The 243793-nt window shown below is 41.6% G+C and overlaps 2 protein-coding genes and 3 long non-coding RNA genes across 17 annotated transcripts; 2 read left to right on the top strand and 3 right to left on the bottom strand.

Annotated features, from left to right (window-relative positions):
* Positions 1-7417: 7417 nt before the first annotated feature.
* Positions 7418-77765, bottom strand: PDK1 (pyruvate dehydrogenase kinase 1). 10 transcript variants are annotated; one of them, XR_635511.4, is made up of 13 exons: positions 77388-77765; positions 74917-75058; positions 71478-71549; positions 69062-69246; positions 68679-68774; positions 66906-66983; positions 65034-65110; positions 63017-63115; positions 47345-47455; positions 42780-42893; positions 39517-39712; positions 22288-22369; positions 20974-21273 (listed from the first exon to the last, which is right to left on the bottom strand). XR_635511.4 is itself a non-coding variant. In XM_003907613.5 (11 exons), the coding sequence occupies exons 1-11, from the start codon at positions 77581-77583 to the stop codon at positions 39572-39574; spliced, it is 1311 nt and encodes a 436-aa protein (XP_003907662.1). In that variant the 5' UTR covers positions 77584-77765; the 3' UTR covers positions 36722-39571. The 10 variants fall into 10 exon arrangements, 2 of the variants coding, with proteins under 2 accessions (XP_003907662.1, XP_021779408.1); XR_001893389.3 differs by lacking the exons at positions 20974-21273; positions 22288-22369 and adding an exon at positions 7418-7662; XR_635509.3 differs by having other exon boundaries at positions 20976-22369.
* Positions 77535-118996, top strand: LOC116269161. 2 transcript variants are annotated; one of them, XR_004176564.1, is made up of 5 exons: positions 77535-77645; positions 97832-98082; positions 110306-110490; positions 114430-114602; positions 118888-118996. It is a non-coding gene; the product is annotated as an uncharacterized LOC116269161 (long non-coding RNA). The 2 variants fall into 2 exon arrangements; XR_004176563.1 differs by lacking the exon at positions 97832-98082 and having other exon boundaries at positions 77539-77645.
* Positions 103301-110306, bottom strand: LOC116269162. The gene is made up of 2 exons (XR_004176566.1): positions 109210-110306; positions 103301-105625 (listed from the first exon to the last, which is right to left on the bottom strand). It is a non-coding gene; the product is annotated as an uncharacterized LOC116269162 (long non-coding RNA).
* ITGA6 (integrin subunit alpha 6) lies at positions 118541-196796 on the bottom strand. 2 transcript variants are annotated; one of them, XM_031651361.1, is made up of 26 exons: positions 196386-196796; positions 158604-158728; positions 156695-156774; positions 154882-155137; positions 153100-153231; positions 149962-150172; positions 149104-149297; positions 148543-148631; positions 147718-147836; positions 144152-144250; positions 143844-143905; positions 138665-138825; positions 138346-138489; positions 136483-136598; positions 136162-136351; positions 135987-136070; positions 135810-135889; positions 135579-135656; positions 135389-135491; positions 133973-134146; positions 132207-132305; positions 131998-132108; positions 131802-131900; positions 125279-125404; positions 121181-121310; positions 118711-118939 (listed from the first exon to the last, which is right to left on the bottom strand). In XM_031651361.1, the coding sequence occupies exons 1-25, from the start codon at positions 196565-196567 to the stop codon at positions 121203-121205; spliced, it is 3222 nt and encodes a 1073-aa protein (XP_031507221.1). In that variant the 5' UTR covers positions 196568-196796; the 3' UTR covers positions 118711-118939; positions 121181-121202. The 2 variants fall into 2 exon arrangements, with proteins under 2 accessions (XP_031507220.1, XP_031507221.1); XM_031651360.1 differs by lacking the exon at positions 121181-121310 and having other exon boundaries at positions 118541-118939.
* LOC110740892 lies at positions 119029-138350 on the top strand. 2 transcript variants are annotated; one of them, XR_004176565.1, is made up of 3 exons: positions 119029-119182; positions 127890-128029; positions 138055-138350. It is a non-coding gene; the product is annotated as an uncharacterized LOC110740892 (long non-coding RNA). The 2 variants fall into 2 exon arrangements; XR_002516150.2 differs by lacking the exon at positions 138055-138350 and adding an exon at positions 131657-132256.
* Positions 196797-243793: the final 46997 nt, after the last annotated feature.

The following is a 243793-nucleotide window of genomic DNA, read 5'->3' as shown; positions in this document are numbered from 1 at the left end:
CTCAGGCTCCCAAAGTGCTGGAATTACAGGCATGAGCCACCGCGCCCTGCTGAGTTCTTGCTCTTTAAGTCACCTCGAGAATATGATTGTTTAAAAGAGCCTGACACCTTCCTCCCCGCTCTCTGCCGCCCTCTCTCATCATGTAATGTGGGTTCCCTTCGCCTTCCTCCGGGAGTGAAAACAGGCTGAGGCCCTCACCAGAAGCAGATGCTAGTGCCATGCTTCCTGTATAGCCTGCAGAACCATGAGCCGAATAAATCCCCTTTCTTTATAAATTGCCCAGCCCCAGGCATTCCTTTACAGCAAAGCAAAACAGACGATGACACAGACCTTCTGTAGATATGTCTCATTTGTGTTCACAGGATTCTAATTTGTGGAAGTGACTGTGTGCTGACAGGGAGAGGCCAATGCCACTGAAAGAAGAATTTATTCCTTACACCTCCCAAGAGAAGAGGCCAAACCACGCCATGTGGGGCCACAAGGGAAACATCAGTTTTGGTTAGGAGGCAGAAAGGAGCCAGGGGAGAGCCTAGGTCACAGCTTTTACTGGGTTTCCACAGGAAAGCCAAGGCAAGGCAGGGGAAACAGTTTAGGATTGGCTAGTGTGAATAATTCTGGTGGGCTTTGAGCTATTGGGGTGGTGCCAGGTTGACCAGTAACTGCCCCCGGAATGATGTGGGGAAGAGGAAACATTGGGTTGGTGTGTGAGGTTAAAGAGAGCGGTTGGCTTGCATATGAAAGGCATACTCCCAAGTCATTTGTTCACTATGTTTAGGAATTAGCCCTGGGAGGGACAGTCTCTCCCAGAGTCTGTAAGGCCACCAAATGCCAGAGCATCAAGAATACAAAAAATAGAAAAATAGGCCGGGCGCGGTGGCTCAAGCCTGTAATCCCAGCACTTTGGGAGGCCGAGACGGGCGGATCACGAGGTCAGGAGATCGAGACCATCCTGGCTAACACAGTGAAACCCCGTCTCTACTAAAAATACAAAAACTTAGCCGGGCGAGGTGGCGGGCGCCTGTAGTCTCAGCTACTCGGGAGGCTGAGGCAGGAGAATGGCGTAAACCCGGGAGGCGGAGCTTGCAGTGAGCTGAGATCCGGCCACTGCACTCCAGCCTGGGTGACAGAGCGAGACTCCGTCTCAAAAAAAAAAAAAAAAAAAAAATAGAAAAATAGTTAATACAGGCCAGGTGCAGTGGCTCACACCTGTAATCCCGGCACTTTGGGAGGCCAAGGCAGGTAAATCACTTGAGACCAGGAGTTCGAGACTAGCCTGGCTAACATGGCAAAACTTCATCTCTACTAAAAATACATAAATTAGCCAGGTGTGGTGGTGTGCACCTGTAATCCCAGCTACTCAGGAGGTGGAGGCAGGAGAATCACTTGAACCCGGGAAGGGGAGGTTGCACTGAGCCAAGATCACGCCACTGCGCTCCCACCTGGGCAACAGAGCAAGACTCTGTCTCACCCCCGCCCCACGGCCAAAAAAGTTAATACAATTGGCCGTGTGATAAATAGATGCCAAATAGACAAATACAGACTCTAAGAAAGTATGGTAAGAATAAAAGTATGGGAATGAAATGCATTTCTATATAATTAAATTTTACTGTGAAATAAATACGCAGTCATGTAAATCCCACTGTTTCTATAGTATATAGAAACATATAGATAGTATAGTATAAGTGTTCAGATAAATACTAGATGTATATATTGAACAATGCAGTGATATTGTAGACTTAAACACATATAGTGAGATTTCACTATTTCTAATGAAACAGAGTTATGCAAGTATACATTTTAGGTTGTGCTTGATTGGGGGGGGAAGCAGGGAGTATTTTATTTGTTTGTTTGTTTTTTTTTTTTGAGACGGAGTCTCGCTCTGTCGCCCAGGCTGGATTGCAGTGGCCCGATCTCGGCTCACTGCAAGCTCCGCCTCCCGGGTTCACGCCATTCTCCTGCCTCAGCCTCCGGAGTAGCTGGGACTACAGGCGCCCGCCACCACGCCCGGCTAGTTTTTTGTATCTTTTAGTAGAGACGGGGTTTCATGGTGTTAGCCAGGATGGTCTCGATCGCCTGACCTCGTGATCCGCCCGTCTCGGCCTCCCAAAGTGCTGGGATTACAAGCTTGAGCCACCGCGCCCGGCCGCAGGGAGTATTTTAAAAAATTAGTTTTCAATAGAAATTTTATTCCAATGGAATAAAGAATGTTGACATTCTGATAAGAGCTCCTTCATGAAATGCAATTACAATGACTATTCATTACAATGCACTAACACACTGCAGTTACTTCATACAAAGAGGGTAAAGTTTCCTTAGCATTTTTATAAATTATATATTTTCTTTTTGAAAAGAATAAAAAAACTTATTTTTTTTTTCATTTTAAGAATAGATTGCCTTAATCAAGAGACTAGAAGGTAGGATTGAGGAATTCTTTGTACCTGAACATGAAAAAGGAAACATGTTCAAAGTTCACTGCAACAATGATTGTATTAACAAATGAGTGGAAACAATCCAAAAGTCTCTCAGTAAAGGAATTTATAAAATACTATCCAGACGTTAAAACAAATAGATTACGGCTGGGCATGGTGGCTCATGCCTGTCATCCCAGCACTCTGGGAGGCCAAGGCAGGCAGATCACTTCAGGTCAGGAATTTGAGACCAGCCTAGTCAACATGGTGAAAACCTGTCTCTACTAAAAATACAAAAATTACCTGGGCATGATGGTGCATGCCTGTAATCCCAGCTGCTCAGTAGGCTGAGGCAGGGGAATCTCTTGAACCTGGGAGGCAGAATTTGCAGTGAGCCGAGATTGCGCCACTGCACTCCAGCCTGGGCGACAGAGCGAGACTCGGCCTCCAAAAAAATATAGTAATAATAAAATAAATAGAACTACATCTGTATCTTCTAACATAGCAAGAACTAAAAACATAATGTTGAATGACAGTTGCAGAAATATCATAGACTTGGCCAGGCACGTTGGCTCATGCCTATAATCCCAACACTTTGGCACGCTAAGGCGGGCAGATCACCTGAGGTCTCAGGAGTTCGAGACCAGTCTGGCCAAAATAGTGAAACTCCATCTCTACTAAAAATACAAAAATTAGCCAGGGCTGTTGGAGTGTGCCTATAATCCCAGCTACTTGGGAGACTGAAGCAGGAGAGTTGCTTGAACCCGGGAGGCGGAGGTTGCAGTGAGCTGAGATTGTGCCACTGCACTCCAGCCTGGACCACAGAGCAAGGCTCCATCTTAAAAAAAAAAAAAAAAATCACAGACTAAAGATGTCATACAGGCAAAATTGTAAAATACATAAAACAATATTGGGAGGGTGAGATATGAGAAAGGAAAGAGAAGTAGGGAAATTTCATTTGTCATAATAATTTTATTATTAAATAAATTAAGCTAATACATAAAATGAAACTTTTATTATATTTTTATTATTAAAAAGAAGAGAAAATTGAATTGAAGTAAATATAAAATGTCGATATTTGTTCATCTGCCAGGCTGGCTTATAGGAGTTTGTTAATTTATTGTGCTTTTCAAAAAATTTTAATTAAAAAAACCACAAGCAAAACATAAAAACAGATTGGCTTTAGCTACAAAAAATGGAGAAGGCCGGGCGCGGTGGCTCAAGCCTGTAATCCCTGCACTTTGGGAGGCTGAGGCGAGGTAGGATCCGAGGTCAGGAGGTCGAGACCATCACAAGCTAACATGGTGAAACCAGCTCTACTAAAAAATACAAAAAAAAAACTAGCGAGGAGGTGGCCCAGGCGCCTGTAATCCCGGCTACTCGGGGAGGCTGAGGCAGGAGAATCCGCCCCGAACCCGGAGGCCCGGGCTTGCAGTGAGCTGAGATCACAGCCCACTGCACTCTGGGAGCCCTGAAGCTGACAGAGGGGCCTCCGTCTCAAAAATGGAGAAATGCTCTTAGCATTATAAATTATCAGAATTAGCAGTGCATACAATAATTTGGAAAGTTAATGAGCATTTCTAGAAAATGATCAGTTTTGATTTTGATCAATTGAAAGTGTCAAGAAAATGGACCGAAAAAAAAAAAAAAAAAAAAAACAAAAGAAAGAAAATCAACAAATACAAAATATTAAATAGGGCCAGGCTCATTGGTTCACACTTGTAATCCCAGTGCTTTGGAAGGCCATGGTGGAAGGATCACTTGGGACCAGGAGTTTAAGACCAGCCTGGGCAGCATAGTGAGACCCTATCTCTAAAAAAAAAAAAAAAATTGTTTTAATTAGCCAAGCATGGTGGTGCATGCCTATAGTCCCAGCTACTTGGGAGGCTGAGACAGGAGGATCGCTTGAGCCCAGGAGTGTGAGGCTGGAGTGAGCTATGATTGCCCTACTGCACTCCAGCCTGGGCAACAGGGTGAGACTTTGTCTATAAAACAACAACAACAAAAAAGAAAAAATATTAAATAAAAACGTATACTATATTTGTTTTTTTTTTGTTTTTTTCTGAGACGGAGTCTCGCTCTGTCATCCAGGCTGGAGTGCAGTGGCCAGATCTCAGCTCACTGCAAGCTCCGCCTCCCGGGTTCCCGCCATTCTCCTGCCTCAGCCTCCCGAGTAGCCAGGACTACAGGCGTCCGCCACCGCACCCGGCTAGTTTTTTTGTATTTTTTAGTAGAGACGGGGTTTCACCATGTTAGCCAGGATGGTCTCGATCTCCTGACCTCATGATCCGCCCGTCTCGGCCTCCCAAAGTGCAGGGATTACAGGCTTGAGCCACCGCACCCGGCCTACTATATTTCTTTGAATCAAACCATCTTTTTTTTTTTTTTTTTTGAGATGGAGTCTCGCTCTGTCACCCAGGCTGGAGTGTAGCAGTGCAATCTCAGCTCACTGCAACCTCCTTCCTCCCGGGTTCAAGCAATTCTCCTGCCTCAGCCTCCCGGTAGCTGGGACTACAGGCATACCACCACTTGGCTAAATTTTTGTATTTTAGTATAGATGGGGTTTCACCATGTTGGTCAGGATGGTCTGGAATCTCCTAACTTACCGTGATCTCCACTTCATACCAGGCCTCCCAAAGTGCTGGGATTACAGGTGTCAGCCACTGTGCCCAGCCAAAACCATCTATTAAAATTAAATTAAATTAAAGTCTAAGTAAAGCAATTTCAGAAAAGAAGGGGAAAGGTAGGCTGTGTCAGAAGTGTATTCATATACAAATATCAGAAAGTCCTACCATAGGAGTTGCATAGACCAAGGATGATTTAACTCATGCTACAAGCCAAGAGACAGCTGGGTTGATATTGACAGCTAACCAATGCTACCAGTCATAGAGGTTCTTTGAGTTTTCCTGTCCTTACATCTTTAGGGTGTACACCTTTGTCCCCATGTGTGTTACCTCAGAATGCTGTCTACATTCTAGGCAAGCAAAGAAGGAAAGGGAGGAGAGAATGACTTTCTATGGGACCTTTTTACTCAGGAAACAAAAATCACCCCTAGGGAATTTTGTCTCCGTCTCATTATTTATAACCTTACCACATGGCTAACTTCTGCTGCAAGAGTCTGAGAAGAGGAATATTTTAGCTGAGTATATTGCTGTCCCAAACAAAACTGGGAGGCCAGTCCACAATGGTGGATGTTAAGTGCACATGCACAAGCAGAGAAGGAAAGTTCTGTTAGTGAAAAAGAAAGGGAATGAACACTGAATCATAATTAGGAGAGTCGGCTATAAGAGAGGACTGTGTCTTCTAGTAAACAACACAACGATCAGTACACATCTGGCACAAGCCAAACTAACTGTGGAATAGAATGACATAGGATGGGATGGGATGGAATGAAATAGAAAAGTCAAAATAGACACGCTTATATGGTAATTTGTTATTGGATAGAGGTAGCTCCACAAAACAGCAAGAAAGGGATGCATTAATAGATGGCATTTGGAAAATTGGCCTATTGTATATAGAAACATAAAGCTGAAACTTTGTCACCCTGTATATAAAGATGACTTCCACATGGATCAAAGACCTAAATGTGAAAGGTTAAGCTATGAAGTGAATACAGAATATGTAGGAGAGTATTTTTTGAGTACTTGGGGATGGAGAAGGACTTCTTAAGGTTCCACAAGAGGGTGGCCGAGCGCAGTGGCTGATGCCTATAATCCCAGCACTTTGGAAAGCCAAAGTGGGAGGATCACTTGAGGTCAGGAGTTCAAAATCAGCCTGGCCAACATGGCAAAACCCCATCTCTATCAAAAAAATACAAAAATTAGCCAGGTATGGTGGCATGCACCTGTATTCCCAACTACTCAGGAGGCTGAGGCACGAGAATTTCTTGAACCTGGGAGGTGGAGGTTGCAGTGAACAGAGGTTGTGCCACTGTACTCCAGGCTGAAAGACAGAATGAGGCCCTGCCTCAAAAAAAAAAAAAAAAAAAAAAAAAATTCCATGAGAGGGTAAAAAATAGGTGGATATGACCATATGAATATCAAGGATCATCATTCAATGAAGGACATGGTAGATAAGCCTTACAGTTGGATGATCATTTGGGAGAAGATAGAGCTCTCTGTGATGATGAAATGTTTTCTGTCTGTATTCTCCAATATGGTAGTCACTATCCACACTGGGTTACGGAGCACTTGAAATGGGGATAGTGCAACTGAACAACTGAATTTTTAGTTTTAATTCATTTGAATTTAAATAGCCATCTGTGGCTAGTGGTTACCATATGGAGCAGTGCAGAACTAGGGTATTTGAGGGACTCTAGCAGATCAATAAGAAACACAAGGCTGTCCAATATAAAAATAGGTCAAGAATATAAATAGGTTGACAGAAGGGAAGCCCAAGTACATAGTTTTTAGGAAAAGATCCAAAATCACAAGTAAATAGCAAAATACAAATTAAAACCGTAAGATAGTACTGCTAAAATTGGAAAGTCATATGATCCCAAGTGTTAGTGAGGATGTGGGGAAGAGCAACTCTCACTTACTACTGAAGGTTGAGGAGTAGATTTGTGCAGCCATTTTGGAATTAAGTATGTATATATCAGATAACCAATCAATCCTTCTCACCTTCCCTAGAACAACTCACACACAGATTGTTGAGGAGGTGAATGTGAAACAGAATATTTCCCTTCACCCCGTCACAGGACCAGCCAAGGGGCTGGCTTGTTTACTCAGCCCACAGCTTTCAAACCTTCATGGAAGGGGAAGCTCACAGGTAAAAGGGTGCAGAGGTCGGGATGAGCACTTCTGGCCAACCGGCAGGAGCAGAACTCCATGCAGGCCTGCAGCAGCATCTAGGGGTTGCCTGTGACCCCTGACGCCCCAGAGGGAGTGTTACATTGTGTTCTCTTAGCTTTGCCATCTGCAGATGGCTGTTTCATAGCTCAGTGTGACAGCCCTCTGTATCCCAAGCTCTTGTTTGGTGTCCAGGAAGAATCAGGTCACAAGAACAAATTGAAGGATGGTGAATGTGGAGGATTTTATTGAGTGGTGGCAGTGGCTCCCAGCAGGATAGGGAGCTGGAAAGGGGATGGATTGGGAAGATGGTATTCCCCTGGAGTTCGGCCATCCCCAGCTGAAATCCTCTCTGAGATCTCACTGTCAAGACATCCTTCTGAAGTCAAGCTGCTTCTCTCTGACGTCCACCTGCTTCTTCTCTTCTTCCTTTTTCTGCTGCTCTGCCACTCCACCAGTGCGGCCTGTGGGGTTTTTATGGGTACAGGATGGGAGCAGGGGAAGGGCCAGGGTGGTTTTGGAAAAGGCAACATTCAGGCAGGAAAACAGAAATGCATATTCTCACTTTGGGCCATGGGTCCAGGCTTGAGGGTGTGGCCCTCACTGGGGACCACCCTCTTCTACCCAGTATTTCCCTGCCTCCTGTTCATATCATATGTACAAAGGTGAACGGTGCCCATCACATTTTTTTTTTTTGAGCCAGGGTCTTGCTCTGTTGCCCAGGCTAGAGTGCAGTGGCATGATGAAGGCTCACTGCAGCCTCAACCTCCTCAAGTCTCCAGCAATATTTCCACCTTAGACTCCTGAGTAGCTGGGACCAGAGGCATGTACCACCACACCTGGCTAATTTATTTTTTGTAGGGATTGGGTCTCTCTATGTTGCCCAGGATGGTCTTGAACTCCTGGGCTCAAGAAGTCCTCCCACATCAGCCTCCCAAAGTGCTGGGATTACAGGCATGAGCCACCATGGCCCACAACATTAAGACAGTAGAGATTTAGAGGCGATGTAAGTTTATCGTGGGTAGGAATGGAGACGTTAAATCTGATGGAGGTATATACTATGGAATACTCTGTTACAGTCAGAAATAATGAACCAGAGCTACATACAACAACATGAAGAGGGCTGGGAAATGTAGTGTTAGGTGAGAAAGGTAAGAAACAGAGTGAGATGTGATAGTATGATCCTATCAACACGGGTTTTCAACATCAATTCACCCAGAAATAGTAATATATTCTTCAAAGATGTTTGTATAACCAAGGCCATATATCAAACACATTACTCTTGCTTGGTACCTACCGACAATTTTGCACCACGAAGTAGAGGGTGAAAGCGAAGTAAGGGGCAGGGATCGGGGGAAGAAGAGAAAAGGCTACTGTAAACAGGAGTGATGATAATATGCCATAAAGGAAAGGAAATAATTATTTTAACCCTTAAACCTGTTATACAACTGAAATGGGTTCTACTAGCCTGGCACCATGAGACCAGACATCCACACAGAGGTTTGCAGCAGGAGAAAGGAAGGTGTTTTACTGGCAGGGTGCCAAGCAAGGAGGCTCAGCTAGCTAAGCTAACGCTTAAACTTTGACCTATGACTAGCAGGCAAGGGTTTGTAAAGCAGGGGTAAATTTCAGGAAAGCAGAAGCTATAGGCAAAATAATAAATCAATGATTTATGGCCATAACCATAAATCAAAACCATAAATCAAGGTTACACATTGGTTTTGACCTTAAAGTGCAGGATATCTTGAAGCAGGGGCTTACAGGTCATAGACAGATTCAAAGACTTTCTGATTTGCAATTGGTTTGAGAAGCTTTAAGAATTTGGGGTCAGCAGAAAAGAATGTTAGGTCAGCTCACAGGTGTGACTTTCTTCACCCCCTGCAGGAAGAAATTTAGACCAAAAGATGGTGGTCAGAGTTTCAAGCCCCAGATCTCCCTTATCTGAGGCCTATGTGCAGGTAGATGTGCAGGCAGATCTGTTTGGTGAGGGTTCCGTTTCTGAAAAACAACTCAGAGACATATGTTACAATGTTATCTTTGGTTTGTATAGGGGAACCAAATGTCCCCTGATTCTAGTTTCCTTGGCTCTTGCTTTAGGCTATTACCTTCTTGCTCATTAAGTTGCTTATTTACTTCTCAGGGCTAACTAGGTGCCTGGAACTTGAAGGAACTCAAGATTTTCCTTAATTCCCATGCTTGGGGGGGGCCCACAGGCCTCTAAGGAGGTCCTTACTCCATCTCACATCTGATGTCCAAGAGAAGAGAGAACAAAATATGGTCTAGTATGTGAATTTCCTAAGTCTTTTAATGACTATGTATGGCTTTCTTGATACTGTGCATATTTTTTGAGCTAAATAGAAGCATGTTCTGTGTTCTGTTGCCTCTCTTATGTCAGTGCTTGCTTTAAACATAAGCATGTTTATAATTCATCATATTGGGCTCTGCTCATTTCTATAAACTCCACCAGCTGCTGTTGCTTTGGCACAACAGAGTATTTTATGTTCCTCTGAAGTATTTCCCTGACGAATATAATGCTTTGTGAAACCTGTATTGCAGAAAATGCCTGAATGTTGAATTGAAACCATGAGAACTGAAGAGTGAATGAGCCAAGATCAGAGCTTGTGACAATCCACAGGTGGCCCTGGGTGCAGGTTTAGATACTATTCTTTCAGACAATGTTCTCAGCCCTGTGCATCACTCAATCCTCTACATCTGAAATGATTTGCATAACCATGTTGCTGGGCCTGGGACGAAATTCCTATGGCAGTGTTGCTTTTTCAGATTCTCATTCTCTCCCCTCTTTTTTTCTCTCTCTTTTAGAATTCTGCAGGAATGGAATGGATTTGTGTGGGGTTTTCTTTTCTGTAGAAATTCACGTTGTATGTCTTTCATAAGTGTTCAGAGCTGAGAAAGAAAGGGTTTGGATACCGTTGTATTTTACTGTGCCTTCTATAAGACATTTCAACAATCTCTAAATTAGTTTATCTCCTTGTTTTTTATTTCTTAAATAAATTAATGACCTACCCCAAAAGAAGGTGTGACAGTAATTTCTTTTCTCTCTCTCTTTTTTTTTTTTTAGTGCCGTGGCATGATCATAGCTCCCTGCAGCCTCAACCTCCAGGGTTGAAGCAATCCTCCCACCTCAGCCTACTGAGAAGCTGGGACTACAGGAATGCACAACCACACTGGGCTAATTTTTTTTTATTTTTAGGAGAGACAGGGTCTCACCATGTTGCCCAGGCTGGCCTCAAACCCCTGGGCTCAAGTGATCCTCCTGCCTCGGCCTCCTAAAGTATTGGGATTACAGGTGTGAGCCACTGCACCGTGCAACACGTTAATTTCAAACCTATATCTTTAAAATAATGGATATTAGTGTCTATATGGATTGCCAAACTACAGAGAGAAGAACAGTTATTTTGTTTCATTACTTATAAAGCTTCCCTCTTCTCTAAAATAACTATGTCTGTTGAATGCTGGCAATACCAATATGTCAACAGAAATTTTAAGTCTATAAATTCCTTTTTATTTATTGCCCCCATTATTACTAATGTCCCTCTACCTTCAAAAGAAAAATCAAATGGAAAAGTAGCACTTATCTGACTTAGGCTATTGAAAACTTTTAACTACTTACATTTCAGATAATAAATGAGCCTCAGCAACTAATCAAACTCAGAATCAAAAAAATAAGTACACTTAGTTTCTTAACTATAAATTATTTTGACCCAAGCCAAATATATTTTTTATCTTCCAGAGATATTATAATCTCCCAAGCCAAGGAAAGAAAAAAATGTTAGGAAGAATCCAATACATGACTGTGTTTTCAAAGATTTTGAAAGATTTCTAGGTAATATTTTTACCTGCTGCAGACTCACTACCTTCAGACGTCAGTTACCACACTTGCATGGGAGGAGGATCTTTGTGATGTTTTTATGGGAGGAGGATCTTTCTGATGTTTATATTGGTTTTCTCTTTTTTTGTCACTGATTCATTCATGTCATTAAGCACATATATGTATATATGATATATATGACATATATAGATACATATACATAAAATATATCTATATATTTTTTGCTATGTGCCAGGCATTGTTCGAGGCTCTGGGAATGCAATGCCCAAGAGCCTTTATACCTCAAATCCAGAAAGGGGAAACAGACAATTAAGAAATGTAAATAAGGTGTCGTAAGTGCTCCACTAAGACAAATAGAAAGTACTATGGGAGTTCATAGCAGAGGCACCAGATTAGGATTAGACCAGACTAAATGTTCAAGGCAGGCTTACTGGATAAAGGAATATTTACACAGAGCCCCAAAAGATGAGTCAGATTCAGTCCTTGGAAAACAAGGGCATAAGAAAAATATGTTCCAATCGTAGAGAGGTAGAGCAGGGACTAGCAGGAGATAAGGTTGAAGGCAGAAAGTTACAAACAGAAGCATGATATGATTAGATGAACATTCCAGGAACATCACTCTGCCTGGAGAAAGGACACACAGGACAATTACATCTGTCAGGAAACCAAACAAAGGCTGAAATACAATAATGCAGTAAGTATAGAAAGAGAATTTACACAAAATTCTCTTTCTATCCTTCAAAAGGCAAATTCACAGGTCAATTAACTGTCAGAGTGGGGACAGGGGAGAGTGGCTGATCACAACCCTTGAATTTCAGACATACTAGTGAAGTTATATGGTGGGCTACTGTATTAGTTAGATTCGTTGATGCTAACAGCTGTTATGACTCAAAATCTCAGTAGCTTAGCACAACAAATGTTTATGTTTATTTCTCTGTCACCTCACAGTCCAAAGCTGAGCTGGGAGAAGGTGGGTTCTGCTCCACACAGTCATTCATATCTCCATGTTTTGTCCCTGGATTTAAGCATTCAAAAGACATTATGAGGCTTCTGTCCCTCCCCCTTTTATTTTTTACTTATTTATTTAATTTTTTGAGACAGAGTTTCACTCTTGTTGCCCAGGCTGGAGTACAAGGGCACGATCTCGGCTCAGTGCAACCTCTGCCTCCCGGGTTCAAGCGATTCTCCTGCCTCAGCCTCCCGAGTAGCTGGGATTACAGATGCACACCACCATGCCCAGCTAATTTTTTATTTTTAGTAGACAAGGTTTCTCCATGTTGGTCAGGCTGGCCTTGAACTCCTGACCTCAGGTGATCTGCCCACCTCGGCCTCCCAAAGTGCTAGGATTACGGGCATGAGCTACCTACTGCACCTGGCCCTGCCCTTTCCTTTTTATTCTCAGCTCTGCCTTCCTTTTCACTGGTTTACCCCTCTCCTTATGGTGGCAAGGATGGAACCCCAGCATGTCCACTCAAATGATCTCTAGTGCAGCAGTTCCCAATCTTTTTGGCACCAGGGACTGGTTTCGTGGAAGACAATTTTTCCATGGATGGTGGTTGGGGGATGGTTTTGGGATGAAACTGTTCCACCTCAGTTCATCAGGCATTGGATTTTCATAAGGAACACAACCTAGATCCCTCGCATGCACAGTTCACAATGGGGTTCACCCTTCTATGAGAAGCTAACGCCACCACTAAACTGACAGGAGGCAGAGCTTAGGCAGTAATGCTCACCTCCTGCTATGCAGCCAGGTTCCTTACAGGCCCTAGAGTGGTACCGGTATGTGGCCCCGGGGGCTGGGGAACTCCTGCTCTAGTGTATCATCTCAGGAGATAAGCTTTCCCCAACCATTCTCTTAGCATCTCTAATAATCCCTGCAAAAGGATTCTGGACTTCCTCGGGTCAGATAACCACCTAGGGCCAGTCACAGTCCAACTGGATGAAGAACTTTGATTGGCCAGCCTGAGTCACACCCAGGCTGATGAGTCACACCCAGGCAGAGGAGACCTGATGATTGGTAGCTCCATCAGATGTGGGAGGAGGAGTTCCTGAGAGGAACAAAGAAAGAAAGACTCTAATACCAGAAGGCAGGGATAAGTAGCTGCAAAAACAACAGCCATCACCAAAGCTATATAAACTTTAATTTCTCATCAAATTTTGGTTTAGGATCTTAGCAGAACTGACGGGTAGAAAATCAACCTATGCAATTTTAATTTAGGAGTGCCCAATGAGCAACCCGCTGTGCTATTATGCTATGAAGTATGATGACTAAACATTTCCATTGTGTAAGTCTAGAATGTCACATTTTTTTCATATCTATATGTTCATTGGTGTTTTATCTTTGAAACGACATGGTTTTTACTCCAGTCTTTAGCCTGTATTGAGGTTTATGGGTCTCCTGGGGAAAAGCTAAGTTTAGTGTAGAATTTGTTCTGTCTTCAATCACAAGGGAAAAACAACCTGCCCAAGCAAATCCTGTGGGAACATGATTTATGAGTGCATGCTTAGGTGTTTTATTACTACATATCATACCTTTTGTTAGTGCTTCTATTAATATTGCCAGTCACGAGCCATAAAATTGACTCTGAGTGCATCCACAAGCTTTTATAAACCTCTTTCTGAATCATTGGTTTTTCTGTAAAACATAAAACATTTTGGTAAAAAACAAAAAGTGGCAATTCACTTGGTTTTGGCTTAGCACTTGCATTTTCTAGGAGTGGAATCATAGCTGCTCAGAACTGTGGGAGCTCTCAGAAGTCATCTCACCTCATTCTCTATTTCTCTGTGACTGGAGGGTAGGCACTCCGTACACTTAGTGGAATGAATGTCTCCACTGTGGCATCACACTGCTGTTAAGCTTATTACCTCACAACAGCCCAGGTTTTCATGTGATTGTTTTATTTGCTTTTGAGACCAAATTCTTTTTTTTTTTTTTTTAAATAGTCTCATTCTGTCGCCCAGGCTGGAGTGCAGTGGCATGATTTCGGCCCACTGCAACCTCCACCTCCTGGGTTCAAGCAATTCTCCTGCAATTCTCCTATATAATTATATATTATATACAAAATATATATAATGTATATAATATATATATTTATATATAAATATATTTATATGAAGGGCAGTTTATTAAGTATTAACTCACATGATCACAAGGTCCCACAACAGGCCATCTGCAAGCTGAGGGGCAAGGAAAGTCAGTCCGAGTCCCAAAACTGAAGAATTTGGAGTCCAGTGCTCGAGGGCAGGAAGCATCCAGCACAGGAGAAAGATGTGGGCTGAGAGGCTAAGCCAATCTAGTCTTTTCACATTTTTCTGTCTGCTTTATATTCTAGCCACACTGACAGCTGATTAGATGGTGCCCACCCAGATTAAGTGTGGGTCCGCCTTTCCCAGCCCACCGACTCCAATGTTAATCTCCTTTGGCGACACCCTCACAGACACACCCAGGATCAATACTTTGCATCCTTCAATCCAATCAAGTTGACACTCAGTATTAACCATCACACATGCCCAATGAATTTTTGTATTTTTAGTAGAGATGGGGTTTTGCCATGTTGGCCAGGCTGGTCTTGAACTCCTGGTTTCAAGTGATCTGCCTGCCTTGGCTTCCCAAAGTGCTGGGATTATAGGAGTGAGCCACTGTGCCCAGCCGACACGTTCTAAACATCAGAAATGTGCTCTAGTTTTTTTTTCCTTTGAGCCTGTATTAGGCCATTCTTGCATTACCACAAAGAAGTACCTAGACTGGGTAGTTTATAAATAAAAGAGATGTAATTGGCTCATGGTTCTGCAGGCTGTACAGGAAGCACTGTGGCATCTGCTTCTGGGGAGGCCTCAGGAAACTTTTACTTATGGTGGAAGGCAAAGGGAGCACAGGCACTTCACATGGTGGAAGCAAGAACAAGAGTGTGAGGTGGAGAGTGCCACACACTTTTAAATGACCAGATCTCGTGAGAACTCACCCACTATCATGAAGACAGCACCAAGGAGATGGTGTTACACTATTCATAAGAAATCCAGTCCCTGATCCAGTCACCTCCCACCAGGTCCCACTTCCAATACTGGGGATTATAATTCAACATGAGATTCGAGTGGGGAGACAGAGCTAAACCATATCAGAGCCCCACAGAATGAGCCTGCATAGGATGACAGGTCTCACTTTCAGATTACCCTAGGTTCCCTGAGGCTTTTCTTCCCCAGACTTCATATCCTCAGTTCTGTCCAACTTCCCTCAAATGCCATCGTTTCCACAGCCACATCTATCTTGACCATTTTACTGTGGCCATGTTCCAGTCCTCTTTGGGCACAGTTGTTCACTGTATTATAAATCTACCTGCCCTTCTGTCTTCTGGTTCCCATTCTTACATCTTATTCATGATATTTCAGAAGACTGTCCAATTATTTGCTGAAGTCCAGATACCTATTTCAACAGCCTTTGTCTGACCAAGACAAACTATCAAAAACATAAATGAGTTTTGTCTTGCTTGTTTGACACAGGGTCTCACTCCAGACTGGAGTGCAGTGATGTGATCTCGGCTCACCGCAACCTCTGCCTGCCAGGCTCAAGTGCTTCTCCTGCCTCAGCCTCCTGAGTAGCTAGGATTACAGGTGCACACCACTACCACCTGGCTAATTTTTGTATCTTTAGTAGAGACGGGGTTTTGCCATGTTGGTCAGGCTGGTCTCAAACTCCTGACCTCAAGTGATCCACCCACCTGGGCCTCCCGAAGTGCTGGGATTACAGGTGTGAGCCACCATGCCTGGCCTGAGATCAGTTTTGTCTGGAATGTTCTTCATGTAGAACATTAAGGTTGCCCATCTACAATTTGCAGCATCCTCTTTCTTCCTTCCTTAAATGAAATTGAGACTCTTCCCTGACTTTGATCATCTGATCCTTTTCCCTTTTTCATGAGCCATCAAAGGCTATTATAAGCTTTCATGGATCTCATCACAGATCCTGTCAATATCCCTGGGTGTAATTGTGGCGGGATAATATTTTGAGATATTACCTGAGAAATCCCTCTCTAAATTTTTTACTCTTTGCCTTTTATTCATTTAGTCAATGCATTCATTGCCTCAGGCAAAGACTGTTACAGCAGAAAACCAAAGAGCTGCTAAAATTTCTGAAGCTTACACCTTTAGATGTTTAAAAAAAAGAAAAGAAAAGAAAAAAAAGCTAGGCCTAGAGATAATTCAGGTCATAAAAATTAAATGGGAGAAAATGAGTTATTGGCAGAGTGTCTGCTTTTCCTGGTCCTCTGCTTCTCTTCAGCTCCACCCCTGGTCCACTGAGCTATGGAAATTTGTTCAGACTATGGGAAGAGAGAAATCAAGACAGTTGGAAATCCAAGAACAGGAGAGAATGTGGGCACCCCTGGTGAATAAGGCAAAGCTTGAGGGTCTTCTCCTGCCCAGCAGCAAAATGAGTGCAAATGTCCACGTGATATATCCCGGGAGCCCAAGAAAACCTCACAAGGCCCTGCTCTCCCTAGTGCAGTTGGGGGCAGGGGGTGGCAGAATGATTTCCGGTAAGCCTGAGAGTAGCATACAAGTGGTGAAAGTCATGCAAAGATAAGGGCTTAAAACAGAAATGGATGAGTACCAGCAAGAAAAATCTGCATTACTTCTTATAGGGGATACTGCAGCACTTCATCCAGAGTTGCTCCGTACGGTCGATGTACCTAACTCCAAGCTGCTGGGGATATTGGCTGCAGACCATAATTTCTTTACCCAAAGTCACACCCTTCCCAGTGCTCACTGATGCAGGAATAAAATGGCCCACTTCTCTAGCCTCAATGAGAGACAACTCTGAAAAGCCACCCCAACTCTGGAACTCCCAGAAGGATCAGCTGGGACCTCAGTTGCAGCCACACTGTAGGAAAGCTTCTTGCTTTGGTCAGTCCTGCCTGCCCCAACTTCTTCCAGGTTATTTTCTAAGAACTCTCCCAAACAAATTTTCTCAGCTCTCGGCTTAATTTTGTTGCCAGGGACTTCATCTAAGGTATCTGCTCACCTGAGCCGACAGCTTGAAGATTGCATAATTCTGCTCCAAACTTTTCCAGGTGCAGAGAGAAATTATTCTAGAGAATCGTGGTTTGCACTATTGTTCTTTTCTTCTTCATTCATCTTTGGCTTCAGTTCTCACACATCAATTTTACTTCTACTCTTTCCTACCAGATGATTATGAAAGTGAAGCAAAGTAGGAATGGAATGTTTTAATCTTTATTGCTTGTTGCCATCACTGTCCAAACATTGGACCAATGTATATTCTTGCCATCTACTTTTGGGTAAACTAAAAAGGACCCCTTGTTTTCATCTTTAGCATGTTTCAAAATACCTCCTTCTAAAATTTTAACTTTTCTTTTTCAATCTTATACACTTCAATAGTTGTATATCCTAAGATGAATGATGACTTCAGGGTCCTAAGCCAGTTTATAAAGGCCTCCTTTGCATAAGTCCTACCTACATAGTCTATCATCTCACTATAGAATGTAGGGGTAGTTGGATGCTTTTACTTGCAGACTTGGAAGCCTCCACTAAAATTGACCGAGTCTCATTTACTGTCCTGTTACATTGCAATAGCCTAAATAACTGTGATCAAATGACTGTTTAAATCATGACGTATCTATTATAACGGAAAACTACATAACCCCTAAAAGTGTTGAGGGTGATTTATGGGTTCTAACATGAAATATGCTTTGTAAGTAAAGGAATAGGTTATTGCCAAATAATTTTCAGCAAAGTTTTTTAATAAAGTTATGTGTTTAATGTGTATAAATATACATGTTTGCATATATATAGAAAATGTTAGAAATAATGCACAAAAATATTCAGTCATTACATCTGGGGCATGGAACTATAGAAGTTGAGAGGTTCAGAGGATGCTATGGTTTGAATGTTTGTTCCCCTCTTAACTCATGTGTTGAAAGCTTAATCCCCAATGCAACAGCACTGGGCAATGGGGCTTAATGGGAGGTGTTTAGGTAATGAGGAATCGCCCTCATGAATAGGTTGATGCCATCAGAAAAATGGCCTGCAGGAGTTGATCAGCTCTCTCTTGGTCTTCTGCCATGTGAGGATATGATGGTCCCCCCCTCCAGATGACACAGTATTCTAGGTGCCAAGAAATCTTGGAAGCAGAGAGACCAGGTCCTAACCTGCCAGTGGCTTGTTCTTGGACTTTTCATCCTCCAGAACTGTGAGAGAATAAATTTTCATTCTTTATAGATTACTCAGTGAAATCCTGTTATAGCAGCACAAAATGGACTGAGAATACATTTTAATACAAATTATTTCATTTAATAAGAATCTATTTTTATCTTTAATAAAACATTATTTAATAATTTTTATCTATTCAATTTTCTTAAGTATTGAATTTTAAAATAATTGGCCAGGCGCAGTGGTTCATGCCTGTAATCTTAGCACTTTGGGAGGCCGAGGTGGGCGGATCACTTGAGGTCAGGAGTTTGAAACCAGCCTGGCCAACATGGTGAAAACCCATCCCTACTAAAAATACAAAAAAATTAGCCATGCATGGTGGCAGATGCCTGTAATCCTAGCCACTCAGGACGCTGAGGCAGGAGAATCGCTTGAACCCAGGAGGCAGAGGTTGCAGTGAGGTGAGATCACACTACTGCACTCCAGCCTGGGTGACAGAGTGAGACTGTGTCCCTAAATAAACAAACAAACCAATCATTTTTATAAATTACAAAGACAGAAAAAGAACATCTTATTGGGAAAGCATACTGTATGCCATGTTCTGTTTTTCTATTGTTTTGAAGTTGACTTTCCAAGACACTACCCTGAAAGAAAACATGCATTCCACTGTCAGTCCAACCACTAGCCAATTTAGATGCAGAAGTATGCTATTCAAGAGGGAGCATTATTTTATTGCTTTTTAAATTAACCTAATTTAAAAATACTCCTAAATTTAAAAATAACCTATCACATGTAAGTAAATTATGTAGCATAAGATGATGAACCTCTATGAACTTATTTCTCACAAAACCTTCAACTTGAACAATACCATTCATTCACCTATGTGCTTTTCCCTATCCCATTCATGCAACCATTAGCCTGAGTTTTGCATTTATCATCCCCTCACCTTTCAAAAAATGTAGGTTTTCATAGGCCTGAGCACTGTTTTGTTTGGCTTTTTTTAGTTTATGGAGATATTATACAGTATCAGTCTCTCGGGAGTTCTTTTCCACTCGAAATTATGTTCCTAAGATTCATATCCATGTGTGGAGCTATAGTTCATTAACTGCTGTATATTATTTCACTGGATAAATACAATATACCAAAACTTACTTATTCCATGTCATTGGGTTTCAAGAGTATTTCCAGTTGTTTTTGTTATTAGCATTCCAAATACGTGCAACTTTTCCTAGAATGTATTTCTAGGAGTAGAGTTTTAGGTCACAAGTTATGTCAATGTGTAATTTTACAAAAAACTGCTAAATTGGTTTTCAAAGTTATTTTATAAATTTGCACATGCATTATAATGTATGAGAGTTCACATTGATTCATATTCTCACATTTGGCTTTCTTAGACCTTTCCTCTAAGGGATATAAAATAGTAGTACCTCAATGTGGTCTTAATTTGTACTTCCTTGATTACTAAGCAGGTTCAGCACTTACATGAGATTTCACTTTCCGGTTTTCTTCTATAAAGTGCCTGTTCGTAGCTGCGTCCCCACAGTGCTGCTTCTACTGTAGGCACTCCCTAAATGTTTGTTGACTAAATGAGTAAATTTTCATGTAGCAAAATAAGACTTAGGATATGGACTTGCTAATTTAAGATGTAAAGATGTTCTTTTTTACAAGGTACCGCAAGCTCTACTTCCCTAATCTTGTAATTTAGTAAGTCTCATTACCTAGCCAATTTAGTGTAACTGATAACCGATTCTCTTGCATAATTGATTTGTTTCAAAAAGTGTTCACATAATTATTGTAAAGATGATTTTGCATAAGATATTAGTTATCCTTGGTGAAGCAGTATTTTGCTTCTATTTTTTGTTTTTTTTGAGATGGACTTTTACTCTTATTGCCCAGGCTGGAGTGCAACGGTGTAATCTCAGCTCACTGCAACCTCTGCCTCCCGGGTTCAAACGATTCTCCTGCCTCAACCTCCCAAGTCGCTGGAATTACAGGCGTGTGCTACCACACCCGGTTAACTTTGTATTTTTAGTACAGACCAGGTTTCTCCATGTTGGTCAGGCTGGTCTTGAACTCCCGACCTCAGGTGATCCATCCACCTTGGCCTCCCAAAGTGCTGGGATTACAGGCATAAGCCACTACGCCCGGCCTCTACTATTTAATTTTAATGGCAGTAGAGAAGTTCTAAATTTTGTTCTAGTCACTGAATAATTCAGTGCTGTTTTCAGAACACTAAGCATTTTTTTCAGAAAAACATGAAATACTGAACCCAAAGTTGGCAGTGATGCAAGATTTCTCTCAGCCCCTTTGCCAGACTCCTAGCAGGGGCACCCTGTCTGCTTGGCCTACTGTGCTCAGACCCTCGTGGGAGGGAGCACATGAGTGGGCAAGTGTGGGATCCAGGCGGCCACTCCACCCACACAGGAGCAAACTCTCTGCAGGGTCTGTAGCCAGACCAGGCAAAATTATGTCCAAGAAAAAGTGTAAACAGCTATTCCTGAACGTTCATCACTGTTATGTACTAATACTTAACAGATATGTCATGAGGCATCAAATTTATGAAAAATTAAATACAACTTAAAATTCAGAAAAATGTTATCTGTTACCTTAATTTTTATGACATCTTTTTGTAAGTGTTTCTGAATTAGAAATAGATGATTGTTACAGGATCTCTGGAGTGTCAATTTTTTCTGGCCAGAGACCTCTATGGCCATGGTGCCTGAATTCTTGTCCTCCATCCAGGAAGAATGAGGTATGCAGACAAGTGGAGGGTGAAGAAGAGTTTTATTGTATTAGAATAGCTCAGAGGAGTGGGTGGCTCCTCTCTGTAGGCATATTATTCCATTGGGTGTTCAGTTAGCCGAGAGGCAGCCCTGGAAAGGGTGGCTCCTCTCTGCAGGCAAGTCATTCGGATGTCTGCAGGTCTCTGAAGCTCTCAGCAGAGGGTAGCTCCTCTCTGCAGCTGGTCGCCCATCATCTCCAGCTATGGGTAGAGTACTTCCTCTCTGTAGCTGCTCATCCCGTCATCCTCTGCCCTGCTCTGGCTGAGCCCAGGGCTTTTATGGACCTCAGAGGGGAGGAAGTACGTGCTGATTGGTCCATAGGCAGCCATGAGCAGCACGGAAAAGCATGAGTCCCCACTCCTGTGGGAGGGACTGGCAGCCACTGGCGGCCTGGCCCCCAGTCTTCAGGCCCTCCCTGGCCAGAAGGTGGGGACTTACTGGGGACCCACCCCTTCCATTCAGGACTCTGAACAGATACCCCTGAACCTGCAGGGCTAGGGGTTGGTGGGAGTGGGGGAGCCTTCCTGGGATCCCTGAGGGTGCAGGCTACAGAGATTCCCAGGTTCTACACCTGGGAGGGCGGTCACAGCTGCACCCGGGAGCTCCCACCCCATCAACTTGGAAGGGGCAGGGCTCCTGCTTATCCACAGCTCCTGCCTGCTTCCTGGAGCAGGAGACCCAGGTCTGAAGCTGTGGGTGCGGCAGCTGCAGCTGCACCCAGGAGGGCAGATCCTGCCTGTTTCCGGCTCCCTCAAGAACACAGGGAGGCTTGGATCCACGGCTGTAGTTTGGGAAGGCCAGGAGGGCAGGGCTCCTGCCTGCTCCGTAGAACAGGAGGCCTGGGTCTACAGCTGCGATTTGGGCGGCCACAGCAGCACCGGAAATTCCTGTCCCAACTCAGGAGGAGGAGGGATTCCCCTGGCTCCATGGCCTACGCAGCCCCAGCCACACTTCCCTGCTGCAGCCAGCATGATGGCAGCAGCCATTGGCATCATTATTACACATTTTTAAGTGGGTAGGTATTCCACAGAAATATGATTTTTAAAACCACCCTTCAGATAGTCCAGATAGGAGACTATCCGATAGGGAATAAGGAAAAAAGTCAAAGGTGGGCATGGTGGTAAACCCATAAGCTCAGATACTTAGGATGCTGAGGTGGAAGGATTGTTTGAGCTCTGGAGTTTGAGGCTGCAGTGAGCCATCATTGTGCCACTGCACTCCAGCCTGGGTGACAGTGAGACTCCACCTCTTAAAAAAAAAAGGAATTAGCAGCAAAAAAGGTCAAATAAGGATTTTACTATTTGTCTTCTCCAGTATTTCTTCTGAAGTCATGGAGGTGTACTGCTCAGATTTCCCCTCAAGAATGAATGTCCAGTTTAGCTGTAAAAAATGCAAATTAGCTGATAAGCTCCATCTGTCAGTTCCTTCAGGCTGTGCTTCAGCTTTCAACTCAAGGCCACACCCCTCCAGGGAAGTCCCTACCAATGACTGAGCAGGGCCAGGGTACCCTCCGCCATTTCGGCCCTGAGTGGGTATCCTCACGGGCAATCTTTGCTCCTGAGCTCCTCATGTTAGTCAAGACTCAGCTCTGCATCATGGTCTGAGGTTCTCTATGCCCAATACTGCTTCCTCCACAATTCACTTCTAAATTGTTTTGTTACCCTCCAATAAACCTTTTACATTCCTGTCTCAGCATCTGCTTCCCAGAGTACCCAAATGACACAACTTTTCTGTAGCAAAGGCTTTAATTAAAACACTAGCTGTGCCGGGCGCCGTGGCTCATGCCTGTAATCCCAGCATTTTGGGAGCCCGAGGCAGGCAGATCACCTGAGGTCATGAGTTCAAGACCAGCCTGGCTAACATGGTGAAAACCTGTCTCTACTAAAAATAGAAAAATTAGCCAGGTGTGGTGGCACACCCCTGTAATCCCAGCTACTAGGGGGCTGAGGAAGGAGAACCGCTCAAACCCGGGAGGCAGAGGTTGCAGTGGTCTGAGATCACGCCATTGCACTCCAGCCTGAACAATAAGAGCAAAACTCTGTCTCCAAAAAAACAAAACAAAACAAAACAAAAACAAAACATTACTGGTAGCATTTTCTTTTACTGACATGCATGTGTAGCATGTATTTGGCTAAACACACAGAAAAACTATTAGCACATTTTAAATTGAATTTTGGATAGAGTGGTGACTGGACTTAGGAGAACACAGTGTTCCTATCACCTACGTCCATGGGTTTGAGAAATTTATGCTTAGCTTGAAAACGCTTTTTTTTAAAAACAAAAATCCTTCTAATCAATGTAGAAAACCTCTTGACATTGTTAGTTTATGGCAGTGATACTAATTACTATCATATATTGAGTATTATACGCAGGAAATGTGCTAAGCGTTGTACATACATTAGGCTCACTTAGTTCTAGAGGCTTATGTCTAAACAATATTAACTCATGAATTAGTTAATTGCTCGTAAGAGTTTCAGCTTTAGCCAGGAAGTACATTAGCGTTGGATCTAGGAATTGCTATCTTGGCTGTATAATGAAAATATTCAAATGTTAATGTATAATGGTGGATCTTGGGAAGAGAAATGGTCTTTACTAGCTTAGGCCAAAAAAGTGTGTACCATAGGAGTAATTATGAATTTTCCAACAACATTACATATTTAGAGAAATGCTCTTCTCTGTGAGAAAACACCTTTTAAAATTGTGGCTTGGATAATTATGATTTGCTAAATACGTGTTTGATTTATGCCATTTCTAGCCATGTATTTCTTACGAATTCTGACTCACTGATTTACAAGATGAGATACAAAAAAGCATTATTCTTACATCAGGGAGTATCAAAGATGGGAGAAGGTGCCTGAGGGGAGTCAGCACTATCAGATCCCAACATGGGGACCACTGGCTATTTTGAATATATGTGAATTTTGTCAAATGCTTCTATGTCAGTTGATATTATATGATTTCTCTTCTTCAGCCTGTTTCTATGATTACACTAATTGATTTTTGAATCTTGAACCATCCTTGCTTACAAGGGATAAATCACATTTGGTCATGACATGTACTTCTTGTTACACATTAATGGATTTAATATTTTTGGGGGAGTTTTGCCTCTAAGTTCATGAGAAATATTAATCTGTATTTTTTTTATATTGTGTTTGGTTTTGGCATCATGGTAAAACTAGTCTTATAAAATGAGTTGCGAAGTGTTTCCCTCCTGTTCTATTTCCTGGAAAAGACTGTGCAAAACTAACAATTTTTTTTTTAAATATACTGAATGTATGAAACTGATAACTTTTTTTTTTTAAATGTTTGATAGAATTCTTCAGTGAAATCATGTGGGTCTGGAGATTCCCTTTTTGAAGTTTTAAAATTACAAATTCAATTTATTTAGTGGTTAAAGGACTATGCACATTTTTTCATCCTGATTGATTTTTGGTACTTTTGAGGTTTTTGCTCCTGGTTTTATTTAAGGAAAAGATGAAAATAGTCAATGAGAGAATCACATAAAATATGAAGTTCTTACTAGTAATTTGAGAAGAAGTTGATAGAATGCAAAGTATTTTATACTCAGGATTTGACTATCAACTTGTTCATGAATTGAAACCATTGCTGAATGTGATGCTGAGGATTTTTTCCCCTTCTATAACCCGAAGTCTCTGATTTTATTGACTTTATATGCTACCAAAACCCCAAGATCCAAACAAATACTTCACTTAAAATCACACATAAATTCTACAAAATAAAAACCCTCCTTTGCCACTGAAGTAAAACTTTAGATACATGTTTTGCTATTTTTACAGCTGTATTAATCAAATAAGGAAAACAGAAACTAAGAATTTTAGAGGCTGAGTGCAGTGGCTCATGCCTATAATCCCAGCACTATGGGAGGCCAGGGAGGGCGGATCACCCGAGGTCAGGAGTTTGAGACCAGCCTGGCCAACATGGTGAAACCCCATCTGTACTGAAAATACAAAAAGTAGCTGGGCATGGTGATGGGCGCCTGTAATCCCAGCTACTTGGGAGGCTGAGGCAGGAGAATCGCTTGAACCCGAGAGGCAGAGGTTGCAGTGAGCCGAGACTGCACCACTGTATTCCAGCCTGGGCAACAGAGTGAGACTCCATCTCAAAGAAAAAAGACAAAAATTAAATAGAGATAATTTGATGTAGGAAATTGAATATACAGATAATACAAAACTGAGAAACCAAAAGGTGATTATGAGGTAACCCAAAGATGAATAACCACAGGAAAATAATTTTTCAGTCCAACCCAGAGCTGGAGAACAAAAGAAAAGACGTGTTTCAAAAACCTAGGCGCAGGGAGGAGCCCCCCATCATGCTGGCTTGTTCTGGCCCTGCAAGCTCAGAGCCCACGCTCAGAGCTCTGAGAGGCATCATAGGGGCAGACAGTGCCTAAACATACTGGATACCTATTTTTCAAATAGTGACTGCAGAACAAGAGGGACGATTCAAGCAGTAGATACATTTTGGAGAAGATAAACCAAGAAGAGCCACTGTTGAGTGAACATAAACCTGAAATCCTGTATTATAGAATTAACAGCGAAGGATATACTAGATGAACAAGCTAGAATATTACAGACTAAAAGTGATACTGGCTGGGTGCAGTGGCTCACACCTGTAACCCCAGCACCTTGGGAGGCTGAGGCAGGCAGATCACTTGAGGTCAGGAGTTTGAGACCAGCAGACCAACATGGTGAAACCCTGTCTCTACTAAAAATACAAAAATTAGCCAGGCGTGGTGGTGGGCACTTGTAGTCCCAGCAACTTGGGAGGCTGAGGCATGAGAATCATTTGAACCTAGGAGGCGGAGGTTGCAGTAAGCTGAGATCACACCACTGCACTCCAGCATAGGGCCCATCTATTGCATTTGCCAGATGGATAATTCAGTTTACTTTTGGGACAATACTGCAAGTACAAACAGCAGGATAATCACGCATTCCAATGATGATGTGCACTTAAGGATACACGCATGTCCGTTTTAGAAACTTGGTGTCTGCATTTCCTTCCTTAGAGCATTTCCTTCGATTTCTTTGGGTTGTTTGGACTCTAATATAATTTCTTCTGTGTGGTCTTTATTTTATTGAGTGCAGCGGACACCTCTGTGCCTACAGCAGTAATACTCCAATGGAAATAAATCAAATTCACTTCACTTAGAATGCACCTGAGAAAAGTTAATCAAAAAAGCATAAAATCTTATTTTCTTTATAGTAAGTAAAATTTCAGATTGTGTTTAATATGATACTTAACAGAAAGAAGTCCAGTTGTTTATACTGATGAGGAGGAAAAGCTGTCTTTTACCTTAAATATACCTGACCAATGTACAGCAGTGCTCCCCTTGCAAAGACAAACCAGACAATCTCCAATTAGAATGTGCCCAATTTCCACTTAAGAACCATTTTCTGGAAGTTGAGTGTCCTTGTCATAGACAGCATTCACACAGAATACCATCCTAACTTTCTCTTTGAATTGGAATCAAGTGCTGCTATCTGCTGATTGGAAACTAAAAGTGCATTTAGGGTGCTATTTCAAAAGTGTCCATTATTAACTATCTCCTTAGAAAATAAAGCTTCTAAGTCAAGCATATTTTTAGTTTTGCATAGTGGAGTAAGTTTATCTTCACTGATTTGGGACTTTATAATGATTTTCCATTACAGAAATTCAGAATTATACAATTTAATGTGGTTTATGAAAATATCCAATTACCAACATCCTGAGTGGCTGTTAAATGATAGGGGAAAGAAAAGACAAATTCAATTCCAGGACCTACAAAAGCCCATCTGCGGATGGTGGATGTCTTAGTCTTTTCCATTTCAGTGCCTTTCATAATGCTTAGTACGCAGTAGGCACTCAAAAAATACATGTTCAGTGAACGAACAATCATACAGTGGGTAGCTTTGAATTTTTTCTCAGAGGGTCTAGGTGGCTCACACAAAAATGAGTGACATATGATGCAGGAGAACATGAAGGATTTTAATCAGAAGAAAATGGAGTAAGAAGAGATACAATTCAAAAAAATAAAAGATAGTTTGGAGGTGGTAAAATGGCCATCGGTAAATCCACAGATTTGGTTTCACATAGACTTACAGCACAGTGAATGACAAACAGTTATACAATTTAACATGATGGAAATGTAAAATTTCTTGCACAATAACTGGAGGTTCTTTCATATTCCCATTAATACTAACTTCTTCTGAGTTTATGGACATTGCAAATAGCATTAGTCAAAATACCCCAGAATCTTGCGGGTGGAAGAGTAGACTAGCTATATAATCACCCAGAATCAGAAGGAAAATGTTATAAAATAAAATGACCTTTCTTTCCTTCTGTATGTTTGTGTATTTTTCTTTGATCAATGCCCAAGAAGTAGCTGACTCCTCTTGCTATGTATTTCCATTTACTAAATAGACTTTAGTTCCAGCAATATCATTACCATTCCGTTTCTTTTCTCCTATCTCACGCTGTATGTTTGTTATAGATTGTAAATTCCCCACAGGGTATGATGGTCTTGAGTTTTCAGCCTTCTCTTCTACTTATGTTTTTGCATCAAGAGTCTCAATGTCAGTTGAGTCAAGTATTAACTAAAACTGTTATTAAAAAATCTTTATTATTCAGATTTTTACCTTATACTACAAAAACTGCACACTATCTGATATTGCTTAGATAACTACAGTCTAACACTGAAACACAGCTCCTTTTAAAAATATCATTTCTAAGGCCAGGCGCAGTGGCTCACGCCTGTAATCCCAGCACTTTGGGAGGCCGAGGCGGGTGGATCACGAGGTCAGGAGATCGAGACCATACTGGCTAACACAGTGAAACACCGTCTCTACTAAAAATACAAAAAATTAGTTGGGCGTGCCGGCAGGCGCCTGTAGTCCTAGCTACTCAGGAGGCTGAGGCAGGAGAATGGCGTGAACCCGGGAGGCGGAGCTTGCAGTGAGCCGAGATCGCGTCACTGCACTCCAGCCTGGGAGACAGCGAGACTTCGTCTCAAAAAAACACAAATATATATATGTGTGTATTTATGTATCATTTCTAGATCACCGCCCAGGAAATGTCTTAGAGTATAAGTATACACTGGATATGGTGTACTGCTCTGAACTGGAAACTCTAGGTTTCAGATGCCAGTTATCAACACTATGCTGCTCCTAGAGTTCCCCTACCCCCTGCTCCCTTCTGGTCCTCATTCTTGGTATTGCTGAGCCTATTCCCCTAGGACCGGCTCTGCTACAACCAGATACAGTGTCAGCCTCCACTCTGAGTTTGGCCAACCTCCTTCCTAGTACCATTGTTTCGGATTCACCATCACGTTACTATCCCACTCCATTCTAGTAGTTACAAAGAACAGAGCTTGGCATGATGCAACAACCTGTAGTTGTAGTGGCTGCCAAGGCAATGACAGTTGGCTTGTCTCAGGGTAACAGCAAGTCTTATTTTGGTTTGAGGCAGGCCCTGGAGTGACAAGACAACTGGAGGCATGTTGAAGCCATCATCCTTGGCTAGCTCAAACTACACCTTAGAGAATACCAGGAGTTTTATAAAGAACTGTATATGAAACTTAGCCAATTACATTTTCACAATTGTTTGATTCTATATATATTTTAAAAAATCAATGCATTTACTATTTCAAATTTTTGTTTTAGAGGCAATCTCACTCTGTAACCCAGGCTGGAGTGCAGTGGCACAATCATAGCTCACTGCAGCCTGGAACTCCTAGGTTCCAGAAATTCTCTCACCTCAGCCTCTGGAGTAGTTGGGCTTATAGGCGTGAGCCACCATGCCTGGCTCACTATTTTGGATTTTAATTTGGGACTCAAAATATAAGTATGTTGATGTTCGTCTTTGGCTGGTTTAAAACATTCCTTTGAAGACAATATGCCTGAGGGCTAACTTAGACACAAACTGTTTCTAAAGGCTTACTCTTTTATATTTCCACCCTTATATAATTATACCACTGTAGAGAAAGATCCCAGGAATAAGACCCCAAAGCATGATAGAGAAACTACCACTATTTAAGGGGTGCAGGGTTTCCTTTCAAGGTGGTAAAAATGTTTTGGAACTAGATAGAAGTGGTGATTGCACATTGTGGATGTACTGAACGCCACTGAATTACACTTTAAAATGGTCATGTGAACTTCAACATGAAAAAGGTTATTTAAAAAAGGAAAGAAAAAAGAAACTACCACCATTCTCACTGCTACCATAGAGCACTATAAGCAAGGAATTTGACTTTACTGCAGCCATTAACACCAGCACCGATGCCACTTCTGTATCAGGAACTTGACCTGGCAACCACGAAAGGTCCTCTGAAAGCCAGATGATATATATGGCAAAACTCATGACGGCATATGGGCAACTGAACAGAACTTGTGCTTCATGTTGCTGAGTGCAGATGTGGTTGCCAAGAGTTTGATTAAGTTCTGAGAGACAGGAGATCTTGGCATACTTTACCTTCCAGAGGATGCAGGCAAATTGGCTTTGCTAAAGCACCCAATGTCTGCTTATGATCATTATAATCTTATCAATACTTCCCAGGTCTCCAGAATTAGGACACTCATTTGTTATTAAATTAGCTGTATATTTCTCCCAGGGATCACATTCTCATGAAGCATGATCAACCAATGACCCATTTAGCCATAGGACTATGCTATCCAAGAGAGGACCCAGTGATGCCACCGTTGGAGGTATCTACAAAATTAAATGGTTTTAGATCTATAGTAGTACAGAGTTTTAAGGTCACACAAAGTATGTACAAAATCTGGCTCATGGAGTTTGGGAAGAATAGTGATTGGACTGCAGAAATTATATATCTATCAGGTTTGGGGGATGGGGAGTTGTGGGGGTGGCAGTTAGTGAATATCAGCATGCTGACCTTTCCAAACAGGTGGTAAATGTCTTTCCACAGATCCTGCCTCTATGCTGGTCAGAGAGAAGTAAAGCAGGTGAATGCATTTTCCAATAATTAATATTACCATAAATGGGGCAAACATGAAAATGAAAATCTAAAGAAACCCATTCAGCACAGCTTTCATGAGCTCCGTACCAACTCAAGATTTACAGAGAGGCTGAGTGCGGTGGTTCATGCCTGCAATCCCAACACTTTGGGAGCCCAAGGCGTGAGGATCACTTGAGCTCAGGAGTTCGAGACCAGCCTGGCCAACATGGTGAAACCCTGTCTCTACTAAAAATTAGCTGGGCATGGTGGCAGGCACCTGTAATCCCAGCTACTCGGAGGCTGGGGCAGGAGAATTGCTTGAACCCAGGAAGCGGAGGTGGCAGTGAGCTGAGATCACACCTCTACACTGTGGAGCAGAGGAGCAAGACTCTGCCTCGAAAAAATAAATAAATAAATAAAAAATAAAGATTTACAGTGTACACCAAACCTGGGCAGTCTAGTTAGTTCCACTCACACATCTTTAAGCTCAGAGGATCCTGAACGCATACGTGTCCTACCCAGAGGCCTCCAGTGTCCTTGACTGTTCACAGTGGAATAGAAGGAGGCATTATGGCATTTGGTTCTATCTCTTGTGCCTCCTGTTGACTGGATTCTCACTTAGAAATAAAAGGCTGACACAACCCAATGGATGGGCTAGGGTAAGATGCCAAGGAGAGTAATATAGGTGTGTCACTAACTAAATGGGCCAACCAAGCCCTGTGCCTCCTTCTTAAAATGGAGAGTCTATAGAGGGAGAAGTTTTCTCTGAGAGCCTCAGGAATGTTAAGCCTGTCATCTACAAACATATCTTTGGGGCTGAGATCTTGAACCTTATAATTGCTTAATAAGCCATTTACTGCCTGCCATTTGGAAAATAAGAAAGAAAAGGGCAGAGAGCAATACCCCTAATGATACTTGGATAAGAACATACACAATATAAAGCTCCAAAATAATCTCAAAATTAGAAAAGTAGTCTGGCCACATCATATTGTGGCACAAAACAGTAACACTCAAGCAGCCCTGGACTGGGCCAGTGAAATTTTACTGCTGACCCTTCCAAGTAGTCTAAATGGAAAGGGCTAGACAAGAGGGCAAAGTTAAGTTAATGGCAGCCTGATGTTCCACTGGACATACTGCCACTTCCTCAATTATGGACACCACATCAAAGACCAAGGGAATAAGGTGGAACTATATTATTTAGTAAAACTCCAAAGGCCATGATTTTTCTGAACTGGAGATTCAAATGGTGAAATGTATTAGCAATGAACATTGGAAAGGAAACACGTTTTTTTTAAAAATTGTAAGTTATCAGAAAAAAAAAAAAAAAGAAATACTTAGGTTTAAGTCTAACAAAATATGTGCGGGATCTGTAAGCTGAAAACTACAAAACACCAACGAAAGAAATCAAAGGCAACCTATGTAAATGAAGATATACACTATGTTTGGCCGGGTACCATGACTCACGCCTGTAAATCCCAGCGCTTTGGGAGGCCAAGGCAGGTAGATCACTTGAGGTGGCGACACCTTGTCTCTACTAAAAATACAAAAATTAGTCAGACGTGATGGCGCTCACCTGTAATCCCAGCTACTAGGGGAGGCTGAGGCAGGAGAATTGCTTGAACTCGGAGATGGAGGTTGCAGTAAGCCAAGATCACGCTACTGAACTCCAGCCTGGGCGACAGAGGAAGACTCTGTCCCCACCTCCGCAAAAAAAGATATATACCATGTTCATAAGTTGAAAAGCTCACTATTGTTAAATTATCCTCAAATTGGTCTAGAAATTTAACACATCACAATCCAAATCTCAGAACTTTTTTAGATATGTTAACATCCTTGCCCATCAGTAGTGTCAGGAGCATACACCTTACCAAATTGTAAGTGGAGTCTCCTTCGCTAAATCCTCAGCAGACACCCATACAGGACATTCATGTATTAGATTATGTGAAATGACTATAGTCATCTGCTAAATTAATGCAAAACATTAATAATGAAGTTTTATCAAGGCCTTCCATTCATAGGCATAAGAGATCTTACCAACTGACTTTGATGTTACCTGCCTGGATCTAACCCTAGAGACGAGATCCACATTGACATTCACCAGAGAAAATCACTTGAACCTTGCTCTAAGGGGCCACAGTAAGTCCTATCTATCCGCTACCACTGCTGTAAAGTGCCAGAGCTTTCGGTCTTGGGTCCATGCTTCCCACTGCCAGAGACTTCACTTATTGCCTGGAACAGACAACGTTAGTGAAGCTCTCATTAACCACTGAAGTTTACTGTCGTCTTCCATGACCTTCCCCATGAAATGGATACAAAGATAAGCATTACACATGGATATCACTTCCTTGCATTAGCCAATTTTCAGGATTTCCACTAGTTATATGCTCACTGGGTAAGATCCTTAAAATTCAGATTTCACAAAGATTAATGGGTTTTTGATTTCGAGGTCATGGACACATCCACCAAGTACCCTGGACATCAGGAATAGATCCTTCTTAAGTACTCTAAGAACCAGATTAGCAGATCTGTCTCTCTATTTGCTCTGCAACTGGTCTCAACTTTCCAGTTGGCCCTTCGGGCTGCTAAAAGCAGTTTATCTCACAACCTTTAGTCCTTTGCTACTCAAAGTGTGGCTCACAGACCAGCAGCATTAATACCACCAGGAAACTTGTTAGAAATGCAGAATCTCAGGCCCCACTCCAGACCTGCTGAACCAGAATCCACATTTTCTCAAGATGTCCAGGTGATTCGCATCAGAAGCATTGCTTACAAAGATTTAACCTTACTTTCCATTGGTTAAGCGAGTCCTTATTAAGCCAGCCCTGATCCAAGAGCAACAATCAAGTTCAGCTGTGCACCACAGCAAATGAGGCATCACCTGATGGTTCTTAATTGGTGGTTGTTTCTATTTGTTGCTTTTGTTTGTCACTGAGAGTTGGTTTTAAGATGAAAGGGATCTTCTTCTCCAAAGGAAGATTTGTCATACCAAAGCAGGAAAGGCAACAGTTTACCAAACAAAAAAACCCTAGGCCCTTTTATAAGCGTAATAATGTTTACCCAAACACAGAAACATCAGATGTTTGTTTCCTCCATGTTCCAAAATAATAGGCCAGAGTTAGAAAGGGGAATCCATAGGCAGGTAACTTTTTGTTAACACCTTGCAAATAGTGACCCTTGGACATATAACTCAACAAATTTTCCATGGCAGGCCCATGGATCCAACCCCATAGATAATTCCAGTATATCTGTCTTACATCTGCCACTATACAAGATTTATTGTAACTGGATATAATGGCTTATATAAGTGAGTTAAGCACTTTTAATTACAACCATCCCCCGCAAAAAACCTGAATTTCCTGTCTCTGTTGATGTGTTCATGTTTTTCCTCCTCTAATCTGTAGAGAGGTAAATTACATAGATTTTTAGACATTAAAGCATCCTCCTGTTCCTGGGATTCTCCTTTTGCTCAATACTTCATGCACTGCTACATTCAATGTGCCAATATTTCATTGGCAATTTTTCCATCTATGTTCATAAACAAGATTGGTCTATTTTATTTCATAGTCTTTGCTCAAGTGTAGTTTTGAGATTTTACTAACTTTTTGAAATGGGTTGGGTAGCTTTCTCTCATTTCAAAGTTTCTGTAAGATAGGAATTATCAGTTTCTTGACGTTTTGGTAACATTCATCTTTCAAAAATTGCCTTTTGGCGAGGTGGACTTGTGATTACTGATTTCATTTCCTTAGTGGTTGATTTAAATTGTCAAAATCTTAGATGGATCTTATACTGTTTTCCTAGAAATATATCCATTTCTTCTCCACTTACAAAATTTTTATCATAAAGTTAATGGTACTCTTATGATTATTTTAAATCTCTATTGGTAGTTATGTCCTTTAAAAAAAAATCTAAATACTGTTTATTTGGGCCTTTTCCTTTCCTGACTGGAGGTTTATCGGAAGGGTCCCTTCTGCTGCAGCCTGCAAAGCCTCCATCAAGGGACACCCACCAGCTGGCTGCTGTTTACCTACCCCAGCTAACCCAGTGGGTATTAGTCTGTCCCCACACTCCTATAAAGAACTGCCTGAGACGGGGTAATTTATAATAAAAAGAGGATTGACTCACAGTTCCGCATGGCTGGGGAAGCCTCCAGAAACTCACAATCATGGCGGAAGGCACCTCTTCACAGGGCAGCAGGAAGAATGAATGCAGGAGGAACTACCAAATACTTATAAAACCATTAGATCTCATGAGAATTCACAATCACGAGAACAGCATGGGGGAACAACCGCCATGATCCAATTACTTTCATCTGGTCTCTCCCTTAACATGTGGAGATTTTAATTCAAGATGAGATTTGTGCGGTGGGGACAGAAAGCCTAACCACTATCAGCGTGTTTACTTGTTTACTTCTATTTTAAACTTTAAAATAAACCCGTAACTTCAGCACTGCTGTTTTGCTACTCCTCTTAAATTCTCTCATTTTCTTGTGTATTTCATCCTTTCGCTAGTTTTGCACTGGTTACTACTCAGTTTCTTTGTTCATTTTTAAGTATCATTTTGAGAATGGAGGAAAAAAATGTTATTAAGTTCATTATTCCTTATGTATTTACTGAGCACACAATTGTCATAGAAGGCAAAAATAATTTAGGTAAACAGGGTAAAGCGAGTCCCCGGCAGAAAACTTTCCTTTTAACAAACAGCAGCTCAAAAATAGCTCCCTTTTTAACCTCATGCAGTTAACCCCAGTAAAACAGTGGCCCTTAATAAGCACATTCCTTTCCCTTTAGGGGCACTAAGATAAGGAAGCTAAAAGCAGACTAGGGGGGATGCCTGCAGCTGCAAGATGTGTGGGAACAGACACAGAAACTCTCCCTTCCAGATAAGCAGGACAAAGAAACACAGACTAAGAGTCTAAGAGCCTACATGGTCAGGGACTGGGATAAGAGCTGATAAAAAGCTCTGCTCTGCACAGATAGCACACCTGGTCCCAACTAAAGCGTCCTCCAGCCCTAGGAGAATAAGACATCCCCTCCTCACGAGCTTCCTCCTCACTAGCCCATTTATAAAAACCCTGACATTTTTACTACAACTTGGCAACCTGCTCGGGACCCCTCTCTGTAACAGAGAGCTGTTCTTTCCTTTTGCCTATTAAACCGCTCCAAACTGTGTGTCTGCGACCTCCATTTCCTTGGCCGTGAAACCAAGAACCTTGGTATTTACCCCAGACGAGGCTGCTTCACAATTACAGGTGCCTACTACATACTGGGCATTATGGAGATACTGAGAGTAGAGTACAGTTTTGGACAAATAATTTCACACCATACTGTATTTTCATGCAATACTGTAACTGTAGAACTGTGTATTAAGTGTTTTCATACAGTACTATAACTGTTACATTCTGAATCCCATAATGAGAGACATCTAAGTACAAAACCATGGCAAGAATACTGTGGCTTTTTATATTTGAGTCAAACTTAAAAGTGTCCTGGCTTCATAAACTGTTTCCAAAAAAAACCTTCTCAGCATTTTTAACTTATAAGTAGATGGCAACACTTTAATCAAAACAACAAAATTTCTGATATTATCTGTGACAAATGCAGGAAGTGTACTTCCACTCTCAAAAAATACCCTGAATGAACACAACCCTCACGTGGAAGTTTATTTTACTGGGGTGAAACTATATTTTTGCTAAATAATCTCTAATTTAACAAAGTAAAAGATAGCTGTCACAATTCCCAATATAAACAAGAGCTTTTCCAAGTCAACCAAAAAGAGTAGAGTTTTGCACCAAAAACTGACAATCTTGTCTTTTGCTATTAAAAACCTACGGTTAGCAATTGCTAAAGAACTGTGGAGACTTTAGAAAGAGGGGGGTGGTACATATGTTCAATTCTTTTTTCCAAACATGTCAATAGAACAGAAGGCGCAGTACTTTATGAATGCCAGAACTAAGCAAACTAGTGATTTGCTTTTTTTAACATGGAAAAAATCCTTCACACAGTATTAATTATATTATTTTTCAAGTGCATTGGGTTTGACTGTAAGAAAATTAATTATTGGGGCCAAAAATTAATCAGACATGATTAAAAGTTCCTCCAGCAAAAGTCATGTTTGCAAACTACCTAACTCAACCATGATTACCCATATGTAGATACTTCACACTTACATCACAATTAAAGACATAAACTGAAATTGGTTGGCTGTTTTTTGGCTTCCTCTGATTAGTCATTCACAGGGCAACAGTGTGACCTTAAAACTAACAGTTTCCCCAGCTCTTTACCTCTGGAGTTCTGTTATGGAACTTCTTGGCTTCAACAATGAAGGGAAATTGTGGTGCCTATATCCCATCAGTTAGAAATAGGATAGGAATTTATAGGAGTTTAGTTCTGCCATTCAGCTGGTACAAGCAGAGGGTAATAATGCTGGTTAAATTAAGACTTTTTTTTTTTTTTTTTTTTACAGTTATACTGTGGAAAGTTATTCAAATTTCAAATTTATTTACAGTGTTTGAAAAGCACACAACAGAAGATCTTCATTTATGCAACAAGTCAATCATCTGTGGTATGTATGGAAAATAAAAATCTAGGGTAAGTCAAATATACAAACTCTACCTCTTGCTTTCTCTATTAGAATATACACATTGGAAATCTAAGTTCCAAACAGTTCCTCTCTACTGAATAGTGAAATTTAGTGCAAGCCCCCTAACTATCAATTTTTTGGATGCTTACAAAATGTTGAGCCTTGATGGTGGAAGAGGACTCTATTTAAAAGAGATGATCATATTTTTAAAAGGCTAAATTGACTCAGTTTATTTTCAAAATAAGGGTTGATCCATGTTTTCAGTTTATTGTCGTACAGAAAACATTTTATAAAATAATAAGGTAGACTTCCACTTCAACATATTCACGTAAAAACATCACAGTGCAAGAAAGTGATCACAATTAAGCATGAAGACATCAAAGGCCCGCCAGTATTTTAACTACAGAGCAGAATATTCTTGCTGTCCCTTCCTAGAAAATGTTGGCACATTCATTAACTGCTCAGGTTACAAAAATCACTTCGTGTCCACTTCTTGTCCTTCAATATATTTTCATAACTACACTGTGTTACATTAATGCTGGTGGACAAAATAGCTCCTGTAAAATCTAAAAACCTTTCAGGTAGCACAAGGATTTAAAACCAACTAGGAGAAAGCTCTCCCAGAATATTTTTGTATGTAATTTTCTGTCCATTACCACAATAACAGAGTAAAAAGATGTTTTACCTTAAAAAATAAGCTAAAGGAAAAAATTTCATTTTTCCTTTAAAACATTTCTTAGCTTTTAAATAGAGAGAAAAAGTTTTAATTTTCTTGAGGGAGGAGAATATTTCATAAGTAAAAACATCAAATGTTGTACAAATGTTTCATTTAGGAAACAAATACTTAGATTCAAAGGATTCTAAAACATTTCATCATTATAAGAAAACTGTAATTTAAAGCTAAAAAATTGTAATACATCAAACTAATATACATTACTCATTAACATGTTCCATTGTTTTTCACAAAATCCATAATTAAGGAATAGTGGGTTAGGTGAGACATTTTCCCCAACATTTGGTCAGATTAGCTAAGAAGCTCTGGGCAAAGGATGCCTACTCTGAATCAGGATCTTGGCCTCTTAAATGAGGGCACTGGACTAACTGCCTATTCACTAACTGCCTCTAATCCACACATTTATCACAATTGTTCATCTTACATAATCCTTCCAAGGATGAAGTGTTTCAACTCAATGGATTTTCCAGACAAAGCTCTCCCGTTTAAGTGGCAAAACTCTTCTTTAAACTTTAAAATTTTTACTTTAAAATGTTATGTCCACTGTATTTTCCTGCCACCTTAAAAGATGTTGAGGGGTAACTAACAACAAGTCTCTAAATGACACAGTCTCCTGGACTTGCCAGCTGATGACAGGATCTGCAGATACACCTCAGGGTCTGCTCCGACTCTGAGCAACTCTGGGCCACACTGAGTGAGAAAGACAATGATACCACCTACACTGCATCGCTTTGTTTCAAAGACCAATAGAGTTATAATATATCAAAGTGTTTGTAAAGTACAAATTACCATACGAATGCAAAGGACTGCTCTAATAAACCTAAGCAAACTTCTCCCTGATAACAAAATTTGGATAATTTTAGAAAATATATGTTGTTTGTCAAGACTTGTGCAATAGGCCACGTGTGGTGGTTCACGCCTATAATCCCAGCACTTTCAGACTCAGGCAGGAGGATTTCTTGAGCTCAGGAGTTCAACACTAGCCTGGGAACATACCGAGATCTCATCTCTACAAGAAATAAAAAAAATTAGCTGGGTGTGGTAATGCACAACTGTAGTTCCAGCTATATAGGAGGCTGAGGTAGAAGGATTACTTGAGCCCAGAAGATTGAGGCTGCAGTGAGCCTTGATCATGCCACTGCACTCCATCCTGGGCAAAAGAGCGAGACCCTGTCTCAAAAAAAAAAAAAGAAAAAAGAAAAAAGAAAAAAGAAAAAGAGAAAGAAAAAAGACTTGAGCAATGATGGCTCTGATGCTTTGGTTACCTGGCATTTTGTTCTTCTGCTTCTAATTGCACCAGGTGTGGGATTCAGTTTCTGTCTTCTCGAGTCTATAAATCTGGCTTTAAATAGGTGGAAACCAAAACCTACAGATGTTACTTTAGTAAATGCTGTGTCATCACTACTTACTTTGAAAGAGTGGTTCCCAACCTAGGGTAGGCATCAGACTCACCTAGGAAGCATTTTTAAAAGTGAGATTTCTAGGCTCTAGTCCTAGGGATTCTGATTCAGTATATCTGGAGTAGGACGCAGAAAAACTCCATTTTTTTCCAAAAGCTTTCTAGGTAATCTCAACAAGCAATCAGTTCAGTTTTGGAGATATATTACTTTGCCCTCAATTTCTTCTCTATTTTAGTAGCTGCTAGTATGTTTGTTTTCAGTATAAAAATTTCTCCTTGCATTAATCACAAGTACACTTAGAACAGACGGCCCATGATTTTGGCATAGATCCACAGAGAGATAGTCATTACATTTCTTTACAATAAAATTTTAAAATGATGAATTAACCTCATAGCTAAGACAATGCACATAGACGCCGAATGGTGGCTGGTTCTGTGATTACAGGGCAACTGTTTTCTGCTTTACTTGTAGTCAGTCACTGATAAACATGAAGACCATATTACTACCGAATAAAGATGGCAGAACTCCTCCAAATAACAGGAAGATGGCTAACCAGCTAATCACTATTATTTAGAAAATGTTTCTAGCAAACAAAGTATTTTTTTTAAAAAAAACTAGTTTCCTATAGAAACCCAAAGATTTCCACACTTCTGAAGTCTACCACAAAGCAAAAAGTTGACCAAAACTACAGTTGTTTAAAAATATGTTCAATTACTGTGAAATATAAGTGTAAAATAGGTGTGATTTCATCCTTTAGGAGGTTTAATGGGCACAAATGGAATTCAGTTTCCATTTTTTCTACTCAAATAGTTTTGTGAAAACGACAAATGAAGTATTTGGTATAATATAGTTCTGAACACCATACCTTCCAAATTTAATATAAAAGCCACATTTGGATTTTCCGGATGTCCCAAGTGTGTCTAGGCACTGCGGAATGTCGTCATGTCTTTGGGTTCTCTGCTGGGGACGCACCAGTCATCAGCCTCGTGGTTGGTGTTGTAATGCTTCCAGGCAGCTTTGTTATACACTGGGAGTCTTTCTATTGAGTCTGTTGACAAAGCCTGAAAAAAAAAACAAAACCTAAGACCTATTAAGTCTGGCATTTTTTAGAATTCATTATTTGAGAAAATACAGAATGGTAAAAAGGTTATGACAAATTAGATAACATTCTATTAGTATCTTATTAATCCTTATACCACCTAACTATACTTTTAAATGGTTATGTATATTTGAAACATCTTATTTATTAAATCTATGGCACTGACTGATGTGCAGGTTGACTGAGTTTGTTGCTTACAGTAGTTCCCAGCCATCCTGGAAGCTGCTGTATTGAAATTTTACACAAAACATGACCCAGATCAGAGTTGGCAAACTGAAGAAGTTGGTTAAATGTAAAAACATACAAATCAATATATGTATCTTAATATATGTATATAAAATTAATGAACTCTATTTTAATTATTTACTAGAAGAAATAGTTTTTTTTTTTTTTCAGTATAGTCACTGTGCTTTAAAAAAACTCATCACAAGCCAGGCACAGTGGCTTATGCCTATAATCCCAGTGCTTTGGGAAGCTTACACAGGAAGATTGCTTGAGCCCAGGAGTTGGAGACCAGCCTGGGCAACATAGCAAGATCCTGTCTCTACACAAAATAAAAATATCAGCTAGACATGGTGGCACATGAGTGTAGTCCTAACTACTTGGGAGACTGAGAGAGGAGGATCACTTGAAGCCCAGGGGTTCAAGGCTGTAGTGAACTGTGACTGTACCACTGCACTCTGGCCTGGCAACACAGCAAGACATTGTCTCTATAAATACATAAAAATTTTAAAACTCATTATAACATTATTAATAAATATAAATCTATGTCTAAGGCATCTTGGCTTTTTTGTGAACATTTCTTGGCCCTGGGTTTGAACCTGCGTCTTCTAAAGCCTCCAATTTCAGTCACTGTGCACAAGATTGCTGCATCATGCATTATTTCATGTTTTCAATATATTATTACCATTAATTCTCCATTGTATTTCCTGAAAGTCACTGGAACCCGAGATAAACTACATTTCTGGTTATCTTCTTCAAGTTAGGATTTTTCAGTAGTATTTCCACCCCAGGCCAAAGGCATTTCCTAAGATGCGGAACATCCTGAACCAGAAAATCTCATTCTGATAAGGCTAAAGTATTTTTTTTTTTTTTTTGAGACGGAGTCTCGCTCTGTTGCCCAGGCTGGAGTGCAGTGGCGCAATCCCCACTCACTGCAAGCTCCGCCCCCCGGGTTCACGCCATTCTCCTGCCTCAGCCTTCCGTGTAGCTGGGACTACAGGCACCCGCCACCGCGCCCGGCTAATTTTTTGTATTTTTAGTAGAGATGGGATTTCACAGTATGAGCCAGGATGGTCTCGATCTCCTGACCTCGTGATCCGCCCGCTTCGGCCTCCCAAAGTGCTGGGATTACAGGCGTGAGCCACCACGCCCGGCACTAAAGTCTTTGATGTTGACAATTTTAATGATTCTCTAAGACTTCTTGTCTTCTATTTTCTCTAAGGTAGAACTAAAAACCTTTCACCTCCATATTCTCTCTAAATATTCCAGAATTTCTTGATCTATAGGCTAGATCAAGCTTGTCCAATCCATGGCCCACAGGCAGCCCAAGAAGGCTTTGAATGAAGCTCAACACATTTGTAAACTTTCTTAAAACATTATGAGATTTTTTTTTTTGCAATTTTTTTTTTAAGTTCATCAGCTATCGTTAGTGTATTCTATGTGTGGCCCAAAACAGTTGTTCTTCCAATATGGCCCAGGGAAGCCATAAGACTGGACACTCCTGGGCTAGATCAAAATGTTATATTTCGTCATAAAAATACTGCATTGGGCCAGGCACAGTGTCCACGCCTGTAATCCCAGCACTTTGGGAGGCCAAGGCAAGTGATCACCTGAGGTCAGGAGTTCAAGATCAGCCTGGCCAACATGGTAAAACCCCATCTTTACTAAAAATACAAACATTAGGCACCTGTAGTCCCAGCTACTTGGGAGGCTGAGGCAGAACAGCTTGAACCCGGGAGGCGGAGATTGCAGTAAGCCAGGATCATGCCACTGCACTCCAGCTTAGGTGACAGAGCAAGACTCCGTCCAGAAAAAAAAAAAAAATTGTATTGATGTTGCCCTTTTTCCTCACAATTGACATGGTTAAAAAAACAAACAAAAAATACCATCTGGAAAGAATTTAGTCTTTTCAGATTTTTCCAATATAAATTCTTCAACATTTTCTATAAAACAGATGCCATCTAGTGGCCAGAACAAGAAACTAGAGTCACTAAATCAGGCATGAACAGTCACCAGTTAGCCGAAGAAGGGGAACGATGGAACCTAGTGTTTTCCCAACCATGTAAAAATGTATGGATCCCTCCTTAATGCATTGAACACTCCAGGCAAGCAAACTAAGTGCTTCTGTGTCCATCGGGTAAGCTATATGCTTACCAAGAGTCACTTGTGCTTGTTCCCAAATCTGTTTGTACAGTTCTGTCATTATAATTACAAAATATATTATATTAGCAAAGAACAAAAAAGGGAATGTTTCTTTGAAAACTAAGATGAATGTTTTGGAAAGACTCCTGAAGGAAAGTCACATAAAACTTGCTGTCAAATCAGTCAGGAGGTATCTGTAAAGGACAGCATAAAAGTCCAAAAAGAGTATGCACTTGTTTGTTTAAAGAAACTAAAATGATGCACTGTCAGTACAGCTTTTGCAAAAAAGACAATGTGACACTCCTATCTGCAGACCCATATACAAAGAAAAGGCCTTGGCAGTACATCAAAAGTTTGGTATATCAATGTTCATTCATGTGTTTTATGTTAAAATTAAACTTGTATGATATATAACTTATGATTCTCTACTTGAACCCAATTTTTTTCCTATTAATAGCCAGAGTCCTGATCACTCCAGTATACAAATCTCTTTCCCCATAGTTGAGGGGGTCATCTATCAAAATTGGTGAGAACCCAGGCAAAAAACCATAATCTTTTTTCTATGTAAACAGCATGTGGTAGAGTTAAATTTCATTACAGTTAAGTATGGGCATCTATTCTTATCATCAAAAGAAATATTAAATCAAGAAGACTACAGCTATTACCTTAATGTAGATAACTGCATCTGTCCCGTAACCCTCTAGGGAATACAACTTCAGGTCTCCTTGGAAGTATTGTGCGTAAAGACGTGATATGGGCAATCCATAACCAAAACCAGCCTGTTTGATGAGAAAAACAAAATTCTATTCAGAGAGCCACACACTGAAATACTTTTCTAATTAAGATAGATGCCACTGAGGCTTTCAGAGCCTACATCTGAGAGATGCATTATATTTAATATAATTAATATTTAAGCATTAATGATTAAGCTGAGGTTTACTCGAGTACTGTATCAGCTAACTTCCCTCTGGTCATTTAAAACTCTTTATTCTTTCTATAAAATGACTTGTGGTTGGTCTGGAAAAAGCATATTGCTTTTCCTTGCTGCCTGCTTGATCGTATTGTGTTCGGAATTGGTTCCTTCCGGTGGGTTCTTGGTCTGCGGACTTCTCCAGGAGAGGGGAGAAGAGCAGCATAAGTGGCTGGCAGAGGCAGGGACCAGCAGAAAAGAAAGAGAGAAAGAGACAGAAAGTCAGAGAGAGAGAGAAAGGAAGAGAGAGACAAACAAGGAGTCAGAGAGAAAGAAAGAAAAAGACAAAGTCAAAGAGACAGGAGGAGACAGAGACAAAGAGGAAGTCAGAGAGAAAGACACAGAAAGTCAAAGAGAGAGGAAGAGACAAAGAGAGAGTCAGAAAGAGACAAAGAAGTCAAAGAGAAAGAGAGATAGTAGCAAAGAAAAAACAGTATACCCTATTCCTTTACAAGCCAGGGTAAATTTAAAACCTATAATTGGTAATTGAAGGTCTTCTCTGTAACCCTATAATACTCCAATACCACCTTGTTGTCCATGTAAACAAGGGCATAGCCTGAAAGCACTGAGGCCACTGACAACCCATAGCTTTCCTATCAAAAATCCTTAACCCAGCGGGTTTCCTAACAGGGGATCTAAATCTGAAGGTCCGACCACACAAAGGAGGAACTCCCTTCAGGACAGGACGATAGATGTTTCCTCCCAGGCGATTAAGGGAAAAAGACACAATGGGTATTCAGTAAGTGATAAGGAAACTCTTGTAAAAGCAGAGTTAGGAAAATTGCCTAATATTCGGTCTGCTCAAATGTGAGCGCTTAAGGTAGTTACAGAATCAGGAAGGAGCCATCTATACCAATTTTAAGTTAATATGGACTGAACAAGATCTTATTAATAGGAAAGAATAATTGAAATCCCAAACTTACAAGGTTTCAATAAAAGTAAAGTTTGCTAAAAGCTAACAGTGTAACATATATTATCCTAACTTCTAATCTCATGGAAATCAGACCCTATCAGTGCTCCTCAAAGCTCAAGTCCCTCAGCGCAGGGCCATACAACTAATACCCATTTTACAGGGTTAGAAATGGCCACTGCTACAGGAACCGGAATATCCAGTTTATCTACTTCATTATCCTACTACCACAAACACTCAAAGGATTTCTCAGACAGTTTGCAAGAAATAACAAAATCTATCCTTACTCTACAATCCCAAATACTCTCTTTAGCAGCAGCGACTCTCCAAAACCGCCAAGGCCTAGACCTCCTCACTGCTGAGAATGGAGGACTCCGCACCTTCTTAGGGGAAGAGTGTTGTTTTTACACTAACCCATCAGGCATAGACCGAGATGTCACCCGGTGTTTACAGGAAAAGTATTCTGAAATCAGACAACGCCTTTCAAACTCTTATATCAACCTCTGGCATTGGGCAACATGGTTTCTCCCCTTTCTAGGTCCTGTGACAGCCATCTTGCTATTACTCACCTTCAGGCCCTGTATTTTTAACTTCCTTGTCAAATTTGTTTCCTCTAGAATCAAGGCCATCAAGCTACAGATGGTCTTACAAATGGAACCCCAAATGAGCTCAACTAACAACTTCTACTGAGGACCCCTGGACTGACCCACTGGCCCTTTCACTGACCTAAAGAGCTCCCCGCTGGAGGCCACTACACTGCAGGGCCCCTTCTTCGTCCCTGTCCAGCAGGAAGTAGCTACAGCAGTCATTGCCCAATTCCCAACAGCAGTTAGAGTGTCCTGTTTAGAGCGGGGATTGAGAGGTGAAGCTGGCTGGGCTTCTGGGTCCACTGATGGAATTACCCCATGTGCTATCACCATCCGAAAGCAGGCTGCCGTGTTCCTACTACAATCCCTGTCAGGGTTGGAGGGCAGACCTGAAAGACGGGGTGAAAGTAAACCCTTCCAGCATGGGCGGTGGCAAAAAGTGGCTGGCTTGTTAAAGATTCGGAAAGATCAAAACTGAGTGAAGGATGAGAAGGAGGTCTGGAAGAGAGATGTGTGGATGTTCCTCTCTGGACTTGCAGTGTAAAGCTAGCCTATCCATGCAAAGACCCACCAGAAGGTATCCACAGGGAAGAAGCCTTTAGTAACCAGGTGGACAAGAAAGCCACTCCTGTGGGCATCTGCTGGCCTTTTGCCAGCTACCCTACTGCCTGCTGACTGGGACCATCTACAAAGTGAGGTCAGCAGAAAGGAGGCTCTGCAAGAAATTAGTAACATTCTTAGCCTTGTTAAGGGCATGCAGATGTATGGGGGAGCCTGTTCAGGTCAAGTCTCTTGTTTTCTTAAAAATTCACATACATTTTATATCCTAAAATAACAAACACTTACATGGCATTTACCATGAGCTAGGCACTATAAAGAGCATTTTTACATATATCAACTCACTGAATTCTCACAATAACTCCATTTTTCTAACTGGGGAAACTTTGGCCTTCAGAGGTCAATAATTTTCCCAAGGCTGCACATCTAAGATGCAGCAGTATCAGAAATGGAATCAAAGAGTTTAGATCCAGAGTCTGGACTAGCTCACTATGCCACTCTCTAAAAAAATTCTACAATATTCGTTTACTACAAAAACAGCAGCTCCTGTCTCTCCCTCTACTTTTTAGCATAAAACTAGACTTATGAAAAGATGCTCATGTTTATCATCTGACATTGTCTGTCTGCCCCTTGATATATGGATGCCAACTCCTGGAAGCCATGTATCTCAACTGGAAAAGGACATTACTAGAGCAAGCATTTCAACTATAGTACAGCTGTAGCCATAGAATTTGTGGTATGCATCTGGTAAAACTGAGAGGTGAAGTCGGCTGGGCTTCTGGATTGGGTGGGGACTTGGGGAACTTTTCTGTTTAGCTAAGGATTGTAAACGCACCAATCAGCACTCTGTGTCTAGCTAAAGGTTTGTAAACGCACCAATCAGCACTCTGTCAAAATGAACCAATCAGCTCTCTGTAAAACAGACCAATCAGCTCTCTGTAAAATGGACCAATTAGCTCTCTGTAAAATGGACCAACCAGCAGGATGTGGGTGGGGCCAAATAAGGGAATAAAAGCAGGCCACCCAAGCCAGCAACAGCAACCCACTGGGGTCCCCCCTTCCACACTGTGGAAGCTTTGTTCTTTGCTCTTCACAATAAATCTTGCTGCTGCTCACTCTCCGGGTCCGCACTACCTTTATGAGCTGTAACACTCACTGCACAGGTCTGCAGCTTCACTCCTGAAGCCAGCGAGACCACGAACCCACCAGGAGAACAAACAACTCCCGACGTACTGCCTTTATGAGCTTTAACACTCACCACGAAGGTCTGCAGTTTCACTGCTAAAGCCAGTGAGACCACGAACGCACCGGGAGGAAGAAACTCCGGACACATCTGAACATCTGAAGAAACAACCTCTGGACACACCATCTTTAAGAACTGTAACACTCACCACGAGGGTCTGCGGCTTCACTCTTAAAGTCAGTGAGACCAAGAACCCACCAATTCCGGACACAAAACTATCAGAATAAAGTCCTAGTAACTTCCTAGGAAGGGGTCTAAAATAGATCTATCTTGTACTATATCCCATCATGTTACAGCATAATTCTACTGGAAATGTCAGAGAAGTTTCCAAGCCAAGAAGAATAGAGCTCTTCTAGAATTACAGACAAAATTTTGGCAACATACTTTCTGTGGGGGAGTTAGAACATAAAGATAAGGATGGAATCAATTCAAAAGTTGATCCTATTAAACCTGAAAATAGGTGGAACTAAGATTAATAAAAACACCATCAAAGAAATTATAATTTAAGCCCTCAGGTTGGTGATTGAACAGATCAGAATTTTAGTCTTATTTTTCAGTCTAGGATATGAGATCATTCTAATGACAAATACTTGAGAAAAAAGTAAACACTAAAAAGTAATTCAGTGTTGACCAAATACTGCTAAAACCAGTAATTTATTCCCCACATTAGAAATAATGTGGTTAACCACATTCTGAAAAAGGGTTTTACACAGGAAAACTACTGCTATGTCATGATCAAACGTTGTAACAAGAACTCCAGATCTCTGTCTCGTGCCCATTTCAGTTGAAAAAAAAAAAAGTGTTCTGAAGGTTGTTTAAATGTAGGGGAAAGTGTGCATTTCTAAGAGCTTCTTTCTTCCTTGTGGAGTACCCTACATGATGGCTTAACTTACTTATTTGGCAGCTAGAGCATGTGGAAGGCAATTGACAGAAACACACTTCACTATTTCTTGATAACATACCAGGGGCACCGCGCGGGAAGTCTCAACACGAGGTCTCGGTGCAGTTGAATACATGTAGTTGAAGAGTCTGTCAATTTTCCTCAGAGGAACACCACCTCCTCGGTCACTCATCTAAGATAAGAAAAGGATCATGCTCTATGCTCAAGTCCTCAAAACAGCAAAATATCAACACATACTCATAGCATCACAGTTTAACTGCTGGTGGGAGAGTGCTGCGTTTTTTGTTTTTTTTTTTTGTTTTGTGTTTTTTTTTTTTGAGATGGAGCCTTGCTCTGTCACCCAGGCTGGAGTGCGGTGGCACGAGCTCAGCTCACTGCAACCTCTGCCTCCCAGGTTCGTGCCATTCTCCTGCCTCAGCCTCCAGAGTAGCTGGAACTACAGTCCCCTGCCACCATGCCCAGCTAATTTTTTTGTTTTTGTTTTTTTTAGTCGAGACAGGGTTTCACCATGTTAGCCAGGATGGACTTATTTCCTGACCTCATGATCCACCCGCCTCGGCCTCCCAAAGTGCTGGGATCACAGGCATGAACCACCACACCTGGCTTGAGCGCTGCTTTTGAAAATGAATACAACACAATCCAAGTTGCCAATATAAGCATTTCCCTCGCTGCTGAACCCAACCCAACTCCTCTAATATGTGAAACTCTAATACATAAACTCCATCATAATACTGCTGTGGCTTTGTATATTGCCGGGAGTCTCATTAACAGTGCATTATAGCACAGAACTGGACACAAGTTAACCCTATCTTGTATGTAACTATAATTTGTTATTCCTTTCTGGTTGGCAGCGTGGTGACTAGAATCAAACATGCACACCTGTAATCCAGCACTTTGGGAGGCAGAGGCAGGTGAATCACTTGAAGTCAGGAGTTCAAGACCAGTTTGGCCGACAGAGCGAAATCCCATCTCTACTAAAAATATAACAATTAGCCAGGTGGCACATGCCTGTAGTCCCAGCTACTTGGGAGGCTGAGGCAGAAGAATTGCTTGAACCCAGGAGATGGAGGTCACAGTGAGCCAAGATCACACCACTGTACTCTAGCCTGGGCTACAGAGCAAGACTCCTTCTCAAAATAAATAAATAAAATAAAAATAATAAAAATGCAGGTATTAGGCTGGACGTGGTGATTCATGCTTGTAATCTCAGCACTTTGGGAGACTGAGACAAGAGAATCACTTGAAGCCAGGAGTTTGAGATCAGCCTGCACAACAGAGTTAAGACCCCATCGCTACAAAAAATTTTCTAAAATTAGCTGGGCATGGTGGCATACAATTGTGATCTCAGCTACTTGGGAGGCTGAGGAAGGAGGATCACTTGAGCCCAGGAGGTGGAGGCTATAGTGAGCTATGATTGCACCACTGCACTCCAGCCTGGGTGACAGAGTGAGCCACTGTCTCTAAATTTAAAAAAAAAAGAAAAAGAAGAAGAAATGCATATATTGGCTGGGTGTGGTGGCTCCCACATATAATCCCAACACTTTGGGAGGCCATAACAGGGGGATCACTTGGGCCCAGCAGTTCCAGACAAGCCTGTGCAATATAGTGAGACTCCATCTCTACAAAAAAACAAAACAAAACAAAAACAAAAACAAAAAAACTTTTAAATTAGCCAGATGTGGTAGTGCATGCCTGTAATCCCAACTACTTGGGAGGCTGAGGCAGGAGGATCACTTGAGCCCAGGACTTCGAGGCTGTAGTGAGCTATGATCTCATCACTGTACTCCAACCTGGGTGACAGAATAAAACCCTGCCTCTATTTAAAAAAAAAAAAAAAATGCATGTACCTTTCACACAACGTCACTTCCAGAAATTTATCCTAATAAGCAGAAAAGCATGCAAAGCATGTATGAGAACATCCATCATAGCTCTATGCAGAATACCTAAAACTAAACAACCTAAATAGGGGATTAGTTAAGTAAAAGAAAGTACATTCTAAAATAGGATATTGTTAACCATTAATTAGATATTATACAGAACTCTACATACTGGCTTAAGAGATCTTGTTAAGCAGGAAAAAAAAAACCCAGTTACAAAGAAGCATTTATAATACTTTGTAAAAATTCTACTATAAAAAGGTCTGAAATGATATATAATTTTATTGTCTGTAGAATGAGTAATTTTCTCTTCTTGTTTGGGGTTTTCAGATTCTGAATTTTCTTCACAATTACTTTAACAGGAAAAAAACAGTATAATTTTCATTTTCAGGGAGAAAAAAACAGAACCGCTACTTTGTGTTTGCGTCTACAAGCAATTTTACAGCCTAGAACCCCAAAACACTTTCTGATGTGTTTGTAAGGCATGTAGGTCTTTACATTTTTATATCATTTTTCAACTCAAACAGTATGGCAAATCAAATTTAGTAATTTATTTACGTATAATTTTTGTTTTCCTTCAAAGTTAACATGGACTTATTTTCCTAGCTAGTATCCAGCTTATATTCTCATCTACTATAGCCATTTTCCTTTGTCACAGAATCTGAATTGATTTTACTGCCTATAACAATACAGTTGTCATACACAAATCTGCTTTTAATTTATGTGTATATAAAATAGTACTGAATAATATGTATTAAAAGTCAATAGGCTGAATGGCTTATAGTTAAGTTCTTATATATTTAAAAATTTTTTAGGCCGGGCGCGGTGGCTCAAGCCTGTAATCCCAGCACTTTGGGAGGCCGAGACGGGCGGATCACGAGGTCAGGAGATCGAGACCATCCTGGTTAACACGGTGAAACCCCGTCTCTACTAAAAAATACAAAAAACTAGCCGGCCGGGGTGGCGGACGCCTGTAGTCCCAGCTACTCGGGAGGCGGAGGCAGGAGAATGGCCTGAACCCGGGAGGCGGGGCTTGCAGTGAGCTGAGATCCGGCCACTGCACTCCAGCCTGGGTGACAGCGCGAGACTCCGTCTCAAAAAAAAAAAAAAAAAAAAAAATTTTTACAGTATGTATATATTACCTTTATAATGGTAATTATGGAGATATTTTGATTTTTATAACTAAAAAATCTGCCTTGAAATCCCATTTAAAAATCTGCCTCTAATACATCTAAAATTAAGTAATTACGCTATCAAAGTATACAAGGCCTTTATTAGGAATTTGTGGCTGGGTGTGGTGGCTTACGCCTATAAATCCAGCACTTTGGGAGACCAAGGCGGGCGAATCACTTGAGGTCAGGAGTTCAAGACCAGCCTGGCCAACATGGCAAAACCCTGTCTCGACTGAAAATACAAAATTATCCAGGCATCATGGTGCACGCCTGTAATCTCAGCTACTTGGGAGGCTGAGGCACAAGAATCTCTTGAATCCAGGAGGAGGCTGCAGTGAGCCAAGGTTGTGCCACTGTACTCTAGCCTGGGTGACATGGCGAGACTCTGCTCAGTTTAAAAAAAAGAAAAAAAAGAAAAAAAAAACTTTTATGTAGCATGATGCTTGAAATTGCTCTTGGCCCTGTCAAGCAATTTATTTTAGTAAGATGAATAAAGAGCTCTGGGTATTTTGAGAAATTCAACAATTTGTTAATTATTCATCCTTTAATGATATGCTCTGCTTCACATTTGCTAGTAACATGAATAAGAAGTATGCACATTCTATAAATACATGAAGGGAGTAAAGAACATATTAGAATAGATATTGAGATAAAAAGGTAGACTTGAGTAAATTATTTTCTGGTTTTCCTTAACCTTTTGGCCAGGGAGACTGTAACAACCACCTGGCAAGTACAAAATAAGGAGCCATTTCCAGCCTCAGGCTGCATGGGAAAATAACAGGGGCTAAGCAGACAGGACAGAGAGGATGTGAGAAGCATCATCTTGCTAGAGGTTAAGGGGCAAACTAAGCCACAGGAATAGAGTTAGAAACTACAGTCAAAGCAGTACTTTGCTTTGCAGTCAACAATACAATAAACCGGAGCCAGTGGATTTTAAAGTAGGCGAAAGAGTTTCCAAAAGAGCAGCAATAGATTGGAGGATCCAAGTTCTTCAGGAAAAGGAAGGGAGGGAATAATGGTAGAGACAGACATTAAGTCTGTATATATTCAAGGCAAGAAGAATGGAACCTTTGATGACAAATGTATTGAAAGAGAGATGTGAAAACTAACACGAAACCCTATTAAGATAATGAGATAAGTATTGTCAACAGGAAGGCCAAGGAAGAGAAGTTCGCCAATTATTTTTAAAGTTTTCTCTTCAGCGCACAAAATCACCACGTCAATGTCATCTAACCAAGAGCTGCCATCCCTAACTTCCTGTTCCTAGTAACACTAGGCTCGCTAGGTTAATTCATGTGAATTCCAGGCCCAGACGAAATGAACCACTACTGACTAGATGACAGCTCTAAAGCCAGGACATTCAACCAACCGTGTATTCACCCAGAGTTCCTAAAGTTTCTCAGCCAACAGCATTTTCACTGTTAAGTTTGTAAAATCATCAACAGTAAATGAACCAAGACATTTCAATTTTAATTTAAATGACATGTAGGCCGGGCACTGTGGCTCACACCTGTAATCCCAGCACTTTGGGAGGCTGAGGCAGGCAGATCACTTGAGTTCAGGAGTTCAAGACCAGCCTGGCCAACATGGTGAAACTCCGTCTCTACTAAAAATACAAAAATTAGTCAGGTGTGGTGGCGCACGCCTGTAAATCCCTGCTACTCAGGAGGCTGAGACAGGAGAATTGCTTGAACCCGGGAAAGAGAGGTCGCAGTGAGCCGAGATTCTGCCACTGCACTCCAGCCTGGGTGACAGAGTAAGACTCCATCTATAAAAAAAAAAGACATGTGGCTGTAACACATAGGTTATTTATAGATTATATATTAAACACAGAATTGAAAGAGCAGCTAGGGCTGAAAGACAGAAACGACAACTTTTGTATAGGTTTTTAGCAGAAGGATAAAAGGTAAAAAAAGTCAATTAATTTGAATAAGCTAAAAAAAAAAATGGGAAAGAAAAAAAACCAAGCCTTGATTCTGAAAGTCTAGGGTAAGTAATGGGGATAAAAGCTCGAATGAAGAAAAAGCAAGAATTTAACATGTAAAGAGAGACTGCAAGAGGAGATGCCTTCATGTGACCTTGGATGTGAGGGGAGAAACAACAGGTGAAGGCAGAGCCTAATACAGACAGCACTTCTAGAACAGTCTTTTTGAGACCTTTACAAGCCTTTCTATTTTATTTTAAACAGCTTTATTCAAACATAATTAACATAGCAGGCTTCTAGAACAGTCTTTTTGAGACCGTTACAGGCGTATTTTATTTTAAACAGTTTTATTCAGATATAATTTACATAGCAGACTGGACGCAGTGGCTGATGCCTGTAATCCCAGCACTTTGGGAGGCGGAGGCAGACAGATCACTTGAGGTCAGCAGCTCGAGACCAGCCTGGCCAACATGGCAAAACCTCATTGCTACTAAAAATACAATAATTAGTCGGGTGTGGTGGCAGGCGCCTGTAGTCCCAGCCACTAGGGAGGCTGAGGCAGGAGAATCGCTTGAACCTGGGAGGCTTGCAGCGAGCTGAGATCATGCCACTGCACTCCAGCCTGGGCAACAGAGGGAGACTCCATCTCAAAAAAGATAAAAATAATTTACATACCATCTAATTTATTCACTTAAAGTATATAATTGAATGATTTTTAACATAGTCATAGATATGTGCAACCATTACCACAGTCAATTTTAGAATATATTCATCACCTCCAAAAGAAACCCTGGCTCCTTTAGTGGCCACATCCCTAGGCAACCACTAATCTACTTTCTGTCCCTATATATTTGCCAATTCTGGATATTTCATGTAAATAAAATCATATAATATGTGGCCTTTTGTGATTGGCTTCTTTTACTTAGCATAATGTCTTCAATGTTATAACAACCAGTTTGTAGCATATATGAGTATTTCAGTGCTTTGTGGCCAAATAATATTCCACTGTATGGGCACACCACATTTTGTTTATCCATTCATTAGCTGATAGATATTTGGGTTGTTTATACCTGTACACTATTGTGAATAGTGCCACTATAAGTATTTGTGTATAAGTTTTTGCCTAAATATTCTCAATCCTTTGAGGTATAGTCATAGGAGTGGGATTGCCGGGTCATTATGAATTTTTCTTTCCATCATAAAGACAGATTACCTAAGCGAAGCCCATCCACCAGCACAGAAGTAATCTCTTCTGAGAGTCTAAGAACTCAGTAAACCTTGATCCATGCAATGATAGATATTAGCAATAGAAATCAGCTGCAGACCAAAATGCTAAATAAAGCACTACTAATAGAAACAGAAAAAGGTATAAGAAAGAACATGCTGCAGCACAACTTAAGCCCCAAACCAGAAGACCAGTGGGTCTTTTCTTTTCTTTCTTTCGTTTTTTTTTTTTTTTTTTTTTTTGAGACTGAGTCTTGCTCTGTCACCCAGGCTGGAGTGCAGTGGCCAGATCTCAGGTCACTGCAAGCTCCGCCTCCCGGGTTCACACCATTCTCCTGCCTCAGCCTCCGGAGTAGCTGGGACTACAGGGCCGCCACCTCGCCTGGCTAGTTTTTTATATTTTTAGTAGAGACAGGGTTTCCCCGTGTTAGCCAGGATGGTCTCGATCTCCTGACCTCGTGATCCACCCATCTCGGCCTCCCAAAGTGCTGGGATTACAGGCTTGAGCCACCGTGCCCGGCCAGTGGGTCTTTTCTTGACTATATAAACCTTAATGGGCAAGTAGCTGACACATAAATAACCAAAAAATAGACACATTAGCATCTGAGCTTAAAAAAAACAAAAGTGATACATTCATATTGTTTTTACAGCAAACAGATGGCATTGCCATTTATTATTTGTGCCTAGCCCTTTAAAATGAACAACCAGGAGAGAAACAGACAAAAAGAAACTCAGGAAATGGACAATGCAGGGTGCAGAGGCAAATTAGTTTAAAAAAATAAAATATATATATATATATATATATATATATATATATATATAAATATCCTCAGAGCAATAAAATAAAACTAGAGCAGAATTCTAAAAAGGATTAATTTTAAAAATAAGAGTTCTTGGAAATTTGTAAGATAACAGAAATAAGAATTCAATAGAAGGGCTGGGAATTTGAAGTCAAGGAAATCTCACAGAATAGAATAAAAAGTTAAAGCAATGAAAAACAGGAGAAAAAAAGATTAAAAACAGGTAATGATGTCATGAAGCCCAACATCCTCCTAATATGACTATCAGAAAGAGACTAAACACACAGTGAAAAGGAAAATATCAAGAAAATAATGGGAAGTTCAAAGACCATAGCCCAATAAATAAGAAAAGGCCCACACCAAGTCACATCACTGAAATTTCAGAATACAGCTTAAAAAAAAAAAAAAAAGATGTTATAAAGTCCGGTTAAACAAAAGTAGACACCTAAAACTGGTCACATAAAAAGGAAGAGGAATTGTAATAAACGTTGTCTTCTCAAAAAGAACAGCAGGAGTGACATCAGCAAAAATAGGAGAGAAAGAACCTGCAAAAGTGTCTCCTCTATCAAAGCATCAAAAAAAAAAGAGGGGGGGGGTGGTGGCACAAAAATCATGAAGAATCAACTTTGACAGAATTCTGGAAATTAACTAAAGGCATGCAGCAATCTGGGGAACATTTATTAAAGTAAAACAACTGAATCCCTATAAGAACAGTAAGCATTTTAACTTGTTCCTATCCTGCTCCCCCTCCCTCCAATAAATATGCAATCAGAGTGAAACCAGCAGCCTGGTAGCCGCTGGGAATACTATTTATTTGACCTGACTCTGAGCTCCCCAGTACAAAAGTCTTTCACCCCACCCCCATCCCTGGAAACATCTGTCAAAAACAATTAGCAGTAACTGATTAATTTGAGGGCTGTAGGAGGCACTGGACAACAGCTAGGGCAAAGAATAAGGTTAAACAAAAAGCTTGACAGGAAGGTCTAGGGAATGAGATAGCCATAGGAGCTTTGAAAAACTCAGCTATCTCCTGGGAATCTGAAAGGCCATACTCATGCCCAGGGTCATGCTCAGGAAAGACATGAGAAGACCCTAAGCTCTCACCTCTAACTGCTCTATGCAAGCAGGACCTAAAGGTTAAGGCACAGTTGTCAACTGCCTGGTTGACAGTTGAAGATATTCTCCTAAACACTTCTCCTATACACACACAGAGTCCCCCGGCAAAGACTGGGAAACTTACTGATTCCACATATTTGAGGAAATCTCAGTCCAGTCATTAGCTGACTACTAAGCTAAATGAGCAGAGACTTCAGAGACCACACACAACAAATAACTCAAACTTAACAGAATTAACTCCAAAAAAAAAAAAATTACAAAACAATCACAAAAACAACCTTGGGGAGAGGGCAGTACCTGATCTCCAGAGCTGTCAAAATATATTATTTTAAATGTCTAGTTTTCTACAAAAATAACAAGATATGAAAAGAAACAAAAAAGTATTGCCCATACATAGGCAAGGAAAAATCAAGTCAATAAACTATACCTGAGTCAGTAAAGTCAGACTCTGTAAACAAACACTAAAGAACTAAAGTATGAGGATGTCTCAAAATAGAAAATTTTAAAGGATACAACAATAAAAGATATGGCAATAGAAATGATACGCATCAAGATTTGGCAAAGGTGAAAAAACATGATAGACATTATATAAGATAACTAAGTTGAAATTCTGGAGTTGAGAAGTACAATAAATGAAATGAAAATTTCACTAGAGGGGTTCAACAGTGTATTTGAGCATGTGAAAGAAAAGAATCAGTGATAGTGAAGACAGGTCAATTGAAATTATCCAGTCTGAGAAACAGAAAGAGAAATGACTCATCACATATTTGCAATATTCAATAAGATTGTAACAGCTGATTTCTCATCTAAAATCATGGAGGCTGGAAGGCAGTGAGGTAACATATTCCAAAGTGCTGAAAGAAAAAGACTATCAACAAGAATTCTACAACCAGCAAAACTATCCTTCAAAAATGAAGGAGAAATTAAGACATTTCCTGATAAGCAAAAACTGAGAGAGATCATCACTGGTAGACATACGCTATCAAGAAATACCAAAGGGAATCCTTCAGGATGAAACAAAAGGATACTAGACAATACATTGAATCCATGTGAAGAAATAAACAGTACCAGGAAAAGTAATTACAAAAGTAAGCATTAAGGATAATATGAGTATATTTTTTGTTTGTAACTCTTTTTGTGTCCTATCTGATTTAAAAGACAATTGCATAGAATAATTATACATCTCTGTAGACAGGCCCACAATGTACAAAAATGTACATTATATGACAATAACAGCACAAAGGATGGGTGGGGAGGGGCAAAGGCCTATTTAGGAGAAAAGTCATTGTGTATTATTTAAAGTAAATTGGTATTAATCTGAACTAGATATTAAATTAAGGTATTTATTGTAATCCCCAGGATAATCACTTAAAAAACTCAAAGAAATACAGTAACAAAAACAAGAATGAAATTAAAACAATGTAATACAAAGTATCATTTTAACAAAAGACTAATAAGGAAGAATAAAAAATGATATGACATATATTGAAGACAAAACGGCAAACATAAACCAAAATTACTGTTAATTACATTAATAGTAATTACATTAAATGTAATTGATCTGACATTCCAATTAAAAGGTGGACATTGGCAGAATGGTTTTAAATTCTAACTATATGCTAAAAAGAGACACATTTTAGACTGAAAGGCACAAAGAGGTTTAAATTAAAAGTCTGGAAAGATACACTATGAAAACAAAAACAAAAAGAGAGTTGGGATGGTTACACTAACTTCAAACAAAATATACTTTAAAGCAAAAATTGTTACAAGAGACAAAATAGAAGATTTTTAAATGATATAAGGTTAATAAACAAAAGATATAATTAAAAACATATATGTACTCAACAGAGCTCCAAAATACATGAAGCAAAATTGATAGAACTGAAGGGAGAAATAGACAATTCAACAATAATTGGAGACTTCAATACTCCACTTTCAACAATGGATCTAACAATTACAAGATTAACAAGGAAAGACAAGCTTGTACAACACTACAAACCAACCAAACCTAATAGCTATCTGTAGAACATTCAACAGCAGCAGAATGAACACTTCTCAAGTACACATGGAACATTCTCCAGGATAGACCCTATGTTAGGCCATAAAATGAATCTCAATAGATGTATACTTGAAATCATACAAAGTATGTTTCCAATCACAACAGAATGAAATTCAAATGATTAAGAGAAAACATGGGAAATTCACAAGGATGTGGCAATTAAAACCACCCACTCCTATTAACCAATGGAAAAAATCCAAATGGAAACTAGAGAATACTTTGAGATGAATGGAAATGAAAACAAAACATTAAAAACTTGTAAGATACAGATAAAGCAGTGCTTAGAGTAAAATTTACAGTTGTAAAATGTCTCAAATGAATAACCAAAACTTCCACCTTTAGAAACTAGAAAAACAGGAGCAAAATAACACCAAAGCAAGCAGAAGGAAGGAAATTATAATAAAGCCTAGAGTGCAACTAATGAAATACAGAATAGAAAAATGGAGAAAACCAATGACATTAAAAATTGGTTCTTTAGAAAGATTAACAAAATTGATAAATATTTAGCTATATTGACCAAGAAAAAAAAAAAGAAGACTCAAATTTATAAAACCAGGAGTGAAAGTGGGGACATCACTATCAATCTTACAAAAATAAAAAGGATTATTAGGGAATACTACGAACAATTGTGTGTAATAATTAGATAACCTAAATGAAACGGACAAATTACAATAAAAATACAAACTATTGACACAGCTTAGGAAGAAATGGACAATTTGAATAGATAGCAAATATATTATTTATATTTATTTATTTTATTATTATTATTTGACACAGAGTCTTGATCTGTCGTCCAGGCTAGAGTGCAATGGCACAATCTCAGCTCACCGCAACCTCTGCCGCCCGGGTTCAAGTGATTCTCCTGCCTCAGCCTCCCAAGTAGCTGGGATTACAGGCACATACCACTGTGCCTGGCTGATTTTTGTATTTTTAGTAGAGATGGAGTTTTGCCATGTTGGCCACTCTAGTCTCAAACTCCTGAGCTCAGGTGATCCACCTGCCTTGGCTTCCCAAAGTGCTAGGATTACAAGCATAAGCCACTGTGCCTGGCCTATTATTTATGTTTATAAATATCTATCCATAAATCTGAATAAATAACAAATAGAGATTTAACTAGTAATCAAAAATCTTCCCACAAAGACAATCTCAGGCCCAGAAGTCTTCACTGTTGTGTTCTACCAAACACTGACAGAATACCAATCCTTCAAAAACTCTTCCAAAATACAGAAAGAGAGGGAAATTCCCTACTCATTCTATAAGGCCAGTGTCATCCCGATACTAAAACTAAAACATCTCAAGAAACTACAGACCAATAAACATACCTTATGAACATCAATGTAAAAATCCTCAACAAAACAACATAAACCATAAAAAAATTGAGACTTATCCCAAGAATGCAAGGTTGGTTTGATGTAGAAAAAGCAATGTAATACACTACTTAATAGAACAAAGAACAAACCACACAATCATTTCAATCTCCACAGAAAGAGCACTTGACAAAATTGAATATCCTTTCATGATAAAAACACTCAAACTAAGAATAGAGGCAAACTTTCTCAATCTGATAAAGGGTATCTATGAAAAAAATCAGAGCTAACATCATACTTAATGGTGAAAGACAAGAAGTTATCCCCCTTAGGATCAGAAAAAAGACAAGGATGTTTCCTGTCAGCACTTCTATTCAACACTGCACTAGCCATACTTACATCTTTTTGCAGAGACACGATCATTTATATAGAAAATTCTAAGTAATCCACAAAAATTTATTCATGCTAATGAAGATATTTAGCAAGGATGCAGGATACAAGATCAGTACCAAAAAAATCAGTTATATTCCTATCCACTAGTAAAAAGCACTCCAAAAAATGGAATTAAGAGAACAATTCCATTATAATAGCATTAAAAATAATAAAATACTTAGGAATAAATTTAAAAGTCCAAGACTTGTACACTAAAAACCACAAAACATTATTGAAAGAAAGCAAAGAAGACCTATAAAGATGCCCTGTGTCATAAGTGTAAAGATGTCTTGTGTTCATGAATTAGAAGAGTTAATATTGTTAACTCTAAGATGGCAACACTTCCCAAATGATGCCCATCAAAATTCTAGTTGGCATTGTTTTTTGCAGAAATTGACAAGCTGATCCTAAAACCCATGGAAATGCGAGAACCCATAATAGCCAAAATAATCCTGAAAAAGAAGTTGTAGGACTCACACTTGCAAATTTCAAAACTTAAAGCTACAATAATTGAGGCAGGCGTTAAGTACTTGCATAATGAGAGATATATACATCAATGGAACAGAACTGAGAATCCAGAAATAAACCCCATACATTCACGAGCAATTGATTTTTGGCAAGGGTGACAGGGCAATTGAATGCGGAAAGAATAGGTTTTTCACAAATGGCACTGGGACAACTGGATATCCACATGCAAAAGAATGAAGATGAACCTTTACCTCAAACCATGTACAAAAATTAACTCAAAATGGATCAAAGACCTTAAATGTAAAAGCTAAAACTATAAAACTCTCAGAAACATAGGCATAAATTTTCAAGACTTTGGAGTAGGCAATGGCTTCTTAGACATAAGGCTGAAATCACATGCAATGTGAAAAAAACATTGAAAAATTTCAAAACTAAAAACTTTGGCTGGGTGTGGTGCCTCAAACCTGTAATCCCAGCACTTTGGGAGGCCAAGGTGGGAGGACTGCTTAAACTCAGGAGTTCGAGACCAGCCTGCGCAACATAGCAAGACCCCATTTCTATTTTAAAAAGCAAAAAACAAAACAACACAACTTTGTACTTCAAAGGACACTATCAAGAAAGTGAAAAGAACACATAGAATGGGAGAATATACTTGCAAATCATACATCTCATCAGGGACTAGTAACCCCTATACATATATATACACACACACACAGAATCCTTATATATATACATATACATAAGAGAGAGAACCCTTACAACTCAACAATAAAAGACAAACAGCCAATTTTAAAACTGAAAAAAGGATCTTAATCTGCATTTCTTCAAAGATACACAAAAGGCCAATCAGCAAATGAAAAGATGCTCAACATCAGTCATTAGACAAATGCAAATAAAAACCACAATGAGCTACCACTTCACACTCACAATAATGTCTATAATAAAAAAAGACAGACTACAATTGTTGACAAGGACAAGGAAAAACAGGAACTTTTACATATTGTTGATGAGAATGCACAATGGTGCAGGTCCTTTGGAAAACAGTTTGGCAGTTTCTCAAAGTTAAACAGAGTTTCCTATAATTCAGCAATTCAATCCCTAGGTATATACATAAGATAACTGAAACACATGTTCACACAATAATTTGTACACAAATGTTCATAGCTGTATTATTTATAATAACCAAAAAATAAAAAGGAACCAAATGTCTATCAACTGATGAATGCATAACCCAAAGGTGTTATATCCATATAACAGAGTATCATTCAGTCATAAAAAGGAACGAAGTACAAATGCATACTATAACATTATAGTAAGTGAAAGAAGTCAGTAACAAAAGATCACATACTGCATGATTAAGTTTATATAAAACGCCCAGAAAGAGAAATACACAAACAGAAAATAGATTAGTGGTTGCTAAGGGCTAGAAAAGAGAAAAATGGGAAGTGACTTCATGGGTACTGGTATTTTCCTTTTTTTGAGATGGAGTCTTGCTCTGTCGCCCAGGCTGGAGTGCAGTGGTGCGATCTCGGCTCACTGCAACCTCTGCCTCCTGGGTTCAAGTGATTCTCATGTCTCAGCCTCCTGAATAGCTGGGATTACAGGCGCCTGCCACCATGCCCAGCTAATTTTGTATTTTTTTGTAGAGATGGGGTTTCACCATGTTGGCCAGGCTGCTCTTAAACGCCTGACCTCAGGCAATCTGCCCACCTTGGCCTCCCAAAGTGCCGGGATTACAGGCATGAGCCGCTGTGCCTGACGGAGTACTGCGTTTTTTCTTAGGACTGATGAAAATGTTCTAGAATGAGACAGCGGCAATATTTGAATAACCTTATGAATTTCACTGAATTGTACCTTTTAAAAAAAGGAACAACGGATGCCTTCAAACTTTTGCAAGATGATTATTCTCAACTTTGAATTTCATATACAAACTTAAATATTAGGATGATAGTATAGGGAAAGTGGCCCTTGGGCTAGGGGAGGGGAGCAGGTGCTCTATTAAAGAGAGCTAACTCCTCAACTACTATAACAGAAAGGTAATATTTACTGTTTAAAATGTAAACATTAGGCCAGGCGCAGTAGCTCACGCCTGTAATCCCAGCACTTTGGGAGGGTGAGGCAGGTGGACAACTCAAGGTCAGGAGTTCGAGACCAGCCCGGCCAATATGGTAAAACCCCGTCTCTACTAAAATACAAAAAATTAGCTAGGCGTGGTGGCGGGTGCCTGTTGTCCCAGCTACTTGGGAGGCTGAGGCAGGAGAATTGCTTGAACCCGGGAGGCAGAGGTTGCAGTGGGCCAAGATCACACTACTGCATTCCACCCTGGGTGACAGAGCGAGACTCCATCTCGAAAAAAGAAAGACTAGGAATCTCTGAGTAACTCGGAGTAATGAGGCCCACAAAGGGCCAGGAACTGACACATTTGATTTTTTATAGTCTCTGCATTTATTACTTTAATATAAATTTTTAGTGATTATTAAAAGAGAAAAACACTATCATACTCTTAAGAAACTAGGGCCAGGCACAGTGGCTCACACCTGTAATACTAGTGCTTTGGTAGGCCAAGGTGGGAGGATCACTTGAGACCAGCGGTTTTGAGATCAGCCTGGGCAACAGTAAAACCTAGTCTCTACCCCCTAAAATTATTTTAATTAGCCAGGCTTGCATGCCTGCAGCCTGCAGTCCCAGTTACTCTGGAAGCTATGGGAGGAGGATCGCTTGAGCCCAGGAGTTCGAGGTCACCGTGAGCAATGATCATACCACTGCACTCCAGCCTGGGTGACAGAAAACAATTTTTAATAAAATTTAAAAGAAGAAACTGAGCCACCTGAACAACGTAATAGAAAAGGTCTAGTCCTGGGGACAGAAGACTGGATATCATGTCCCATGGTATTTATGCCCTGTGTGATCCTGAGCTAATCACCATGTCTTAGTCTCCTCACCTGTAAAAGTGAGGATAAAATTACCTGCATTATGAGAATCAAATGAAACAAACTAGATTAAAAAGCATTGTTTTAAAATTTTTAAATTATATATTAAATACTATCTCCATAATACTGCAACTATCCAAATATTTTAGATCTTATCAAAGAGATATTCATGATAAATTGTCTGTCTCCAAGATTTATTTTAACTTGAATCACCTGGATGGGGAACCAGACTAGAAAAGATTCAAGGAGTAACTATAATCCACCAGCTCAATGAAGCAATGTGCTTATTATCTATTACAGACAAGATTCTTTTCCCCTGAGAGATTATGTCTTTTAAAAATTATGCGTATGGTTACCTTTGCATGTCTGTACATCAATTACAAAAAAAAAAAAAAAAAAAAAAAAAACCACCAAACACATTTACCTTCACAGTCAAATCCTCATTACCCAACGTGACATGAACTTGAATAGGAGGGTAAACACCTCTGTTGGCATGGTGTTCCATAGTGGCTCTCATTGCATTCTGAAACACATTAGGGTTGTATTAAAAATACAGCTTTTTAGAAAGGACAAAGTATAATTTTCAAGTACGTATGCACTATTTGAAGTTTTTAAATTTGATGAAAATATGCCAAAGAATCACAATTCTTACAACCACATTTAAAGTTTTTTTTTTTTAATGGAGTCAATTTGGGGGGATCTAAAGGATATTCTGACCTAAAGATTCCAACTAAATTCTGCATATTTTCCAAAGTCAGACTTCAAAACACTTTAAACTAGTTACATTAAAGCAGAAAACTCTGTTCAAACACTTTTATAATTTTAGTAAGTGATGGGCAAAACATTTTTGAAAATGTAGTTTCAGCTCTATCTTCAGAACTATTTAAAAAACTGTCATACATTTCTTTAAAGAAAAGTAATTTTTTCATATAGTAGTAACAGCGATGGTCGTATTTGATGGAGCAATGAATCCCTTTATCTCTAGCTTGAAATTAAGGGTACTGACACTGTAAAGCTGCTCTGACTACTTTCTAAAGGAAATAGGGTACACAGTGCCAACATATCAGAAGCCTTGAACAATATCATGACATTCAGCATTGCAGTAGAAAATGATACAAACTAGATGTAACTAAAAAGGCATCTGAATTTGGCAGTAAGTGTGTGTGGCCCTGGCACACCAATTGCGATTGAGTCCCCTTATGGAGGAGATTCCATCATTTCCATCACAGGCAGTTTAAGATTAGGTTCCAGGTGAAAGCCATTATTACTGACATTATGAACAATATGTAATATAATATGGAATGCCTCAATCATAGGGCACAAGATCTTTATGCCACTGGAATTTCAAGGAAAAAATTCATGTTAATGCTTTAAGTGCCCATCACTACTTGTTTAACAACTTGGATAAAAAGATTTTGGGGCTAGGTGCAGTGGTTTATGCCTGTAATCTCAACACTGGGAATCCAAGGCAGGACTGCTTGAGGCCAGGACTTCAAGGGCAGCCTGGGTAACAGAGTGAGACCTCAATGCTACAAAAAATAAAATAAATATTTTTGAAAAGATTTTGTAAGGTATTAAATACATTTTTGCTGTCTTAGAAGAAAGAACACTTTGGTGGTGTTCTAAGATATTTGGTCAGTTTTTCTGTGTTTCAGTGCACTCTTCCTTTACATTATCAGATTGAAAGCCACCCCCTCTCTCTTCTAGTTTGCTGCTGGCTGATGAAACAGAACTAAAGAGAGACTACAAGCTTCTGATGGAGGGCAGTCGTTTTCACCCACCAGGACCTGTGCCCCTCACTCCTCACCCATTTTCCTGTCAACCAGCAAGTATCATGGGCGGGGAAAAAAGATACTCTCAATATTACTAGCATAATTTGTTTTCAAAATTTGTTGTAAAGAGCAAAGATAACAACAAAAACCCTGTAAGTCAATATAAATGACCTCCCCCTCCCAAGGAAAGCCAGACCAAAAAAAGAATTCTAGTCCTTTGAGGGTAGCAAGTTGAGAATCACTCGTCTAAATATTGTTTTAAAATGTAAAGATAACTTTATTAAGCATCTATGTGTAATATGTTGCCACTGTACTGGACACTTAGTATGTTATTCCCAATCGTCATAAACAATCCTGGACAGTATTCTTGTTTTACAGAAAAGGAAACTGAGGCTCAGAGAGGTTGAGTGACTTGCCCAAGGTCACACACAAATTAAGTGCCATAATTCGGATTCAAACCCAGGTCTTTCTGACTCCATAGTCTGAGCTCACTACTACATGGAGGTGTCTCCCTGTGTTGATAAAAGGCTGATCTCCAGCAATGTGATACGATACTGACATGAAATGGCACTTCTTAATAGGAGAACCTAGTGGAATATTTGGCTTTCAGAGCAGATTCCTAACCTCAGGAATGTACTGGTAAAGGTTATGTAATACTATTTTACAAACCTTGAAAAGTTCAAACACCATGTGATAGAGATGGGATGGTACATAAACCACTTGTATTGGCTGTCCTGGTGATTTTGCTACAGAGCAGAAGAGAAAAATATGAAAGTACAGAGAGATGTGCTTTAAAGCATTTTTAAGAAAAAACTGTGTAGTGATGAAAAGAAAACATTAACTACGGAGGACAGTATAATCTGGGGGAGAACTGCTACACCATTTCTTCAATGTATTAGTGTTTGAACCCATACCCACAAGTATTTACAACTGACGATGACAAGAGTCCTGTGGTCATTTCTCACAATCTTGTGTAACAATCGAACCAACCCATGCAACCATTTTTCTCTAGGATGGTAAAGTCTTTTTTTAAAGATCGCTCAACTGTTGGGTAGGAATTTTACTTTCCAAATAGAGAAGTGTTAAAGTCCATAAATTCCACAGTCCAATTCACATGAATACATTCTTCTTTTTTTTTTTTTGAGACGGAGTCTTGCTCTGTCGCCCAGCCTGGAGTGCAGTGGCGCAATCTCAGCTCACTGCAACCTCTGCCTCCCGGGTTCAAGCAATTCTCCTACCTCAGCCTCCCGAATAGCTGGGATTACAGGCACCCACCACCATGCCTGGCTGATTTTTCTATTTTTAGTAGAGATGGGGTTTCACCATATTGGCCCAGGCTTGTCTCAAATTCCTGACCTTGTGAGCCGCCCGCCTCGGCTTCCCAAAGTGCTGGGATTACAGACGTGAGCCACCGCGCCCAGCCCATACATTCTTTAAGCCATTTTCAAAATGTTTCACCTGGGCGGAATATTGTTTATTTCAGACATTTCGATGGATATAAAGCTGAATAAAAAAATATGAGCTAGCATCAATTTCTCGAGACAGTAATTAATTCTACATTTAAACACTTAACAGGAGCCCCACTGGGGGTGGTGATAGGGGTGTGTATAAAACAGACATTTAGTAGAACAAATGATTAAGACTCATGATATCTTAGAATTCTAATTCAACCAATAAATCAGACCTTCCTCTGAATAAACTCCCCCTTGGGAACAAGAATGGGATATCTGGAAATTGCTCACAGCAGTTCAGGTTTACAAACTATCACTTGTACATTGTGATTGTTATTTACCAAATGCTATGCTACCATCATGGCTCAAAAGAGTTAATATGGCTTTAGAAAACCACCAGGCAATGCTATTTTCAATTGCGTAACTTCACTGCTCTCTCACTCTACGGTCCAGAATACAGCTCAGTAAAAGCCTATTTCATTTTATTCTTTCCACCACACCTTCTTAAAGTGTCATCCTAGGAAATGTTTTTCTCTGTCAAACTACCATGCCTTCAGGAAAGAGACTCATCAATCCCCCTTCAAGGCATCTAAACCCTTTTTATCCAAAAGGCACTCATCAGGGTAAAAAGAAAACCATCAGAGACAAACACATTCTCAAATAGATGAGCATCTTTCTTTCCTCTTTTACAAACCCAGTCTTTCTATGTCCTCAACAACAGAAAATTATTTATAACTCAGGAAGTAGAAAAAGGGTAAGTCTTACATTATTGAAGTGCATGTAAAAGTCAAATGTAACTTTCTTGGCATCATTTTTTTCTATGACTAAACAGAAAATTAAAAATAAGCAAAGAATCAAAGTTATCAATTAAAAATAAAATGAGGCACAAAAAGCCAAATTTTTTCATAAAGAATCTGACTAAATTACATATATATTTATAGATACACTTTTAACATGATTAGTATCCTTTAGCCTTCATATCCAATGAATTTGATGAAAAAAGTCATCTTCCATTAAAACATTTAAATTCTTATCCCTTATGAAGTAATCAACGCACTAATCACTGAGAAAAAGACAATATCAGGCTTACCATTTAGTTCTCCAAGTTCTAGTTCGGGAGAGTTAATATAATACAAATCACACAGACGCCTAGCATTTTCATAGCCATCTAGTGCGAATCAAAACAAAACAAAAAAGGATTTAATAAATATACTTCCCTTTCATGCATTAAGATGGCAATAGTATTGACAAATGAAGTCTTAAACTCTCTACAGAAGAAAATATACTTTGATAGTTTAGGGAAAGTCTCTGCTTTTTTTTTTTTGGTGGAGACATGGTCTCGCTATATTGCTGAGGTTTGTCTCCAGCTCCTGGGCTCAAGGCCCCCAACCTTGTTTTTTTTTGAGACAGAGTCTTGGTCAACCAGGCGGGAGTGTGGTGGCGCTATCTCAGCTCACTCCAGCCTCCACCTCCCTGGTTCAAGTGATTCTCCTGCCTCAGCCTCCCAAGTAGCTGGGACTACATAGGCATGTGTCACCACACCCAGGTAATTTTTGAATTTTCAGTACAGATGGGGTTTCACCATGTTGGCCAGGCTGGTCTCGAACTCCTGACCTCAGGTGATCCACCCGCCTCAGCCTCCCAAAGTGCTGGGATTATAGGCATAAGCCACTGTACCTGGCCCAGGGAAAGTCTAAGTGTGACATGACAAAGCTGAATAGCCATAAACAATAAATGACAAATAAAACTACAAAAAAATGTAAAAGTGTATATGCTAAAAAGACACCAACGACAATGCAAAAAAGAAAAATAACAGGTTGAAGAAAATATTTCCTATCTATATAACAAAACTTAAGAGTTGGTTAGGAAATACTCTTATCCACTGTTTGATACCTTTTTAGAGATACCAAAATTTTATATGCATTTAAATGTTTTTAATTCTAGGAATCTTACCCTCTAAAATACTAGCAAAAGTAAGCATGTATTTAAGGATGTTCACAGCAGAACTGCTGGTATTGGTGGTAACAAAAAAATTAAAACAACCTAAATGTACGCCAACAGGAGAATGAATTAATACATACTGATACATTCCATACAGCCATTCAAAATCTTGGGGTATATCCAGATGTACTGAACAGCAAGATGTCTGCAAACTTGTAGAAAAATCACAGAGCACCCCATTTTCTAAAAACAACAATGTAAGGCCAATATCAATTGTGTATGTGTACAAGTGGTATAAATAGAAAAAAGCGTGAAAGGATTCAAACCAACCTGTTATGAATTACTGCTCATAGTGCAAGGAATTAGAAACAGGGGAGCAGGGACTTGAAATCTTTTTTAAGTGAAAGATACCCTCAGCTGGGCTCAGTGGCTCATGCCTGTAATCCCAGCTCTTCAGGAGGCCGAGGCAGGCAGGAGTTCCAGACCAGCCTGGCCAACATGGTAAAACCCTATCTGCACTAAAGATACAAAAATTAGCCAGGCGTAGTGTTGAGCATCTGTAACTCCAGCTACTGGGGAAGCTGAGGCAAGACAATCGCTTGAACTCAGGAGGCAGAGGCTACAGTGAGCTGAGATCGCAGCACTGCACTCCAGCCTGGGCAACAGAATGAGACTCTGTCTCAAACAAAACAAAACAAAAAAGATATCCTCTATAGTATCACCAAACTTTGCCTATCTATAATTCTATCAATAAAATAGTCATCCTATACATAATGCACAAATAATACTATAAGGTTATTTTCAAACCCATGCATTTGTGCCTACCATTTTATCTCATGATACAAATAGTTGTTTAATAGTAAGAAATAACAGTAACTTTGATTTTTGTATCTTTTTTGTAAGGAGAAATGTCAGTATTTACCTTTAATAACTTCAACTACATTGCAGTTTGGATTTATGCTTCCAATGTGTTTTCGATGAGACGGACTTCCTTTGCCTTTTCCCCCAAACAATAAAGCTATCCAAAAAGACAAAACCAACAAAATAAGCTAAACTACCTAATGCTCTTTTCCAAATCTGAATAGTGTTTAAATTGTACCAAACAGTAGAACAAATATTTGCCTTTAGGATAAACACAGTATTTTACATTCAATAAAAATACCTTTCTTGATGGCAGTCTATTTACTTCTCTTAATTAGCCAAAAGGTAAAACTAAATTTTCTACCTAAATGGAAGTTTCCTAAATACATTTAAAATATGCCAACACATCTCATTTAGCTGCTTCTCTTGACTCAGGACACTTACAGTGCTGATTGAGTAACATTCTAATTGAAATGCGACTCATGTAGAATCGATCCAAAAAGTACTGAACATTCTGGCTGGTGACAGGATCCACCCCAAAGCTCTCCTTGTATTCAATCACACCCTGGGCCATTGTGGGAATGACATCATTGTGTCGGTTTCTGATCCGTATCACAGTATCTGTAAAGCTAAACAAACCCATCTGTCAAAACAGCCAAATATTTTGACAAGTAAACTTAATACAAAAATATAAGTTTAACCAACTATGCTAGACAAAAATCCCTAATTTACTAAAAGGAAAATCAGTTCATGTTTTCCTATACTTATTTAAATGTATTTCAAATCATAAAATATACCAAATCTACGGAAGTATAACGACCTCCAAAATAAAACTTTCAAAATGTAATTATTTTCTTGGTTTCCTAAGAGTAAGGCTGTGACAAAACATAATCCTAAAAATGTTAATGGTTTTAACTGCTATCAACTAAGGTTATCTGAGCACTTGCTAAGAGGATGGTATTCCAGAGATATTCTGCATAGGAGAAGACAAAGCACTTGCCTCTAGGGAACACCTGCTCTGCTCTGCTCTGCAAGGAATCAAGATGAATGAGCCAATAAAGCCTGCCTGTTTTAGAACTATTCCCTAGGGTTCAAAGAGAGAAGGAAACACTTAGGACAGAAAAACGAAAAAAGAATTATCATTTCATTTATCCTATGAGTTTATAAAATGGGAGAGGAAAAGTAAACAATTGTATTAAAAGATAAATCTTCAAATCATCTAGTAGCCTTCCCATTTCTGTCACTTAGAAGACGTTGCATGGTTCAAGAACTAAATAAAAGACAAAAGAGAAAAGAAATCTTTTTTTTCTTTTTTTGAGATGGAGTTTTGCTCTTTTTCCCCAGGCTGGAGCGTAATCACGCAATCTTGGCTCACTGTAACCTCCACCTCCCAAGTTCAAGCGATTCTACTGCCTCAGCCTTCCTCAGTAGCTGGGATTACAGGTATGCACCACCACGCTTGGCTAATTTTGTATTTTCAGTAGAGATGGGGTTCCTCCATGTTGATCAGGCCAGTCTTGAACTCCCGACCTCAGACTATCTGCCCACCTCGGCCTCCCAAAGTGCTGGGATTACCGGCATAAGCCACTCTGCCCGGCCCAAGAAGTCTTAATTATGCAGTAACAAAACCAATTTTCTAACATAACCCATCTGAATTTACACTTCCAAATGAGTGTTTTCCTATTCAAAGTCATCATCTTGAGTACTATTAACTTATTCCAATGATGTTTCCACTGCTTAAAACATTTTTGGAATTCCTAGTTAGTAACAAGCTTCAAAACAGGACTGTTAAACCAAAATACAAACAACAAAACTCTTCGAAAACAACAAACAACTCATCATTCTAGTCATTCCTTTATTTATTTTTCTTTTTTCTTAAAAGAAACACAAAGCTGTATTATTCTGCTTGACTACTTATTTTCCACAGCTCTGAACGACTGTTTTCAGAAGGCTCTATAGCATGTTTACTTCTAAAGTAAGGCTGCTTGGATTCTACCATGTGCTAACTATGTAACCTTAAGCTACATGCCCTCTTTGTGCACAAACAGCATTATTTCAATGAATTGTTTTAAAGATTAAAAAACATCATTCATGTAAAGTCTGCTCAATACCTAAGCAAGGAGTAAACTCTTGCTGAACGTTATTTTCAGATTAAAATCATGTTTAAAAAAATGAAGTGTTACTGTTCCCTTTAAAGACAGTCCAAAAAACATGTGTAACTAACTGAGGACAAGAGATGGTCATTACATTGTCGGTTCCCTTCACTGCAATAAGCAAGTAGCTGCATACGGCAAATACTTTGGTCTACCAATTCCGGTATATGGGTTATTAAACTTGTCATATTACTGACATCATCTTACAGGCCATAGAGAATAAACTAGAAACCTGCAACCATGTTTTATAGGCCTTCTATGTTTTAAAAAATGTTTTAATTAGCTGCCAATCTTTCAAAAGCAAGAGATTTTACATTACAAACCTAGACTTGTAGCTTTCCTTTAAAATCAGAAAACAATCAGATGATATGGGCAGTATTTTAACATGGCAAAGATCAGCTGGGGCTGAAGGTGGTTGTCCATTAGAAAGAGCATGCACCCTCCAGGTTAACAATCCAACTGCAACTGAGGCCACACCTACATTTCCATTGATCATCACACCTGAACTTTGTCTTTTGTTAAAGAGGAATGCGAAGCATTTCTTATGCCTAGTCAAATTTAATGATTAGGTTATTTGTCCTGCCTGTATGGGCTGCTATAGTCACATATATCACATGTTGTAAAGTAGCAGAAACCTAAAAGTTAATCAATTTCCCCTAAGTGACCTAATAATAGGTTTAAGAATAGGGTCAAAATAGTGAACTTACTCATAAATAGCTTTAGCATCCTCAGCACTTTTGTCCTTAAAATCAAGAAGCTCCTGAAGACTCTGGATATACCTAAAATGCAGATCAAGAGGATAAGTTCGTTCTTTTATATTCTGAAAGTTATCATGAAACTTAGCTCAAAAGCTATTTTTAGCATTTTATAATTTTTAATTTAGAGTACTGCTATAAATTATGGTTGAAGTAGAATTTTTACACCCATGCACATTCGAGCAAAGTGCTGGGAACAAATAGTAGAAGGTACACATTTTCTCCTAAAAGCATAGGTCAAGTTTAAGAATTTTAAGATTTTCTATTCTAAGTTCTACATCCTAAAATGGCTTTTAATTTTTTTTTTTTAATTTACCACTATACATTACAGTATACATACTGATTATGCTGAGATCTGACTGTCACCAATAACTATGTGATCTTGGGCAAATGACTTAATTTGTCTTATTATCGGTAAAAGGAGGACAGCCTCTCTTGCTCTGAGACTCTATCTTAAATATCTATGCTTTAAAACCTTAATTTTACGTGGTTATGTCCAACTAACAAGTATTTATTAATAGCCTATAATCTACTATATGGTTCTTTTAAACTGAACAAAAAATACAAAAGTCATAAAAATGTAGATTTTAAATTCATCTAATAATTCAAGGTATCAAAGCATCTGTTAAGAAATGAGCAAAATAAAGAAGGCCAAATGATTTTCTGATGGTCTTGCAGGCAAGTAGAATGGCACTGCCAGGCCAGAGCTAAAAATAACTTGCTACCACTGAATTACTTTCTTTGACAGTGTAAGGGAACTCTTACTTAGCTGTAAGCACTTAATCTGCAACTGCCCTAACTTAACAGGCATCTAGGAGCAATGAAAGTGCTTTAAAAACCTGTAATTCCATCTGTTGGTTTGGAAAGCTGTTTCTGACAAGCAGCATGTCTTAATGCATTCCAAAGTTAAGGGATTCTGATAGCCGCTGCTGCTTTGCTTTAACCCTTAATTTCCTCTTAATTGGTAAGAACAACTACGCTCTCCATCCAAGAGATAGCTGAGTACCTACAACAGATACCGATCAGACTTCATGACTGATAAGCTTCAAAAAGCAGCATATTCTACTTCTAATGAAGAATTTTTTTAAAACAGGAAAAATCTTCCATGGATTATATTTTCTCCTTTATATCCCATCATAATTCCTAAACAAATGCTTCCCATTTAAGCCACACTTATAACTATTCCATACTTGGACTAGATAGCATCTGATTATCACATATATAGCAATCATACTTCTTTTGCTTTTTTTAATCGAGATTAGATCAACTTCTCCCATACACTATAGACTACAAAAAGAAAACTTGAATCTCCATGAATCATAACTGGGAAATGCCCTGCAGCTAAACTTCTTCCATTTAAGACTTAACTCTAGGCAGCTCATTTATTTGAAGTGTATAGTGCTTAAAAGAACAACACTTTTAAAGTAATAACATTAACAAAGGCTGTATATAGGTGGCTCCATGAGTGTATACCCTTAACATCTCTACTCATCTTTGGGAATAGATCACACTTTTTCTACACAATTCCAAAAACTTCTAATTGTTTTAAAACAGAAAAATAAACGTTTTAACTTTTGTAATTTATAAAAAGATACCCTTCAGTAAATACAGTTTATTAAAAATACATATACCCTTTCATATATTTCATTGTTCTGACTATAGAATGGTATAGCAGAGACGGACAAATGGGAGTTTGAATCCCAACTCCACTATCAATGGTACTGCCTTATGCAAAAGATTTAACCTTTATGTGCCTCAGCATCCTCATCTGTAAAACAGAGTTAACCTGCCAGGTGCAGTGGCTCATGTCTGTAATCCCAACACTTTGGGACGCCACGGTGAGAGGACTGTTTGAGCCCTGTTCACAACCTGCCTGGGCAAAAAAGTGAGACCCCATCTCTACAAAAAATAAAAGAATTCGTCAGGTATGGTGGCACATGGCTGTGGTCCCAGCTGCTCGGGAGGCTAAGGCTGTAGGATCTCTTGAGCCCAGGAGGTCAAGACTGCAGTGAGCCATGATCACACTACTGCACTCTAGCCTGGGTGACGGAGACCCTGTCTCTAAAAAGAAAATAAATTCATTTTAAAAATAATAAACAGGCTGGGCACAATGGCTCACGCCCACAATCCCTGCACTTTGAGAGGCCTAGGTGGGCAAATCCCTTGAGCTCCGGAGTTTGAGGCCAGTCTAGGCAACATGGAAAAACCCCATCTCTGCTAAAAAATACAAAAATTAGCTGGGCGTGGCACGCGCTTGTGGTTTCAGCTACTCAGGAGGCTGAGGTGGGAGGATCACCTGAGCCAGGGAGGTGGAGGTTGCAGTGAGCTGAGCTGTGATCGCCACTGCACTCCAACCTGGGTGACAGAGTAAGAGTAAGAACCTGTCTCAAAAAAATAAGTAAACAGGCTAGGAGCGGTGGCTCACGCCTGTAATCCCAGCACTTTGGGAAGCCGAGGTGGGAGGATCACCTGAGGTCAGGAGTTTGAGACTAGCCTAGCCAACATGGTGAAACCTCTGTCTCTACTAAAAATACAAACATTAGCTGGGTGTGGTGGCAGGTGCCTGTATCCAAATACTCTGGAGGCTGAGGCAAGAGAATTACTTGAACCCAGGAGGCAGAGGTTGCAGTGAGCCAAGATCATGCACTCCAGCCGGGGTGACAGAGCAAGACTCCATTTAAAAAAAAATACATAAATAAATAAAAATAACAACAATGAATAAAATGGAGAGATTCATACCTACTGTGCAAGGTTGTTAAAGGGATTAAAGGCAATATACATAAATACCTAGTCATCAACAAATTGTAGACATTTTTCTGATAATATCCTTGCAGATATACTAACGTAAATCCTAAATTTAGCATCTGTATTTCAGTGCAGTTCTAATTGGTTTTCTCAAAATCAAGGAGTTGTGGAGTCCAGGATTCAGGGCACAAGCCCAAATACATTGCCCCCACCTGCCCCCAGACAAAAAAAGAATACTGCTACTACCTTAAGATTCTGGCCAGGCACGGCGGCTCATGCCTGTAATCCCAATACTTTGGGAGGCCAAGGCAGGCGGATCACAAGGTCAGGAGATCGAGATCATCCTGGCCAACATGGTGAAACCCTGTATCTACTAAAAATACAAAAATTAGCTGGGCATGGTGGCACATGCCTGTAATCCCAGTTACTCGGGAGGCTGAGGCAGGAGAATTGCCTGAACCAGTGAGCTGGAGCTTGCAGTGAGCTGAGATTGCGCCACTGCACTCCAGCCTGGCCTAAGAGCAGGACTCCCTCTCAAAAAAAAAAAAAAAAAAAGATTCCACTGAAGAGTAAAAAAAGCATTTGCCGTAACCTTGAATAGAGTCCACAACTCCATCAAATTGCAAACACAAGATGAGAATCTTACCAGCTTTGTACCAATTGAACGGATGGTGTTCTGAGAAGATTATCTGGAAGGAGACTTATTTCTTTCATTATATTTGCCAGTCTGACAGGCAACTCTTGCCGAAGAAACATAAATGAGGTCTTTTCACAAGCATTCACTGATCCTGAAACCAAACATGATGGGTAAAGCAGTAAGTAAAAGCCATAAGGAAACCGAAGGCAAGAGGCAGGGAGAAATGAGAGGCAGTTACCTGGCAAGGCCAGAGGGGTAGAATCACCACGATGGGGCAAGGAATAGAAGGCAAAGGTATCCCTGCCTGTGGGAGGTGAGGGATGAGATAACCCAGTCTCCAGAGTTATGACATTCCAATTACTGACATTCCAATGGCTCTGTATAGCAATTACGATAACCTTGTCTCCCTAACTTGTATCCTTATAGTGATGACCCATTTTAGAAGTTAGGTAAACTGAGCATTTCTGAGCAAGGCTTTATAAAATTAACAGCAGAACCTGGAAAAGTCTAGCCTGTACACCCTGTTGCTGCTATCATTTAGAAAATCTGTTTTTTAACTCTAGGTTTAAAAAGAGTTAATGTCTAAGAAACAGAAACTTTAAGGTGGTCTGAATGCAGCGGTATTTACGACTAATTGATTACGACCAGTTACAGATTTCTTTGTTCCTTCTCCACTCCCACTGTTGCACTTGACTAGCCTTAAAAAAATAAATTAAAAACAGGGGGCCAGGCACAGTGATTCATGCCTATAATTCCAGCACTTTGCGAGGCCGAGGCTTGAGGACTGTTTGAGCGCAGGGGTTCAAGACCAGCCTGGGCAACACAATGAGACCTCGTATTTATAAAAAATAAAAAACAGCTGGGCGTGGTTGTGCTTGCCTGTAATTCTAGCCTTGGGAAGCTCAGGCAGAAAAGTGAGGTTATAGTGACCTATGATAGCACCACTGCACTCCAGCCTGGGTGACAGAGTAAAACCCTGTCTCAATCAAAAAGAAAAGAGTAAAATTTTGATGTTTGCATATGAAGATTCACTGATTCCATATAGAACCACAAATGCAGTAAGCAAAGAGTAAGTGGAGTCCAGGTGTGGTGGCTCACACCTATAATCACTTTGGGAGGCCAAGCTGGGAGGATGGCTTGAGCCCAGGAGTTTGAGACCAGCCTGGACAACATAGCGAGACCCCATTTCTATTTTTAAAAAATACACACACACACACACGGGAAAAAAGAGTAAGTGCAGAGGAAAGCTTTCAAGCAACAGAAAGCAAAAACCACCACTGCCTGTTAGCACCATCTTCAAGTAGGTCCTATTCAATTGTCAGGTTACTGGAAAGTCTCCTAACCCCTCCACTCCCATATCACGATCCCATATCACTTCCTAAGCAGAATCGTTGTAGAATGTCCTTTGGCAAACAGCGCCACTTAATATTAAACTAAAACGTCTTGCTATTCCAGTAATGCATTTTAAGCTTACTATTCTTGCTGCTTTAGCAGAGAAAACGTTAGCAAAAACTAGACTGTCAATAGTAGAAATTAAGTTATTAAAGGAAAACAGCTTGTGAAAGTTTCACGGCATACTTATGACCACCACCAAATTCGCCCCTACGTCGAACTAGGGTCATTTTAAAGTAAAAACAAAAACCTAAGGCTTTGACCCCAAAATTATGCGACTATAAACCACAGTTTTAAGACAAAGTTGTCAACCATGCAGGTATCATTCAATGCAGAAGTCACAATGCAGAAGATAACCTTTGTACTCAAATTTTATGAATTCATTAAGGTTTTCCCTTTTCCCCTCATTGCCTTCATAGGTAAGTGGGAAGTAAAAGTTAAAATGCCTCACTATGCAATTCCTTCTGCAATCTGTTTAACAGCTTATCGAGAAAACAAGGATAATCTGGTAAACTTCACAGCATCCTGTTCTCATGCACTCAACACGTGCTCAAGACTTACTTGCTGATGATGAAATGTGCTGTTGGTGCAAACAATTTATGCTACTGGCAAGGAAAACATTCTAAGAAACTCTGGGCCAGTTATAACCTGCCTTGCCTATCATCACGCCATTTCTATGCAATCATCATATGCAAAACTGGGCATTCATCATCACTGCGCGGAATCCAAAAGCGATCCTCGGGGGTGTCCACGCTCGGCCTCCCACGCGGGCGCGCCTCCTCGGAAGGGGCCTGGCCGAGCGCGCACCTGCACACGTGCGCCGGAAGGCGGGAGGTCATTCTGCGCGGCCCAGCTGGTTTGTTTTCAACAATACGATAAAAGCCACACGCCCACAGTTATTTACGCCGTCAGCCAGCGCCGGCACTTGGAGGGAGGAAGGAAGCACCTAAGGCGCTGGGGGCGGAAACACTGAGGAGGAGGGCTGCGCCTCAGGCGAGAGCTGGCCGGCACCGACCGGGCCTGGAGCAGGGGCCGCAGCTCCCCGCCTGGGACCGCGCACAAAGGCCCGAAGTCCGGGCCGCACTCACCGAAGTCCAGGAACTGCTTCATGGAGAGCGGGGACGGTGAGAAGCGCGCGTAGAAGTCCACCTGGCCCGGAACGCCGCGCTCGGACGCCGGGCCGGAGCCCGAGTCCGAGCTGAAGGAGCGGCTGGGGCCGGCGGCGCGCAGCCCCGGGCCCGGGACGGCCAAGGCAGCTCCGCGAAGCAGCCGCGCCAGCCTCATGCCGAGCCCCGCTAGAGAAGCCAGAGCCCGGGCGCCACGTTTCCCCGCGCTTCTGCCGAGTGGTACGTGAGGGACGTGGCGGGCAGCAGGGGAGGGGAGCGGCTGTCACCGGCGCGGCCCCCACCCCTCTCGCCGGAGCCCGGCCCCCTGCGCCGCTGGGCGGGATGCAGAGCGGGAAGGAGGCGGGGAGAGAAAAGGGGGCGGGCGCTCGCGGGGCCCGCCCCCTCTCCGGAGTCCCGCCCAGCCCTGTGGGGAAGTAGAGGAGGAGCGCGCGCCAGGCCGCAGCCGGCGCCCAGATCCCGCCGCCGCCGCCGGCGAGGTGTGGGGTGCGCGTGGCACTCGTCCCCGTACATTTCGGGTGACGGGACCGGGGACACTAAGAGGCGAGGCGGTGTGGAGCGTCCCCTTCCCGCACCCTTTTGAAACAAATCCCCCCTTCCTGCTTCCTCTGCCCTCCTAGTCTCGGCCAAAAGGCTCAAGGACAGGGCGGCCCTCCGCTTGCACACACCGCGGTGTCCTGCTGCGAGCGCATTCTAAAACCGCTTCTCTGTGACGCAAGCCACACATTTTTCAGGGTCAGAGAGCTTCAGGAGTCCCCTCTTGCCAAACAGTGGTACGTAAATACGAATGCTGAACAGTGGGACGTGTGGCCCTAAATAGTATCACCGAGACGGCGGCCCCAGGAGGAGAGACGTACTGCCATGTACTGGCTGTGTGCCTTTGAGTGAGCTCTTTAACCTCTCTGAGCCTCCATCTCTTTACCTGAAAAAGGAGCGTAGTATCTGCCTCAGTTGCTCTGACATGGGTAGTAGAGCTATCTGTGTTAGCACAATGCCGGGGACATACCAGATAATAAATGGGGTTTATTTTTACCATTATTGCTTTTTAAAATTATGTCCTTATTAAGATTTTATCAGAACCACTTACCTGTGTTTTCCCTGAAGCACATTTTACCAAAAGTTTGAGAGAAAACAACAGTTTTTGGCCGTTTTATAACTATTTGACGTATTCGAGTATCAGCAGTTCTTCTCCCACACTGACTGTAGGTTTTAGAAAGTGTAACGGATACATAGTTTTGTGAACCCCGAAAGTTTGAGACAAGTCTCGATTAATGTATAAAGTTTATCTTGGCAAAGTTGAGAACACGTCCGTCTCTATATGTAAAAAGCAGACAACTTGAAGCAGGGAGGAAGGCTTCCAGGTTATAGGTAGGTGAGAGACAAATGGTTGCAGTCTAGAGTTTCTGATAAGCCTTTCCAAAAGAGGCAGTCAGATATGCATCTATCTCAGCAGAGGAATGACTTTGAATAGAATGGGAGGCAGGTTTGCCCTAAGCAGTTCCCAGCTTGAATTTTCCCTTTAGCTCAGTGATTTTGGGGCCCATGTTGTTTTCCTTTCACATTTCGGTGAATCTTCATTCTCCTTATGTTTTTCTGGACAATCACACGTGGATACGGTATGGGACATTATTCTTTTGGCCCTGACAGCTTTGTCAAACCTGGTATCAGTGTGCACCTCCGAGTTCCCATCTCTTTCTTGGCAAATTTCCAGATATCTTTGCTGAGTGCCCGAGGGCCACACTTCTTGAAGTCCATTTCAATGGGATGTGCTTGGGAATGTTGATGGTGTCACCACCTCATTGGTGGCTGAATGGCCCCCTTCTGCTTCCCACCCTTCTTCTGCAGTGCCCAAGTTGGAATGAAGAAAACAATTTTAAGTTGAATATTACACGTTCTTAAAACAATCCATCAAACATTTCCACAGCTCTACTCCAGCTTCTCAGGTTGCCTCCTCCTTTCTTTTCTCCTTCCTTCTAGATTATTCCCTGAGCTCCAAAGTCTTGTCACTTTATCATGCACACCATTATTCAGCTTCCTCAATCCCTGTTTGCAATTTTGCTGCTTTCTGCCTGAGCATGTCAAGATGCTCGGCTGAACATTAATTTATGTGAAAGCACAAAGGCCCAGCAGAAACTTTGAGACTATTTTAGCAAGATTTTTTCCCCCAGCAAGGAATCAACTGTTGTATAAAGTGCTTTTTCTTTTCTCCAAAGTATATTCACCATGCTTCAACCAATATATGGAGAATGTGCATATAAAAGCACATATTAAGTGGTGTCAACTTTTGCTTCTTAGTCAAAGACTTTGGGTCCAGAAACTGGAGAGAACTTTTGAGGACTTTAGTAAAGAGCTATATTTTCTGTTATGGTCTGAATGTGTCCCCTAAAATTCCTATGTTGAAAATTATCCACGTGGTAGTATTAAGAGGTGGGGCCTTTAGGAGGGAATTAAGTCATGAGGGCAGAGCCTTATAAAAGGGCCTAAGAGGGTGAGTCTGTTTCTACCATCTCTCCTACCATGTGAATGAAACTGCCTTTGAAAAATTATAACAGTGAGAAAATTCTGACAGTGAAAGAGATCTGACCTAACCAACTCCATCTTGCTTCTCACTTCCAAGCTGCCCTTGTTTATTGATGAGCATAGGCCAAACTAACTTTGGGAGGAATTTAGTTTAAATATTAACTTTGAAACAAAGATAACAGCTCCTCCATGAAACAAACCCCCAGCTTTCCTGGGGACCGGGACACCTTTGTTAAACTAACAAATTAGGCAGGGCACAATGGCTCATGCCTGTAATCCCAGCACTTTGGGAGGCCATAGTGGGAGGATTGCATAAGTCCAGGAGTTCGAGACCAGCCTGGGCAGCATAGACCTTGTCTCGACAGAAAATGAACAAAATTAGCTGGGCATAGTGGCACGTGCCTGTAGTGCTTCGTGGGGAGCATCAGTTGAGCCCAGAAGGTGTAGTTTGCAGTGAGCCAAGATCCTGCTGCATCATTTCTGCCTGTGTGACAGAGCGAGACCTTGTCTCAAAAAATAAGTAAACTAACAAACTAGCTACAAGATTAGAAATTATAACTCAGGAGTCATGCAGTCAGAGTCCACAAGATCACTGACCTCCGCAATTGCGCCTATAGATAACATTGCTATTATAAAACCTAACGTTGGTGTTTGAGTTATTTTTCAAACCCTGAATTCCAATGGACCAGGTAGAACCACACAGATAAGTAAAATGACTCATCTGGTCTTGTGGCCCCCACCCAGAAACTGACTAAGCATAAGATGACAGCTTCGACTTCCTATAATTTTATTCCTGACTCAACCAATCAGCATTCCCCATTGTCTTACCTGCTGTCTGCCAAACTATCTTTAAAAAACCCTAGCCTCTGAATTTCTGGGAGGTTGATTTGAGTAGTAATAAAACTCTCATCTTCCATTTAGCCAGCTCCACAGGCATTAAACTCTTTGTCTTGATAAATTGGCTCTATCTGGGCAGCAGGCAAGAAAAACCTATTGGGTGGTTTACATGAGGACACAGCAAGAAAGCCCTTACCAGACATTGAATCCTGGCACCTTGATCTTGAACTTCCCAGCCTCTACAACTGTAAGAAAACTAATTTCTATTGCTTAAAAATTACCCAGACTGAAGTATTTTGTTATAGCACCACTAACAGACTAAGACACACATGTAGATATAAAGTATAATCACACTGTAAGCTTCTATAGAAAAATTTTTACGTAGCAGACATGGGCCAGCCCCTGTAAATTCACTGAGAATTTATGATCCATGTTGGACTGATGTGACTGAAAGGAATGGAAAAAGCAATACAAAAGTAAACTGTGTTACCTTGTCCCCAGTACCCTCTGGCTTCATGAGGTTCAGAAGACAAAAGGAAAAAGAAGTCATGATATTTCCCCCCCAACACCTTTCTTCAAGGCTATAATTTGTGTTCAAGGGTGGCCACAGCTTCCTATCCTTAGAGATACAGTACTAATTTTTCTCTGTTGCTGATTGGGTGCTCACCAGCCTTGGAGGTTTAATTCTGCCCACGCTCCTGTAAATAGTCCGTTCATTAATTAATTTCCCTTTTGAGTGTGCTATCATTTCCTGCCCTAGAACCCTTTTTGATATGCTGGAAAGATAGTTTTCAAAAAAGGTGACATAATGACTCTCACGCAGCTATAAAATGAACATGTGTCAAATTTTATTTAATACATTAATTAAACGAGGGAACCAGTGAAGATATTATAGCCAGTTCAAAGGAGAAGTGAAAAAACAGGAATACAGAAAAATTTGCAAAGGCTGTAAAACTGGCTCTTTCCTTGGGAATCAGGGAGGGTTGCCCTTCTACCTGACAGAATTTATTTGCACATGTATAGGTAAGAATTATGTGTGATGTTACCATTTATCTGCAATTTATAGAGTTGTAAAATAGCTCAAAGACAGTGAATCAGAATCAGATATCCTGAAAAGTTGTGCTCTAAACAATACATAATATTCCACTGAAGCATAATTTTTCTCCATATACATTTGCCTTCTTTCTTTAAAGGGTACTTTGATTCAGGTAATTACTTGTGTAGTGATATGAGGGCATCCTATTCACCAGGATTTATTTAGCAAAAACAAAGTTTTTTTCTGGAGTAAGTGCTTTGAAATGCTGCTGGAGTGGAAGGAGAGATCTCTAGGGAAGGCTCAGAACAGCTTTACAGGAAGCTAGGAGAGGAATTCACTTTGTCGAGCAAAGGGGAAGGGGAGGAGGCAGAAGATTGCAAAGACTTCACAACGTGAGCACTCGTTGTAACCCAAACCCTCAGTAAAGTTTGCAAAAAGAGATTATTGGATACTGAATCTTTTATGTGTTGTGCTTTTGTGAAAATTGGAGGAAAGGATGATTTTTTATGAGAGTTTGTGGCAATGGGGATAGACTTTGCACATAAAGAGTCTGAGTGGTAGTGGGGGGTGGCCATAAATGAGACTATGAGCCTCAAGAATTTACAGACATGGACAGGGAGAACTCTAGACTTTCACAAACTGAGATTGGTAATGTTAAAAGATAAATTTGGGCACATTAAAACTTTTAAAAATTTATTTGAACTGTTGATTTAAAAAAGAAGACTCAGACTCTGTAAAATATTTTAAGAGATTTATTCCGAGTCAAATATGAATGACTAAGGCCTGAGGCACAGTCTCAAGAGGTCCTGAAAACATGTGCCCAAGGTGGTTGAATTATAGCTTGATTTTATACATTTTTAGGAGAACGGAAGTTGCAGGCACACATCACTCAGTACATGTAAAGCGTACACTGCTTTGGTCTGGAAAGGCAGGACAACTTTAAGACATAATATAGGGGGGTTGGGAAACTTCTGGCAGGAGGGGCTTCCAGGTTATAGGGAGAGTCAAAGATTTTCTGACTGGCAGTTGGTTGAAAGAGTTAAGTTATTATCTCAAGACCTAGGATCAATTGAAAGGAGTGTCTGGGTTAAGGCAAGGGGTTGTGGAGACCAAGGTTCTTATTACACAAATAAAGGCCCCACGTAGCAGGCTTCGGAGAGTACAGATGGTAAGTGTCTCTCATCAGACCTAAAAAGGTGTCAGACCTTAAAAGGAAAAACCTGGAAAGGGAAGGCGATCCTCTACAGAATGTAGATTTTTTTCCCCAGAAGAGATAGCTTTGCAGGGCCAGTTCAAAATATGTCGAAAAAATATGTTTTGGAGTAAAACACTTCAATTTATTTCAGGACCTGCTATCTGTCATGTGATGCTACTGAGGAGTAAATTCTGATTTTTTTTATCTTGCCCAAATTCCTATCTAAGAATTCTGGGGAGTCATGCCCTACAAACCATAAATTCTCATCAGATGGGTTTTATTTAACCCTGTATATACAGACTTACTTTTCAACCTGACTCTGGAATAACATTTACAAGACAAGGAAGAAAAGCAAAATATTTTACCCCAAAACATGTTTCTTTGCCATGTCTTGAAATGGCCCTGCAAATCTGTCTTTTGTGGGGGAAAATTTGCATCAGTAAAGGATCTCTATTAACATAGCTGGATCTTTTACTTCCAGGCCCTCCCAATCCTAAAAAGATTAACTTAAAGTCTAGCACCTTTTAAAGATCTGAATAGGAAATGTTTGTCATCTGTTGTCTCTGAGAGCAGCACAATAAAACTTCAAAAGAACTTTGGTCTCCACAATCCTTTATCTTAACCTGAACATTTCCTTTCTATGATCTCAGGTCTTTAGATAAACTCAACCAATTGTAAATCAGAAAATGTTTAAATTTACCTGTAGCCTGGAAGCCTCAACTTTGAATTGTCCTACCTTTCATGACTAAACTAATGTATTTCTTAAGTGTATTTGATGTCTCATGCCTCCCTAAGACGTATAAAACCAAGCTGTGCCCCAATCACCTTGGGCACATGTTCTCAGGACCTCCTGAGGGCTGTGTCATGGGGCCATGGTCACTCGTATTTGACTCAGAATAAATCTCTTCAAATATTTAACAGAGTTTGACTCCGCCTCAGCCTCCCAAAGTTCTGGGATTACAGGCATGAGTCACTGCACCCAACTTTGTAAATGTTTCTTATCAGACTTTAAAAAGGTGCCAGAGTTAGTTAATTCCCTTCTGAATCAGGGAAAGTACTTGGAAAGGGAATAGGATTCTCTATAAAATGTAGATTTTCCCCACAAGAGACAGCTTTGCAGGGCCATTTCAAAATATGTCAAGAAATATATTTTGGGATAAAATCTTTGGTTTCTTGCAGAGCCTGCTCCTTGTCATGTTGGTATCTTATGCTACAAACAGTCTGTTTTGTCAGATGTAAAGTCTCTGTGTTAATGTTAATGCTGATCAGCTGTACCTGAATTCCAGCAGGGAGGAGAGAATAATGAGACATGTCTGACCCCAGCTTCCCATCATGGCCTGAACTAGTTTCTCAGGTTAACTTTGGAAAGCTCTTGGCCAAAAGGAAGGGTCTATTCAGTTGGTTGGAGGGTTTAGAATGTATATATTTTCTGAGACAGAGTCTCACTCTGTTGTCCAGGCTGGAGTGCAGTAGCATGATCTCAGCTCACTGCGACCTCCACCTCCTGGGTTGAAGTGATTCTCCGACCTCAGCCTCCCGAATAGCTGTGGTTACAGGTGTGTGCCCCCACACCCGGCTAATTTTTGTATTTTTAGTAGAGGTGGGGTTTCACCCTGTTCGTCAGGCTGGTCTTGAACTACTGATCTCAAATGATTTGCCAACCTCAGCCTCCCAAAGTGGTGGGATTACAGGCCTGAGCCACCACCTCCAGCCAAATTTTATTTTTGGTTTACAAGGGAGAAGCTCTTTGGCTAAACCAACTAAGGAGGGGCAGAATAACCAAATACTTATTTTAATTTGTTAATCATTTCAGAGATGCAATGGTGTTGACAGATTTTTATTTTGTATTTGCCAGGCCTCTTTCAGACTCAAGCACAAAAAACTCAGTTCAAACTTCTTTAAATAACTGAGCTGCAGCCAGAGATCACTGGTTAGTTCACAGGAATAAGCAGGGTTAGTCTAAAATGCAGACCAAAATTTAAAAAACTAATTATGAGACTAGAATATAATGACAAGTGTATGATAAGTTGTGAAACATAATTGCTGTCTCTCCAGTCCTCAGTTTTGTTAAATCATGATAGGACTGAATTGTTTGCAAAACAGAGTTTAGACTCATACTTGGCCTGATTATTTGCATAAAGTGCAGCAAGAATAATTATTTTCACATAGACTTTTAAAAAGTGGCTTTGATGAAACCCTGTTCTCTAAGGAATCTCAGTTGAGACTTTTTAAAGCCAAGCCCAGCCATGGGTTTGTACTCTTAAATACCTGAGTTGGGTACATTTCTCTCTTCTTGAGGGCCCGAGATGACTTGGGGCTCCTAGCCCTGTTAGAAAGTGACATTTCTAACTCACCAAACCTGTACGGAGATTGTATAGACAAGGCATGAGGCATGTTTTCCTAAGGGAAAACTTGAAAGTTTTATGCCTCTGCAAGTCAAGCTTGATTCCCTAAAGGGAACCACACCCTTTTAGTAAAAGCCTTTGTAAAAGAACCAGTTTCTCCAATTGCATCCTGTTGCAAAAGAAAATGGATTCTTATTGCACTTATGCAGAACATTATATTGCTATAAGTTAAGAATATTCACATCTAGCTTCCAAATTTTGGAGAAACCAGGCAGAGAGAAACAAATATTGCTCCAAATTTTGTTCACAGGAATATACCTTACTCAATTGTTAAAAGTTGTAAGTAGCTGAAAATGAAAGTTTTCCTGACTTTGGAAAGGATCAGCAACATTTTAAGCAAAAAATTAAAAAGGATTTCTTCAGTTTTCTATTAGTTCAGTCCATTCAGTTAACTCTTATTCTGCAATTCAGCTCTTCATGAATCCTGTATTGTTTTCCTCTATTCCAATGTCACAATTTCCTATGTTATCAGAAATCTTTATTTAAGAGCACCTGTCAAAAAGTCCTATAGCTGATTATAAACCATCTTTTGAAAAGGATCAAAACAAGACAATTGTCTCTGAATAACAAAATGTCCAGTTTAGTTACAGTCAAAAACAGGATTAACAAAGAAATTTGGTTATTATTGTGGTTTACAATAACTTAACATAGTAACCCTAATTATGATTGGTAGCATATACTCAGACATTAGAATTTTAGAAATCCAATACAATTTTGGAATGTATTTTAATATCATATACTAAAATATAACCTGAAGAATTTAAACATAATTTTTATTTTGACAATGCTGTGTAACTAAATATGTCAGATAATCCCGTTTATTTCTCTTGGATGCTTCAGGGGCCCACTGTAGCAGCCCAAAGTTAGGAGTCAGGAAAGACAATTTTGAAGTTGAAGTTTGATTTTGGGAAGCCTATCAAATATGGTAAAGATTTAGAACACTTGATATTATGAAATAGAATTCCAGGTTATCATAAATCATTTATTTACCTAAAATGATGACTGAAAAATCTTTTTAAAAGGCAAAAACCTTTACTCATTTAGAGGGAAGACTTAGGTTTCCAAACAGTCTTGTCTCTTATCTCTCCCTTCCTTTTTTTTTTTCAGTAGCTTATTTGCAAGGCAAACAAAAGTCTTTCATTATCCTTTAATTGTATTACATGAAAATCTTGTTTAAGAGAGAGAAAGCCAAACTCCACCCTTACATTAGTCTATTAATGTCAGCCTTAATGTTTAAAAAATGAAACCTTATAGGCTGGGGGTGGTGCCTCACACCTGTAATCCCAGCACTTTGGGAGACCAAGGCAGGTGGATCACTTGAGACCAGGAGTTTGAGAACAGCCTGGCCAACATGGAGAAATCCTGTCTCTATTAAAAATGCAAAAATTAACTGGGCATGGTGGTACCCACCTGTAATCCCAGCTACTCAGGAATCTGAGACAGGAGAATCACTTGAACCCAGTAAGTGGAGGTTGCAGTGAGATTGCACCACAGCACTCCAGCCTGGGTAGTGACAGAGTGAGACTCTGCCTCAAAAACAACAACAACAAAAAACCTTATAGATAATTCTATCAAATCTTAACCTGTTTGTCTATGAGGTGAGTTTCTTATAAACCTTTTTTTTTTTTTTTTGAGATGGAGTCTCGATCTGTTGCCCAGGCTGGAGTGCAGTGGCCCGATCTCAGCTCACTGCAACCTCCACTTCCCTGGTTCAAGCAATTCTTCTGTCTCAGCCTCCTGAGTAGCTGGGATTACAGGCACCCACCACCATACTTGGCTAATTTTTGTATTTTAGTAGAGATGGGGTTTTGCTACATTGGCCAGTCTGGTCTCGAACTCCTGACATTGGGTTGGGTGATCTGACCACCTCAGCCTCCCAAAGCGCTGAGATTACAGGCAAGAGCCACTGCACCCATCCTCTTATAAGCCTTTTATAACTCTATACAAAGTTTTGTTAAAGAGCAGATCGGTGCCTTTAGAAAACCTTGTTTTCCTTTTATTCCAATGTTCTATTTGTGGAAAAACCAAATAATACTCTTTTGAATTTAGTCAATACATTTACACACAAGATTTCTTTTACAAGGTTAATTTTTACAGACCTTCCACAACTTGTTCAAACCTTGAGTTTAATTTAATTTAATTTAATTTAAAACAATCCTTTAACCCTCTAGGCAAAAATTGACACTGCCTTGCCTTCTTATAATCTTTTACTAAAAACGTATTTTACTTTTTTCACACACCTTTCATGTAAATCTATTTTCGGTAGCCTCAGTTATATGTTATGGTGACTTTTAGATATTTTTAGTGTTGATGTAAAACCTGGTAAGTTATTTTAATTATGTACTAGGCACAGATAAGGTATCTTTCCAGCATAGTTAGGGGCACAGTTAACTCCATATGTCCCCAGGCCTTAAACTGTAAAGCAGGCAAGTCAATTTTCAACAGCCAAAGAAGCAATTTTTGACCTTAAAGCATTTAGTAATCCTAGTATTTGACCTGCATAATTTAGACCATGTATTTACATTTTGAAGACATTTGTCATATAATCTTTAAGACTTTAATTTCTCTAAGATTAAAGTCACATGAACTAAAAGGCATTACAGCTTCTATTTTTTCTTGAAAAATATTTGATCTAAGTGCTTATTTTTATTTAATCCAATTAATTGGAGCTCTTTTTAATATAAACATCACACACATATCACATGTATAACTACATGGACAGAAGAAGATCCAGTAGATATGAGATTTTTTTTTTTTTGAGACAGAGCCTTGCTGTGTTGCTCAGGCTGGGGAGCAGTGATATGATCTCAGCTCACTGCAACCTCCACCTCCTGGGTTCAAGTGATTCTCCTGCCTCAACCTCCTGAGTAGCTGAGATTACAGGCACCCACCACCATGCCTGGCTAATTTTTCTATTTTTAGTAGAGATGGGGTTTCACCATGTTGGCCAGGCTGGTCTCAGACTCCTGGCCTCAGGTGATCCACCCACCTCAGCCTCTGAAAGTTCCAGGATTACAGGTGTCAGCCACCTGGCCCTGCCAGATTTTTCACTTGGCAATCTCCTAGTTGGATTGCTGGACCTGGGGTGGAGCTCTTCAAGAAACAGGGGTACGAAAACATGCCGTTTCTAGGGCCTAATAAGTAGGTATAGCTTGAAGACAAAAACAGATTTTGAGAAGGATCTATCTGACTTTGATTATTGGGGTTCCCTGAGGAAAACAGATTTTTCCCAAAATGGGTTCTGTGGTGCCTTCTCTGTTTATCCTAAGGAATCCCAGGCTATCAGAAATTATCTTAAGCTTCTCAGGTGTGCATTGAGAGTGGAGAAAAACAATTCAGTCAACTGAGAAGAAAAAAACCTTTTTCCAACCAAACAAGAGATAGAGGAAAAAAAGACATAAAGGTGTTTTAAATATACTTATAGCTAGGATATCCAATTTTTTTTTGTTTCAGACAGAGTCTCACTCTTGTTCAGGCTGGAGTGTAGTGGCACAATCTCAGCTCACTGCAACCTCTTGAGTTCAAATAATTCTCATGCCTCAGCCTCCCAAGTAGCTGGCATTACAGGTGCATGCCACCATGCCCAGCTAATTTTTTGTGTTTATAGTAGAGGCGGGATTTTTACATGTTGGCCAGGCTGGTCTTAAACTCCTGAGCTCATGCAGTCTACCCACCTCGGCCTCCCAAAGTGCTAGGATTACAGACGTGAGCCACCACATCCAGCCTGTCCCCTGTTAATATAAGCTGACGGTGCTCTTTTAAAAAATATTTTTAAATCCCTTATTACTTGAGTTAGTCAAGCAGCCAATATTTCTGGCTTTTGAACTTTACCAAAAGCAGCCTCACAGGTGAAACCAACAAACCTCAACTAAGGTTATGACTTAACCACAAGTGTTATGAGGTATTTTCAAAGAGGTGGTAAGCAGTTTTTTAAAAATCTAGAATCTCTAAATGTGCCTCACAGAAGGGAAGATTTAAAAAAGGAAGCTGAAAGTTGTGGATGGATGGGAATAGAATAAGCAAATGTAAAAGTCACACAGATAGGGCTGGGTGCAGTGGCTCACGCCTGTAATCCCAGCACTTTGGGAGGCTGAGGTGGGCAGATCACATGGTGAGGAGATCGAGACCATCTTGGCTAACACAGTGAAACCCTGTCTCTTCTAAAATACAAAAAATTACCCGGGCATGGTGGTGGGCGCCTATAGTCCCAGCTACTCGGGAGGCTGAGGCGGGAGAATGGTGTGAACCTGCGAGGCGGAGCTTGCAGTGAGCTAAGATGTGCCACTGCACTCCAGCCTGGGTGACAAAGTGAGACTCCGTCTCAAAAAGAAAAAAAAAAAAAAAAAAGTCACACAGATATTAACTGGAAAGTACTCATTCCCTAAGGCAGGACTGAACCTGGGATGCCATTGTAAAATGGCAGAGAACAAGAGAAAATACTGCCATGTGGTTACAAGGTCAAGCTCTCAAGGATGTAAAATAAGATGGAGACCTCATCCAGTGTTTGTTTTGTTTTGTTTTGTTTTGTTTTTCTGAGACCTGTAGCAAAGATTGCAACTATCCAGTTTTCTGGCCTGCTTGAACAACAGGCTTATGGGATGCTAAGCCCAGGTTGTATTTTAAGGTATTCCACCTTATGACAACTATACAGAAAGACACACAAAATCTATACCAGATTAGCTACAGGTTAAGACTAGCCTCACAAATCTTTTTTTCCATTAATCAAATCTACAGATTATATAAACATCGAATTTTTTTTTTTCCACCGTTCATTCATCCAGGTTTTACAGAGAGAGGGAGGCCAGAAGTGTGACTGGTAAGAACTTCTACGCTTCTGCTGGCGTGTCAGGTTTCTAAGTTCCCTTCCCCTGGGCTATGGAGTCCTATCGACCCTGGAGTCCTGTGAAGGGAAAGCAGACAGAGAGATTATCTACATACTGTAAAAGTTGTCCCTCCTCAAGAGATTTTTCAGTTAGAGCTGTAATTTCTTCCTGGTTCATTTTTAGGCCAAACAGTTTAAAGTTTGGGGAAATGATATTTACCCCTCTTTGGGGATACATGTGAATGGGAGTTTCCTGTGGTATGGAGACACAATTACCCATCCACAAAGAGAGGACAGAGAAGGAAACAGAAAAAAAGCCTTTTTTTTTTTTTTTTTCCCCCAAAGGAGTTCCAATGGTTCAGGATACACTGGAGAGAAGTACAAACTGAAGATGGTTTTTAACCATCCGGGAAAGAGGGGAAAAAGGCATCCCGTAATTTCTCTTCCCAGCAAATACCCAGGGTACATGAGGGAGAGGGAAAAAAAGGCATCCTCTTTTTTCTTCCATCCTTCTATCCCCACGTTTCACCAACCTTGGCAGGTGCTGCCCATGGGTCCCAATATGGCCTTCACCCATGTAGCAGGGAAGCCTAGAGGGTAGGAATATCTGCACTGGCCTGTCCTCCCTGCTGTTGGTAACCTTCGAGTTCCCTAGACCTCATTTATGCCTTGGATACACACATGACCTCCTTCCATGATGCTGGGAGGAGTTGCCTAATTGGCAGGAATTAGTCATACTCGCCTGTGCTGTACCGCTAGACTTCTGCTGTTGTCTGATCTAAGACCTAGTTTCCTTTTCTAGGGCTTCAGCCTGAAGGTTGGAATTGAGTTTGGAACAACAAAGTGCCCCAGGAGGGTGCATGGACTCATTAAATTGACTCCCATATGGGCCTTGCCAAACTGTAGTCAGTGACTGGCAGTGACAGCCTGGGCCATTCCTCCATTGTTTCTCTGCCATAAGCAGACTGCTAAGGTGAAGCTGTGGAACCAGATCCTCCTCTAACAAGGGAGAGAAAGGGAGTCCCAAGATTTGGGGATGTGGCCCAGTAAGGTGCCTCCCAAAAGGAAAAAAACAACTCTCGCATAGGAAAGCTCTCTGTATTTGCAGATCTGTGTTAACTCCTGACATAGTGGGAGGGGTGAAAAAAAAACAACAGCTTAAGTCAAGGAAAGTGTAGGCACCTGGATTAAAAAGCCTCTTGCTCTTATGCAAGTGGGTTCCTTCAATGGGGAAAAAACTCTTAATCACTGCCTCCTCCTTGCCTCGAAGAATGGATGGAAACCACATTGTTCTGAATTACATTTTTGATGACTGGGCCACTTGCCCATCCTACCCAGTAATATCTCTGTAGTTTGCAACAACACCCTTAATATTATAAAAGAAGAGATAGGAGCCATTACAATCCATGAAAGAAAGAAGAGAAATGCCACAGCAAAGTCTTGGCTGACACCCTAACAGGTGGTTGGGTACTAGAGCTGATCTGGGGACTTCAGGCAACATCAAGGTGTGGCCTTGGCTGGATGCCTTCAGTTGCCCCAGGACCTTATTCTGATCCCCGATGATGGCCAGACCTTTGTGAGGGGAAACAAAGCCAGGATTCCCTACACCTGAGTGCAACAGGGCAGAGGTGAGTGTGGCAGGTTCCTCCCCAGCATTGCTCTGTAGCTGTGCTGTTTGCCTTTAATTGGCTAATCAGAGGATTGGTGCTTCATCTGCCTTCAGAAGAAAGTCTGAGGACGAGAAGTCTTGGGAAAAAGTGAAGCATCATTAGGTCCACATTTACCCACCCTTCTGATGATCCTGGATGAGCTCTGAGAAATGATGCAGGATTTTTCTCAGTCACTTTGCCAGCAGGGACCTCCTGTTGGTGACCCACTCAGGCCTCATTTGGGCATACTACCTGCTGGAGGTGACCTACCCACTCAGCACACCCAGTCTGCACCTAGCTTGCACATACGGCTGTGTTATAGCTCATACGTGCATTTGGTGGTTCCCAAGTTCGTGTTCTGCATCAAAAAAGAATGAGGATATCCTGACAATTGAAGGGTGAGGAGGGTGGAGAATTGTACTGAGCAACATAATGGTTCTCAGTGCAGGGGGGATGCAGGGGTGGTACCCCACCCCAAATTGGGTGGTTTCTCGCCCAGTGTGGCTGAGTCTGGGGCTTTTATGGGCCCAGAATAGGGGAGTGCATGCTGATTGTTTTGTGAGTATGCAAAAAGTTCAAAACAAAGGCACCACTCAAAGGTGTGCATGGCTGTGTAAAAAATCAATTGGGGAAGGGTGAGTATATGTAAGATAGGTGAAGGTTGGTGATCAGAGGCCAGTACACCAAATGGGAAGACAGGTTCTCAATTCATTCTGTGGATTTGACTTGTGGCTTGGCTTTCAGGCTTTAAACTGTCTTTGACATGAAGGTGGGGTTTCACCAGCGACCCGCCCCATCTCCCTAGGCATTTGTCTGACTCCTGTGCTGTCAGTGTCACTGGAAACTCTTCAGTTATGTTGGACCTAAAGCACCAGAATGTGTACTGCCCTCACCTTCCTTCCTTTCCTTATTTCAGTTCTGCTTTCCTTGGTATCTGCTTTCCTCATAATGACAGATGGACAGAGTAGCACCAGGCTTCAATAGTCCTAGCTGAGCAAAACCTTGGTAGTGAGCACCTCTTTCACGGTCAGTTTTGAAAAGCACCAGGATAGTCTCTGGCCAGAGTTGGACCATGTTTCCACTCCTGGAAACTGGGAATAAGTAGAGAGGCAGCACACACACACACTCCATCATAGGATGCTAGGCAAATAAAAACCATACCCGTTCATCACCCATTTAGATATTCTGCAGACTGGACATACTTTCTTTTATTGTACTTACAAATTTTTACTAACTGAAGATTTTTAAATTTTTCTGGAATTTGTTAGTGGGATTTAATAAACACATTCAATTCAAGAAATGTGACATTCTTTAAAACTTGAAGAATAATGATTCTTTACACTTTTCTCTACTTTTATTCCTCTAATTTCCTGATTGCTTCTTTTGTTGGGATTTCTCAGACTCCAGGAACAAAAGACAGATTAACAAGAGTAAAACACACAGAAGTTTATTAACACATATATCTCATATATACATGGGAGATAATCCAGAGAAATGAGTAAATCTCTAAGAGGTGGTTTTCACTTAGGCTTAAATACTGTGGTTTTCTGAATCAAATAAATGGTGTGGAAGAGACTCAATTATGACATGGCCAGGAAAATCATGGTAAACGAGCAAGGTTTGTTGTGTAGATTTACACGAATGCCTTCTTCATTGATAAGTTTCTAGTGATTTTACAGTGCAGAGAGGAAGCCATCCTTACAAATGGCGATTTCCTTTATAGATGTATAATTTCTTTTACAAAAGGGTAACAGCTCTTTTTTCAGAGCTTCCCCTGTTTCTGCTGTTTTCCAAAATAGCTGAAAATAATCTTTATGCTAACAAGGTAAATTTAGAGTGCTATATTCTCCTACAGTCATATTTTTGGGTGGTATGTCCTGAACCCTATCTCTTTTATTATTTATTTATTTATTTATTTATTATTTTTTGAAATGGAGTCTTGCTCTCTCACCCAGGCTGGAGTGCAGTGGTGCGATCTCAGCTTACTACAGCCTCTGCCTCCCAGGTTCAAGTGATTCTCCTGCCTCAGCATCCTGAGTAGTTGGGACTACAGGCACCACACCCTGCTAATTTTTGTATTTTTAGTAGAGAGGGGGTTTCACCATATTGGCCAGGCTGGTCTTGAACTCCTGACCCTTGTGATCTGCCTGCTTCCCAAAGTGCTGGGATTACAGGTGTGAGCTACTGCGCCCAACCCCTTTTATTATTTTTTAGTTAAGTAATGTGCATATTTTCACCCTTCTTAGAGATTTAGAAAAAAGAAACAGAATTCACTGTGATATGAACTTACTGGACATATCTTGAATAATCAAGTTGATCTTAAAAGCAGAAAGCGTACCGTGAATTCAGCATTAGCTGGAAGAAGGCAGCTACCTTTTGTCTACATATTTTCTCTTTCAATTTCCCAGATCTTGTAACATTTTCTTTGGGTGGATGGCCATATCAGTAGAATTTGATGCATAAAATAGAAACCACTGTAGATATTATTGACATGAAGAGATTTAATTCAGGGGATTGATTAAATGTAAACAAAATAGACTAAAATGGTCTCTAGGCTGTGCCACTGAGAATAATTACTAAAATAATAACCCAGCTAGGGAGTTCTGAGGCAGTCACTGAAAATTGCCAACTGAAAATGATTAAGTTAAAATTGCATTTGCAAAAATTATGAGAGTGGGTGGTGGCTCACACCTGTTATCCCAGCACTTTGGGAGGCTAAGGTGGGCAGATCACTTGAAGTCAGGAGTTCAACACCAGCCTTCTCAACATGGTGAAACTCTATCTCTAAAAAAATACAAAAATTAGTCAGGCTTGGTGGTGCATGCTTGTAATCCCAGCTACTCGGGAGGCTGAGGCAGGAGAATCACTTAAACCCAGGAGACAGAGGTTGCAGTGAGCTGAGATCATGCCACTGCATTCCAGCCTGGGTAATAGAGTGAGACTCTGTCTCAAAAAAAAAAAAAAAAAAAATTATGAGAGTGAAAGGGATCTAACATAACCAACTCCATTTTACCTTTAACCTCCAAGCTGCCCTTTTTCATTTTTGGGCGTAGGCTGAGAGAGCTATAGGAGGAATTTAGTTTATAGTTTAACTTTGAAACAAAGATGATAATAGTGCTTTCCCTAAACAAATCTCCTTGCCTGGGAACCAGACCATCTTTGTAAGACTAACAAATTAGCCACAAGGTTAGGTTTAGAAGTTATATAGCTAGAGGCCACAAGATTCCTGACTTCCACAATTGCTCCTAGAAATAACATCAATGTCTGTAAAAGTTTTCAAGGTATTTTTGAAACCCTGCATTCTGATGCATCAGCTGGCACCACCCAGACCAGTAATCTGGTTCAACCAGTTCTATGATCCCACCCAGGAACAGGATGGCAAGAACCCACGTAGAACCTCCTATGATTTCATCTCTAACCCATCCAATCAGCACTCCCACTCCTTAACTCCCTATCCACCAAATTATCCTTAAACACTCTGTTTCTGAATTTTGGGGGAGACTGATTTGAGTAATAAAACTATTCTGCCCTTTAGCCAGCCCTGTGTGCAGTAAACTCTTTCTTTATTCAATTCCCTTGTCTTGATAAATTGTCTCTTATCTGGGCAGTGGGCAAGGAGAATCCGTTGTTCAGTTACAAATCTGGGGGATTGTCTGGGATAGCACTTGTGGACATCTGTTTGTGATTTGGCAGTCCCTCACCAGTTTCAGGTCTGCAGGCCAATCCAAGTGGGTGCTTAGTTCTCTTGGACTAAGGGCTGCCTCTGGTGTTGTCTCTGCCAGCAGGCTGCTGCCAACCCAGAGTGCATGGATCTAATTGCAATGGACACATAGTTCCTGGAAGACATCTTATAACCTGGCTTGGTGAGTATTCCAGGTGCTGCCAAAACCTTTGTTCTCCTGATCTACTGACCTCTCTAGAGGCACTTGTGGCCCCATCACAGGGACTATCCAGCTTTCCCTGGAATTGTAAGAAGAGTCTCAGTTTGTGGCAGTCTCTCCCCAGCTGGATGAAGAATAAGGAACCTGTTTAAAGAAATACTCTTCTAGTTTAGATTCTGGTCTGGAATTGTGGTTTGGAAGGCCTTCTCTTTGTCATTACTTTATTGTATATTTATATATATATGGAGGGGATCCCTGAAGGAATTGCTGACAGAAGTCCAGCAGGCCTAACTCAGGGTGACATTGCTCTTCGATCTTGCCCAGAGTTTTTTATCCTTAGAAAACCCAGGTTTAGGATTTATGTAGCTAGAGGCCACACACACACACACAAAAGAGAGTGAAAGGGATCTAATATAATCAACTCCATTTTACCTTTAACTTCTAAGCCACCCTTGTTCATTCCTGGACACAGGCTGAGATAAAACTGTAGGAGGAATTTAGTTTATAGTTTAACTTTGAAATAAAGATGATAATAGTGCTTTCCCTAAATCTTCTTTTTGCCTGGGAACCAGACGGGCTTTGTGAGACTAACGAATTCCTGGTCAGAGGTCATCCCTCCCCACCTTGAGTGGAACAAAGATGATAGGAGTCAATGGGGGCAAATTTGAGCCTTGCCAGGTCAGTATTTGGGCCCTGGCAAAGAAACTAATGTCTGTGTACTGTTTTGTGTGTATTCTCTGCCTGGGAATCTAAAATCTAATATTGGAGAGTTTCGTTCAACCTGTCCTGTCTGTAGATAGGTGTGGGTGGCCGGGTGGTAGCTGCTTTGCTTTGACTGTGGCCCCTGACCTTGGTTGCATCTGCCCTCTTATGGCTACTGTTGGACAGCAAAGAGGTTTCTATACTGAGATCAACAGTGGGAACACATGTTCCAGAATCCACTTTGGGAGGGTGGTTATAAGTTGCTATGTGGTAGGTGGGGAAATACCTCATTCCCTCTTGTATGCCTGCACCTTCTCTTAATGCGCTGTTTTATACTGGGGGAAACAGCCCCCAATATTTCAACGTAGGTCCTTTCTGTTTTCCCTAAGTGTCGGCCGGTCTGAGAAATAAAGAGTACAAAGAGAGAAATTTTACAACTGGGCCTCCAGGGGTGACATCACGTATTGGCAGGTTCCATGGTGCCCCATGAGCCACAAAATCAGCACGTTTTTATTAGGAATTTCAAAAGGGGAGGGAGGTACGAGCAGGGAGTAAGTCATAAAGATCACATGCTTCAAAGGACAATAAAAGATCACAAGGGCAGGGTGAAATTAGAATTACTGATGAGGTTCCATGTCCCACTGGGCACGCATTGTCATTGATAAACATCTTAACAGGAAACAGCGTTCGAGAGCAGACAACCAGTCTGACTAGAATTCACCAGGCTGGAATTTCCTAATCCTAGCAAGCCTGAGGGCACTGCAGGAGACCAGGGCCTAGTTCATCCCTTATCTTATAAGTGTCAGCCGCATAAGGCAGACACTCCCAGAGTGGCTGTCCATAGACCTTCCCTGGGAATGCATTCCTTTCCCAGGGTTATTCCTTGCTGGGAAAAGAATTCAGTGATAGTTCTCCTATTTGCTTTCTGCAATAAGAAAAATATGATTCTGTTCTGCCTGGCCCCACAGGCTGTCAGACCTTGTGGTTATCTCCCTTGTTCCCTGAAAATCACTGTTATCTTGTTCCTTTTCAGGATGCCCAGATTTCATATTGTTCAAACACACGTTTTACAATTTGTACAGATAACGCAATCATCCCAGGGTCCTCAGGCGACATACATCCTCAGCTTATGAAGATGACAGGATTAAGAGATTAAAGTAAAGACAGGCATAGGAAATTACAAGAGTATTGATTGAGGAAGTGATAAATGTCCATGAAATCTTAACAATTTAGGTTCTTCTGCTGTGGCTTCAGCCAGTCCTTCCGTTCAGGATCCCTGACTTCCTGCAACAGGGAAATACCTCAGTCCCTCTTGTATGCCTATACCTGCTCATAATGTGCTGTTTTCTTTGACCCACTAGAAAGCCACCAAGTTCACCCTCTGGCATATTGGGCTTCCTATCGGGCCAAGAAAACGGAAAACTTGTTTTGGGCTTGATCTGATGGATGGGGTGTCCCTACAAACCACTGGAGACTCTTATTTGAAGATTGGAGACAAAGTTGTGATAAAAACACAGAAGTATGGGTACCCAAATGTCTGCTATACTGGAGGAGAACCCATTGGCGTGTATCCCCAAGAAGTGGAAATTTTGGGGATATTACCCACTGACCTGTAAGTAGTTTATTTTCTCTGTAACACCATTTGGGCATAGTTTCCTGTGGGATTAAGAATGCATGATGGCCTTGTCAGGGTTCTCTTTGTCACCACAGAATCTTGGAGTTAGATTTGTTTTGTAAAAGGAAAGAGAAATGGGATGGGACCTCCTATGTACAGTGTTTAATGGCACTTTGGCAAAATAAACCAATGCAGAAAACGTGTAAGGTTGTGGCCCAACTAACTGGCAGTGGAAAAAAGCCTGTTTTTTTTTGAGTCACAGGAAAAAAATGATGACATTTTGATTGCTCGGTTAAATGAGCCCTCAGTTCCTTCTCCTACCTATGGCAGCTGGGGCTGCTCTATGAGCACCTGAGCTGAGGTTCCCATCTTCCCTGATCTCCCAGTCTTCCCTGATCTCCCCACCTTTGCAGGAATAGAAGCCAGGAGCAATAGGAATGGTCTACCCCCACACCTCTGACAGGAAACCAGATTCGGCCATAGTGCCCCTCTAGCTCAGGGAAGGCAATTCCCTCTTCAGCAGATTCCTATAGGAGGCATTGACGCTGTCACAGATCAGCCAGTGGGGCTTATCTGGGTTTACTCTCCATTTCCACGTTCAATTTGTTTAATTGGGAAAATAACGTGCCCACGTAGTTGGAGAATCTGAGGAGGATGGAAGATTTGTTCTTGATATCTGCAACCCAAGCACATCTTGGGCAGATGTACAAAATTTCCTTTGTATTTTATTGACCTCAGAAGAGCAGAGAATGGTCCTAGATAAGGCCGGGGAAGAAGTTGGTTGCATGCATGAGGTCCCAGGTAACCTGGTAAGAATGGCTGCACAGGTGGCTGTACCCACCTCAGACTGGGAATGGAATGTAAATGGAGAAGGCTTTATCAAGATTTAGTCTTATCAAGACTGCAACTGCATTCTGGCTGGCCTCTGTAAAGGAGTGCTGAAACAGAAAGGTTTTTTTTTTGTTTTGTTTTGAGACAGAGTCTCGCTCTGTTGCCCAGGCTGGAGTACAATGGCACAATCTCGGCTTACTGCAATCTCTGCCTCCTGGGTTCAAGCGATTCTCCTGCCTCAGCCTCCTGAGTAACGGATTACAGGCACGCACCACCTCGCCCAGCTAATTTTTTGTATTTTTAGTAGAGATGGGGTTTCACCATGTTGGCCAGGCTGTTCTTAAACTCCTGACCTCAGGTGATCCACCTGCTTTAGCCTCCCAAAGTGCTGGGATTACAGGTGTGAGCCACTGTGCCCAGCCTAGAAAGGTCTTAATAAAGTTCAGGAAGTTAGGCAGAAACCTAATGAGAGCCCCTCAGAATTCTTGGAATGGGTGTTTAAAGTGTATAGGTGGTATATAGACATGATCTAGAAGTACCGACAAATGATAAATAATGACCTTTATCAGCCAAAGTGCTCCTGGCATTTGGAGAAAGTTGGAGAAGATGGATGGGGCTCTTGGGTATATCCCTGTCCCAGTTAATGGAGATTGCCTTTAGAGTGTTTGCCCAGTCCAGATAATTTTTTAAAAGGAACAATGGAAGATGAAACATCAGGCTAACCTTCTGGCTGTGGCTGTGACTCGAGGGGTCCCAGGACCACAGCGTGAATCTCCTTCAGATGCTTCATCCCAGGTAGGACCCCTACTGAGCCCCAGACCAACAAAGGGTGACATCCCAATGTAGGTCCCAAGCAGTGCACTTACTACAAGCTAAAAGGCCACTGGAGAAAAGACTATTCACACTGTAAAAAGAACAGCGTTAGGGAAAACCCCCTCCCTGTTCACCAGATGCCTGAAATAGCTGAGACGTCTGAGGTTAAAGATACCTAGAATAAGGACCAGGAATGATAGGGCCCTGTGGTTCCTCCAGACCCAAGCATCACTCTCTATATTCCCACATGGAGTCCCATGTCATGATGGCAGTGGGAAATCAACTTTTGGACTTTTGGGTGGACACTGAGGCTAGTTACCTGGCTGTCTAAACACTTCAGAAACTGTTAAAGTGACCAGGGTCTTGGGAGAAACCTTAACGAGACCATCCTCCAACCTTTAGCATATCAGCTGGGCCAACCCACCTGAAGCACAGCTTCTTATATATGCCTGAATGCCCCATTCCTCTGCTGTGACATGACTTCATAACTAAAGTAAATGCCAAAGTTACTTTCATCGCAGTACAAGTAAATATTTTGGTACCCTCCAGAACAAGCCTATGCCCTGCAGGTTGCCGTGGAAGCATAGGCAGATGGGAGACCAGGAAGGGCCAGAACAGCCGTCCAGTACAAGTCAAGGTACAGGTGGGAACAACGTAGCCATGCTTAAAACAATACCTGTTAAGCCAACAAGTGAGAAGGGACATCCAACCTCTGCTGTGTACTTTCCTTCAGTTTGGACTCATTAGGCCTTGCTAGTCCTCATGTAACATGCCTATTCTGCTTGTTCAGAAGCCTGGGACTAAGAAACAGATTTGTTCAGGACTGGAGGACTATCAATCAATGGTAAAAGGTATCTACTCAGTGGCCTCTAATCCCTATACTTTACTCACAACCCCAGCTGGTGAACTCAGTTGGTTCACAGTCTTAGATTTAAAAGATGCCTTATTTTACGTCCCCCTGAGCCCTGAGTCACAAGAACTGTTTGCTTTTAAATGGGAAGACCTAGATACTGAAGCACAGTAAAAGTATTGTTGGACAGTTCTCCCTCAGGGGTTTAAAAACTCCCTACCATCTTTGGGGAAATTCTTGCTAAAGACCTCCCAGACTTGCAATTAAAGAATGGGACTCTATTGCAGTATGCTGATGACATCTTAATTGCCAGCACCACCCAGCAGTTGACCAAAACACTATATTGAATCTAAGTTTTCTGGCCGAACAAAGGTACAGGGTATCCAAGAAAAAGGCTCTTGATTTCTCAGCCTGCAGTAATATCTTGGGTTCGAGCTTTCCCAAGGGCAGAAGAACCTGGTCCCTGACCAGCAGGACACCTTCACCAGGGCAGACAGACCAACCACCTGGCAACAGTTGTGAGATTTCTTAGTTATGTCCAAATTTTCCTGGATATGGATTTCTAATTTTGGACTTATTGCCAAGCCTCTATACAATGCTTTGTGGGGAGGAGATAATGAACCCTTAGAATGGACTGGAGACTGATAGAGGACTTTCCTAGACATCAAAGGAAAACTGCTGACTGCCCCAGCACTTTGATCTCTTTGTGCTTGAGAGACAAGAATAAGCCTAGGAGTGTTAACTCAGGACCTAGGAAATATTAAAAGACCCATTGCTTGTTTCTTAAAGCAATTGGACATTGTCACAAAAGGATGATCTCCTTGCATTTGGGCTGTTGCTGCCACTTGTGACCTTCTCCAGGAAGCAGAAAAGTTTACATCAGGCCAACCAACCACAGTGCACCCACCCCACTGTGTGCTCCCCTTGCTGGAACAGAAGGGAGGATACTGGCCGACTTCTGGGAGACTCTGCAGGTGTCAGGTCATCCTTTCAGACAACCCAAATGTAATGCTGAAGGGCCATCTCTACTCTTAGTCCTGCCCCCTGCTTCATCAAATGCCATCTGAACTTGTGCACAGCTATCTACAAACAATCGAAGAAGTTCATTCCAGCTGGCCAGACCTGACAGACGTACCCCTAGACAGCCCAGACCTAGAGATGTTCACTGACAGGAACAGCTTTATGGGCCAGGGACAATAGAAAGCTAGGTGTGTGGTGGTAACCCACTGACAGACTTTAGAAACCAGAGCCCTCCAGAACATCAGCACCGAAAAGGGAGCTCAGAGCCCTCATTGGAACCTTCCTTCTAGGTAAATGAGCACAAGTGGCCATGTACACAGACTCTAGATATGCTTTCTCTGTTTTTCATGCTCATGAGGCCATCTGGAAGAAAATGGGACTACTAACCTCTGATAATTAAAAACATGCTAGAGAAACTGTAGTCCTATTAAATGCCATTTTAGCACAGAGGAAGTAACTTGGGCACCAGCAGAGTTTGGTGGTAAAGGACAATATTGCATAGATGAGGCCATGAAGAAAATAGTAAGGAAAAAGGCCCCAAAATGCTATTGATACCTTTGCTACCTAAAATAGACTGTGGCCCTGAGCCTCCCATATACTCAGATGAGTACCTAAAAAGAGCACTCGATTGGGGTTTTGACCCCAATCAGAGGACTCAGGATGGATGGATATACAATGAGAGAGGAACAATTCTGGCACCGGAATATCTTAGGAATGACATTGTTGAATGTAATCATGACTCCACCCAGTGTGGTAGGGATGCCACTCTCCAATTGGATAAAAAAATACATTGCTGGTTCACGTACAAACAGGACCATTCGGAAGGTTATAGAAAAATGTCTCTTTGCCCAGAACAACACCAAAACTAGCCCTCCCCACTTAACACAGGTGTTCAGACCAGGGGTGAAGGAACAACAGAGAACTGGCAAATTGATTTTACTATGATGTCAAGGATAGCAGGTAACTTGAAATACCTACTCTTGTTTGTGGATACCTCGGTTTGGGGCTTTTCTTTGTTGGACAGAAAGAGCTTCTGAAGCCATTAAGGCCTTAATAAAAGAAATCATTCCTTGGTTTGGAACACTGGTTTTCATCTAGAGTGACAGTGGTGCAGCCTTATGGCCCACATCTCTCAGGGTATTTCTCAAGCCCTCGGTATAACTTAGAACCTACATATAACCTGGAGATCACAGTCCATAGAGGCCATAAGATTCCCGACTTCCCCAGTTGCTCCTAGAGATAACATCACTATTGTAAAACCTAATGTTGGTATTTGAGATATTTTTGAGACCTTGCATTCTGGTGCACCAGCTGTTGTCACTCAGACCAGTAATCTGGTTCAAGCAGTTCTGTGATCCCATCCAGGAACAGAAGACAAGAAGAAGAACCTGTTTCAACCCACTATGATTTCATCTCTGACCCAACCAATCAGCACTCTCCACTCTCTAATCCCCTGCCCACCAAATTATCCTTAAAAAACTTCAGTCTTCGAATTTTTGGAGAGACTGATTTGAATAATGACTCTGATCTCCCCTTTGGCTGACTGGGCATGTGCAGGGGTATGTCCTGCAGACACTGATCCACCAACGGATGAATAAAGTACACTGACACAGATACGCTGCTTTGCCAGTCCAGCTGAGCATACAGGCCACTTACAGATTCCAAGAAGAGTGCTATCAATAGATGCGACCATGGCCTCAATCAGAGAGACTTGCATTTATTCAGTAAAGGTTAATTGACAAAGGTTGTGAGTAAACACCACTAGAGAGTAATTGACATTGTGGACCTCCTGAGCAGAAAGCAATTAAGCACCCACAGTAAATCAAAGGCTAGTCTTAGGACCACATGAGTAAACAAGCTAGTTAAATAAACTCTCCACATTCCTTTGTTTCTACTCTAATTTATTTAAGGGGACAAGGCTGCCCTCAGCCAAGTTCATTACTGGAGCTTATGCAGACACCTCAGACCTTCCAAGAAGGTTTGCGTCTTATAATTTTCCCCACCATGCTGACTGAACACCCACATTTCCCCCTTTTTTGTTTTCTGCATCAGGTCTTTTTGACTGGAGAGTGTACATGTATGCAACAACAGGTTTGTCCGGTGTGGCGGTTATTGCTCTTATTCTGGCTTTGCATCCTAGAATTAGCAAATAACATAATACAATCATGAGTATAATTAGCAACATTCTTTTCCAGTCAAAGAGTGACCCCCAGGAGTGGGGGTCTAACCAGGAGAGATGATCTTGCACACCCTTCTATATGGCTGTTGGGTGTGTAGGTATATGGTGTGAAGGGATTCTAAAATTTTAGTTTTAGGTTGCTTTATGTCTGCTGTTAAATTGTCATGAAACATTCTCCAGTGGTGGTGTTTTACCTCATCCCAACTATGTATTGATTGATTCCAAGGTAGAGAAGTGACACAGATATGTTTATGCCCCAGTCACAGTTTAATTGCTGTTGGAATGCCAGTGCATCTTGTCACTCCCCCACATATTCTAAGGCAGCCTCAAGGGCTTACAGTCATGCAGGTATCTTTTGATCCATACATTGCTGTAAGAGAAGTTCATCAGACACATTTTTGGCCAGATTATCTACAAAGCTAGCAGTTTATATTGACTCAGTAGTAGATGCAACAGCAACACTAGCGGTTGCCAGGATGACTATGGCTGAGATTATAAAGGCCATAAGTGTACTATGAATCTTTTGTGTCTGACCTGGGACAGAGGACGTTCTAACGTGGCAAGGGCAGGGAACCTTGCCAATCGTGTGTCAAACTGACTGGTAGAAATGCCTCAGATTGTCTCCTTAATACCATAATACTAGTGATTTTTAAATTAGATGTATTGTGGTTAGTGATATATGAGGAAAACCAGCCTATCCCTGCACCTGGGTTATAAACATGGAGTTTTGGGGTATAATGGAAATGTTTTTTCCCATAAGGAAAACATATGGATGGGTAGTGCAAATCAGGCACTGATGAGTGTGATTATGAATAAAGGTTATAGTATAGTTATGACTGGAATTATGATATGTCCCATGCCAGATGTTAAGGGAGGTGCTGAGATGTCCCAGGCACCATAAGGTGCCTTGGGTTGGCATGGACTTTACCTGGGGTCTGGGATATCCCATTCCCCCGTTGGCCCAAAATATAGGGGAACAAGACGTGGCTATGAAACTGTGATTGATGCTATAATGGACGAAGACATTAGTAAGGCTGCCCTGCAATCGGCCATGGGGGCTTCAGTCTAAGATGTTATAGTTGCCTAACTGGAGGCTGTGGGCTTGTTTCCCATGACGGACATTCCAGCTAAAGTGGAATCCATTACTTTTCTGGCTTTGTTCTTTAGCACTGGAAGGAATGTTTGGGAAAGCAGCATTGATTGCATTGCCTGGTTTGAGGCTACCTGCAGCAAAGAATGTTAAGGCATTTCCTTTGCCATGATGTAGCCATACTTGTTTTTGGGCAGGTACAGGTACACAGTAAGGGTTAGAACCTTTATAACTTACACACAGTGGGAGGATAGTGGAGTGTTATGTAGTGTTATTTGGCACTTTAGTCCAATGTGTGCCATTATTGAGGGGACCCCACTGGGAGTAAATCTATCCCTCCTAGCCAAGTAGTCACATTATTAAAGGCTGGGAAGGGAGTGTCTGCCCAGGTGACAGGGCAAAAGAAAGGCAGGTCTAAGATACGAGCCCAAAAGAGTGTAGCAGGTACAGGTTGCAAACAAAGCGAGAGCATAAAAAGGATTAATACCCTACGTGAGTTGCAATGTACAACAGAAAGCATAGCAAGAAACAAATTATCTGGAGTAAATGCTGTCTGTGTCTGGAGCATTTGTTCAGCCTCCTGAGTTGTCCTCTTCAGCATCCCCCAGGTAACATCTGGGGCTTGTGTCATCCACGGAAGCCGCATCTTCTGGGTCTGTGGGTCTTGTAGGGTTAACTCCTTCATTTCTGGTACCGGGTTGGGTCCTAGCCATGCCATGGTATGGTTTGATGTGTCATGCTGGAATCCAAAGAGGACCTGAGGGGGTGTGAACACAAGCATACTGTCTTCCCCATGTTAATAATTCATTTGGACCACATTACTATTTACATCTTTCCATCAAACTGCAGGTTTTATGCTTTGAGAGGTTTTAGCAACGTGCTTTTCTACAGCTGATTGAAATTTGTCATCTAAATTTAAAAAGTTAAAGGCAAATAAGGCTTGTGCCAATAGTGTTGCAGGGTCTTTTACCCATACTCCTTCTTTCCTGTTTTTTTGAGCATACTTTTAAGAGTGGGCACGTTCTATTGCTTATCCTTGGGGGTTATATGGGATCCCTGTGGAATGTTGGATATTCCACATGTGACAAAATTGTTGAAATTGTGAGCTGGCATAAGCTGGACCATTATCCATTTTAATTTTTGTGGGCCATCCCGTAAATGCAAAACTTAAAAGACGATGTTTAATGACATACCGAGTAGACTCTCCAGGAAGGGCATGTACACTAATTAGATGGGTGTTGGTATCAACAGATGCATGTACGTATCTAAGTTTTCCAAAGTTAGGGACGTGTGTAACATCTGTTTGTCATAACTGGTTAGGTTCTAGTCCTCTAGGGTTAATACCTGTGGAAGGAGGGGATGTGATGTGCCTGTGAGCTGGCAATCTGGGCATTGTAGGATAATTTGTTTAGCCAGCCTTTGTATATGTTGAAATTCTTTAGATAAGTTTCCGTAATTTTGGTGGAAAAATTGATGCGATTGGGTGGCTTGCTCAAGCAGTGATGTCATAACCTGAAGGTCTGCTTGTTCATTGCCATAAGCCAATGAGCCAGGCAGAGAGCTGTGGGCTCGAATGTGTGTAATAAAAAGAGGGTGTGTATGCTGATCTAGCAATTGCTGAAGTCAGAGAAAAAGAGCACACAGGGCTGGCTCCAGAGTGGACTTAATTAAAGCTGTTTCAAGATTTTGTAGCAAATATACTGAGTAAGCCGAGTCACTTAAAATATTTATGGGCTGAGTGGAAAAAGTTTCCAAGGCCGTGGAAGTATCAGAGCCCCAGTGTCAGCTCTCTGATTGCTAGTAAACCCAGATCGAGTGATTGAATTGTGTAGTCTCCACAAGGCTGCCGCTTTTCCATGTTTACCAAACCCATCAGTGAACACTGGTAGAGCATTAGGTATGGGGGAGTGAACTATTTTTGTGGGTAATATTACCTGCGTATGAGATAAGAAATGAAGTTGTTTATCAGCAGGAAGCATTGTTCTATTTGTCCTATATAATCAGAGAAAACTATTTGCAGATCTGTCGATAAGGACAATACTGATTCGCACTGCTTTTTGCTTAAAGGAATGCTGATGACATCAGGGTCATAACCTAGCAACTGATTGCATAATTTACAGCCTGAATTGATGAATATACGGAGATAGTGTTTTAGTCCTGGTATGTGAGCAAAAAACCCATTCTAGAAAGCATAGCCCTGGGGTTATCTGTCCTATTAACCCTGTAGGGGGGGTGTTTGGTGGGAAAAATAAACAACTGAATTGAATACCATGGATCAATGCAATCTAGCTGCCTCTGAGAGATGGCGTGCTCTATTTTCTCAGTTTCCCTTTTTTCTGCAGGGGTTAACTATCTGGGAGAATCCAGGGCCGGATTGCCCTTTAAGATAGAAAACATATTTTGTAGTTAATCAGTAGGAATCCTCAAAGTGGGGTGGAGCTAGGTAATATCACCCAATAATTTCTGATAATCATTTAAGGCGTATAAGTTGCTAGTATTTAATTTAACCTTTTGAGGTCTTACTGACCAGGAAGTTAGTACGTACCCAAGATATTTCCAAGGAGAGGACATTTGTACTTTCTTAGGTGCAATGATTTAACCTCTTAGCTCTGAATTCTTTATGACAGAGGAATATAAATTTAAAAGTATTGGCTCTGTTCGGGCTGCTAGTAGAATATCATGAATATCATCCATAAAATGAATAATCTTGCAATCAGGAAATTCTTTTCTACTAGGGAGCAAAGCTTGATTTACATGATACTGACACATGGTAGGACTGTTTAGCATTCCTGGAGGAAGCACTTTCCAATGAAATTGACAAGCTGGCTTTTCATTATTGATATCTGGTATTGTAAACGCAAATTTTTATCTGTCCTGTTCTGCTAGAGGAATTGATAAAAATCTTTTAAGTCAATAATGATTATAGGTCAATCTTGAGGAATCGCCATGGGGGATGAGTGGCCCTGTTGAAGGGGTCCCATAGGCTGTAAATTAGCATTGATGGCATGTAAGTAATGCAAAAGTCTTCATTTCCCAGACTTTTTGAGAATGACGAAAATGGGCCAATTCCAAGGGCTGTTAGTAGAATATTATCCATAAAATGAATAACCTTGTAATCAGGAAGTTTTTTGTTTTTTCTGGAGTAAAGTTTGCTTTAATTGCTCCTTAACTAAGGGCCGTTGGTAACTTCTCTCCCTTTAGAGGTTACTGTTTTACTTAAATTGGATTTGGAGAGAGTCACCTTAGGGGTAAGAGAGAGGTAACAGTGGGCATTATCAGAAGAGGTTTTTCAAATTCTGAAATTTTACTTAAATCTTAGCATAGAATTATAATTTGGGATGTGTCTCGTCTACAAGGAGCACATGAAATTTTGCCATGGGCCGCCTGCAGAGCTGGAGAGCTGAGCAGGCAGGTCCTGGGGTGGCGGCTACCTTGCGCTTGCAAAGGCACTGCTTTTTCTTGGGCCGCTTTTCGCGTGTGACACTTCCTACCCTTGCTGCCAGGTGGCTATTGCCCGCTGGGCCGACTTTCCCGCGTGCGCTTCCTGGCCTCTCCCTAACAGGCTAACTTCGGAGTGCTGGGCCTGGCTCTTTGTTGTCGCTGCCTCCGTGTGGACAGAGTTCCCAGGAGCACTTACTGGCTCTGGTTTCGCGAACTTCCTTGCTGCTGAGCCTCTCCTTCTGCTTACTGCTCGCTTGACCGCCTGGCTTTAGCCTCTAATGCTTTTTTTTTTTTTTTTTAAACAACTCTTTAGGTACCTGATTGCCTTGCTGATTTTGCATTTCTGGGCAGGCTAAGAGCTCCCCTTTTAATGCTGCCTGCTTAAGACAGGGTTTCACAGCTTTTTTTTTTTTCTTTTTCTTTTTCTTATCTATTGGAGGAGGTGGCTCAGGCACAACCTCTGTTTCCTCTTTGTTATTTTGGCCTGGTATCAGGGCTGAGGGGAGAGGAGGCGATAAGATGGTTCTTCCTCCTTCCCCTTTTTAGGCTCTTCCGTGTATAACAGAACCAGGGCTGCTCTAATTAAACCCCATAGCGTTAAAAGCTGTTCCTGGGACGCTTTGCCTTTGTGCATAACGTTGTTTAAGATTTCTCCCCACTTCTTCCCAGACGTCTACATTTAGCGGTCCTTCTGGGAACCATGGATTAAGTGAGACAACAGTTTGCATTAGGTCTCTTAATTGAGCCTACAAAACTGATGCTCCCCTAGCCTTAAGTAACTATTTCAACACTTTTATATACTGTCTCTGTTGAACTGATAACTGTTGTCCTATGATGAAATCTCAGCCTGAACAATCCCCCACCAAACTTGGTAATCCCAAGCGGGCACCAATGACTCACTGTTTTACTGACTTGACCACGCCGTCCTCTCCACCTTCATTTCTGGGAGTCCGTCGCGCTCCCTTCGCAGCAATCCCCACACGGGGCATCAGACCCAACAACGGATGAATAAAGTACACTGACACACAGATATTCTGCTTTGCCAGTCCAGCTGAGCATATAGGCTGCTTACAGATTCCAAGCAGAGTGCTGTAAACAGTTGCAACTGCGTCCTTGATCAGTCAGTCAGCCAGACTTGCATTTATTCAGTAAATTGACAAAGGTCATGAGTAAACACCACTGAAGGGTAATTGACCTTGTGGACCTCCTGAGTAGAAAGGAGTTAAGCACCCATGGTAAATCAAAGGTTAGTCTTAGGACTGCATGAATAAACAAGGTAGTTAGATAAACTCCCCACATTCCTTTGTTTCTACTTTAATTTACTTAAGGGGGACAAGGCTGCCTTCAGCCAAGTTTATTACTGGAGCTTATGCATCTCTCCCAGGCCTTCCAAGAAGGTTTGCCATCTCTCTTCCAAGAGAGCTTAAGCATCTTTCCCCACTATCCTGATTGAATCCCCACAGGCATGCATTAAACTCTTTCTCTATTGTAATCCCCTGTCTTGATAAATTGGGCTCTATCTGGGCAGTAGGCAAAAACCCATTGGTTGGTTACAAAGCTTATAAATTTGGAAAGGAGAGCTTTATTTTTCATAAAAGCTTGCAGCTGGCAGGGTGACCATTCTGACACTGGGAAGGATAGCCTCTGGCCAGGAGCTAGAAACAGATACTTTGAGGGAGGGGCAAAGGGAACAGTAGTCTATGCTGAACAGAGTGGCCAGCAATAAGAATCATGAATATTTACAAAAGGAGAAATGTACACATATGCAATGGAGCTTCATGCCCCTTCATGAGTCACATGTAGACTAGCCAGAGCTACTTCAGTGGTCTCTTATCAAGAAGGAATGCTGGTCAGTTGTGTCAAAACCACAAAAGGGAGATGCAGCATCCCTTAAACTCAGAGGGTTTTCAAAATTACTCTGGGGTCCCTATGGGAAAGAGGGGGTCCATTTATTTGGTTGGGGGGCTTAGGATTTCATTTTTATTTTTCAAAATAGGATTGAAGGCAGATACTTGAAGTTGTAATCCAAGGTCAGGAAAACGGAATCAAGAGGTCACAGTCCTTCTCTGATGATGGCTCAGAAAGCTGGAAGACACTCAACATTGAATCGTGGGGCTCCATGCCATGCTTGCTAGGAGAAACAGCCACCATGAGTCCATCTTTCAGATCTCAAGTGAACAGGTATGCAAGTCATAGAATTAAATTTATTTCAGCCGGGTGCAGTGGCTCACTGTTGTAATCCCAGCACTTTGGGAGGCTATGGCAGGCAGATCACTTGAGGTCAGGACTTTGAGACCAGCTTGGCCAACATGCTGAAACTCCCATCTCTACTAAAAATACAAAGATGGCCGTGCAGGGTGGTGGGTGCCTGTAATTGCAGCTACTTGCCACTTGGGAGGCTGAGGTGAGAGAATCACTAGAACTCAGGAGGCGGAGGTTGCAGTGAGCCAAGGTTGCACCACTACACTCCAGCCTGGGCTACTAAGTGAGACCCTGTCTCTAAATAAATTCATTCATATGTACAACCCTAGCTGCAAGGGAGTCTGGGAAGGTATTTTTAGCCCCTCAGCCCTTCCAACTAGAAAAAGTGTGGAATAGAGCCAGCTGTTCCACAGATACGTATCACAGTGGCTTAGGAGTTTTATTAATTTATGTGTGTTTGTTTTCTGGCATGAGTACTTGGGTTGTTCGTGGTGGGCACAGGCAAAGAAACACTGAATAATTGCTGCTTGAGAAAGGAAATGTCAAATTGCAAAAGCTTCTCTTTGAGTCAGCCTGAACCTTTTCAATGTTTTTGTTTTGTTACTGATTTAGAGAAGTCTTTATAACCAGATCAACATGTTACTGCTTCTATGGGTCAGCTACTAGAACTGGCACATTGTTTCCCATTCCGTTGTAATGCTATTCACTGTCATGGGATTTTACTTCTCACAGGGCAGGAATCTTAAAAGTATGGCCTATAAGAGTAGCCTACAATAAACGTCAGCTATCCTGTCAAGACAGTGAAAGCTATGTATTTACATAAACCAAAGACTTAACTGCACCCCAGTCAGTCTTTATTCACACATTTGAGCATGTTAGGGATTTGGAAGTTGTGGAGAGGTATATAAGTTGGTGTATATTCCTTGGCAGCCTAGGTTATAATCTTACTTATACCATTTTACAGGTGAAGGAATTAAAGCATCAGGCATTTAAACTTGCCCAGGTCATACAGTAAAAAGTGACACAGTAGGGACTTGAATAAAGACTGACTCTAGAGACCTTGATACCCAAAGAGTAATCCATAGATCAATAGTACTGTAGCACCTGGAGCTTGTTAGAAATGTAGACGCTCAGGCTCTTTCCCAGACTGTTTAAATCAGAATCTGAATCTTAACAAGATCTTCAGGTGAGTCTTAGGCATGTTAAATTTTGAGAAAGACTGCACTTAACTTCTCTAATTGAGATTTCCTGACCACCAGTGACTTCCTCAGTTAGGTAGGAACCTCAGAACTTCAGTTCCATCAGCAATTTGAGGACACCTTGGCATCAGGTAGTCCCTCAGTCTTCCTAGGGAAGAATGCATGTATACATATGTTTTTTGCCTTTACATAGTCTTTCAGTCCATGCATTATTGTGACATGTGGGAGGCAGGAGTTTTCAAATCTGTTCTTCGAGTAACGAATTCTGGTCTTAACACACATGGTGTAACTGAGGTGCAAGATGAGCTCTGTGAGCATTTCCTCTTCTGCACAGCAGTAAAGGTAATAAGGAGTAAAACTGCGGCTTGCCTTCCCACTAAAGGAAACCAAAGAAATCAATGGTGTATAAAGAACTCTGAGAAAAGGTTCACAGAGAGAATCTGTCTTTTCACACTCTTTCATGTTGGGGAGAAAACAACACAAAGAATCAGTACGTAGCAATTTCAAGATGCTTTTTTCATTATCTTAACATGTCGTCTTTCTGACGCCAACCAAAGACAGCATTATGGTCACTGTATTAAGGGCAGAAACAGAATTTAACATAGAAATAAGGTCACTCTTGTCATTCAAAATGATCTATGTTAATAAGGACTTTAAAGAGTTAGTTCACCTTTTTTTTTTTTTTCTAGTTTTAACACCCACTAATAAGACTTAAGTTGGTAGACACTGAAGAATGAGGAGACAGAAGCTTCCTGTGACAATAAAAATAAACTATCTCCCCATCTGTGAAATGAGGAAGTAAAACTAGATTTCCATGCTTCCTTCCCATTTTAACATTTTATAGTTCTATATAATAAACAAGGGTAAATATAAAAGTAACTAACATTTAATAAGCACTTCCAGATGGTCCAGTTTCCTCTTTACAAGAACCTCTGGACTGGGTGCAGTGGCTCACACCTGTAATCCCAGCACTTTGGGATACCAAACAGGGGTGGATCACCTGAGGTCAGGAGTTCGAGACCAGCCTGGCCAACGTGGCAAAACCCCATCTCTACTAAAAACACAAAAAATTAGCCACACATGGTGGCAGGCGCCTATAATCCCAGTTATTCGGGAGGCTGATACAGGAGAATCACTTGAACCCAGAAGGCAGAGGTTACACTGAGCCAAGATCACGCCATTGCACTCCCGTCTGGGCAACAAGAGTAAAATTCCATTTCAAAAAAAAAGAACCTCTGAGTACTGTAACCAATCTTATTTCATAGGCCGAGAAACTGGGCACAGAGATATCAGTAACCCACCCAAGGTTATGTTCTAAGAGGTGAAGCTAATTCACACCTGCAACATGGCTCCAGAGCCATGCCCTTATGCACTGCTCAGCTGCCTCCCTGCCTATAGCAAATGCATCTCTAGCTTCTCAGCTCCTGTTACTGGTGCAGTGGAAGTACCACAAACAGGAATGAGGCATTTCACACAGTGAGCATATTATTTTGATAAATATTCACAACATCCAATAATCTCTAAAGCAGTTCTCAATCCTGGCTGCACTTTACAGGTCAGCTGGGGAGCTTTAAGCAGTGCTAATTCCTGGGTCTTGCACTCAGATTCTCATGTACTCAGTGTGGCAGATTGTCTAGCCATCAGGATTTTAAGAAGTATGTATTTCTTTGGTGATTTAAATGTGTAGACCTGGTTGAGAAGGACTCTAAATTTTCTGGGAATGGGGTTGTTCTAGGGGCAAGTTCCACCCACAAAGCGTCAGGTATTGACTTTTTCTTTTTTTTTGAGACAGAGTTTTGCTCTTGTTGCCCAGGCTGGAGTGCAGTGGCACAATCTTGGCTCACTGCAACCTCTGCCTCCCAGTTGAAGTGATTCTCCTGCCTCAGAGTCCCAAGTAGCTGGGATTAGAGGCATGTGCCACCACCACACCTGGCTAATTTTTTGTATTTAGTAGAAACGGGTTTCACGATGTCAGTCAGGCTGGTCTTGAACTCCTGACCTCATGTGATCTGCCTGCCTTGGCCTCCCAAAGTGCTAGGATTACAGGCGTGAGCCACCACGCCCGGCCAGGTATTGAATTTATGTGTCAATCATTGATATATTAACTCAAGGTTTTAAATTCTGCTACCTATAAAAAGTGAATTCACTTATGCTTGTCAATACCATCTGTAGTTTTAGATTACAAGCTTCCTATAAAAGGTCAGAGCCAGTGTCTTATGTATATCCCCAGAGCCTAATTTAACATCCGTAAACATCTGTTTACTTCCAACTGGAAAATAATGATTAAATCACATCCCTCTCACAATGACAGAATCTTAACAGAACACTCACTTAAATCCACTTACTGGTTGTTGAACTGAAAACTTAATTGCTGGTTTTTGAGATAACAAAGGTAGCACATTCTGACCCTGTAGTTTCTTGAGATTTTTGGCACATGTTCTAGAAGGCTGAAGAGTAAGAAATTTATCTGACCTCTCCTAGCGTGGAACTGTTTCCATGACCCCAGCACAGGCAGCATAACTGGGAGATGGCTACAGGGGAAGAGAAGATTGAGGCACTTACACTTTGCTGACTGCTATAAAAATTGCACTTGACCACTTGATTCCCTCAACTCCGGTGTAATCATCAACCATTACTGGTTAGTTTTGCCCTTTGTGGTGTCTGGTCCACCCTTGCACTGGACCACATCAGTTTCCTTCCTCTGGCTTGTGTTTTACAGTTCATTTACCCTGAGTCAAGAGGATTTGGCTATGAATCCCGTCATGATTTTCCTCCTAGATGAGGTCTGTTGGTAGCACCTCCATAGACCTGGCCTCAGGTCCTAGTGTACAGCTCTCCCACCTTCCAACAGCTGGATGAGATGCCTTTTGGAGCTGGCAAAACCGGTTTAAGGTACAGGAGAGAAAAAGCACTTATTGGCTACTAACTGTAATCAGAAACTACGGGAAGAACAGATGCCCACTAGCATGCAATAACCACTCTTTTGAAATCATTCTGAAGTTAATTTTCTTCACCTCTTTGACCCTCACCTTTTCCTCATTCCAAGTGGTCGGACCCTGTCCTTTGGTCTTGAGGAACTGCCTGTAATCACTTACTTTATGCTACCCAAGTTGATCAAACAACTCTTCCACATTTCTGTTTTCGCAGCCCTGTGGATGTACTTACGTGGAACCCAACCACTGACCATCTCTTTCCGTCCTTGAAAACAAGTCTTTCGATCCCAGTTTGTCTTCCCACATTGTCCTTTTGTGGGATAGTGTATAAGATGTTTTCATTTAGAGTAGAAGGCTTGATCTTATCCTTACTTCCCTGGTTTGGACAATTTTTTTAGAGATAGGTTCTCATTCTGTTGCCCAGGCCAGAGTGCAGTGGCACAATCATAGCTCACTGCAGCCTCAAACTCCTAGGCTCAAGTGATCTTCCCACCACAGCCTCCCAAGTAGCAAGGACTACAGGTGCACACCACCATACCCGGCTAATTTTTAAATTTCTTGTAGAGATGGGGGTCTTGCCATGTTGTCCAAGCTGGTCTCAACTTGTGGTCTCAAGGAACCTCAGCCTCCCAGAGTGCTGGGATTACAGGCATGAGCCACCACAGCTGGCAGTCTGGACAATCTTTAAAGCATTCCCCATTTATGTCAACACCACATGCTAGAATATTCTCAGCCACCAGGGAAAAGCATAAACCGTAACTATGCATGACACACTGAATTTGCAGCAACTAATTTGCAATCAATAATGAAGTATCAGTGTTTGCAATGATTCCTCTGTGAATCCAAATAGATCCAAGGATAACCCTGTAATAATACAATTGCTGGTAGACGTTCCTGTATTTTTTGAGGGAGGGGAAGTGCTGGAATCACAGGCACTATGACTGGATGGGCCGTGACTTACAGTCTGTCGTTTATGCCATAGCCCTAGTCAAACCACAGCTACTGATAGGCTCTATGAGGTTATGATGATTACATATTATTGTAGTGATTTAATCTGGGTATATCCAATATGTGAATTGAGGCTAAAAAGGTTCACAGCCACCGGCCCAAATCATTAAGAAGTGCCAATCACGTTTCTTTGGGTGGTAACACTTGTTTGATCTTCAAAGAAACAAGAGGGCCAAAATTTTATGTAATGCCAAGTATAGTAGAAAGCTATTACCTAATATCTTGGACATTTATTCAGGCCAGGGCATGCTATATTGTCTAGGCATTATATATATATATATATATACACACACACACACACACATATATACACACATATATATAATTTTCTTGTATTAGGTTGTGATAATCCAGCTAGAGAAGTTTCATAAAACGCAAATCTAAGATCTTTTGCTAAAGAAAATATTTTCTGATTAGTTGATTCTGCCAAACCAGTCCTGGTGATTAATATGACACATGTCACAGCTAGCCTGCTCCCACATCCAAAACGTGTTCTAAGAAGGAAGCAGCTTAGCCATCAGAACTTTAATGCCAGGTTATCATTGCTAAGTAATTCCCTATCCTTACAAGGACAGGCAGTGAAGTGGAACATTCAATCCAAAGACAACTCCCAATTTGTAGGTTGTTAAATACCTGTAGGTTTCTTTTAATCGTAAGGAAAATTAAAGACTTGAGGATCAACTAAACAGTGAAAAGAAAAAACCCTCAGTCCCATTGCTTTGGCATTAATATCTTTGGCTGATCTGAGATTACATGAGACACCAAAAATAAAAACACTGAACTTTCGTTTGATGAAATAGACAATTTGGGTTGTCATTTATAATTTGCTTCACATATACAATGCTTGTTATGAAACAATGAACACTTTTATAAAAAATTTATTTCACACTTTTATACAAATATCCACAGGTAATTTCTAATCATGAAATAATTTTACAATGCTAGTTAGTATAAAAATGTATCAAATGCAAACAGACCAGTGACTTGACTTGAGATGACATTTTTAACAACTATAAATTTGAACACCGTAACATCTTTGTTTCTTTGTTGAACCACCCTCCCAACACCCTTTTTGGGACTTTTTTTTAAATAACACAGGTCTAAAACCTGTCAAAATATCAGCTCCTTAGCAATCTAAACACATTAGGGACACAAGTTCCCCAAGCAAGAAACTGAGACTTTATTTACAGACATTTTTGTAAACAAAATATATTTTGTGAATAAGAATTCCAAAGTATAACCAGAACAACGTCCTTAGTTTCTTAAGGTTTAAGATTTCTGAAAAGAAAAAAGCCCCCCAAAACAGTGGCACTACAACTGTGTTCTGTTCTTTCAAAAGACAGACACTGTTTATACTATATCCAAAACAAATTAGCACCTGTTTGCCGTTGCTCCCCATATAACTTAACATTGTGAAGCATGGTAATTAAAAGAAAAAAATCAGGTTTCTTATCCAATTCAATCTCTATTGAATGTATAGAGTGATAATTCCACCCCCTGCGATTTTTACAATTAAAAACACAATTCAAAGTTCTGGTTAAATTAGTCCCAAAGTAATTTTGGGATTACAGATAGGGGAGGAAACAAAATAAAAAATGGAGTATCGACTCACTGATTAAATGGTTCCAATAACATTTAACAATGTAAAAGCCACGATGCTCTGACTGGAATCACTGTTTTGGTAGCAGATTCAGTAGTCTTATACTGGATCGGTTTGGATCCACCATAGGCATTCACCATTTCTTTCAAGTCCTGAACATACAGTATTTGCAGCAGTACTGCGCTAGAGTTCAGTGAATAAACCCATTTTCTCCAAGAATTCCTGAATGTTACAATATGAAATCCAGAAACATTACGCAGGCTTCTAAACTAAAAAATATCCAATGCCTGAAATAATTAAACATCTTTACAGTTATAATTCTGTTTCTTAAACCTTTTGGGTTGTGGGGTGGAGGTTGTCATGAAGGAGAGGTTATAATTTATAGATAAGTTATTAAAACAACTCTGGTACATTTATAAAGATTTTCTTTTTGTAGTAAATAATTTAGGTCGCCGGGCGCGGTGGCTCAAGCCTGTAATCCCAGCACTTTGGGAGGCCGAGGCGGGTGGATCACGAGGTCAGGAGATCGAGACCATCCTGGCTAACATGGTGAAACCCCGTCTCTACTAAAAATACAAAAAACTAGCCGGGCGTGGTGGCGGGCGCCTGTAGTCCCAGCTACTCGGAGGCTGAGGCAGGAGAATGGCCTGAACCTGGGAGGCGGAGCTTGCAGTGAGCCGAGATCGCACCACTGCACTCCAGCCTGGGTGACACAGCGCGAGACTCCGTCTCAAAAAAAAAAAAAAATAATAATTTAGGTCAACGTGATGACCTCCCATACTCTAATGCTGATTGATTAAACCAACCTGAAGGGTAAACTGGAGACTCTTTGGCCTGTTAGTCAATAACAAAATGGTTTGTAAAGAAAAAATAAATACCATATACAAATAAGTATAACTAGCATTCAAGTCTGTTGCACCTGTGTGTTTTAGTGAACGGGAGAATGAAACCTGTATGCATTTGACGTGAGCAGGTATTCACACAGCTAGGAAATGGGAAAAGATGGCAGGATGGCAACATCACCTTCTATTGCACATTTAGTTTAAGACAGCACTTTCCATTGAAACACAACTACCCCAATGGCATAGTCTTGTGATGTGTGACAGCTAACGTGATGGATGTCTGCGCAGCAGTCCCGAGGTTAGGACGGCCACTGTTAGTGTAGCTGAGGAGGCACCTACACTCACCTGCACTATAGGGAGGATGTCACCCCAGTGCAACTAGGCAGGCCCTTCCCCAACACATGTAAGTCAGCCATGCCAAAAACAAAGGCAACCCAGAAAGTTAAATTAAGGCAGTTAAAGAAAACTCCATTTCAACAGTTGTAAATTTGGCTGTGCAAAATAGGAGCCTTAGGCTACGTAACAATATCCACAGTTAAAACTGTAGGTTCGTACTGTGTGTAGTCACTCTGAAATCAGTCCTCAGGGATTGAGCAGGCTTTTAAATCCAAATTGAATTTCTGAGTTGGAAAAAGCAGTTTGGGTACTGTGAAGCTTTTTTTTTTTTTTTTTTTAGGCCCCCCACTATGAGTAGCTTTCATTTTCGTTCCACTTTGTGATCCACTGTTTTTTTTCAAGGTTATCAATATACTTTTCATCTTTGATCTCTCGCTCTTCTTTCCGGATCCTTACAGCATGGTATCGGGGAACACTGTCATCGTACCTAGAGCGTTTGAAGAATCCACACTGGAGAAGAGGGAAAGAGAGAAACCAATTAATCTCACAAAGAAGCAAGTGCACTAAATGGGAATGTCTAAGCTTTCTGTTCAGCTATGTCTACCTCTGGACTACGGGGAAAAAGACATGGTTTTCTTTTAAGAAAGAACTAAGAGGTTGAAATGAAAGAACAGCCAGTGGGGATCAACGGAAGAGAACAACTGTAAAACGGGAAGAAAAGTCCATTTTCATCTTCTCTTTACATAACAAAATGTAGGCTACCTCTTTACTAACAATTTAAGACTATGAAAACAGTGCTTCCATATTTTAAAATAATCACTATATGTAAAAGATCTAATTATCAGATTAGAATATCATTTTAAGAATAATTTTTAAAAGGCATAAACCAAATATTATTTCATGCCCCTCTCCCACTAATAAAATGCAAATCATGTCACAAGTATTTTACTAATTATTATTTGAATATGCCAGAGTTCCAGCAGGTCAATTTAATAATCTTTTTCTCTCCTCTGAGGCTCTAGTACACGTATCACTCCTCTCATTAGCTAGGATGTAATTTATGTTGCCTGGATTTGCTATTGTGCTTCTAATTAAGCTATTTCATTAATAAATCACATAGTGACTGTTTCCTACAATAAAAATTATATGCTGCATAGGACTTGAGAAGTGTATCACTACACTGAATTTCAGAGCACTCCCTAATTTTTCTTCTTTAAATTGTTAATGTATATATGTGTGTATATATATCATTTAATATTCAATCTGATCCAAAGTATATTTTTACTGAATATATCTGAAAAAAATTGAGATTAAATTTTTAATGAAATATATTACTTTTCATGAAATGAAAACATTTAATGAAATATATTTACTTTCAAAAAAGGTGTGTTTGACTAAAATGCAGTTTTGAAGAATGAGGAATAGTTATTAATAGAATGGTTGATTAATGTGTTTATTATGTGACATCCACAGTAACAGGACATTTACGCTGAATGATGTTATAAAAATGCCATGGAGCAAGATAAAATTATATGCATAGTTATCACGAAATCAACAGGCAAAATGGACCAAAGGTCATTTCTACATGGATTTATTATTCTGTGCAAAAAAAAAAAAAAAGCCAAAGTACCTATCTGTTACAAAATATGACCGCTGCCTACCCCATTCAAACAAAGAGGGAAATTAAAGGTGATCTGTTAAGCTGAAATGGCAATGTTGTGATTCACTGTGATAGTGCCATGGAAAGGATTACAGGAGTAATTCTGTCCTATAAAATTTTGTGTGAAATTTTATACATAAGAATTTTACAGTCTTGTGTATAAGAATTAAACAACAGAACATCTCAGATTTATGCCCACATAAATGGTGAAAGGAATCACCAGCAATTCCTATTTCCATAGATTTACAAATAAGAGAAACTTGAATTTAAAATCAATGAGACCCAAGGTTGAATAAAATGTCTGGATACATGAAATACGGTCAAACTCCATCACAACATATTACAATAAAAACTTTTCAGGGCATTTTTTTGTACTAGAATTTGGTAGATAGAAGGTAACTTTGGTAGAGGATCATCTTCTGAAGTTGGCCATAAAGCCCGTCATGCTGATAACCATAGTTTGTTGTAATGGTCTTTGACCTGTAGGAGATACGCAGGAAATGGAAGCTGCATGCTTAGCCAGCAGAAAACGATTCCTGAGCAACAGTAAAAAGCATTCCAAGCCTTCCCCATCACTTTATAGCAAAGAAAACGAAAGGATGACAGTGAGGAAGCCTCAACCAAGAGAAACACATTTCCAACATGCAACAGGTTAATTAGGCAGTCGACACAGCTTCTATCTGTGGGAAATTCCAAAATGAACAAGAAATCTGGAGCAATTTCTTATGCATCTTTGAATTCCCTAGTAGGATGCTACATACCGAATTAATAACACGTGGCAAACTGGGCTACTATGGAGGGCTAAAAGCCTCGTGTGTGTGTGTGTACAAAGATTGCAATTTTCTTCATTGCTGTGGGTAATGTTTAACAACAACATAAAATAACTCACCTGCAACGAAAAATTCTTTGTGCATTTAAAAAAAAAAAGGAGCTTTCAAGTGAAATAAAACAAATCCAAGCAAGGCAAGCCAGTGTGAACATTTGGAAACATCTGTTAATGGGACACACACAGCAAGCTGTTGTTCTTAAAGTTAGCTACCACAACCATAGCGGGTCCCACAGCTAGCAATTAAAAAACATTGATCAATTACCAATTACAGAAGTAGATCAATACTATGCATCAGAAGTAAGCCTCTCTTTATCAGATGGCTGAGCATGGATCTCAGCCTTGTGATATGTGGCATCATAATGATCTTTCTTATTTCTCTTGAAGAAACCACACTACAAGGAAGCAAGGTATTTAGTCAATTTTACAGTTTTAAGAACTAAATAACAGAACATCTCAGATTTTAATCTGCTACTTGTGGCTTGTTTATAAACAGACCACTTTCAGTCAACCAACAGTGAACAGCCACTGCATTGTTTCATTGTCACATTCAATACACCCTTCACCATACATCTCTGGTCAAATATTTATATGGATGACACTAGCCAGCTCATTGATTTTTTTTCCCTTTGTGACAGAAATCCTGAGGACAAAAATCATTCTAATAGGGAAAACATGTATACACTGCTGATTGTAGCTTTGGGTAGTTTCTTCCTGCAGGAGAATATGAACTCCAAAAGAGGTAAAAGACTGACTTTGGCAGTTTGAGACAAAGGTTAGAAAATAAATTCTCTAAGTAAAAGTTAGCACAAATCCAAATAAAATATAGATATACTGTGGTTATTTTTCTGCCTTTTACAGTAAATTTTATGGAACAAATGCCATTTACTTGAGGCCTTTGGATCTGTGGGGTGAATCACAATACAAATTCGAATACACCATCATGAAAGAATGATTGCTGTCATTTTCCCAAACTCTGAGCACCGTATAACCCTTAAATGGTAGGGACCCCATGCTCCTCAAGTTAAGTCACTCTAAATGAGTATAAAAGTATAATTCCACTTTCTACTATAATTTCCTTCATTCAGTGATAGAGAACTTTTCCTATTTTATCTAGTTCATAAGGCCATGGAACTGTCTTTTATAAAATTTAACCTGGTCAAATAAAATCTCCTGAAAAACTGCTTCCTTAGTCCAGCAACTCATGAAGGTAAAAGCCTAGATTCACTTTGTACAATATATGGGAGCTGCTGGCTCCATGAGGCTATTCAGATTGAAATTAATTTAAATTACATTTAAAACTCTATGCCTCAATTGAACCAGCCATATTCCACGTGCTTAACAGCCACACATGACTAACGGCTACCATACTGGATGCTGCAACTCCAGAACATTTCCATCAGTACAGAGTTTTGTTGGGCAGCTTTCAATAATATGTGCTAGTAAACAGGGTGGGAAGAATGAACCAGGAACCAAGAGGCCTGGTCCTGCCTCCATTGGCAACATTCTTTTTTTTGGAAACGGAGTCTCGCTCTGTTGCCCAGGCTGGAGAGCAACGACATGATCTCAGCTCACTGCAAGCACCGCCTCCTGGGTTGGGTTCACATCATGCTCCTGCCTCAACCTCCTCAGTAGCTGGGACTACAGGCACCCGCCACCACGCCCGGCTAATTTTTTGTATATTTAGTAAAGATGGGGTATCACCGTGTTAGCCAGGATGGTCTCAATCTCCTGACCTCGTGATCCGCCCGCCATGGCCTCTCAAAGTGCTGGGATTACAGGCGTGAGCCACTGTGCCCAGTTGGCAACATTCTTAATATCCTTGGTCATGAGCATCTTTGTTAGCAAAATGAAGGTGATTAGACCAGCCCAAGGGACCTTTATTTTTTTTTTCTGCAAACAAAATCCTGTACAGAATCCTGATATTTAAAATGGATACAATCTGAACTACTGTGGTTGAAGTAGGGATCTCCATCTGTCTAAGTTTAGCTTTGCCCTCTACATGGATATACAAAATCCAATTTAAGGGCCATTGAACTGTAGTTCTGACCCTAAAATCCTATGACTTTAACATACTAAATAATTCAGTTGAATAGAAGTATAAAGTAATAAAAATGCTTCTCATGTGGGGTTGTATAAGTTGTCTGTATTTTAGAGTCCCCTTGACAGCCTGGATACTTCAGAGCTTCAAAAAACAAAAACAAAATAAAAACTCCCAAAATAATGAAATCATCTAATCTAATCAATTTATTTAACAGACGAGGCAAAACAGAGGCCCCAGGGAGATGGAATGATTTGACCAAGATCATATACAGCTTAGGTTTCTTAACTTTAAATCCACTGCTGTCTCACCCTCATTAAAGGCTGCCAATGCTCTGAAAAAGACCATCCTATGACCTCTTCCAGAAAACACAATATCATCCTCAAATATCAAACCCCAACTTCAGCTTTTAATATCAAAATAATTTTCAAGGCCAGGTGCAATGGCTCACATCTGTAATTACAACAATTTGGAAGGCCAAGGCAGGAGGATTGCTTGAGCCCAGGAGTTGAAGACCAGCCTGGGCAACACAGCAAGGCCTTATCTTTACAAAAAAAATTTTAAAACTTGCTAGATGTGGTGGCATGTAGTCCCAGCTACTCAGGAGGCCGAGGTGGGAGGAATGCTTGAGCCCAGGAGGTCAAGGCTGCAGTGAGCCATGATCATGCCACTGCAATCCAGCCTGGGTGACAGAGTGAGACCCTGCCTCAAAAAAAATTTTTTTTTTTCTTCAAGGCATCTCCTTGAAAAAAATTTTTATATTGACTAGCTATGTTTGCCAGAGGAACCTACTGCCCGAGGTAAACATTAGAGGCAAAACTGGCTGAAACTCCCTACCAGGAGGAGTTTTGTCATGAGCAGATACCAAGCTTCAATCCCATGTCTAGAAGACATCAGAAAATTATCTCAAATTGGCAAAAGTCAGTCGGAAAAAAAAAGCAAACACAGATGCTCAATATTTGCAAGACTATTTTGAACCCTTATGTATTATATTTTTGGATCCAGCGAAAAGAAAAGGATAGTTTGATCCTAGGGGGTTGCTGGTTCATACAGAACCCTCCAGACCAGACATGTTTGAGAATCCAAAATTTTTGTCCTTTAAAAAGAGTAATGCACTGCATACCTAATGCTGCTATAATCAAAATGTTAATATTCCTGCAGTGAAATTAATCATAAAGGATAAAGACTTCGAAGTAGCCTCTCTTTACATCATGTCAGGTTTTATTGCCAAATAAAAGTCATTATACACCTCAAGGTTTCAGAGCTTTTTGGAATTGCAGATAAGGGACTGTAAGCCTCTATCACTCACTGGGAATAATCTAAAATTTTTAAGTTGTAATCTTTGGGCATTAAGAGTTTGTATCCATCTCATATGCAGTTTTTCATAATGTAGATTCTTCACTGGTAGAATCGGGAAGATATTACATTTTATTTACAGTCAAAGGGCCAAATTCTAATGAGGAAAATCATATCAAACCTAGACCTTCCTTATGTTTGATACATGCTATAATGACCCCCCTTGAGATAGAGTTATTCATTCATGTCATACTTTTCTACTCCAAATCTAGCTGTAAGCATAACCAACTCCAATGGCTGCTATGAACATTCTTCACAGAAACTGAAATTAGCAGGGATACAGATTCAGATTATTATGACACCCTAACAATTTGGCTTAGATCCAGGCTTCAATCTTAGGTGAAGAAAATGCTGAAGTAATAAAATCTAAATTTGTTATTTGCTAAACATGCTAAATTATGTGTGAGAGACACCAACATTCATTTAAGAAACATTATGTACAAATAATAACTTTAAATACAAAATAATGGGTAAATATACAGGTGTTCATGGAAAAATTTTCCTCAAATTTGCTATGTCAAAAGTTTCATAATGTTAGAAAAAAGGAAGCGGCCAGGCGCGGTGGCTCAAGCCTGTAATCCCAGCACTTTGGGAGGCCGAGACAGGTGGATCACGAGGTCAGGAGATCAAGACCATCCTGGCGAACACGGTGAAACCCCGTCTCTACTAAAAAATACAAAAAACTAGCCGGGCGAGATGGCGGGCGCCTGTAGTCCCAGCTACTCGGGAGGCTGAGGCAGGAGAATGGCGTGAACCCGGGAGGCGGAGCTTGCAGTGAGCTGAGATCCGTCCACTGCACTCCAGCCTGGGCGGCAGAGCGAGACTCCGTCTCAAAAAAAAAAAAAAAAAAAAAAAAAAGAAAAAAGGAAGCAATGAAAAAGAAAACATACTACCAGTGCTGATTCCCATTTGTTCAAACATGAAATAAAAGTTTGTTATGAAATTCAAATGCCAGATATGACTTACCTTCCATAGTATAAACACTAATAAAGCAAGCATCAAAATCCCAGCAAGAATAGCCACTAGGATGATCCACCAAGGTACTCCTGAATACTGAGCTACAGTCTTTGAGGGAAACACAGTCACACGAACCTATAGGGCAGAAAAGAAAGCAGCATTACTACACACAGCGGCAAGAGTTCACACCAGGAGTTTATGGTTCTAATTCTGCTTTTGAATTATATTTTGGACAATGCAGCCTGTGAATGGATGAGATGACTTTCTGATGCAAGATCCTTTCTCTTAACAAAATATTGCTTCAAGAGACATTGCTTGAAGATCTTTCCCCAGAATCTTGAAAATGCTGGGTTGTATTCTGACAAAGTGGTTACTTTTTGTTAATTTATCTTTAAAAAACATTATTTTGTTATCAAAACAACTGTATAATGAACCCTTATGTATTCATCATCCTGTTGCAGCAATTATCAATACACAGCCAGTCTGTGTATCTATCTAAAGAAATTCCTCTCAAACAGATACCCAATTAAACAGATCTAACAGCCAATCTGTTCCATCTATCTAACCTAGTATCTTCTTGAGAAGAATAATACCTGTGTTGTTTTTTTTTTTTTTTTTTTTGAGACAGGGTCTCACTCTCACTCTGTTGCCTAGGTTGGAGTGCAAGTGGTGTGACCATAGGTCACTGCAGCCTCAACCTCCCAGGCTCAAGTGATCCTCCCACCTTAGCCTCCCAAGTAGCTGGGACTACAGGCGCATGCCACCATGCACAGCTAATTTTTTTTTTAATGTTTTGTTGAGACAAGGTCTCGCTGTTTTGCTCAGGTTGGTCACAAAGTGCTGGCTTCAAGTGATTCCTGCTTTGACCTCCCAAAGTGCGGGGATCATAAGTATAAGCCACCTCACCTGGCCTATACTTTCTTTTAATTAATTTTCAGCAATGGAAAGAAAAGGGCCAGTTTAGGCACAAGTAGCCAACATTTCCTCATTCAAACTTTAAAGATGTTGTGAAATACAAGAGTAGGGATGGGGCTGCATGACTGATGGACACCATTTTACCTTTTTCTTAGGATATCACACTAAACACCTTCATAAACAGTAACATTTCCTGAAATGGCTTGGTGCCATCTTCTATAAAAAGGTATATGAACAAACTAGACCCTGGACCCACTCAGAGGCAGCTTAGCGCTTAAGTTGCTGCTGCTGCTGAGAAGCTTAAACTCTAAACATAGGATAGTTTGCAAATACCAATTAAATAGAAATAGTGTTTACTCAGAAACCTAAAAAGCTGCTTCTGGCAATTCCAACAACTCAGTTACATGGGTGTAGAATGCAAATGAACTTTTGTGATACCAGGAACTATTTTTCCAAGCATGCTAAAGACCTGGTGATTACTGTGAACATGATTTTGTAAACGACACTGATTAGAGATCTACTGGTTTGAAATTTCTGGTATTTCTGAATCAACAGAATGTAAAATAAAGGGAAACAAAACTCAGGGGGAGCATTTTAACTTCTGAGGAGCATTTTCAGTCAAATATTCTATGTCCGTATTGAACCCTGGATGCTGCTATGTCTACACTGTGCTTTGATACTTCTATGCAGTGGTGTTCTCCTTTAAAAAATCTCTCATCAAAGTACTTCCATTTCCACTTCTAGGAAACAGTTTCTCAACCTCACCTGACTTACAGAAAATACTTAAAAGCAGTAAAACTGCTTTTCTTCAAACATTCAATAGACAGCAACCACATCTTGAGATCTAGCCAATTATACTGACGGTAACAGGCAGGCATAACACACCTTTATCAGCCACCATGTTTCCTGTTATGCTCTAAGTGAGGTTTTCTACAAGCTCTGAGCCCCAAGGTGGCCTCGTGGCTCACTTCCCCTCTGCTTCCCTCGCCTGACAGAGAAGGGGTTACTGGGTTCAGCACAGGGACATCCACAAAGAAGGGAAGAAGAAACAGCAACAGACCAGTGAAGCAATAGAATAGTTATGTGGTTGGTAAGCTGACTACAATGAAATAAACCAAATAGATGATTTCAATTAGCCTAAACTGTATCTTGTTTAACTTTGTTGCCCTATTATCTAACACAAGGAAGGCATACAGTGTGTCCTTAGGGCAAGGTGGTCATGTGAAAGGGCCATCCTCATTTGTAAGAATAAGTTCCAGGAAATCTGGAAGTGGAGAGTGGAAACTGGTCTTCAGCAAGGGCAATCAGCTTTATTATAATGACACTGTGCACAAGTGTCTTTAAAACAGCTGACATAGGGGAAAGCCACCCCCACAAATGGTTGGGATCCAACATTGTAACAAATGAGCAAAGTACTTTTTGATTTTGCAGCCTGAAGTGGCAGGGTGGATGGGAATCCAGCTGAAGCTCTAAGCCCCAGGCCTGGCACCATTCACAGCAGAACTTCCACATGTTGTTAAACAACTCACTGGGCATCAAAGACTGAGGACCAAAGTCAGGGACTGGGTTGGGTACATATTTAAAGGGCAGATGTGCTCTGTGGTTCTGGAGGGTGAGAGGCCATTCAGGAAGATTTTATTGGTTGTTTGCTTAAACTGTCAACTGAAGGTTTTTTTGTTTTTTGTTTTTGTTTTTGGTATGACAGTCATTCTCCAGCTGGGATTGAGAACAAGGGGCAGCTGGCCATAGAGCCAGGTGACCAAAGATGGGAGACAGGGCAGGCTGTGATTCCTAGAGCTCCAAGCCCTGTTCTGTCTTGTCACACCAACTGTTACTGATGAATAGGTGAGTAGAAACTACTGTAGAACTTTACAACTCCAAAAAGAATTTCTTACCTTTGGTTTCATTACAATGTAGTTATTTCCATGGGGATGACACACACCTGTGAAGCTCATCCACCATGTGCCCATAAGGGGAAGAGAGATATAAGCTCTGTTGATGCATTAAATTTGATTACCAGTGGGCAGGCTTAGACCACATTAGCTTGTCAACTGCCAAAATACCTTCTCTAAATTACTCTGTAATGTATTCTCACTGAACTTCAGTACAGGAAGTCACCCAATGAAAACAAAAGATAGTTTTGTATCTTTTACAAAACTATCTATTAAGGACATCATTCACTCTTGGTGTTTCTCATATAAGAAGCCATCTTATAAAAGGATCCATATCTTAAGTTCTCTGAATTTAGAGCCAAAAGGGAAAATCTTATTCCCCTGAAGAATTACACACTTTTTATGGTCATTTAAAAAATATATTTGACAGCTTAGATACTCTCTACTTGCTTCTTTAGGGATAAATGGGGACATATAAATACAACCAATAAACAATCCACCTCAACTTCCTTGGCTAATTTGACAATGTTTTCCTGGTTATGTCTCCTAAGCATGACATTCTTAACAATTGACACTGTATCTTACCCAACTTGGCGTCTCTAGCATTTAGCACAGGGAAGGCATACATGTGCCTTTCATAGGTGTTTATTAACAAGATGGATTTAATTTAATTGATGCTAAAATATAGCATGGCTTACCTGGCTCAATTATGTGACTTCTGCTCTCCCTGACTTCATTATAATAGTATCCTAATTTAAAAGTGTTTTTTATTGTTTGTGTTGAGACAGGGTCTCACTCTGTTGTCCTGGCTGGAGTGTAGTGGCGCAATCTTGGCTCACTGCAGCCTCGACTTCCTGAGCTGAGGTGATCCTCTTACCTCAACCTTCCAAGTAGCTGGGAATACAGGCATGTGCCACCCCACCTGGCTAATTTTTGTAATTTTTTTTGTAGAGATGGGGTTTTGCTATGTTACTCAGGCTGGTCTCCAACTCCTGGGCCCAAGCAATCCGCCTGCCTTGGGCTCCCAAAGTTTAACTGTGTTTTATTAAAAGGTAAACACAAAACTCTTGAAATTGGTTGGGTTTTAAAGAAACAGTTTTTTTTTTTTTTTTTTGCTTTCTTAAGCCAAATTAAGCTCAGATCTTCAAGCCCAGAAAAACTACAGCTTAAACTACTAAAGAAATGTGCAGATATGACATCTGAGCTATTGTATTTCAGAAAACAGAAAAGGTATCAGAAGACTAGAAGTTAAGAAAATGTCTCAATTTTCAAAAGACATGGGTTCTAGATATGAGACCAGTAACCCATTCACAAATCTACCAATTTGTGAAGACATCAATTCCCATTGGGAGGCATGAGTTCTCCAAGCTCTAAGAACATAAAATGCCCAAGATAACCTCATTTTCATTTGTGACCCAGTCATTAGACTGGATACCGGGGCCCCCAGTGCCATCATCTTCCAGAAGAGAGCACTTGAAGAGGAGACATCAGACCCAAGGTCTGGTCTCAGCTCTACTTGCTGGTAGAGTGACCCTGAGGGGGAGATATCTTTCCTTGGATTCAGTTTTCTTATCTAAATTTGAGATTTGGGGACCAAGTGTCACAAAGTCAAAGAACAGAAGCCCTGAAGTCAGACAATTATGGGTTTCAATCAAGGGTCTCAAATTATATCCCCTCTCTGAGTCTGCTTCCTTATTTGTAAAATGAGTACAATGTCTACCCTTGGCATTCTTCTGAAGTTTAAATGATAGAGTATAAAGTATCTAGTAAGTTGTAGACATTTTATTAAGGCTTCATTAATGTTAGTCCCGTCCCTTCCCTCTGAAGTGTTCTCTGTCTAGCTCTGAAATCTCAGTGGTTTTCAGAGTTGCTGATTTACAGTTATAGAAAGCTATACCTGCTGCCTTTATAGATGCAGAGAAAAGATCCTTAGGGAAGGTGTGGTTTATCTGAAAGTCCCTTATGATGCCTGTTGATATGTCCTGGAGAGACCGGGGCAGTGCTGGTTGATACCATTTATCCCAGCAGCTTTCCCAGTACAGCATTTTTCTCAGGCACATGTATCCTGAGGCTGGGTGCAGTGGCTCACACCTATGATCCTAGCATTTTGGGAGGCTGAGGCAGTCGGATTGCTTGAGCCCAGGAGTTAAAGACCAGCCCGGGCAACATGGTGAGACTCTGGCTATATAAAAAACTGTGGTGGCATGCCTGTGGTCCCAGCTACTCAGGAGGTGAGACAGGAAGATTGCTTGAACCCAGGCATTCAAGTCTGCAGTGAGCCGTGTTTGTGCCACTGCACTCCAGCCTGGGTAACAGAGAGCAAGACTCCATCTCAAAAAAATAAATAACAAAAATGTATTGTTTGGATAATAAATTATAAGGACCACTGTATTTCAGAAAACAGAATGATTAGGGAGGCTCCCTGAATTTTCAGCTAGTTAAATGACTGAAGCCAGAACATTTCCGTAAGTAGACTGGCAGATTAAGAGCAGTAATTCACAGTATTTCTTTCTCTAGTCTCTTTTGCAAAATATTCCCATTCACGATTCCCACCATGACATGCAGTCATTCTGCCTCGAGATCTTTATACAAGTCCCTGTGGGTTCTAGACTCCCACAGGGAACCCCTCACTATTGGTTCACTACAAGGTTCTACAACTAGTCCTGTTCAACATATTTGTCATTACCTGGATGAAGAGAGAGAATATGCTTCTCAGTTTTTAAAACTTTCAGGGATAGAAAGTTGAGAAAGCAAATGATGAAGCAAGATGCAAAGTTACTTTGCAAACTGAAACAACGGACCGAAAGCAAATCACATAAAATGTAAGGATACACTTAAAGGCATACATTTAGATTTTTACAAATAGCTCAAGGACAGGATACTGGAAACACAGCTTGACAACAAATTCTGATGAAAACACCTGGAAGTTTCGGTAGAACACTAACACAAAAATAGCAGCTGCTGGAAATTCAAACATGCTGCTCAGCAATGGTTTGAAAAACCAAATTCTAGGTAGGTCTGACAGAAGTGTGGTGCCGAGATGCTGAGAGGTAAAGGCCCCAGGGTAAGTGGGACAAGCAGACCCCACCTTAGCTGCTCTGTCCACGTGGGAGTCACACTGCCCAGGAAGGGAGAGGCCAGGAGCTGGTTGGGCTGTGCCCAATGTGACGCACAACTCAAGAGCTGGGTGTGTAAGCTCTGAGAAGAATAAGAAACATCCAAGGAGGCACGATCATTTCCTTCAATTATTTGAGAGGCTGCTCCATGGTCAAGAGACAGAACTTATTTTAGACTTGTTTGAGGGGCATAACCAGGGACTTACTTCACAAGGTTCAGCTTAAGATTCAGCTATGAAGAGATCTTTTCTAATAATTACAGCTGGCCATGGCATGGGCCATCACTGGGGCATTACACCAATGGCTGCAGCATTGGAGATGGTAGAAGATATAGGTTTCTAGAGGGCTGTGAGGTATACCCTTCTTTCAATTAAGCCAATAGTTCTCAAACCTACCATGGGCACTGCTGAACTGGATGACCCTAGGATTTACTTCTTTTTTTCAATGATTCTATTAAAATACAGCTTGTAGTGCCAGTACCTCAAGACACTATTTTCTCCATAATGGGGCTACGAGGGAAATGAGCACCAAAGCACTTCAGGACATGAGTGTGGGGTATCAGGAAGAGAGACCTGTTCTGAACCTGAATGAAGCTGGGGAACCTCTCACCTGAGTGCCTGCATTTGGCAGCTTGATATTTTCGGCAGCAGCAGTCACATCAATGAAGGCTCGCACGAGAATGTCCAAGTAGTTCAGTTTGGAATATTCCTGTTTGGAGACGGTTAGTGAATGCATTAGGGAAGTGAGAAGTGTCCTAGGCAGAGGCAAATTAATTCCATGGGACATCCTCACGCCAAGGTCATACCTCTAGAAATGTGCTGTTCCATAACCTCGAGCGCAAAATAAGAGACGCCTTGCTGTCCAGCCCTCGCAGCGGGCATCTGATGTTCACACAGTTCACATTCACGCTACAGTTCTAGAGAGAAAAGGAAGAATGGTCATCAAAAGACATTGTTCTGAAGAAGTCCTTCCCCTCATCCTCTCAAATATTCACAGCTCTTGAAAAATACTTACAAGAGTCTGGTATTTTCTTTCAGCAAATAAAGAAAATTTTCTGCTATCATCTATCTGTTTTTCAGTAATTTCCCGTTTCTTTCTTGAGTTGTGAGACTCCTAAAAAAAATTATATCCAAAGTAGTTCCAATGTACATAATTCTTTGTCGCTACCATACAAGCCTCTTGAGCATACCCTCCTGAACAGTACCAGATTCACACACTCAACAATATTTGCCTCTCTCCTGCCAAAGGCACAGAAATAAGTGTAAAACCGGCAAGTATTATCACTCTAAATTCAAGTTTATTGATTTACTCATAGGACTAAGTAATGCATTCCCACTCTGACCTAAAAACTCAGAGAAAAAGAAATATGCTTTCTTTGTTTCTCTGTATCCCCACCAAACTGTGGGCATACTGAGATCAGAGATCAAATATTCCTGTATTGCTAGCCTCCAGCTCTGTTTCTAAAACATGGTGGTCAGCACATCTTGAAGGAATAAGTGACACTCAAGAACAGAGAAAGAAGGAAAAACACCCATTATATAGCTCATTCAGAGCAGAGCAATGAAAACTAAGCCATACAAGAACTTTTAAAATTGCATTTTCCTTATAGCAAAGATTAGTTTTTTGTTTTTTTTTTTTTTGAGACGGAGTCTCGCTCTGCCGCCCAGGCTGGAGTGCAGTGGCCAGATCTCAGCTCACTGCAAGCTCCGCCTCCCGGGTTCCCGCCATTCTCCTGCCTCAGCCTCTCAAGTAGCTGGGACTACAGGAGCCCACCACCTCGCCCGGCTAGTTTTTTGTATTTTTCAGTAGAGACGGGGTTTCACCGTGTTAGCCAGGATGGTCTTGATCTCCTGACCTCGTGATCCACCCATCTCGGCCTCCCAAAGTGCTGGGATTACAGGCTTGAGCCACTGCGCCCGGCACAAAGATTAGTAATAATGGATTATCTTGATTTTTAACATTAATGAGTAGAAGATCATGCTAAGCCATCAACTCTGATCACTGATCATACCCAGTCACCTTAGAATTTAAAATAAAAGAAATAAACACACAAACCTTCATCGAACTGGAACAGAAATGACAGGCCAGTTATCTAAGCATGGAGCAGTATAGAGAGGGGTTAAGAGTACAGGCTTTGACATCAGGCAGAGCAGGGTTTGCATGTGGAATCTGTCTCTTAACACCTGAGTGGCTGAGAGAGTTCCTTGGTCTCTGAATCTTAATGTCCTCATCTATAAAATGGTGGGGATAATGACACTCCCTCATAGGCCCATCCAGAGAATGAAATGAGAAAATGCAAACGAAATGCTTAGCATAGTTCCTGAGACACAATAAGTACACAGTAAATACTTACTATTTTAAAACTAAGCATAAAAAGCTTTCAAGGTTACTTGCTAAGATGCCATTATCTCTTCCAATGAGTCTGGTTCTACTTGGAGTGAACACTGGCTGGCCCCTAGGTAATAGCAGCTACTATTACCCAGGAGCATCCCCCAGTTCTCCTTATTATGTAACATACTGCGTCATGACGAGACGTCAGAAAATGCCATTTGCCTCACCAAACACTGAATGACTCTGCCTTATGTACTATAATGGTCACTAACCAGCAAAAATGCCTCAGCCTGCCTCAGTTACTCAACTAGAAAGAGAAATTGTGACAACCAAAGAAAAAACCCACCTGCCAGAATGCCAGTTTCCTAAGGACAGTAATGATTTTCCCCCAAAAAGTGAGTTTCTCTAATTTGCATTTATGGAGACATTAGATAAATCTACCAACATACCTTGAGGTTCAGGAAGTTTATCTCCTTTTGTGGCTCACAAGTTATCTTTTCCAATCCTTTGGATTCTACTTTCACCAAATAAAGCAACCATTTGCCATTGCTAATTTCTTTTGGCCACTGAATGTTCAAGGTTGCTGTGCCGAGGTTTTTAAGAGGTTTACCTAAGTTAATTACCTGTTAGAAAATAATACATATTATCTCAGTCTAATCTTCTCAATGTAAATTTAAGTAGCAGCTTCTATTACCAAGGGAAAGAAGCTAAAATATCTAGCATAATCCTTAAAGCACAGGCTCCAAAACTGGACTATAGATAGGGCATTCAAAATAAAGACTTGTACCTAAAGATTTTTATAAATAAAAACAAAAAGGTCAAAGGACAAACGATAGCTAACTCATTCTAGGAACAACTGCTGTATGCAACAGAATCAGCAGATATACCATGTTCTCAACATATGCCCAGGGAAAATCATGTGTGGATTTGTGAACTGCCCTGTAACCACCCGGCTTGGCCAATGACAAGGCCTGGGCCAAGGCAGTGTACCAACAACCTGCTTCTGGAAAACCCCATCCACTGCAAAAATGAAGCTGCCTCTGTCCCAGAGGAGATTCTGCAAAACCATCAGGACAGCCACAAATCTGAGAGTCCAAGCTGGGAACAGAGCGACGTCCTGCGGCAGAAGCCAAACACAGGCGGTAAGAGCCCTCTTAGTGTGGAGACTGTTCCAGAATCCAAAGACTTCTTTTCCAACTGCACCTGCATAGAGATCATAACCACCACGACCACCTGCCCCAGCTGTGTCTATAATGCTAAGAGACACACAGAGGAGAATTCAGCCTCTTCATTCTGCTGGAGTCAGAGGTGGGCCCATGCTTGCCATTTGAGGCTTTCACCACAATGGTCACTATGCCTTCAGGAATGTGATTTCAGCCACACAGACCTAAACCCATGTGTGAGTTACGAGCAGACTCCGTACCATATGTTTATGTTTATTCAACAGGACAAACAGTCACTGATTGCCTACTTTGAAATGGTTCAGAGCCAGTCACTGCCTTTCCTACAGGCATACACCAAATCTACATTCACCACAAAACTGGGCTTGTGAAAGGCAGGCATAACATTAATATTCTTTCAAACACAAGCAATAAGAAAGATGGCCTTATAAAGGAGGAAGGAATAAATCATAACGCATTCTAAACCGAACTGGATTCTGAACAGTGACAGTTGTTCTCCATCCCGGAGCATGAAATTTTCACAAAAGCCAGTATGTTCTTTAAAAGCTGTCAAACTAATTTTTAACTGATGATTTATTTATAATGCTTATTAGTATTGCTGATTTATTAAAATGACATACTCAAGACCATACCTAGTACAGATCAGCTTTTGGTATAATGAAAAGACCAACTGCTCCAACTTACCCTGAATTCATACTCTATTAAACTTCCCACTTCATCTTCAGATTTCATAGCTTGCTCGCCAACAACTGTACCTCCAAAATACACCTGGGAAGGTTTAGCAACTCTGTCAAATTAAAAAACACTAGTTTTAGTGAGGATTGTAAATGGTTCTTTCAAACATTGATTTGTTATGCTAAACACAAACACTTACCCCGAGACCGATAAAAGCAGTTCAATAACCACTTTTGCTTTAGCTGTAATTGGAGCCAAATTATCTTGATTGCTTGTTCTGAAAATGAAAAGGAAACAATAGGGTTGTATTTTACCAGTCAGTTTTCTCACTACAATTAGACTTCTTTTATGAGGTAGATCAGGGCCAATTCATTGACTGCCCATGTTTTCATGAAATAATTCTGAATGGAGAGGTTGATGTAACTCTTACGTTTCTAACTTCAGATTAATATCCAGATCTGGGGTGTCAAAGGTGACTTCAGTTGTACTTAAAACCAAATAAAAAGTAACCTATAAAAACAGAAATAGCTGTTAACACAGGCCATGCGTACTGACACTGCAATGGTATTTAAAACAGTAAAATATAGTACATGAAGGCATCACCTACACTTGAATTTCTTTTAAAAGGATTTCCAAGCTCACAGTCAGCTTGCGAGCCATTCTGGTTGGCAACACAACTCAACTGTTTCTCCTGTAAAAGAAACACGCACTAGGTCACAATCCACCCATTTGCCGCACAGTGTTGGCTTTTTCCCTCTCAGCTGGTCTCTAACAATACTTACAGGGAAAGCCCTCAGTTCTCTATATGCAGAATATGTCAAAGTGTCTGGAAACGTTGCAATCAGTTTAGCCTCATGGGCGTCATCGCCATCTTTTGTGGGATTCCTTGGGTTGGAAGGGCTGTTTGTCACTGTTATTTCTAAAGCAATATCCTTCTGATCTTTTAGAACTAGTTCTGGTACACCTTTTTGACTATTAAGAAAAAAAAAAAAACAAAAAGAACAAAAAGGCAAAGTCCTCAATACGTTTCCAGTAAACTTTCTTAACACAAAGCTATCGTGAAGCCAGAATCATTTTTGCTAGTGCTACAGAGCGATTCTTACATTGGTAAATAAGAAAATTTGTCTTGACTTCCTTCTCGGGTGCAAAATTTGTATTCTAGTTTAAGGTTGCTGTTACATACATTGTCGTCTCCACATCCCTCTTTTAAGAAGTGCACCTGTAGGAAAACGAAACTATTGTCAATTTACACCATTCAGGACTTAGGAAGGCATCGATGTAGGTGACTGGCTATTCCACACAGTTCATTTCCCTGTGTGACAATCACCATTGCAGAATTCAAGCTTTAAATGTACTCTGTCACACATCGAATTCCCATTCTGTCCTTTAGTAAAATTGTGTTTGAAGAACACTTTGACCAGGGCATGGTGGCAGTGTGATATAGAAGAGTGTCACTCAGCAGCCACAAAGATTTGGGTTTGAAACTCAGCTCTACCCCTTACTTAGCTAGCAAGTCACTTAACCTTTCAGAGTCCAAGTTTCATCATAGGTAACGTGCAGATACCACCATTCTAACTTTATAGGGCTATTGTAAGAAGTATCAATAATAATGATCATGCCAACGATTATAATACTCGATTTACATATCTTAACTCATTTAATCCTCACGACAGGCCTCTAGAAAGATACTATTATTATGATTCCCATTGTAGAGATGAGGAAACAGCTTAAGGTCAGGTAAGCAAATGGCATGCTAGTACCATGCTAATGGGTGCTTGATAATCATACTGATAAATAGGAAAATCATCTCTAGCTATGGAGCTGGGAATGTACACAAGAAATATTAACATGATAATAATAACAAAAGCACATAAAGATATACAGAAATATAAGGAACTATATTTGGTGACAAAAATGGCTGACAATGTGCAGATGTAAGCATCAGCTCCTGAGCCTGAGACAGTGAGGACTCACTTCTGCAAAGCTGCCTCAGTAAGGCACCAGTACCAGGAGCCCCAGAGTGGACAGACGCTCATCATCAATTACATTTTTTTTTTTTTGAGATGGAGTCTCACTCTTTTTGCCCAGGCTGGAGTGCATTGGAGACATCTCGGCTCACTGCAACCTCCACCTCCCGGGTTTAAGTGATTCTCCTGCCTCAGCCTCCTGAGTAGCTGTGACTACAGGCATGCGCCATCATACCCGCTAACTTTTGTGTTTTTAGTAGAGATGGTGTTTCACCATGTTGGCCAGGCTGGTCTCAAACTCCTGACCTCAAGTGACCTGCCCGCCTTGGCCTCCCAAAGTTCTGGGATTACAGGCATGAGCCACCACACCTGGCCATCATCAATTAGATTTTGAAAGCAAGAACATAATGCCAAATCAAGCTGTCATAGCTCCCCGGGCTAACCGTGCATCTTAACCATCCGAAACCCCTAGCAAACAGACCCCACCTCATATGAAGTATCCAGCAGACCATCTAATATACATTTTTCTTCCAAAGATGACTTAGGCTATATTAGGCACTAAATGACTACTGTATGCTAATAATACTTTTTTGCTTTGCTGAATTTTGCTATTCCTTGATTTTAATGTTCTGACTAGCAATATATTTGCTTTCTGTATTTCAGTGTTCTCAATTGTAAAACACAATGTATTTTTCTTTCTATGTACAGCTAACAGAGAAACTGTGAGAATGTAAGCTCTACCATTTATAGTCTCGATAAGTTATAATGGCCAAAAATGAAGAAGGAAAATACATTCTGGCCCCAAATCATATTTCATGTTTTATATGTTTATTGCTAATTTGGGAAACAAGTCTTCTCTAACTTTGCATACATTAAAAACATATTAACACAAAAGAACGGCCTTTAAAGCAAATCACTAGTTCTATTCCCTTCAAAGACATTTGATTTAGCACCATAAATGGCAAAAACTTTGGCAAAATGAGAGTCAGAGAGACTTACATCAGTATGAGCTGTCTTGGGTTCATCTGAATTCAGAATTGGAAGAACTTCTGGAAGTGAATTAACTCGCCTACGAGAGCTTGGTTCTTGGATCTCCACTGAAGCAGTTATGGGAATGGGACGCAGTTTATCTCTGATATTATCCTGAAAAGCATGCAGTCACAGTTAAGTGGGGGTATAAATCCTATCGGGGAATTCCAAAACAATGATTTTGTATTGATTAAGAGGTTGCTAGAATAAATTTCAGAAATCTGTATATCACCATATAACCTTTTTCTGTCCTCTTCATAAAACAGATGTGACCGTCCACAGCCCTCACCTGTAGCCAGAGGGTTTCCTCCATGCACACTTTCTGTTTCTGCCTTTTCAGAGTTAGTTCTTGAGTATATTTGGGCTCAGAACCTTGGTTTCGAAACTGAACTCTTGAGGATAGCCCAGATTTTCTTCTTTCTTTTTCAGCTTCGAGTGTGCCCACAATTGCTAGATAAAATTAAAATCATATTAATGTAAGTGCATTCATGCACAATCCAGCCACAAGCATATTGAACTCCTTTTAAGATTTTAATTTCTTATAGAAAACATTGCCATTGTTTCTCTTCAAATTTCCTGGTAATATGCATTCACACAACTGTGATGGTTCAAATCAAGCTGTCTTTTCCTTCCTTTTGCTGTTAACAATGTTTCAAAGTTAAATTTTCATTGTGCCACCTGGGGGAGCTCAAGAATAAGTTAAAACCTTTCAGCAGTTATTAAGAATCAGTTTCTGGCTGAAGCTCATGAACCCACAGAATACTAACGATAAGTAGAAAAACTCAACACTCCCCCTGAGGACCTAAACTGATTTTCTCCCTTTAAACAGTCACTGCTTATTCAAGTGGCCTCGTGCCTTTGCTATTTGGAAAAGGTCTCTCTAGAACAGCAGCATCTCCTGAGGGCCTGTGAGGATGCAGAACCTCAAGCCCAGTTACACCTACAGAACCAGAATCTGTGTTATTAATAACAGCATCACCAGATGATTGTTATACATATTGAAGTTTTAAGAAGCACTGATAAAGGATAGTTGTCTAAAAAGAGGAATAATATATTTTAGAGACGGAGAAGTCTTTCAACAGTAGGATGAGACCTTTACCTTAAAAAATAAAAGAGGCCGGGCGCAGTGAATTATACCTGTCATCCCAGCACTCTGGGAGGCCAAGGTGGGTGGATCACCCGAGATCAGAAGTTTGAGACCAGCCTGACCAACATGGTGAAACTCTGTCTCTACTAAAAATACAAAAATTAGCTGGGCGTGTTGGCACATGCCTGTAATACAGCTACTCGGGAGGCTGAGGAAGGAGAATTGCTTGAACCCAGGAGGCAGAGGTTACAGTGAGCCAAATTCATGCCATTGCACTCCGGTCTGGGCAACAAGAGTGAAACTTTCTCAAAATAATAATAATAATAATAATAATAATAATAAAGATAAAAAAGAATTAAGAGGTAAATTATATATTTTTGAGTGGATAGAGGGCCTGTCAGCATAATATAGCTCCTACAACTAAACTGCCTACCCTGCACTGGGCTAGAAGGCACAGCCTGTTCTTGATAACCTACACTAATGGAACCTGTAGGGAAGCCAGGATGTGGACGATCAGAATCTCATTTTTTGACTTCAGAACACATTCTTTGTTGGTTCATTAGATGTGGCTGCTAACTGTGTTTTTCATGGGCCAATACTTAAATTACTTACATTCATTAAGCACTCACTAACCATCAAAAGGGAAAGCAAACCAAAGTGTGTGGAGGGCTGGAGAAGGCAACCTCCAGGACAAAAATCTGCTATAGAAAACACAGAAAATTAGTAACTCACATTCTAATATTCACTTTAGAGTTGGAAGAGACCTTTTCTGGGGAGGCTTGGGGTCATACTGAGACGGACAGAGGCAGCACCAGCTTCTAAGTCTCTATCACAAACACAAAAGGTGATTGCTTTCCACAGGGTCTTAGATGCCCAGGTCTCACTTGCCTCTTGGCCACTGCAGGAGTCACTCCTTCCCTCAGCCAGCTGTCTTTCCCTTCTTTCCCCTTCCACCCCCCAGCAGGGTTGGCCTGCTTGGCTAAGCCCTCCCCCTTCCCCTTCAAATCTCAGCTTGGACCTCATCTCCTCCAGGAAGCCTGTCCTGGCCTCTCCTTGCGATCCTAGAGTATTCCATCTCTCCAGTCTCTACACCTAGACCCACTACGCTGTGATTTCCTGATTCTCTCCCACAGTGGGGCAAAGCTGAGGACAAGGACAAGGACCCCATCAGTCTTATTCCCCACCACAGTCCCCAGCAACTAGCACAACACCTGATAGACATATACAGAACAAATGAACAGAAGTGGAAGAAACGGGTTCCCCACTTGCACACTCATGCACACACACACGATGTGACATTCTTATGCTGAATGTGAGCAATTCAGACCAAAATTCAGAAACACTGACAGTTTCAATAGTAATTTTTGTGTCCATCTGGAGAATTCTTTTTTTTTTTTTTTTTTTTTTGAGACTGAGTCTGGCTCTGTCGCCCAGGCTGGAGTGCGGTGGCCGGATCTCAGCTCACTGCAAGCTCTGCCTCCCGGGTTCACGCCATTCTCCTGCCTCAGCCTCCCGAGTAGCTGGGACCACAGGCGCCCGCCACTTCGCCCGGCTAGTTTTTTTTGTATTTTTTAGTAGAGACGGGGTTTCACCGTGTTAGCCAGGATGGTCTCGATCTCCTGACCTCGTGATCCGCCCGTCTCGGCCTCCCAAAGTGCTGGGGATTACAGGCTTGAGCCACCGCGCCCGGCCCATCTGGAGAATTCTTAAATGTCACAGCTGCCAAATGGAATGCTCCCCCTTTTTAGGCCCTCTGCAGCCTTGACATCATCCATTTGTAAGTGACCTGCTAGCTTCACAATGAACCAGATAAAGGCTCACACGCTGAGTGCCCCTCACAGCAAAAGTATGGGAGGTGTGGGTGCAGGAAAACCGCTTATCTGCCAAATTCACTCTAACCTTCCCTAACCCTCCAGACAGTCCACATCATCTTAAAATCTTTGCAGGCCACCTTTGCTGACCCCTTGAGGGGCAAGCCAAGTAGAACACTCATTACGGCTCAATTATAGATATCTATATGTATGGAACACCGCATCTGAGGACTGCTGAGTTAAAGCAGCCTGGTCAAACAATAAGCTCACATTCTTGGATACTGGGAGAAGATTTTAGATGTATTAACTTATGTAGCTTTGTAGAAGTTCTGTCTTAGTTCATTTAGAATTTACTGTTGACGTAAAAGCAATGAAAGCAAATGTTCTTTGAATGTCTTCAAAGGAAAGTTTCACCCATAATAGGCCATCCATAAACACTTGGTTAATGGAGTAGCTACATAACGTAAAAGTAATACACATGGCATCAAGTGCTGCGCTACAGCTAGAAGAAAGTCTGTATTTTATACAGGTCATTAATTTGGGGGAAGACAAGGAGTGCTCTAATGAGATTTCATATCTACAGTCAAACTGAGAGTGGTTTGAAAAAATGGCCATCAGAATAGAATAAAAATGTTTCCCCTTTTTCTCTGGCTGCCTAGTCAAAGAATCACTGTTTTCTTCTGGTCTCTCTAATTCATTTCAAACACTGGCAAAGGGCTTGTTATCCAAGTGGGGTAGTATAAGGTATGGCATTTGGGTAAAAATAACACAAATGATACTGAAAGGATGATAGATCCTGAAGAGTCACGGAACACATTTTCTTGTCATTAAAAGTCACACAAAGAATTGCTTTCTACACTCGACAAAATGCCGGCTGCGTCAAAAAGCAAAGCAAAAAGGCCACAGCTCCCCCTGTGCACAAAGTCATAATCCGTCCACTCTAAGAATGCTTCGTGCAAGGTCTGCAGGTCCCGTGGAGAGACCACACAGCAGGAGACGACCCCACAGACGGGGAGGCGGAGAAACCACCTGCAGACAGCTGGAAATCTGGAAAGATGAAGGCTAAGTGAGCTTATGACAGTAAGAATCGGGTGAACGGGGACTTAAAAAAAAATTAAAGATAGTACATTTATTTAAACTGTTCCTTTTCTTAATTCATTGAACTTTATCACAGGTCAGTATCTTCATTCTGTTGCCTTAGTAGATACATTCATTAGTGTTACATAAAACTTCATATAAAATTAAAGAAGAATTAGAGTACAGCTAAGAACAGAGCTGTGACGTGTGAGAGGATTCACCATCGCAAACCCTAGTCCTTATGTGGCTATTTTTTTCCTGTTTCAAGCAACAACTTTAAGGTTATTTTAATTACATTACATTCTGGAATATTATAAGAGACACCTTTTTAAAGAAAGAAAACAGTACTACTTTAGATAACAGAAAGAACACTTCAGAGGACTCATTACCTCATAGTATCGTAAAGGCTAACAACCATATCAAAGGACAGAATGACCTTGGTCTTCACAAAGTGTCCCTTGGTGGCAGATACAGTACACCAGTATCCCAAACTGCCAGGAGCATGGCCAGACCTGGGATGAGAATTTCCTCATACTTTTCACTTTCCTCTTTGGAGAAAAGATTTTCTTGGAATTCCTATGCCCCTGGCCTTGACTCTGGAGCCAGGGGTCAGGTGACTCACAGCTGAAGAAGTGTGGCTGCTATTAAAACATGCCAGAGGAGAGCTTACTACGGCCACTATTGTTAAAGAGCATCATTAACGGTGTCAAAATTCTTGTCAAAAATCCTGTCTTGCCCCATAAATATGTACACCTACTATGTATCCACAAAAATTAATTTTAAAAATCTTATTTTGAATTACAAAGAAAGGAAGCAGAACAGTATCTAATAAATGACAAACTGCTTTTCATGTCTTCTCAGTTCATCTCCAGCACAACTGTATGCCCTAATGACTATTAGGTATTGTTCTGAACGGATGAGAAAACAAACTCAAATGTTAAGGGACTTGCCCTGTGCTGTAGGGCCAGTCAGCATCAAAGCTGAGACCAGGCCTCTGACCTCTCAGGGCTGGCCTGCAAATTCCCCAGGGGCCTGCTCTTGAGACACAGGGCGGGTGTTCTGGGAGGGAGAGGCGTGGGGAACAGAAGGCAGCCTGGCAGCGAGCCTGTGCCGTGCTCTGGCTCATGCCGTTGCCCTTTCACAACCACCAGCCACCACCCACCACCTCACAACCACAAAATCAATTTTCCACACTGCTTTTCAAAGACAGAAACGGAGGAAATGGTTGTGGTGGCAAATAAGTACTTTTCCAAGCCATTCTGTCCTAAACCATCTGCTCTGGAAAACTCAAGCGGCGACCAAGTGGAGTTTTTTCCTCCCTCACTGTGCTGTGCCCTCCTGATTACAAGGGAGACAAAATATACACTTAATTCTTTACACAATAATTGACAGATCCATGTTGGCCACTACAGTTTTATTTTTCTGTGATTTATGCAGAACTTTCAACCTGGCAGACAGAAAATACACATATTTTAAAGGTACTAGGTACTTACATATTGAAGGATTATAACCAGCGGGTTTAGCAGTATATTCAAAACAGGCTTTAACCTGGAGGCTGAATAAAATCAAACACATATTAAAAGATCCATTATTGCAGTGGAAAAAACCCAACATGTTCCCTAGCTCTCCAATCCCCCCACTGCCCACTGATGATCAACATGTTATAGAAACACTTGACAGACCCTCTTCCCTTTGCCCAGCTCTCCCGACATCTTCCCTGGGGCTCCTCAGGACAACAGAGTCATCATGAAGTGGAGGTGGGAAACGGAGGGGGATCCCACCAAGACAGAGAGACACTCACCATATCCCGCTAGGCGCCCCACACGCTGTTTTCTGGCGGAGGTCAATTCTATTAGGAGTTACTGTGATGGTTTTCTGAATATTAATCACAGGCCGGGATCTGAAACCAAAGGAGTGAAAAACAAGCTCAGCCTCTTGTTACCTTGAATGTGAGACTAATTCACATACTAGATGGCATCCTTAGCTGCCCAGCACAGCTTAAAGACACAGGAAAAAAATACACGTGACGCTTTCCCCCATTGCTGAAGAAAATAACTGTTAATAGATATAAATATATATAATGCACAGCCTCATTATACAATATTTGTTTAAAAACATACACACTTATGAGTACATGTGCAACATGTAGGAGTTTCAGAGTTTTAAATACTTTGTCTCCATTCCTACCCAAACACCCAAGTAGCCTTGTATGTTCTTCCAGACACATGTCAGTTTCTGTTAAAATTATCTAAAATTAAATACTAAAATATATGTATAATTTCAACTAAATGGGAACTTAATTGCCATTGTTCTGTATGTGGCTTTTTCTCATTCATTTCAGAGGTCTTGTCCTATATATACACATAGATCTAGTTCATTGTTTTTCACACCTGATGGCGTTACACCGTATCAGTTTAACATTATTTAACCAGTACCTAATTGGTAGACATTCATGTTGTTGAGCTTTCTGCTTTCACAAACATCATCTATGCACACACTTGAGTTTATCTGTGGGACAAATTCCCAGCAGCAGAATTTCAGAGTCAAAGAATATGTGCATTTTTAATTACGAGTAGTCTTGCCAACATACCCTCTGGAAGAATTACACCAATATACACCTAATACCTGAGATGCTCATGATCAGCGTGTCTACAAAACGTGAATTAATACAGGCAGTCCTGAACTTGAGCGTCTCCATCGTACAAACACTTGCCCTTCTCTTCAGCCTCCCTCGGAGTCTCCCACCCACAACCTTCAGTCTTTGCCTTCCTATTGCCAGGATTGACAACTTTTCTACCCACATGGTATCTCTGCAAGCAAAAACTTGAACTTTTAAACCTCTTCCCACCTCTGTGCTGCCTACTGCAGCCCCGCAAACACTTGAGAAGCTGGGATCCAATTCCACGCCCTACTACGGTTCACGTCTGAAAATACCTTTTCGTATGTTTTGGCTGCCCTGCTCCCAGCAGCCACAGGGGTCTCCAGGGGTCTATGGCCCAACTGCTGCCACAGGCACAAGAAATGCAGGTATGCAGTGGGTTGAGGGGTATTAGTGGGTGGGGAGGCCCACCTCCATTGCTCGCCACCAGAACTCAGAATGGGCCTGGGGTTTCATTACCACGTGGATTCAGTTAGGCTGACTCTGGTGGGCTTGTGGTAAACCCAGCCATTCTGGAGAACAGTGTTTCTATAAGAAAATGCATTCCAAATCCCAAACAACTAGCTCAAACTTCTGGAATCAATCTGTTGGTAGGCTAGAGAGAGCACAAGTCCATTCATTGTGAAGGTGGGGGCCAATAAAGGGTCAAATACTGCCCACATTCCCTGTTTTTCTATTTTCCTTTATTGTTTATCACTCGTTTTTATTTTACATTTAGACAGCTGCTAGGTGCTAAGATACTAACTAGATACATTCTTACGGTTTGAGAGCATATTTAAAAGGCAAAAATTCACAAGTATTTTAAAATCAGTTGCCACAGATATAGTATTTTACATGTCATAGTATTAATGCTTTAGGGTGGCATAAATTTCAAAAGAAAATATTTTAACAGACATTTCTGCCTAGGACATATTTTAATTTGTTTTTTAAACATACAACACACAATTTTGAGGGCACAGTATACATGAATTATGAAAACTATGTCTTTTAACATAGAAAATAAGTCTTATTGGCTTGGCTGCCTCATGTTTAAAATTGGTGTTTATTTACACTACCCTAAAGTGTTAGTACGATTTAGTAGAAAAAATGCCCAGGATTCAAGTCGGGAAGATTTAGGTGCTACATTCTGTCTCTCAGGCTCCAGACTTAAAAGCTCAAGCAAGTCCTGGGCCTCAGTTTCCTCATTTGTAAAATAAGGGGAGGTTAATGCTATTCTTATCAAAGGGTTGTTGAATTTTACTTTCATACTATCTGCAAGTAAAGAGGGAACAAGTGTACAGGGTTGAGAGTCAACCTACTTATGAGGACACGAAAGTAAGGATATTAAAATATCAATTACACATAGACAGAGGCAAACATTTAACTGACTAAAGTTAGGTCATCTTTTGTATTGACAAGGAAGAGATATCCCAAGATTAAATAAAAACCAGATTAGACAGCAGAAGTTACAGTGTAGCCTTTTGATGATACTCTAAAAGTAGAGAGATGCTCAAAAGTTTTGTGGAGGATGGGAATAATGTACTGTACTTTCTATAATTCTATATTATTAACTTTTGTTGTTGTTGTTGAGACGGAGTCTCGCTCTGTTATCTAGGTTGGAGTGCAGTGGTGCGATCTCGGCTCACTGCAAGCTCCACCTCCCAGGTTCACACCATTCTCCTGCCTCAGCCTCCCGAGTAGCTGGGACTACAGGTGCCCACCACCGTGCCCAATTTTTTGTATTTTTAGTAGAGACGGGGTTTCACCATGTTAGCCAGGATGGTCTCGATCTCCTGACCTTGTGGATCCGCCTGCCTCAGCCTCCCAAAGTGCTGGGAATACAGGCATGAGCCACCGTGCCCAGCCTATTAACTTAAAAAAAATAAGAAGAACAACCTGCTACTTTTTGAAAATTAAAAAACAAACAAAAAAAACCCCTCCAATTTTTAATGGTGATTTCCAGCAGTGATGAAAGCACTGGTTAAAGGGAGACTCAAACACCACTGATGGGAAATGTCACACCCTTTCAGGAGGTCATCTTGGTGAAACCGAATCAAAAGTCTTGAAGCACATATATCAATTTCACATCCAGGAATTTATAATAAGGAAATAATCAAGGATATAAACAAAAGTAAGAATGTTTTCCACAGCTTTTTATATCATGGGGGCAAAAAAAAAATTGTGAAGCAATGTAACCATCCAGTGAGAGCCCAGCAGTTGGTTAAATAAGCTCTGAACCAGTCAGAAGATGCCTCATAGACAATTGTTAACTTCATTTTGGAAAAGTACTCAGTGACATAGAAAAAGTCCACTACGTATCCTAAAGAGACAAAAGCAGGTTACAAAATTATGCACAATTATGATCTTAATTTTGTTAAATATACATGGTACAATCACAGAAAATAAAAATAGAAATCAAGATCTTGGAGTTTAATAATGCATGGTGAATTATAGGGGGTTTCCTTCTGTATATTCTTTGTACTGTCATGTTTTATATGTGTTTTGTTTTTTCATCAAAATTGGATCTATGTTTTCCTCAAATACTTTAAAAGATTTTAGAAAACAGGTTTTTATTACATTGTTTACTACCTTCAAAAGACAAAGAAATAGCTTTGCAATTCATATAAACCTTTGAAGTGTAAGTATGACAAATTTCAACCCAAAAGGTCAACATTTTAGTGTAACCTGATTATAGAACATGCTTAACACTAAAATCATAGATAACAGACCTGAAAATAGTTACTGAATCTGAGAGGGAACCAACAGCAACATCAGGGTAGGAATTTCTATCAAGGTCCATGTTTCCAGCAATTGAATATCCAAAATAAGGTGATTTACCCTTGAGAACCTGAAATACAGAGGTCATCCAAATGGACATTATGCTTGCAACATGAGCTTCTTAACTATGCTTTGAAAAAGACACACAAGTTTATTTTGAACTGGAATTTGAGAGTTCACTTATAAGTAAATTATATGAAATTATGTACAAGTCATAAATATCTACATGACCTAACACTTCATACATTTAATTTCATAAAAGTCATCTGATTTACACAGTCTCTCAGAGCATAAAAGACCCCATTTCTGATGAGCTTGTTTATTGTATTAAGTCAGTCAGGCCATTTCAAACCAAATCTCCCTACCCTCCCTACAAGTCTTATTTTTCTCAAAAGAAATTTTTAATTTTTTGTATCTACGTCCTCCATGTAGTTACAGTAATCTATTTTGTTTGCCCAGTTTCATCTCTATTTACTACGCTACTAAAGAGAATATATCACATCTCCTCTCTTTATGCCGTCAGGGTAGAATAACATTCTTTTGCTTTGGATTACTTTGATTCCTAACTTAGATATCTAAGAAATTTTACAATTAGAACAAGCAAGTAATTGCATTTATATTTTCTGAAGGTATCTTCTAGTAATACATTTTTTAAAAATCTATACTATTGTGGATTTGTAAATAAAATTTGTGTGAAAAGTCACTTAAACCTAAATATTTTATTACAGGGCAAAAAGTTGAGACTGTAGCTGTAGAAATCCAGGTTATGTGGTTACCTGTGTAGGTTTGGTATTTATTCCATTTGCAGATCCATGATAGATAAAAACCTTTCCCGTGTCATCATACGGAGCTCCAACTGCAATATCTGTTGACAACATGACATTTTAACATTTTAAGAAACACTTTAGAAACACTCCAGTACAATATTTTAAAGTAAGATGACATAAGCACTATTATTTATTCGTTTGGCTTTTTTTTTTTTTTTTTTTTTTGAGATGGAGTTTCACTCCTGTTGCCCAGGTTGGAGTGCGATGGAGCAATCTTGGCTCACCGCAACCTCTGTCCCCCAGGTTCAAGCGATTCTCCTGCCTCAGCTTCCCAAAGCTGGGAGTAGCTGGTATTACAGGCATGTGCCACCACACTCAGCTAATTTGTATTTTTAGTTTCCCCATGTTGGTCAGGCTGGTCTCAAACTCATGACCTCAGGTGATCCACCCACCTCGGCCTCCCAAAGTTCTGGAATTATAGGCATGAGCCACTGTGCCCAGCAGTGCTATTATTTAAACAATCAAATAATCTATCTATAAATCACAGCCATTTCATAATCTATTATCTACCTGGGTAGCCATCTTGATTAATATCTCCAATATTTTTTACTGCAATGCCAAACATAGAATCTTTGGTTCCATTAAGACGAATTGGCTTCACATTATTCCATCTGCCTTGCTGGTTCATGTAGACATACACTGCACCTCCAACTTCTCCATCTCTATCAAAATACTGTGGGGCTCCAATAACTATATCTTGCCACCTAAAAACATAATGAGGGGAAAGAGTCATGAACCAACAGCTAACATACCAGCAACACCAGTCTAGGTACTAAGGTTACAGAGAGATATAATAGAAAGGCCCTCAACTCCAGAATTTATGACTCAATTATAGCATTTTTTAAAAACCAAGGTAGCCTGTAAAAAATGCCCCAAGAAAAATACTAACGGTAAGAACGCAAAGCAAGTTCCTCAAGTTAGAACCACAGTGCAGCAGGACTCCCATTAAGACCTCACTATTCTACCCCACCCCAACTGGCACCAACAGCCATGGATCTGTTTTTGACTTTATCACCAATCCCTATTTTCAACAGGAGCTGATGCTCCATCAGCCCCATATGAAGCCACAGAACAGAATCATGCAAGTGTTTTCTGAGTTCATTTTTTTCAAATTTTAATTCTCATGGACCCATAATCCCAACATGTAAGTAAAACTGAAAATCAAAAATATAATCCTATACCCTGGGGGAAGGAGATGAATGTCTGTCTGCTGCCATCATACAAATGATAAAGATGGGTTGGTAAAAATGTGGCAGTAAAAATATTCTTTATATCAATCAACCTGAAAGGACGGCTCTTCTCAAGGCCTACAGAAGCTAGTCAAAGCAGCAATGATTTGCAGCATAAAATAACCTGAGGTATTCTCACCCATCCTTGTTGAGGTCCACCACCGCCACATCATAGCCAAATGAAGAGGCCAGACCTTCTCCATCGAATATGTGCTCAGGGAGGAGATGTGCAGACTTCATATCTCTCCTTAGCAAAACCACGGCTCCACTGTGATTGGCTCTGGGAGCACCAGATACAAAAGTGATCTCATCTTTAGAAACAATACCTTTCCCTGAGTCCAAAGAAAAACCTAGAAAAACAAAATATATACAGCCCCTCACATCAATCCATATATTTTAGGCCTATGACATGGGTAACTCCATCATTACCTCTTCCTCTGGCTTCCCACCCCTCTCTCCTCCTGACCTTCCCACCAGCTATCACATTTGTAATATGAGTGACAGAGTTCAGATTTGACCCAAGGACAAAGTCCTGGGGCTAGCAGATTTACTGCTTTCTATGGATATTAAGACTTTCAATGAAAAAACCTATGTATAACTTGAATTTTGAAGTATTCATACATCTTAAGAATCAATTTGCACCTGATTTTAATATTAGAACTATGGTAAAAGGAGATCAAGCTAGATACTGAATTGTCTAGGAATAATTTGGTTATGTTACATCATTTACACAGAGAATACAACCTGACTTGAAGCATAATTGACTGCATATTATAGGGTTCTGCTATAATTTAATGGCCAGTATTTTTACAGGAATAAAATAAAATTGAAGAAAAAGTAATTAAGCTTGGTAAGAGGCATCAATCTCTTTGGTAATCAGACAAAAACAAACGCTATCACCACCATAGATAGCATTTCATTGTTTTGGACCAACTTAGTTCTCAGACACAAACATGCAGACAAAACAATGACTGATGATACATGGTATTTGAGAACCTAGTATAAACAACAGAGGTGAGGAAGTTGTCATTGGTATCAGTTATATACTTGTTCAGAGGGCAGAAAACATTAGGACACTCCCATTATAAAGCATCAGGTAGGATGTCAGATTACAAAAATAAGAGATCTGGTGAAAAGCAAATAGAAGTGCCCATATCAAAACCGTTCAAATTAAGTAAATGTTTATATAGAAAGGTGAAGCAGATGCAGAATAATATAAGCTCACCCTCTTTATTGGGTTTTACTTATGAAAAACTTCACCACTACTGTTACAGTTCTCAAATTGTGAAGTGAATTAAAAAACATGAGCCACCAGATTAGAGAGGGCAATATGGAATCCAGCCATCTGGCCACAGAGCCCCAACCATGGCATGCTTTTTGTGTGTGCTTCAATGGAAACAAAATAGGACATAAAAAGATTTATGCTCCGTATGGATCAAAAAAAAAATGTTAATGACCACAACCAAGACAATTTGTCATCGCAGAGGTCACAAACCTAGGTAGCTATTCATCATCACATCAGGGAATGTGTCAGGCTGCTCCCGGGGAGGCCGTGTTTTATAAACAAACTGATCAGGATCTGTATAGGAAACGCTGGTCAAAAACAGCAAGCCTGTACGCATGCACGGGACGGAAGAAATTGAAGAAAAAGTAATTATGCTTGGTAAGAGGCAGGACAGCCACTGCTGTTCTCGCTGGATGAGGAGGCCACCACTGCATCCGTCAAGCTGCTCTCATTGCCAGCTTCCAAAACCTCAAGCGGATCATTTTATTCCCCCAAACCCTCCGATCTTTTGAAGTGACAGATTCACACACAGCACGGACAAGCCAAATGTAACAATATGAGTTTGATATCTTTCTCAGGCATTCACTTTTGAGGAAATCCATTCTATAAGTGGCAAATGTATTTCAGAAAAAATGCTTCATATTTTCGTATGTTCTGACAGCAAGTACATTTATAAAATCCACAGCCATCCATCTTAAAGACCAAAGTATTGGTTTCTCGGCCAGTGTAATTACAATTAATTTTTGTCATAAGTAATCCCTAAATAAAACATTCTGAGGCAGGGTCCTGCTCTGTTGCCCAGACTGGAGGGCAGCGGTGCAATCACAGCTTACTGCAACTTCAACCTTGCAGGTTCAAGTGATTCTCCTACCTCAGCCTCCTGAGTAGCTGGGACTACAGATGTGCACCACCATGCCTGGCTAATATTTTTGTATTTTTAGTAGAGAAGGGGTTTTGCTGAATTGGCCAGGCTGGTCTTGAACTCCTGGCCTCAAGTAATCTGCCCACCTCGGGCTCCCAAAGTGTTGGGATTACAAGTGTGAGCCACCAGGCCGGGCCTGAACAACTTCTTAATGCGTGTTTACTAGCACATTGTTTGAAATTATTCATATATCTATACCTGTTTTTTCATTTTTTACCTTCCATTGTTCCAGTAATACCCTAACATCTGGGTACTTTTCTCCATTTTCTTAAAAAACAGGTTACTATTTAGAAGTTTTTTATATTTTTTCCAAGAAATCCACAGTAATTATTCTTTATGTCAACTCATACCAAGAATTAAAGCTTTTAAAAGGCTTTGTGTAATTACCATAATGCACATGAATAACTTAGGACACCCATTAGTCATGCAAACAAGCCTTAGGAGTTAAGGAATTGGCCCTTAGACACAGTCTGGGTGTCCTGAAAGCCGCTTTAGCAGTCCTGCTCAACCTCCACTGGGAAGCTTTTATCCATCTGCGGGGCCCTGTGACATGGGGGTCCCAATCCAGAAGCAGGGCCAATCCTCGGAGAACCACAATCACAGAGGGAGGACCTGGAGGTCTTGACTTGCCACTTAAGAGTAACTTTATTAAATGCAGTTCTTAAGAGTATCTCTGGAAAGAGGCACTGAACAAAGAGCTCAGCTTACTGTGAACACCCATGCACATTTTCATGGCTGCATGAACAAACTGTTTCAGGTTATGGAGGCCGCCATTAGCTCAAGAGACAGACTTCCAAGCAGGAAGAAGGATGGACGATTTTAGGTGATAATAGGTTTCTTCCCCTCTTTGAGGGAGCCCCAGTCAGAAAGAAAGGATCCCAGGCATTGGTCAGGTTAATAACGCCTCTAGATCACCAAGCTTATCAAGTTGCAGCAAAAGTGGCCACAGGTCCCGGCCCCACCTGGCCTCTTCTCAGCCTACAAGTCCAGGGGCAGTAGGCCCTGTGAGGGAGTTTCACACAAAGTATCTGAGAAGGTGGGCAAAGGCAGCCATCTGTGCCTGCTCCTACCTAAGTAACTGTTAGCAGGAACAGGAACGAGACTTTCATCATGCTCAGTCTCTCCACCAACTTCATAAGGCCCATCTTCATAGATGTTCATGTCAAAAAAAGTGTTATTCTTTTGCTCTACACGAACAATCCCTAAAGGAATGAAATGGTAAAAACAACAACAAAAAATGATGATGAAACAAAAGAAAATAAATGGTTCCTAATAAACATCCCCCATGCTATCACTAGTTACAGGAAAAAAAATTTGAAGGAAAAAAAGGAAGGACAGAGATGACTTTTATGGTTGTTAAGTATGTTTGCGTAAATTTTTATGAGAAAGAAATTTGAGCCATTAAAAAATGTCCCATGCATTTTCATGAACTGTCTTTATAATGCCATGAAACTAGATGAAAAATGGAAGGTTTGCTTAGTTAACAAAACCTACAGAGAACAAATTTTTAAATGACATGAACTTGATACATATATTTTACGTTCTCTGTAATCCCGCCTCAAGTTGTCCTTTTTCAGCAGTGTAAAAGTGAGACATATTGATCTTTTCTTCAATCACGTTAACCAAGATTTCATCTTCTAAATATTCTTACAATTAGTAATTTAAAACATAAGATTTCATATAGTAAGCCCAAATCACTATATGACTTTAAATGGCAACATTTTAGGTCAGGGTTTATAAAGCAAGAAAACCATATTTTCCGTGAATTAAAATATACATAATTGGTGGATGTTTTTGTTTTGTTTTACCGTATATGGCATTTATTCAGGCTAAAATAAAACTAAATTCAACATGTAATTTCAGTTAGGTCAAAATAACCTGGGAAATACTGTACATGAAGATCCTGTTGGGGTGAGGTGGGGGGCAAAGGGAAATTACCCTTGAAGATTGCACACAGAGAACGGTGTTGAAAATTCATTTAGAACCAGAATCAAAACACATTTTTGAATGGAAAGGGGAACATTTTCCTAAGTTCTCCCTGATGAGTGAAAGTGTTATGTGACTTATATTAATAAATTTCTCAAAAATGGCTTATTTTCAAATCAGCTGCAGTTCTCTTCACCATGGATGACAGGTTAATTGTCTTTTATGATACAGCATTTTCTATGCCTGCTTAATTTCTTCAGAGAAGTTAAACTGCTTAGCAGGAACTGACCAGGTTCACATAGTCAAAAAATGTGGGCCATTTTCCTCTTTACCTCTCCACATCTCCATTTACTCACATCACAATAATCAAACAACTTTTCCTCACATATCTGAAATTATACCTCAAAATTCCCCAATTTGTCTGTAATCTGCCCTTCTAACTTTACTGAATTATTAGCAAAGCATGGCCTTTGAAAATAACATATACAGAGAGAAATGTCCATATTAATACAGTTATTAATGTCCATGTTAATACACTGTTATTTGTATATACCATTATTTAATTCTCCTAAGTTTTCAGATCACTAACTTAAAATTAACACTTCTAGCTTCATGAGCCACACAAATATAAAACAGCAAAAAATACTAATGTTAATTATTATATTCCTACTTAAAAAAGTTAACTACCTGAATTAAAGTACTGGTAGAGGAGAAAAGAACGTCAACACTAAAACATACATTCCACTATTATTAGCTTTTAAAAATCATATTGTTTAGAGATTTTTAATAGCCTACCCAACTTTCATAATATACAAATGTCTTCTAACACATTTTAGCTCAAAATGTACTAAATCATGGTACAAAATCATATTACAGAAATTAGGGAGACATTCTAATCTCTATTTCTATAAATACAAAGGTCATACCTTTCCAGTTGTAAGTACCCGGGGCTCCAAATACAATGTAATGAAAGTCTTTAGTAAAAGTAGCTGCTACACCTTGCTGGCAAGAGCCAAATTTCTCATGGCCTCTCAATCGCCCATCACAAAAGCTCCAATCTCCCCCATCCATATCGTCTTCAATCCTGAGATTCTGGCTCAGGACATAACACCGCCCAAAGATGTCTCGGGATTCCTGCTTCGTATTAACATGCTGCCTTTTTTCATATCGGTGAGCACATGTCTGCAAGCAGATGGAAGAAAGTAGCCCATTCTTGTCTATAAACCTTGTTTTTAAAAAATTACATATAGATAAAATGGTCAATACAGAGGTTAATTCTAAAAAGGATGATTAAGCATGTCCTCATCTTGGGACTGGATCCCAGACCAGCAAATATTCCCCAAAGTGGCACTAAGAAGACCATTATCAAGGCATATAGAAACTAGAATGTGTCTTATTCTCACTGAGAATAATGCTCCAATCCAGGTATTGAATGACAATCTGTATCCATAGGCAATTCATTTGTAAATTTACCTGTCACATAAACAAAGGGAAACACCTTATTTCATTTTCTTAATTCAAATTGGCTTCTAGTGGCTGTATTAACCTTGAGAACATCAGTGTGAAAATGGGTAATTATGTTCTAGAGGAGAGAAATCATGGACCTGTTTTCATAGGGATCAAACAAATACAGCTAAAACAAAGACATCTCCTTTTCCCCACACTATTTCCTTGAACTCAGTCCTAACTCACACCCTGAGCTCTGAGATTATTTCCCAAAATATGCCTACTTTTACAAGGCAGAGAGAATTACAAGACCAGAAGAGATAGAAATAATCTCTATAACTTCTACAGGGTATGAATGGCTACCCTCCATGTAAACACAGGCTAAAAATGTAATATCGACTCAATTTCCCATAAGTGTCATTCCTCAAATATCAAAACTCAATGTTCACTAAAGTTTTTTCCTCAAAATTCTGTATAAATTTCATTACAGCAACCAGATTTTGAAGGAGACAAAAAGATTATCATATTCCAACCAGGAAGACATTGCCATGACCATCTAGCCCAATCCACCTAACGAACCCTCTTTTCTTTGCTATCCCTTCTATTTGAAAAAACTCAGAATAAATAACAAGAGTTTAAAACTACCTGGTTATTACTTTCCAAGACCATGCCCATATTTTTACTATCTATAAAGCTATAAAATTCCAAGGATAGAAATGATGTCTAGTTTTGTTTTGTTTTTAATACCATCTAGAGTTTTAGGAATATATAGTAAAGGTTCTTTAATAAGTTATTCAAATCTGAAAGTTCTAAAGAAAAGTAGGTTGTGTGATTGCTTCAAAGTATATCAGGAATCACAGGAGAAATAAGGCTTTGATTACTTCTTCTTCTTCTTTTTTTTTTTTGAGACAGAGTTTCACTCTTGCAACCTCCGCCTCCCAGGTTCAAGCAATTCTCCTGTTTCAGTCTCCCAAATAGCTGGGATTATAGGTGCATGCCACTATGCCCGACTAAGTTTTGTACTTTTAGTAGAGATGGGGTTTCATCATATTGGTCAGGCTGGTCTCAAACCCCTGACCTCAGGTGATCCAACCGCCTCAGCCTCACAAAGTGTTGGGATTACAGGCGTTAGCCACCACACCCAGCCTGATTTCTTCTTAACATCCATTCCTGCTTTAAAGCAGTAAGTTCGCTAGAATGTATGCTCCCTGCTTTGTCCCCTGCTGTAAGCCTGGTGCTGGCATGTAACCAGCAGTCCAACAGTATAGGATGAACATGTGTCTCTACACTTACCACGACCTTGCCCCCCGGACCTTGGCTCTGGACGGTGACCCCCATCCACTGATCTTCCTTGCTTTCTGACGTGGGGTCAGCTGTAAAAAGGAGCACAGTTAGCCTTCCAAGTGACTGCACATGCTAGAAACCATCACTGAACAAAAATACAAGCAACTGTTTCCAAATGGCCTTGACTCTGAGTCTAGCTACTCGATAAATTCAGTTACTTAATCCAGAAAAATTACTTGTCATCTCAAGGAAACAGAAAAGTGGTTTTTGGTAAAAATCTTTCAAAAATTTGAAACATAAAATACTTAACTCTATATAGTCACCTATTTTGTCCAACAATACCCTTTGCCCTCTCTTGATACCCAGGGTCCTGAATGCAGAAGGTAAGTGAAAGTGTAAGACTAAGGGAGCCCTCCAAAATACATCTCTAAAGGCAACAATGTAAAATCTAGTATTCAAAACTCCAGCTACCATCTAAACTAACAAAAAAATGGGTACTTCTCTATATACTCCCCAATTTTTTTATGTAACAGCATTAAATGTTCTTTACTGGAGATGGGAGAAAAAGACTCAGATTTACTTTAGGATCTTGTAGCTGACAATGTATCAATGCCAAACAGGCGAGTTATTGTTAGTCAGAGAGAGGGGGACCACAACCACCACCATGTGCTCATTTCAGTATCAATTTAAACCCACTGTGTGACCTATATCCAAATTTTTGCACTCCTGGATGAGCAGTAACACAGATACAAGTTTTAATCTTGAATCATTACAAAAATATGAAACTAAACAACTTTAGCCAGAGGGAAAAACGCCAAAATGTTAAAAAATAAGTCTATATACTGAGATTGTCAGTGGATTTTGTTTTTTATTCTTCATAGGTGTATTTTACCAGTTTCTTAAAATTAACACATATTATTTTCTAATAAATGAACACGTTATTTCTTTTTCTTCTTCTTCTTTTTTTTTTGAGATGTATTTTGCTCTGTCACCCAGGCTGGAGTGCAGTGGCACGATTCTGGCTCACTGCAGCGTCTGCCTCCCAGGCTCAAGCAATTCTCATGCCTCAGCCTAAGTAGCTGGGACTACAGGCGTGCACCACCACACCCAGCTAATTTTTGTATTTTTAGTATAGACGGGGTTTCACCATGTTGGCCAGGTTGATCTTGAACTCCTGACCTCAAATGATCCACCCAACTCGGCCTCCCAAAATGCTAGGATTACAGGTGTGAGCCACCGTGCCTGGCCAACGAATGTTATTTCTAAAAGATAAAGAAGCAAGAGAAGAACATAAACACGAATCCGCAAATCTACTTAGACCGAGCATATCAAATGAGGTTTGGCTAGAGCTTCTCAGTACACTAATAGCTCTGCTCAACCTACAAGAAGCCAGGTACACTGGATGTCAACATGCCTACCTCATGGTATCTTCTACCTATCCAGAGTCCTTAACAAAACAAGTCTCTATACGAGACAGTAGGGAAAACTTTATCTCTGTTAGCCAGCTCTCATTTCAAAGGGGTCTGATATTTAAAACTGTCTTTCTCCCAAATAGTTTAACAGCATGTGAGAACTTTTGGCTGATGAATACAAGATACGCTCATTCATTCTCTTCATTGCTATGAAATCAGTTTTTCCACGACCCCCTGCAGAATCTCAACACATCACTAGGTGGCAACATCCCTACACCATATTGGTTTAGTAACCATGGTTAGGAGGAACAGCAAAACACGCGGCATGCCAGTATGATTTAGAAAGTAAAGTAAGTATTTTCAGGGCAAATAAAAAACAGTCAAGGTTGATGCAATTGAAAGAGGTCCTCTCTACAAGAATAAATGTTTGTCCCCACTCTCCTCCCTCAGGGAAAAAGTTCGGGCAAGCTGCCGGAGTGAAGGCTGAGTGAGGGACAGGAACGCACCATCGTTATCAAATTCGATGCGTGTGCATGGCCCCCGGGCGGTGATGTCGCAGCTGTACAGCCCTCCAGTTCTGTTGGCCCTCTGCAGTGGAAGCGCTTCTGCCCGCGGGGCCCCCACCAGCAACCTGTTGATGAAACAGAAACAATTTGGAGATGTGAATTTAATATACATTTAACATGTAAATCAGTCCGAACTAGGAGATAATGGGATTATTCTTTGTCTAGGAGTCCACTAATTCTTTCACAGCTTAGGCAGTGAGTGAGAACAAACGTAGACTCCTATGGCTGGTTCATGTAAAACGCACAAACACAACTACACAGGGAGGCCAAAGAGGGGATACCAAAACGGGGAAAAGAGGCCTGTCTCTGATGGTATCAGCATTTCCTGCTGGGTATGATCTGGTGTTTAAAACACACCCTCTTCATAGAATACAACCTCTAAGCCCCTATGATGCCAGGGATATCATATGAAACTCAAGAGAAGAAACCAAATACTTGTGACAATGGGAGGAAAAAATGGCCACACCAAATGTAATAAGCAATAATATGTCAGTTTCTAACACTGTGCCTTCCTGAGGTAGTTTGAGAGTAATTCTGACTGTATCTTAGATTTTCAGTTTATACACTGATTGGGAGAACCTAAACAGTAAGTAAGATACAACTCAACTGAATTATTCACTTGCAGCCTTGGCCTCTTTCCAATTCTTTTTTTACCTCCAGTTTTATTAGGGTAGAATGGACAAATAAAAAGCAGATATATTTGAGGTGTACAAGTTGATTTTTGTTCTTCCAAGTCAGTTCTTACTTCCTTACAAGAGTTCGTCCTCTCTCATCCTATCAATCTCCCACAAAGGATTCAGGGACAACTGGGGTAGCTCCACTTATGTACTAGGCACTGTAATATTCCTTCTTCTCTCCAACCGCGTGTTTTTATCTCCTATAAGGAGGCCCCCAATCCAAATCCACAGTCCTTAAAATTTCACCATCTCACAGCTGGACGGCTCTTTAGAGACTCAACGACCTTGTTGCTAGGTCTCTTTTGCTAACAGCTTTACTCACCATAGGTTTACACAATCTTTGAGGCCTGGCTGACTCATGGAACAACTAGGACAAGAAACAAAGACAAAGAACACACACCTGACTGGACAGAGATAAACCAAGAGCTGAGCGTTTTGGAAACAAGGCTGGAGCTGAGGAAAGGACTGGAAACACGAACCTGTACAAACAACAACCTCTTACAACAGAAAACAAGCCACTCCTGGCCGTCAAGAAACCCACAAATCTCAGACGCAAAAGCAAAACAAGTGAAAATACAAACCAAATAGTCTCTATTACCTTCATGCCTGTTGGGTTCCAATAAAGGAATCATTCCAATAAAGGATTCAACTTTTTTTTTTTAAAACCATTATCATGCAGCAGGTGCCATGGGAGGCAAGTGTACCTGGAAAGCAGGAAAGCAGGGAAGCGGGCTAGATGATGCCCGAACAGAGAAGGAGGGGTGGCTCATGGAGAACACATAGCCCCAGCACTGTCCTTCCTCCCAGATCCCTGGACAGTCAGAGTCAGCCTCCACCTCCAAACTCACCCTACATTTGAAGGAACAAAACAGCACACACCAAGGTACAGAACTGACACACAGAACTGAAGCAGTGTCCTTGGTGCCTGAACCTTCTTGACAGAGGACAGAGGCAAGGCTGGGGCCACAGGGTCCCCACAGGTCTGCCCCACACCTATTCCAGTGATGTCCCTGATCCCAGGAACACCAACAAACAAGTACCTGGGAGGTGAACTGGCCCAGACTATGAGGTGAATGTGTTCAATTACTGTACATGGCAGATGTCAGAGGTGGAGTCATGTGGTGGGTGCTGGAAGGGATAAGTGGGGTGCCAGGATCAGAGGCCCAGAACCCCAGGACTTTTTCACACTGGAAGCCCCTGAGAGAGACCAGTCCTCCAATTTTACAGATAAAGAAACAGAGACCTTGAGGAGCTTCATTACTCATCCCCCAAGATCTCACAGCTAGTGGGTGGCCATGACAAAAATTACCTTGGTGCAATGTTGTCTCCATTTCTTTATAAAGCTGCTTAGGAAGTAAAACCCAGGATTTCAAGTTTACAACCTAGTTGAAAGGGCAAAACTTACACAAATAAAACACCACAATCAAAACTGTTCTGTATGTTGATAATGTTGATAAAGTTAAGATAATAGAGATAAGTAGAGGGAAGGAAGGAAAACATTATTGCAGTTGGGTGAAGGCTGGGTAAGAGATTTCCTGTAAAGGTAACCACCAGCAAAGAGAAGCCTTAGAAAAAGCAGCACAGGAGTCCCAGTGTCTTAACCGTGTGTCTTCTCTAACCACTTCCTCTTCTCACCCACACCCAAGCTACCTAAGGCAGACACAGGGCTTATTTCCTGTTTACCCCATTCCCACATTCGTTCACGTATTCACTCAACAAACACTGATGAAGAGCCTCCTAGGATGAATAAAGAATTGCCCCCACTCCTCAATCTCTGGCCTGGGGAAGCCTGATCCGTGAACAGGTCATGATGTCATGAAACCACAGGGAGCTAGAGGTAATGAGAGGACGGAACAGAGTGCTGTGGGCACCAGCATCTGCTGGAGAGGAAGAGATGACAGTGGGGCTGGAGGTGGCCAGGTAAGGAGCACAGCACATGCAAAGGCTGCAAGGGAAAGAGCCAGAGGAAAGGGAGAAGCACACGATGGGGTGACAGGAAGGGGTCGAGGATCGGCAGCCTGGTCAGCAGCGCTAAAGGATAAAGGGTCAGAGACCCTGAGACCCAGGCTTCTGCAGCCTGCCGTGCCCTGCAGGGTACAGCTGCTTTTGGGTGTCCTGTGGTTTAAAAAAAGCTGTGGATGTTGTCCCATTCACATGCCCAGTCCCTCAGAGTGGGTTGGCTTCCCCCAGCCACTATCTGCTACTTGTTCTCCACTCTCTGTAACTAATATGTGTGGGACAAAGAACAGGCATTTAACTCAAATTTGTTGGCTGGTTACAGGGGGTGTGGTGACAAAATTTCACAAATGCCCACACCAAGCTCTTGCAGAAGAGGTCTTCGTGTCTTACATGCGGTGGCTACTGCAGATGACAGCAGACCACACGGAAGGATGGGGGCAGCAGGGTGGTTTGGGGGAAAACGACAACAGATTCGAGAAGAGACCTGCAAGCAACAAGAGAAACGTACCCACGGAGAATAACTTTAGCTGTTGCACTGCTTCTGGGCAGGCTTTGCCTGCACATGGTCCTGGCACTGTCCTTCCTCCACGTGGGGTGGTCCTGCAGGGGATGGAGGAAGCAGGGATGTTCCACTGCCCCTCACAAACCCCCTGGGCGGCTGTGGGAAGAAGAGCAGACACCCAGCAGCAGAGGGCGCCCCTGCTCCGGTTGCACCTGGTCTCCTGCAACCCACCGCGATAAGGTGGCAGAACCCATCATCGAAAGGTAAGGTAAAACACCTTGATGAGAGAACACAGTAACCCCAACCACATTCTGCAACTGGAGGTGCCTTCATCTTCAAGGTAAAGCTGTACTCCCTGGTTCAGGAAACAAGCAAAGGCTCTTAAATTCTGCCTGGAACCAGCCTTAAAGGCAGGAGAACACAGCCCATTAGCTGAGGCTATGGGGAGCAGAACAATAAGTAAGGTAAATAGAGCTGTGTCCAAACAATGACAGCAGAGAACAACCTATCTACTTCCTAATCTAGGTCATTTAGGGTCTGGGTGCTGGTCTAAGCTGTTCAGAACACAGTTGGCTCCTGAGCTAGCACAGTGGGTACAGGTCCAGCAGGGACAGTCTATACCTAGGAAGACCCTCAGCCCACACAAAATCCAATTTATGCTCAAATTCCAGCTTTCTTCCCTTTCCCTCCAAGGCCCTTAAACGCCAAAAACTGGACCCAGGCCACCTAGATGGTTCAGTGTGAAAAGCAGGTACTCTCTGGGCACCACCAGGATGCTTGCAGCAACTCCTAGGACCAGGGCAGCGGCAGCACTCATTACTGACTGTCCCAGTACGTATGAAGGAAGTAAGAGCGATGTGACAACTCGACCTTCAGAGTGACAGGAACCAAGGGATATGAGTTAGGGCATTTGTAGGGAAGTGGTGGAAATTAACAGAGCAGAGCCTAAGAGGTCTATTCCCATATCCAGTCAAGGCAAGAAAAACTAAACACAGGGCAAGAATCTGGGTGTGAACTAAGATCATTTCACAACCGGCCAGTGGACAATGACCTCCACTGAATTTTAAAGCTGCACTGAAATAAAAACTGCCTTGGAATTTCAACATATCAGAAACCCACACTTAAAAGGCAAAACTCACAAACCACAATATCATCTTTAAAGATAAGAAATAAACATTGAAATTCTTAAATGGAATGTAAAAATCTAACGATATAAGTTTAACAGTAACTGGGGATATGATATAAATTCAGATCTTTGGAGTATAATCAGAGCTGTGGGCACAAAGACTCAGGACTCACTATCATGCTATGAACACAAGGTTATTTCAAAATTCTTCAAGTAAGCCACACCCGTTTCATATATTCAAGTTCTCCCCCAAAGAGAGCTGGTATACTTTTGCAAAAATACTTCAAAAGTTCTGAACACTGGGACACTTTTAAAACTCCAAGGACAATGGCAGCTTTGCTTCACTGTCTTTGGCAGTAATTCATTTCCTCAAGGATTAAAGATTCTGCCCCTAGCTATGCAAGCTAGTCAGAGGAAACATGAAATATTGCACCATTAGAACAAGAACACTATTATTGCTTAATTTAAAACACAGCCTTCTTAGTTTGTCCAAATTAAGACCTAAAAAGTTAGAAAGTAGAAATACTGTGGCAATTGTGTCACCTCTACATTTAACCCATTTTCAAACTCAGGATTTAATTTTTGCTTAAGTAATAAGTACAAATGATAGGAAATCAAAAATAAAGGACTTAATGGTAGAAAGCAACAGATTCCAAACTCATCCTAAGCCCCACACTCTGGATAAACCTCTTTTCATTCTGGATTTACTTCTCCATAATTCTGGATTATTATATATGTATTGATTTATCAGCTTTAGGCAATTACTGTTGGCCCCATAATATGAAAAGGAAAGAACAAACTGCTTGCCACTTCCCATCCTATGTTTAATAACTAGATTTAGTTCCTTTATTTGCTACTCTGAGTTTTGAAGATTTAAACCTCTATTTTCCCTTCAACTTTTGACAAAAATCTTGATTCCCTAGTTATTGAGACAAAGCTATCAGCACTTGGATTCTTCCTTCCAAACTTTCCTGTTAGTTTCTCCATGTCTTGCCATCTACCAGCTATACCTTTACACTTACAGGACCTATTACCACTCAACATTTTGTCTTTTAACCACAATTCAGTCATCTATTCTTTTACATAGCCAAATTATTATTATTCAGTGCTGAACCAAACTGTATTTAGATTTTCCTTTTTCTGTCTGGGAGCAGTATCAGAAGCCCTTGGCCTCAAAGGAAACTGTTCTTAGCATTAAGGTCAAACAGACTTGCTATTCTTACGTTCTATCAATTGCTTTATGTACTTCACATTTGGACCATGACTCTTGCTTTCCTTGGCTTTTCTCATTGCCCTTCTTTTTTCTTATATCGTTCACCTTTATCCAAGCCTCAATCTTCTCTGAGCTCCCAAGCCATACCCGCATTAAATCAGGATCTCATCTTGGCTCACACTCCCTTCTCAGAGCCCCTGGACCCTTCTGCTGCAACGTAGACCTGATTCTCTGCCGGGTCTGCTACACAGGATCATGCTGGAACAGTCCTTCATGGCTATCCTGGGGTGACTGGATTTGATCTGGGACCTGATGTTCCCCTTTGTTTGAATTACTTTCTTAAATATTGTCCTAACAGCATATGACAAGGTAAACTGAGTGACTGCATATACAAAAATGTCTATATGCTGCTCTCACTCTTGAATGATAGTTTGGGTGTAGAACTCCAGGTTGAAAAACATTTTCTTCAGAAACTTGATAGCACTGCTGTAATTAATTCTAGTATCCAGTTTTGCCAGTGGAAATTCTGGTGTTAGTCTGATTCTCAAAAGGATAACTTTTTTTTTTTTTTTTTGAGACAGAGTCTCCCTCTGTCACCCAGGCTGGAGTGCAGTGGCATGATCTTGGCTCGCTGCAACCTCCACCTCCCGGGTTCAAGTGCTTCTCATGCCTCAGCCACCCCAATAGCTGGGACTACAGGCATGCGCCATCACGCCCGGGTGATTTTTGTACTTTTATTAGAGATGGGGTTTTGCCATGTTGACCAGGCTGGTCTTGAATTCCTGGCCTCAAGGGATCTGCCTACCTCAGCCTCCCAAAGTGCGTGAACCACCGTGCTCCAGAGGGTGACTTTTACGTTCTCTACTTCACCCAAGGCATTCTGATGGTGAGCCTATGTGTGACCTCTTTCACTCCGCAGACCTAGGACATGAATTTCCTAGAAACTTTTTACTGTGTGTGGATTGTTTCATTCCTTACGTTTTCTGTCCTCTTTCTGGAACCTCTGTTAACTAGTCAGGTGGTGAACTTCCTGGGTTAATCTACCCTTTCTCTCATTTTCCCTCCTTCTCTGTGGTTCTGAGATTTTTCAACTGTATTTTCTGGTATTCATACTGAAATTTTTAATTTCAGCAGTGACATTTGCAGTCTTCAAGAGCTCTTTGTTCTCATTGTGCCTTTTACATAACAGATCCTAATCTTATTCTGTGGGTTTAACATGTTCCGAAAATTCTAAGCATTTTGCCTAGAAGTTTTCCTACAGTTCTTTGTGTTCCTGGATTATCTGTTTCTTGTAGTTTTTCTGTTGGTTTACTTCGACCACTGCCTTTTATGCTGCTAGCTCTCATCACATGCCTGATAATCCCTGTTCTCTTTTGTTCTGATGTTGTATAAAAAGGTCCATTTCTGGCTCAATCTCACCCTGAGCAGGAATTCTGAAAGGGAGTCCTGGGTGGGGCTGCTGACTCCAGGGATTCGCTTTAGGCTGTGTGGGTAGCCAGCTAGCTGTCAGACTGCACACCACTCTTCAAATGCCAGAATGAGGACAGCTGAATTCTTGGAGTCCCAGCATTCACACTAGAAGCCCTAGTTTTGGGGGTTATTTTTAGTGTCATGACTTGGCCTTATCTACTTCTATAAAGAATTCATTCTTGGCCGAGTACGGTGGCTCACGCCTGTAATCCCAGCTATTCGGGAGGCTGAGACATGAAAATTGCTTGCACCCTGGAGATGGAGGTTTCAGGAGCCGAGATTGCACTACTGCACTCCAGCCTGAGTGACAGACTGCCTTTTAAAAAAAAGAAAAAAAGAATTCATTCTTTATTTTTGTGCACTGTAAGCACTTTAAGCTTTGTAAAACATGTACATGTCAACATTCTCCTATCTCCCCACCCCCAAAAAGTGCTAAAAAGTGCTATGGGTTTGGTATTTTCCCACAGCCAGGGTGTTAAGTGCCAGCAGCCCCTACTCCAGACAGAGGTAAGGAACCACCTGGTCTCCGTGGTCCCCTGTATGGTCCTTTACCTCCAGACCCACTCCTCTCTCCTAGTCCCTGCTTTGCTTGATCACTCTTGGTTGGGGGTAGGGGAGGGGCACATGATGAACTCTAGACTCAGCTCCTTCCCCTGCTAAGGTCATAAGCCCAGATCCCATCTGCTTTCTGCTTCTTCATATTCTCTGAAATATTAGGGAGCCTTGAGGAGCCAGGAAGCAAACCCATATACCTAGTTTGTCATCTGGAACCACAAGTCAAAACACAATCATTTCTTGCAGGCATTAGATTTTCAACCCAGCCTAGTTTCCCCCAGTATGAACAGGAATGCCTTTCCCCAGCTGTTACCACAACGTCTCTCTTATCATGGCTACCACTCCTCAAATACTGTGTATGCCTAAATAAGTGAATATATCGGGTAAAAACATTCCAAACTTTTTTTTTTGGCTAACATGTATATTTAAGCTTTATGAATGCAGATGAAAGTCAACTGACATTTGATCATTTAAATTTATGCAAACATTTAAAGTCACACATACTTAACAGTCATTTAAAAATAATTTTATTTGTATTTCATCAAGCAATTTTAATCAAACTCTGTTTCTTTGACATTACTTCATCAGAGAGCAATGCCTAACGGAGTTTCCAGAACATTTCCAGGATGTTTTAAAGTTTGTAACATCCAGTACTTGCAATTACGATGCTAATCCTGAGGAATGAGTACTGAATGAGCTAAATTTCTTTGCCTCTTTTTTTTGGGGGAGACAGAATCTTGTTCTGTCACTCAGGCTGAAGTGCAGTAGTACGATCTCGGCTCACTGCAACCTCCACCTCCCAGGTTCAATTGATTCTCCTGCTTCAGCCTCCTGAGTAACTGGGATTACAGGTACCTGCCACCATGCCTGGCTAATTTTTGTATTTTTAGTAGAAATGGGTTTTCACCATGTTGGCCAGGCTGGTCTCGAACTCGTGACCTCAAGTGATCTGCCCGCCTCAACCTCCCAAAGTGCTGGGATTATAGGTGTGAGCCACCACAGCAGCCTGCCTCCTTCTTTAATTTATTTATTTTTATTTAAAACCAAAGTTAACCTCTATCAGCGTCCACAATTAAAATGGATTGAGGTCCTTTTAGATTAAGCTGAGGTGTTTAGAACAGATGACTGTGTCATTCCAAAATAAAGTAGTCAGAAGGGCAGCTCTCATAAGAGAACAATTTTGTAATGTTCCAATACAACGGGAGTAATTTGGGGTGAAAAATCTTGCTTTGTATTTAGATTATAAAGAAAACACCTATTCTAGACCCCTACCTCAGAGAGCTGTCTATGCCATGGGTATGTATGCTAGCAAGGGCACCTGGGACAATCCCTGTCTTCCTGGGGGTGCTGAGGCCCTCCCACACACAGGCTATGTTGTACTGAGCCATTTTGGGTCATCAGACCATCCTATGGAATGGTTAACGCTTCTAGCCTTAGCTAGGCTGGCCATATGTCCAGGTTTCCCCAGGAGAGTCCTGGGTCATACCTGTTGTCTCAAAACTGAACGTTCACTCCACTCCCTTTCATTAAAAGTGTCCTAGTTTGGAAGATGAATGATATGGTCACCCTAGCCTCAGATCGAAAGCTGGCAAAGAAACCTGACTGATGCAGCAGCTTGAATTCAATAGCGCCACACTTCAAATCTCAACAGTGTGGCTACATCTGGTCCTGGTATGGTTTCACAGGCACAGGTGAGTTATTTTGGTCTGGGAAGCCATATGACCAGTCTCCACATGATCAGGATACCTGAGGGTAAGCTCATCTGGTCAAAACTCACTGGCCTTATAGGAGTCCTTCTCCTTTCCCGCAGCTTGACCCTGCAGGTATCCACTGACAGAAGTACTGTCCCTCCTCTGGCTACAGGGGGAAGTGCCTGCTCTCTAAGGGCCAGTGATTAACAGGGAATGTCCACAGCCTCTACCACTTCCTGGCTGCCCTCAGCAAACCTGGTAGGCTGCCTTGACTGCTCAGTGTTTACTCTCCTCTCTTTAGTTAAGGGTCCCCCTTCCCTGTCTTCCCCACTTGGTAAAAAAAAAAAAAAGCGGAGGAGGTATTAAAGCTTGTTTGTGCGTTTATCCAAAACCTGTGCCTCTGCCTCTGTAAACTCTTCTCCCTTTGAGCAAGAAATCAATCTACCAGACTAACACCTCATATCAGGCTTTCTAGCCTGTATGTATGTTGGTGTGTGTGTACTTTATGAAAAAACTATTTTCCTTATTTTGGTGACTGACTTGGAGATCTAAAAAGACATCTTGAGAACTCTGTACTCACAACAAGTTCTATCCAGCAGTAATGAGCTATGCTTCAGCAAATATTGTATTCAGTTTGTCCCATTTTATCAGTCCCAAAGAATCATTTCAAAATAACGTGGAAGGAAACTATGTCAGTATATGTTTTCCTACAAGTAGTTAAGGAAGGGACTTCTTTTTCAGGGAAAAGTCACTGCTATTCACAACTGTTTAGCAGCAGCCGCAGTCAGGATTGGTGTCTGGATGTGAAATTCACACTCTTGCTGGCCCTTCTGCATGGGGCAGGGCTGAGAGGCATCTAGAATGAAACTTGGTGAGGGCACACATCTTACTGTTTTCACCCAGGAGTTATCCCGAGCTTGGAGAGCACGGTCTGGCACGTGACAGGCCCTCAATAAGTATTTACTGAGCAATATTTACCTGGAGGTGTGATTAGTAAGAGCCACTCTCCACTGCTCTGTGAGCGGCAATGCAAGCACCAGAGGTCGTCACTGCCAAGTGACTTGGTGGTAACACCCACCTATGCAATGAGACTTTGAGTTGAGTAGGCAGAATGTTTTCTATTGCTGCTGTAACAAATGGCCGCAAACTTAGTAGCTTAAAACACAGTTATTATAATAGCCTTCATCTTATTATCTCACAATTCCTTAAGGCCAAGGGCCAACCCAGGTCTCACTGGGCTGCATTCTTTCCTGAAGGTTCTGTTTCCCTGCCCTTTCCAGCCTTTTTTGTTGTTGTTGTTCGGGGGTACACATGCAGGTTATATAGGAAAATTCATGTCACAGGAGTTTGTTGTACAGATTACTTCGTCACTCAGGTACTAAGCCTAGAGCCCAACAGAAAAATTTTCCCTGACTCATGGTTCCTTCTTTCATCTGTAAAGCCAGCAGGCTAGCATCTTCAAGTCTCCCTCTTCCACATTACAAGAATCCCTGGGCCCATTTGGATAATCCAGGATACTTCCCTGATTTTAACATCAGTTGATGAGCAACCTTGATTCCTTCTGCAACCTAACTCCCCTTTGCCATTTAACCTAATGTAGCAGCAGGTCTGGAGGGTCAGGACATAGACTTCTTTATGAATAGCATCCTGCTGTCCACAGCAGGAAATCCAAACAGCCTTTTATTCACATTCGGTTGTGCTCAGACACCAAGAACTCAGATCCTAACAATGGCTTAGGTAAAAGTATTTCAGGTTAAGTATTTCCAAAGGGCATGTTCTGGGTTAACCCTCTCCATCACTCTCTACCCTTGAACTGCACTGGGCTTCTTTCACACCTCTCCAACCACCAGCACTCTCCTGGCTCAGGACCTTTGCAGTTTCTTCTCTCCTCCAGGCATCCTCCTACTCACCCCTTCATGTCTCTGCTTAAAAACCTTCCCTGAGGTGGGCGGATCACGCGGTCAGGAGATTGAGACCATCCTGGCCAACATGGTGAAGCCCCATCTCTACTAAAAATACAAAAATGAGCTGGGCATGGTGGCGCACACCTGTAGTCCCAGCTACTCGGAAGGTTGAGGCAGGAGATTCACTTGAACCCAGGAGGCAGAGGTTGCAGTAAGCCGAGATGGCATCACTGCACTCTAGCCTGGGCAACATAGTAAGACTCTGTCTCAAAAAAAAAAAAACCTTCCCACACTTTCCAGGCTAGATCAGGTCCCACCTCTTCTAATTCATCATTTGCCTTTCCTGCAGAGCAATGGCCACAGTTAGTGATTATACAACTGTGTGTGAGATCACTTACTCACTGTCCCTCTCCCTCCCTAAGAAGGTCAGCTCCGTAGGGGCAGGGGCCACACCTGTCCTGGTCACTGTTGCATCACCTAGCATCCAGCTCAGTATCTAGCACTTAAAGGACATTCAATGGGGTATTTGTAATGAACAAGCCAAGTAATTTACACAATTAAAAGACAAACTCCAGTTTTAATAATTTCAACACAGCAGACTTAAAACATTGAGAAACCTTAAACCATTTCGAAAGTAGACCCTCTAAAGGTGGAAGAAAGTAGGGAATATCCCTGTCAATGTCCCTGCCCAGGAAAGTATCTTGGATTATCCAGATGGGCCCCACGCAATCATCCTTCAGCCCAATACCAGCAAGCCACATGCTCCTTTGAAGGCTCTAGTTCTTAAAAACAAAAACAAAAAACCTTTGTATTCCATGTGTACTGTGATTTTCCTTTTGAGACAGGGTTTTGCTCTGTTGCCCAGGCTGGAGGGCAGTGCGTAATCATGGCTCACTGCAACCACCTCCTGGGCTCGAGCAATCCTCCCACCTCAGCCCAAGCAGCTGGGCCTACAGGCGTGCGCCATCACACCTGGCTAATTTTTTGTATTTTTAGTAGAGACGGGGTTCTACAGTGTTGCCCAGGCTGGTCTCGAACTCCTGAGCTTAAGCAATCCTCCTGCCTCAGTCTCCCAAAGTGCTGGGATTACAGGCGTGAGTGACTGTACCAAGCCCTGTATTGTGATTTTTTAAAAAACAATTGTGTAAGACTTAGATTATAATTAATGTAGCATTGTTTTAAACAAAAAGTTTTGTCTGAAAATCTTTGAGTAAAAGTGACGCAGAAATGCCAGCTGCCAGGCTGAGAACACGACCTTTCACTTCCCCACTCTTTTCATTCAGCAAACATTTCCTGAGCTCCCTGCTAAGTGACTGCTCTGCCCTGTGCTGTGACTGGGCACACCTTCCCACCTTAACTAGACTTATTAGAGGAGGCAGTGGTTCTAATTTCCAGCAATTCCTACTGGGTAATACATTTGTAAGAGCTGCGAAGGAAACAGGGCTCTCAAAATTGAATGCTTACTAACAGCTTAGCCATACAGCAGTTTACTCCAAATACCCACACATTTGGGAAACCAAAGCTAGGGCTGAGGGGTTTCAAAAGGCAACTCTAGTTAACGTAAATGCCCTTATCTGGAACTCACCAGGTTACAAACGCCAAAATGAGCCCATTAACATGGGTTTTGAGAGAACGCTTAGGAAACTTCAACTTGGCAGATGAAGCTTGAACTTTGTTTCTAATTTTACACTTGCAAAACTAACAGCACTAGTAATTTTGAATGTTGGTAACTGGTTTTTGGATTCTCCACATGGCTACTGATAGATGAGAAAATGCAGGAGAATCACCCTATTCCTATTGATGGAGTCACCATCTGGAGCTGGTCCACAGGCTTTTGGTTTGTACTTCCACACTGTGCAAATGCTGCCCACTCTCCAAAAAGCACGTGCCCAGCCCTCAATCCCCTCTACATCTCAGCTCAAGCTTCACCTCCATCAATGAAGCCTGGTCCTTTCCTGCCTCCTGTGTTGCTTTGTTGCTGCTCACACCTTTGGACAAGACTTGCTGCCATTGACTCCCACCAGTCCCTATTCCCTGGAAGAGACCAAGGAAGCCCAGCTTGATCTCATTTGAGCTCCTAATTTTACAGAAATAGGGACAAAGGTTCAAAGGGAACCTCACAGGTCACACGATCAACTATGCAGCCTGCATTTAAGGCCTCTGGTAATCAAAGCAATGAACCACCTGTAAAGAACTGGAAGGTTGAGGGAAGCCAGAGAAAGAAAACGGACTATACTCCACCTCTTTCTAAATCAAATTCCAAAACCGTATTTCATCGCAACATCTACAAGAAATCCCTAAAATGTCAAGTTCCTTCACAATCTTAATAGGTAAAATTACCAAAGTAAAAATGAAGGGAGGAAAAGATGATAGAGAAGATAATATACATATGTTTAAGTACCTTGTGATTTCAAAAAGAACAGATTTTTTGATTCATAAAAGTAGACACCAGAACAGTACACCACCGCTCCCCTCTGTCCCTCGGATTATTAGGAGTCTGCGGGAGCTCAGAGCAGACAGTGAAAGTGGCCACCTTGAGGCAAAACACAAATGTAAGGGTCGATCACCAACCTGATTAATGTTAGCAGTGAGAATAAACACCAGGGGCTCCTCTTCACTGCTGGAGCTTCAAACGGTAACACTAGGAGGGTACCGTGCAGAGAGCCCTTTCTAATTTTTTCTTCCCCTAACTGAAAATGTACCATTGCCTGTATATTCTTCAAGGTTAGAAACTATCCACTATGATCATTCCTATCTTGCCCCCACGATAAATTTTTTTTTTGGGGGGGCAATCTCATTCTGTCACCCAGGCTACAGTGCAGTGGTGTGATCACAGCTCACTGCAACCTCCACCCCCCAGGTTCAAGCAATCTTCCCACCTCAGCCTCCCTAGTAGCTAGGACTACAGGTACATGCCACCACACCTGGCTAATTTTTCTTTTTGTAGAGACTGGTCTCAAACTCCTGAGCTCAAGCAATTCTAGGCCTCCCAAAGTGCTGGGATTATAGGCATTAGCCACCACACCTGGCCAACAAGCAATTTAAACTGTGGGCTCACTGCTCCGATTTAAGAGCAGAGAGATCTAAGTGTCTCTGTGACTTCCCACATCCAGTTCACTTTTGGCCCTCTAATTCGATTCAGTTGGGAACTAGACCAAATAGTGGGAGGAAGGACAGCAAGGTAGAGGGATGTAAGTCAGTCAATACTTGCCAATTTCTCCTCAAGCTTGCTGGTTGCTTCTCTCCTCCATCCGATCTTAGCCCTTTTCCTTATCTCTAGCTGCGCACTCTCATCCTGGGGCTGGAAACACCATCCATTCACTGATGACTCTCAAAATACCTCTTTCCATTCACTCGATGACTCTCAAAACACCTCTTTTCAGCTCCAGCCTCTCTCCTGAACTCCATACTCAGATATTCAATTGCCTACTAAACATTTCCACTTAACATCTCGTACTTAATACATTCAAAATAGAACTCAGCTTCTCCCCTAGCCAGGCTCGCCATAAGCATTCCCTATCTTTTTTTTTTTTTTTTTTTTTTTTTTTTTTTTTTTAAGAGAGTCTCACTCTGTTGCCCAGGCTGAAGTGCAACGGTGCAATCTCGGCTCATTGCAACCTCTGCCTCTTGCGTTCAAGCAATTCTCCTGCCTCAGTCTCCCGAGTAGCTGGGATTATAGGTGCCCACCACTATGCCAGGCTAATTTTTGTATTTTTAGTAGAGACAGGGTTTCACCATGTTGGCCAGGCTTGTCTTGAACTCCTGACCTCAACTGATCTACCCGCCTTGGCCTCCCAAAGTGCTGGGATTACACTACCACATCTGGCCTCCTTCCGTATCTTTATTTAAATTTTTTTTCTTTTGAGACAGTCTCTCTCTGTCACCCAGGCTGGAGTGCAATGGTGCAATCTTGGCTTACTGCAACCTCCGCCTCCCAGGTTGAAGTGATTTCTCATGCCTCAGCCTCCCAAGAAGCTGGAATTACAGGAATGTACCACCACATCCAGCTAATTTTTTTTAATGTGTATATATACACACATATATATACACACACTATATATTTATATATAAAATATGTATTTACATTATATAGATCTATAAATATGTTTATTTTTATATAAATACATAAATAATACACATGTATATATTATATATATACACACACACACACACATACTATATATATATTTAGTAGAGATGGGGTTTGAGATGGCCACATTGGCCAGGCTGGTCTCAAACTCCTGGCTTCAAGTGATCCACCTGCCTCAGCCTCCCAAAGTGCTGGGATTACAGGCTTGAGCCACCATGCCCGGCCCACTTCTCTATCTTACTAAATGTACACCATCTACCCAGGTGCTCAGGCCAGAAACCTAGGAGTCATCACTGATTCTTCACTTGCCCTTACATCCCACATCCAATGCATCAATAAAGTCTACAGGCTCTACCCTCCACATTTTACTCTGACTACTTCTCAGTAGTTCCTTTCCAGCTTTCTCACTGCTAACTTTAATCCAGTTTGCAATCAACCCTTTCATTTGTGTTTTGCCGCAAAGTGGCTACTTTCACTGTCTGCTCCGAGCTCCTGCAAACTCCTAAAACAACGGCCTGAGCCACCATCACGTCGTACCTGAACAACTATAGTATCATTTTAACTGGTTTGCTTCTACTCTTGTTCCACCCCAGCCCACCCTCCACAGAACAATTGCCGTTCTTTGCACATCTCAGGTCGTATCACATCACTCCTCTGCTTATAACCCTCCAGTGGGTTCTGATGGCCAATGGAATGAAATTTGAATTCCTGCCACATTCTACAAGGCCCATGGTGAGTGGCCCCTTCTCTGCCTCTCCAGCTGCACCCCTTCAAGTGTGCACTCCTGCCACATTGACTCCGTTTCTGTCCTTTGAATATAGCAGCCTCATTTCCATCTCAGAGTCACCGCAATCACTTCCTTTGGTTCCGAACACTCTTGACTCAGATCTTCGCTGGTTGCATCCTTCATATTCCTCAGGGCTAACTCCACCATCCCCTTCTCTCTCTCTCTCTTTTTTGTTTTTTTGGTTTTTGGAGAGGGAATTTCACTCTCGTTGCCCAGGCTGGAGTACAGTGGCATGATCTCAGCTCACTGCAACCTCTGCCTCCCAGGTTTAAGCAGTTCTCCCGCCTCAGCCTCCCGAGTAGCCTGGATTACAGGCATGCGCCACCATGCCTGGCTAATTTTGTATTTTTAGTAGAGACAGGGTTTCTCCATGTTGGTCAGGCTGGTCTCAAACTCCCAACCTCCCAAAGTGCTGGAATTATAGGCGTGAACCACCGTGCCCAGCCAACCATCCCCTTCTCACAGAGGCCCTTCCTTGAACATCCTAGCTATAGCTACCAGCTCTCTCTAAATCACTCCCACATTTACCCGATGTAATAATTTTCACAATCTTCATCAGTATCTGAGATCATGAAAGTCAGCTGTCCATCTGTCCTCCCCTGGAATGCTGTTAGCTCCATGGGCACAGGGACTCTTCTTCTGTTCCCTGAATACAACACCTAGAGCAATACCTGGTATATCCTTGGCATTCAATAAATGGGACGAATACAACCCTAGGTATATATTATTCATGCATCCCACTATTTTTCTTGGCCAAAAAAGTAGCAAACAAACTACTCACATTTGCAGGACATTCTATAATTACAAAGTCCTTCACATACACTTTTATTCAAATATCTCAGCAATTGGGGGGCAAGTATCTTCATTCTAGAAAATAAAAATCCAAGGCTCAGACATTCCCTGACATGGGTAGGGCTTCCAAGCCCAGTGCCCTTCCCACTGTGCTGCATTCTTCCCACCACAACGGGAGCCCCCCTCCTCCTCCATCTGGCCACACCCTGGCCATCCACCAGGAGCTGGCCCTCCTCCCACTTCCCAGGCACACAAGGACTTTGACGCCTTTGCTCACATTTTCCTGCCACCTTGCCCCCAACCCCATAAACACTGTCTCACCACCAATTACCAAGCTCCAGCTCCAGCCTTTACCTATGAATTTGCCTTCAAGACCTCTACTTAAGTTTCATCATCTCTAAGGGCAAGTGCTTCTCCCAATTTTACTTTACTAGGCTATAAACTCCTTGAGGGCAGGAAGCAGATCCTGCTTTTTTTGTAACCTTAAGGGTGTTTGGAGAAGAAAAATCAAACCCTATTTTTAAATTATACTAACTGGATAATCCAGTTGGGCAAGTATGATCTGAAATTCACAGTGGAACAAATCTAGCCTGGAATTTTCATGTATACACAGAAAGTTGGTTAAAAGGCTGAGGCTCTCTTTTGACTATAAACCACAACTTCACATTCAAAAGACTAGATTTCTAATAACCTTCTAAGAAATCACAAACATAGCCTACTGTCAAAGGAGGCAAACAAGCTATTATTGTTAATAATGCCCCAACAGCTATCATCTCCCATGCTCCCATATTAGGTACTCTGCCTAATAATATGAGACACTATAAGAAACAATAGTATAAGAGACACTATTGCCACCACCCATTTTACACATGTGGACACAAATTGAGAAGACAAGTAACTTGTCCAAGGTCACACAGCTGCTAAGTGACAAAACAGGAGTTGTGCCTAGCACTCCCCAGCTCCCAGATCTTGCTCTAAACCACACACCGAGTCTCCTTTCTGCTTGATTTGATGACATCACTACATCCCAGTTTACTCATTTAAAAAAATCTACTGTACAAGAGCATGGTCAGTTATAATTAACGTCTATTAAGTACTTTGAGATCTGTGCTGAAGGCCAAGTTAAAGGCAAAGAATACCTGTTACCTTTAACTGGAGCACAAGACCAGCAATTTTATCCTGGCCTTACCGAAATTTCACAAGATGCCTTCTTTCCTGCCTCCTTGAAAGAGCATGCTAGAACTAAACCTATTTTCTAGTGAATATGATGCTCATGGGACATTTGAGCCTGAGGGTTCTAGTTCTTAACCTGACTCAGTGCACTTTACTATGGGTGTGTCTCATTAAGAACAAGGGAGTTCATGCAATAAAGGAACATCCAAAGCAGAACGTGTTTTTAACATCCACAACTTTCAACTCCTTCAGTTCAAAGTCTTTACCATGTACTAGGGGGAAAAATGTGAAATCACAACCATCAATTTCAACTATTTAAATGGAATGCTAATAAGAGTCGTCAGATCAGGAAAATGGAGGAGGAGACAGGAAAAGAATTCTGGAATTCTGGTTCTATCCCTAGGATCTATTTTTGGTGTGACCTTGGTCCAACAACACTTGCTTCTAATCTCCCAACATAAGAATTTCAATAACCTCAAGGACAAAAGAATAACAACAGCAACAACATAAAAATCACAAAAGCAACTTGCCTGCATTTAAAATGATCAAGAATTCCACTTCGATTCAACACAAATTTATGAAGTACAGAAATAAATATATAACTAGTTCATTTTAAAATAAAATTGGGGCTGGGTGTGGTGACTCACATCCGCAATCCTAGCACTTTGGTAGGCTGAGGTGGGCGAATCAAGATCAGGAGTTCGAGGCCAGCCTAGTCAACATGTTAAAACCTCGTCTCTACTAAAAATACAAAAATTAGCTGGACGTAGTGGCGGGCGCCTGTAATCCCAGCTACTCAGGAGGCTGAGGCATGAGAACAGCTTGAACTTGGGAGGCGGAGATCACGCCCCTGCACTCCAGTCTGGTTGACAGAGACTCCATCTCACAAAATAAAAAATAAATAAATAAAAATAAAAATAAAATGTAGCTAGGCGTGGTGCCTCATACCTATAATCCCAGCACTTTGGGAGGCCCAGGCAGGGAGATCACTTGAGGTCAGGGGTTTGAGACCAACCTAGTGCACGCCTGTAATCTCAGCTCTCCAGAGGCCAAGGCACAAGTATCGCTTGAACCTGGGTGGTGGAGGTTGCAGTAAGCCAAGACTGTGCCACTGCACTCCAGCCTGGGCAACGGAATGAGACTCTGTCTCAGAAAAAGTAAAAATAAAATTAGCTCAAAAGTTTTTCAGCTGACCAAGCAATTCACACCAGTAAGACATCTCTCAAAGAGCCACAATAAAACACTGTCTACTGCAGTAAGGAAAAATGAAAGCCCAAGTTCTGATAATTGTCTCCAAGCAATCCTGTTCTTTCGGTTTCACAAAGCAGCTGCCAGATCTTGTCAAATGTGGCATTTAATCATTTCCTGTGCTTCTGAATTACCAGATACCCGACTTATCAGTCGCCAAACGACATCTGTGATTTGGAGTCCAAACTCTAGTGAGTTTTCCTTTCAAGAAACCAAGTCTAAGAAGCTGTATACACTGGATTGTGAGCTCACCATTTCTATCCCTGACCTTTGCACAGTGCCTGGCACATAGTAGATGCCTAGCAAATTTCTGTTATGGGAATAAAATTTTATCATTAATTCATCACTTTTAATAATTTTAAATTCTAGCATGTTGTGACCAAGCAGGTTTTTATATTTCAAGTGTACCAAGCATAAATATTATCAGTGTTAACTCAAACAATAAGATACACTTCTTAAAAGCTATTATCAAATAGTTCATCTGCAAAGGAAAAAGCGACTTTTTTCCATCATTTTTCAATAAAATAATTTCAATAAAAAAGCAACAGAAAAGATAGTCTTAAATGAGCTCACACCTGGTGGGTCGCCATACCCATTTTACTATTCCAGTAGTTTAGGAAATACAAATTTTTCAATGTTTTGAAAAGGAAATTAATATGGTCACAGTTTATTTTCTAAATGAGATAAATGAAACAACATGCTTAGCAGCTCTGCCAGAAAGTGCTGGCTGTCACCCAGTATCAGTTCTCCTCTTTCCCACAGTGAGAGACTTTTTAGCTGGGCGTAAGGCCACCCTGAATAAGTACTACTCAACTGAACCTCCCTCTTTAGCTGGACGTGCCACACAACTCAGTCCTGCTGAACAGGACGCGTGACAAAGCATCACACCGCTGCTTCCACTATTTTCCTTAGAAGACAGCATGCATGTGCCTTTGGCTCTGTTCTTTGTTCCTTTCTTCAGCAGCTGCCTGGAATGTAGGTGCCACTACCTTGAATTTGAGGTTGAGGCTCCAATGGTGGAGTAACAAGAGAGCGAGTCCTGGGTCCCGACATCTCAGACCAGCTACCCAGATTTTGAGAGGACGGGAAGACAAAGACAAAGCAAAAAGAAAAACCAAAAGAGGTCTTTCAGGCTTTTCTTTAAAAAAGAAAAGAAAAAGAAAACAGATTTAGAAATAGGATACTGTGAACAACAAAGGCAATTTAGAAAATATAAATACTGGCCGGGCACGGTGGCTCATGCCTGTAATCTCAGCAGTTTTGGAGGCTGAGGCGAGCAGTCACTTGAGGTCAGGAGTTCGAGACCAGCCTGGCCAACATAGCAAAACCCTGTCTCTACTAAAAATACAAAAAAATTAACCAGGTGTGGTGGTGGGCTCCTGTAGTCCCAGCTACTTGGGAGGCTGAGACAGGAGAATCGCTTGAACCCAGGAGGCAGAGGTTGCAGTGAGCCAAGATCCTGCTGACACAGGAGAATCGCTTGAAACTGGGAGGCGGAGGTTGCAGTGAGCCAAGATCCCGCCACTGCACTCCAGCCTAGGTGACAGCAAGACGGTCTCAAAAAAAAAAAAAAAAACCTACAGAAATCAAGTTATATGCCTAAACGTTTAAACTGTTTACTACTCCATTCCTGCACTTAGATATTCAAGAATATTTAGGGACCAGTATGGCTTGGGAACCAATTAGCAAGCACAGATGGTGGCCATAGCACGGGAGCACAATCCAGGGGCTCCTTGTTTATGAGGGCATTTCCTCTTTAGTTGCTGGGTTGTGGGGGGAAATATGTGGCGATTAGGGGGGTTCCTATGTGAACAGTGGCCAGGGAAGTAGAAAAGGAAACTCAGGGGGTTTGGGACAGAGCTATTTACAGGTTGAGTATCATTTTTCTGAAATGCTTGGGACCACAAGTGTTTTGGGTCTTTGGGTTTTTTTGGTTTTTTTTTTTTTTTTTTTGATTTCAGAATATTTGCATTAATACCTACTGAGCATCCCAAATCTAAAAATCCAAAATCCGAAATGCTAAAATGAATGTTTCTCTTGCACGTCATGTTGGCAGGCACTCAAAGATACTCAAAAAGTTTCCAGCTTTGGAGCATTTCAAGTTTTGGTTGTTCATATTTGGGATACTCAACCTGTACCAACTAGAATGAAAGTTATTTCAATATTTCAGCAACTACTACTTCATTTGTGTATACTGTATCAGTCCTACTTGGACTTGTTATTGCTGAGATAATACAGTGTATGCCTGTAGCAGCTACCTCCAGAAAGCGTCCATCTTTTCTGCCCCATAACAAACCGGCAGGCCACAACCACAACCAGAAATACCAAGAAAGTTACAAGAATGGTGGGTTCAAGTCCTGGCAGTACCACCCGTTAGCTGAGTATCACTAAGGATTATCTGTGAAATCGTTCTATCTAAATTTTCTCATAGGGTGTTGCAAGGATCAAATGAAACGATGGGCCAGGCACGGTGGCTCACAACTGTAATCCCAGAACTTTGGGGGCCAAGGTGGGAGGATTACTTGAGCCCAGGAATTTGAGACCAGCCTGAGCAACATGGTGAAACCTTATCTCTACAAAAAATACAAAGATTAGCTAGGCGTGGTGGTGCATGTCTGTAGTCCCAGGTACTCAGGAGGCCAAGGTGGGAGGATCACCCAAGCCCAGCGGGTTGAGGCTGCAGTAACCCGTGATTGCGCCACTTGTACTCCAGCCTGGGCAAGAGCGTGAGACCCTGTCTCAAAAAAGAAAAAATAATGTCAAGTAACTTTGTAAACTCTTAACACAGTGATGAAACATGAAACGCTATATGCAATCTTATACATTCCAACAAGCCACTCTAATTTTAACACATACATTTTAACAAGAGTAAAGTACAGCTAGGGCACAAACACTAAAGCCTTCAGGGATCCAACAGCTTGGGCATAAGGCTGGCAACTCTATTGTTGAAAAGACTCTACTAAACCCACTGATAGCGTAGCCTTTGGTCGTATCAGATGGTTAGGATAGAAAGGAATGAGGGCAGTCACTCCTCCAGAATCAGCCATGACCATTAAAACAACAACGCTGGCCAGGCCACTCTGCACTAGGAATTAATTAATCCCCCATTTAAGGTGAAATGAGGGAAGCACAAAGTTCTTCACTGCAGCACTGCTTTTAACAGCAAAGGATTAGAAATCATCTGAATACCCAAACGGGTTAAATAAATCATAGTTCATCCTCAAAACTGAGTATTATGCAGAGATTAAAAATACTTAGGAAGCTCTTTATTTACAAGATTGAACAGGCATTAAAACATACCAGGAGAAAAAGGGCAAGGTGCAGAAGAATCTACATGGCAAATGAGTAAAACAAAAAAAACAAAAAGAACCACTATGTACATATTTGCTTGTAAATGTATAGGTGGCTCTGAAGGATTCACAGTAAGCTGGTGAAACAATGGCTGCATCCAGGAAGAATAGGGTGACTGGAGATCAACGGTGGGAGGCTGACTTTCATTCCATCTTCGTAGTTTTAATATTTGTATCATGTGACTGTACTACCTATTCAAAAATAAAAATGAAATTTTAAAAATAGAAGTCAGTCCATGGACATGGGGGTCACCAAAAATCTTGCAGAGAAAATGATGGAGATAATGAGGTTAAAAAAAAATCAGTGCCCACGAGTCATGAAGCAAACCTTATAATTGCATAAAACAAGCTCACACATGCTCTCTTTATGTAGGCAGTTGCTGGCAAAAAGAGTCAAAGATTGATTTTTACAGCCTGTTCCAGAGGCATGACAACACATCAGTAAAGCAAGCTCACAAAAACGTATCTACTGTGGGCCAGGCACTGTGCTGGCAACCAGGGCATTACAATAAAGAGCGAATGTAAGGCAGAGGCCAAACTACATGGAAGAAAAGAGGTGCAACAGCTGAAAAGTAGATAAGCCTTCCTACAGAGTCCCACAGTCAAGTGAGCTACGGCATAAAATGCAATGACATCAGAGAGAGGAACTCTAACCTTCCCTATAAACGTCCATGGCACTGACAGCACTCAGGGGAACCTTTCAGCTCTGAAAATACATCCAACACGACCTCCTCACCCTTCATCCATCCTCCTTTCAGAAGGGACTGAATCTGTCCATTCCAGGGGAGTCCCACTATTCAGATGGAAAGCACTGTAAAGTGCTGTTTATAAATAGCTGCAGGGTCCAAATGCTTTAGTCCTGGATACCATGGGCACTCCTCAACCTGCCTGGGGCAATCACTTCCTACCGGGAGGAGCTGGGTTTACCCAAGCAGAGTGAGTCGTGGCCTGAGTCAGGCGCCTCGCCTTTCATCTAATCTAAAGCAATGAATGAGGGGTGTGGCGGTAACCAGGACTCCTTATTCAGAAACAGGACACAGGCGTTGGTGACCAATATGGGGAACACACAGCTGCTTCTGGATCTGTGGCCACAGGCAAATCCAAGCCTAGTTTCTAATGGAGAAATGTTTATCATCTGAGCAACTCAGGATGGCACCTCTCTATGATGAGAAAGAGATTCAGACAAGTTTGGTGGGACACGAACAGATGTGCTTAAGCTTCTGGTGACATTTTATAAAAACAGACACATTATCTAGGTGGACCTCTGCTTAGGGGTGAGGGCGGGATGGGGTTTTAGCGGGAAATGAAGCAGAAACAACTCAGGACAAGGGAGCTGTGGGCACAACTGTGTCTGTAGCTGTCTGCAGGACTATGACAAATCCTAGGTCTCCATTTCTTATTCTATGAAATGAGGGTGATGGTCTACCTTTCTAGGCCATTCCCCAAGTTCCTTCCCAACTTCTGCAAGTGGCAAATAGTTTCAATTGTAAAGAAATTCATAAAAACATTGGGTATTACTAGAATGTGTCTACTCTCTTTCACAGATGAAAACACCTAAGTCTTACGCACTGGGATCCAATTTTATTTTTTTTTTAAGAGACAGAGTCTCCACTCTGTTACCCAGGCTGGAGTGCGGTGACACAATCATAGCTCACTCTCACCTTGAGTTCCTGGGCTCAGGCCATCCTCCCACCTCAGCCTCCCAAAGTGCTGGGATCATTGGCATGAGCCACCATGCCTGGCTGAATTTAGATTTATTTTAAAGCATATTTTTAAGAGTTTCAAGTGTCAGGCTCTGTTAAAGCTCTAGACAAACACAGAAAAATCAGACCCAAGCCCCTGCCTTCAGTGGCCTCACAGTTCAGAACCCTCAGTAAGCTTTTATTCTGACAGCTAATAGATAGATAATATTTATCAGTTTCTATTCTGATAGCTCCCAAATAGCTTATTAGAAATCTCATCATGAAAACATCAGTAAGAAAAAAGACAGCCTATTAAACTCAACAGGATGAGGGCAACAGAGAAATTACTCATTACAAACTCAAGAATCTAAAGCTGCTCCCAGGTAATAGATTAACATGGCTCTAAAGGAAGCAGGGTGGGGGCAGGAATTAATGAACAAGGAAATTATTTGCAAGACAAGCTAAAGATGACCTTCCTACAAAGGACAGCTGTTAGTCCAATTGGTGTTCCCTGAACAAACAGGCACTTCCTTTCAAACTTCAAGCCACAAATCAAGCCTCAGCTTCAACCGAAACACAGAATGCAACTGAAACCACTCTTGGTTTCATCTTAAAGCTACCAAGAGTTAAGGAGTACTAACAACATATAAATGACAAATAAGCTAATATAGCCAGGCATTTTATCAGTTGCAATTTTCTGTTACTCAATTAAAAACTTAAATTACTTGGTTTTTCAAAGGCTGCTGGTGCCAGGTATACAACTTCTGAATTCAACTCATAGCAGTCCTTAACCAGATTGGAAAAACACACAATAAGCTATGAGACTAAATTTCAACTTGTACCATAAATGTTAAACTTTTAATTTCATTGCCACTAATACACATTAGAATATAGTATTAAATGATACATGATTTAGCACAATCATATATTGAGTTAAAGTTTGCTTAGCTTATCAATACTTTATGGCCTCATAATATGAAACAACACCATTTCCAGGCAAGAAATGATGTGAATATACTTAACAGTACTGAATCATACACTTTAAAATGGTTAAAATAAATTTTGTCATGTCTATTTTACCACAATTTTTTTTCAAAGTACCAGTGTGTAAAAGATCATTCTAAAGAAATGGTTACCCTGGTTCTTATTCTCTAAAAGCCTTTAATGTATTTGGGGAATCAAAGAGCTCAACGAATACCTACTGAATGTCCATTTCTATGTATTAGATTTGAACCAAAAATGAACAAGACGGACGTCTTGTTCTTAGGAAGCTCACAAACCAACAGGAATCATATCCATCAGGCAGACATTTATAGGGTGCCTTCCATATGCACAGGATTTAGAAAGGCCAAGAGGGCAAACAGGTGCTGTCTTATTTGCAAATACCCACACAACAGTGAAGGTTGACCAACGCTGACCTGAAGAATTCTGAGACTCCACTGAAAAAATGTTTTATGGTCATTTGGAGTGCCCTAGTAAGCAGGGAAAGGGTGACACTGGCTGTATTTGCTACCTCTCCCAGCCTACTATATAGGGCACATTTTAAAAACCCAAGATACTGTTCTATCAAGGGCAAGATTTATGTGGCATAAGTTTAACTCCAAGAATGGGCTATTTCACCAAATGGAAGATGTGTACGGCATACCATCAGGTGGACTGGGCACTGGGAGCTAGGTTTCAGGGCCCACATTGCCACCGACTAGCCGTCACTTGACTTTTCTGGGTCTCAGTCTTCTTTCTATAGAGAAAAGGTTGAGCTGGTCAGTGCTTCCCCACCATTTTCACAAAAGCACTGTATGATGGAGGCAGGTGAACATATATAGAGGCATACTGCAAAGCAACCACCAAAAGCTTGCAATGTCTTCAAAGACATGTTTTATATAAGCACACACTTCATTCTGTACTATAATGAAGCTTTTATACCATCACCATGCCACCTCAGGAAGATGTTTCATATCTGATTTGCAGCACACCAGGGGAATGGATGCCCAAGTCCTGATGACTCACACTTCTGCAAAATTCCAAAGATAGTCTGTCTTTCCTTCTGGACTCAGCTTTCCCTCAAGGTCTATACCAATCATCTTGAAAGAAGAAATTTGAAAAAGGACAATATTTTAAAACCCAAAGTGCTGATTTAACCTCATTTTCTACACTCCTGAAAATTCAAGAAGGCCATGTGTCCTTTTTTATTCAATATATGCAGTTAGACGCTGGATACATTGACTAGGATTACAAAGACAAATCAACCAGGCCAGCCGGAATAGGAAGCACAGCCTTGGCTCTCCTGCTATGTTCCCGGAGCTGGCTTCCACCCTGTACTACAGGCACCCCATATTAACCCCCTCCTGTCCACTCAGTCTGCAAGATACAGCAATACTGTGCCATCCAAGGCACTAACCAATTCTGGACCTGCAGACCCACATGGGAAGAGCTCTCTCCACACCTAAAATGAGCCTTGTAAGAACTCAAAATAAAAAGCCGTGGTTCTCTGTAGCTCAAATATAGCGCAAAGGTCTGCAGATTGCCAAAGAGTTTTAACATGTTGCCATCTTCTCTTTCTTCTTCCAAGTCCTGTACTTCCCCTTCCTGTCTTCATCAAGACAATGTATACTTCACGGCGGCCTGTGGACTGCCCTCCAGTTGCAGTCTTCCATAGGGAAAGTTAACCTTGGACCTGGCCCCCAAAGGGTAACCTCTGCTGTCCACCGGACTGAAAAGATAAGAGAGCTACAAAAACTCCCCAGTGTGAGGGAATTATGTTCATATCTTACTTTAAGAGACCCATAACAGTAAAGGTTGATGTTAATTGGATGTGCCAGGCACTCTGCTAAGTGCTTTATCCTCACCTTTAATGTTCACAACCCTTTGAGGTAGGTGCTATTAGTACCTCCATCTAACCAATGAAGACAAGTAATTTGTCCAACATCAAAATCCATAGAATGTAAAGGAGCTGGGATTCAAACCCACATCCATCTGCCTCAGTGAAGTTCTTACTCCTAATGAGGCAAACGTTTACATAACTACCGAGTAACTTAGAGCTAATGACTTATTATTCACTGAGAAATTAGAAGCAATGGAAAAACCTGGTACCCTTCCACCAGGACAACTAGCCACCTACCTGCATCAGTGCCCCTCATCCGGCCTTTCTTCCTCATGACTGCGATGAGCTACCCTTGCTCCAGTCATCAGGCCAGCTCCCCCACGGTACGTTCTCTCTCACCTACTCGGTTGGTGAGGTCACACCAACAGTTCTCCCCTCTCTTGCATTAACTTTTCCTTTTTGACTGAATCATCTTCATCAAACCAGCTCACTATAATCTTCTCCCATGTTAAACAAAACAAAACAAAAACCCACTATTTCCCCTTCCAGTCCCCATGGCTCTGCTCCCCTCTAAAGCAAAACCCCTCAAGAGTTCCTATGGTCTCCAATTCCTTCTCTCCTGTTCTCTCACAAACCCACTCCAATTAGGCATTACTCCCACTCCTCCCCATCAGTGCTCTCACAAGGTCGCCAGTGGCTTCTACGCTGCCAATCTCGTGATCAAATCTCAGTAAGTGTCATTTGATATAAATGATCTTTCACTTCCTTTCTGAAACACCATCGTGTGGTTTCCAGGACCACACACTCCCTCCCTCTCCTCCTATCTCTCCTCCTGCCATAGGTGTCAGTCTCCAGGGCTCTCCCTAACCTCCATCTGTAGGAACACCATAGGGCTCAGGCCTCGGTCCCCGTCCTTGGTGCCCTCATCAGTTCATCATTCTAAACACAACCTAGAGGCTCCTCTACTTGCATCACCAATCAAACCTTTCCAACTGAATTTCAGGCTTTTAAATTCAATTTTTTAAATTGACTCAGATGCTTACCCAACTGCCTAAATAACTCGCTTGGTTGTCTAGACACTCCAAACCTGACACATCTAAAACCATACTCCTGCCCCACCCCCAAAATCTATTCCTCTCACATTTCTCCCCAAACTGTAATAGAACTCCATCCTTCCAGCTGCTCAGGTCAAAAACTGGACACATTCTTCTCTACTCTGTCTGTCCCAACTGATATCTAGTCCACAGGAAATCCTGTTGATTCTACTTTCAAGACACATCCAGAATTCAAGCATTTTACTATCTTCATTGCTGCCACATTGGTCCAAAGCACCATCTGTTTATTATAGGAGCCTCCTAGTTAGTATCATTACTTCTATTCTTGTCCTCATACAGTCTACCCTCAAGGCAACAGGCCAGAGAAATCCATGTAAAATCCAGGTGAGGTCATGTCCTACTCTTCTCAGAACCTTCCAATGCTCCCCCCAATCTCATTCATGAGTAAAAGCCAGTCATTCGATGATCCATAAGGCCCTATACAATCTGCCTCCAAGGAGACTTGCTGCCTTGCCTGAACATGCTCCTGCCTTAGGGCCTTTGTGTTTGCCATTCTCTCTGCCAGGAATGCAGCTTCACCTTCTTAGCAAAGTCCAGGTGGCCCTATTGCCGACTACTTCCCTCCCCATCTGCACCTCCCTGTTCCCTCTCTCCACTTTATTTTTGCAGATCACACCAACCATTCTCCCCTCCCTTGCATTAACACTTCTGCATTAATTATTACTATCTAACATAACACACCTTTTTGTTTATGGTTTGTCTCCCCAGTCAGAACATAGGCAGGAATGTTGTCTATTTTGTTTGCTGCTGTAGCCCCAGCACCAGAACCATGCCAAATACATATTCAGTGAATATCTGTTGAATGAACAATTTCTATAGGAAAACCCCAAAAAGCTGGCCATGGTTTCTCTGGCAGGTCTAGAGCACATTCCCCTGTTGTTCAAATAAAGACAAAAATCCCTATTTCTTTTGGGTTAAAACAGAAAAGTATAAATCAACATGTACACACACACAGAGAAATAAATGAGCTTATAGAGCTTACATATTCTACGATATTGAAAAACCTTCTCAGCTGGCTTCTGGCATGGCTGCTAAGCTTGGGGAGAGGGATCATTGTCTCTCAGACCTTACCTCCCAGATCAACCTGAATGAGGGTCCTCACAATGCCTCTCCAAATTCCTACAACCCCTTCTCAATTAACCTCTGTAGCAGCCCTTTCTAAATAGAGGGCAAGCCTTAGAAGGTACTTTTCTTTCTAAGCTGGCTTATCTGATACAGTATCTGAAGGCTTTCCCATGTTCTTGGCATTAAAACACTTCTCTAGTCTGGGATTCCCAAAAGTCCTCCCTCAGTCTTGGCACCATCTAATTCAATAGGTGTCTCCTTCAGCCTTCCCCAAGGCCACTGTCCTTGCGCCTCTAAAAGGCCCAGCAGTGCCCAGACCCATCTCTCTTTGCACTTGTAAATTCATGGAAGTCTTCTTCATTCATCACCCAGGTCTTTAAGCCTCTCAACTTTTTCAAAGTATTGTCTTAAGTCAGCACCTGGGCCTAGTCTCAATAGCAGTAACGAGGCCTCACTGGCAAATATTAATAATATCCCTTTCCTAGAATTATGTCTTTGCATGTCCACCTGATCACTTCTGAGCCTCTTGGAACTCTTCCTTTTTTGAAAACTCTTGGGGCTGGGCACGGTGGCTCACGCTTGTAATCCCAACACTTTGGGAGGCCAAGCCAGGCTGATTGCCACAGTCCGGGAGTTCAAGACCAGCCTGGCCAACATGGTGATATTCTGACTCTACTAAAAACACGAAAAACATTAGCTGGGTGTGGTGCTGCACACTTGTAGTCCCAGCTACTCGGAAGGCAGAGGTAGGAGGATTGCCTAAGCCCAAGAAAGTCAAGGCTGCAGTGAGGTGAAATCGCATCACTACACTCTAGCTTGGGCAAAGAGAATGAGACTCTGTTTTAAAAAAAAAAAGAAAGAAAGAAAGAAAAAGAAAGAAAACTCTTGGGTTTTGTGTCACAGCAAAGCTGGATTCCTTAGGTCCAATCAACAGGTTTTCAGCACCTTTGATTGGAAAACAATGGCCTTTTTCCTACCTATCTCTAATCTCTCTGGAGCCTTGCAGAATTCTAAACATTTCCATTCCACAACTTTTATTGTTTCGATACCTTTGTTCTAAAGGGACATACATAATCACACTGCCAGTAAGTAACAGGCCATCACCCAACAAGATATATCAGGGGAATGGGGCCTAGGGAGGATTTCTTACTACCTTCAGCAAGGAGGAAGGAGAACAGAACAACTCCAAACTCTCAGTGCTGCTGAATGGGGCATCCATACCAGAGGCCAACCATTCCACCCCTTGGCTGTGATTCAGTTGGATAAGGATCCTCTTGTTAACTTTACATCACAATACTTTATCATAATGGCAGCATATCCGCAAGAGAAGGGCTCCTGATTCTGCAAGGACAAAGGAGGTATTTGGTTCAGGAAAGCTTAGGTTCGGTGACATTCTACCCTCTGGGTCTGAAATGTTTATTATCATTTGCATCTCTCTCTCTCTCAAACACACACACTTAAAACAACCTCAGTACAAATGAACGTCCTTTTCAAAATGAAGAAACCACAGTGACATTGATATCACCGAGCAAAGCAAACACAGCTCTTGGGTAAAGAGGCATTACCGGGTGCTTCCTTACTCTTCAAATCACTAACCAGTGTGCCCCTTTCAAATTATTGCAAAGTTTATTTTTATTTCTATACTCCCAGGCTTAGAAAGCATGTTTCTCTCAAAGGCTTTTCTTACACTATATCTGAAATGGCTTTTCAAAAAAGTAAGTTTCAGATTGTATGACATGCAAAATATACTAGCCGGTTGGCAAATAAACATGCAAGCGGATACTCATGGCTCCACGTCACGAGTTTTTGCCCTTTGTACTTGCATTTAGTCGTACTTCCTCCCATTCCCCTAATTCAGAACAGTCGTCTTCACCATTTAATTGGTTTGAGACTTAGTTTTCTAAACAGTCTTTTTGCCAATTTAGGATGAGATGAAGCGATAGTGGGACCCAACGTTGGAACCTGGCATGGGGCTGAACTGGGGAGGGTCTGCTGCCACACTGTGGCCTGTAAACAGTCTTCTACAAACATGCCAACCTCGGAATCGGTACACTGGTTTGAGATCATCTTGCTTTGTTTATCTAAACGGAAAAGCCAGACAGCAGATCTGATGGTGGTTATCAAGCCCTGTTATTAGGTTGACAGGGACCCACGCCGGTGAGAGGCCCATCTACCTGCCCCAGTTCAGGGCTAATTAACAATTAGCCTTTTAACTTAGTTCCAAGAGATCAGTGTCTGTAAATCTAAATGCCAGTTTAACAAACAAACCTGCGAAGGAAACACTACTTCCATACTCTGCCCACATACTTTCCAACCTTAGGCAGTCTTGTCATCAATAATCCACAAGCTCCTTCCTAGCAAACATTAGTGCCAAGCAAAAAACTAAGAAAAATAAATCGTCTTCAAACCTGCCCTGGGTGTCGTGCAAGTTATCCAGCCTCCTAGGGATGGGGGTGTGGGGGTGCTTTCAAGGTCATAGAGGTCTAAGAAGGCCTGGAAACCAGACAGGTGGTATTCCTTAGCAGTAAGCCCATCCTGTAACTGCACCACCCACCCTCCTTGGGTATCCAGCCCGCAGTCACTGCCCCGCCATGTCTGTGCACCCATCTGTCCACTCATCGCTGAACACTGAGACCTCACTGGGATTTATCTATGGCTTAGTGGCTATGAAGGGCTGCTAAGTAGAAGGCACGGCTCTTCTGAGACACACTTTCCAACTGGAGAATGGAATGGAAGAAAGGGAGAATGTACACTTAAACGTGATGAAAACCAAACCTAAAAGGAGAAAGCACACACACAACACAGACCGGGAAGCAGGGAAGATGAAGACTTTAGACCAAGTTTGCCCAACATGCTACGGCCACTGCACCTCTTACAGTCTTGGTTTCCTCACCTATTTAACAAACACAAAGTGTTCCCTCTGGACCAGGACTACTCTAATGTGCGAGGATCCTAGCTTCACAGCTGAAGGCAGGAAGGCCTACGAAGGTTAGGAATCCTGCACAAAGTCATAGCTAGTCAATGGCAGAAAAGGGTTTGATCCCACCTGGCTCTAGGCTCTGCTCTTAGTCACTACTTTATACTCTGCCTTCTGTGTAGAGGAGAAAAGCTAGTCTGACTCAAACGAAGAAGACTTTGAGAACAGATTCTTGGAGCACGCTTATGGAAACGGATGTAACAGATCTGGGCTGGGCTGAGAATCACACTTTTATAAAAGGTTGCCCAAGTAGTTACCCTGAAGACCAGCCAGGTTTTAGAACCCCTAAGCTTCCTTCCAGATATAAAGTTACTTGATTCCTGAGTTGTACCCAAGCCCAGAAAGGGAAGATGGGCACTGGGGACTGAGACTACATCCACTTCCCACTGCTGCAGTACTTCATCTTTACCATCATCCTCCCAGGAGCCAGTGGGGGTGCTACACAGATTCCCAGATCCCACACTATGGCTCCCAGGCTCACCCCTGGAGTGAGGAAGCAGTCTTCCCACCATCCTACCGAAAGAGTTAAATACATCCAAGATTCCCTTACTATCCTTGAAGAAATAAACCTACTGCTATCAATTCACAAGTGACTTCACACATGTACTACACACTTCCATTTGACTCCCACACTCCCGTCAAGTTGCTCTCAGAAGGATCTCTATTCCACAGCCATCCTTCTCTATCCAGCCTCATAACAACCAACCACCTCAGCAAGTCCTGAATAACCACTGCAGTGTAGGTCAGTCTGTATTTCTGGGGTTAGGTTCTAAAGTCTGCCTTTAGGGCAAAAGCCAAGTGTAACTTAAAATCACTCATGAAAATCCCTTAGCTGGAACCCCCGCCTTTGAAAAATCAAAAACCAAGAATTAACTTCTTGTACATTTCTTTGCTAAGCTTATAGCTTCTGTTTCCTCGGAGGCAGAAGACACCGAGGCCTGAGCAAGGAAGGGCGAAGGGTTAAAGAAAGGGATTTCTCCCTCTCCACCCTCAGCAGAAAGAGTTGATTTCACAGGTTAAATTGAGTGTATAATATCAGACTCTATCTATTGTATTTGCAAGGCATATGCTAGGTGCTAGCAGGCAAAGAAATGAATGTAAGACCCCTGCCCTCACACAACCTATAATCCAGTTGGGAGAGATTAGATCATCTCGTAAAGATAGTGGATATCAGTTAAGCACAAACCATTAGAATTGTCAGACACAACGTGCTACAGACATCCAAAGGAGTTAAGACATTGCTTTAGTGTAGAATGGGGAAATTTTAAACTGATTCTTAAGCTATGATTATATTCTTAAAATGGGCCAATTCAGCACTAAATCAGTGTTTCAGGCACAACTGACCCTGTCATCTAAGCCTACGACAGTATTTTCTGTTTTGTCTCACTATCCCTCTTGAAAATACCAAATAATTCACTGGCCTCACTGTCCACAGTAATATGGTGAGCCGAGGTCTTCAGGGAAGCATGCGTCACAATTCTGGTACTATTTGGTTATTAAAGCTTAAATTAAATCTCAATATATTGTTATGCTAAGAGAGTCTATATAACTGAGAACACAGGATAACCGCTTCTTTATAATAAAGGAATCCTTTTATATAAGCATTTAACCTGACTTCCTCAACAAATTATTTATACCATATAAATATGTTGACCCTTTTTTCCCCCAACCCTGTCATTACTTGGTCTCACACCAGCCTGTGTTAAAATTAAACTTGCCTATTTCTGCTTTCTTGCAGAGTCCTAAGACTTCCTGTAAGTCTCGCTGCCCGTTTTGGCTTTTTCTCTACTCTTAGCATTCAAGGTGACCCAGCAATCCCTGGAAGATGGCCCTGGGCCACATGGCACTCCGAGTGAATAAATGCAAGGAAGCAAGTGCTTAGGTACACATCCTGAATACAGCTCTGATTCTTGGCTAGCTATAGCCACACTTCACTGGGCTTTTTCAGAAGGGAATGGGGCGGGGGCAGGCAAAGAAGGACGGACCCAGAACTTGTTCCAAGGCCAGCTGGAATAGCATCAATAGTAAGAGTCCAGGCATCAATACTTAAATAGATAGCCCTGGCCTATGCATATAGGAAAGCAGTTTGATAAATCAACACAATATAGTACACTTCCAAAATTCAGACGCTTGCCGATTTCTCCAGGTCTGAAGAACATTTCTGGCTTTTCTATTTAAAGATGGTACCAGCATGGGTCAGAGACATCAAATTCAAATCCACATTCTGTTAAGATTCTGCTCAAGCTGAACTTTCAGCTTTGGTTTCTTCATCTGTAAAGAGAGGCAGTTGGACTAGATAATCTCTAGTTCAGAAAATATGATTTTAAGAGACGGAACATGACAAGTCTGAGAAAAGTCAAGAACAAACCTAGTAAGGGTCAGAACAGAAGAGAGAGCGGGCCTGGAGCATTTCTGGAAGACGGTGGTGATCAGAGAGACCCCATAAAGAAAATGACGGTTGGCAGAAATCCAAAATGACTTCATGAAACTATCTCTTATAGATCTCCTTCTTCTAGGTTCTTCCCTGTGGTCATATATAGATCCATCTCTTCCCAGAAGAGCTAAGAGTGATGATTCATAGGCTGGATATACCCACCGTCATCATCATATACCTTCCACCTCTGGAGATGACTCAATCTTAACTACCTAAGAGAAATTAAAGAGTCCAAGGTGCTCAGCCCCTGACCTCAGTCACTCGGCAGACCAACTCGGCTGACCATTGAGTAATCTTTTGGAGTCTGAAACTTCTTTAATATAGAGCCTGAAAACCTGGATGAAGTTTTATGGTATCTACTTCAATTTTATAGTCTCCAAAGCTTTATGAACACCCGACATGTTCTGAGGCTCTCTGACACAATATTATTCTGTCATAAAGTCATAACTAGAGTTTAAAATGTGACTGAATAGTTAAAGGCACTATAGAAAATTTAAACTACAAAAATTTATGATAGGTCTTCTATGATAGTGCATTTATCTGACGGTCCCATGCATCTTTGATATTTTACTTCTCCTTCCTCAAAGTCCCCTGTTCATTAAACTCACTTTTGTTATAAGTCTAATTAAGACCTATTAAAGTTAAGTTGCTTTGAACATGGGTTTCGTAAACATGACTGAGTTTAAAATATCATTACCCCAAAACAATAACCTTTGGCTTTACTCTGAGGCAATCTTACAATCACAGAATGTTTAAGACACCTTGTAAGGTACCTGACACACAGTAGGTACACAATTACTGCTTTTTAAATGATCATTAACAGCTACCATTTAGCAAGTACCCATGCCAGGCAGGCATTAAGCACTTTGCATATTATCTCTTAATCCTCATAATAACCCCAGTAAGCACTAATATCTCCATTTTACAGATAAAGAAATTAAAGCTCAAAGTAAATTAACAGCTGCTAATAAAAGGCCAAGAAGGAATCTCAGCTTAGGTCTCTCTCCCAGCAGGTCCCTGAAAGACCCCCACTGAGTTTTTCCATAGAATTTAGGAAGCTGGTCCAGAAGTTTTCTCAATCTTACTGGCTCTGCCATTTACACCCACATTCTTTACTGTCAAAGGTGACAACTGACCTGTGCTATGGCCTGTGTGTGCTGGTTCTCCTGGGACCAATGCTACTCCTGAAGCTGGAACACTTTACAAAAGCATGGGGGTGGGCAGCACGTGACATAAACCACAGCCTCTTTAAAGCGTGGACACTGCCTTTGGACTCTAGGAAACATACAGTCTTCCTTATATGGGGCCTCTCCCCTCTGTCAGCTGTTAAAAAGAGCATTTCTAGAAGGCACCAGACCCCACTGCAGGCTTAGCCTTACCTCGGGAGGAGTTGCCTCAGCCCTAATACCAGAGAAGCCCAGCAGCAGTAACAAGTTTTAGCAAGCATGCTGCTAACCTTCACGACACAGATTCCTGGCAAAGTCACGTTTTGCAAATCTCCACTGCCAGGATATTTCTTGTCCCAGTACGTTCCCTTCACACTTTTTGCTTGAACAAGTATTTCAAGGAAGCCACCGGTTTCAGTGGGCCTCCGGTGCAGAGAGAGAATGCCCAGGAGAATGAATTCCCTCTGCTGGCCCACAATCATTTCTGCACTGACAAGCTCAAATTCTACACACCAAGTATTCCGAGACAATAAATGTCATCCATTATCTGAGTTAACAGGAACCTTTCATTTCAGATTTACAGCTTAACAACAATTATTTCTGAGAGAAAGCAGAGTATAAGCAGCTGGCCAGGCATACAGCCTCAGACCACCCTCCTAGAGCTTCCCCACCCCCAGCTAATTTCTGTGCTTCACCTAGCAGGTGTTATCTGAAAAAAACTACTGACTAAAATTCAGGGGCTGCAACATTCACGAATTCCAAAGTTGTTAACCGCTGAAATCAAGAGGTTTCCTCCAGTTCTAAAATCCATTCGCCTCTCCTAAACACAAAATCTCTTCACTGTGGCTGCACTTTGCTTTCTCCGGTCTGTTGGTCCTGGAAGGTCCTGGTTCAACTCAAGGCCTGGATGGGGAGGGGAGACCTTTTGTTGCTACAGCCTATTTTTCAGTAGCACAGATCAAGAATGCAGCCCCATAGCGATTAAGGCGACTAAGCGCCAAAATACCCTCTCCGGCTTAAATAGCTCGATCATGTGGGAACCAAACACTGTTTAAGAAATAAAAGGAGAGGCCCGTAGTGCCAGTCTCCACTTTCTCCTGGGAGGTTTACCGCTACGGTCGGGGGTTGTCCCTTTCAAACCTTGTTTGCAAAGTCCAGGCTCAGATCGGACATTTTGCTTTAACTAAACCCTTGGCTGTGCCTGCCCAACGCAGGAGCCGAGCGGGTCTCGGGTGCGGCCGAGTACTCTGGGGGCTGGGCACATCACTCAGACTTGTTTTCTCAGCTGATCTAGCCCAGAGAACAGGTGCTTGGTTAATTTCTTTTTTTTTTTTTTCAGGCGCGTAAAAGTATATCCTAAGGAGCGCCCCCGCCTTGCTGGGAAAGTCATGCAGGACACATGGAAAGTGGCTTTCCAACTTGTGCGGGGCGCGCGAGTCTGCGAGGGAGACGGGGTGCACTGAGAGTTTGGAAAGGCCTGAACCATCCTGGAACTACGCTCCCTGCAAACCCACAGCAGAGCTGCGGTGACCCCGCACCCCACCCCCGCCCCAAACACACACGTGAAGCTCAGCAAAGCGTGCCACCTGCCGGGGTCTCAGCAAACATGCCCGGAGGGAAGGACCGGCGGAAAGCACTTTGTTTAAAACAGAAAAAAAAGTAAACTCTCCCGGGGCCCAGCCTAGCCCTCGGGTGCTCCTCCTTCCCAAGCTGAATGGGGGGAGGCGCCGCGCGGAGCGGGTCAGGGCGGGGAGCGGGTCAGGGCGGGGAGCGGAGTGCGCTGAGCGGTGGGTGCGCCTCCGCCGGCCCGGGCGCGACCCACCGGCCAACTCCTCCCCGGGGCCGGCGGGAACAGGGCGCGCCCTCGCCTCTCCTCGCGCTCAGGCCGGCGCGCCGGTGGGGGTGGGAAGGGTCGGGGAACTCACAGCCGCTTGTCCTCGGGCTGCAGTTGCCAGTGCATGGCCAGCGAGAAGCCGAAGAGGCTCCCAGGGTCCCCATATTTCCGGATCACGTTGTCCTCCTCAGCGTCCAAGTTGAAGGCTGAGCCGAGCCGGGGCAGGAGCCCGGCCGACAGGTAGAGCAGGCACAGCTGCCCCGCGGCAGCCATGGGCGGACGCACGGGGAGGGGAGCGGGGACCTGCAGCGGCCGCCCTGCGCTCCGGACTGAGTCCGAGGCTGCCGCGCTGCTACCGCCGCGGCCACCTTCACCTCCTCTTGCCGCTGCGCCCAGCCCCACCCCCGGGACGGGTCGCGCTCTCCGTCCGGCCGCTCCCCCTCGCGGGCAGCTAGCGACCGCTGAATGAGCCCGTTGTTCTCTGGAGACTCGCAGGCGTTTTATCAAGTGACGAGGACGCCGGCCCCGCCCCTCCCCACCCTCTCGCCCCTCCTTGCGCGCCGGCGGCCCGGCGCACCGCCCGCACCTAACCCGCCGGCTCTCGCCTCTCCAGCCGCCCGGTACCTGCCCGGAAGCCACGACGTAGGAGACCCGGAGGCGAGCTCGCGGCGAAGCAGCCCCACTCCGCCGCCCGCTCTGGAGAGAATTGTGGTTGCCGAGCAGCGCAGAGCAAGGGAGACTTTACTACCCGTTATAAAGAAAACTGCAGGTGATGCACCGGGCCTCATTGCCTGAGCAGCCTGTTCTCGCAGATGTGGGCCCACGTGCAGATGCATACGTCATTCATTCATTTCTACAGGTGTTTGTGGAGTGCTTAAGGCGTGCCCAACACTTCGGGACTACAGCTGTGTAGACTGTGCTGGGTCCTCAAAGACCTAACCCTCAAAAATGATCACAGCACACACCTTGATCGTGCTGTATAATGTACACAACCCAGCCATTACCTCAATTCATCCTAACAGTCCTACGAGGTGGGTGTTTCTTTTTGCAGATCAGAAAACCGAAGCTCCGCCTTGCCCCCAGATCACCTAGGATTTTGCCCAGGTGACCAGGAGAGCTTGTGGGAGAAGTCACACAAGTCAAGGATAGGTTGTTTAAAGTGGCGCCAGGAGCTCAGGCGATGATGCCTTTCTTTCCTAGCCCCGAACTTTAAGAACTAGTTGTGGCGAGAACTGCTGGGCCAAGAGACAGCTCCGAGTTCTGTGTGGGTGGCATGAAGACTCCTGCCTCTAGGACATGAGGCGGGGCCCCAGTGAGGTGTTGGCCCTAGGGGCAACCTTATCCTGCAGGGGTTCTTAACCCGAGGAGAGAGAATTCATTCAAGGGTACTGTGAACTTGGATGAGAAAAAATTTACATCTTAATTTTCACTAACCTCTGACATTTAGCATGTTTTGCCATTACGAACGTAGACAACAAACTGCAGTAGCAGTAGGATAAGTATTTTTTTTTTTTTTTTTTTTTTTGAGACGGAGTTTTGTTCTGTAGCCCGGGCTGGAGTGCAGTGGCCGGATCTCAGCTCACTGCAAGCTCCGCCTCCCGGGTTCCCGCCATTCTCCTGCCTCAGCCTCCGGAGTAGCTGGGACTACAGGCGCCCGCCACCTCGCCCGGCTAGTTTTTTGTATTTTTAGTAGAGACGGGGTTTCACCGTGTTAGCCAGGATGGTCTCGATCTCCTGACCTCGTGATCCACCCGTCTCGGCCTCCCAAAGTGCTGGGATTACAGGCTTGAGCCACCGCGCCCGGCCTCAGGATAAGTATTTATGACTTAGTAATCACTAGAAACCATTGGTTTTACATCACATCACAGTTGTGGCAAATATCTCAGATTACAGTAGTTATTAGACAATTAGCCACATATGTCAATAATGAAGCATATATATTGCTCCAGCAGAAATTTTTAAAAACATTTTGTTAACTGTATTTCAATATTATTGGCTTTTTTGGTAACCTCTTGTGGTTTCTTTTATGTATTTAAAATCCTTATTCTGAGAAGAGGCCCATGGTTTTCAGCAACCTGCCAAAGGGGTCCCATGGCATGAAAAGGTTGGGACGTGCTGGGCTGAAGCCTCTGGAGTGCCTTGGGGAGCCCTCTTTGGAATCTGACATCCCTGCATTGGAAACACAAGCAGGGTGCAGCCCCAGGAAACAGCAGGAGCTGTGTGTGCACAGGGGTAGGGGGTGTCCTCTTCTTCACCTCAAGGAGTATTGAAGGGAACAGCATGTGCCACTCAGAAAAGCTGCGTGAACATCATCAAGGGTCCCCATAGGTGGTAGCAGCTGCCAGAGTAAGTCCCTCAGCATATTAGGGGTGTTTACCACTTCCTTTCCAATCAGTAACTCCAGTCAATTACAGTCCAAAGTGGGGTGCAGTGGGTTTAAATTCAGTAGATGATTTTGGAGAGCACACAGTTTTAACGAATACATCTTGATAAAGTTGAGAAACTATTGGAGAAATAATCTAGTAAACTAGGAAGTATTTGTAAAGTGATTTTTCATGCAAATAAGTTGCAAGTTAGCCTTTTCCCTTCATGTAAAATATGTACTATTCCAGAGAGATGGGGTCCACACTGTTATAGCCATAGTATAATGAACCTCACTGCAGAGTGTACTCAGCCAGGAGCCAGTGATGTGGCTGTAATGGTTGCTGAAATATTCCGAATTGGTTGATAAAAGCTGCTGCCCTTAGCTTCTTACGGGCAACCATCCCTGCCCTCTCCATTTTCCTGGGACTAAGCAACTTCCTCACAGCCTAGCAAATGAAAGTTTAAGCCCTTAAGCCCTGGTGCAGCAAGGGCTCCTTCTGCTTGGATATCCCCATGTCATACCAGCTGTTAACTATTCTGAATATCACCCCTTGCTTCTAAGAGGAATTCTGTGGACCATTCATTCCTGTCTTCCCAAGATGTGTTCAGTGGATGATGTATGAATGACCAGAGTTATTTATTTCATCCCAAACACAGATTGCGCTCAAATTGAAATTCTAAATAATGTTAAATTTAAATATCACAACTACATGTATAGCACTACTGAAGCAAATTATGCTTGTGTGGGAAGAGGTTCAGATAAAGAAAAACAAGGCTGGGAGTCTTGTTCTGGGATATGTCAAGTGCCCATCGCAAATGGAAAACTTATTAGCCCAAGTCTCCTGCCTACTTGAAGTTGACTCAAACTCTCACTCTTAACATAGATGCCAAAGATACTTGAAGTTGAGTCAAACCCTCACTCTTGACATAATTTATTTGAAGATTGTCAGCTCCTTCTGACTATAACAATCACATTTTGGCCAGGCGCGGTGGCTCATGCCTATAATCCTGGCACTTTGGGAGGTCAAGGTGGGCGGATCACCTGAGGTCAGGAGTTCTGGCCAAAATGGTGAGAGCCCCCAGCCCCCCCACACCCTGTCTCTACTAAAAATACAAAAAGCCGGGTCTAGTGGTGGGCACCTGTAATCCCAGCTACTTGGGAGGCCAAGGCTCGAGAATCACTTGAAATGGGGAGACAGAGGTTGCAGTAAGCCGAGATTGTGCCACTCTACTCCAGACTGGGTGACACAGCAAGACTCTGACGCAAAAAAAAAAAAAAAAAAAAAAAAATCAAGTTTTGTGACTCAGTCGTTTTTTCCATGGTAAAATAGAGTTGAGTGTTTTACAAAAGTGTCTTACAAAAAGGAGGTTTAGAGGTCATTCTGGATCCACAGAGGACATGTCAATCACTGGGGCCAAAGGAATAAAAGAATTCAGAGCCCTAAAAATTATGAAGAATTCAGAGCCCTAAAAAATTAAAGACCTGGGGAGGGAGTACACAGTTTTAATGGGGAAAACAAAATCTGGGACAGGAAGATACTTGACTGGAACCAAAGGGAGAGAGACAGCTTGGTGATAAAGGTGTGCTGAGTATATAGGGCACAGGGCATATGCGTGTGTGTGTGTGTGCTAGCACACATGCCTACAAAATATATGCACGGTGCAAGAAGGGCCCTACAAATCCAGTTAACTGGCAAAACTGCATCTAAAAAAATGCTGACTAGAAAACAAAATAACACATCACAGAAGAAACTTCTATAAACTGAACACTTTTACTTAAAAGGCAGTGAAAGCTATGAATAGAGGCATTTGCTCAGGTGAGAGCTTTTGAATTCTTATGTTTTACCAGTACACTCTTCAAAATAAAATTACCTATTTGTCCTATAGCCCACTGTCTGTAGGGGAGCTTTCAAAATAATTTTAGAATATTGTTCACTCATGGAGAAGTCTGAAGAATCCGTGTCATGCCTAATATATTTTCCATTCCCTGAGACCTACTTTAATCATTTTGTTATCAAGTTCACTATTATATTGACTTAATCATCACCAACAGCAGACAATATATTTGCTTTTTTCATGCAACATAAAAACTACTTATTGGGCCAGATGTGGTGCCTCATGCCTGTAATCCCAGTACTTCTGGAGGCTGAGGCAGGCAGATCACCTGAAGTCAGGAGTTCGAGACCAGCCTGGCCAACTTGGCAAAACCCCATCTCTACTAAAAATACAGAAATGAGCCGGGCGTGGTGGTGGTGCCATAATTTCAGCTACTCAGGAGGCTGAGGCAGGAGAATTGCTTGAACCCAGGAGGCAGAGGTTGCAGTGAGCCTAGATCGTACCACTGCACTCCAGCCTGGGCGACAGAGCAAGACTCCATCTCAAGAAACTAGTTATTGAAAACATCTCTTTATTCTCCTTCTGTGGTTACATTATCCCAACAGTTTTACATATTTCCTGGAACCCTCTAATGTGAGGCCATCCATGAGAGTGGGTAGCACATGGTCTCTGGAACCCGAGTTCCTTATTTCGGATCCTGCCTCTGCTCCACACTGGCCACATGGGCATTTAATCTCTCCATGTCTCAGTTTTCCCAGCTGTAAAGTGGAAATAATGACATGTCATCTACCCCTCAGTAGTTGCCTTTTCTTAAGGATTAGTAGAGTTGATGTTATCTAAAGCCCTTAGAATGTTGCATCAAAACCAGAGCTCCCACCTGTGTACAGTCTTTCAAGATATGGCTTTTATGAGCTATGCATTGACCACAATATACTTATAGTTTCGTGAACTAAACTTAATAAACTAGGCATTCTTCTATTCAATGGCAGATTTTTTGTTCCAGAGAAAGAAAGAGTTTTCCCATACTGTTTTTTTGTCTTTTTATATTAGTGTTCAGAGTTTTCTCTTCTACACTGAAACTTCATGCTTTTGTGTTTAAAAAAAAAAAAGTGACACTTTATTCACTCTAAGTCACAGACCATTTAATAGGGGCAAACCTGCCTTTGGTTGGGATCAGGAGACTCCATACTGCCAGCTGTTCCTTATAACACCCAGATCTATTTTGAAGTAAATTGCATTTCAGTGTTCCTAATTCACTTACAATGAGCTCATTAAAATGTGACGTATTTCACGCTGCCATTTTAGGTGGGCAAACTTTTTTCAAGTTTGTTTTGAGGGAATTTTTGTAAGCCAGGAAGCCACATTTTGCCAGCCAGAAATAAACTCCAACCTTAAATGAATCAAGTTAAATCTAAAACTGAGTTCACAGGGCTGGGGTGAAATCCCCCACCTGGCAAATTTGGTTTTCCATCCCCACCTTCATTAGAAACAAACGTGAAGCTATGTACATCTCATGCCACACACAATGCACTCTTGAAAGACCAAAGATGGAGTAGACATTTTAAAATTAAGTTCTTTAAAGAAAAAAATTCATTGCTTTCTATAAAAATGTCTTCTGTGGAAAAAAAAAAAAAAAAGGCTGATTTTGAGTTAGGACTTAAACCAGTGATGTGTGGAGTGTATTAGGTGAGATTAAAGCAAACACGCTTAGACTCACCCTCTTCCTGACTGAGGGCTTAGAGCAAGTTACCCAACTTCTTTAGGACTCAATTTTTTTTTTTTTAGACTGAGTCTCGCTCTGTCGCCCAGGATGGAGTGTGATGGTGCGATCTCGGTTCACTGCAACCTCCGCCTCCCGGGTTCAAGCGATTCTCCTTCCTCAGCGTCCTAAGCAGCTAGGATTACAGGTGTGTACTACCATGCCCGGCTAATTTTTGTATTTTTAGTAGAGACGGGGTTTCACCATGTTGGTCAGGATGGTCTCGAACTCCTGACCTCATGATCTGCCCACCTTGGCCTCCCAAAGTGCTGAGATTACAGGCATGAGCCACCTCACCTGGCCTAGGACTCAATTTTCTAATCTGTAAAATAGAATTCTTACCTCATCAGGTTGTTACAAGGATTAAATGAGATTATGTGAGGTATGTAGTACAATGTCCACTATTAAATGCGTGCTGAATAAAATAGTAGCTGTGAAAATTAAGGTGAAGAAAGCATACTAGTAAATATAACAAGAGAGGACTTCAAATAATGGAGATTAAACATAGGGAGAGGGAATATGCAAATGAGATTACTTGTGCTCCATATTCACGTCATTTAAATGGTCAGGATAAACTATTCCTTATCATTATAGCTTGGCAAATATAGTCGTCTCTCAGTATACACAAGGGGTTGGTTCCAGGACCCCTGCACATAACCAAAATCCATGCATATCAAATCCTGAAGTCTGCCCTGAAAATCTGCATGTAGACAAAGTCGGTCCTCCACATTTGCTGGATTCATCCTGCAAATACTGTATTTTCAATCTAAGAGTTTGTTTGAAAAAATCCATGTGTAAGTGGGCCCCTGCGGTTCAATCCCATGTTGTTAGAGGGCCATCTATAATCTCTGTCATATGATAGTTTCCTGGTGCCAAGATCTGCATAAAAACAAGTTTGTGCTTCACTGTGGGTCTGAACCATTTCTGTCTTTTGCCAGGATTTGGAGAAGTAACAGTGGGTCCCAAACTCTGTGTCCACCTGAACTTCAGAAGAGACAAACAGTCCAGAGGACAAGCCAGCTAGGAGGCCTGGGGGGATACAGAGACAAAAGCAGAGGGACATTACTGAACACGTCCTTATCACCCCCTGCTCAGCCGATGAGAATGTTAGCGCTATGAATTATCCCAAATCACAGCCAACTTATCATTATTTTGTTTGGAGCTTTATCTTCTTGAATACATCTTGCTGCTAATATTAAAGCAGCTTATACTACTTAAAATAAGCTGACAGGATGGTTACAAGACATTGTCACTTGATAGGGAAATTGAATCTTGAACTTTAAAATTTCTTCAACATTTTTTAATCTGGAAAGCAAGTCACTGGCACATGAAAAGTTAAGTAGTCACTATATTTATGTGTCCCTTCTTATGGCACATTAACAAAACATTTGAAGCAATGCAATAAATTCTGCCCTGTGAACACACTACTCTATAGAACAAATAACAAAGAGGAAAAGAACGTAGAAATCTGAACCACCTAATAGCCGAGAATGTCCCTATTGCAATGGCTTTGTTGTCCCAGATCACATGCCCAAAAGTGAAGGGCCAAACGTTTCTGCATTATACAACATATTTCTGAACTTTCCCTGGTGAAACAGGAGAAAAATGCGTTCACAGATACTTATATCACATTTCATGTTCAAAAATCTTTTCAAACACTAAAGTCAGTGCATCTCCACAAAGCAAAAGCCAGTGTCCTAATTTTATGCCTGGAGACACTAAAGCAGGGACTTTTCCTAAAAAGAATGTCAGTTTCTCTGACCAAATTAAAATTTGGGATTTCCCGACTTCTGATTTCATAACCCAGACCACTCCATTGAACCCTTCTTCAGCCTTGGCAGACAAATTCTCCATGGAGACCAAATCTCCTGCTTCCCAAACAAGGAACTGTAGCAGTTTGCAAAGTGTGATCTTGAGCCAATGTGTTTTCTGGCAGGGGAAAAAAACACCAGTAACACGTTGTCAGTTAGGTTGGGATGTTCAGGCGTTATAAACACATGCTACTTGTTCATCCTGCTTACAGAAGGATGCAAAGCACAGAAAGGCTACTTAGGGGGATTTGTGCCCCCACTTAATCCAATAAACCAGAGTGAATTTTTTCAGCCTTGGACCCTACTAGGAAATAGAGCCTCCAATCCATTGCCCCAGAAGTTTACTTTCCCTGAGTAGCCAACCCACCCCAGTTGCTGCTGGTTACAGAAACAGTTGGGTAAATGCCACGTTGGTTTAAAAGGAGGTAAGAGTATGGGAGACAGTCACCTCTTTGATTTTGAAGGGCTTTTAGAATTTCCTAATTTACACTCTGTAAATAACCAAAATGCATCTATTTCTCTGAGACTTTCCTTATGTGCTGACTACAGTCAGCTAGCGATGTCTTTAGTGCTTATAAACAGTTCTCATCTGTATTTTTAAAATAATTCAAATGCAGGGAAAATAAATTGAGTGTTATGTGTATTTTGAAAATATACTCCAAAGTTGAAACATTTTCAAATGTTAATTAAAAGGATTTATAGCTATAGATTATACTCCAGCCATCAGCCACTTATATAACAGTGAAACAGTAAAAGAACTAACATAGCAAACTTCATTTTTAAAGAGCCTTTAGCCTGCACGTAAGCTAGGATAATTTTAGAGCACTGAGAAAATATGCAAAAACAACAATCATGTAGTTTTTGCAACTAACTCTGGGATTAAAGGGAAAGTATGTAAACAATTAACTATGTTTTGTTAAAGATTTATATGAGTGTTGTGACCTGACCAAGACAGAGTTGTTCCCAGCCTCCTCAGACCGTCATTGGCGTCCAGATGTCTATGGTCATTGGTCACCTCTTGATCCCAACCCTCTCTTCTTCCCTCTGCCTTTAACATAAAAAGAACCTGGAATTTGTACTGACTTAAGATGGTACTTTAGGATGCTAGTCCACCATCTTCTCTGTTTACTGAATCTCCAAATAAACCTGCTTTTCCTCCCACCAACTCTTGCCTCTCAAATTTTGGCTTTTGGGCAGCAAGTAGCAGAATCTAGGTTTGGTTACACTTACGATAAATTCAAAGCGGAAGGTGGGCATTAAGTAGACACTCTTTCCATCTGCCCCAGCTCTCCCTTCCTAGTCAACAGTCTGCATATCCCTCTCTCTTATCTCACACTGAAGGACACTGTGGTTTATTTGCCTACATAGATGCCTATTATTAAATCCTTAGTTCCTTCAGAGTAGGAACTATGCCTTGGTCATTTTTCTATGCCTGATGCCAAACACTGGCCCTAGAGTACAGAAGCTACCAAACAATCACTATGTTACCAAAGGGTTTTTACCAATCATCATTTTTATGCCAGAAGACTTCTTTGAACTTGAAAGGATTTTTTGTTGTTGTCGTTATTTTTAGAAAATGTGTCATCCTTGCATTACATTCTTAAAATGGAGCATACCCAACAGTGTACTTTATCCAAAGGGTACATGCTGTCTACATAGGTAATTCTCATGGAAATGAAAAACTGCATCAAGTCAGCTGATTACCAAGGCACCATTTTGGACTTAAGGTCTCTGGTGCTATAATGCTGTCAACAATCCAAAGATATCAAGGAAAAAGTTAAGATGAGCTGCATAATCTAGAATGGAAATTCCTAGCGCAGGACTTTGGGGAGGTTGGAGGGAAAATGGGGAGAGGAGGGTAGATTGGAAAGGGGGCCATGATGACCACAAATTGAGAAGCCCTTTGAACAAAGCAGCAGAGTTCTGGGAGGGGTAGATTCCCTAAATTGGGTAATGTATTTGTTTCACTCTTTGGTCTCCTGTGCCGAGATACCTATAAAGCTACCATCTTCAGTGTGTCCCATCATTTAGTCACCATACAAAGACATGGTAACATGAACTGGAAAGTAAATGGTTGAGATGATGGACTCCTCTAACCATTTCTCCCTCCATTGTCCAACCCACCCAATGGTAAATAACTGGGTCAGTCTCTGAACCCTGCCCTCTCCCTATTCTAACTGTACATATCCAGATGGTAAGAGGCTCAATGCCAGCAAGGTCTTCTCAGGAAAATATTTGGGAGAAAGCATACATTGAGTATCACAGCAGACATGGCTGAGGTTTATGAGCTTGGAGAATACTTCAAGTGTGCCTTTTCATTGCAATGAAAATGAAAAGACTGAAGGAAATGGCCTCTGTTCACATCTGCAAGGATGATATGATATCCTTCAAAGCCACAGCTATAGTGTACACAGAATTCTGTAGACATCGGAGATGTGTGAAGGAGTATGGTTATAGTATGAGATAGCAGACCATGATGCGAGGAATGGGAAGAGGCATCCAATGTGTGAGTCCCAGAATTTAATATTTATGGGCTCTGTTGTTTTACCTAAACATCAATTTTCTCTGTGATTTATTCAAGCTTGACAGTAAAATTTCCAGCCAAGAGTTATCCATTTGAAAGCTAGGTTATTACTCCCAGTCATATATTCCATTTAATGGATCTCTCAAGTGTACTGAATATTATTAAGTACTGAGTTCATGATAGAATTAAAAGCCATGGGCCAGGCGCAGCGACTTATATCTGTAATCCCAGCACTTTGGGAGGCCGAGGTGGAGGGATCACTTGAGGTCACTTCGAGACCAGCCTGGCCAACATGGTGAAATCCCGTCTCTACTAAAAATACAAAAAATTAGCTGGGTGTGGTGGTAGGCACCTGTAATGCCAGCTACTCGGGAGGCTGAGGCATGACAATTGCTTGAACCCTGGAGGTGGAAGTTGCAGTGAGCCGAGATTGGGCCACTGCACTCCAGCCTGGGTGACACAGTAAGAGTCTGTCTCAAAAAAAAAAAAAAAAAAAAAGAATTAAAAGCCATATTCGTGGGGAGAAGAGCACCAACAAAACCAAATTTAGAGCCTATGTTCTAAGAAAAACCAAGCCTGGCAGAGAATATGGCATCTTTTGAATAAGGAATATGCCTTTTTTTTTTTTTTAATTTGGGATTATGTGAAGGTTTCTATAGAAAAGAAACCTTTTTATTTTCCATTTTTGGGTAAGATAAATGAAAAATGACTTGATTTAGAATACTGAATTCTTTTTCTAAGGTCAAAAGAAAGTGTTTGAGGCAGATTCAAGATGGCTACAGATTTTTTGACACTCCTCTCATTAAGAAGTGGGGTCTACCTCCCTTTCCCTTGAATCTGAACTGGCCTTAGTGACTTTCTTGACCAACAGAAATTAGCAGACATGATGACCTGGGAATTTCAGGATTGAAATATAAGAAATCTCATGTCTTATTCCTGGGACTCTTGGGAATGCATTCTTGAACCTTGAGCCACCATGTAAGAAGCCCAGCTTCCATGGTGAAGTAAATATGAGGCCACATGGAAAGGGAGAGGTCCAACTGAGCCCACCCTGCTAGCTGTCCAGGCCAAGGCTGTGGAAGTGAAGCTGTCTTGGAATCTACAAACCTGCCTACCCACCGGTTGAATAACCGAGTATCCCCAGCTGACACTAAATGGAGCAGAAGAACCACCCAGCCTGAATCACAGACTCACAGACTCACAGAATTAAGAGGTATTTATAAAATGGTTATTGCTTCAAGCCACTAAGTTTTAGGACAGTCTATGATGAAGCAATGGATAGCCAAAACAGATATGGTGTAAAGTTCCCACAAGGGACTCTTCTGATGGTAGCTGTCAGCTTCTATTTCAGCTGGCCACCTCCTCTGCCATTGTCACAGTGGGAGCAAGTCTGAGTGCTAGGCCAGGGTCTACAAAGAAATTGAGTCATGCTCTTTGAGAAGTGAGATCAGTTATGCTGGCTAAAAAGGGACTAAAAATTGGGGGTGATGACTTTATGGCTCCATGACTAATTCCTAACCACTCAATAATAGGTCCAAGGCATGTGCCACTGGGATAGGTTTTACACACTTCCCCCAAGCCTCTTGTTTAGGGTGGGGATGGGAGATAGCTGGAAACAAAAGCCGCTCTGTCTGACATCGTGTGGTTGGTGATGGCTTCCATGGATCCACACAGTGCTCTCTGACCCACTTCATCTTTATTTTAAAGAGTCTTTTCTAATCCTTAGTTGTTGTTAGCGTTAAACATATCTATGATCACAAAGAATCTGAAAACAGCACTGTAGAGTTTCTGGTGGGCAGGAGGGCAAGTCCCAAAGTGTCAATTCAACACGGAGCCTAAGAACTCTAGTACAAGGGAGGCACAAACTTAAAAGTTCTTCCACCAAAGTCTCAGCCTCCCTCTTCATTAAAGATTTTGTGTGTTTTCCCCCCTCTCCAGCTCTAGTTTCATTTTGTGAAAAGGTTCACTGCCTTATGTGCCATGAGCAGACAGGCTTATCGAATGAACTGTAAATCTAATCAGTTTGGCTCAGGGGTTTCATGGGAGCCATGTAAACAATAGCTGGAGTTGTGTTAAGCTTCAGTGACTCCAACTGATTCCCAGTTTGGTTCATTTGTGAAGAACAGTTGGAGATACAAAGCCAAGCCCATTAATTTCTAAAGAGCAATTCTAAGAGAGGAATGAGCTGTCATCCCCAGAAGATTTTCACTCCGAGCTCTAACTACAGGATTTTATTTATGGCATAAGGTGTGTCTTCCAGTTACTGTTTCCTTCCATTTCTCCAATATTCTGTATTTCTAAGGCGATCCTGGCAACTCTTGTTGAAATTGGAATCCTGTGGAGGAATTGAGCAGAGAACTTCTCCAAGTTCCTATAGTCTCTAAAATAGTGATCAAAGTATGGTCCTGGATCCCCCACCTGTGTTTTCTTTAAAATGTAATTGTGCCCTAGGTTACTTCTGACAAATGGACTTAATTAGTTTCAGTTCTAGTTCTCATTCAATACTTTTACAGAAACACATTTTTTATTTTAATTTCACTCTCAATACTGTAAAGTTTATATAGTTATAGTGCTGAAGTCACACCAGTTTTTAATCTCCCAAATTCACACATACTTAGTTTCCAGATGGAAAAATGAATATTCACCACAGCTCTATTAGGAATGCCAATTTCCCATCACTCCCTAGCACTGGGCGATGCAGTTATAATACTGTGTTAATTTAAGACATCTTCTGGTCCTCTGAGCCTTGTATTTACATACTAGCTGAAACTGCAAGTGGAAATGAATGGAGCTGATGATATTTGCCTTATCCCAATCTTTCTGTGAGGAGGAGAAAAACACTTGTGCTTCAGATAAGCAGATGTGAAAACACTTCTCACTAATCAAAATGTTTACCACTAGGTTATGAGAGGCTGCCTTTTTAGAGGCAGTGAACCTGATATGTATACTTAGCAATATCAGTCTATTTAGTTTGACAAAACCTTAGAGCAGAATTTTTGCAGCTTAGTTCAGGATGATCACTAGCAAAGCCACACTTCATTTTTTGTTGAACTTAGATCCAAGAAGGCCTGGTGTGTCTATTTCAGTATAGACTCTCACACCAATATATTTATGCTTCAAGTCACTACACGCAGAAGTGATGCGGCGGGGGGAATGCAAAGAACATCACTGTAAGATTCACAGAATGATCTTTGTAAAATATTTTATATTGAATTGAGGAAACTTTCATTGGAATTAATTAAATTAAGTCTCTAATATTCTAGAAGACAGTAAAAATCATGCAATTGTTCTCAATTTGATCCCAGGCAGTTGGAAGTATTCATAATAGGAAATTCATGAAATAATACATATGAAGATGACAGAAAATTACCAATGTGATTCTGTAAAGAGCTTGGCACAGCAACTTGTCTAATTTCTTTCTATAATAAAATTATGGCCACATAGACTGATAGAAAGTGACTAGGAAATCCATCTGTATTTTCTTGATTAAGACCATTGTGCTAGAAAGTTAAATACTGCATGTTCTCACTCATATGTGGAAGCTAAAAATGAGTTGATCTCATAGAAGTAAAAGTAGAACAGAGGTGACTAGAGGCTCAGAAAAGGAGGGGGAAGGCAGTCATAGGGAGAGATTTGTTAAAGGATACAAAATTACAGCTAGATAGGAGGAATAAATTCTGGCGTTCTATATCAGTGTAGGATGTCTACAATCAATAACATATAGATTCAAATAGCTAGAAAGAGGATACTAAATGTTCCCAAAGCAAAGAAATGATGTTTGACATGATGAATATGGTAATTACCCTATACCATGATACATTATATGTATTGAAACATGTCTGTTATATGTACAGTTATTGTCAATTTAAAAAAATAAAATTTTAAAAATGGCTTAATAAAAAGACCACTGTGATTGTAAAATTCACAGAACTCTGCCTGAAACTAGCTGAAGCTATATAGTTGGTATTCAACAAAAGGTTATGGAATTAATTGTGACAATGTAACTATTTTTTAGAGTATTTACCTTGCAGTAGATACTGTTCGAAACATTTTACGTTGATTAGTTCTTTAAATCCTCACAATAGCCTGTCTCATAAATACTCTTAGTGGTGCCATTTTATATACAAGAAAAGTGAGGAGCAGTGGGGTCACATAAGCCCCCCACATGATACAGCTCAGAAGTGTTGAAGCCAGGACTTGATCCCAGGCAAGCTGGCTCCAGAGCCTGTGCAAGCAACCCTCACTCTCAACTGCTTCCCAGAACCTGGGACTCTATAGGTTGCCAATCAAGAAAAAGTATACTCTTTGACTTTATTTTGGTATGAGTTACAGTTATGGCTTATGGATTCAACCCAAAAGGTAGTAGTGTTCCGTGGGACAGTATCCACCTGGGATATTCAGAAAAAAGTCTCATGGAATTCATTTGTACAATCGATCTTATTTAATATCAGTATTTATTAGGTAGATAAAAAGTGTTAGAATATATGCCCCCGACTTTTATATGACAAGAAATTTAGAAGAATTAATATTCTGGGAGATAATGAAAATTCACTCTCAGAAAGTGGGGAGAATAGTTCTATGAAGACTATTCAGTTCACTTAGGATGTACCAGATATTTATCAATCACAGTACCTGATAGTTGCTCCCAGCTGCATGTTCTTTGAATGACAATTTCACATGCCCAGCACGATAAGGGACATAGGTGAACACCTGAACCAAGGTGCTGGGTCACTCTTGAGCCTCAGTCACTCCACAGGCTGGAATGAAAAAATGAGCTGGTCCTATCAAATCCTCACTCGTGGGAATTTGCTTTGAAAGACAGAATGACTACGTTGGCAACCATAACTTAAGCTGGAAAGTTATGACGTGGGGAAAGGAGAAGAGAGATCACTGTGACCAAGTGCATGTGCAAGCCAAGGCCACAGAGGACAGGAGCTTTGAGGGAGCAGAGCAAGGTTGTCACTGTAGAGACACGAATGAGATAGAAATGTAGAATGAAAGAGAATAGGGGAACAGGAGGAGACACACATGAATGAACATGAGAGGCTGGCAGTGGCCCTGTGCCAAGCTGTCAAGATTTCTGTGGCTCTCAGGTTCCGTTGTGGTCCACAAGGACCCTTACAACAAGCCCCATGACCTTAAATAACTCAAGAGGGTCTCTATTCCTTGTGAACAGAAAAACCTAATGCAAAAAGTAGATGAATAAGAATGGTTAACTTTTGGGCAGAATCCTTCCACCCAAAAAATAAGTTAAGGAAATATTAATGTGGAAAAAGAAAAATGACCTAAAATTAAGAATAATTTACCTATGTGGGAGCATTGTTTAAAAAAACCAATATAATGTTGGCCTATATGAAAATGAATGCATTTATAAATCATGATTTTCAAAGAGCTGGGGTTTTTGTTCTCTTAAAGTCAGATTTTACATAGCACACCGTCTCATTTTAGTCATCCTTTGAAGAAAAGACATAGGGCTTCTGACAAGGGTTCCAATAATAATCAAAATTATTAAGGTATGGCTTATAAGTAAAGGCACAGGGAATTGGTGCTATGTGGTCTAGAGAGAAGAAAGCTAATGGTGATTTCTCTTTTATCTTTAAGAACATTGGCTGAGGTGTGAGGATTTCTTGAGCCCTGGTGTTCGAGACCAGCCTGAGCAACATAGTGAGACCTTGTCTCTACAAAAAATAATAACAATAAATTAGCTGGGCATGATGGCACTTCCCTGCAGTCCCAGCTACTTGGGAGGCTGAGGTGGGAGGAAGGATTGCTTGAGCTGGCGAGGTCAAGGCTGCAGTGAGCCGAGATTATGCCCCTGCACTCCAGCTGGGGCAACAGAGCAAGACTCTGTCTCTTTATTAAAAAAAAAAAAAAAAAATGGAAGAAGCTGGGCATGGTGTCTCACATCTGTAATCCCAGTACTTTGGGAGGTCAAGGCAGGAGGATCACTGAGCTCAGGAGTTCAAGACCAGCCTGGACAACATAGTAAGACTCTGTCTCTACAAAATGAATAATAAACAAACAAACAAACAAACTGGGTGTTGTGGCATGCTCCTGTAGTCCCAGCTACTCAGGACGCTGAGGTGGGAGGGTCACTTGAGCCTGGGAGGTCGAGGCAGCAGTGACCCATGATCATGCCATTAAACTCCAGCTTGGGCAAGATCCTCTCTCTCAAAAAAAAAAAAAAAAAAAAAATTATATATATATATATAGTGGGTGTTATATATATATATGGTGGGTGTTATATATATATATGGTATATATATGGTTTTAACCACTGACCACATTTATCTCTTTTATTCATAGAAGTAAAACTAAGCTTTAGTCAAAGCTTTTCTGTCAAACATGAGGGGCAATCTGTTGACAGCCTGCAAAAGAAGACCCAGAACTCCTTAGTCCTGGAGATAGACATTCAGGAAAGAATTTAGAAACACCTGGAAGTCTTGGATGGTTGGCAGATAGGGCTCAGCAGGTTTTTTTTTGTCTTTGGAACTGAATTGCAGATAGGAAAATACACAACGTCCATCCATGAGTGCCATGGGAAGTCATGAGTCAGATAAGAAGGAAGAACGGGAGTATAGAAAAAACGAGGAAAAAGAAACAAACAAAGAAGGGAAGGCTTGGCCGGGCGCGGTGGCTCAAGCCTGTAATCCCAGCACTTTGGGAGGCCGAGACGGGCGGATCACGAGGTCAGGAGATCGAGACCATCCTGGCTAACACAGTGAAACCCCGTCTCTACTAAAAAATACAAAAAACTAGCTGGGCGAGGTGGCGGGCGCCTGTGGTCCCAGCTACTCGGGAGGCTGAGGCAGGAGAATGGCGTGAACCGGTAAGGCGGAGCTTGCAGTGAGCCGAGATCCGGCCACCACACTCCAGCCTGGGCGACAGAGCGAGACTCTGTCTCAAAAAAAAAAAAAAAAAAAAAAAAAAAAAGAAGGGAAGGCTGTCAGAGGCTGTCAGAGGAGGTGTTCAAGTTAACATTCACTTTCAGGATGAGGTCTGAAGGCCACTCTGACCTCTCTTATTTTGTACCATGTATATGTAATGGGCTGGTCATCATCAAATCACATCCATGCTTAAAAGTGACTCAAGTTGAGTCTGACATATAGAGTGGCCAGGTGTTTGGGCACTTCATGTGCAGTTTCCCTTCCCCACTCTCCACAAGACTTCCTTGGGACAGATTCCATACCTGAGGGAATCAGGCCAAGACCAAGTGAGTCATCAGCTTACTTCAGGAACCCACCCGCTCACTCCAGAGTGGCCCCATCAGAGCAGGAATGGCTTGGCCAGAAGAACATCACTGAGGGTGCCACCCTGTACCACCTCTGCCCGTGAGCTAGGAGTAATTTAAAGGAAAATGGGTGACATGGCCCTTATTTCTAAGGTGCTGCACTGATGAAGAGAAACTTGAAGGCAGACTTGTCTCCATGTGGGAGCAAGGAGTACAAGATCTTAATCCCAAATACATACTTGTTTCATGAGAAACCCCGAGCCCTCCATGTCTCTTGGTCCTCCCTCTCCCATCCTTATAAAGCAGGTTGGGCTGACTTTTCTCTGACGGACATGTCATACACACATAACATAAAACATAGACCTATATGACTACATATATGACTATGACCGAGTTGCTATGTTTACTTAAGTTGGGCTTTTTAAAAAAGGATGAGGCTCGGCATGGTGGCTTATGCTTATAAATCCCAGTACTTTGGGAAGTTAAGTCAGGAAGATTGCTTAGACCAGGAGTTTGAGATCAGCCCTGGAAATTTAGTGAGATCCTGACTCTACCACAAAAAAATTTAAAAACTAAAAAAATTAGCTGAGCACAGTGGCATGCACCTGTAGTCCCAGCTACTCAGGAGGCTGAGGCAGGAGGCTCCCTTAATCCCAGGAGTTCAAGATTACAGTGAGCTATGATGACCCTATTGCACTCCCGTCTGGGTGACACAGCAAGACCTTGTCTCAATCCATCAATCAATAAGGACAAGAAAGGAACTATATGGTACTCACTACTCAAAATTCTTGGTTTAGGAACCACTTCAAAGGTCATAAGGATTTTTGTGCCAAAAGAGACCTTAGAGATCATGTAAAATTCAGTCTTCTCCTCTGCATAGAGTTAAGGAAACTCAGACCCATAAAGGATAAGGGGCAGAGCCAGGCCCAGCTTGTGAGTCTCCCTAATCCTAGCAAGTACTTTCCCCAGAAAACTAGATTAAAATGAAAGTAGCATGTTCTTCTTCTCAACATCACAACACAGTAGGATTCATAGGGTTCTGCAGTGGCAAACAAATCATGCAGTTGTAGATCAAACACTTCACAGAGGCTGAGGCAATTCCATGGCTTTCCGCTGAGGCTGGATCCTCTGCCTTAATGCGGCACAGTAATCACCAGTCACTGCCACCAAGGTTCTATACAAGGGCTTGCAATCTGCCTGGTTTCGCACCATTTCTCAATCCAGAGGTCTGGATGAGAAGAGACTGAGAAAAATCATCTCTCCTGCTGTAGGAAGAGGCTCTACCCTAAATTACGTTGGTTTATTTCCACAAGTTCCTCCTAAAGTCAATCAAATCAAATCAACTTTTCTAATATGCCTTGAATCGTGCTTGCTCGTGACATGAGTGTGAATCCAGTTTGATTTTTCATAAGTGAATGAAATTATTCTAAATAAAAACTATTTTTAAACAGTTAAAGTATGAGTCACATGCTCAGTATTAAACAAAGAAACTTAGACAATAGAAGCGTATAAAACAGAAAGTGACATTTTCCACCCGGTCCAGTGCCCCTCCCTTGAGATAATCATTGTTAACAGTTTGGTTTACATCCTCCCTTTTATGCCTGTAGGAACATGTTTATAAGTATTTGGCTTTCAAACCTTGACTAATGTTTAAAAGCTCCTTATTAAAGATCATAAGTCAAACTTCCTATAATAATGTATTAAGCTCACTTTTGGGGTCCTAAAAACAAAAATAATAAGTACAGAATGAGAGCAACCTGGTTTTCTGTGACTACTTTTGGCAGGTTACCTCAAACATGCAAACAAGTCAAATCTGGTAATTTAAAAACAGGACTCCAGCCCTGACCATAGTTAATAATAAGAACTATAAAACCGAAATTATTTTCCAGTGCTATTCTGTGGAGTTGCAGAGAAGTCTCAAGCCTAGGAAAGTTTGATTTAATCCTAAATGTTATCTTATTTACCACTCATAATGAACCTACTTGGCACAGTCTGGCGCTCTGTGTTCTCTGGGTATTTCCTTTGGTTACAATAGTAACTACGGCTAGGGTGCTGTTCCCCTGATGTTTGGGGAGGTGGTTATAAGTTGGTCTGATTTGAAGGAACAGCCTCTCTAGTCTCCCTATGACTAAAGCAAGTCCACGCCCAGATACCTGAGGGTTGTGTCTCTACATGCCACAGCTGAGGCAATGTAACCTCAAGTGCTATTTATCTGAAGGGCTTCCAAGGCTGCTGAGCTCCTGGCAGCTGTTCAAGAAGGGACACCTGCATTTGGGAAAGACTAGTAGCTTCCCATGGCAAGTATTCACCGCTTGTGGACCTATAATTAGAAGGGGATAACATCTTGCAAGCTGACTGCTGGTTCTCATGGTCTCAGAAAAGCGATTAGTGATTAGTTTCCATTTCATCCCTTGTTGCTGAATAGGACACAGGGGGTCAGGCACAGGGATTGCATGTTTAGCACAAGTGCCTGATGAGGCTCGCTGCATTGTGGTCTGGGATGCCAAGTCCCGTTTAGCTAGGGAAGACAAAAGGTACAGCTTAAATGAGTGTCAGAGAAAGCCAAGGCTAAGCAATTTTTGTCATTGCCCCTCACTTTCCCTCTCAGGCACAACTTTGACTTCGAACCTAAATTTCACCACAACTTTCTCTATGCCCCTGGAGTGCTGTTGTCTGCCTCAATTTATTCATCTGCAGAATAGGCTCAGCAGTGCCCATCTCTAAAGGAGAATCAGCCAATCCATGCCAAAGATGGGTGCTGAAAACATAGATCAATGTCACAAAGTCTCACTTACAATAATCACAAAATACTACCCAATTTCTTCTGTTATCCTGGAATTTCTTTTTAAAATCAATTACTACTCGAAGTAAGCTAGGGTAATGTTTTCTCAAACTGAGATTCACAAGTTCTGAGATAATTTTTTAAATTTGGGGTTTTTCTTTGGATTATGATCTAAGTAAAGTCATATCAGAGTGTTCTGGCCCATCAGGCTGACCATCTTGTAACGAAATACTGGCTTGAGTTCGTTATCTGCGTTTGTGTTTCCAAGAGAACTGGTGCTAAACTTTCAATGCTGTATGCAACACTGTACACAATATCGTATACAAGACAATGTACTAAATTGATTGGACATGAACACAGTCAAACGATGGATAAAAACAAATATACAAGCTAAAAATAATAGTGATGGGAACAACTAAGCCTCAAATAATGGCTCATCATATTCCAGATCAAAAGCATCAACCAGCTAGTGAAACATGAAACAACCAAACACATCTTCCTCCTATTCAATCCAACACCAGCAATTTGGTTTCCATAAAGTATCATTTATCACATTTCAAAAATATTCCTCATTTGAATTTCACTGATTTTTATAATTATGGATATTTAATTGATAAATGTTTTTTAGCATTATACTTGTTTAAGGGTCAAAAACCTAAGATGTATATAACTCGTTTTGTTTGATGGTCATGAAGTAATATTACTTAAAAAAAAATTTGAGTCATCACTTGGACTAATAATTTTTTCCATGAAAAGCTGTCTATAAACTAACCAAATTTGCGAAACATTGAATGAGGGCATTATCTGGGTCTTGGTGCTCTTGTTAAAGAGGAAATCTCATTCTAATGTTACTTATTTTAAAGGAATTTTGTCAGTAACTTACCAGCAGAGATTTAAAGCTAGTAGATCTTCCTAATATTATTCAAAGTCTTCTTTTAAAATATGCATGCCACCACACCCAGCTAATTTTTATAGTTTTAGTAGAGATGGGTTTCGCCATGTTGGCCAGGCTGGTCTTGAACTCCTGACCTCAAGTGATCCACCCACCTCAGCCTCCCAAAGTGCTGGGATTGCAGGCGTGAACCACCGTGCCTGGCCGTTACATGGATTTTCTTTCCGAAGGGTATTAAAACATTTTGGTCAGGTTTTCTCCAAAATCCTATTGGTTTTTTTTATTAGGAATGGGTTGGAAATCAGAGCTTAATTTGGGGGATTGACTTATTAATAATATATCTTTTTCCTTTTTTTTCAGACAGAGTCTCGTGGCAAATGAAACCACGATGAGATACCATCTCACACCAGTCAGAATGGCAAGTATTAAAAAGTCAAAAAATAACAGATGCTGCAGAGAAAAGGGAACATTTATACACTGTTGATGAGAATGCAAACTAGTTCACCCACTGTTGAAAGCAGCTTGGGGGTTTCTCAAAGAACTTAGAACTACCATTCTACCCAGCAGTCCCATGACTGGGTACAACCAGAGGAAAATAATTCATTCTATCAAAAAGACATGTGCATTTCCATCTTCATCACAGCACTATTCACAATAGCCAAAATATAGAATCAACCTAAGGCCACCAATGCTGGATCAGATAAAGAAAATGTGGTATATAGACACCATGGAATACTATGCAGCCATAAAAAAGTGAAATTATGTCCTTTCCAGCAACATGGATGTGACAGGAGGCCATTATCCTAACCAAATTAATGCAAGAACAGAAAATCAAATACCTTATATTCTCACTTGTAAGTGGGAGCTAAACATTGACTACACATAGACATAAAGATGGGAACAATAGACACGGGACTACTAGATGAGGGAGGGAGGGAGGGAATGTGGAATGGGCTGAAAAACTACCTTTTGGGTATTATGCCTACCACCTGGGCGGCAGGACCATTTGTATCCCAAACGTCAGCATCACAGCAATATATCCATGTAACAACTCTGCACGTGTACCCCCAAACCAAAAATTTCAAAAATAATAAATGAATACCTCATTTTGGTCATGTTTACATTAAATTCCTTAATATAATATTTGTTGTAATATAAATAAATTTACAGACACTATTTTATTAATAAAATTGATACTCCAGTGTGATATGTCATGCATATTTCCCAGTATGTTCATCCCAATTTGACAAACATAGTTTTTCAGTTACTTCCCCTGGTTTAGACAGTCTTCTAATAGATGTTCTACTTTTTAAATAAGGATTATTTTATCTCCATTAAATATTTACATATAATAAAATAATATTTTGTTACAAAACAGTTCTTAATGAGTATGTTACACTTTATTTAGTCAGATGCCTTACATTGCCTCTTAGTTTACTGATAACACTGAATAATAGCACGTTGTTGCATATTTCCAGTGACAGGTCAGAAGTAAAAATCTAGTTGCTAATCTGCTGTGCTTGCGCCATGTCAGACTCTGGCTTTTGAGCAGCAGAATCTTGGCATTTTTGGTCTGCTTGCTCACTGTTTTGGCCCAAGGAAATGAGTTGGATGAGTGCCCTTCTTTTTTATTCAGAGATGCCATAGATTAATTTTAAAGACTTTCTTTCATCTACATAACAGAATGGGTTCAGATAGCCTTTTAAGCTATTATCTGTTCAGAACTTTGCGCTGGAAAGTCATACTGGTTATACAAAAGGGGTCTGTTAGAAACACTGAACAATGAAAGTTTGACATTTTTCTCCTTCTGCCTCCAGAAAAGAACCAAAGCAACTATTTTATTGCATTTATGTATTTCATAAAAGAATGTGGGAGTTATATTTATATGCCAGCAAACTTCATGAAAATGACAAAACGGTGGAGCTTGTGTCAGGGGACACTGATTAATAACTCATTCCCATCAAGTTGGTTGAAAGAAAGTGGCAGCAAATTATTCCATGTGTTCTACTAGACATTCAAACTGTATACTTGTTAAAATGTGAAAAAATAAGAAGCAGTGCCTAATCTAGGATGAAACCTAGCTTTACCTTGTAGGAGTAGAGCTGGAAAGGGGGAAGATAGTAAATAGCATGCAACACATTTTGAATTTTGGCTGTAATTAGGCCATGTATACAAATATTTTAAACAAAAATTAATTTTTTTTTTTTTGCCCTGCCACGTAAGTGCTTCTCAATTACAGTCAGGTTTTTTCTGTTTCCCCTCTTGACTTTATTGATTTTGTGTGAGCCTGCATGTGTGCACATTCTCTGAATATAAACTGCTTTAATTAAAAACCACCTGAGCCAGAGAGTTCACTCTGGTTCAGGAAATTCAATTCTCAGCTTGGCAGGGTGAAGATTTAGTAGAAATGATTTTACATCCTGGTTGCCCTTCCAAAGGAGCTGTGACTTTTCCAGGACAATCTCTTCTTTGAACCCAACATGAAAACACATTAGTGCTCTTTTCAGAACAAAGAAATATACATAGGAAATAAAGACATTGTTTTATCAAAGCCTCATCTTCTACTCTGACGTAAACTGGCTGGGAAAGAAAGTGTCTCCTTCCGAGAGGAAAGTGGTTCAAGTCTGTTTTCTCCATACTCAGAAATCTTACTAAACTCAATTGCAATGATAAAAAAGTAGATGTGAGCTTTCCCATTTTCTCTTCTCTAGAGTTTTGACCTGATCTTCCCCAGTTTGTCCAGCACAGGTTGTGAGCCCGCTGCCACTCAGTGAATGTGAATTACTGACTGGACAGCCAGGCTTGGTCCATGCTCTTATCTGAAGGGCAGCTGACACATTATTCATCAGGTTTGTTTGAGCTGGCTTTGCCTCCTCCTAGGATGAGGAGGAGCACTGTTGTCAGAATCCGGGCTGCTCAGAACACAGAAGAGAGCAACACCCCTATCTTGCAGCCTCTCTCTACATGCATGGCCTCCACCCTCGGCCCCAAAGACAGCCTGGCTGAGACCAGTTCAGGATACATTTGTCTTGGGTATTCTGCCTACTCCATCCATATCCTCTGACACACATGGTGTGTTTGTGGTGGCCCCCCAGCTTGCCACTGCATGTAGCCAAGAGCCAGCTTCCTTCTGTCTACTTCAGAGCTCACTCATGACCCCAGATAATCCCTCTCCACCCGTAGACTCAGTCGTGAGTGTGGAGCGACAAGGCCCTTGCTGCATCCCATTGTCTCTGGGAGGCTTCCCAGTACCCCCTTTCAGGGCTCCCTCTGGCTTCTTCTCGCTTCTACAAGTGTGGACTTGATGCAGACCTACCACTGCCCTCATTGATGGACCCCATTCCCTTGTATTACTCATCTGAGGTCTGAGACTCCCAGTTCACTGAAAGGCTTGGGCACTCTCCGCCAGGTGCCTAATGAAGACATATCCCAGGATATAATAGGACTGTGGGACCGACAAAATGCCCAGATTGTGCTCATTGCCTCTGAGTTTATTCTCCTCCTAATATGAAGAGTAACAGAAGTCTAGTTGTGCAAGTTAACAGTCTGTTACCCGAGGACGTTTAAGGAATATCTAAACCAAGTGTTGACAAAAATTATATTAAGCCAAGCACTCCAGAAGATACAAACAAAAAGATATATAATAATCTGCCACTCTGAGTAAAGAGACGTAAGTTTAAAAATTTTTTTTGTACACTTGTTTAGCACCTTCTATATATGCCAGGCATTGTACTATGGGCCGGATAACAGAAACCAATAAACCACGTGGTTAGCACAAGGAACTTTACAATGCTATGGGGGAAATGAGACACACAAACGAATAGCAATGATGCGGTAATGGATGTGTGCTGGGAACAGCAGGGACCTGCAGCAGAGTGCAAGAGGCTCTGAGTAGAGGCGGTGGGTTATTCCCCAAACATTTATCCTAGGCTTACTAAGCTCCGGTACTAGGAATAAAGTCCCTATTTTCAAGAGGCTCACCTGTTATTAGGAAAGCAAGAGAAACAAACAGGTGCATACCGAACAGCATGATAATGAGCAAATAGGGATATATATGGGATGCAGTGGAACTCAGAGGAGGGGCTCTAACCATAGGTAATACTCAAGATCTTTAACTCACCAATCGGAAATGACTCCAGCAGTAAACAATTGACTCTATAAATGGCTGCACTGGCTGATTAGGAAAAAACCCTGTCCCAGCCCAGACTGGATGGCCCGGGAGCTTCCTAGAGGAAGTGAGGCCTGATTAGACACTTGAAGGACAAGGAGAAATAGACCGGGCAAGGGCATTTCAGAGAGAGATAACAGTACATGCAAATGCTTGGTGGTGTGAGAACAGAGAATCAGCATTCCTTCCCTAAACACCCCCAGTGAGCACCCCGACCACACGCACCTGGGGGTTCTCAGAAGTAGGCCTTGTGGAACAAGGCAGCTCGCTCAAGTCATTATAAGTGACGTTTGAAGATGGTCAAGATTCAAAACAACACATAACACACGCATCCACTCATGCATGCATGCACGCACACAGCACACACGTGATACTGCTGTTAATAACCAGAAGCCCAGGATCCACCCTGGGTAATGAAGAGCAACCACTGAGGATGAAAAGGGAGAGACTGGCAAATCAAGAAAAGCAGATCAATATGGAGGGAAAAATAAAAGAACAGGTCTGAAAAAAGGCCTGAAAAAATTTCCCCTAGAGAAAAAAAGATTAAGGTCAAACTATAAAGCTGCTCTAATTATAAATCTATTTAGTGGCTTAAGTGAAGATACGTTAAGAAGACAAAATGCAAAAATGAAAATTAAATGGAAAATAAGCAAATGTAACAAATATAGTGTCATGTCTGATGTAAGAAAGTAGGAGGCAGCCAGGCGCAATGGCTCATGCCTGTAATACCAGCACTTTGGGAGGCTGAGGCGGGTGGATCACTTGAGGTCAGGAGTTCGAGACCAGCCTGGCCAACATGGTGAAACCCTGTCTCTACCAAAAATACAAAAAATTAGGCAGGCATGGTGGCGTGTGCCTGTAGTCCCAGCTGAAGCACAGAAATCACTGGAACCCAGAAGGCAGAGATTACAGTGAGCCGAGATCACGCCACTGCACTCCAGCCTGGGCAACAGAGCCAGACCCTGTCTCCAAAAAAAAAAAGAACGTAGTAGGTATTTGTAGTTTCTGCCTGCCCAGAAGCCACCCTATTCTTCTGTAAGGGAGAGACCCCCTGTCCCTTGAGGGGCTCAGGTGGTACAGTTCAGCTGGAGCTAACCCTTACCTCTCCTCTGCCACAGGTGTGGGAATAGGACTTGGGCCTGTTCAAGGTGGCCCATTACCTTTGGTTCCAGTGATGGGTTCACACTTGAGCATATGATGTAGTCCTCTCCCAAGACTTTCCTGGTGGACTTAATGTGAAGAAGCTCTTCCTCAATGGGAGTTGCTAAGCAGGTTGCATGTGAGCCCCAGAATGCTTAAAACCATCTTCACCAGTGGTGGGAGATGGAGCTTGATTACATCATTTCAACTCCTGGAGCAGTTATCCACTCCTGGACTTTTCTGTTCTTTGAGCTAGTTCCCACTTTTACTTAAGCTAATTTGAGTTGGATTCTGTCACTTGAAACCCAAAAGGTCCTGACTGATTGAAGAAAACTTTCAATCACTAAAATAATGGTTTCAAGTGACAGGCAGTCTGGCCCAAAACTGACTTACCTAAATGGCCAGACCCTACATACACTGAACACTCATAAATGGAAATATAGGAAGAGAGAGCTAGATGACATTCACACAATGCATTTGGTTCTGATTTGTTAAAGAATTTCTGGTACAAAAAGTTTAGGCCAGCAAAAAAGCACCATAATAAGGTGTCTCCCAAAAACATTTTGCATATGTCGGAAACACTACCCAACTGATTCCTTCACTTCATAAACGTTTATTGAGCAGGTCTAGGCTGGGCACTGCTAGGGAGAAACAAGGTAAGACAACATCCCTGCATAGAGAAACTCACAGTCCTGTGGGAGGCAGACATGGGAGCAGATGCACTAGCAGAGGAAGGGCGGTAATCCAGGAGAGAAGTGCTATGGGAGGCCACAAGCAGGCAAACAGTTTTCTTACATCAGAAGTAAAAACAATCCTTCTGTCGCAGCAGAGAATAGATCCAGAGAGACCTACTCACCTATCACATTTCACTGGGACATATTCATTAAGCTGGAGAAGATTCCCTCAAGCTTTGAGACTTTCCACCCTTGAGAGTGGAAGAAAGGAAACCTACGCTTGTGGAGTTCCTAACCTGCGCCAGGCACTGTTAATTATCTGTGTTAACTCGGAAGTAATGATGCATCATCCTGTTACACAAATACCAAGGCCTTGATCTGCTCTGAAACCATTTAAAAAACACCAATTCAACAACTAAATCTAATCTGACAGTGCTGGTGATTGAAACACTGTTGACTTCATCAAAATATAAGGGGATCCGAAAAATATCAGAAAGCAAGAGAATATTTTAATGCAAAAATCCAGCATGAACAAAATATCAAAATGTTAAATAAAGACATCAGATCCAGCCCTGCACTTGCATGCCTTGTCCTCACTTGCCTCACCCTAATTTGGACCCTGATCCCCAGCCACATCACCTGGCTCCATGCACCTTATAAGGGTTGTCACCTGGCTTCCTGTTCATAAACAACAAAGCAATCCTTAAAATGGACGTGGCTCTCGTGCCCATGTTTGGGGACACCAGGATGACATAAAGCCAGAAAGTCTGCCTAATCCCTGCAGATAGAAAGCCACCTGCTTGGGGGAAGGAGGAAAGCTAGTGTGGGTGATGGAGCCCTGTCCTCACTGCTGAGGTAGGGAGACGGGCTGGGTAAATGGTGAGAGGAGAGACTACCCTCTAAAGAGACCTTATTCATCAGGGTTCTTAAAAACACCACCAAACCCCTCTCAATCCTGATGGAATTAACCAGATACCCTCGGGGCTTTTGAAGACACCAGTAATGAAATGCACACTACCTGTCCTATTTCCCATCTGCTTGAAATTTAGCTGCCATTGTGACAGTATTCAGAGGTGGGACCTTTTTTTTTTTTTTTTTTTTGAGACAGAGTCTCACTCTGTCACCCAGGCTGGAGTGCAGTGGCACAATCTTGGCTTACTGCAACCTCCGCCTCCCAGGTTCAAGCAATTCTCCTGTCTCAGCCTTCTGAGTAGCTGGGATTACAGGCGCGTGCCACCACACCCGGCTAATTTTGTGTATTTTAAGTAAAGACGGGGTTTCACCATGTTAGCCAGATTGAGCCATGGTCTCAATCTCCTGACCTCGTGATCTGCCCGCCTCGGCCTCCTAAAGTTCTGGGATTACAGGCGTGAGCCATCACACCCAGCCCAGAGGTGGGACCTTTCAAAGGTGATTAGGTCATGAGGGCTCTTCCCTCTTAAATGGGTTAAAGCTGTTATCTTGGGAGTGGGTTCCTTATAGAAGGATGGGTTCAGATTTGTATGGAATGGGGAAGCATTCCATTCATTATCTACATTAAAATAATTAAAATAGCTAATATTTATGTGCTATACACAACACCGGTTTATGTTTTCTCATTTAAAAGTTTGTTTTTTTTTAATGATGAAGTTCAAAGAAAGTTACAGGAAATATACATATATTCTGTTAATGAAGAACTAATTTTTAATTCATTTATTATTTAACAAATACTTATGGATGGATAAACGAACATACAAGCTTTATTACTTCTACATATTTAGGGCATCATGGGATTACTTCATGTTATCTTAGAAGACTTTGGAGTTTTACTTATAAGAAAGAACACTGACTTAACTAATAATTTGATTATACTAATAAAAATTAACTCGGGCTCTGAATGTGAAATTAAATGTACTCCCCCTACTGAGAACTGAAAACCATGCAATCCTTTGTATTTTGACTCTTGATAGTCTCACTTTTCCTGGAAGATCACCCAAATTCTGTGATGTAGTTCATGCAAAGCAGTCATTGAAATAACATTTAGTTAACACCTACAATATGCTACGACCTTTATGCCATTAGTTGCTGAATCTACAGGAGTGAATAAGGCATAGTTCTTATCCTTGAGGAAATGGTCATTAAATGAGGGAGAAGTATACAAATAACCAAAATACAACCATGCTACGTGGCAACAGAGAAGGGGACACAAAACACTGTGGGAGTATGGAGGATATAAAACAGAGATTCTGAATCCTTCATATTCTAGAAATGAAAAAAGTAGAAACCCACTTCATTGTAACATCAAGGGTGTTTTTAGGCTGTCAACAGAAAGATCTGCAATCAAGCAAGAAAGACACTGAGAGGAGTGGTGTTGGAAACCTTATTAGGAAGTGTGGATTATCACACCCTTGAGAGATGTCCCTTTTACCCCAGCGTGCAAGTCTTTTGGAGTCAGATGGGGAAATTGATCATTAAGGCATCCGATTTCAGAGCCAGCTGGGAAATACTGGCTGGATTCCACCTCTGGGAGGTGGAAGTTCTCCCAGAATGGCCTGGGAGGGGCAGTTCTCCAGGTAAGTATCCCTTGCTATTTATCTAGTGCCCTTTTAGCATGCGCAGTAAGCAGCTGTTGACTTGACTAGACTTCCCCACCCCATTCCATGTCCTTCCCAGGTGTGCTGGGACAGGTCACCTCTGACCGTCATTGAGCCTGGGGGAAGAAGGAGGGAGAGAGAAACAAAGCACAACAAAAATTCTCAAATGAGCTAGAAAAAATGAATTCTCTATCTCACTAAGTCAAGGGGGATCTATTTAATACACCAAGACTACAACTAGGAGGCTACAATTTCTTCCCAATTAGCCTTTTATTTCTGCCAGGTCTCCACAAAGTAAAAGAATTGACATCTATGCAGAATCAAGTCACTTGGAAATAGTCCCCTAATATTCGTGCCAATAATTGTAATTAGTTTCCCACATCTATTATTTGAAGGCTATTGACCTTAAAGAATAATTGGCCAAATTGTAAAAATGTTGTTGCTAGAATGGACCACAGATATCTAGCCATGAGAAATCTGAGGCCCAGACAAGTTAGCTGAATTATCCCAAATCACACAGCAAGGTAGTAGCATTAATAGTCTAGAAGACCACAGCTAAGCTCTGGACTCCTAGAGGACCTTTGATGGAAGCTCTCTTATGTATGTTCTTGCCTTCATCCTTGCAATAATACCTAAGAAGAACGACAGTGTTTACATTTGTGGAAGATTTTCTACATGTTAATGAGCGTGCAGGTGTGTGTGTGTGTGTTTTCTTGGCAAAGCACATGTCTGTTTAACCGTCAGCTCAGTCCCCTATTGTGCTTAAGATTCTTTGAGTTCAGGCAGAACTGCCCTGAGGCTCCCGAGAGCTCTACACCCACTCCCTGGGACTCCTCACACACACCGCTGTGGAAGGTCTGCCTGGATGCCTCCCAGGGCAAGTCCTCCCAAGGGAAGGGGAGAGGATACCACCCAAAGAGCTCCAGTGCACATCTGTTCCCAGGGCCTGGCAGAAACCATCGCTGGAATTTAGCAAGAAGCCTGCAGAATCATTGCTATTGCTCTGGGGCTGACAGTTGTTAAGGACTCATTAGGGAGTGTCAGTTTTCCACAGGCAACTGCATTTCTGAGAAAAGGGCCTGAACTTGGACTAAAGAAATGCTAGCAGCTATTTCTATTTCAAGAGAACAAGTTGTTGAATCTAAGTGGCAAAAGAATTCACAAGCCCCTTGATCTTCCACTTCTGGCATGTTCCATCCACTCTGAACTAAGATGTGGGTCTGAACTATAAAATAAGCACTCGATGAACTTCTGCCTTCACCTCCGCCTCCGCTCCCCTCCTCCAAAACCCATGCTGAGAACAGTCAGCAGCCTTACGAATTCTTCACAGTCAAGGAGGAAGTTGGGAAGACAGGTTTGAAAGCTGAGGCCAGCCAATGATGGCACATGCTCAGATGCCCATTTATCCCCTGTGTGAGAATGCCAGTAAATGAACAGAGACTGAAGTTTTAGAAGAAAGGAAAGAGGCAACAAATACCATCCCTGCCCTTAAGGAGCATACGACCTGAAGCAAAGACCCCTTGGAAACAAAGACCAAAATAAGAAGGAGCACTACACATGATTCAGAGAGGGCGTCTTACAGCACAGAGTTCAGGGAGCAGAGAGGTCACTGAAAGCTGGAGTATTGTCCACAGCCTCCCTCTCGTCAGGGCCTCTGTAGATGCTGTGCTCTTGGAGTCTGTCTCAGCCTTCCTGTTGAGTCCGACTCCTCTCCTAGATCAGTGGTTCCTAAGAACCCACTTTAGTCTCTCTCAGTTGCTGTGATAGATATCCAACTTGAATGAGCTTAATTCAGCAGGTCTCCATTTTGGCAATGCATTCAAATCGGGGGAGCTTTAAAACCTACCTATGCCCAAATCCTATCCCAGACCAATTGAATCCAGTTCCCCAGGTGAGAGACCCTGACATCAGATCCTAATGGCAGTCAGGTTGAGAACCACTGGGTTTAAGCAATAAAGGGCAATTTGCAAACTCACAGAGGAAAACCACAGGAAGGTGGAGCTGTCCTTAGGTACAACTAGAATCAGGACATTGAACCAGTCAAGATCCTCTCTGTTCCTCTGTTCCCCTTTTCTTGCATATCTGTTGCATCTTCTCTCCTTGAGATAGGAATCATTATTAGTAGTGGCTCTGGCTTACCCTTTAGCAGTTAGAGGATAGAGCTTTCCTTCTCAGTTCTGTATTGATCATCCCCTACCCCATTTTTTTTTTTTTCTAAAAACAACTCTGATTGGCCTTCCAGGGGTCATGTGCCCACCCCTTGGCCGCCCATGTTGAGAGGTTTTCATTGGTCCAGCTTGATTCGCGATTGTATTCCTACCCCTGGGGAGGGGTGCTGGGGAGACTACCATAGATCCTTGCTAGTCAAAGTGTGGTCTATGGACAAACTTTCTGGGCATCACCTAGAAGCTTGTTCAAAATGGAAACTCCCAGGTACCGTCACAGACCTGCTGATTGAGCATTTGCCTTCTAACAAGCTCCCTAGTTGATCTGTATGCACATGAAGGCCTGAGAACGACCACTCTAATGCTCTGGTATCACTTTCTCAGGTTGATGAAAGTAGAGGTATTTCTTTCTCTTGGTTTCACGCTAAAGCCTCAGAAGAAGGATGCCACCACTCCTCTACAGCTTCTGACAGCATCTGTACCAACACCAGGTCTGTCTAGCCTGGTTGGCAAGAAACCCAGTCAAGCTCCCCACACCATTCCTTCTTCTCTTTCTCAAAAGCTGGCTGTGGATGAGGTCTGTGGTTTTGCTGCAGTAGCTGATAGGGAAGAGGATGTGGTGCTCTGGGCCAAATAGGGTCCAGCAGCTGGTGCTTATCAGCCATGCTCTGTGATACACACAGATGTGTCCACGCCTACCTTCCTGGCTGAGGACGTGTGGGAACTCAGAGTTTCCCCTGGGAATGAATGACAGAGCAAGGAAGTGACAAGGCTGATGTAGGTGTGATGGCATCCTGCCCAGCATCTTGCTAGTCAGCCAGGTCGGGGGATTTGCCTCTGAAACCCGGAAGCACGTGGGAAGCACAAATATATAATCTGGGCATCTGGCCACTCAGTTCAGTGATGCTCTAGGTCCTTCCTGGAGGATACCATTTTCAAGTTCAATGTACTCCCTAGGCTCCAAGCTCTATCTTCTGTGTCAACCCATTTTTTTCCCTTACCTTTCCCTTCCCCTGTCCATTTGTTTTCCCACTCAAACAGGAAAAGGTGAAAATTAGTGGGCACTCAATAATTATTGGTTGAAGAAATAGATGAATAAATAAATGGTTTTGCATTTTTGGAAGAAGGAGAATTGAGCTTTATTTTCATCTGCTTTGATGGATAAATAGCTTTACTTCTGGGAAACGACACAGAATTACCACCTAGAAATCATCACCTTTGCTTAGATCTCTCCTGCATCTCTGCCCTCCACAAACAAGAAAGCCTATGCGTTTGTACACCAGAGCCTCGAGTTTTAAGTTTTCCCTCATGTGGGCTTCAGGAAAAGCCTGACTTTTGGTCTCAGTGGCTTCTGACCAGCATTGCCTCCAAAGAATGAAGAGAATATCTCCCCAATTATTTGGGTATTTTCATCTCAAGATGAAATCTACTTCTATCCTCTTGTTCCAGATCAGAATTAAAACTTTAGAATGTGTCTGCTGGAGAACTGGCCTAACTGCTTCATTTTTATAGAGGAGGCAACTGAACCCAGAGGAAGGGAATAGATCTGTCTGAGGCCACACAACTAGTAAGAGCCAGTTGTCTGTGTAGACCACAGGTTTCCTGAGTTCGGATCTAGTTCATTCTCCTTTCACGCCACAGTGTAGCCCATTGACCACCCTGCTATCAGAACTCGCCTCAGCAGCAGCGGTGATGCCACTTTCCTGTGGCTAGAAGGATGGCCGATTAAAGGACCTCAGTCAGCACCCCCCTCTAACGGGAGCCTGGGGAGGACGCCCCAGGTAGGATACCAGCGGCCAGTTCCACACCAGCCCCAGAGTCACAGACCTGTTTTTCCAAAAGTCCATTTATTTCTGTCTCCTTTACCCAGCCCAAACAGCAATGGAGAGGATTTTGCTCAAACTTTCCAAAATAACTTCCCTCTGGGCTGAGACCAAGCATGTGTAGCTTCAGGCCAAGGAATATTGAGAAGTTTATGAGCCACTAAAAATAGACAGTTACAACAGAAACTTCCTCTTACTTCTGCCATTTTCTCTGCTGGCTACACAAACACAGAGGCAGACTCCCTGATCATGGAGGGTAGAAAAAAGCATCCCATGCTCCAAGCTATGGTGTGATCAGATGGGAAATATGTTTAAGGAAGAACATTGCCATTTCAAGAACGAGTCTGGTCCAAATATTGCAACTGGAAAGGAGAGGACCCATTGGTGCATCCTCTGGTCCCGAATTCTTTCTCTCACAGCCAAAGAAGGGCAGAGGCAGGAGCAATGGCAGGACTAGAGACAACAGGCAAACCCATCGTAGGCCTCTGCCCATTTGTAGCCTCTCATCTGTGTTTGGAATGGAAGCCATGTTTAACCATGGTGTCAGTCCTAAAATAGTCCAGAACAATTCCAACAGGGCAGATTATGTCTTTAGGGTACGTGTGAGCTGGTTATGCAGTCTATCCCTTGCCTTCTCTTTGGACTACATCTGTACCTGGCTGCATTGAAGATTCTGGTTCACTTCATTACCTTTATAGAGTCCAGAAAACAGCCAAATTAAGAATTTTCATTAGGTCCCAATGTTCCTGGTTTCCAGCCAGCTACATACCAGTCATCCCTGAACTAGACCGCATGGAAGTAAAGGCTATAACTTATAGGCTTGTGTTAGTCCAGTGTCCACTAAGCCTGTATAGTGCTCTACGTTGCAATGGGATGGAATAATAGAATCCCACCAAGAATGGAAATCAGCCCACGTGCTTAAGAGAAAGCAGTTGCATGTTTGGTTCATTCTGAAGTAAATGACTTTCATGGCCTCAGTCTGTATAGAGATGTCATAAGAAATCTGAAGTTATACAAAGGAATAAAGAATAACAGAGGTCCAGAGAAGAGAAGGTGTATCTTTCCCATCTACCACATCCAGAAGGCTGAGTGGGGCCCTGATGTGATCCTCAGTATTCCAGTTCTCCCCCAAAGGAATAATTTAAAGTTGTATCAAGTGCATTTCTTGTACTTAAACTCTGTTTTATATACTCGGCATTGAACAGTGACCCATCATAAGATAGCTCCATTCTTCTTTTTATTTAATTAATTAATTAATTAATTTATTTATTTATTTATTTTATTTATGTTTTAGACAGGGTCTCGCTCTGTCACCCAGGATGGAGTGCAGTGGTGTGATCTTGGCTCACTGAAATCTCCACCCCTGGGGTTCAAGTGATTCTTGTGCCTTAGCACAAGTAGCTGGGATTACAGGCACCCGCTACCACACCCAGCTAATTTTTGTATTTTTAGTAGAGACGGGGTTTTGCCATGTTGGCCAGGCTGCTCTCAAACTCCTGGCCTCAAGTGATCTGCCCGCCTTGGCCTCCCAAAGTGCTAGGATTACAGGCATGTGCCACCGCACCTTGCCAATTCTCCCTATTTTTAAAGGCTCCCAAAGGGGAAAACCAGAACATTTTTTTTCTGGCCATCTTAATGTTTTAACAGCTCTTTAGAGAAAACAAAATCATCCTATTCCTGACCCAAATCTCTTGTGCTGGGATTTAAATCCATTTCTTCTTATTTGGTTCTTAGTGGAGATAGGAAACACCTGGAGCCCTTCCTGTGTTTATTCTACATGGTGTCTTGGGTTTCTCATTTTATTCTTTTTTTACTTCCTTATCCATCTCTCCTGAGTCCTCTCGAAATTCTTCATCTTCCTCTCTCATTATGAAGTCCTAAAGGAGCCACAATGCTTGGGACGGGATGCCAGTGCCCATAATATAAATATATATGTGTATTATATAGCAAACATCTATATATATATACACACACACACATGCATATATATAGATGGTCTCTGACTTGTGATGGCTTAACTTATAATATTTCAACTTTATGGTGGTGCAAAACCATTGCAATTTCAACAAAATACACAGTGTTCAATAAATTACATGGGAATTCAATACTTTATTCTAACACTGGCTTTGTGTTAGATGATTTCACCCAATTACAGGCTAATGTAAGTGTTCTGAACATGCTTCAGGTAGGCTAGCCTAAACTATAATGTGCAATAGGTTAGGCGTATTAAATGCATCTTCAACTGATAAACTCATTGTAAGGTGAAAATATTGTAAGTCAAAAAAGGATTTAATGCACCTAGACTACCAAATATCATAGCTTATCCCTTTAAATCCTTTTAAAAAGATGTTCATATGCACCAGCTCATTTAAACCTTAAAACCGCCATTCTGTGAGATGGCCAAGGAGCCATTATTACTTCTATTTGATAGCTGAAAAAACTCATGGAGTTGAAGTGAATTGCCCAGAGTCCTAATCTAAACCTAGTAAGTAGCTGGACAAGCAGCCAAACTCAAGCCATCTGATTCCCAGTGCAGGGCCTTCTTCATGACACCTTCTCATCTTTTATGTGTCAATCTTGCATTGTAGGACTGTATACCAGGCCCTTGTCCATCTAGACCCAACCCCTCCCTCCCTTGTTTTTCCTCTGCATCCTGTTCACACTTATGTCAGAGCACATCAAACATTCCATTCCACTTATCTTTTACTTCTGGAGGGCAAAGACCACAGCCTACTTATCTTAGATTTCTCCTGCCTTACAGAGTGGTTTAGCCTTTTGTAGGTGCTCAACAGATGTTATGAATGAATGACAAAAGCATCATAGGGAAGCATAGAGATGGTGTTTATTCTATCAAATCTACTACTATGAGGCAAATAAGCTTAATTAAATAAAAGGTTCAATTACACAACTGCTTTAGAGAATTAAATGAAGCTTCCACCTTGATAATTTTTATAAAATGAGCTTCATTAGTCACAGCATATTAGACAGCATTATAATATCCAAGTTATAATCATGTATTGCCGTGGTTTTAAAATATTAAAAATCAGTCCTGGCGAGGTGGCTCATGTCTGTAATTCTAGCACTTTGGGAGGCTGAAGTGGGCGGATTACCTGAGGTTGAGAGTTCAAGACCAGCCTGACCAACATGGTGAAAACTCGTCTCTACTAAATATACAAAAAATCTGCTGAGTGCAGTGGTGTGCACCTGTAATCCCAGCTACTCTGGAGGCTGAGGCAGGAGAATCACTTGTACCCAGGAGGCAGATGTTATGGTGAGCTGAGATCACACCACTGCACTCCAGCCTAGGCTACAGAATGAGACTTCGTCTCAAAAAAAAAAAAAAAAAAAAAAATTAAAAATCTATATAACACCAATGTCAAATATTAAATCAACCATTTTTCCCTTCAAATCCAGGAAATTCTTTCTCATGTTAATGGTAGTCTTATTCTTCACGGTAAAGTGACTCCTTTTTTTCCCAGAACATTTCCAAACAGTAGATGTCTAATATCACTAACTACATGGCAAGTATTTATTGCTCACATTGATGGGTCATATTTTTATTCCTAACTTCCCACAGAAAAGCTACATAGGGTAAGCCAGCTTAACATTTCCGCATAGCTTTTACTTTCGTCCCATAAAAAATAACAGTAGATTAGAAAGTCCAACCTCTGTTTAGAGAGTGGCTTGGCTTTTAACTTCTTTATGGCTTGAGAGAAGTTAAAGTTTAGATATTTAAAACTAAATATTGAATCTATAGTTCACATCGGAAAGCATAGTTTTCACCCGAGGACTTCCTATACCTGGAAAATTTCTGTTCCCTATGACATCCTGTAAAATGGTTTTTTCCTCTGCTTGGGGGGAAAATTTGCATTCAGTGATGCATAATTAGCAAATTAGGAGCCAGCAATGAATTAATAAATGTCTCCTCACAAAGTCTTAAGGACCAAGTATTTATAATATTTACATTTTCTTGCTATTTTATTTCATTGTGAACACTGAAAGGAAATTAGTAGTGTTGATATTATTACTACAGTACCATTATGAGATTAAAAGAAAAAAGGCAAAGTCTGAGTGTTTATGTAATTATTTATGGCTTGTTATCTAAGATCAAAATTTTTTAGATCCTCCAAAGGAGAAGGGAAGCCGTTGTTTCCTGTACACAAAACTTGCTTTGTCACAATCAACAATTTGGAGACCATAATAAGCAGTATAGGACTTATGGTTTCTCCGCCAGAAAGGACGACTTTCTAGAGACTTTGAACTGAGCTCTTTGTGAAGATCCAAAGTTCCCTTGCTGGCAGCCATCGTGGTGCTCAATGGCACACAAGGGGAGGAAACTTCTGGCATTTTCAATTCTGGTGGAAGTTCAGCACTTGGTTTAGCCAAATCAGGCCTCAGGCTTGCTAGGGCTCAGGAGTCTGAAAAGTTGATGAATATATGCAGACTGCAGTAAAACAAATGGACAGGTGAGCTGTCAGGATCCAATGTCCAGTCTTTTAGGCTAGGTCATGTGGCTGGGGTCAAAGTTCAGCAGTGCAGAAAGGACAGGGAGAAACATGTGGTACCCGCATTGGATTTGAAGTTCAGAGCTTGGGAGGCACCACCCAGATCCAGAGCATTAGTTGAAGGATGTGAAACTCACAGAGTGGAGTGGGCAGGAATGCCAGCTTGACCTCAGCTTGCTTCTTCAGGCTTCTCTACAACCAAACCTGCCAGCCATATTGAACCACTTGCCACTTTTCTGAATGAGCTAAATTTTCTTTGCCTTGTTTCCGGGGCTTTCCACATGCTGCTACCTCTGCCTGGAAGGTACATAATTGTTCTACTCTACTCTACACACACTCAGGAATCACCTTTTTTTTTTTTTTTTTGAGACAGAGTCTCTCTCTTGTTGCCCAGGCAGGAGTGCAATGGTGTGATCTTGGCTCACTGCAACCTCTGCCTCCCGAGTTCAAGTGATTCTCTTGCCTCAGCCTACTGAGTAGCTGGGATTACAGGCATACACCACCATGCCTGGCTAATTTTGTATTTTTAGTAGAGAAAGGGTTTCTCCATGTTGGTCAGGTTGGTCTTGAACTCCTGACCTCAGGTGATCCACCCGCCTCGACCTCCCAAAGTGCTGGGATTACAGGTGTGAGCCACTGCGCCCAGCCAGGAATCACTTTTTATGGAAAGCCTTTCCTAATCCATGCCACACCCCCAAGACTAAATTAGGTGCCCCACCCCTAGAATCCCCATGGTCTCCATAGACATACCACCAGCGTACCATTTAATATAAAACCCTCATAGGGTTTCAACCAGTTTTCTTATTAATGGAGCACTTTCTTCAAAAGAAATCTTACTCAGAACCCAATGCAAAAGAGCAGGCGCTTTGACAAAGTGGAGGAGGGTGACCAAGGCCCTGCCTACTTGGCCCCATTGCTTACCCAAGGACGTCACCCCTGAGAACCTTTAAGAAAAGGCTAAAGGGGCTCAGAAAATGCTTTTAAAATCCCAGGCCTAATATATATATATGCTTGCTTATATTAAAATACATAAAATACAGGCATGCTTTATTCAAAGCTGTCCCATGAAGTACTTATTTATGTTGAAGTACTTATTTATATCAACACTTTTAGCTGATATAGTTTTGAACTCGTATGGCATGGACACTGAGTAATCAGAAATCCACCAACTATTAACAAGCGCGGCTGTCCAGTGCATACCAGAAGAACATAAGCGTTGAACATGTGCAAACTTTTATTCACTACAAATCCACTATTAATGTGTATTTTATCCAGGCTGCAAGCCACTGGCACATCAGCTATATTACTCCGAGTTGGACAACCATGTTTTTAATCCAATGTGGCCTTTCCTCCTGCCTATTATTTTACATTATGATGAATACCCATTATAGTCGATAAAGTGTGAAGGATGGAGTCAAACCTTCTCGAAGAAGCAAAGGAAGTGACCCACATAGAATTTGGAATGCAAATGTTAGCGTTCCTTCTATCATCTCCAAAGAAGTGGCTAAGAAAACAGTAAGTCTCATAATGAGCAGGTAAATAGGGATTGGTAGACATCATGGATATCCTGGTAACCTAGGAGGCTTAAGCCCCGGGTGTGCGAATGGGAGTTGGAAAGAATGAAAGCATGTTTGCTAGGGCACCAAAACTGGGACATAGCTCCACCAGGTCCCTGCTAGAGTGACTCTGTACCTTCACCACTTCAATTAGAGTCCTCATGTCCAGTAGACATCTACTGTATGTCCACCCCAACTCAGATACCTTGGGTATATGCATGTACACATATGCCTGGGAGAATGTCAATTCATTTCTTAAGTTTACTTGGGAGAAGAACCAGGGATGTGCACCACAGAAGCGAAAATAAAATGTTTTACTGTAAACCTTTCATATGATGTTAATTTTACATGCTCATATATAAAATCACCAGCTTTTCTGTCTGCCTCATCTATTAAACTGTAAGTTTCTTGAGGATAGAAACAATGTCCTATCCATCTCAGTATCTCTGACCCAAATACAGCACCTGGTATGTAGTAGGTAATAAATGGCTGGCTGGCTGGCTGGCTGGCTGGCTGGATGGATGGATGGACAGGTGGAAGGGTAGACGGATAAACAGATAGATCTCAGCAGACAAGCAGTTTTAGCACCAAAGAGATTATAACAGCAGGTTCCTGGGCCTAAACAAAGAGCCCTGCAAAAGAAGAAATCCATAGAATCTAACTGCAGAGCGACTGGGAGGCAACAGCAGAAGAGCACAGTGGCAAGACTGAACCCTACATAAGAAGGTCTCTCCCTGTCCAGAGCTAGAGCTGGACACAGTCCAGGGCCCAGGGTCCTTCCAGAGACTTGGGAGAAAATGCAACTCCATTGTGTGCAGTAAGATTTCCGGGAAAGTCAATAGAGGGACATACGAAGCCTGATGCTTCGTGCTTGTAAGATACTTATCTATCTGTCTCTGACTTGAGTGGCTTTCTCAGGCCAAAGAAAGAAAATGAACATTATGAAAGGGCTTTAATTGGCCTGGACAGTGCTGATAGTAACATAAGTTACCATGGTAGCTAATGCACACACTTCCTTCTCAATAAATAATACCTTCTTATCTGCTTTCTAAAGAAAGAATTAATGGAAGACGAAGAAAAGAAAGAAAGCTACACCTCCTGCAAAATATGCCCATTTCTTTCTGCTGTTACTTTTGGGGATTCTAGCTGTTGCTTGAGAAGCTACCATGTGATTATTTGAATCTCAAAGAGCAAACAACCCTTACTTAATAACAGATGCTGCAAAAGCCATGCAAGGCAACATCTTAGTCTCTTTGACTGCTATAAGGTGAAGGGCATTTTGAGGCACCAGAGGGAACTGGGAGACTTATTCAGAGTTCATTCATGACATGTGTAGTAATTACGGAAGAAGAAATGGAAGCACGAAAGGCTATTTGAAATGGTTTTCTCTTTAAAATTGAGAGGATGATCTTACAATATTTTAGGATGACATTATGTGTAGATGCTTTTACAACTTCTTTGGTAGGAATGATCTGGAATCCAAGCCCAACTAGAGATTAAAGGGCTTGGGGTGAGAGGGGGTATGAACTTACTTCTTTGTTTCATTGGTTCAGCTCCAGCCTTTCTCCGTCACAGAAATCAGATGCAGGAAAAAAACCCTCTGAGATCATCTTATGGATGCCCTGCAGGGTCAGCGCCAGTCTATTCTTTGTGTATCTGAGTGAAGTGCTTTATTCAGGCAATTTTGAAAAGATTTAAGTAATGCAGCTCTCTCCACTTTTTCTGGCAAATTTTAGTATTCACAGCCTTGAGCAAAGGTTTGGTTTTATTATTATTATTATTATTATTTACAAAATGGTAGGCAGATAATGGCTGGCCATTGCTTTCAGGCCAACGACCTGCAGAATCTTCTGTTGGTAGAAATGCCACATGAGTAACAGGGGACTCTGTAAGAGTGGGCTTCCAAGACACCTCGGCATCAGGGGTGCATCCAGGGTTTTGTGGAATAGTAGAAAATTTCATTTTCTCCCTTTTCACACTTTTCTTTATATACTGGAGGGAACCATCAAGTTCTGCAAGCCCACAGTCTTCTTCTAGGGAAAAGACCCCCCACCCCCCTTGCTAAGGGACAGGTCTAGGCAGGCAATGTACAGACCAATGAGTATCTTTATTTATTTAATTTTTTTTGAGACAGATACTCACTCTGTCATCCAGGTTGGAGTGCAGTGGCACGATCTCGGCTCACTGCAACTTCTGCCTTCCAAGTTCAAGCAATTCTCCTGCCTCAGCCTCCCTAGTAGCTGGGATTATAGGCACATGCCACCATGCCTGGCTAATTTTTGTATTTTTAGTAGAGATGGGGTTTCACCATGTTGGCTAGGCCGGTCTCAAACTCCTGACCTTTTGATCTGCCCACTTCTGTCTCCCAAAGTGCTGGGATTATAGGCATGAGCCACCGTGCCCAGCCCTGGTGAGTGCCTTTGCATGAAATCCAGAAGACTGCTGGTGTCAAAACCAGGCCCGTCATTGTGAAGTTTGAACATAAGATATAAGAGCAATGATTCATTGGCAATGAGCAGCGGGAGTCCACAGATGAACCAAAGCCATAAGTAAGCAGAAACCACGGCTCTCCCTGAGTGAAGGGCCAGCTGAACGTGCCGACACAGAGCAAAGGCACAGGGGATGAAACACAATGCAGGGCACTGGGCAGACGCTGGGAAAAGCCAAGGAAAAACGAAAAGAGCTCAATCACTGTAATGGTGGGGATACAAAATTGTCACTGTGAGGGAGCAACAAAGTAAGCCTTAGAGAAAATTTAGATCATTCCAACTCCTGAATTCTACTCTCTCTTCTGTGGGCAGCCGGTGTCCTCCATCCTGGGCTCTTGTGGGATCCCCATCTTCTGCCATGTCTGTTTTTACAACATCTACCATTACTTGAGGCAACCTGAGAGAGTCTCCAGGCCCACAGAGCGTGATGAACCAGCCCTTTACCCCAGAGCCCAAACTACAAACTCAGTCATCACACGAATGGACTTGGCCCAAATGAGGAAGCACCAAGAGTATAAAAGAAATGTCTAGGGGGCAACGTGTAAGGCACGAAGTACAGTTTCGAAGGCCAAGTTTCAAACGTCATTCACAAGTCTTCTTTTGGTCATCGGCCTCTATTCAGGAAATAGAATAACATGGCAGATGTTTAATATGCAGCAAAGCCATGAAGAGGGTTCCTCCCACATGAGCACATCTCGGCCTTCAGAGACTTTCGCCCTTGCCACTTAGCCAGCTGCATGACTGAGTCGAAGCCAGCTAGGGAGGCAGGTAGGGTGGAGGCAGGGTTGTGGACTTTCACTGTCTTTGTCACCTCTCCCCTTCAGGCTGCCACATGGAAGCCCACAGACCTAGTATGCCAGCAAGACAGTCCCCAGGGTGAATGGGGCCCCTGGAGTTGTATAACACAATATCCCTGCTTGATGGCCCTTCAGGAGGCCCAGTGGCAGGAATGCCTGTGCCCTCAGCAGCTGCAGACCCTAAGCCTTCCCCTTCCCCAACCCCTCTGTACCTCCAATCTGTACCATTCTTGCTGTTCTTCCAAGAGAAAGCCCAACTTGTTCATTTTCAAACACCAAATCATCCTGCTCAGCCCCCGATTCCCCACTCCCACGGCTGCTCTCTTTGCTGTGACACAAGAGGGACCTAAATCAATAGCATGAGCAGACAGCGACTCTCAGTCACCAACAAACATGTCGACCTAAAGGGAAGGAGCTAAGGCAAAATTAATATAAGTAGTTTATTTGGGCCAAACTTAAGGGTTGCCACTTGGGAGCACAGATTCAATTGCCCTCAATATACACACGATTACAAGTGGATTTTTAAAGGCAAAAGGGCAGACTGGGAGTGGGCTGATACAAAGCTATTGTCAGAAATTCTCATTGGTTTATAGAAATGACATTGACTAGCGATTGGCTATAGATTTTTAAGCTATAGGGTGTGGGTTCAGTGTCTGGTGTGGCACTACTAGGTGAATTTATAGTTACTTGTGGCAATAACAAGCAGTTTCAGGAGATAAATACATAGTTCAGAGTGGGTAGTGGAACATAATTGCTATCTCATTTTAATGTCTTTCTGGACCTGATAATTTAAAAGGACTCATATTCCTCAGATAAAAGTTCTTTTATTTTCTCAAATGGTAACTCTTCTTCCTTCTGAGTAAAGAGATGTGACTAATGTGAGGCAGGGCTTTTGAGGGAGGGACCAGGGGCAGCTATTCGGTCCTCCTTCGCTCCTCCCTCCTCTGCTCCTCCCTCCTCTGCTCCTCCCTGGTTTGCTCTTTGATCAAAAGAAGCAGCCGGTACTAAGGAAGGAAGACCAGTACTGAGCAAGTCACATCTATCATTCAAGTTTCCTTACAAGAACTCACCACCAAAAGAAACTGTAAAGTGGGAGAAATAGGATGACTTCAAAAGCAAAAAAGCAACTTACTAGCGTATTTGATTATATATAGTCGCAAAGTAGGGAAAGGTCAATTTTTTTTTTTAAGTTCCAAATATTGTATTTGTAAAATACACTCTTTTTGTAGGAAGTGGCTGGCCTGATCCCATTACTGGGTATATACTCAAAGGAATATACAATGTTCTATTATAAAGACACATGTACATGTATGTTCGTTGTGGCACTATTCACAATAGCAAAGACATGGAATCAACCTAAATGCCCATCAATGGTAGACTGGATAAAGAAAATGTGGTACATATACGCCATGGAATACTGTGTAGCCATAAAAAAGAACGAGAACATGTCCTTTGCAGGGACATGGATGGAGCTGGAGGCCATCATCCTTAGCAAACTAACCCAGGAACAGAAAACCAAATACTTCATGTCCTCACGTATAAGTGGGAGCTACATGATGAGGACACATGGACACATAGAGTGAAACAACACACCCTGGGGCCTACTTGAAGGTAGAGGGTGGGAGAAGGGAGAGATCAGAGAAATAACTATTGAGTACTAGGCTGAGTACCTGGGTGACAAAATGATCTGTACAACAAACTCCCATGACGTGAATTTACCTATGTAACAAACCTGCACATGTACCGTTGAACCTAAAATAAAAGTTAAAAAAAAAAAAGTTATATCAGTTTTCTGGAATTCGTGGCCAAAAAAGTAGTTGTTGTGTTACAGGAAAGGGGTCCTGATCCCAACCCCAAGAGAGGGTTCTTGGATCTCATGCAAGAAAGAACTCAGGACGAGTCTGTAAAGTGAAAGCAAGTTACTGGGAAAGTAAAGAAAGAAAAGAATAACTACTCCACATACAGAGCAGTCCCAAGGGCTGCTCGTTGTTAATTTTTTTTTGAAACAGAAGCTTGCTCTGTTGTGCAGGCTGAGTGCAGCGGTACGATCTCAGCTCATTGCAACATCCACCTCCTGGGTTGAAGTGATTCTCCTGCCTCAGCCTTCCCAGTAGCTGAGACTACAGGTGTGTGCCAACATGCCCGGTTAATTTTTGTATTCTTGGTAGAGATGGGGTTTCACCATGTTAGTCAGGTTGGTCTCGAACTACTGATCTCAGGCAATCCGCCCGCTTTAACCTCCTAAAGTGCTGGGATTACAGGCGTGAGCCTGGTTGCCTATTTTTGTTTTGTTTTGTTTTGTTTTTGAGACGGAGTCTCACTCCGTCACCCAGGCTGGAGTGCAATGGCGCAACCTCAGCTCACTGCAACCTTCGTCTCCCAGGTTCAAGCGATTCTCCTGCCTCAGCCTCCCCAGTAACTGGGACTACAGGTGTGCACCACCACGCCCAGCTAATTTTTGTATTTTTAGTAGAGATGGGGTTCCACCATGTTGGCCCGGATGGTCTCCATCTGTTGACCTTGTGATCAATCCCTGGCCTTCTTGGCCTCCCAAAGTGCTGGGATTATAGGCATGAGCCACTGCTCCCCCTTATTTTTATGGTTATTTCTTGATTATATGCTAAGCAAGGGGTGGATTATTCATGCCTCCCCTTTTTAGGCCATATAGGGTAACCTCCCGATGTTGCCATGACATTTGTAAAAAGTCAGGGTGCTGGTGGGAATGTAGCAGTGAGGACCACCAGAGGTCACTCTCGTGGCCATCTTGGTTTTGGTGGGTTTTAGCCGGCTTCTTTACTGCAACCTGTTTTATCAGCAAGGTCTTTATGACCTGTATCTTGTGCTGCCCTCCTATCTCATCCTGTGACTTAGAATGCCTTAACCATCTGGGAATGCAGCCCAGGAGGTCTCAGCCTCATTTTACCCAGCTCCTATTCAAGATGGAGTTGCTCTGGTTCACATGCCTTTGACAGTAGCAAAAAGCAGTCTCCTCTTATTTCAGTCCCATTGTTGTTCTTTTTTCTGAGTTTTTAATTCCTTAAATCTCTGTGCATAGCTTTTGTTCCCTAAACGTGGTTATGAGTTCAAGATGGCCCACTGCTCAGACCTTCCTTAAATGCAGAGGGTTTCTGTTGACTGTGGACTACCCCAGAGTTACCCCTGACAGGCAAACACTCATAGGCCACTGTGTAAGCCAGCTATGGGTGCCTGTCTAGAACGCCACTCACAGGCAGGATGCAGATGGATGAAGGCACACAGTCCTGCTTCCTCAAGAGATGCATTTTCTCAGTTTGTTTTTAATTAACACATCCTTCTTCCCACCCCTGATACCAGGGTAGGTTTGTCAAAATCTATGGAAATGTCTGTAGGTTGCAGGAAGGTCCCTTGATTCTGAAACACAGGGCTGGAGAGAAGGCATAGTATTCCAAGGGAATAATTCACAGAACCACTGGCAGAGAGTAAAGGAATTCTTGGCTTTATCTGCGTTCCCCTCCCCCCACTTCATTCAACATTTTAAAGTACTTTCACCTGCTTCAGTGAAGGCACAGCTAGGGAACTTGTTGACTATCACGTGCTATTATTTTAGTTAATACCCTTCTCCCCAGAGGTGAGCTTGTTTGCAGGAGGGCTTTGCAATGCATGGCTTTCTTTCCATCCTGATAGGCTTCATTTCCAAGCTAGTGGCTCTCTGAAATTCTTTTGCAAAACAGAGTCTCAGATCTCTCACTCCTTCCTGGTTCTATCAATATTCTATATGAGAATTTAGAACAAGGCTCGGCATTCACCAGAATCGCCTGGCCTTCTTTTCTCTCCTGCGATTGCTATGTTAATGAATCTGTTGGATGTCGCTGTGACCTACAAGCTCCTACCCAGCAGGAGAGCCCTGCATCTGAACTGCTGATATGCCACACTAAGAAAGGAAAAGAGGCCCTGCCTGGCCAGGCAGAGGGGCAAAGGAATTTCAGAAGCCTTCCAAGACTCAGATCATTGTGTAGAGATGTAAAAGATCACCACTCTCCTTGTTATTACTGGTGATAAATGGCTGGGCAGGCGGATCTGCACCACAAGAATTGCTGAAATTGAGGAAACCTTGTGGAATGAACAAGCAATTGAGGAGGAAGTGAGAGGCCGATGGCAGTGTGACCTTAGTGGCAGAAAAGCCAAATGTCATGTTGCTGTGACAATTTATGGCAAATATTTCTCTGTCTGGGGTGTGCCTTTAAATAGAAATTGCAAATGATGCAAGCTCAGGGTCATCACCTCCAAGTGCAAAGTCCTGCCAGTGGAGAAAGCCGCATAGAAGGGTTTCACAGGTTTGGGGAACTTTGGCATGAAAGAGCCCAGCTGTTTGAGTTTCATCTATTCTTTTTTTAAGGATGAGTGGATATGTGAAAGTTGCAGCTGGAAATG

The sequence above is a fragment of the Papio anubis genome, chromosome 10, assembly GCF_008728515.1.
Source record: "Papio anubis isolate 15944 chromosome 10, Panubis1.0, whole genome shotgun sequence".
NCBI lineage: Eukaryota > Metazoa > Chordata > Mammalia > Primates > Cercopithecidae > Papio > Papio anubis.
This window is presented reverse-complemented; position numbering and strand designations above follow the sequence as displayed.

What these genes read in the sequence shown, in the direction of transcription:
- PDK1 (XM_003907613.5), bottom strand. Translation starts at nt 77,583, where the DNA reads ATGAGGCTGGCGCGGCTGCTTCGCGGAGCTGCCTTGGCCGTCCCGGGC. An exon ending in GAAGCAGTTCCTGGACTTCG is followed by an intron (nt 75,059 to 77,387) that starts GTGAGTGCGGCC and finishes GTTTGGTTTCAG; the next exon opens with GATCAGTGAATGCTTGTGAA. An exon ending in TGGTGTTTGAACTTTTCAAG is followed by an intron (nt 63,116 to 65,033) that starts GTTTGTAAAATA and finishes AATGTGTTTCAG; the next exon opens with AATGCAATGAGAGCCACTAT.
- ITGA6 (XM_031651360.1), bottom strand. Translation starts at nt 196,567, where the DNA reads ATGGCTGCCGCGGGGCAGCTGTGCCTGCTCTACCTGTCGGCCGGGCTC. An exon ending in GGGTACTTACAACTGGAAAG is followed by an intron (nt 153,232 to 154,881) that starts GTATGACCTTTG and finishes TCATTCCTTTAG; the next exon opens with GGATTGTTCGTGTAGAGCAA. An exon ending in AAATTTTCTTATTTACCAAT is followed by an intron (nt 136,352 to 136,482) that starts GTAAGAATCGCT and finishes TTTTCTTAATAG; the next exon opens with TCAAAAAGGTGTACCAGAAC.